Below are 257,670 nucleotides of genomic sequence, written 5' to 3' on the forward strand. Positions count from 1 at the left end.
GAAAGGACAGGGTAGAGAAAAAGGGAGGAGGAGTGGCTTTATATGTTAAGAATAATATTCAGGTGACAGAACTGCAGGACATACAGGGTAAGGAAGAAGCGCTGTGGGTTAAATTGCAAAGAGAGAAAGGAAAACATATATTTACATTGGTGTAATATACAGATCACCTTCTCAGTCAGAAGAAATGGGAAGAGATTTAATTGAAGACATTCACGAGATAGCTAGGAAAGGGGAAGTACTACTGTTAGGTGATTTTAATATGCTGGACATCAAATAGTAACATAGTAACATAGTAGATGACGGCAGAAAAAGACCTGCACGGTTCATCTAGTCTGCCCAACAAGATAAACTCATATGTGCTACTTCTTGTGTATACCTTACCTTGATTTCTATCTGCCATTTTCAGGACACAGACCGTAGAAGTCTTGCCCAGAACTAGCCTGGGGCATTCCAGCCATGGGGTCGTCTAGAAGCAAAAGGATCTTGGATTCTTTACAGGAATTGTTTCAGCAGTGGGTAACAGAACTATGAGGGGTGGTGCTGTTCTTGATCTGGTGCTTATAAAAGGGGACAATGTTTCTGAAGTTAAAGTGGGAGATCATTTGGCATCTAGTGATCACTGAATGGTGTGGTTTAATATTAAGACAAAGGAGGAGAGGGCTTATTCGAGATTGAAGGTCCTAGATTTCAAAACAACTAACTTTGCGGAGGTGGAGGAATTTCTCAAGGAAGAGCCAGTTAGATGGGAACAGCTGAAGGGAGTAGAACAGTAGTGGGCAAAACTGAAAGGTGCTATTTTAAAGGCAAAAAACCTTTACCTCAAAAAAATCACATAAAAGGAAAAGGAAAAGAAGTAGCTGAAAAGGTAAGAGAAAAAAGGTTAGCCTTCAAACATTACAAGACATCGCAGAAAGAGGAAGACAGACAAATATACCTAGAAAAGCTAAGAGAAGCTGGAAAAGCTGTCAGGAAAGCAAAGAGACAAATGGAGGAAAAGATAGCCAATATGTAAGTGACAGGAGGAAGTGCCATAATAGCATTGAGAGGCTCAAAGCTGAGGGGGAGGAATATGTAGAAGCCGATAAGGCTAAAGCTGAACTGCTTAACAATTATTTCTGTTTGGTGTTTACGGAAGAAAGGCCAGAGGTAGGACCTCAGAAAACATATGCTAAGGAGGATGGATGTATGGTAGACCGGGACCAATTCTCAGAAGACTGTTCTCATGAGGAGCTAGCTAAACTAAAAGTGGACAAAGCGATGGGACCTGATGAGATACATCCGAGGGTACTCAAGGAACTCAAAATGGTTTTGGTGGCTCCACTGTCTGACCTCTTCAATGCTTCCTTAGAGTCTGGAGTGGTCCCAGAGGACTGGAGAATGGCGGATGTGGTCCCTCTTCACAAGAGCAGAAGCAAGGAGGAGGTTGGGAATTACAGACCTGTCAGTCTGACCTCGGTGGTGAGTAAACTAATGGAAATGCTTCTAAAGCGGAAGACCATGAGGTTTCTCAAATCAAATGGACTGCAGGACCCGAGGCAGCATGGCTTCACTAGAGGCAGGTTGTGTCAGACGAATCTGAATGATTTCTTTGACTGGGTGACTTGAGGTACTGAATCTGTATAACTAGAGGACAGGAGGGATAGAAGTGATAGGAATGATATGATACAGACATTTAAATATTGGAAAGGTATTAATAGACAAACAAATCTTTTCAGAGAAAAGGAAGCGGTACAACTAGAGGACATGAACTGAGGTTGCAAGGGGATCAACTTAGGAGTAATGTTAGGAAGTAATTTTTCACGAAAAGGGTGGTGGATATCTGGACTGCCCTCCCACAGGAAGTGGTAGAGACAAAAATGGTAACAGAATTAAAAAATGTGTGGGATAAACACAAAGGATTCCTATATGGAAAGTGAATAGAAGCAAAATACAACTTAGCGGTGCTTAGACAGTAACTTCAGTAATTTATTTATTTATTTATGCAGAACATTTATACCCCGCCTTATACCACTGAAAGCGGCCTTAAAGCGGCTTACAATGAACTGATAAAACAATACAATGACAGTCGAGAGGATAGAAGGAACAGAGGAAGAAGGGAAGGGAAGGGAAAAGAGTCTAAAATGGACTGTGGAAATCCAGACGCTGAGATGTAACAGAGTGGCTGGAACAGCTCCCAACCAGGCACTGTAGTGAGACCCAGCAAGCACAGTCGAAGCGCAGAAGAAGCAGCATGCAGCCTGGAAAGAGAAGGCCAGTTCCGGGCAGATTTCTAGGGTCTGTGCCCTGATTATGGCTAGACACATCTGGATGAGCTGGAGTAGGCTTTGATGGCAACTACAGTAGTTGGGGAGTATGACCAGTGCTGAGCAGACTTCTATGGTCTATACCCTAAAAATGGCAAGGACAGATAATCAAGAATATATATGTTATATTGTACTACATGCTATGAGTGTATTTTATTGGGCAGACTAGATGGACTGTGCAGGTCTTTATTTGCCGTCATTGCCCACCTAAATGTAAGCCTGCCTATAGCCTGCCCATATGAATGCTTCCCTTACAAATATGGACTATGCCATTTAGCACACATTTATAGAATACTGATTAGGTGCCCTACTGGCATTTTTGCAGGTAAGTGTACACCTAGGAATAGATTCAATAAAAGGTGCCTAAGGTTTGGCAGCAAAATGATGGGCGCTAAGCATAGAACTGCTGTTATAGAATATTAGCTTTTATGCATTTACGTCAAGCAAAGGCTGGTGTAAATGTTCGCATCTAAGTACTAGCATTCAAGCGTGTAAATGACAGTATTCTAGAATGTCGCATCTAATTGCTGTACATGCCCCCGACCCGCCTATGTCCCTCCCAGGTCCACGCCTACTTTGAAGTTGCATGCCATAGAAATTAGGCGCAATGTTTATAGAATATGCATAAAGTGATTACATACTATATATTAACTAGTTCCAATTAGCACTATCTAAGGCCAATTAGTGGTACTTAGAGCCAATTTAGTGCCAGTAAGCCAATTAATTTACATGCATAACTGACCCAATTCTATAATTGCACATCTAATTGCACGTTTAATTTTGGCTGCCATTTACAGAATGAGGGACTTAGGTGCTCAAATGTCAGAATTCTGTACATTTTGGTGCGCAGTTGGCATGTAAATGTAAGCAACTTGTTATAGAATTGCCCTTAATGAGCTGGCTGAAACTTGAATAATCTTCATGCAGCTTATTTACATGCTTGTCCTGTTGAGCAAATGTGCATGGTGGTATAAGACAGAGCTGTAAGTCAATTTTCTTTTTAAGTTCTGTGCCCTAAAGTACATGGGAAATTCCTTTAAAATGTCAGTTTTCTTTTATTAATGTTAATCTAAGTTTTCTTATACTTGGGCTTGAGGGCTCTTTGAATATAGGAGTTAAAATGTAGACTCAAAACTTCCTTCACCTTGTTGTCCCTTGGAGTGGAGGAATACCTTAGCAGTTAGAGCACTGGACTAACAAGGGATGCCAGGTTCAATACTGCTAAAACCTGACTGGCTAGGTGTGTCCTGAGGACTGCATTGAGAACCCCTGAACTAAAGATATGAATTAAATAATAACATTTTCTACTAAAAGTTAGCTGTGACTCTGTTGTAAGCTAAAATCAGTCTTTGGAATTTAGTAATTTGTCCACGTTTATAGGAGCTAGTGGCAAATTCATCAGTTTGAATCATCTGGTTGACAGCCATGGCATAGCCACTCGGGAGAGGGGAGCTTCACCCCCTCTCCCAAACTTTGGGCTCATATCCCCTCCAAAATTGAGGTACAGGATGAATGGCTGGCAGTGATGCCCAAGTGATTCAGCTGCAGATGCCAGCACTGTCATGATTGTGGTTTTGACCCCTCTCAGATTCACCTTATTTCCGGCGGTCAGCTGCTGAGCTGGCTTCTGTCATTTTGTATGTTCAATCATTCGGAGTGATTGATGATATGCACAGCTGAGCACTGTATTATTTAATAGAGTTTATCTATTATTAGATAAACTCTGTCAATAAGCACTATATAGTGGAATGAGCAAACAAACATATATATTATGATTTAAGAGCATACTCTAAAAAATTAAAAAATAAATAAAAAATAAAATATTTTCAACGGTTTCTATTTGAGAAAATCAGTTAAAATTTAATGCCAAGAAGTGCAGAGTGATGCATTTAGGGTGTAGAAACTCAAAAGAGAGATACCAAATAGGAGGGGAGAGATTAGTAAGCTCAACTCAGGAGAGAGACTTTGGGGTGTTGGTGTCAGACGATATGAAGGTGAAGAAACAATGTGACAAGGCAATGGCCGTGGCCAGAAGGATGCTAGGCTGTATAGAGAGGGGTATAACCAGCAGAAGAAAGGAGATGTTGATGCCCCTCTACAAGTCATTGGTGAGGCCCCACTTGGAGTATTGTGTTCAGTTTTGGAGGCCGTATCTTGCTAAAGATGTAAAAAGACTGGAAGCGTTTCTAAGAATAAATGGAGAATTAGTATAGGTAAATATAACTAAAGAACAGACTTCGCACATATCATTCTTCCTTTTTCTTACAAACTTAAACATTAGTTAGAATGTAGAAAAATCATAGCTTCCTAGAGTCAATGAATACTCTTAACTGCTCTGGCTGGAAAAAAATGTATTTTAAACCTTGATATTTCATCACACATTTGCTTGGATAATTCAAAAAGAAAGACGGGAAGGTGGTAGAACTAGAGGACATGAATTGAGATTGAAGGGGGGCGGACTCAGGAGTAATGTCAGGAAGTATTTTTTCACAGAGAGGGTGGTAGATACGTGGAATGCCCTCCCGCGGGAGATGGTGGAGATGAAAACGGCAATGGAATTCAAACGTGCGTGGGATAAACACAAAGGAAACCTGTTTAGAAGGAATGGATCTACGGAATCTTAGCGGAGATCGGGTGGCGACACTGGTATTTGGAGAGTAAAACCGGTGCAGGGTGGACTTCTATGATCTGTGCCCTGATTGTGACTGAATAGATATGGATGGGCTGGAGTGTAAATTTTAAGGGGCTTCGACATTAGCTTCAGAACTTTTAGTACAGGAACAGTGCTGGACAGACTTTTACAGTTTGTGCCCTGAGAAAGGCAGGGAGAAATCAAACTCGGGCAGTGGCGTACCAAGGGGGGAGGGTTGGTGTGGTCCGCCTCGGGTGCACGCCGATGGGGGGGTGCTGCGCGCCTGTCCGCTACGTTCATTCTGTGCTCCCTCTGCCCCGGAACTGGTTACTTCCTGTTCTGGGGCAGAGGGAGCATGGAAACGAACGAAGCGAACAGGCGCACGGCGGCACCCCCCCAGCGGCGTGCACCCGGGGGGGTTCTTTCACCGGGGGGGGGGGTCGCGCTGCACCCGGGGGGTGGGGCACATCGGCAATGTACCCTGGGTGTCATCCCCCCTAGGAACGCCACTGAACTCAGGTATATATATAAAGTATTATATACCATGTAAAATGAGTTTATCTTGTTGGACAGACTGGATGAACTGTTCAGGTCTTTATCTGCCGTCATTTACTATGTTACTATGTTTGTATAATACTTGATGGTCATAGAGATGTACTATTGTTATCTCTTGATCACATTTTCTTACTCTGGAGATGATATCTCAGGAGCAGTTTTAAACTGGTTCAATTTCTGTCTTGAAGGCTGCTCCTTTAAGATTTTATGGAATAACTCCTCTTTTGATTTACATGTACTTCCTTGTGTGTGCCCAAAAGCTACATTTTGGTACCTGTTCTGTTTCATGTTTTCTTATCTCCATTCTGTCATTGGTTTTACATTTTAAATGTATACTGACAACATCCAACTGTTGGTACCACTAGATGACCATTCACCCAATTTCTTTTTGGACATTTCCGCCAAACTAGATAAAATTGCCCAATGGATTTCTAATAACAGACTTAGAGGGGAAGTTATCAAGCTGTGTTAGGGCAATAACCCGTGTTATTTGCCCCTTAATGCAACATAAAGGGCAGTAATGCAAGTTGTCTTGCCCTAGTGCTATTTAAGTTATTGTGGGATAAATAGTAATGAGATGCAAAGCATTCAAATGCATGTGAAGCAGCTCATTACAATTTAAATTCTACAACACAGCTTGCAGTGAACACTGGATGCACAGCACAAGGTGCACTATATCCTCAGTGTTCCCAGGCTGCATCTTAAAGAGGTCATCAGAACTTTCCCCCTGACCCTCACCCTGATCACTACCTCCCCCCCCTTCAAAATGATGGACAATGCTCCCAGGCCACATTTTAAAGGAGCCATCAGATCTTTCCCCCCCAATCAAGATCTCCACCCCCCCCCCCCCGATCAAAAGGCCCAATCCCCCAAAGGACCCCTCTGACCCCTGTGGGCCAACCAATGGTCTAGTGGGTCCCAGGGCAGGAGTGATTCCCCTAGCAGTAGTACCACAAGACTACCGATAGGGTGCTATATTGGATTTTGATGCCAACAAGGGCAGGAGTGACTGGGGCTTGCTTCTGTTTGGGGACTCACTAGACTACCAGGAACATGTTGGTAGGGATTGGGGAGGTTTTTTGGGAGTGGGCCTTCTGATCAAAGGGTAGGAGGAGTAGGGAAAGGTCTGACAGCCCATTTAAAATACTGCCTGGGAGCATCGGGCCATGACTAGGCCCAATGCTCCCAGGTCGCTGGAATATTGCTAATTGAAGTGGCTTGCAAGTAGCATTATTCATTTACCAAGGGAGTCAGCAACCTGCAGTGCTGAGATATTGCAGGTTGGTGACTCCCAGGGTAAGTCAAGGTGTGGTAAAAGCCCAATTTTTACTGCATCTCGATAACTTCCTCCCTTAAACTTATATAAGTACGTAAGTACATAGGTATTGCCACACTGGGACAGACCAAAGGTCCATCAAGCCCAGCATCAGGTTTCCAACAGTGGCCAATCCAGGTCACAAATACCTGGCAAGATCCCAAAACAGTTCAATACATTTTATGCTGCTTATCCCAGAAATAAGCAGTGGATTTTCCCCATTTAATGGTCTATGGACTTTTCCTTTAGGAAGCCGTCCAGACCTTTTTAAACCCCACTAAGCTAACCGCCTTTATCACATTCTCTGGCAACGAATTCTAGAGTTTAATTACACGTTGAGTGAAGAAAGGTTTTCTCAGATTCGTATTAAATTTACTACTTTGTAGCTTCATCACATGCCCCCTAGTCCTAGTATTTTTTGAAAGAGTAAACAAACGATTCAGGTCTACCCATTCCGCTGTACTCATTATTTTATAGACCTTTATTATATCTCCCCTCAGCCGTCTTTTCTCCAAACTGAAGAGCCCTAGGTGCTTCAGCCTTTCCTCATAGGGAAGCCGTCCCATCCCCTTTATCATTTTCGTCGCCCTTCTCTGTACCTTTTCTAATTCCACTATATCTTTTTTGAGATGTGGTGACCAGAATTGAACACAATATTCCCACCAAAATGCATGCCATCCTGTTTTCTTGGCATTGACCCCCTGCTAGTTCTCTTCAAAATCCAAGGGATGACTTTTGACAGTGGTTTAACATTTGTTGCATACATTTCCAACCTTATCAAGACATCATTCTACACCTTGATCAGCTGCATTCATTGCGATACCCTACTAAAGCTAAGAAAAATGTATGCGTTAAGATCTATTTTATTCAGCAAGAGGAAAAAGTGTGAACCATATATGATGACATAATGAGCTTGCTGGAGCCTGAATGAATCTTAGAGCAGCTTATTATGGTATGTGGGCAGTGGTGGGTAGATAGCAGGTGACTGAATCTGATCAAGCTCAATAACACACCTCAAGATCTGAACAACCAAAAAAAGAACAAAAGCTGCTGCACAGGCACAAACTCATATATAACCTCAGAGTTCATGCCGAGGAAATCTCTCCTCTTTTTTTTTTAAATCACGTGATAACTTTTAAGCACTGCTGCCCATGTCATCTGCCTTATTCATCTATGCCCCGCTAAGACCCATTGTGGGATGGAGCATTTCCACTGGGGGTGGCTATTAGAATAGAACTGAGAAATTTAGAAACTTTTCAGACTGTGGCAATACCACATTAATTTAGTGGAAATATAAGCAGGATCTGCACTCATACAGTTCTTTGGTTTTGTGCTGCTGATGTTCTGATTGGTACTAGCATCAGTGTACAATAAAAGCCCCTTAAATTAGAGGCACAGCAAGGTCCTTCCCGCCTACCTCTCCCCAGGCAGAGAGCAGGTCTTTGATTTGCTACTCCTTCCTCTTTGTTTAGCCTGGCAGGGCTTAGCCTTGTCGACCCTGAGGCTTGTGTGTTTCCTGTCATGTTATTAGGTATGTAAGGGTTTGTTCCTTTGTGAGAATAGGGTTGTTGGTTCACTTTTATGTACTTACAGAAAGCATGCATATTTTTATTTAAATCAGGTTATTATGCTTAGCTGTTCATTACACAAGGTTCAGCAAGCATCATGCATTTAGAAGGAATTTATATACAATCAATTGCGCCTTTATTGAAAAAGCAAATGTGCATTATAAGAATAATGGTGTAAATCTAACGAAATAGCAGAAATATAGCAACAAAAATGACTTGTCTATTTTGTTCAGGCCATGACTCCATGCAGATGATTGCTCTGATTTGTGTTTACTGGATTGTATTAATCTCAGTGACAGCACATATGCTTACATAGTGGTTTTGTAGTAACAGAGATTGCTAGCAAAGTGATGTACACAGTTAGACATAAACTCAAAATATAGATTTCCTAAAAACAAATTTGTTTCTTAGATTTTTCAGCCTAGAGGGAAAAACACCATTTTATTTGAATACATTTACAAGCCCGATACTCTCCTGAAGTGTGGGAGGGATTTAGATGCAGGCCGTAATACTGATAGCTGCCATTCTAACAATATTAAATGATTTTTGATGCCTTTTCTCTGGCCTTGTGGTTTAGAAAAAGGCTCCAGCAGCCCCTGGCAATTAGGTCTAGTCTTCAGTGTAAATGTAATCACACAGTTTCAGGATGTGATTTCAGAAATGTGTGATTTAAATATGCACGATCTATTTTAATGTTTCGTTTTTTTAAAATCCATTCTGTTTGTGTGCATGGGATCCTTGTAGTTTAAAGATGATGTGTGTGTGTGTGTGTATGTGTGGCCAGACCTGTGCAAATGGTCACACTGAGGCACATGGCATCCATTCCATATTCTAGAAACTGAACTGCTAACACCACTTAATACTGCTTCACCCTAATTTTCACCAGGGTGTTTACAAAATTTGTATAAATAATAAAATAATGTATAATACTATAAAATACCAATATAATTACTGAAACTCTCCCACTAGCCATCTGCCCCCATTCCTCATAAATCCATCTGTCATCTAGCTGATAGTCCCATTCATAAAAACAGTCCAGTACACTCTATATCATATAGATATATTCTGGTATTTTGTCATCTTTTGATCATACTGTTCTGACTTGAGAAAGGAGATTTTAACTGTTGAAAGCAAGTCAAAAATACATTTAGGGCCCCTTTTACCAAGCTGTGGTCAAAGGGGGCCTTGCGGTGGTGTTGGCATGTGGATTTGCTGTGCGCCGAGGCCCCCTTTGACCACAGCAGGTAAAAGGTTGTTTTCGGTTAAAAAAAAAAAAAAAGAAAGAAATGGCCTTGCGCTAATCATGAGATTCCCAATAGGAACTACAGCAGCCATTTTTGAACCTAGAGCTAAGAGCAGGAGTGAGTGGAGGGATCCTGGTAAGGCTGGGGACGGGGAATAAGGAGTAGGGGGGGTCTGCCAGGGAGGGCCTTGAGGTGGGGCATATTCTTGCCAGGAGTCTTCTGTCTAGGAGTGGCACCTGGTGGGGGAGGGGGATCAGATATGTTAGAGAGTTCATTTTTGTTAGGGAAAGTTGTTGGTGAAGGAAGCAAATGACTTGGAGGGGTGGGGGAACATCAGAAGGCCAGCAGAGTTAATAGTTTATTCTTATTTGCTATACCACCTTCACTACTCCAGAACCTAGGTCCAAACAAGCAGCTGACACCTATGCATGCCAGGGAACAGATGTAAATGCCAACATCTACCGTAGTCAGTCAATATTCAGCCTATTCAGGGCCAGTACTGGCACTGAATATCCATGGTTCTCCTGGCATCTTGTCAGTCACCAGCTCTTATTCAGATACTGGCTGATATTCATGCAGGCCCTGGCCAGGATTGTCCAGATCCCCAACTGCCCAACCATTTTGCACCATGGAGCAACACAAAGGCATTATAACGTCCTCATTTTTGTTTTCCATTCCTTTCCTAATAATACCTAACATTCTATTTGCTTTCTTAGCCGGCACCGCCACACACTGATTAGAGGGTTTCAACATATCATGAACGACGACGCCTAGATCCCTTTCCTGTTTGGTGACTCCAAACATGGAACCTTGCATTACGTAGCTATAATTCAGGTTCCTCTTTCCCACATGCATCACTTTGCACTTGCTCACATTAAACATCATCTGCCATTTAGATGCCCAGTCTCCCAGTGTTGTAAGATCCTTTTGTAATTTTTCACAATCCTCTCGCGATTTAACAACTTTGAATAACTTTGTGTAGTCAGCAAATTTAATTACCTCACTAGATACTCCCATCTCTAGATCATTTATAAATATATTAAAAAGCAGCGGTCTCAGCACAGACCCCGGGGGAAACCCCACTATCTATTCTTCTGCATTGAGAATACTGACCATTTAACCCTACTTTCTGTTTTCTTTTAACCAGTTTTTAATCCACAATAGGACACTACCTCCTATCCCATGACTTTCCAATTTCCTCTTGAGTCTTTCATGAGGTACACACACATTATATAAACTACACTAATACATCACAACCCCACCTTCACTCTACCCAGACTGTTTCACTGGGGATGCCTGCAAGCAGATTGTGTACAAGTAGATTCCTGGATTCTATGCACATATTTCTTACATTTCTTACATGTGGTATTCTGTTTTATAAAAATTCTTTTCTGCATATAAAGCAGACTTTGGACGTGAAAAAGCTTTAGAAAATCACTCCTTTTTTGGAGTACATGTATATTTGTGCATCAGCATATGTTTACAGAAATTATAATAATGGGTGATTTCAATTATCCTAATATTGACTGGATAAATGTTACATCAGGGAGCGCTAGGGAGGTAAAATTTCTAGATGTAATAAATGACTGCTTCTTGGAGAAACTGGTCCAGGAAGCAACAGGAGGTGAAGCTATTTTGGATCTCATCCTTAGTGGAATGCAAAGCATAGTGCGAGAGGTAATGGTGTTGGATCCACTGGGAAACAGTGCTCATAACACTAAGGAAATCTAATGTAGCAGCTTTTAATTTTCAAAAGGGTGACTATGACAAAATGAAGAAAATGGTTAAAAAGAAACTGAAAGGATTGCCCGCAAAGGTTAGGACTTTAAACCAGGCATGGACGTTTAAAAATACCAACATGGAAGCACAGACTAGATATATTCAACATATTTACAAAGGTAGACAGCCAGCAAGGTTAAAAGATGAGGTGAAATAAGCTATTAGAGCCAAAAGAACTTCAAAAAATGGAAAAAGGATCCAAATGAAGAAAATAAGAAGCAACATACTGTCAAGCATTGATAAAGAAGGCTACAACTTGCCATGGAGATAAAAACTCACAGTAACACTTTTTTCAGGTATATCAGAAGCAGGAAGCCTGCGAGTCAGGGGCCGTTAGACCAGGAAGGAGCAAAAGGAGCACTCAGGGAGGACAAGGCCATAATGGAGAAACTGAATGAATTCCTTGCTTTGGTCTTTACAGAAGAAGATGTAAGAGATCTGCCTATACCAGAAATGGTTTTCAATGGTGATGATGTGGAGGAACTGAAAGAAATCTTAGTGAACCTGAAAGATTTACTGAGCCAAATTGACAATTTAAAGAGTAGTAAATCACCTGGACCGGATGGCATACATCCAAGGGTACTCAAAGAGCTCAAGCATGAAATTCCTGATCTGCTGTTAGAAATATATAGCCTGTTTTTAAATTTGTCTGTAGTACCTGAAGCTTGGAGGGTGGCCAATGTGACGCTGATTTTTTAAAAGGGTTCCAAGGGAGATCCGGAAAATTACAGACCAGTAAGCCCGACATCAATGCTGGGCAAAATAGTGGAAACTATTATAAAGAATAAAATTATGGGACACATAGATAAACATAGTTTAAGGGGACAGTGTCAGCATGGGTTCAGCCATGGGAAGTCTTGCCTCACCAATTTGCTTCATTTCTTTGAAGGCGTGAATAAACATGTGGATAAAGGTAAGCCGGTTGATGTGGAGGGGCATAATCGAATGGGGAAGACCATCTATAAGGGCACCCATCTCTAAGGACGTCCCGGCGAAGGGGCGGGGAAACCTGTATTATCGAAACAAGATGGTCGTCCATCTTTCATTTCGATAATACGGTCGGGGACACCCAAATCTCAACATTTAGGTCGACCTTAGAGATGGTCGACCTAAATGTTGAGATGGTCAACCTTAGAGATGGTCGTACCCGATTTTCGGCCATAATGGAAACCAAGGACGCCCATCTCAAAAATGACCAAATCCAAGGCATTTGGTCGTGGGAGGAGCCAGCATTCATATTGCACTGGTCTCCCTCACATACCAGGACACCAACCGGGCACCCTAGGGGGCACTGCAGTGGACTTTACAAATTGCTCCCAGGTGCATAGCTCCCTTACCTTCGGTGCTGAGCCCCCCAACCTCCCCCCCAAAAAAACCCCACTCCCCACAACTGTACACCACTACCATAGCCCTAAGGGGTGACGGGGCACCTACATGTGGGTACAGTGGGTTTCGGCTGGGTTTCAAAGGGCTCACGTTTACCACCACAAGTGTAACAGGTAGGGGAGGATGGGCCTGGGTCCGCCTGCCTGAAGTGCACTGCAGTACCCACTAAAACTGCTCCAGGGACCTGCATATTGCTGTCATGGAGCTGAGTATGACATTTGAGGCTGGCATAGAGGCTGGCAAAAAAAAATATATATTTTATTTAGGTGGGAGGGGGGTTGGTAACCACTGGGGGAGTAAGGGGAGGTCATCCCCGATTCCCTCCAGTGATTATCTAGTCAGTTTGGGCACCTTTTTGAGGCTTGGTCGTGAAAAAAAATGGACCAAGTAAAGCTGACCAAATGCTCGTCAGGGACACCCTTCTTTTTTCCATTACTGGCTGAGGACGCCCATCTCTTAAGCACGCCCCAGTCCCACCTTCACTACGCCTCCGACACCACCCCGTGAACGTTGGTCATCCCTGCGACGGACTGCAGTTGAGGACGCCCAAAATCGGCTTTTAATTATGCCGATTTGGGCAACCCTGAGAGAATGACGCCCATCTCCTGATTTGTGTCGGAAGATGGGCACTCTTCTCTTTCGAAAATGCCCCTGATAGTGTATCTAGATTTTCAGAAAGCTTTTGATAAAGTTCCTCATGAGAGACTCCTGAGAAAATTAAGGAGTCATGTGATAGGAGGCAAGGTTCTGGTGTGGATTAGGAATTGGTTATTGGACAGAAAACAGAGGGCAGGGTTAAATGGTCATTTCTTTCAATGGAGGAGGGTGAATAGTGGAGTGCCGCAGGGAAGGTGACACCGTTCAACATGGTGGCTTAGCTTCCCAGCTCCCAATCACCAGCTACTGAATCCTTAATTACTAACCTTACAATTTACATTTTCAGCGGGGTTTTTTCTTCCGATCCTGTTCATGCTTCATTTGTGCAAATGACAGGATGACAACAAAAAATCTATCCCAGCTTGATTCTGCTGCCTGCACCAAAGAGTCCTAAACAAGACTCATGTTTACCATCTCAGATGGCAACAGAACAAGAACCCGAAGTCTCTCTCAGTGTGCTCATGGGAGAAATCCTCGTGATTAAAGGCCTCTTACAAGATAACCAACCTTCACTAGCAGAGATAAATCTAGACACCAGATTATCTACTGTGGAAATAAAAGTGAAATGCACATGGAGCTTATTCAGGATCTGAAAAAAAAAATGATTGACATTTTAAAAAAAGACCTAGAAGATTTAAATAATCGCTCTCATAGGAACAATATTAGGCTTACAGGTCTCACAGAAGGCATTGAAGGTAATAATAATCCCATTGATTACCTCATCAAAATGGTACCAAATGTTTTCAATTTTGAACCACAGTGCCACAGGGATCAGTATTGGAACCGTTGCTATTTAACAAATTTATAAATGATATGGAAATCAGAACAACGAGTGAGGTGATTTAATTTGCAGATAGCATAAAACTGTTCAAGGTTGTTAAAACACGTGCGGACTGTGAAATGTTGCAGGAAAACCTTAGGAAATTGGAAGACTGGGCATCCAAATGGCAGATGAAATTTAATGTGGACAAATGCAAGGTGATACACATTGGAAAGAATAATCCAAATCATAGTTACCTGATGTTAGGATCCACCCTGGAGGTCAGCACTCAAGAAAAAGACCTAGATGTTGTTGTAGATAATATGCTGAAATCTTTGCTAAGTGTGCAGCGGCAGCCAAAACAGCAAACAGGATGCTAGGAATTATTAGGAAAGAGATGGTGAATAACACCGAAAATACTATAATGCCTATGTATCGCTCCATAGTACGACTGCACCTTGAGTATTGCATTCAGTTCTGGCCGCTGTATCTCAAAAAAGATATAGTGGAATTAGAAAAGATTCAAAGAAGACCGACCAAAATGATAAAGGGGATGGAACTCCTGTCTTGTGAGGAAAGGATAAAGAGGTTGGGGCTCTTCAGCTTGGAAAAGAGATGGATGAGGGGAGATATGATTGAGGTCTACAAAATCCTGAATGATGTAGATCGAGTACAAATAAATTGATTTTTTTACTCTTACCAAAAGACTAGGGGATACTCAATGAAGTTACATGGAAATACTTTAAAAACAAATAGGTAGAAATATTTTTTCACTCTATGAATAGTTAAGCCAGAGGATGTAGTAACAGCGGCTAGCGTATCTGGGTTTAAAAAAGATTTTGATAAGTTTCTGGAGGAAAAATCCGTAGTCTGCTATTGAAGCACACAAGGGGAAGCCACTACTTGCCCTGGGATTTGAAACATGGAATGTTGTCGTGATTTGGGTTTCTGCTTGGTACTCATGACCTGGATAGGCCACTGTTGGAAACAGAATACTGGGCTAGATAGTTAGTTTGACCCAGTATGGCTACTCTTATACAAAGCTGTCAAAACGCATGCAGATTGTGAAAAATTGCAGGAAGACCTTAGGAAACTGGAAGACTGGGCATCCAAATGGCAGATGAAATTTGATATAGACAAATGCAAAAGAATGGCATCAAAGTGTGTTTGCACTTCTGGTCTTGCCTGGTCGTGCTTACAAGAGCTGCGCTTACTGCAAAACTCTCATGCGCCAGGCATTTTCCTCCCTCGTGCTTTCAGTTTCATAGCATGCATACCATTTCCTTTGTGCATTGGAGGGTTAGGTTTCTGCACTGTTCTGGCAGTTTATGGTGAGCACTGTTGGGTTTAGCACCAGAGTTTTGAGAATCAGCTCCCAAGGTCACAGTGAGGTGTCTCTGGATAGCCTCAGATAATCGGTGGTAGCCACTATCCAGATATAACCATTGAAGATCCAAATTTTTTTCCCAGCAGTAACTGGCATTTAAAAAATCTCTGAACACCATAGGCCTGCGTATTACCCCTTTTTGAGTTCTCTGTGTATTTTTACTTTCTTTATATTCTAATGTATCAATTCTGAGAGAACATTGTGAAGCACTTGATGAAAATTGTGTGGGAGTTCCACAGTAGGAAAGGAATGTGTATTTATGCATTCTCTACTCTCATCTTCAATTTGTCAATAAACAAATGTTAAAACAGAACTTAATAAATACTGGAAAAAGCTGTGAAGTTACTTAAAGAAAACAACATTATCCTACAAGATTACAGCAGCCATTTCTCTTTTTTTAATTATTTATTTCTATTATTTTTAGAAACAGGCTACAAACAAATGCAAACATTGTACCAACAATATATTATTGTAATCCGCTTTGGGATTAGAGAGGCATATAAGTACAAAAAATAAATAAAACAAATTCCACTGTGATTCTTCTGTGAATGGCAGGAAAAACAGAGAACAATGATTCAATAAAATTGAACTTCCCAACTTTTTCTTTCCCTCCTACCCAACCCATCCCACAACCCGCTCTGACTCCTTCAGGGGTCAAGTTGCCTAGGGGGACTGGTTCTCAGTATGCAACATTAAACATAACCATTATATTATCCTTACATATCTAACCCTCGCTTGGCGCAATGCTGTTAACTTTGTCATCATGTACATTTAATCCATCTTATTCAGCAGCTGATGAATAGGTGGGACTTACTGTTTCTTCCAGTACAAATAACTAAAGGGCCACTTTTACCATACCGCGCTAGCGACTCCTGGCACGGCAACATTGACAAAGCCCATCCACTTTTAATGGGCTTTGTTGGCATCGCCACGTGGGAATCACTAGCACGGTTTGGTAAAAGAGGCTCTAATGTAGCCACAGTGGCCCTATCAATTTAAACACATCTTGTATAGTTCCCATCCCTTTAACATGCAAGAGTAAGAGTTCTAAATCATGTCCCACAGGACTCCCAAAATGCTCTCCAATACAGAAGCTTTTTTTTTTTTAACTATGTTTTGTGACATCTTCTGTTTTTTATGCTCATGTTTTTTATGTATATTTGTTTTTCTTCATTAAGGGCTGCTTTTACCAAGCTGTGGTAAAAGGGGCCCTGCAGTGAAGTCAACGCTTTTACTGCAGCGGGTAAAAGGCAGAAAAAAGCAAATGGCTTTACAGTAAGTACACACTTGCTAGGCCACCATTTTATTTAGGAGGCGGTAAGGGCTTCTGCGCTAACCTAGCTACCCGGGCTGTGTGCTGCACTGTCCGATTTATCGCCGGGTAAGCCCCCCGGTGCTAAAAATAAAATCAATGTCCCATTGTGCTGGAAATGCTGCACAGTAGGGGCAGCACTACCGCTGGCTCCCGTGGTAGGCCAGCAGTAGTGCCGAATTGGCACGCACCAATGCCACGGTAGTTCTACCGTGGCATTGTAAAAGGGCACCTAAATCAAGAGAAGAGTATATCAGTGCTTCAGGTCTGTAACTCAACAGGAAAGAGCAAAAACGGGACTTCTGAGCAATAAAGCACTTTACTTCTCAAAAGGTCTCTAATTTCTTGAAAATGCTATCATTCAAGGAGAAAATGAAAAATAGACTTGCAAATAGTGAAAACCCCCCACATCTTCATTATGACTATCAAAGGTAAGCAGACCAGCCCATGAGTACAAAAAATATATTTTCAAGTGCAAGAACTTCTGTTAAAAAAACCACGAAGCTTATTTTTTTATCCAATTGCCATAACATACTTGGAAACCATACTGAAAAAGTTGTTAAAATACAGATTAATTCGGGGAGGGGGGGGGGTTATTAATGTGGGATATTTTTTAAAAGTATGGTTTTAACCCTAGTTATTAGTAACTAGGAGTATTTTCAAAGCACTTACACTTATAAAGTTACGTGGAGGGTCATTTTCGATATGACATTCAAATCCAACTTTGGGCATTTTGCTCAAAATATCCAAAATTCAAGTGGGAGACTATAGCCATTTTCGAAGCAGAAAAATGTCTATCTATTTTATTTTGAAAATGGCTATTTGCTAGATGTTTTTGTGTTCTATGCATTTAACTTTTTGGTCCATTATAAAAAAAAAAAAAATCCAAGTGAAAATGCACAAAATCAAGCCACTTGGATGGGGGCAGGAATACATGACAAAACAGATGCTAGACAGGGGGACAATAGGAAGAAACAGGAGAGATCCTGGGCACAGGGTAGACTAGAGAGACATAGAGGAGATGCTCGACACAAGGGAATTAGATAAATAGAGGGGTTATGCTGGCTCCAAGATGGAGAAAGGAAGACTAGGGACACAAAGGGGGGATGCTAGGGGTAGGAATAGGATGGCTTGGTGGATATGAGAGGCAGTAGGAAGAGGGAAGATGTTAGACATAGGGAAGGGGAGTAGAGAGAGAAAATGCTGGACACAAGGAGGAGTAGGGAGCAGGAAGAGAGATGATGGACATGGAGGGAGTAGGGAGACAAAAAGGAGATGCATCACACAGGGGGAGTAGAAGACAGAGAGGAGATGCCAGACACAAGGAGGAGTAGGGAGATGGGGGGGGGGAGACAATGCTGGACAGAAAGGGGGAAAAGAAAAGGTGCTGGATGAAGGGAGGGAGGAGAGAGTAGGGGAATGAGAGGAAGAGGAATGGGAGAACAAGGGTAAGGAAAAGAGATGGAAAGCTGTAGGTAGGTGCAGTAAGAAGTAGGAGATTGAAGACTAATAAATACAAAGGATTTAAATATGAGTGGGTGGAGAGACAGAAAAATTGGAGAATGCCAAAAGAAAAGATCAAGTCAGAAATGGAGGTAGACGACATGAAGAAGGCAGGAGGGGAGAGGAAAATGACAAATGGGCCCTGGAAAGAGTTAAAATAAGAAAGAGGTAAGCAAAACCAACACAACTGGAAAAGTAAAATGGCCATACAACAAAGGTAGAAAAAATAATAGTTTTAATTTTGTAATTGAAATGTGTCAGTTTTTGAAATTTGCAGCCTTTATCTTTATGTTTTGCACAGTACAGGAGGAACATGCATCACTGTTTCTACTTCTCTGCTGTTGCATTGCATGTATACTGTCTTCTTGAGTTTAATTTTTACTTTATTGTTACTTATTCTATACTTGGTAAGGGTCTATCTGTGTTCTACATGTGTGAAAGAGATTGGGTATTTTGTTAGCATTGAATATCTGCATAGGATCAATATCTAGCAATCTGGCTTGTTTGGTTTTCCAATAGGTGTATTGATGTTCTACTGCCCACTGCACTGTTTACAGTGCTGTCTTTTCCCAGGTAGGCCTTTGTTTTGAGACTTCTGGAAGTTAGTGCTGTTATGGTATGGTATATTTGCTATAGGTCCTGAGTGACTTTTGTAGGGTTTTATATTTCTTCACAATATGCATGGTATTAAAAAAGGTTTATGCTAATAAACCTTTGTACAACTAATAGAGATGATATATATTACAAACCTGTTTGGCAACTCAACAAACTAAAGGCCAGCAGGTCTGAAGTGTATTGGCCATTTGGCAACCTACAAAAAAAAAAAAAACACTGAAAGGCAATTATTTTATTGTTGCCAATAAGCTCAGGATTTCTGTTACAGTGCTGCTGAACACTAATGCTCACATGGCCAACAGGAAGACTGAAATAGGGGAGCTAGCGTTAACTGGGAGTCAAGTGTTAAAATACCTGCATGTATTTCCAGAATACTGAAAATGTCATTCTGTTTACTATGTAGTATTATTTTGGTGCATTATTTGATTTTTTTTGGCACATAATTCTCGGGGGTATTTTCAACGTAACAGAGATATTAGGGGAAAGCAGCTAGTACAGGTGTATCAAAGCCACACAGTGAAGGGGTCCTTCCCTACTGTGTTCAAAAGTGCCCCTACTGTTAGGGGGTGGGGGTCAAAGTGGGTGGGAGGGTACAGGATGTATTTAAGTTTAAGCAACTCATGTACATTTTTTTAAAGGGGGGGGTTGGAGATATATCTAAAGTATCAGCTCCATTGTATGACTGCATTTTATCCTTTTTTTTTCCAGTGCTATGTTTTCTTTTTATAGTTTATTTTTCTGTCTCTGTCCCTGTCCCTGCAAAGTATGGTTGCTTAATGGGGCTGTTTATGAACTGTTTACAAAACTTAACTATAAAAAAAAAATAGCACCCACTGTCCCCTTCACCACTAACATAGGTATTTCCCCCCCCCCCCCCACTCTAAGGATTTTAACTGACTACATCACTCTCTATTCCACACCACCCTAGCCTGCTCCACCAAAGCCCCAATTTATCCTCCCCAACCAGCTAAATCACTGACGCCTAAGCAGTGCCCATGTCAACCCCCACCTCCAGTTCTCCTCTCTTTTGTCTGTGCTGCTGCCGCTGACTTGGTGGGCCTGACAACAAAGTGGAGAGGCCATGGCTCACCCAGGCCTACCAGTGGCAATGTTTGTGGTCTGCATGGGGGCAGAAGTAGGTGCTTAGTACTAATTTCAGCAGCAAACATCTAACTTTGGTGCCTAAGGAGGTCATTTAGAAAGGAGTTTCCACACAATGCATCTTTTACATGTGGAAAAGGGACTTTTCTAAAATTGCACCACCAAATACGTGCATATAAGCATATATACCTGTAGAGCACATACAGATTCTGTCTGTTAGAAACATTTTGGTAACGATCTCAAAGAACAGCAGCCAAAATGATATAGAGGATGGGACTCCTCTCATATGAGGAAAGGCTAAAGAGGTTAGTTAGGGCTCTTAAGCTTGGAAAAGCGACGGCTGAGAGGGGATATGATTAAGGTCTACAAAAGTACAAAGCCTAGGGGACATTCAATGAAGTTACATGGAAATACTTTTAAAACAAATAGGAGGAAATATTTTTCACTCAACAAATAGTTAAGCTCTGAAACTCATTGCTGGAGGATGTGGTAACAGCAGTTAGTGTACCTGGGTTTAAAAAAAAAGGTATGGACAAGTTCCTGGAGGAAAAGTCCATAGTCTGCTATTGAGACAAGACATGGGGATTGGTAGCATAGAATGTTGCTACTATTTGGGTTTCTGCCAGGTATGTGACCTGGATTGGCCACTGTTGGAAACAGGATACTGGGCGAGATGGACAATTGGTCTGACCCAGTATGGCTATTCTTATGTTCTATTACCTCTACTAGTGTTATATGTGTGAACTTTTGAATTAGAAAGCTCTTGCAGTTTCCAGAACAAGGATGTCATCTCCTGCCTCTGACATTAGTCAGACGAGAAATCCTTTGGAGGAAACTCTGGGGTGGTGTAAATACCAAGTTCAGGGGGGGGTAGGGTTGGGGGGTGTTTGTCTTTTTGTTCTCCTGAGGAGTTTGTGGGTGACTATTACACAGCCAGTGCACAAGGGAATTCCAGGTGGATTTAGAACAGGAGCCAGACCACCAACACTGCCTTCAAAGGAGAAATAAGAAGAGCAGTGGAAGCACCAGGACAGACAGCTCCATTGAAGGGATCCTTTGTCAGTACTGAGTACCTGCAGGCTCAAAGAACCCAGCTCCAAAATCCAGAGTAATAAAACTGCCAAGGACAATTTGTTTCCTGAACCCCTACCAGGGCAGAATGTTCACAAGAGGAACTGTAACAATAGTTTGCCTGGCAAGAGAGGTGCTGTGGCTGTTTGTTTAGAGTAGTGAACCTGAAAGTCTAACTCTAATCTGTGTACTTTAGCAGAGGGTTTCACATGAAGGACAATGGCAATCTTTTCCCTCCCCTGCAAAGGATCAAGAGTGGCTTAACATGCTGGGAGTGACTTAAACTCAGCAGGATGGAGGAATAAATAGGAGGAGTGGTGCCCAGCATTCTGACAATGTAGACTTCTGGATACCCTGCAACTACTGGAGTGGAGGAGTAGTCTAGTGGTTAGTGCAGTGGACCTTGATTCTGGGGAACTGAGTTTGATTCCCACTGCAGCTCCTTGTGACTCTGGGCAAGTCACTTAACCCTCCATTGCCTCTGGTACAAAATAAGTACCTGAATATATGTAAACTGCTTTGAATGCAGTTGCAAAAAGGCAGTATATCAAGTCCCATTTCCCTTCCCTACTCTATATTAGATACAGAGAGATGGTAAAGTCTTCATTGCCATCAGAATCCAAAAGTGTGATCATTATGGAGGTCTCAGAGAGCGTATGGCTCGACATTGAGGAAATTGAAATAATAATTTACCTTGCAGAGAAGAGCCATGGCTGTTTGTTTACAGCAGCGAACATTGGAGCCTACATCTATTCTGTGTACTTTAAAAGAGACAGGTGTGAGAGGGTTCCAAGAGAATGTCAGTGGGTTGGGGGGGGGGGGGGGGCACAGAGAATGTGGAGTTCTAAATTGTGGATTGTAAGAGAGTGTATGTGTGGGGTGGATGAATGGATGCTGGTGGATATGGCTGTGCCAGTGATAATATATCATGCTAAGTGGAGGAGTAGCCTAGTGGTTAGTGCAGCAGACTTTGATCCTGAGGAACTGGGTTTGATTCTCACTCTGGGCAAGTCACTTAACCCTCCATTGCCAAACTAGTATTAAGTCACTTTCCCGAGGAACAGCCCTGGGGCCTAACAGTTTCTCTAATGAGTATTATCAGCTTTTGTCTCAGCAGCTCTGTGCACCTTTGACTCTTTACTATGAGGAAGTAGTCGCGAGGGGCATGTACACGCCATATGCCAATGCTGCCCTAATTTGTTTTGTTCCCAAGCCAGATAAACCTTTAGATCGCCCTGAGTCCTATCGTCCAATCTCATTGCTTAATGTTGACTTAAAAATCCTATCGAGAATATTGGTTGACAGGTTGCCTCCTCATATTCTAGTGCTAGTGGGAAGCCACCAGGTAGGCTTTGTATGTTGGATGTAAAACTATTCTCCATAGCTTGTAATATGCATCACCTTACAGATTGGTTCCGGGGTACAATTTGTTTCACATGCACCAATACCAAAATAGCTCTACTGAAGCCACATCATTTTGGATACTGGTTACAGTCAGCAGCGGGTGGGCTCCGTGCCCCTCCCTACTTTGCTCCTCTATTTACCCCCCCTTCGCAGAACTTGACGTTGGCTGTGCAGACCGCATGGACTGTCTAAGGAGGCATCCCCCCTTTTACTTATAATGAGTAATCTGGAATTTCAGGCAGGAAATTTAGCCCCAATTTTTTGGAAATGGGTGGAGGGAGGGAGCCACTATTTATATCATATTTTGACAGCTGAAGGGACTATGAAAACCATATCAAATAAGGTGAAGGGTACCCCAACATTACAGGAACACTTTCCATACATGCAACTGCACCATTATATAAAATCTTTACCCAAAGATTCAATGACTATAAAAGTGTGGGACTTTTTTACAGTGACAGTGTTGATGATCAGGTAGGCAGAAGTTGTATTTATTTATTTATTACATTTGTATCCCACATTTTCCAACAGAGCAGTAGGCTCAATGTGGCTTACAGGTTCCGGAGAAGAGAGTACCAACTCCGGGAATATATACAGAGTAACAGTAGGTGCAAGGAAGCTTAATAATAATAAGTATCAGTCATAGACATGGTCCTACTGCACTATATACACTTCTTAAACCTGATGGAAGATTTTTGTGACATATCCAGGAAAACAGCCAAAGTGGAATCAAATGGCTCAATGGTGAAGAAAAAAAAGTTACTTTTTTTTTGTTGTTTTTACCATGACCGGGAGTGTAATCCTAAACAGGCTGCAAATTGCAAAAGTGAAACTTAAAAAGCTGCAAAAACTTCTAACAAACCACAGGGAAGGACTAAAATATAAAAAATATATGGTCCCATGCTACTCACATGGAAAAAGAAGCAGGACGGCAAGATAAAAAAAAAATCTGTCAAAACTGCAAGTCAGTGACGAGAAAGGCACATACTAAACATGTCTGCGGAAAAGAATCAAGGGTCTCATGCCAGCCAGGCAAGCAGGAAGACACACACGCATGCATGGTCGGGCCTGCCAAAAGCTTCCAGAACCTAAAGGAATGCTAGACATTGCAATGGGCTCAGTCAGTGACGTCACCCAAATGCAAGAACTTTAGTCCTGCTTGTCCTCACAGAATGCCACAATCCATCAGCTGGTCATAGATAATGATGCACCATATGGTTTGGGAGTGGTGGTCTAACGTACAAGTTAAGAATGATCTAGACACATCCTTTCTTGTTCATAGACCTTATTGAGAGTTTTCCACTTCCTCTGGAAAGTCAACATGGATTTAGCCAAGGGAAGTGTTGCCTTACTAATCTGTTACATTTCTTAAAGACATGAATAAACATGGATAAAGGTGAACCAGTTGATTTTTAGAAAGTATTTAACAAAGTACCTCATGAAAGACTTGAGGAAATTAAATAAAGACATGGGATAAGAGGCAGTGTCCTGTTGTGGATTGAGAACTAGCTAAAAGAAAACAGAGTGGTGCTAAATGGCTAATTTCCAATGGAATAGTGGAGTTCCCCAGAGATCTGAACTGGGATGGCTGCTCTTTTAACATATTTATAAATAACCTGGAAATAAGAACAAGTGAGGATGATCAAATTTACAAATGACACAAGATTATGCAGTTTGTTAAATCACAAGAGAATTGTAAGAAATTGCAAGAAGATGTTGGGGGGGGGGGGGGGGGAGGATGGCGGCACTTACCTGACGCCGAGAAGTGATCGGTTTGTTTAGTTGGTTTATTTGCTTTCCTTTTTTTCTGCTGTTGCCTCCTATACTACATACAAAGCAAAAGGGGGCAGTGAAGCCTGCTCCCTCTGCAGCTCATACCATGCCCCAGATCCAGCAGAACTTAGATCGCTTCAGCATGAGGCCCTCATTGGTGACCAGAGAGGTTAGCCCCACTGCAAGACAAGAGGAAGGAGTGACTGTCTTACTGGAGCATGAGATACCTCTATCACCTCCGGATCTCAATATTCCTCCTTGTCTGGTGACCACATCTGCCCTCGGTGTTGATGCACTTGCTCCCAAAAAGGTTGTGTTGTTTGTTTCCAAGGAGGGGTACTATAATGGACAGAAGCTCAGGCTGATCTGTGATTGCTGGAGCTGAAGCAGCGCTGTAAGCTCCCAAGGAGGTAACACTGGATTTGATCTGGAAGAGACTTCAGAAGTTGGATTCCACCATACTCAAGTCAGCTGGAGAGGTAACCATTATGGTTAATTGATGAAGTACTTAGCAACTGTTAAACAAGATTTTACTAGCCAAGTTAAACAGATTCAAGATGAAGTTAAGACCTTTTGTGAATTTAAAGCCACAGTTGCAATGGATAATATAGCAATTCACAGATAGATTGAGCAGATCGAGAACTTCAATAGACGTTTGAATCTCCAACTGTTAAACTTTCTAAAGACTCCAGGGCTTTTCCCTTTAGACTTATTCAAAAAATATTTAATGAAAGTTCTGAAGTTTTCTTCTAAGGCTGTTCCACCATTTAATAAAATGTATTACTTACCTGTTTCCCCTTAATAAAAAAACCCCCAACAACTCAGGGAGTCACATATTGATGTTAATATCTGCAATATTGGAAGAACCTAAACAGAATCCTCTATGAGAGCAACATTATTAATCTCATTTGTCTTTGAGCAAGATCTAAATGCAGTCCTAAGATTATATTTTCATCACTCACAAAATTTATTCTATGGACAGGTCTGAATATTTCCAGATGTGAGGAAGAATATTCAGGAGAGAAAAAAGGCCTTTTTGGCCTGTAACAAGAGACTAGGAGTATGGGAGCAACTTCTTTTTTTGGCATAATCCATGTAAGTGTTTAGTTAGATATGCTGGGACTAAATATGGTTTTGTTTTGTTCCTGAACAGTTACGATCCTTCTTAGATTTGAAGTCATCTGAGTATTATGTTAGAGAAATAGGAAATGGAAGAGGGTATTAGTATTGAGCCTTTTAAAACTAGTCATAGTTCCAGATAACATTTTCTCCTTATTTTCTTTAGTTCAATCCCTTCTATTGTGTGTAAGGAAGATGACCTTATATTGTAATCGCATATATTCTACTACGTTTGCTCGTTTTTCTTTCTGTATTACCCGATTCAAGAGTAATATTGTGTGTTAATTTCTTAAATTTAAAAAAAAAGCAAGAGGACCTTGTGAGACTGGGCATCCAAATGTAATGTGGACAAGTGCAAATGATGCATGTAATATTCTTAGTTGAATTCTTCACAAAAAATGTAAAATTCTGTGTTCAATATTTTAAACTTCTGCATTGTTTATTTGTACATTTTTTTTTTTGCATCGAATTCCCCCATCATAAGCCCTGACTCTGAAATCTCCTACTTCCTTCCTCAGGCTCCACCCTCCTAGCTTTCTCTCAATTTCAACTGCAGTTATCTCCCCAGACCCCCTCCCCCAATCATTCCTTGCCTCTCTCCATTTTCTATCCCTTTTAACTACTAGCAAGATCCCTAATTAGCTCAGTTTCCAAGTTCTCCACTTTCAGCACATATACCCCCACCTCTCCCATCTTTCTCCCTTCTAGCACATACTCCCACCCTGCCTTTTTTCACCCTGTCCTACATACACCAGCACCTCACCTTCTTTCTGTCCTGCCCCAAAGCACACCCTCAAGCTGGCTTCCCACACCCCATGGCATACTATCAGGCTGGCTATACTCCCCGGCCCCATGCCACACCAACATATTTGCTATGCCCCCACCCTTATGTTACTCCCCAAAGCTTGAGAAAGGCTGTCTAAGAGTACTTGACCAGAAAATAAATCCGTTACAGTGAGAATTTAAATATGATCATATATTCAGGAAAAGACCTTTCAGGGTCAGTTAGTGGCAATAGACACAAAGGCTCATATTCAGTTCTCAAGTTTGGTTTTTCCACTTTGGAAACTTGTTAATATAGGGTTCATAGACCTTACCCCTTCTCCCCTCCCCCCCCCCCCCCCCCCAAAGTATGGAAGAGGAGAGAGATCCAGACATTACACAACAGCAATATTTACTGGTTAAGTATTTTTAGGTAGGACTGGCACTGTAGATGAGATGGGGTTAAAAATAGGGGAAAAGTCATCAACAGCCATATATGTAAACACATCAGCAGTTACCAAGGCTGTTATTATGAGATACTATTAACAAGTCCAACCCGGGCCTGGTATTCTTAGCAGAAACTTGGTTTTCTATAGTGGATGATCCAAGATTGAAGTCTTTGTGTCCCACAGGGTATAAAATACTGCGTGTTCCCAGACAAGACAGACCTGGAGGAGGACTTGCAGTTTTATACCGATTTTTCTTCTCTGTCAACCTGTTGGATAAATTTTCTGCTTCTTCTTTAGAGATGAATAGTTGCAGCATTCAAGATTCAACATTTTTAGGATCCTTATATTGTGTTGTCATGTGCTGCCCTCCAAGTAAATGGAAAGTAGCAAAGATAATATACAAGAATTTGTCACTAAATATACTGTACAGTATTAGTCAACAATAGTAGTAGAAGATATGAATTTACATCTCAAAGTAGTATGGATGCTAAGGCAGTGGTGGTTTTAGATTTTCTTGAGAATTTGGGGTTTAAATGCACTAGTACACATGGAGGGGCATAATTGAACGAAAACGCCTATCTCCATGGGCGTTTATCTCCGAGAACGGGTCAGTGAAGGGGCAGACCGAACCGTATTTTCGAAAAAAATAGACGCCCATGTTTTATTCAACAATGTGTGAGCTGGGCGTTTTTGTTTTTCAGCGATAATAGAAAATGAAAGCGCCCAGCTCAAAAACGAATAAATCCAAGACATTTATTCGTGGGAGGGGCCAGGATTCGTAGTGCACTGGTCCCCCTCACATGCCAGGACACCAACCGGGCACCCTAGGGGGCACTTTTACAAAAACAAATAAAAAGGTCAAAGAGCTCCCAGGTGCATAGCACCCTTCCCTTGTGTGTTGAGCCCCCCAAATCCCCCTCAAAACCCACTGCCCACAAGTCTACACCATTACTATAGCCCTAAGGGGTGAAGGGGGGCACCTACATGTGGGTACAGTGGGTTTGGGGGGGTTGGACGACTAATAAGCATTAAGCAGCACAATTGTAACAGGTAGGGGGGATGGGCCTGGGTCCACCTGCCTGAAGTCCACTGCACCCCCTAACAACTCCTCCAGTGACCTGCATACTGCTGCCAGGGAGCTGGGTATGACATTTGAGGGTGAAAATGAAAATGTGTGAAACATCATTTTTTGTGGTGGGAGGGGGTTAGTGACCACTGGGGGAGTCAGGGGAGGTCATCCCCGATTCCCTCCAGTGGTCATCTGGTCATTTAGGGCACTTTTTGGGGCCTTATTCATGAAAAAACAGGGTCCAGGAAAAGTGTCCTAAATTCTAGGTAAAAACGCATACTTTCTTCCCATTATCGGTGAAATGCGCCCATCTTTGTTCGGCAGATAACCACGCCCCAGTTCCGCCTTCGCCACACCTCTGACACGCCCCCATAAACTTTGTCCGCATCCACGACGGAGTGCAGTTGAAAAAGCCCAAAAATCGGCTTTCGATTATACCGCTTTATTCATTTTTGTGAGATAAACGTCCATCTCCCGATTTAGGTCGGAACTTGGGCGTTTTTCTCGTTCGATTATAAGCTGGATGGTCTACATGATAAGGGGCATATACTAGATATTCTTGCTATGACCTGTTCTGAATTACAATATTGTAATCTTCATTTTAATATTTATACCCCATTACATTGGATGGATAATTTTATTAGATTTTACGATTTTAAAATTTTTTTTAAACATGAACTGAAACCCAAGAAAAGGGAGGCAAAAATTGCTGTACAAACCATGGGAAAAATCAACCCTTCCATGTTTTGAGAGAGATTGGATAGGGTGTTGGAGGCTTCTTCCACCCAAGGTTTGTTTTTAAATTGGTACTCCAAGATTGCTAATATAATAGACCACTTAGGACTAAATTTAAAATTGTATGTAAATCTGAGAAATGGTTCGATATTGAATTATTAGCTCTTAAATGGGATTCTAGGAAGAGTGAAAGGTCTTGGAGGAAATCTGCAATTCCTGAGCATAAAAAGGCTTGCAACTTAAAGGTTTTTTGTATAAACAATTGATAATCAAAAAGAAAGAGTCTTACTCAAATCTTATTTATTTATTTATATTTTGCTCACACCTTTTTCAGTAGTAGCTCAAGGTGAGTTATATTCAGGTACTCTGGATATTTCTCTGTCCCAGGAGGGCTCACAATCTAAGTTTGTACCTGAGGCAATGGAGAGTTAAATGACTTGCACAAGATCACAAGGAGCAGCAGTGGGATTTGAACCTGCCACCTCTGGATTGCAAAACCAGTGCTCTAACCACTAGGCCACTCCACATCTTGATAGGAGTTGATGTTTTAAACACATATAAGTTAATTAATTTATTGGATAACCTTTTGCATACGGATAACTTACTGCTAGAGAACGAAAGTGATACTCCTTCAGCCAATATGCTGACTAGTTATTTTAGGGAGAAGGTTGCAATTATATATGGACAGTTGGATTTAAATCTACTAGGGATTTTGAGTTAATTGATAGTTTGGATGTTATCCCAGCAGACTGCATGTGGAAATGCTTTGTATTTTTGAAACAGCAGAAGTTAAACTGCTGTTAACTACATATGCTAAATCTAACTGTAGTTTAGGATCCATGCCCAGCATATCTAATGAATTCTATAACTGTCACTTTTCTTTTGGCACTAACATTCTGGGTGAATGACTGTTTAATTAATTAATGGTCAATTTCCAGCTCAGTGGGGGAAGATTGTGTTAACACCAATCCCAAACAATCTCAGTAGAAACTTGCAGGCAGTTAGTAATTATTGTCCAGTTGTATCAGTATCATTATTTGCAAAAATTATGGAGGGTTATGTCTCCAAAATATTAGATACACATCTGGACAAAAATAACATCTTGCACTCCTCTCAGTCCAGTTTTCATACAAATTATAGCACTGAGACTGTGATAACCTCTAACATTGCTCATACAAATGCTAATAATAATAATAATGGTGGTAAAGCTCTATTGAGTAGAGGTCAGAATGCAATCAAAGTCCAATTCAATCTGTCTGCTGCATTCAACTTGTTGATCACAGTATTTTACTGAAAAGATTGAATGCTCTAGGGATGTGAAAATGTATTGAACTAGTTCAGTGGGTTTTTTTTTAACCACCTACAGCAATAACGTGCTAAAAGCAGGTAATGTATCGGCAGGATGGCCTTCAGGCTGTGAGTGCCTCAGAACTCCCCACTATCTCCATCATTGTTTAATGTGCTGCTCCAACATCTGGGCTCAGTGTTGGAAAAATTTAAGGTACCATTTTTTATTTATGTAGATGATACCACTTTATTGTTCCCTGTGATCAAAAATTAGACCAGGATGTTACAAGTTATGTACAAGTAATCGAGGACTGGATCTCAATCCAGACTTGAACGCAATTGAGAGAAAACAAAGTTTTTGTTGCTAGGTCTGCTCAATCCTTCTAAATTTCCTCGGCACTTCTCTAGTGGGGGTGGAAGCAGACAGCCTATTAACTTTTTCTAGTCACATTAAATCATTAAGAAGTGTTTCCACCATACTCTGAGGAAATTGAAAATGATTGCTCATAAATAGGAAAGACACCTGAATGTAGCGCCTAGATGTAGAACATTCTATTGAATATAGAGGAAAAGCCTCAATCCTGGCATGTGCTCCTTCCGTTATACAACATTAGGGAGCACTGCCTGATCATCACTGGCTCAAAAACCTCTGACACCCTTTGTGTGCTCTCTTTTTTTATATATAGATTTTGTTTTTCCACAGCTAGACATCCCACGGACCCTGAGGAAGATAACGAAACTCAGGCCGGAGTCGGACCGTGGATGAGATGCATAAGACTGTGATTTAGGATATGACTGCTTAAGAAATGTTTCTAGCAGAAAAGCTAAGTAATTTTTGAACATTTTACAATTGGAAAAACAAAATGTATATATAAAAAAAGAGAGCACATGAAGGGTGTCAGATAGAGGTTTTTGAGCCAGTGATGATCAGGCAGTGCTCCCTAATGTTGTATAACGGAAGGAGCACATGCCAGGATTGAGGCTTTTCCTCTATATTCAACAGAATGTTCTACATCTAGGCGCTACATTCAGGTGTCTTTCCTATTTATGAGCAACTTTTTATGCATTATTAGATTACCTGTAGCTCTAACTTTAATACTGTTTTTAGAAATTGAGAATGATTCAGAACTATTTTGAACCAACTCTGTCCAGACTGGATTACTGTAATGTCATTTTAACTGCTGTACAAAGATGCTTATCGACCATTTGCAGCTTATTCCGAATACAGTAGCACAAGTAATTTTCTCAGTTTGTAGGTTTGAACCACCGGCTCTGTTTCTGGTGAAATTGGCTTCCTGTGGAGGCTAGAGCTCAGTTTTTAGATTGTAAACTATCACTTTTAAGATCAATTATGGTGCTGGCACCATTATATTTATGCGACTTCATTACTTTTTGCATGGCATTCGCACTAGTAGTAGAACTACTCATAACTAGATGTTGCTAAGTTTTCCATCAGTTTGATAGATCAAGGAAGCTGCTTGATTTTCATTATCAAATGGCTTCATTGTGGAATTCATTACCTTTAGCGATTTGTTTGCTTAATAATTATCAGTGCTTTTGTAAAGCCCTTAAAACTTTTCTATTCAATAAGTGTGGTAAGGAGTAAGTGGTATTGTCATCTTACAATAATGTTTTTATGTTACTATTTTCTGTTTAGAAAGAACTTTGGAAACAGTTTTGTCTCTACCAGTCTTTGGGTATGATCCACAATGAACTATTTCTTGGTTACAACCTGGAAGACCAATATAACATAACATGAACACTCATGATGCTATAAGCAATCCGGTAGTTCTCAACACAGGCAGTCGGGTTTTCAGGATATCCACAATGAATATTCATGATAGATTTGCATGCATTGCCTCCTTGGTACACAGATCTATTTTATCTGTATTCATTATGGATATCCTGAGAACCACTGTGTCTAGCTACAATAGGGTCAGACCTCCTGAGCTGAAAACCTCAATGATCCTTCTTTTTATCTTGCACTGTTTGGAAATGAGTGGCCTAGTGGTTAGGGTGGTGGACTTTGGTCCTGAGGAACTGAGTTTGATTCCCGGCACAGGCAGCTCCTTGTGACTTTGGGCAAGTCACTTAACCCTCCATTGCCCCATGTAAGCTGCATTGAGCCTGCCATGAGTGGGAAAGTGCGGGGTACAAATAAAATAAATAAGAACCTGCATGCAGGTAGTGAACAATATTGTACTAGAAAGTCAGTCACACCTGTTTTCTTTGAGTTACTTTCATCTTCCAAGTACAGGAGGGCAGTACTGCTTTACCAAGGCTCTGACTTGTGCACATGTTGCTAGAAGACTTTTAAACTAACTGAAGAGACCAGGAACACCATGATGTGATCCTAATGAGACGAGTCTCGTGTTAGATTTTTTTTAAGTTCACAGAACATGTATCAGTTACTAATTAATTCTAATTAGCCCAGTGAAGTGATTTACATTAGCACCCCTGGATCACAAGCTTTGGATAGTCACCCCTTACAGACAGCTTCATTAGCACAGCTCACACCTGCAGTTATTTCTGAGAATTCTAAGGAGGAAGGTGATCGCTTTTTTATAGACATTACAGAGGCTGCTGACTTCCCACTCCTTTTCCTGCAGATAGGGTGTAGAAACAGGGGCATTAACTCTAGACAAGAAAACCCCAGCAGCTTTCAAGCAGTCCATTATTGTACTCTACCTAAGGAGCCTCCAGCTACCCCATTAGCAGCATTAGGAAATTGTCCCCTAATTTTGGTACCCGAGGCAACAAAGCATGAAGCAGGTTCTCAGTTTGGGCATGGGACATTAATTTTCTGTAGAGAGAGTCCTTATCTTTAAGCTTGCCTGCAGCTACTGTCCCTACTCTGGCAACATTCTGTAATTCAAACTGGTCGGAAAATGAATGCTTTGCGCCCAGATTGGTACTTCACATACAAATTACATATAATCCAGATTTTTCCAGATATCCTTGGCCCAGTTATGGATATAATTCATTCAAGTATTTATACACCGCTTAGACCTATACTTAAGTGGTAACTGGCAGAAAAAAAAAATCCCAGATCTACATTGGTCCTGATCTTAGCAACCTCACCCACCACCAAATAATACCTAATATTCTAGCGGGCCCCAACATTTAAAAGAAAAAATATCCCTTGTAATCTAGTGTACTCTCATCCGCAACCCCCTAGCCCCAGACCTGCTTCACTCACCTCCAAGACTGGACAGGGAGAAACAATATCTGCTCATTCCTGCCTCCAGTGCTGCCATAATCTAAAATAGCAGCACCAGACCAAATAAGGCATTACAATAAATAAATGCCTTATCTGGCAGACTGATCCACTACAGGTGCATTGCAATGCACTTCTAGGGGTCAAGGGCTGTCATTTTATCATGGCATTGCCTGAGACAGCGCTCCTGACTGTCCAGTCTTCGAGGTGTACACTAGACTACCAGGGATGCCTTTTTTTTTTTTAGTTAGGGGTTAGAGCGGAGTCAGGGGAAGGGGTGTCAAAGGCCACTAAACTACTAGTGATGGTCCGGGGTGGGGGGGCGGGCAGGCAGCTACCTTGTCAGGTAATGTTAGGAAGGGGGATGTCAGCAATCATTAGGTTGTGTTGCAGGAGGGGCAATATGGAAAGCTACATGGCTGTGTCAGGGGAGAGGGGCCAATGCATGCTGGGTCTGCATGTTTGTTTCTGGAGACTGTGCGACCCCTGGGTTTCGTGGAGCCTCTTTGTCCCTATAAGACATAAAGGGATAGATTGCATGCAGGGTACTTGTCAGAAACAAGTGGTAAGCCAGTTTATGAAAGGGATGATACCAGAGTAAAGACATATGTCCACAAAATGTCCATGGGATTAACCCTAGGTGGGTATTAGGGTTAAGGGTAAAGGCAGTATTTCCCTCTCATCTTGGAAGCACACCTAACCAGATTGTTTTGGAGCATATTGAGTGGAGGAGTAGCCCAGATCAAATTCTACTACTGCTACTTAACCCTCCACTGCCTCAGGTACAAACTTGTAGGTCCTCCAGGGACAGCAGGAATAGCTAGTGTACCAGAATGTAACTCAAGCTTGAGCTAATGGACAAAAAAAAAACAAACAAACTAGGAGCTAAATCCATATTGAATAATGCCTGAGAGATTTGATACACATGGTGTTCAGTGCACATACATCTATCTCCTGCAAGCTCCTCATTGAGATCTTGCAAAGCAGACCCCCCCCCCCCCCCCCCCCCCCCCGTTAAATGTAGGCTCCAGACCAGGGATGGGAAACACTGCACTACAGTGAAGGAAGAGAAAGGGTTGGAAATTAAAGCGGAAGCTTCTGTTTCTTGGTCCTTTCGCAGCCAATGTGACAGAGGCTCACAGTGCACCCTGACGACAATTTTATTTATTTATATTCCAAAATCAATTACATGCTCTTGAAAGTGTACCCAGAGCAAAGTACAATACATAAAACATCACTATAGACAGAAAGACATGATTCTGGAAAGAAAAGCATCAAGTTTTATGTAACTTTATTAAAGTGAATTTTCTTAGACCACCAAACCCATTTTTTAAAATCCAGACAGATTAAGGTCCCTGGCCACAGCCTAAGACAGTGGTATTCAAGCTCAATCCTCAAGGGCTGCAGTGGCTCAGGTTTTTAAGATATCCCTAATGATTATACATGAGAGAGATATGCACAGAATGGAAGTCATAGGCATGCAAATCTCTCATGCCTATGCATTAGGAATATCCTGAAAACCTGACCCACTGGCACACCCCCTTAAGGAGCAGGCATGAATATCGAGGACCCAATATTTAAAAGCATTTATCCAAGTAACAGCACTTGCTACCCAGATAAATTCCACTGACCAGGACCAGTCTCTGATTTTCAGTGGCAATACATGGATCATGCCACTGAGAATCGCTACACACCACACCAGCACTATCCAGATAGCACTAAGGGCAGAACCAGAAAATAGCCAAATAGTTATCTGAATACTGACTAACTTAGGGCAGAAAAATACAAAAGGCTGTTATCTGCATACTGGTGGTCAGCAATATACCCAGATATTTATTTACAGTAGAGTCCCAGTTAACCGACCTTTGGTTATCTAACACTCCAGATTAACCAACGGTGGTAATCCAAGCTGCATCCACTCTCCCCCACCCCTAAAGTACCTCTGCCACTGCCCACCCACCAACCCAAACAGCAGCCACCCCACCATTCTCAGACCCATCCCCCCCGCCAGAGTTCACAGTAGCCCTTTTGAAAACAGAGCCAATTGGGGATCACTCCTGCCCCAACCTCTCTGCTGAAGCATGAAAATTTCTAAAGGTACAGTGGGGGGGGGGGGGGGGGGGGGGAGAGGAAAAGAACCTACCTTGGTCAGGTGGATGGGGGAGGAGTTCTGCAAGCAGGAATGCAGCTGCTGTTTGGATGGGTGAGCAGGTGGAGGGATGCAGTGAGTCTCTATTATCCAACTTAGTCAGATAATCAAGACTCTACTGTATTTATTTATAAAGGTTTTATACCACCTTTGTGAAGCAGGTTCATTCTGGATGGTTGACAAAATAAAACAATTAAAGAAATAAAGACTATCCAGATAGCAGTCAACACTAAAAGCGAATGCTACATACCTGTAGAAGGTATTCTCCGAGGACAGCAGGCTGATTGTTCTCACTGATGGGTGACGTCCACGGCAGCCCCTCCAATCGGAATCCTTACTAGCAAAGTCCTTTGCTAGTCCTCACGCACCCGCGCGCACCGCGCATGCGCGGCCGTCTTCCCGCCCGAAACCGGCTCGAGCCGGCCAGTCCAGTAAGTAGCAAGACAATACAAGGGAAGACACAACTCCAAAGGGGAGGCGGGTGGGTTTGTGAGAACAATCAGCCTGCTGTCCTCGGAGAATACCTTCTACAGGTATGTAGCATTCGCTTTCTCCGAGGACAAGCAGGCTGCTTGTTCTCACTGATGGGGTATCCCTAGCACCCAGGCTCACTCAAAACAACAACCATGGTCAATTGGGCCTCGCAACGGCGAGGACATAACTGAGATTGACCTAAAAAATTTACCAACTAACTGAGAGTGCAGCCTGGAACAGAACAAACAGGGCCCTCGGGGGGTGGAGTTGGATCCTAAAGCCCAAACAGGTTCTGAAGAACTGACTGCCCGAACCGACTGTCGCGTCGGGTATCCTGCTGCAGGCAGTAATGAGATATGAATGTGTGGACAGATGACCACGTCGCAGCTTTGCAAATTTCTTCAATGGAGGCTGACTTCAAGTGGGCTACCGACGCAGCCATGGCTCTAACATTATGAGCCGTGACATGACCCTCAAGAGCCAGCCCCGCCTGGGCGTAAGTGAAGGAAATGCAATCTGCTAGCCAATTGGATATGGTGCGTTTCCCTACAGCCACTCCCCTCCTATTGGGATCAAAAGAAACAAACAATTGGGCGGACTGTCTGTGGGGCTGTGTCCGCTCCAGGTAGAAGGCCAATGCTCTCTTGCAGTCCAATGTGTGCAGCTGACGTTCAGCAGGGCAGGAATGAGGACGGGGAAAGAATGTTGGCAAGACAATTGACTGGTTCAGATGGAACTCCGACACGACCTTTGGCAAGAACTTAGGGTGAGTGCGGAGGACTACTCTGTTATGATGAAATTTGGTGTAAGGGGCCTGGGCTACCAGGGCCTGAAGCTCACTGACTCTACGAGCTGAAGTAACTGCCACCAAGAAAATGACCTTCCAGGTCAAGTACTTCAGATGGCAGGAATCCAGTGGCTCAAAAGGAGGTTTCATCAGCTGGGTGAGAACGACATTGAGATCCCATGACACTGTAGGAGGCTTGACAGGGGGCTTTGACAAAAGCAAACCTCTCATGAAGCGAACAACTAAAGGCTGTCCTGAGATCGGCTTACCTTCCACATGGTAATAGTATGCACTGATTGCGCTAAGGTGAACTCTTACAGAGTTGGTCTTGAGACCAGACTCAGACAAGTGCAGAAGGTATTCAAGCAGGGTCTGTGTAGGACAAGAGCGAGGAGCTAGGGCCTTGCTGTCACACCAGACGGCAAACCTCCTCCACAGAAAGAAGTAACTCCTCTTAGTGGAATCTTTCCTGGAAGCAAGCAAGACGCGGGAGACACCCTCTGACAGACCCAAAGAGGCAAAGTCTACGCTCTCAACATCCAGGCCGTGAGAGCCAGGGACCGGAGGCTGGGATGCAGAAGAGCCCCTTCGTCCTGCGTGATGAGGGTCGGAAAACACTCCAATCTCCACGGTTCTTCGGAGGATAACTCCAGAAGAAGAGGGAACCAGATCTGACGCGGCCAAAAAGGAGCAATCAGAATCATGGTGCCTCGGTCTTGCTTGAGTTTCAACAAAGTCTTCCCCACCAGAGGAATGGGAGGAAAAGCATACAGCAGGCCCTCCCCCCAGTCCAGGAGGAAGGCATCCGATGCCAGTCTGCCGTGGGCCTGAAGCCTGGAACAGAACTGAGGGACTTTGTGGTTCGCTCGAGATGCGAAGAGATCCACCAAGGGGGTGCCCCACGCTTGGAAGATCTGGCGCACCACTCGGGAGTTGAGCGACCACTCGTGAGGTTGCATAATCCTGCTCAGTCTGTCGGCCAGACTGTTGTTTACGCCTGCCAGATATGTGGCTTGGAGCACCATGCCGAGACGGCGAGCCCAGAGCCACATGCTGACGGCTTCCTGACACAGGGGGCGAGATCCGGTGCCCCCCTGCTTGTTGACATAGTACATGGCAACCTGGTTGTCTGTCTGAATTTGGATAATTTGGTGGGACAGCCGATCTCTGAAAGCCTTCAGAGCGTTCCAGATCGCTCGCAACTCCAGGAGATTGATCTGTAGACCGCGTTCCTGGAGGGACCAGCTTCCTTGGGTGTGAAGCCCATCGACATGAGCTCCCCATCCCAGGAGAGACGCATCCGTGGTCAGCACTTTTTGTGGCTGAGGAATTTGGAAAGGACGTCCCAGAGTCAGATTGGACCAAATCGTCCACCAATACAGGGATTCGAGAAAACTCGTGGACAGGTGGATTACGTCTTCTAGATCCCCAGCAGCCTGAAACCACTGGGAGGCTAGGGTCCATTGAGCAGATCTCATGTGAAGGCGGGCCATGGGAGTCACATGAACTGTGGAGGCCATGTGGCCCAGCAATCTCAACATCTGCCGAGCTGTGATCTGCTGGGACGCTCGCACCCGCGAGACGAGGGACAACAAGTTGTTGGCTCTCGCCTCTGGGAGATAGGCGCGAGCCGTCCGAGAATCCAGCAGAGCTCCTATGAATTCGAGTCTCTGTGATGGGAGAAGATGGGACTTTGGGTAATTTATCACAAACTCCAGTAGCTCCAGGAGGCGAATAGTCATCTGCATGGACTGCAGGGCTCCTGCCTCGGACGTGTTCTTCACCAGCCAATCGTGGAGATATGGGAACACGTGTACCCCCAGCCTGCGAAGTGCCGCTGCTACTACAGCCAGGCACTTTGTGAACACCCTGGGCGCAGAGGCGAGCCCAAAGGGTAGCACACAGTACTGGAAGTGACGTGTGCCCAGCTGAAATCGCAGATACTGTCTGTGAGCTGGCAGTATCGGGATGTGTGTGTAGGCATCCTTCAAGTCCAGAGAGCATAGCCAATCGTTTTCCTGAATCATGGGAAGTAGGGTGCCCAGGGAAAGCATCCTGAACTTTTCTTTGACCAGATATTTGTTCAGGGCCCTTAGGTCTAGGATGGGACGCATCCCCCCTGTTTTCTTTTCCACAAGGAAGTACCTGGAATAGAATCCCAGCCCTTCTTGCCCGGATGGCACGGGCTCGACCGCATTGGCGCTGAGAAGGGCGGAGAGTTCCTCTGCAAGTACCTGCTTGTGTTGGAAGCTGTAAGACTGAGCTCCCGGTGGACAATTTGGAGGTTTTGAGGCCAAATTGAGGGTGTATCCTTGCCGGACTATTTGGAGAACCCACTGATCGGAGGTTATGAGAGGCCACCTTTGGTGAAAAGCTTTCAACCTCCCTCCGACTGGCAGGTCGCCCGGCACTGACACTTGGATGTCGGCTATGCTCTGCTGGAGCCAGTCAAAAGCTCGCCCCTTGCTTTTGCTGGGGAGCCGCGGGGCCTTGCTGAGGCGCTTTGGGGCTTAGCCTGGGCCGCAGGCTGTCGAGAAGGAGGATTGTACCTACGCTTGCCAGAAGAGTAGGGAACAGTCCTCCTTCCCCAAAAAAATCTTCTACCTGTAGAGGTACATGCTGAAGGCTGCCGGCGGGAGAACTTGTCGAATGCGGTATCCCGCTGGTGGAGATGCTCTACCACCTGCTCGACCTTCTCTCCAAAAATATTGTCCGCACGGCAAGGCGAGTCCGCAATCCGCTGCTGGAGTCTATTCTCCAGGTTGGAGGCACGCAGCCATGAGAGCCTGCGCATCACCACACCTTGAGCAGCGGCCCTGGACGCAACATCAAAGGTGTCATACACCCCTCTGGCCAGGAATTTTCTGCACGCCTTCAGCTGCCTGACCACCTCCTGAAAAGGCTTGGCTTGCTCAGGGGGGAGAGCATCAACCAAGCCCGCCAACTGCCGCACATTGTTCCGCATGTGTACGCTCGTGTAGAGCTGGTAAGACTGGATTTTGGCCACGAGCATAGAGGAATGGTAGGCCTTCCTCCCAAAGGAGTCTAAGGTTCTAGAGTCTTTGCCCGGGGGCGCCGAAGCATGCTCCCTAGAACTCTTAGCCTTCTTTAGGGCCAGATCCACAACTCCAGAGTCGTGAGGCAACTGAGTGCGCATCAGCTCTGGGTCCCCATGGATCCGGTACTGGGACTCGATCTTCTTGGGGATGTGGGGATTACTTAGTGGCTTGGTCCAGTTCGCAAGCAATGTCTTTTTCAGGACATGGTGCAAGGGAACAGTGGACGCTTCCTTAGGTGGAGAAGGATAGTCCAGGAGCTCAAACATTTCAGCCCTGGGCTCATCCTCCACAACCACCGGGAAGGGGATGGCCGTAGACATCTCCCGGACAAAGGAGGCAAAAGACAGACTCTCGGGAGGAGAAAGCTGTCTCTCAGGAGAGGGAGTGGGATCGGAAGGAAGATCCTCAGACTCCTCGTCAGAGAAATATCTGGGGTCTTCTTCCTCTTCCCACGAGGCCTCACCCTCGGTGTCAGACACAAGTTCACGGACCTGTGTCTGCAACCTCGCCCAGCTCGACTCCGTGGAGCCACGTCCACGATGGGGGCGTCGAGAGGTAGACTCCCTCGCCCGCATCGGCGAAGCTCCCTCCGCCGACGTAGTCAGGGACCTCACCCCGGGCGATGGGCCAGCCGGCGCCACGCTCGACGGTACTGGAGGCGCAAGCACCGCCGGTACCGGAGGGGTAGGGCGCAACAGCTCTCCCAGAATCTCTGGGAGAACGGCCCGGAGGCTCTCGTTCAGAGCGGCTGCAGAGAAAGGCATGGAGGTCGATGCAGGCGTCGACGTCAGAACCTGTTCCGGGCGTGGAGGCTGTTCCGGGCTGTCCAGAGTGGAGCGCATCGACACCTCCTGAACAGAGGGTGAGCGGTCCTCTCGGTGCCGATGCCTGCTGGGTGCCGACTCCCTCGGCGACCCAGAGCTCTCGGTGCCGACGCGGGGAGGAGACCGGTGTCGATGCTTCTTCGACTTCTTCCGAAGCATGTCACCGGAGCTCCCCGGCACCGACGAGGAGGACGTAGAATCCAGCCGTCGCTTCCTCGGGGCCGAGGTCGAAGGAGGTCGATCTCGGGGGGGCTGTACTGCAGGAGCCCTCAGGGTAGGGGGAGACCCACCCGAAGGCTCACCGCCACCAGCAGGGGAATGGACAGCCCTCACCTGCACTCCTGACGATGCACCACCGTCCGACGACATCAGCAGACGAGGTCCCGATACCACCGACGCCGATGCAGCTATCCGATGTCTCGGCGCCGATGCCTCGATGCACTCGATGCACTGGCGGCCGAGGATGAAGGTCTGGACGCTGACGACGTCGATGCACTCGATGACCCCGGTGCCGATGCCGACGAAGAGCCCGAGAACAAAACGTTCCACTGGGCCAATCTCGCTACCTGAGTCCGCCTTTGTAACAGGGAACACAGGCTACAATTCTGAGGACGGTGCTCGGCCCCCAGACACTGAAGACACGAAGAGTGCCTATCAGTGAGCGAGATTACCCGGGCGCACTGGGTGCACTTCTTGAAGCCGCTGGAAGGCTTCGATGTCATGGGCGGAAAAATCACGCCGGCGAAATCAAAATCCGAAATGACGAATTTGAGCACCAAAACTTTGAGGGAGAAAAAATCTCGACCGAGGCCGAAAAGAGGCCTACCCCGACGACGAAAGAAAACTTACCGGGGCAAAGACTGGAAGTACGGGAAGGGGCAAACGAAACCCAAGAGGGTTTGCGGAGCACTTTCCGAACGAAAAGAAACTTTTCCGAAGAAAAAAACACATCGATTTGACAACGGACGCGCGAGGTCGACTCTCCGGGGCTCGACACGGCAAAAAACACAGCCGTACCGAGTGCGGACGAAAGAAGATTGGCCGGCTCGAGCCGGTTTCGGGCGGGAAGACGGCCGCGCATGCGCGGTGCGCGCGGGTGCGCGAGGACTAGCAAAGGACTTTGCTAGTAAGGATTCCAATTGGAGGGGCTGCCGTGGACGTCACCCATCAGTGAGAACAAGCAGCCTGCTTGTCCTCGGAGAATATGTGAGTATGTATTTGAATTTAATGGACATGCAAGGGACTAAGGACTCAAGAAAACTAATACAGAAAAAGGGTCAGAGAAAGGAAAATAAAGGCCAAAAGTTCCCAGTGGAGACTTGCGGTCCTAAGAGATTCTCAGACCCAATGCCTTTCCTGTACATTGGCTTCCAGTCTTAACAGGACATTGTAATAATATGCAGTCTAGGACTGCATCGAACTGGCAGACCCTTCTGTGTTCTGCACACTATGCAGCATATAGCGCTGTACCGAATATTCGTATTCGATTCAACCCTGAATACATTATTTGTATTCGGCCGAATAGTGATTTAAATTCGAATACGAATAATCGGGGGCTCTGCTATGCTAAGTCCTACTGAAATAAACACTTGATCTCTGATTTCACGTTGATTCTTTTATTATTTGCTACGTTAAAGCTCAATGCCCTTTATTCATATTCGGCCGAATAGTAAAATATGCTATTCAGTACAGCTCTAACAGCATACATTCTGGAAACTTCAGAAGAGTGGCTTTTCATAAAGATAGAGATTCTTTGATATAAAGCAAAATCTAATCAATACTTTCCACATAGTTAGACACAGTGCTGTAAAACAAAACCCACATCAGGCATAAACCCACCCTCCAACCCTTAAGTCACAACACTTAAATCCTGTGTCTCATCAAACCCTCTTGGGGCGAGTAGCAGCAGAGATTGGTTGGTCCCTGACGCAGGCAGTATCTGAACCTGTGCGGGTCTCTAGTGATTCTGAGGTAGATCTTAGAGGAACACTTCCTTCGACACTCTTACACTGCCCACTCTTCTCAGGGCAACACTAGTGCTGTGCCTTGACTCTCTGCTAGGAGTTAATCTACTCTGTGAGGGACATGTGCATTAAAGGGAAGACCATCCTTATCATGTACAGGATACATTTACAGCATAGAACACACTTTCCCACAAAGCAGTTTACACTCCAGCTCATCAGAACAAGTGCACGTATGAAGAAATAATTCAATTAAAGCACACACCAATTTCACTCTCTTCCCATGTTTATAAGCTGAACAGTAGAACATCCCAAAGCTAAGGACATGTAGTGCATGAGCCATAGGCAGACTAAGGGGGTCCTAAAGGGGCAGCTCTTCCATCCTTTGAGGGGATTTATGTTGTCCACATCCTGCACTGCCACCTACATCCCTAGAGCAGGGACTATCACAGTGAAAATGTCTGTGCTCTAGCACTCAGCTGTTATTAGTGAATTCAGTGTGTCACATTCTGCTGCTATGTTATGCTCCCCGAGCATGCTGGTTGGCATGTGTATTTCTACTCTTACATAGATTTGGGGGGGGGGGGGGGGATCAATTATAATTTCTATGATGTTTGTCCACCAAGTTTCAGGTTGGTATATGCTCACTAGCGACCAGTAGATGGATATACTTGCCTAGCCATGGATATTTCGCTGCTATATGGGTAGCATCAGGCCACAAATCCATCCGACTAGCTTGAAACATATCCATACAGTGAAGGGGTGGGGGCATGAAAATTATCCAGATATCTGGATAGTAACTGAATATTATGAAGTTATGCAATAGCAAGCCTAAACTACTACACAAATAGACAGCAGTACACGCATAAACCTTTGCTCATATTCACCACAGACTAAAAGCAGCAGCAGCCTTTAAATTAGTAGAATCACTACGACCTCTGAAAAATCAGGTCCTTTGGTTTTAGGCTGTTTTATTACATACTAGAAATCTGTTGTGAAACCTAAGAATGTTCTCTTTCAATCTGTGACACACGGCAACTAATAGCAAGTGTGCAATACAAAAAAAAGAAACAAGTGAAGTCCCTTATTTAGTGAGAGCTCCCAAGTGTCTCTGCATTGCTTCACATTAAGCTATTAGGTCTTCACATCAGAAAAAAATATCAATTTACAGAGAGGCGACAATGCTAGTCTATAGCAACAAAAACAAACTGGTGTCATCTTATAGACTAACCAATTTATGGATGGAGTCTCTCCTCAACATACCTCAATAAACCAGTGAGGTGCCACCAGCCTCTTATCCATATAAAATTGTCTGCTTATCATCTTCCCTCTAAATTATGCATGCTGACACAGTGTGTGTACTTTTACCCACTGTAGAAACTGGGCAAAATAGTGCAACAAAATCCCATAGGGAACTTGCATGTTCTCCACATGCTTTATACTCCCATTCCATGCAGCTGCAACCGCTAGCAGCATTTCTTGATTACCCTTAAAGGTTTATTTACAAGTGATCAGTCTGGAATATGGGGATAATATGCAATACAGGAGATGCCATTTCTTTAATTGAAAAAAAAAAAGAAAGAATCAGGATAGTCATGTACTCTGCTGTAGTTGTCTGCTTCCGTAAACTTGATTTTTGCTTATGTTTATGTGTAAATTGTAAAATGAAGTCAATGTGGAAAATGATACATAAACATAGCTTTGAATCCCATATCAGAGAACACAAGAACAAAGGGTTGTACTGGAGAGAGTTTACCGGGTGCCTAATGCTCACAGCATTTTAATTTTTTTGGAAGACCTTGCCAAAGTCCAAAACAAGGAACTGGTTTTTGTATTTATTGCATCTTGATATGTGACACACTATTTGCTGCTTTTTTTGTAAGTGAATTTTAAGTACACTTCTGGTGGCTCTTAATGAGCTCATGAAAAATTGTAAAAAAAAGTTTTATGGAGGGTGAATGATGTGTGATAGGTTTCTTTAAGAGAAATATATTTTGATACCCATAGGAGAAACTCTACAAAACACATATTATTATGAAGGTTTAAGCTGATATTTACTTTCTGCTCTAGATCCGAGACACTATTTTTGGTCATCGTTGGACACTGTCTTACCCACCTTCTTGGGACACTGCAAGAATACTGACTATGTGGTCATTACTGTAAAGATCCTTGCTTTATCAGAAAAAGCATGAGAGTTCCCCGTCCTGAAGTGAATGACTGAAAGTATTCCCCATACACACCATGGGAAATCTGCTCAGACTACTTAGAGGTACAACAGTAGTATGCGTTAATATGAGCGAGTGCTACCTACCTCAACAACAGAGGGGTGGGACAGCCACCAATTCCTAATCAGACTGTAAAAGGATTCGAAGCTCACAATCAAGGACCGTGCCCCCATTAGTACAGAGAGGGAGAGGAAGAAAGAAGACACACCATGCTGAGAGAGGAGGGTGGTGGTAAGAAACAGTGTAAAAATAAATCCGTCACTACAGTCTGAACAGCTTGTTGAATAAGAATGAAGGTGCCTTCATGTAGCAACCTGCTATTAACAAGACTCAAGAAAAAGATTTTTTCACTGCCATTAGGACCATGGTTTTGAACCTGTTGGCAGGACTTGGAATCCTGCCTTCCCACAGCCCTCCAATGAAAGGCAGTACTTTCACACCAAGAGATCTCTCAGGAGAATTAGGGACCATTTCATAGCAGCAGCAGCAGCAGTGGAGTAGAGCTAGGATATTACCTGGCACGATGTACAAAAAGTTCCTGCCACTGGGCACATAAGACTGGGCCATAAATGAACTTTCTTGTATTCATCATGGACAATATATTGAAATCCTCTACTCAGTGTGCAACAGTGGCAGCCAAAAAACACTGAACAAAGGAATGTTTGGAGAATAAAACAGAGAATATTATAATGCCTCCTTAATGCTCCATGGTGCAACCAAACCTTGAGTAATGTGTATAGTTCTGGTCACTGCATCTCAGAAAGATATATCAGAATTAGGAAAGGTACAGAGAAGAGCAACCAAAAGGAGAAAAGGGATACGGAATCACCTTCCAATGAAGAAAAGCTAATGCGGGCACTTCAACAAAGAGAAGGGATAGCCAACGGGAGATAACATTTGATAACAACTGAACTGTAGAGACTAGAATTGGATAGCACTACATAGAATATCTGTACTATGTCTACTCTGTTTTGGATAACACATTTTACTTTTATATATATTGGAGTTCCTTTTCTTTTTGTTCAGATAGCAGACATCCCATGCAATGATTTAAAAACTAAACAACTGATCTTAAAAGGAATATGTGCCTTCACGAGCAACCTGTAACAATGGAGAGGCTTGTTCAAATTTACTGTCTGAAAATCAATCTAGCAGCTGTATTCTGTAACAATTGTAATTTATCTAGTAATTTGGCAGAGATCAAAAATACAATGAATTACAATAAAGTAAGGAATGAGAATAGCCTGAACAACAGTTCTAAAATTTTCAAGTAAAAAATGATCGAATACTGTGTAACTTGAAAAAAATCTGTAACATGACTGTTTATCTGAGGCTCAAAAGTCAGATTAGATAATCTAGTATAATCCCAAGTACCTTCTATTGGGAGTCTACAGGAAGCATCTCTCCTGTAGGTAGAAAAGTATCACCTAAGTTTTCAGGTCTAACATTGCCTAACCAAACTAATTTAAATTTTTGTTTATTAAGTTTAAGATGATTCATATGCGTCCACCGACCTACTAGTGCTATCTGTTCCTTTATCAGATTCAGTGTGTCTACAAGACAATCCAAAACTGTAGTAAGAAAAATAGCGGCAGCATAGGAAAGAACTGGTAGCCAAATCTGACAAGCAGAGGCCCAAAGAACTTAATATTGAACAAGAGAGGCGATAGGGGGAACTCCACATAAAGCATTCCAGTAGGAAGACATATTTCCCTGTTTGGATACACAGTTAAGTTCTATTCTTCAGAAAACCCATGAACCAATTCAGTACTCCATCAGTAATGCCAATCTCATTCAATCTCTACAACAAGACACGATCCACGGTATCAAAAGCCACACAGTACCTGTCACCCCATACAGAGATACTTTAAGATAGTAAGTGTAATGACTTATCTGCACCTTTCTCCTCCACTGCTAACTGCAGCCTCCGTTCCTTTTACCTTGCTGCACCATATGCCTGGAATAGACTTCCTCAGCCGGTACATCAAGCTCCATCTCTGGCCTTCTTCAAATCTAGGCTAAAAGCCTACCTTTTTGATGCTGCATTTAACTCCTAACCCTCACTCACTTGTTCAGTACCCATTCAGAAAATAAAACGTAAAAAAGTGCCAAAAATCTAAAGAGAACTAAAAGGGAAGTGATCCCACATGACAAATTAACACACTGAATAGACCACCACTGAAATGGTCACAATAGATAAGAGGCATGAAGAATACACCCTCACTGCTCTGTGGAAAAAAAAAACACACAAAGACTGAGCTGGTCCCATGTGAGACAATGGAAGGCGGGAAGGCACGCACATGCAGTTAGTTGCTGACAAAAGGCTCCAGAAAAGATGCTGGAAAGCGTTACTGAACAGGGCTCCATCAGATGTCGTCACCCGGTAGTAAGACTATATAATCCTGCTTGTCCTTGGAGAACAGAAATCCCATCAGGAATTACTAGTTTTCCCCAAAACTTTAATCATACAAAGGAACACTACAGATCATCAATGTACATATCACCATTTATAATGTTAGTGGGCAATCCAGAGTTTTACACCAGGGCTAGGCAGGTCTCTTTTCTGGAAATGGAAAGATTAGGGATGTGGAAATATAGGGCACCCTACCAAACTGAATAGGGACCAATTACTATCTTTTGAGCAGGAAAAGATAAAAGGAAACTTTTAAACACAAACATGCTGTCACATTTACAAACTAGGCACTACCCAAGATACCTTACAACGAAATTATAGGGGGAACTGGGAATTGGGCAGGACACCTTGGAACCTTGGCAAAAGATTGGGCTGAAGATGTAGGAATAAAAAATCCGCACCCTGCCGACGTGCCTGCCCTGTTAGCAGGATATATTGGAAAAAAACAAAAAAAAAACACATCACATATTTGCAGGCCTACAAGAAACACAATTTAAAATCCTTCATAAGGCTTATATATCAAGGGCAAGAGGGGCTAAACTGGGAATGTGGGGAGAGGATTCTTGCAACAAATGTAAGATACGAACAAGGACATTATTACATTCATTGGTGGAGTGTCCCAAATTTACAATATGGACCAGCTTTAGTTGAGATCAAGGAGGTCTTACAAGTCACCATGGAGTGGGATTATAGCATGCTCTTACTGGGCGCTGACTACCCCTTCATAGAACTGAAGGACCCGAAGCCCTTGATGTAGATCAAAAAAGCAGTTCTGCAATTTTGTGTAGCACAAGAAAAACCACCCTTCCATGGACAGATGCAAATAATGGCATTGTTTGAACAACAGGTTCACAAAATCAAGAGCAAGCCTGAGTGACTATGCTATAAGCAACTTTGGCATCATTATTCACAAAGCAACTCTCCCCAAAAACTTAGAAGTTACATGGCTTTAGTGTGGTCTTGGTTCTCCTTTCTATCCCCAGACAAGATACAGCACGCATCTTGGTTAGAAGATAGTCTTTATGGTTCTGACCTAAGGGGGAGAAGTTATTAATGTGGCTACTGTTTGGTAATTTCACCACAAGTCAGGGGTTTTTTTGGCACAGGGTCTCATTGCATAAAATGGGACCCTGTGCTAAAATAGGTCCAGTTATTTTGCCACAAGTAGGGTTAACAGTAGCCCATGTTGATAATTTGCACATGGGGCGAGATGGGAGGGAGGAGATTGGAGTTACGTGCATACAGTGAGCGAGTATGATAAGAGAAGGCAACGGAAAAGGTTACAGGGAATCTAAAAATAAAGATAAAACATAATTAAAGAACTAGATATTTAACATAAGGGTTTTGGCTTTTGATGCTGCATTGTGATGTTTTGATAAACGATTGAAGGCATGAGTTTTTATCTAGGATTTTTAGCTGATCATATCTATTTGTTTTTAGAAGGTGGTTTGCATTTTCATTTTGTTAGATGGATTTTTTTTCTCGTTTTTAGGACCCAATTGCTTTTGGTACCGGAGTAGGTATATTATTGTCTTTTTGTGGTGTGTTGCTTTGGATACTGCTCTTGCAGTTACAGGGTTAGTTCCGAGTTGCAAGGCAGTTTGGTGTGTTTGGATGAGTCAGTATTTGTGAATTGCTGGAAGTGTCTTATGTTTTCTTATATTTGGTATGTTTGTCTAACTGAAACTGATAATTAGATTGTTTTGATTTCTTCTACTGTTTATTTTGCCTCCATTGGAGTGTATTCTTCACTTAAGAGTTTTTCCACTATAAGCAGTTTATAAATGTTGTAAGTAAATCGGGCCATTAGTAACAATGTTCAGTACAGGGGGTGGCGATCCCTTGCCCAACCACAGTCCACGGTTATATCCAGTTTCAGTGGCAGACCTGCTGCCACTCTAAAAGGAAATGCCAGAGTAGGTCACGCCAACATCAGCATGTACAAACACCACACACACACACACACACACACACACATACAACACGAAACCTTATGTATCCAAGACATGCATTATACACATGCGTTACAGGTGGCATAATGTATTAAAATGACTGTGTGTATGTAGCGCCATGCTATATTATAAGATACCCACAGTATAATTTAAATGCCCACATTAAATGATGCCCTCACTGCAGCTCATTACATGAATGGGATTTATGAGCCATATTGCAGGGGAAGGACAAGTCTATTACTCCCAAATTCCACAGTCAGGTCCTCAGATGTACCAGACCATTTTGCGACTCACATATACAATCCATACACTCATATAGTCTCAAACACACAAACATTGAGTCACACTACAGCCACATACACACATTCAGTCACAATGCAGTGTAGCAAATGTTCATACAAACACTAAGAAACAGACCCACACCCCTATCAGTCTTATGCACATTCACACAAATGCCCTCACGTATGCACAACCAGCAATGCATATGTACACTTAAACAACATATGAATATTCCTATATTCCAAGGAATAGAAGTGAAAGGAGAAACTCCTGAGTGTGCTTTTAACAGCAGGGCTTATAAGTCTCATACTGAGCACCCAGCCTGGATCCTTTACCACCTATCTCCATTATCCAGTTGGGTGAATGTTCTATATGTTATGTCCCTCTGCACTGCAATAAGCCCTCCTCAATCTAGAGGCAGTAGCTAGGAGAGTTTTCTCTGTTCTGCTGAATGTCCTCCCTTATCGCATCAGAGGCAACAGCTGGGAGAGTTTTCTCTATGTCCTACTGCCATGTAGAAACTCTCCTCTGTCACATCAATGCTTTTTCCAGTGACCACCACTCATTACAGTGGACAACAGAGAAGGGACAATCTGCCTTCTCCAGTAAGTGGAGGTACTTAGGAAGATGAGTGAGTCAGTTCATGCAGCATCTGGTTAGGGAGGAAGGATAGAATAGGATAAGGAGTCTCAGATCTTACTGTTCTCTAAGTGAGAATCAATATGCTTTATCAAAGCATCATCTGGATAGCCCATGGGGAAGGCCGCCTGGCAAAGAGGACAACTTCGGATGTTTGAATCCACTGCCTCCATCAGCAGCTGCAAGACAAGAAAAAGGAGAAGTGAGGCCCTAATAACCAAACATATATTGTGAGCCTTGACACTTCACTTGCAACCCGGAGAAATGTGCTGATCTACTTAAGTCATAAGACAGCATGAGCACCGCTTTCTGCTATGCCCCGCTACAAAGACTTGAGTGTCAAGTAGCAGAAAGCAAAACTCAGGAGTCCGACTGTCTCACATAGACATCTGGTAATGTTTGATTTTATGGACTGTTTTGCAGTCAAATGTTGATCCTTTTAAGATAAAGGAGTATAATAGGTTCCTATGCGACACATAAATCATGGCAATATAGTACGGTTTTGTATGATAACTATTTAAAATATTTTGACATTTGTAATACTTAAGCTGCCATGAGTCAAATGAAAGTGTTAATGCATTTAAGAGCCCACTATGCTTTTTTCTGAACTATTACAAGTTTGCAAAATCAGGTAACAGCTACCAAGACTGGGCGAGTGCCAACAGCCACTTTGGGATCTGTGTACTGAGAATTAACCCCAGATACAAAATGGGATAAGTCCTTTAGTACAATGGTATTCACTTCCAGTGCTCAATGGCCACAAATGGGTCAGGGTTTTAGGATATTCCTAGTGAATATACATGGGATAGATTTACAGTAGAGGTGTGCACGGGGATATAATCTGGTCCCCATCCCCATTATATTACTAATGTCCCTTCACCATCCTCATATTTTTCTTTCCCATCCCCGTATCCAACCCACATTTAAAAGATCTTGTAAATTCAAAACATAAATTTTAACAAGTTATAGGATGCATTTTAACACAAAGTAGGCATTACTTTGTTAAATATGCAAGAACTATAGCCTACGCCATGTAATTATACTATACTGGGTAAACCAAGCAGGCTAGATATTTAATATACTATTTTATATTTGAGAAAGAGGTAGTACATAAACATGGCCACAATGCAAAACAAATGAAAGGGAAATACAAACAGCAGAAAAAAACTACAAGAATTAATTAGCTTACACCTACCAGCTCCAAAACTGAATATCCTCCTGCTTCAGCCTTTTCCCTCCCTTCTCCATCACTAGAGGATGTCTGCTTACTCCAAATTGTATTGAATTCAAATATCATATTCAGAGATTGAGCAGGTGGTTAGCATTATCAAACAACACTCTCTCTAGTACATTGGCCTCAGAGAGATAATAGGACTGTACTCTGCTGCATCCAGTTTTACAACACACCAAACTTCACCTCCTCAAACAAACAATCACCCCCACTCGGTGAGAGCAGTGCAAACCACTGGACCACAGCAAGGTAGAGCAAGTATGCATTCGAGGTGTGCATGGGGTATAATCTAGTCTACATCATCACCCATCCCTGGTCACTTTGGTCTATTCTCGTGGTATTAATGACTTATCACCAATACTGTGAATTTCCATGGGATTTCTCGCAGTCCCCTTTCCCGTGCACAGCTCTAATTTACAAGTATACCACCTCCACTATATGCAAATCTTTCATGAATTTCCTAAAAAGGGACCCATTTGGGGCCCTTGAGGACAACAAATGACTACCACAAGGGAGCATAGGATGAAGGTGAAAGGGGATAGACTCAGAAGTAAACTGAGAAAATATTTCTTCACAGAAAGGGTGGTGAATTCATGGAATGGCCTCCCAGTGGTAGCAGTGGAGACAAAAACAGTATCTGAATTCAAGAGAGCTTGGAACAAGTACATAGGATCTCTAAAGGAGTGATAGGGACAGTAGGCACAGATGGGCAGACTGGACAGGCCATATGGTCTTTATTTGCCTATATTTTTTTATGTTTCTAGTACATCAGGCCTTACATTTGCTAGCACAGCTAACACATCTTGCACTATCCAGCCATAAGAAGTTGAACTATCAAATTTAAAACTGAGGTATTACACAGCAGAAATGAAGCAAACTCAATCGCTGCACTGGCTGAAGGTAGAACTGGGGGTAAGTAACATTTGAAGAACAGCAGTTACAAACCTAAAAACAGCTGATGTAATAGAAAATATTGATGGTGGCCTGCACAGAGCTGCAATGCGCCTCAACACATTAGGTGAAAGTCAAATGGGGGGTGGGGGGGCTGCTGCTAGACACTGGGTTCCATATAGAGGACAAATCACAGTTGGGATATTTCTGTCTTTATCTGCTGTCATTCACTGTGTTTATATTTTAGACATCTGAACTGTGGAACATGCCAACATATGTCTACAAGGAGCACAGAAACAGAAAGGAGTGAATGTACTGAAGAAAAGCAAAGATAATATAAAAAAAAATTCCTTACATTGATGGAGGGCCAAGACTGAGCGTGTTCAGTCCTGGAGTAGGAAGCAGTTGAACTGACAGGTGCATCTAGGATGGGGAATCCAGCGCAGAATGAAGCACAGCGGACAGTTCCTACCTCAGGACTTGGAGGACTTGGGACAGTCCAGTCTTCGTCATCTGAAGACTGCAAAGGATCCTGGAAAAGGTCTCTGGGACTGAGGGGTCCACAGGCACTGGACTTATACTCACTATAAGAACAGTGTGCTGGTAGTGTGGCGGTCTCGGGCTGCAACCACAAAGAACAAGTCTGGGGATAAAGAGCTGCATCGTTCACCTCAGAGTAGCTACGCCGTCCTTGGAAACCAGCTTTGATGTGGCAACTTGAAGGCTTAGAGTAGGCTGAATCTGTGAAGTTCCTTTCACTGCTGTTGGGAGATCTGCGCTGTAGAGCAGGTGACGAACATGAGGATACTGGAGACTGGCGCAGCGGCGACTGGCACACAGGTACAGGAGACCTCCTTTGCAGTATGGGAGACTGGCACAAAGATATTGGAGACCTCCTCTGTACTACTGGAGATTGGCCTTGAGGTACAGGAGACTTGCACTGGGGTATTAGGGATCGATGTGATGCTGGAGAATGGTGTTGTGGTAATGAAGAATGGCTCTGGCCTAAGACAAAACAAAGGTCTGAAAGAAGGGACCCATGGGATCTTGAAAGTTCATGGACATCCACATTTTTGGATAATGCTTATGATAATTCAAAAAGAGGGATCACAGCTGACAAAGATTCCAGTTTTCTCCAGGACATATAAAGCCACTAGACCTCCAACAGCACAGATCTTAGGCATGCGCAGTTTCATTTTGTTTTAGTGCACTAAATAATTATTTATTTATTGCATTTGTATCCCACATTTCCCCACCTATTTGTGTCATAAAACAAAATAACTCATTATGCTTTGCTAGCTTACATTTTGTTTTTTAATACAAAAATGAAAAACAAAAACACATTACACCCCCCTCTCTCACTTCACACCCTAACAAATTTTAACCTGGATGAGCATCCTGAGAGCTGTGGCCAACTGGAGCTCCAGATGAATGGGCGAGTGATGGACGTATTGGAGCCTGACTGAAGCAATGTACCTAAGCCAGAATAACTGAAGATGAATTTTATCTTTAGTCCCTTCCGCAGATTGCAACTCACCTGCATTGCTAGGGTGTTCCTGCAGGAGGCGTCTCAGGATCTGGCTTTGCAGCAAACTCATGTTTCGGAGCCTAGAGAACTCTTCAGTTAGTTCAGTGTATGCCAGAGCCAAGTTCACCCTAATGTGGCAAAACAGCACATCAATTCCATGTGTGACACAAAGGTTCCCACCCCCTTGGACATATTGTAAAGGCCCCCCTCTCCCTCCCATAGACAAAGGCCCCATATACCACCTGTATCTACTGCATGGCTGTTCTTATGTGCACCTGTCAAACACTTGTATGGCATAGCTGCTGGCACTGCACACCCAGCCTAAAGCAGCTAAGAACAGCTGCAAAGCAGTTTACACAAAATGAAAAAAAAAAGGTGAAGGACTGTCAAACTGAAGCTCCTTTCTTTCTTTCTTCCTTCTCTACTAGTTCTCTCTTCCATCATTTTTGTACCTGCAGCTGCTAACAATGAATACATTAAAATTCCTCATTCACTGTCTACAGTCGGAGCACTGTAGAACACGATGAAAGCAATGTCTGTACAGGTCTAACAAAGGAACCAGAATCCCTACAATACATAACTGCATCCTCCATAGCCATATACAAGCGTACACACATTTACATGCACAAATGGAGGATGACCATGAGGGGGAAAAATAAATAATACAAACCAGTCTGTGCAGCAGAAATAGGCAGCAAAAGAAAAGCTTTTTCTCAGATCAAGTCACACCTCTCAGGCCAAGAAGTCACCCCGGGCAGGAAACATCCAGCAGTGAGAAGCAGAAGTGAAAACCACTTGCTTGCACCAGCCTTACCAATTTAGAGAGCCAGGGCCACAACAAGCCTAAAGCCGCACTGGCACAAATTTATACAGTAAAGAACGCCAATCCTTTTCTATAGCTACATCTCAATCATAATTAGCTGAATTAGGATTTTAGATTAATCCTGTGTTTGGATTCTGTTTGGACAAAAGGCAATCCAGCTGATAGAGCAGCCTTCTGGTTAGAGCAAGATACAGAGAACCAGGGAAGCCATGAACCAAATCTTCACTTCTTCCACCAACAATCTTTGTAACTTTGGGCGAGTCATTTACCCAGAGAAGGGTACAAAATTAGACTTTGTAGCGCTCTTGGGCAGGAAAAAAATCTACTGTATTGAACATATCTTGAGCTCCTATTTGGAAAGGCAATTAAATGCAAATCAAAGTAAGTCTGTAAAATAAGGACCTCAAAACTATGTTTTCAATACCTATATTGTGCCATCTGATGAAGTGTTCTCTAGTCTCCAAAAACGCAAAACTCAAACTGGAGGTGGGCAATCACGGTTCTTGAGGGCCACAATCCAGTCAGGTTTTCAAGATTTCTACAATGAATATGCATGAAATCGCATGCAATGAAAGTAGTACATGCAAATCAAATAGGTCGAATGCATATTCATTGTAGAAATCTTGAAAACTTGACTGGGTTATGACCCTCGAGAATCATAGTGGCCCACCCCTAGTCTATAAGGTACCACCAGCCTAATTTGCCATTTTTGCTGCTAGAGACTAAATATGACATACCCCTGGGAAAAGTATATGAAAATATTTTTCTTCTTTCATTTCTATTAACTTAAATTAATATTTTACCTTTTCACTTCAACTGAATGTACAAGGTAGATTACATCTATCATATTAATACAATTTCCATAAACTCATAAAAGACAGAACCCAACCCATATGGATGCACACATAAAACAAATAATGTTAGTGGAAGAGTAGCCTAATGGCTGCGCAGAAACGAAAGAAGAAAAAGCACGAATTAAATCCAAAATCCCTTCCCTTAATGTTTTGCATCATATAGCACTTTCTATTCCACCTCTAACCTCCCAAACCATTTCAGCACTTTCCTTCCCCCTCTGGAACCACCATTGGGTCAATATTCATAGCCAGTTGCAGTCGGCTTTTTTTTTTTTTTTTTTAATCATGAGCACCAGCACTGAATATCCAGGTTTGAGGGGGACTGGCTGGAGTTAACTGCTAAATATTGGCGGGGCCCCTCCCAGCTTAACCCTGGACAGCCCATCACTAATCAGAGTGCACCACTAAATATCTGATCCTGGCCTGGTAAGTATGTTTAACTGATCAGGAGTCTCTCCTGCTTGGTTAAACCAAGCCAAATATCAACCCTCAAATTTCTAGACTAACTGGATCTAAGGGGCTGTGCTGGACTACATCATTGCAGCTTCTCAGTAAAATCAGGCTCAGTCCCATGACAAGCCTTAAATGCTAAACAGCAAAGGTTAAATTGCACTTGCACCTCCACCAGGAGTCAATGTAAATCTACCAAAGACTAGTGGACCCTCAATGAAGTTACATGGAAATACTTTTAAACAAAATAGGAAGAAATATGAACTCGCTGCCGGAGGATGTGGTAACAGCGGTTAGCATATCTGGGTTTTAAAAAAAGGTTTGGACAAATTCCTGGAGGAAAGGTCCATAGACAGACATGGGGAAACCACTGCTTGCCCTTGGACTGATAGCATGGAATGTTGCTGTTATTTGAGTTTCTGCCAGGTACTTGTGACCTGTTAGAAAACAGGATAATGGGTTAGATGGACCATTGGTCTGATCCAGTATGGCTATTCTTGTTCTTATACTAAAAACTGAGTAACTTACTCAACATGCACTACATGTTACAATTTTTGCCATCACGTCTGCATCTTACCCACTATTTCTTTTTTTTTTTTAGGGATCCCCACACAGATTTCATCACAATAATCTAAATGGGTTAACACCAGTTGCCTGCATCACAGTGCTAAAATCGTGTGCTCTTAAATAAGGACATCTCTGATGAACCATCCGCAACTTGGGACTAGACCCCTTTAGTCACTTCTGCCACTTGCTGTTCCAAAGAAAGTGTAATCTAGTATTACTTCCAGACTCTTAACCTAGATTTTCACCGACAACTGAATGCCACCACATACTACTGTATGAAATTCTTCCAGTAACGTGCTATAGCTGACCCATACTTAAGTTTCTGCTATAAGTGACTAAAAAAGAGTATCTATTAACCATTCTTCAGATTGCTGCAAGCACTCTTCCTAAAACATCCTGATGACAAGGAACAAAAATCTGTATGTCATCAGCATACACGATCTAAAACCAGAATATTTTATCACATTAACTCACCAGCCTGATGTAGAGGCCAACAGAATTTGTTTTGGTGCCAAAACCGGCCCGAAATATGGGTTCAGTCATGCTTTGGTTTTGGCCAAAAATGCCAGTGAATTTTTGGCTGAAACTGAAACACACTCTCCCCCCCCCCCCCCCCACCACCCTAGGGGGTCTAATGGGTGTTGTGGGCTGAAACTGAGTGGTGAATTTTGGCCACAGATATGGTTTCAGGTGAAACTGAAAACCCCGGGTTTGGTCACGTTCTAGCTGGATATAAATATTTTTAAAAGGAAAAGCAACAAATGGCAATCCCCATGATATCCTATACCACAAACTCTGTTGATCCAACCACTGCTCCCTCTGAAACATTAAAAATAGCCTTTGTTCTGAAGAAGCCTAAATCTATCTCCAAACTGTGCACATTAATATCTAACTAGCTTCTGTTCAATAGAAGAGCTTATAAAATCACACCAACTTTATAACAGTTTGGTGCAGGAGAGGGCAAAGTTGGCACCTTTTACAAAGAAATGCCTGGGCAGATTACCATAAAATCATTCACAAAGTACAAACCTATACAATTGGCACTATAATCTTTATCCACCCACTCTAAACACCAATGCAAATTTCCACCCACAAACCTATACCAGCTCACTACCATCAGCTTAGCTCTCATACACTCAAAAAGCCTGATAAATAGGAATGGTTTTAGTTTCTAGTGGAGCTAGAAACAAATTCATACAGCTGAACTAGAAAAATTCAGAGAAGATGGACAAAAATGATAAAAGGAGATACAACCCCTATCTAAAGCTGTACCTCTCCAAGAGGAAAAAAAATATACATTTCTGCTTCATATGTTGATTTCCTTGCAGACAGCATCCTTGGCTCGTATTATAGAACATGGAATATGTCCAAAATGTGAGACAGAGTGAACCACATTGGGGCACATGTTTTGGAGTTGTGCTCAAATAAGGTTTTGGAACAATGTGAGACTTGTTCTTTAAGTACTGTACCATTTTATAATGTCCAATCTAATCTCTCTTAATGCTGAGATATAATTATTTGATAGTATCAGTCCACACTTACCATCAAAGTTCAGTGTGGCTTACATAAACCGAGCAAACCCCAGGAACATTACAAACCAATAAAACATGTAGCCAAAAAAGGATAATTAATTTACACTCAAATACTTTCTGAATAAGAAAAAGTCTTCAGCAGTCTACAAAATGCAGCATAATGAGGTTGAGCTCTAATTTATACAGGTAGCTCGTTCCAGTTACTAGCTGTCTGATATGCAAATGAGGAAGATAAACATTTCTTGTACACCACCTTTGTTGGATCTGAATAACGAAGAATTAAACATCTACATCCAAGGCAGGCTTATGTTTTTATGTTAGCTGCCCAGAATTGTGAGATAGTGCGGTTTATATAAAGAAGGTTGCACAAGGAGGGGGCTGCCTTTTCTTGAAGAAAGCCTTATGAGGAATGAAGGAAGACCATTTTGATTAATTGGAAATCAAACGCCTCACCTTCACTTATTCAACGGAAGAATAAGTTCTATAAATTATTGAAGTTGGAACTTCTGGATGCTAGATGTGGTCTACCTAAGGCATGGAGTACGTTTGCAAAGATATGGGCTCCAGGATGGGAAGCGCTTTCACTTATTACTGAATGCTTGGCTGGCTCAAAATATACAGGAGAGGAGAGGGGGCTTGTCAGTGGGGAAGGAGGATTGTATTGATACTGTCAGCTGCAGAGTAGAGACAATCTGCAGTTGATGGCCTGATCAGATAACATTTTGGTTTTGGGATGAGGGGTTTATACAGGGGTATAAAACCCTAAAATGAGCCATTGTGTAGACGTTCAATTTTAGGAAAAGTTACACTGTGTGCTAGTCTAGGTGATATGATATTGTATTGTGTTCATGCAATAGTTTTATCAATAAAGAAGATAAAACCAATTAGGGCTCTTCGGCTTTGAAAAAAGATGACTAAAAGCTGAACCAATAGAAATTTATAAAATCGTGAGGGGTGAAATGGTTAAATGGGGGATAACTGTTTAACCTTTCAAACACAAACATAAGATGACACATCATGAAACTAGTGACCAGCAGTACATATTTAAAGTTGTAGCATTTGTAGCCAGAGGATACAGTCAAGGCAAAAACATAGTGGGGTTCAAAAGAGGTTTGGATAAGGAAACATCCATAAAAAATTAACCAGGTAGACTTGGAAGAACCATTGCATATTCCTGGACTTAGGATAAGAGAAATATGGGATCTAATGGGTTGGCCATTGTTGAGACAGGATGCTGAACCTGATAGACCTTCATCTGACTCAGCATGACTTTTTGTATTGTCTTCTTCCTAAACAAAGTTACACTCTCCACTCTTCTCAGTTCCAGTGACAACTTATTCCACTCTGCTGGACTTGCGACTGGGAATGTACGATTCTGAGTTTCTGACAGACAGAACTGCCTACTAGAAGGAATGTGCAATAAATGGAATGGCCAAGATGGTTTATAAAATTTCAGAATATTGTTGATAAAGAGGGCATTACCACCTATAGCCTGATAAAAGCGTTAACATATTAAATATTTTCTATACAGCTGGGAGCTAGTTCAAGGCAGGCAGGCAAGCATGCAATCAACACGAGTTACACCAGTCGGTACATGTAGCTGGGCCCACCACATTCCACACTATTTGAAAAGTCTTCAGACAATTACTTGGTAACCCCAAATAGAAAGGAGTTACAATAGTTCAGCTGTGATAGAACCAAGGCCTACAAATCAGCTCCGGATTCTTCACAAGCTAACACTGTCTAGAGTCTTTCCCACTCCCCACCTGTGTCTGACTGGGAACTAAAGCAGTTTTGTATTTTCAGACTCTTTTCTGGGCAGCTACAGTCTGTTACTACTATACAGACTTCTGATGGCAAGACACAGACAGAACCCACAGATAAAGGAAGGCAACAAGAATGAAATGGGGCTTGCGCCAAAAGACATAAGAAAAGACTGGAAGACCTGAATATGTATACCCTAGAGGAGAGGAGGGACAGGGGACATATGATAAAGATGTTTAAATACTTGAAAGGTATTAATATAGAACTTAACCCTCCATTGCCTCAGGTACAAACTTAGATTGTGAGCCCTCCTGGGACAGAAATATCCAGTGTACTTGAATGTAACTCACCTTGAGCTACTATTGAAAAAGGTGTGAGCAAAATGGAAATTAAAAAAATATTTTTTTTTCCACAGAAGGGAAAGTGGTAAAACTAGAGGACATGAATTGAGGTTGTGGGGTGGTAGACTTAGGAGTAATGTCGGAAATTTTTTTTTTCAGAGTGTGATTGATGTCTGGAATGCCCTCCCAAGGGAGGTGGTGGGAAAAAAAAAACTGGCAGAACTCAAAAAAGGTGTGGGATGTTGCATATGTGTTCACAAGTCAAGTGGTGCTTAGATGGCGACTGTGGCTGCATCAAACAAGGACAGTGCCAGGCTGGCTTGTATGGTCCTACATATAGTAATTTGGTTTAGTATGGGCTAGAGAGCTTCAAGGGGAACTCCAGTAATTTGGAACGTGAGGACAGTGTCGGGCAGACTTTTACGGTCTTTGTCCCGCAAATGACAAGACAGATTAGGATAGGCTGGAGTGGCCTTTGACAGCAACTCCAACAGAAGGACAGAGTCGGGCGGATTTCTCTATGTCCCAGAGAAAGGTGATCAAGTATTTAATATCCTGTTCATTGTTGATGTAAATTTTTATTTTTTTTATTTTTCTTACATTTGTACACCGCGCTTCCCCACTCATAGCAGGTTCAATGCAGCTTACATACTTATTTGTAAATCCTGAATTGATAATGAATGTGACTTTTGGGCAGACTGAATGGACCATTCAGGTCTTTATCTGCTGTCACTTACTAAGGGGCTCATTTTCAAAGCACTTAGATTTACAAAGTTCCATAGGTTACTATGGAACATTGTAAATCTAGGTGCTTTGAAAATACACGTCTATGTTACCCACCACATCTCTCTGAACACCTTGAGATACAAATTTAAGTCTCTGTAACACAAACTGAATCCAGGCATAGTACCCAAGGTAGACAGGGTGATTAATGGTTCATATTATTTTGAAGATGCACAACACCTGGAGCAGCTGATGCTCTGGAACAGGGTACATGTTTGACAGCAGGACATAGTGGCAAAACACTTACAAAGAGGAGGGCCCAGACACTAGTTCTCTAAATAAGGCACCATCTACAGCATACATCAGAATGTCAATCTCTCACTGCATATGATACAGAACCTCACCTCACTCTATATCATACAGTAAAAACATCAACCTCTCAAAGAACACCATTTTCTTTGCTATTCAGCGTGTTGCTTTGCATCTTCACACGTAATCCAGTACCTGGGATGTTCCGAGTACAACTTCAATCATTCAAACAGAAAAATGGGCTAACTGCAATGAGTGACAGCAAATAAATCTTGGATGTAGTTGCAAGATGGTTTAGACATTACAGGTTAAAGAAGTACCATCCCTTGCACACAGAAGATACATTTAATGTTTTTAGTAGCTTTAGCTGTTGAAAGCAATAGTTGCACAAGAAAGCATCTCCTGCAATTAGCCAGACTGCCACCATAAAGGAGTCCTAAGCAAATATGACAACAGGGTACAGACTAACGTCCTGTGTACCTGTTTTCAACCACACAAAACACTTAAGAGGGGAGCTCAGTTCCTGCAGACTGCAAAGAGTTAAAGATTGTACTGTGGAGTAAAACTTTCTTAGAAGTTCTAATGTGTGAAAAAGAAAACATGTAATCTATAGAGAGGTGCAGCAGGGCGGGCCACCTTTGGGTTTGCTGCAGAGAAAAAGGTCAAGTGATCTCCTTTACCAGGCAGCCATAAAGTAGGGTGTGAAGTGAATGGGGCTCAAGTTGGACAGTAACACATCTTTAGTGTATATCTTATACATAACTCAAAGACAGCAAGAAACTGCAGCTGTTCTCATCCACAAGAGTTCCAATGCCATTTGTGACTGGAGCTTTTAGCCTCTGTCTACATTTGGAAAGAAAGTAAAATAAGTAGGTTTTGTTTCAAGCTGACAGATCTGCATTGCCCACCACACAGTGTCTTCTTTCAGCACTGCATTGCTGATCAATAGCTCAGTGCCACTATTGTAACACAGCAAGGCCTTGTTACTCAGTGTTTTATTCCCGACATGCAAAGCTCAGATCAACACTGCCAGTTAGCCTAGTGTGTTGGTGTATTTGGGCGGGTTTCTGGTTATTCCACACAGGCTATATCAGACAGATCCCGATACTTCGCTCACTGAGATGACAGCTTCTCCATCTCTATATAAGTAGAATGTGTGGGAGGGGGGCTTCCTGAAATGCGTACCCCTCCACATTCTTCATTCACAAAGGGAGCATGAGGCTTCTTTGCTTTATAAATGTCAGAAACAGAGAAGCAAACCAGCCTTCTCTCAAGCCTGGCATCCCACTACAGATACCCTGAAGACTCCAAGGAACATTTTTAAGGCAAACGAGCATTATAAAGAACTGACAGAGGAAAGACACTCTCCTGCATCTCAAAGCAACAGTGGTATATGGTAAAAAGCAGGGCCATACAGGTGTCGTTGAACATACCTTCAGAGACAAATGTATTTCGGGAGAAGAGGCTACCCTGTCTTTTCACCATCTATAGTGGACTGTAGCAGTTTCCCCCCTACCTGACCCCAACAGAGCCCCTCAGCCCTAGGACATGAGCTCATGTTAAGACTATTCTTCAGGCTACAAAGAAAAAGATGAAAAACACTAACTGGTCATCTCCGACCTTCTTCAGCCAGGCCATGTCACGCTGCGACTCACTGCACACCAGGTCCTGCCAAAGAGGAGCACAGAGGGGTTACTGACCCCAGCATAAGCTGCCAACACCACCCAACACTCTAGCAGCTGATGTCTCGTCTTCCCTTGCCACACACTTGGGTTAAAGGATTGACTACACTCCTGCAGCTGCAACCACCATCCCACCGCCACTCAGTTATCTGATTGTACTTAGTTTATGTCTATTATATGCCATACCTTTCTGTATTGACTTTCTGTTCTGGGTTTTCAGGATGTAAACTGCTTTTCTGGGTTCTAGCAAACATCTAAAATGAACTAAACCTGAATACCTGCTGGACCTCCAAGAACTTATCACCTCATATCCAGCCACATGAATGAGAAGTACAGGAAAAAATTGCATCAGGGCAGCTCTCAGCAGTCTGCCCATCATAGACTTATCCTGCAGCTCTTACATAAACTTCAACTAGCCTGGTTCAGATCTGCTCTGTGTTCTCTGTAGTGCATGATAGTCATAAAATTCCCCCTTACTAATGTGGCTTCAGGTGTTCCACAACGTCTAGCAATAACAATTTATTCACAAGGGAAGCTACATACTTTTGATTATGCTATATCATACAGTACACTTTTTAAAGAAAAAAAAATTGTCTTTGCAATAAATTCAACAAAAACAAAAAACAAATCTCACAAAATAAAAAGTGGCAATAGGAAAATGTCCCCTACCCACCCAATACATTGTCAGCTGAATGTTTCTATTCAATCCCCCCCCCCCCCCCCCATAAAATCCTGAAAAATATCACCCCAAGCAGCCTTAAGAGAAAATCTAGAACGTACAAGCCAATATTTATCTGTCAACAACCTCAGGTTGGAAGTAGAGCATGCCAAAAAGGGGGAACCATTCCCACAAGGGATCATTTAACAGAAAAGCCAAACGGAAGTGGTAAGCAGAAGGAAAGCACAGATTATGATTTTAACTAGAACATAGAGCATGATTCAGTTTATATTCCAGAATTTTACCCAATAATTCTTTTGACTTTGGTTATCAATTACTCAAAAAAAATAAAATAAAATTTAAACTGAACTCACTTCATTAATGAAATCCAACACAAGGATTTTAGCAATGGAAACAAATTATGCCCATACTATGACACTCTCGAGTCCCAAGATTTTGGGTCTGATCTCAATCTCTCAAGTTTACAGTTAACGCTCACCTTAATACTTGCACTGTACCAAAGAGAGCTTCCCTCTCAAGTTCATAGGATGCAATGTGTAGACAACTTATCAAGGTGTGCTTGGAAACTGCTTTTAGTCAGGCCTACAGCATCCAACACAATGGAAAATATTGGTCTCTTTCTCCCATATTTTCTTGGCTTTCAATTACATTTCTTCCGATGAAGATCTTCTCTCTTTCTCTCCACATAATGTACAGAATAAATCATTTCATACTGACACTTCTATTATCAATGCCCTTCTCATGTTGTTCTCCTTTACCACTGTCTGGTTTTCTTCATCAGGCTTTCTATCAGATGGAACAGGAATACCCAAGGCGATCATAACTTCTTTGTTCTCTTTCATTCTCTTAGGGCAGGGGTTCTCAACCTAGTCTCTGAGACACATCTAGCCAGTCAGGTTTTTAGGATACCCACAGTGTACGCAAACTTATCTCATGCATATTCATTGTGGATATCCTGAAAACCTGACAGGTTAGATGTGTCCCAAGGACTGGGTTGAGAACCCATCTTAGGGTTATGATACAGTGATGCTATAGTATTTGCACAAGTTCCAATGGATGAAACATGTCTCTTCCAGTATAGAGATTTTCTCCCATCGGGTTTGCAGCCAGCAGCAAGATGAATAAGCAGCTCCAGTTTTTTTCTTATAGACTCTGCATGTATCTGTTTTACAATTTTTTTTTTAACATGCTTGCTGTGAACCATCTCCCAAGTAGTGCTGTATGCAGTCATCCTGGCTGTAGTGTTCTGGGCAGGTTTTTAATCTATTAAAAAATTAAATCAGCAAATAAAGATAAAACAGAGTTACAGTGATCGAGGTGTGAAATTATCACTGCCTGTATTATAGTTTGAAAACCTTAGGAGCACAAAAATGGTCTAAATTATCCAGCATTCTGAATCACTGAATAATCCCAAGTCTCAAGAGAGAGATTAGGGTCAGGAAAGTCATCTAAAAGGGAAAGTGTCAGAGGATGATAATGAATTAAAACCTATTGGGTAGAAGATGGGAGTCAGTTCCCTTTACCATCCTGTAGAGTGCTGGGGCTCCTGGGAGGGGGTCCCCAAGTGTCACGGAGGCCTAGAGTTCTGGGAGAGGAGGTCTATATGAGAGAAGCATGTCAATATTGATGTTGCCTTACAGAAAGTCCTAGAGCAATGGCTCAAGAAATCAGAAAGTTTTTTTTTTTTAAAGGACAGGAGTATGGCTGAAGAAGAGGCTGGTTAAGTAGATGTTGGTTGTAGATCAAAACAGAAACAGTTCAAATCTCCAAGAATCATGATACTGGCTGCAATGGGTTGCTGTAAGTGGATGCTTACACAGAGAGAAAGCATTACTGAGAGATCATGGTATCTACTCCATCTATTTCAAATTCTTGCTTGAAGTTTTTCTAACAGGACTATGTTTGGAGGTCATATATTGATTTGTATATGCCAGTTGCTGTTGGATACAAGACTCAAGTATTCATCAGTAAAATCCACTTTAATGTACAGATCTGATTGAAACTTTGCTCTCTTGGGAGTTCCTATGACTGCATGTAGGGTGGTGGTGTGAGCTTCACAGGGGGGTGGCTCTGGAAGGCATTGTCCTTCCCAGCTAGCATGGCCCCAGGGGCATGGGATGTGCAATGACTATCCCTGCCTTTTCTCAGATCCTGTGCAGAGAGAGAGCGAGAGTGTGTGGTTTGTGTGATTATGAATGGGCAATCCCAAGAGAGAGATAAGATCCCATCCTGTGACCCGTTCATTACTGATACAGACTTCCCTAATCACCTCTACCTCTCCCCTAGCAGTGCAGCAGCTCCATTCTTAAAGCATACCTCATCTCGTGCCTCCTGGAGCCGTTTCAGTTCTGACTCCAGACGTCTGCACTCCTCCTTCAGCTGCTCCTCCTTCAGCTGAGAGCTCTGTAGCTCTCGTCTGACCTCCTCCAGCTCCATCTCTAACCTCCGAACTTCCAGGTCACATGTGTCATCCAGACTCCTGGAGCTCTGTAACCCCAGGGAGCGCTCCAAAATGACAGGGGAAAACATATCTACGAAGAAAAAAAAAGGCACAACACTCTTAGGGCAGACAAAGATTTTTCAATACTGTGACTGAAAAATGCAGACTATCCCTTCTAATACAGGATTCTTGACAGCCTAGGGTCAGATGGGCTCATCTATAAGAAACTGCCAGATCTGTATACAAGTTGTAGTGACTGCTACATTGCAGGCACTGAGCGCCCTCTGCTGGGGCACAGGCATGCCCAGAAGAGTTATTCTTATCTCCTACTACTACTACTACTATTTAGCATTTCTATAGCGCTACAAGGCATACGCAGCGCTGCACAAACATAGAAGAAAGACAGTCCCTGCTCAAAGAGCTTACAATCTCCCCGATAGATCATTTATTACACCATGCTGCAGAAGCTAATATTCCAAAGTTACAAACAAGGACATTCAGGAACAGACACACTTGGGATATGGAATGCATTTGTGGAATAACAAGAAGTGAAATGTGCCTGACTGTCCTATATGATATTGTTCAATCTCCCCTTCAATCTGTCCAAAATTCCGCCGCACGGCTTATCTACCGCGTGAACCGATACGCTCATATCACCCCTCTCCTTAAGTCGCTTCACTGGCTCCCGATCCGCTACCGTATACAGTTCAAGCTTCTCCTATTGACCTTCAAGTGCACTCAATCTGCAGCCCCCCCATTACCTCTCTACCCTCCTCTCCCCGTATATTCCCACCCGTAACCTCCGCTCTCAGGACAAATCACTCCTATCCGTACCCTTCTCTACCACCGCTAACTCCAGACTCCGCCCCTTCTGCCTCGCATCACCTTATGCCTGGAACAGACTTCCAGAGCCCATACGCCATGCGCCCTCCCTCCCCATTTTCAAGTCCTTACTCAAAGCCCATCTCTTCTCCCTTGCTTTTGGCGCCTAATCACCCTCCCCATTCATGTTACCTACACTGACTACATAGTTTGTAACCTTTAGATTGTAAGCTCTCTTGAGCAGGGACTGTCCTTCCCCATGATAAACTTGTACAGCGCTGCGTAACCCTGGCAGCGCTATAGAAATAGAAATGCTAAGTAGTACTGTTCATGAAACTAGCAGCTTGGTAGATACAGGGTACCAGGGACTATGATTTGTAAATCCCTAGTGTCTCCCCCTCTCCTGGTTTTAACTCCCTCATGTTTACCAACCATAATAGAGACCGAGCTTGGCCAGGAGCCACAGACTGTGGTTCTCCTCTGAACCTGGTAGGTAAGCACAGTACATACAATCGGTGTCACTAAGTGATGGCTTGAGAACGGGATCCAAGTCTCCTCTCTGCCGCCCCCCCCCCCCCCCCCCCCCCCACCTTGGCAATATACTATATTGTCTCAATTAGACTTCTGCTTAACCGGTTTCTCAGCTCAAAACAAACACCAATACGGTTATTCCTGTGGGCTGGTGGCATTTACAACCTTCTAAGACTATATCACGTGTTATACTTCTCCTTAAGTAATGGATGGGGTCTGCTGCAGATACCAGGACCCCTCCTTGCCTCCCTGGCCCAGCTCACCATGTCTCAATCCAGGGTTTGCACGTACAGACAGGAACTGAAGCTCCTTGTTTTGCAGCTTCTGGAAGGAATTGCTTTCTCGCTGCCTCACCTGTTGTTCCATGGTCTGAATGTGATTCATGTGAGTTTCCAACATGTCTCTCTGAGTGGAAGAGAAAAAGGGAAGACGTTAATGGTATCAGGAAAGGAGGCTGTCTAAACACACAGAAATCCAGTCCATTTTGAGTCGCTCTCAGCTCAGAGGGGTGGATTAAGGTATAGGCAAGCTAGGCCTGTGCCTTGGTCTCAAATATTTAGGCAGCCTTTTCAGATGTGCTCAGGACTTGAGAAGCTAGGATTGCCAAATGTTTGGGTTTGTGGTGGAAAAGGGGGTTCCCATGTTTTATGATTTGTATTGCATTGTATTTCCCTTGGTTGGCCAGCAGGTGGTGTTTGACCTCTGCATTATAGCTGTTTTCTTTTTAGCTACATTCCCCAAAAAGGGAAAAGTAACCTGCAGGGTCATTGGTCAAACATCCTTAGTGCAAATGCTCTGTGCCCTGACTGACCCTGAAGCCAAAGACCTAGCTCAGATTGTGCTCCTCAGTCTCAGCTGGTAGTGTGGAGGGAGCAGACCTCTGTGCTGAGGCCATGTTCAACTCCTGAGAGCAGTTTCTTTCTCCTGACCTCCCCAGGTATCACTTAGGTAGTAAAAAGTGTTCAGCTAGATTTAACACCAAATCCTTGTTATTTTACCTGTTCTGCTTTTTGTTGTTTTTTTTAATAATAAACCTATTAGTTTGTTAGCTCTGTTGTCCTGGACTAAGAATCCCAGCAGTTTGTGTTCTCAATCTGTGGGTGTTTTTACAAACTGTGGGACCACAAGGATTGTGGCCTCAGCACCCCTAGAAACCACCGGGGAAATAACTTGTGGGTGGGAGAAATTCTCTGAGGCAAGTGGGATCCAGCAGGCTGGTGAAGGGTATGCCAGTGTAGGGGCACGTGCACAGGTAAAGGCAGCCATGGGAAGAGCTGGGTCAGACCCTCCTGGAAGCCACAGAGTTATCCCCAGGTGGGTGCTAGGAGTAACGTTAAGATATTACTTGACAGGGTTTTTATCAGGATTTTATAGATTTTGCATTCACCACCAGAAGGGTGGCTAAAGTGTCCGAATTTATCTGCAACTTTCATTCCCCCCCTGCTTAAGTAAGCCTTCACTGTCTAGCAGCAGAGACTGTGGGAAGAGGATCCAGCCAATGGAAGGCTCTCTAAATCAAGGAAAAAGGGGAGGAGGGGTAGAGTAAGCTAAGGAAAAGCTCCTGTACTATCCATGTTAGATGGGGGACTGAGGTCTGTAGGGGGTATACTGAGCTGGTCTTGGAAAGTGTCAGTGAAATTAGAATCAGATAAGTTTACTGGCATGACAATTTTACATTTGTTTTCAAAGTAATACATTTAGCAGTTAAGGTCCTTTTCGGGGTGGGAGGAGAGGAAAAGTGTGAGGGGGTTGCGGTAGGCTGAGAAAAAGAACTGGCAGCAAATACAAGATGTTGCATGATTAATCAAGATTTATATCCTGCATCAAGAAAGCCTGATCCCATGTCTCAGCACAGCAAACCTGAACTGAGTGATGGAATTTGAAATAACCTCATGTCCATAGACCTCAAAGCAAGCATAGGCCTGTAGATCTCAAGAATGGTACAAATATACGATGGGCTGAGCTGGAGGCATGGAGTGTGGGGAGTGACTGAATGAGCATGCGAGTAACAGCACAGCACCACAGCATACATGTGTTCTGCCATTCTCACGTGGGGACAGTGTCATACAGAGTTCCCTTTGAAAACCTGGGCTGAAATTAGTAAGTCCACTGAGTATATGCATACTAAATGGAAGGAAGTTTGTCTATGGAATTAATCCAGCTCACTATTTAGTTACCTGGGCAAATTCCTTTGCAAACTGTCCTAATACTACTCCACTCTGTTTATATCCTTTCAGAAGCTAAATATTTTCTTTTACTTCTTCCATTTGTGAAGCCTGCCCATAAATCTCACTCTTTGGGACAGTCCATTCTTAGAATCTCTGGTTTGTAACAATGGAAATGGAAAGTGATAATGACTTGCCCAGCTTTCCTGGTTCTCTGTTCACCGCACTAACCACTGGACCACTTCATGTGAAGCACGTACTTGCAGCTCCCATGCTCACACACAGCCTACTACTGCCACAACATCCAGAATTAGGCCCTGCAATTTTCCCCACATTATTTCTGAAGGGGAGGTGTGGCAGCCTGGAGAGAAGACCTTAAATGAAGATTCTGGGACAGATCGAAAGGCGGGGAAAGGACAAATGTAAATGGGGGTCTGTGGAGGGGGCCCACAAATGCATATTTATGTGGACCCAATATAGTGTTAACCTAGCCCTGCTCACACAGACACACAACTCAATCCCAAGCTACTCCCAGGTCTGTCAGAAAAAAGAAATACACAGAATTTTAAGGCACCTTATTCTTTCATTTAGTTGTAATTACAACTCACTTGATCATTTAAAACCTCTGAAAGAGAAACATCCAAATTTCAAGCAATGTTACAAAATTTTGAAACAAAACAAATATAAAATGTGCAAGTTTAAATAAATTGGATAACAATGTACCAAAAAACTTCCACATACCTAGCAAAGATGATGTGTACCTAGAAAATCAGAACTGGTGGATATAAAGGTTTTTTTTTGTTGTTGTTTGTCTGGTTTTTTTAAACGTCCAGGTCTTTACCAACTTGCAGAACCCAAAATACTCTCTAGTTTCCCAGACTTTAATTGATTCTACCTGTGGGGGCCACCAATGCAATGGAGAATACATGCTCAATCTGAGGTCAATTGTGTCTCCTTCAAAGAAGGCATGATCAGAAGCCTTATGGCCATCTCAGAATGTGTTTGGGCAATGGTACACATAAAAATAAATCCATTTCTGGACCAGAAATACTCACCATCTCACTCAGCTCTGTCTGAAGAACTGTCTTCTCCATACAGATCTTCTGGTAAGCCTGAATCATTTCATCCAACTGCTCTTCTCTTTCTCTGCCCTTCTGAAGCTAAAAGAAATGATTACCTATGACAAACACTGTAGTTACACAGATTCTTGTTCACAGGAAGAAAGCTTTGATCTGACCAAACCATCAGGTTGAATTCTAAGCAGTGAACCACAACAATGTTCCATACTACGACCTGAAAGATGTCAGACCAACCTTTCAGAAAGTAACACTGCTACTACATGTGGGGCCCCAGGTACAGCATTAATGCATCAGAAGGGAATTCATGAGGCTTGTGCAGAGTGATGACAAGAGGACACCCGTAGGGCCAAAGGGGCAGCACAGTATACCAAGAGTGAATCTACAGGGGCACAGGGATTAGTGTAGGGTGCTGGCAGGAGGATAGCTCTGCAACAGCTGCCTTTGCAGGTATATTTTTACTACCTTGATTATTAGTCCAGCATAATAAAGGGTTTTTAGTTTATTGCTATGATCTCAAAGTGCAGAAAAGATTAATGCTTCAAGAAGTGAAATGCAACAGACCTTTGCATCCCACTGGGGCCAAACACTCTTCACTCCTTTTCAGATCAGGTTCTTGATGCCTCACCTCATCTTGGAACTGGTTAAACTGTTGCTGCAAACTTGCTTTCTCTGCTTTTAGCAGAGAGTCTTCTTTGGTGTCGTAGCCTTTAATGTTCCAGTCATCTCCAAATTCACTGAAAACTGGATACTAAAATGTAAAAGGCAACAGAGTTGTGCTTCAGTGATGGACATTTCCCTTTAATACAAGAAGGCTATAGAGGCAGATATCAGTGTCCCTGCTGAGGGTGGTCATAAAGGAAAGCAACCATCATGCCACAGCACCACCTACTGGTTATGTTCAGCATGCCTGTAGTCCCTGCCTAACGAGCTACAGATGGAAAATTATATCTGGGATAAAACGATTAGTTAGAAAACAAAAGGGAAGAAAAAAAGAACTCCAGCAATGCAGAGCAAAAACAGTTCTTGGAGAGACAAGAGGGCACAACCTTCTGCCCCAACAGGTCAAATCAGCGCTAAGGAGAAAGAAATAGAGTGTATCCATAGCATAGGAGACTGCACATATGTTGAATCCATTATGATAAAAGGACACCAACTGATCAGTGACCATGTTTACTAAAGGTTATGGACTGTACACTGGATTGTTGCACTGTTTGTGTTTTTTATTACATTTTATTGGCTGTGCATTGTATTTGTTTCATTGATTCTGTTGCTATTTTGTTGTTAACCACCTTATGCAAAATTTTACCAACACATAACGTAAATGAAATGGAATGAATCTATGAACAAACTCTGCGGCAGCTCGGGAAACAGGTCACAATCCCAGAGTTATGCTAAGAGCCTCCCCCTCCCCTAGCATAACAGCAGCTAGAGACCCCACCTTGATTTCATAAAGCTTCAGTTTTCGCTTCAGGTTGGCGTTCTCTCTCTCCAGCCCTATCAGGCGAACCTTTATGTCATCATAGGCAGTGATAAGAGCAAAGTGGGAAGCAGAGCACATATTGCTTGAGAGGTCTGTGTTTGGGCTATCTATCCATTCTCTATCCTGACACAACCTCTCCTGTGTAAGGATGCTAATATCATCCTCAAACATGGAGTCCATGGTAGCACACAGAAGGTACTGCAAACACCTGAAAGATGAGAAAAGACATTGGTTAAAGGGTGTCTGCAGGTATGCCACCAGCCTACAACATATCTCCAATAGACCTTCACCGTCTATACACCAGGTGATCATCTCCCTGACACCATGAAATATAGAAAGGTAGATGGCAACATTCTAATGATTAGTTGGTAATGTTTTTATCTACTTTTCCAAATAATGCCTGGGTCTTCAAATGCTTTTATACATTCATAGATAGATAGTTCCCATACTTGCTATTAAAGTACAATTATTCTCTCAAAAGCCTGCCAGATTCCAAATACCTCTGAATCTAAGTCCAGCAAAAGGGTCCTCCTACTCTGAGCATGCCCTTCCCAGAACTGGGGTCGCCTCCCCAATCTTACATTCAGTAAATGGGAGGAAATAAGCCAGATAAAACCCTCTCCGCTCGCCAAGCCACCAAGATTAACCTTAACTGTACACCAAAGCTCGAAGAGCGCAGAACAAGGCCAATCTAGATACAAAAGATGCCCGACTCTCAATAAGACCACCAGCAAACCCAGAGAAACCAAGTCACAGCCATTAGGCGTGTAACACACGCATTTCGCTTTCCTGACAGGGAGAGCACCCCTCTTCATACGTATAGCGGGAATCCCACCACCAGTCTGGCATCTCTATCGTCCCCGCCCACGGTCCTGCATCTCTCCCTTTCTTCCCCCCATGATCCATCCTACCTTGAAACGTAGCTCTAAGGTCGCCAGAAACAACAGCAAGTCACTCAAGCCACCAACTGCAGCCTTGGAATCTTCCTATCCCGGACCCTCTGCCGCGTCCCGTCCCGTCGGAAACAGGACGTTGCGTCAGAGGGGGGCGGAACACGACGGGGGGGGGGGGGGGGGGGGGGGGTGGGGTCTAATGCATACACTCGCTGAGTCGCTACCCCTGTGCATAGTTGGCGCCTGCCGGGGACTTTAGAGGGTTGTTTTCATGGTAGGACTGAGGAGAACGGTTGAAAAACAAACGAGAGCCCACGCCATGCTGGACCCCGCTGGAGGGGGACCGGTTGTTGAGTGTCTGTTTCTTCCCCTATTTTGAGACCTTTATATATTGGACTGGCTTCATCCTCCTCCTCCTCCTCCTCCTTGACGTCCCCGTATTAGGGTTGTCCGGGAGCTGACTGGAGACAAAGCGCAAGACTGTTGTTCTTGTAAATCCGTAAGGAGAGAATTCCCGTCAAGTGTAGATTGACAGCTCGTGATAGACCGGACGCGTCTATCCAGTGAAGAGCAACATGAGTGTCAAGCACCTGTAGACTGTAGTTGCTCCAACCAAGTGTTCGCCACGTACACTTACGTTCCCACACTTAACGCTTTTGAATGTCAATGCAAGATGTTTCTACACGCTGTAGCTTTATTTTACTGTTAGAAATTTCCCGTTAAGTAAGGGGGTGGGGGCGGATGCATGGCCCATGGCACTTTGCACCCCCCCCCCCCCTCTAAAAAAAAAAAAAAAAAAGCCATATCTCCTCCCTCTGTCCCCCCATGACTCTATTCACGTCTCAGGATGTTTTATCTTCCTTCCCCCCACCACCACCACCACACTTTTTACCTTGGTGTGGAGCCCTGGTGGTGGTCAAGTGACCTCCTCTGCAGACTTTCTCGTCTCCCATTCAAAACAGCTGAAAGTCCAAGCAGTGACCTTGCAATACTTGCTGGGGGGGGAGAAGAGATAGGCCACCCTACATGCCTGTCCTCAATTCCAGACAAACAGACAGCCCACCAAAACCCACCCAGTTGTCTGGGCATGCCCTTAAAAAAAAGGACATGACCTGGTAAAACGGGACAAAGTGGTAACCCTACCAAAACCATCATGTATGTTTAAGAGAGATGCTGCCTTTTAGAAAACTGTGTGGATGTATATACATGTGAAAATACATGTGCCAACAAAAGAGCATGTTTTAAAAGGTCTACATATAGGTGGAGCTGTTGTAGTACCTGCACAGAGTCAGGTGTATCTTTGTGAGAGAACATTTGTACTTTGCTGGGGATTATGGTAGGCACATTGTTTTCTTAAAAAAAAAAAAAGCTACATTGACTTAATTAGAACTTTTATACCATTACTTTCCACATCACAAGATGTTAGACTATATATACATTGTAAGCCTACTAGGGGCAAAATCAATACCTGCATATTAAATATGTTAAAGGGCTTTGGCTGTACTCACAGAAAGGGAGTAGAGTACAACACTGATTATCCAGACTATCCTCTAAAGGGGGTGGTCTAGATAATCATAAACCCTGATGATTGGACATACCTGCTTTTTAAAAAGAGAATGCAATCAGAGCATTGTATGTTGGGAACATTAGTTTTATTTTCAATAAAAAGGTAGCAGAAAAATCTACAATACTGTATTTGTACTGAAAAAGGGAAACATTGTAATAAAGTATGTAAAAGTACATTATTATATATACACACTATATTTGTATGTAAAAATGCAGTTGTACATACAGTAGTGTATTTCTATTTTTTTTTTAATGAATTCTTAATTGCTTCAAGTCCAATTTTCATTGTTCTGCTGCAAGATCACTTAAGCCCCTGTTTACAAAGCCACATAGCTCATTCAAAATGAATGGGCTCTGTCAGTAGTACCGCACCACCAGCGCGGCTGTAGAAACAGGAGCAGGGGCGTAGCCAGACCGAGAGGTGGGGGGCACATTTTTGTCCACGACCCTGCTCCTCCCCACCCATTGCCACCACCATTACCATATTTTGGCTGGCAGGTATCCCCAACACCTGCCAGCTGAAGCCTTCATCCAACACTGGTCTCCAGCACCGCCTGCGCTGCTCTCTCTTCCCTTCACATCCAGCACACTCCTTTTAGTGAAACAATTTCACTAAAAGGAGCATGTCAGATGTGAGAGGAAGAGAGCAGCGCAGGCAATGCAGCAGCACCGGAGACCAGCATTGGACAAAAGCTTCAGCAGGCGGGGGTTGGGAATCCCTGCCAGCGAAACTAGGGGCCCAGAGCAAATTTGGGGGGGCCTAGGCCCCACGGCCCCACATAGCTACACCACCACTTAGGGTTATGTTTACTAAGGTACATTAGCATTTTTAACATGCCTTTAAAGTTAAGGCACATTAAACACTAACACACCTACATTCCCATGGCCACATTAGTGTTTAACACGCATCCACCATTTACGTGCGTTAAAACCTCTAGTGCACCTTAGTAAACATAGGATTTAGTCTTTTCGGACAAGAACATCATTAGCTGCTGGTAACTTCACAGAAAGTTTTTCATTATGGATTTAAATTTGCCTTATGCCATGGCAATGCTTGAAAGTTCAAAGTTATGCAGTGCTGGCTTTGAAGTATGAATCTCCCTAAAGTTGCTTATTAAAAAAACAACACCTTGTCAGCTAATAGAAGCCCAGAAATTGATGGCCCACTTATCTTTTTTGCAGGAACCAAAGATATAGAGAAGTTCTGAGAGAAGAGGATATTTCTCTAGGTAAGTGACATTTTGCTCAGTGGTTGGTAACAATGATTGAGTTTAAAAGAGGAATAATAGGTTATAGATAAAATAGAAAAAAAAGACAAACTTTAGTCTCCATACCCTTTCCCCATCGTTTTAAAACTTTAATTTTCTGCAAACAGCATTAACAGATAGACTTACAGTAAGTAGGGCTTAGTTCAGTCCTCATTCCCACCCCCACCCCCCCAGCTCTTCATTTATAGTCAATTATTCTAATTAGGACAACAAAGGGAGAGTTTTCCTTAGTGTTTTAATTACATTTAGTTTCTGAGAAGCAAACAAAAAATTACATATTATACCATATAACCTTAAGGCTTTTTATATGCATCTGATATCCCTAGTACCTTAAGAAGTTATAATTAAAACAACTGTATAATACTAAGATGCAGACAGCAGTCCAACAGCAAGAAGGGTGCTATGCAGTCTTTGTATTGAGTGTCACACATGATTAGTTCCCAGTTGGTGAGAGGTTATATGTGTGTGCTCAATGCAAAGAGCTCCTAGCTCTCAAGAGAACCAATCAGTTCTCTTAAGGCTAGCAGACATGGAGGAGCTGCCTTGGAGGAGAGAGGTCTTCTAAAAGGAGAGCATCACATTGGTGAAGCTGGAAGTAATCCTGTAGCCAGGACCAGCCCACCATGGAAGCAATATCCTTTCACACAGAGGATATGTCTCCAGAAACACCAGAGCAGGACGGAAAGGGTTAGGATGGCTGTTGTACTGGTGATTCGATTATTAGGCATGTAGCTAGCTGGGTGGTAGGTAGACTTGAGGATCTCCTGGTCACTTGCCAGTCTGGTGCAAAGGTGGCAGACCCACATGTCACCTAGATAGGATTTTAGATAGTGCTGGGGAGAAGCCAGCTGTCTTGGTATATGTGAGTACCAGTGACGTAGGAAAAAAGGGGAGGGAGGTTCTGGAAGCCAAATTTAGGCTCTTAAGTAGAAAGCTCAAATCTAGAACCTCTAGGGTAGCATTTTCAGAAGTGCTCCCCGTTCCACAGGCAGGGCCCAAGATAGGCAGAGCTCAAGAATCTCAATGTGCTCAGTGTGCTGCTGCGGCTAGGAAAGCGAATAGAATGTTGGGTGTTATTAGGAAGGGTATGGAGTCCAGGTGTGCGGATGTTATAATGCCATTGTATCGCTCCATGGTGCGACCGCACCTGGAGTATTGTGTTCAGTACTGGTCTCCGTATCTCAAAAAGATATAGTAGAATTGGAAAAGGTACAGCGAAGGGCGACGAAAATGATAGTGGGGATGGGACGACTTTTCCTATGAAGAGAGGCTGAGAAGGCTAGGGCTTTTCAGCTTGGAGAAGAGACGGCTGAGGGGAGATATGATAGAAGTGTATAAAATAATGAGTGGAATGGATCGGGTGGATGTGAAGCGACTGTTCACGCTATCCAAAATACTAGGACTAGAGGGCATGAGTTGAAGCTACAGTGTGGTAAATTTAAAACGAATCGGAGAAAATTTTTCTTCACCCAACGTGTAATTAGACTCTGGAATTCGTTGCCGGAGAACGTGGTACGGGCGGTTAGCTTGACGGAGTTTAAAAAGGGGTTAGATAGATTCCTAAAGGACAAGTCCATAGACCGCTATTAAATGGACTTGGAAAAATTCCGCATTTTTAGGTATAACTTGTCTGGAATGTTTTTACGTTTGGGGAGCGTGCCAGGTGCCCTTGACCTGGATGGCCACTGTCGGTGACAGGATGCTGGGCTAGATGGACCTTTGGTCTTTCCCAGTATGGCACTACTTATGTACTTATGTACTTATAATGCATGCATTAGTCGATGGTACAGGGAGGAAGTTTTTAGATTAGTAAGGAACTGGGCAACATTCTGAGGAAGGGGGAGCGTATTCTGGAATGATGGGCTCCATCGTAACCAGGGTGGGACCAGGCTCCTGGCATCGGCATTTAAAAAGGAAAGAGCAGCTTTTAAACTAGAAACTGGGAAAAAGCCGACAGTCATTCAAAAGCACATGGTTTAGAACAAGGTATCTTTCAAAAATATCACCAAATCAGGGAAGATAGGGTATCTCGATAGTGACGCTGCAGTAGACAGCATAGTAGACCAGGTGTTCAAATAAAAAGCAGACAAAATAATGCAAATTATCACTGTCAACTGCTGAGCAAGATGTAAATAGGAACAGCAAACAGTCTGAAGTGTCTATATGTGAATGTCAGAAGCCTAAGAAATAAGATGGGAGAGTTAGAATATATTGCACTAAATGAAAAATTAGATATAATAGGCATCTCTCAGACCTGGTAGGAGGAGGATAACCAGTGGGATACTGTCATACCAGGGTACAAATTATATCTTAGTGACAGGGTAGATCGAATTGGTGGAGGAGTAGCATTGTATGTTAAGGAGGGCCTTGAATCATAGGTGATTTCAATTTCCCTGATATTGACTAGGTAAATGTAACATCAGGGTATGCCAGGGAAGTAAAATTCCTTGATGAACATCAAGGACTGCTTTATGGAGTAACTGGTACAGGAGCTAACAGGAGGAAAAATTCTAGACCTTGTTCTCAGTGGAGCACATGATCTGGTGCAGAAGGTAATGGTGCTGGGGCTGGTTGAAAACAATGATCATATGATCAGATTTGATATCGGCTCTGGAGTAAGTACACACAGGAAATCTAATACGTTAGCCTCCTTTTTGAAAGCTAAATGCTATGTAAAACTGAGAAGAACGGTGAAAAAAAAAACCCATAGAGGAGCAGCTGCGAAGGTCAAAAATTTACATCAGGCGTGGATGCTGTTCAAAAATGGCAAATAAAGGAGGAGTAGGGTAGGCTGGCTCTTTCCAAAAAACCAAGGGAGACGTGTACACAGTATTAGGTCTTTATTAAGAAGTCATCTAGTGATGACACAGCTGCTGTGTTTTGACGCCTAAGCGTCTGCCTCAGGAGTTTAAAATATTGAAAAACATACATGAACACATAATAAAAAAGAAACACCAAATATATAGAGTACATATAAATACAACTGGTCATAATACGATATATAAAAAAAAGTCATACATACTGTAAAAATAAATTATGGATAAAAAATAAATATTTTAAAAGCTAGACAAATCTACATTTACAAGGGTTAAATCACTATACAAATATAGACATATATGCAAAATACTAATCATTTTGGATACACAGATGTAAGTAGACATAAAATAATAAGATGTGTTTACCTAATTATGTATGCCATAGAAAATTATTAAAACAAAGGATCAGAAGTGTAAACACTAAATGAACATTACACATACAAAAAAATAATAATCCAATCTGCAGACATAAACAGTCAATCATTGTTCAAGTACAAATTGTACATATAATAGTCAATCTTTGGTCAAATAAAAATAGAAACAGGTTAAAAGATGACATTAAGTCTAAGTGCTCTAGATCACTGACCTGGTGATGCCTCTAGGGTATTGTGCTAAGATAAAGCTTTGGTGGAAAAAGACAAAGCTTGAAAAAATATCATAAATCTGTAAGGGATAGAAGTGAAACATTACTTATTCAACCAAAAAAAGGGGGGGGGGGTACTGAAAGAATAGATCAGTATCATGCAAAAAAGTCTGAAAAATGTGGAATATTGTATAATCATACATTATTGAAGATCTTGTATGTGTATCATATAGTGTCAAATATGGCTATACAAAAGTACCCGACGAAGAATATACCAAGATACGCTATATCATGAGAATGGTATGTTAAAAAATGCGCTGTTAACGGAACGTACTAAAAAGGGGACCAGTGAGATATAAAGTAAAATAAGGTATATCATGCTCGTGGTCTGTAAATGTGTCTTGTACATAAAGGAAAACACCTATATTGAAGAAAAAAGTGAATGAGAAGTACAGCCTGTGTAGAATCAAAAGCCAGGGGGGGGGGGGGGTACAAAACCATATGTAATCTCCATAGCTGGTGTATTTTGTGCAATTTAAGCAAAACACAAAACAAAGAGATAAGTATACCACTGAAAAAAATAATCTTAAAACATGAAAGGCATATTAGTACTTAAAAAAACATTGGAGAAAAGTCCATCTCTGTTGGACGGGCTCTCTACTATCAAAGCAGTTTTGTTAGATGGAAATACTTGTTTCTCTTAAAAAACATGTACATAATAAGGAATGGAAACAAACAGTTACAATATAGCACACTCACCAAAAGTAGATAGCGATATTTCCAAAGGCTGCCACAGCTGTCTGTACGGAGTATTTAGAAGGATGCCGAGCGTTATCTCTGTTATTTAAATAGACTAAAAAGCGCGCCAAAAGGGGTTGGATCTAGGGCATGTGTATTAAAGCAATATGGACCCAAAAAGTAGCAGTGGAAGATAATAAACTACATTGAATACTGACAATGTATAAAACTTGTGTAAGATACTCATTTATTATAAAACTTCTTTTAAGAAAAGAAATTGAATAAAATGTTATATGCTAAATCCTTGACAAGTAAAGTGTATATTATGGAAAAAAATAATACCCCAGTGTGGTCTGAGTATAAATGCTCTTTTGTCACAGGAATATCTCATGGGGCTGCAAAAATTATTTATCAAGCGAAAAGAAACATCATAAATAAATGAAAATAATATATACTTAAAAAATGATAAAGAAAAGATACCATTGCCAAATTATGCTCTAAAACGTCTGGTGTAGTACTCGGATAGTTGAAAATAAACAAAAAGTACAGAACTCTCAGATGGAACATGCATTCCTCATACTTGAAAACTGGAGATTTAAAACATGTAGTATTAAAATGTGTAGGGGAGAAGCAATCTCTCTTCTTTTCTTAAAAGCATGTTATAGGCTGTCTTCATATCATTTGTCCATGAAAACCTTAAAGAACAAGAGTTTAAATAAGTGAACTGATGCATTAAGTATATATTATTTTCATTTATAATGTTTTTCACTTGATAAATAATTTTTCCAGCTCCATGAGATATTCCTGTAGATTTGTCTAGCTTTTACATTATCTATAATTTATTTTTTACAGTATGATTTTTTAAATATATTATGACCAGTTTTATTTATATGTACTCTATATATTTGGTGTTTATTTTTTATTGTATGTTAATGAATGTTTTAAAAATATTTTATAGACTCCTGAGGCAGACGCTTAGGCGTCAAAACACAGCAGCTGTGTCGAGGTGCTTGAGAACTTCTTACTAAAGACCTAATAATGTGTACACATCTCCCTTGGTTTTTTGGAAAGAGCCAGCCTACCCTACTCCTCCTTTTTTTTGCCTGATTGTCCTATGTAGGGAGTGAGTGTTCCTCTACTGTTATGGTCCCTTCCTGTGCTGTTCAAAAATACTACTACTTATCATTTCTATAGCGCTACAAGGCATACGCAGCGCTGCACACCATACACAAAAAGACAGTCCCTGCTCAAAGTGCTTACAATCTAGATAAGACAGGAGACAGACAGAACAATTAAGGGTAGGGGAATAAAGAAGTGAGGATAAAGGGCAAGTGAGCAGTGGTTAGGAGTCAAAAGCAGTGGTAAAGAGGTGGGGTTTAAGTTTGAACTTGAAAATGGCCAAAGAGGGGGCTAGACGTACAGGCTCGGGAAGTTTATTCCAGGCATGAGGTGCAGCAAAATAAAAGGAACGGAGTCTGGAATTAGCAGTAGAGGAGAAGGGAACAGATAAGAGAGATTTATCAACAGAACGGAGTACCTGAGGGGGGGGGGGGGGGGTGTAGGGAGAGACAAGAGTGGAGAGGTACTGGGGAGCGGTAGAGTGAAAGCACTTATAGGTCAGTAAGAGAAGTTTGAATTGAATGCAGAAATGGATACCATCCTGAAAGCCCAGGCCAGTATGTATTAAAAAGTAGGAAGGAAGGCCAAACGTCAGCTGGAATGGTTAAAAAGTGAGGTGAAAAACTATTACAGCTAAAAGAAACTCCTTCAGAAAATGGAAGGAGGATTGATCCAACTGAAAATAATAGCTTAAGGAATGACAAGTCAAATGATAAGGAAGGCAAAGAGGGACTTTGAAAAAAAAAGATTGCGTTTGTGGCAAAAACACATAGAAAAACTTTTAAGTATATTAAAAGCAAGAAGCCGGCAAAAGAATCAGTTGGGCCTCTAGATGACCGAGGGGTAAAAGGGGCACTCAGGGAAGACAAAGCCACAGTGGAGAAATTAAATGAATTTTTTTGCCTCAGACTTCACCTGGGAAAATTTGGGAGAGAGATTGATGCCAGAAATGGTATTCAAAGCTGAAGAGTCAGAGAAACTAAATGAAATTTCTATAAACCTGGAGGACGTAATGGCACAATTTGACAAACTGAAGAGTAGCAAATAACCTGGACTGGATGTATTCATCCCAGAGTACCGATAGAATTGAAAATTTAACACCGATATTTTAAAAAGGTTCCAGAGGTGATCCGGGAAATTATACACCGGTGAGCCCGAAGTCAGTGCTGGGCAAAATGGTAGAGACTATTATAAAGAACAAAATTACACAGCAAATTCAAAAGCATGGATTAATGAGAAAAAAAGCAGATATGGATTTAGTGAAGGGAAATCTTGCCTCATCAACCCTTCTTTGAAGGGTTGAACAAACATGTGGATAAAGGTGAGCCAGTTGATTGTCAAATGCCTTTTGAAAGTCCAGATACACTAAGTACCTCATGAAAGACTCTGGAGAGTCATGGGATAGGAAGTAGTGTTCTGTTGTGGATTAAAAACTGGTTAAAAGATAGAAAACAGAGTAGGGTTAAATGGTCAGTATTCTCCATGGAGAAGGTTAGATAGTGGGGTTCCCCAGGGGTCTGTGCTGGGACTGCTGCTTTTTAACATTTATAAATGATGTAGAGATGGCAGTAACTAGTAAGGTAATTAAATTTGCTGACGAGACAAAGTTATTCAAAGTTTTTAAATCACAAGATGATTGTGAAAAATTACAAGAGGACCTTAGGAGACTGGGCATCCAAAGTACATAAGTAATGCCATACTGGGAAAAGACCAAGGGTCCATCGAGCCCAGCATCCTGTCCACGACAGCGGCCAATCCAGGCCAAGGGCACCTGGCAAGCTTCCCAAATGTACAAACATTCTGTACATGTTATTCCTGGAATTGTGGATTTTTCCCAAGTCCATTTAGTAGTGGTTTATGGACTTGTCCTTTAGGAAACCGTCTAACCCCTTTTTAAACTCTGCCAAGCTAACCGCCTTCACCATGTTCTCCGGCAACGAATTCCAGAGTTTAATTATGCGTTGGATGAAGAAAAATTTTCTCCGATTTGTTTTACTACACTGTAATTTCATTGCATGCCCCCTAGTCCTAGTATTTTTGGAAAGTGTGAACAGACGCTTCACATCCACCTGTTCCACTCCACTCAATATTTTATATGTCTCTATCATGTCTCCCCTCAGCTGTCTCTTCTCCAAGCTGAAAAGCCCTAGCCTCCTTAGTCTTTCTTCATAGAGAAGTCGTCCCATCCCCGCTATCATTTTAGTCGCCTTTCGCTGCACCTTTTCCAATTCCACTATATCCTTCTTGAGATGCGGCGACCAGAATTGAACATAATACTCAAGGTGCGGTCGCACCATGGAGCGATACAACGGCATTATAACATCCTCACACCTGTTTTCCATACCTTTCCTAATAATACCCTACATTCTATTCGCTTTCCTAGCCGCAGCAGCACACTAAGCAGAAAATATCGATGACAACACCCAGATCCCTTTCTTGGTCCGTAACTCCTAACGTGGAACCTTGCATGACGTAGCTATAATTCGGGGGGGGGGGGGGGGGGGGGGTTCCCCACATGCATCACCTTGCACTTGCTCACATTAAACGTCATCTGCCATTTAGCTGCCCAGTCTCGTAAGGTCCTTCTGTAATTTTTCACAATCCTGTCGCGAGTTAACGACTTTGAATAACTTTGTGTCAACAGCAAATTTAATTACCTCGCTAGTTACTCCCATCTCTAAATCATTTATAAATATATTAAAAAGCAGCGGTCCTAGCACAGACCCCTGAGGAACCCCACTAACTACCCTTCTCCATTGTGAATACTGCCCATTTAACCCCACTCTCTGTTTCCTATCTTTCAACCAGTTTTTAATCCACAATAGGACATTTCCTCCTATCCCATGACCCTCCAATTTCCTCTGTAGCCTTTCATGAGGTACCTTGTCAAACGCCTTTTGAAAATCCAGATACACAATATCAACCGGCTCCCCTTTGTCCACATGTTTGTTTACTCCTTCAAAGAATTGAAGTAAATTGGTCAGGCAAGATTTCCCCACACTAAAGCCGTGCTGACTTGGTCTCAGTAATCCATGTCCTTGGATGTGCTCTGTAATTTTGTTTTTAATAATAGCCTCTACTATTTTCCCCGGCACCGACATCAGACTCACCGGTCTATAATTTCCCGGATCTCCCCTGGAACCTTTTTTAAAAATCGGCGTTATATTGAGTGGAATGGAACGTGTAGACTTGAATCACTTGTTTACTCCTTCCAAAAATACTAGAACTAGGAGGCATGCAATGACAGTACAAATAAGTAAGTTTAAAAGAAATCAGAGAAAATATTTCTTCACTCAACTTGTAATTAAATTCTGGAATTCATTGCCAAAGAATGCAGTAAAAGCATTTGGCTTGGCGGGATTTAAAAAACGTTTGGATAGCTTCCTAAGAAAGAAGTCCATAAGCCATTATATTAAGATGGACTTGGGGAAAATCCACTGCTTATTTCTAGGATAATCAGCATAAAATATATAGTACTGTTTTGGGATTTGCCAGGTACTTGTAACCTGGATTGGCCACTGTTGGAAACAGGATGCTAGGCTTGATAGACCTTCGGTCTGTCCCAGTATGGCAACACATGTTCTTATGTTGAGCTACCTGTTCAATAGATGACTTTCATGGTTTTTCTGGAACAACTCTTCCTCTTTTTCAAGAACTCAGACATACTTTACAATAGCATCACTGTCTTTATGTCAGATACTGTATGTTCCTATACCATATTCTTCTGCCAAATTTTTCCCCCATACTCCCTTTAATTTCTCCACAATGTCAATTTTGTCTTTTAATGACAAAAGCATACTTTTTTTTTTTTTTTTTTTGCTTTGACACAATTTTTAACACTGTTATAAGAATAGCCATACTGGGTCAGATCAATGGTCCATCTAGCCCAGTATCCTGTTTCCAACAGTAGCCAGTCCAGGTCAGAAATACCTGACAGAAACCCAAATAGTAGCAACATTCCATGCTACCAATCTCAGGGCAAGCAGTGGCTTTCCCATATCTATCTCAATAGCAAATTATGGACTTTTCCTCCAGGAACTTGTCCAAACCTTTTTTTTAAACCCAGATATGCTAACCACTTATTACATCCTCCAGCAATGAGTTCCAGACCTATTACGGCCCACAGTTGAAACTGATCTTGGGAAGGACTTGAGGTAGTGCAGTAGAAGAATTAACCAAAATACTTTTTGCATAGGTAAGTCTTCAAATTCTTTTGAAAAGAAAAATAGGAATGATGAAAAACTAAAGGGAATAATTTATTTTCAAAAGGAAAGAATAAAAAAATATAAATAGGGACAACACCATCTAACATTTTAAAAACTATACAGGCCACTTTAAACATGCTGTGAGCCTGACCTGGTAACCAATGAAGGAAAATAAGAACTGCCATAGCACCAAGTCCAAATATTAGTTTGGGCACAGTATTCTACAAAATCTGGAGTTTGGAGCAAAGTATCTGTAAGAGACAGATAAGGAATGATACAGTAATTTAGATGGGCTAGTACAATAGCTTATACCAGGATGGTGAAATGTTTACTACCAAAATAATGACAGATTCATCGCAGTCAAAATTTAAAGACTACAACATACACAAGATGGTTTACTTGGGGCTGAAAAGAAAGTAGTATCAAGGATGAACCCAAGGATGTTGGATATATGTTCCACCTTTAAAGATAGATCTTTGGAAACTATGAATAAATCTGGGACCAAGTTAAAACTGCGATCAAGCAAAAGCAGTTTGGTCTTGTTGGCATTTAATTTGAAACCATGAATAGAACCAATTTTTTTAACCTTGGAAATGCAGAAGGCAACCTTGGACTTAGTATCATTCTTCACTAATGGGAATTAACAGCATGTTATCTGCATATGAATAAAGATTTAACATCTTGGAAAGAAAATCCAAAATCCATCTGTGTCATACAGATCTAATATAATAAATGCACCCTCAACATGCTGAGGACAACGTTCTGTGAAGCCGTGAAGCCATGAAGCCATCTGACGTCACTCCCAGGGCTGAGGCTGAAGGGTTCGTGGATTCGTGGTGTGAAGCCTTCAAGCCAGCCAGCCGTCTCTGCCCCGCCCTCGCGACACAAACAAACAAATCCGGAAGCGAAACGTCAGGGAAGGAGGCGGCGCTCCCCGACGTCTAGCTTCCCTTCGCTGTGTTTCCGCCTTCAAAATAAGGCGGAACACAGCGAAGGGAAGCTAGACGTCGGGAGCGCCGCCTCCTTCCGTGATGCTTCGCTGCCGGAAACGCCACGGAGGTAAATTGAAAAAGAAGAAAAAAAAAAAACAAAACGATGCATGGATGCGAAGAGGGGGGGGGGGCATGGATGCGAAGGGGGGGAAAAGAGGGCGGGCCAGGCTGGGACATGGGATAGAGAGGAGCATGGATGCGAGGGGGTGGGGTCATGGAAGGGAGAGAGGGGACTTGCTGGAAAGGATTAATGGGGGCGCAGGGGACAGAGGAGCATGGATGGGCATGGATTGCGAGGGCAGGGCTCAGGGAGAGAGGGGAATTGCTGGAAATGGATGAATGGAGGGGGCAGGGGACAGAGGAGCATGGATGGGCATGGATTGGAAGGGCAGGACTCAGGGAGAGGGGACTTGCTGGATAGGGATGAATGGAGGGGACAGATGGGCATGGATGGATATGGATTGCAGGGCAGGCCTCAGGAGAGAGGGCAATTGCTGGATAGGGATGATGGAGGGCCAGGTGACAGAGGAGCATGATGGACATGGATTGGAAGAGCAGTGGGAGGGCAGGACTCAGGGAGAGAGGGGAATTGCTGGATAGGTATGAATAGAGGGGACAGGTGACAGAGGAGCATGGATGGGCATGGATTGAAGGGCAGGACTCAGGGAGAGGGGAATTGCTGGATAGGGATGAATGGAGGGGACAGATGGGCATGGATGGATATGGATTGCAGGGCAGGCCTCAGGCAGAGAGGGGAAATGCTGGATAGTGAAAAATGGAGGGGCCAGGTGACAGAGGAGCATGGATGGGCATGGATTGGAAGGGCAGGACTCAGGGAGAGGGGAAATGCTGGATAGGGATGAATGGAGGGAACAGATGGGCATGGATGGATATGGATTGCAGGGCAGGCCTCAGGCAGAGAGGGAAAATGCTGGATAGGGATGAATGGAGGGGGCAGGTGACAGAGAAACATGGATGGCCATGGATTGGGAGGGCAGGGCTCAGGGAGAGAGGGGAATTGCTGGAAAGGGATGAATGGAGGGGACAGAGGAGCATGGATGGGCATTGATTGGGAGGGCAGGGCTCAGGGAGAGAGGGGAATTGCTGGAAAAGGATGAATGGAGGGGCCAGGGGACAGATGGCCATGGATTGGGAGGGCACGGCTCACACTCTCTCTCTGATATACAATGTCTTTCTGACTCTCACTCTCACACACTCTGTCTCACACTGTATCACATTCACTCTCTATGTGCCACACAGTCACTCACACACTCGCTTGGTCTCATACACTCACTCTCACAGAGAATCTGTGTCTCACACACACTCTCTCTCTCGCCCACACACACACACTCTCTCTCACACTGTGTCTCACATACACACTTGCACACACTCTCATTCTCATACACACACTCTCTCACAAACACACTCACACCCACACTCACTCTCTCTCACACACTCACACTTTCACTCTGACTCTCAAACAGTCACTCTCACATACACTCTTCCAAACATACACACACCGAGGAAAACCTTGCTAGCGCCCGTTTCATTTGTGTCAGAAACGGGCCTTTTTTACTAGTGTTAAATAAGATGGGTGACAATGGGGAGCCTTATGGACCTCCACAATTCTGAAATCACCTCTCATTCTAACCTTAGTGTCTATTGCCTAGGATCTCTAAACCATTGCAGGACACTACCAAAGATACCAATGGAATTTAATTTAAAAAGAATATCATGATCCGCTGTATCAAATGCAGCAGTGAGATCAAGCTGAAGTAAAATAAGTGCTTTATTTGTAGCCAAAAAGAGCCTAGCATTGGTGACAAGAGCCAGCAAAGCCAATTCTGTGCTGTGAAATGATCTAAACATATGTTGTAATGGGCTCAGCTACCCTTGAAAAATCATTCCATGGTCCAGGAAGCCAAAATGCTCTTGATACCATCTGTGCAACCACATGTTCATCTCCAGGATATGAGCTTCTCTGCCTTGGCCTTTGCCCTCAACAGGGAGGACTGACAAGACCACCACCTGTCTGCTTCACCCTCTCTCCCAAAACCATGAAGTCATATGCACAAAGAAAGTCCATTGTATACATCAGCAATTCCCAAACCTGGTCCTGGAGGCACCCCAGCCAGTTAGGTTTTCAGGATATCCACAATGAATATTCATATGAGATTTCCGTGCACTGCATGCAAATCTTATATTCATTGTGTATATCCTGAATACCTGGCTATATGGGGTGCCTCCAAGACCAGGTTTGGGAACCACTGGTATACCGCCAAGCTACATGATACCATCGTATATGCTTTAACTCAAGAAATATGCCATTTTGAAAGATGTGGAAGAATGTTCAGAGTCAGAGGACCATATGGCCCAACTGGCGAAACATGTTGGTTGCGGGTCCCTCTGTGAAACTAAACTATTTTAAAGTTTGGAATTTGATTAAGCTATGATTCCTATATGAAACAAGTTACCTCTGATGTCTACTCTAGGTTGATATGTGAATATATTCTGCTATACCACAAATTGAGAGAGGGAAAGTGATTGATCAGCACTGAGCATTATTGTTATATATCAGTGATCAGCTCCCGCTGTCAAATTTTGGGACTTTAAATTGATTAACTCAAAAAAAATAAACACCTCAAAATCCTGAATAAATCCTTCCAACTGAAAAGCTACAACCCCAAAATGATCTGGGTCCACAAAAATTGTTTCTTCACTTAACAGCCCTAGGGAAAACCTACCACAGTACAAAAGGACCTCAGTGTCCCCTTGTCTTTTTCCAGCTCTGGACCGTATGTCACTACAAGTCATAAGAACTAAAGCATTACTCCAGGAGGATTAATTAAAGTGCCAGTTCCACCGATGCTGGCCTTCCAACCACCAAATCTGAAGCAAAAATTAGACAACCTCACTCCTAACATTGGAGATCCAAGATGGTGATGCAGTGAGATGCCTGTGTTCTACAGCTCCTGCTATATTTATTATTACCTAGCGCTTTTGTGCTGTTCCCTTTTGTTTTTGATGCCTAAGAGGAAGGGAAGATCGCTGCAGCTGCTTGGCAGCTCTCGAACCCTTGAATGAAGCAGGCTAAGATCACCAGCTTCTTGCCATTTCACAGAGCGATCCAGCTGGCCCAAATGTGAGGGAGAGTTTGGACCTTGGGAGTGAGGTGTCATTCATTCAGCCCAGCGAGATCGGTTCCCCCTCAACCACCATGAGACATGGCATCTGTTGGGTTACTCCTATCAAGGGACACAGCATCGTAGCTAAATTCACAGCGGGTAGAGTCAGGCTTGGTAGACCTGACTCAGATCTGGCGTCAGAGAATCTTCACAAGGGAGTGGGCTTGGAGGGTTATCCTCTCTGTTCCATCCATTCCTCCTCTTCTGAAGCCTGCTGAGGTGACAATGGAGGCTATATGGTCAGCACTGGAATCCCTTTACATGGTATGTGCTGGAACCTCAACCTCATTTAATCAACATTTACAGAGAATTGACAAATGTGAGGAAGCTTTGAAAGCTAATTCAGGGAAGATTCTTGCTTTAGAGTCTCAATTTCAGCAGTCCCAAGCCATTCAAGCTACTATGGCTCAGGACAAAATGTTGGTTCATCAAAGATTGGAGAATTTCGATTATGTGAGACATTTAAATTTACATTTGCTTAATTTTCCTAGACGTATGACTATCCTGAAAGGATCTGTTTTACAGATTTTTGAAGAAGTTTAAGTATTCTGATTCAGCTTGTCCACCTCTTCATAGGATATATTATCTTCCAGTTCCTAGACAGCGTTCGAGTTCACCAGATGTTAATTCTGTTGTGGGTGTATCTTCTGACAGTTTAAATGTCAACTCCAATTCTTGAAACCTCCATGGGAAGAAGTGGTCTTTAGATCTACACTTTTGATGACATTTGTTTTCCTACAGGATAAAGACGCTCTTTTGTGCCTCTTTAGGCTTTCAGATTCTATGTTTCTGGGAGGTAAAGTTTCCATATTTCCTGATACCTGTATATCTAAAGGGACAAATACATAAGAAGAAGTTTCTAGTAACATAGTAGACGGCAGAAAAAGACCTGCACGGTCCATCCAGTCTGCCCAACAAGATAAACTCATATGTGTATACCTTACCTTGATTTGTACCTGTCTTTTTGAGGGCACAGACCGTATAAGTCTGCCCAGCACTATCCCCTCCTCCCAACCACCGGCTTTGGCACAGACCGTATAAGTCTTCCCAGCACTATTCCCCGCCTCCCAACCACCAGTCCCGCCTCCCACCACTGGCTCTGGCACAGACCGTATAAGTCTGCCCACCACTATCCTCGCCTCCCAACCACCAACCCCTCTTCCCCCCACCGGCTCCACCACCCAATTTCGGCTAAGCTCCTGAGGATCCATTCCTTCTGCCCAGGATTCCTTTATGTATATCCCACGCATATTTGAATCCTGTTACTGTTTTCATCTCCACCACCTCCCGCGGGAGGGCATTCCAAGCATCCACCACTCTCTCTGAAAAAATACTTCCTGACATCTTTTTTTAGTCCTGCTGGGAGATAGCGAAAGATACATACCTGTAGCAGGTATTCGCCGAGGACAGCAGGCTGATTGTTCTCACTGATGGGTTGACGCCCGACGGCAGCCCCAGGTCCGGAAATCGTCCCAGCAACAAAGCCTGCCAGAGCCCTCGTGCACACAAGTGCAGTTTCTTTGAGAGCTAGGTTCCAATTGAGGTTTCCTTGTGTTTACTTTTTTTGTATTAACGTAATCATGTATTTATTTATTTAATACATTTATACCCCACATTTTCCCGCTGGTTGCAGGCTCAATGTGGCTTACACAGATCTATAGGAAGGCTACAGTACAGAATGTAAGTTATGAACCCCCTCAGTTACAATTTTTCTTGGGGGGTAGAGGGGTTTCCTTGTCAACCTCAGCCTTTTTTGGTCACCTGCTAAGAACTGATTGTACAGTTAATATGGCATTGACACACTGTAGGTTTCCACTTTATTTTTATATATACACACACACACATACGTAATTTTTCCTCTATAACCATGCTTGCTGTGTTTCAGGATTTTCTTGATGTAATAATTAAATGTTAAATACAAAACACAACTCACTCCTAACAGAAGCTCAAAAAGAAGAAAATGGCCCCAAGTCACTGCAATATACCAAGCTAGCCAGCTGACTAACTTGTGGCACTGCTTACCAATACCAAGCAGTAAATTGTGCAGACATATATATTTATGCATTTAATACACCATCTCTCAGAATGTATCCAACAAAACAGTTCACAATTTCAGATCCAGCCAGGTCAAAACAACCTACTCAAAATAAAATTAGAAACTAAGGACAGTGTTTTTCCGAAGGAGTGGAGGGTATGGAGGTACACTATTGACCTATTAAGCTAAAATGTCTTCAAATCCCTCTTAAATATTTATAGGTTAGTCTCTAAACAGAGAGGAAATGAAAAGGAATTCCAAAGAGCTGGGGTTAGATTTTTTAAAAAATGCAGACTCAGACGTGGAGTCTAATCTCATTCTCAACCATGCAGCGGTTTTGATTTTGAGATCTTGACTGCAAAGGACAGTAAGAAATAAGTTTGCTAAATATTGTTTGTCCTGAATAAAGAACTTTGGGGTTACAAATAACAGCTTAAATTGTATACAAAATTCACAACCAAAATGTGCTTCTTTTAGAAGTGGAGAGATTCTGTCAAAGTGCTTTGCCCCTGTGACAACCCTAATATTGAGGTAGGCTGTTGAAGAAACTTAGCATACTCTCATCTACTCATTATCAGCGCACGTACCAGTTTATGCAACAATGATCAGTCTAAAAGATCTGATCAGTGCCCCAAAGCATTTACAGGAAATTGAAGAGTAGGTGGCATATCAGAACACCTAATATCTTTTAAGGTGGAAACAAGATTCAGGTTCAGTCCAAGAATTTGAGGTGAGATAGGAGTCATTGTCGGCATTCATTTAACCAGTTGGATACTTTATCCAGACAGGTGTTTAATATATGAAGATCTGCAAAGATGACTAATTGATCTGTGTATAGAGGGCTAGGAAAATGGAGAGGCTATTTCAGCAAGCTGTAAATCGGACTTAAAAATAATACCAAGACCTCCACACAATTTTGAAGAGCACGAACAGGATATAGCAGAAATAAAGAAAATCATGACCTGCTTTTACCAAGTCTCTATAAGACATGGCAGAGAAAAATTGTGAACCTCTATCAATTCACAAATAAGAAAAGATTGGGCACATCGATCGACAGTTAAGGAGGCCTACTGAAAGTTTATTTGAGGTGGCACATCGGCTCTGTATTTTACATAGAGGAATCAGAGTGCATTGAGGAGAAGAGTAAGGTCTAAAAAAAAAAAAGGTCCATTACCCCAGTAAACTAGGATGTTTGAACAGAATGGCTGTAGAACGGTAGATGGATTAGCTAATGAACAAAGTGAGAAGAGAGTACTCACTAGTAATTAGGTCGTACAATGGAGTGAGTGATACAGAGGCATTTTAACATTCGTCTTTTCTATCTCTTTCCTAAATAATTCCTAGCATTCTGTTTGCTTTTTTGGCCGTCGTCACCACATACTGAGCAGATTTCACTGTATTGTCTACGATGACACATAGATCATTTTCTTGGGTGCTAAGGGGGGGGGGGGGGGGGGCTAGCATTAAATAACTGATTCAGCTCATTCTTCCCAATCAGCATCACTTTGCATTTGTGCGCATTAAATTTCATCTTACTACATCAATAACCACCAGATTACTCAGTGGTGCACCTCACTGAAATTGACTAAAATCAATGAGATTTACAGTACCAGCCTAATCGGCAAACTAGTGCTCTACACTTTAATAAAATTCACTTTAAAAAATGGTTTCAACATTTTTATATACCCATTATCAGTCTTTCTGAAAATCTAGATAGATACATTTCATCAACCGGCTTACTTTCAAAGAAATTAAGCAAATTGGTGAGGCAAGACTTCCCTTAGCTGAATCCATGCCGACTGTCCCATTAAACCATGTTTGTCTATGTATTCAGTAATTTTGTCTTTTATAATAGTTTCCACTATTTTGCCCAGCACTAAAGTCAGGCTTACTGGTCTGTAATTTCTCAGATCACATCGCTCTTTTAAGACTGTCACAAAGATTCTTCACTATTCTTCCACTGACTCCCTCCTGCCTTGTCCCCACTCCCCCCAAAAAGGGTAGGTTCTGGATTGATCTACAGCTACTAAAAGGAAAGACAATTAGAAGACAAGATCTAATTTCTCTTTCCTTATCTTGCCAGACCGGTCCAGCCACTTGGGAAGTACCAAAGCAGTTACCATTATGGATGGGTCCCCATAAAGCCCACAGTTAAGATTCCCATGCCAAAGGGCTGCATCCTGTCTAGCCTGAGTGTCCACATGATAATGCTTCAAACACACACAGATGCAAGAAAAACAAAATGGCTGCCCTATAAATATCCTGTAAAGGATTAAGGCAACTCTGGTCAAATGTGCCTTAAGAATCAAATATATAAACCTCACTGAAAGAAAAACCATTTATCAAGTGTAATAACTATTAGAAATTATAATTAATATGCTCATAAAAAGCTGTCTGCACATATAGTATCAAATTGATAATAGCCCAACGCTTATCACATTGAAGTGTCTATAAATCCCTCCAAAAAGTAACAAAAAAATGTGCATCATGCAACTATATAAATCCCAACTGCATATTTTATAAGTTGCAGTATTTGAAGATCAATTCCCTACACTTCAGTTTATCTCATTTTATTTGGAAGAGATACATTGATGCTATCCTCTTAATACGGTAAGGAACCCAGTTTGTGCTGATATTGTTAAATTAATGTAATTTTAATTTATAATTTATTGTCATGATGGGCTGATTCTGTATAAGTTTTGGACATTAAGATCACTTTTACAGCCACTCAAACTTCCTTATTTTGGAAAAAGATACGGACAAGAACAATTTACTGCAACATCCCAAGTGGGCAATTTTTGCAACTTCAGCAATTATGTAACATCACAGATTTAACCACAAATCTGTTGTGTCATTACTTTTGGAAAGAGAATATCCTAGATCAGTTAGTAGAAGAGCACATAAATGAGCATTGTTTTTTTTTTGTTTTTTTTTTGCACAGCTCTCTCCTCAGTCCAAAGTCTTGTATAGAAGAGTCCTAAAAGCTTTTGTTAATCATAAAATACTATTGGCATGTGCTTCAGCTACATAATTTTTTTCAGATCTGCTACATTATGCATTTCAGTGGAGAAACAATATGAGGAATAATTACATCATGATTTACCAATTGGAAGTTCAAGAACAATACTATTGAATAGGTCATTTTTGGGGTAACCAATGCAGCATGTGAATATTCGCTGTTAACAAAACAATTTACCAAGTTTGTCAGACTGCTCAGCATCAAGTTATGTATCTGATTCAGTGCCCCTATAAGCTGTTACATGAGACATACTAAGACCTATTTGGGTCTAACTTTTTGAACCCAAGTTGTATTTGAAATTTAATAACAGACTCCTTTGGTTGAACACTGGATGCAAACTAAACAGATTTCAAATGTTTAGTTTTGGAAGTAGTTACCATGGGGGGGTGGGGGGGGGGGGGGGGTAGGGGCAATAACATAAAGGTAACAATTTTGGATTTATAATTACAATATGGTGATACCTGCGGGACTTAAGAAGTGGCATGCAAGCATTGTCTTAATTACTTCATTTTTGGTCAATTTAAATGACCAATGATCTCTTCAGTTTCAGTTTGATCACTAATTTGCATATCCCTCTTAAGGCAAGCGTCTTAGACATCTATAATGAGAGGCAGCCTTGACTGTTAGGGGTGCCTCTATTCATAATCATGGCAACTCAGTCGCACAATTTTTTGCAGTAGTATGAGTGTCATGAAATGCCTAGCCACCCACCTAGGGGTTACCCTGCAGCCACATAGAGAGTCATAGAGTCTATCCCCAGCACAGCTCAGGTCCGCCTGCACTTGACGCTTGTGCTCTAACTAGCACCCTCCTCCCACTAACTGGGTCACAACCACCTCTGGGCGAGTCTCCCACTCTCCAATTATCCCCAGTGATTTCTAGGTTACTGGAGGCCCCCCAAGAGTTGCCTCTTAGAACTGGGTAATGGGGGTTGCAGGACCAATTTCTTCCTCCAGGGATGCATCATTCATTCTGAATGAACATGGTTCTTCATTGGTTTCTGGATTGGTGGGTGGGGATGTGGAATTGGAGGTATACAGCTGGGCTATCTATAGACTATTTTATGGCTTACAGTAGAGACCTGTTCAGTGGGGCTGTAGTATTTCATTTTTTTGTGGTTACATGACTCAGTTACACTGTTACCCTTAATGTGAGGAGGCTGAACTCCCCACAGAAAAAAAAGTCAGTTATATTTAAAGAATTGGTGTGCCTGAGGCCAGATGTTGCCCTGGTATAGGATAGAGGGCAACCACCAGGATGGAGAAACTGGATCCGCTATGAGGTGAACCGGCAACAGAGTAAAGTGTGATCAACAGGACTCTTCCAAAAAGCCAGGGACACAATGAGGCATATTTTCAAAGCACTTAGCCTCCCAAAGTTCCACAGAAACCTATGGAACTTAGCCTCCCAAAGTGCTTTGAAAATATGCCTCATGGTGTGCGAAAATATCTTTTAATAGTAAAGTCGACACTGCACCATGTTTCAACAGGACCTGGCTTAGGAGTCTGTATATAATGGTTGATTGATAATGTTACTCTAATCTTTCTTTGTGTTTATTTGTGTGTGTGTGTGGGGGGGGGGGGGGTATTGTTTTTGTTTGATTTTGTGTTTACTTTTGTATTATCTGTATGAAAAAACCTTTAATAAAAACATTTTTAAAAAACTGGAGGAAAATGCGTAAAAGAGCATACCAAATCAAGTCTTTAAAAAGACTAGCGATTGGTAAAGGAAAACGATGCAGTACAGAAAAACTGACTTAGAAGCAAAGTGCAGTCGGTAAACGCTGAACAGAATTGTGCGTTTACCGACTGCACTTTGCTTCTAAGTCAGTTTTCCTGCATCGTTTTCCTTCACCAATCACTAGTCTTTTTAAAAACTTGATTTGGTATGCTCTTTTATGCATTTTCCTCCAGTTTTATCATCAAGCGACCATTATATGCAGACTCATGAGGCAGGCATTGTCGCCGAAATATGGTGCCAAGTCCTATTTTATTTACTGTAAAAAAAGATATTTTCCCACACCATGTCTCCCTGGCTTTTTGGAAAAGTCCTGTTGATCATGCTACTCCTCTGTTGTTGCCCTGGTACAGGAGACATCTGCTCACACGCCATGAATACCTGTGTGTTTCAAAAAAATAAATATCCACATTTATTTTTCTTCGAATAAGCTATGTACCAAAACTGGTGGAGTGATGGTGGCTTTTTCATCCTGTCACAGTTGGGATCTTAAAGTTATTCATGATCAGGGTGGTCGATAATTTGATTGTTTTGAGGTTAGGGACTTATAGTCTAGTAAATATTTAGACACCTAATGAATCTCCAAAGGCCTTTTGGGATGATTTAACTGAGCTTCTCTTAACACATTTAGACATGATCTTCTGCTGGGCAGCAATTTTAGCCTGACTTTAGACCCTACTTTGGATAATTTGAAGGGGAGAGTGATATGGCCAGTGTGCCAGGTCTTCTTTTCAGGTTTTTCCTGACTCCATGGGATCTGGTGGACATCTGACGGCACCTCCACCCTCTCAGCAAGATTATACTTATTTTTCCCAGGTACATGGGATTTACCGCTGAATAGATTACTGGTTTGGTCATCCTTCTGTGTTTTGGAGGGTGCAATCTTCTATGTTACCATATACTTGATCAGATCATGCCCTTTTGCTTATCGGTTTAGAGATAACCCCAGATAAGGTAGGCTCACGTATTGGCAGATTAATGATGCCATCCTCAGGAATACAGACCGCATGCAACAGCTTGAAAAAGACAATGAGGAGTACTTACAGTTTAATGAGATGGGAGAGATGACTCCTGATATTTTATTGGGGGGAGGGGCCCTGAAAATAGTCTTTAGGGGAAAACTTATTGCCTTTCAGTCACATATTAATAAAACTAGGACCCAAAAGGAAACAGCCTTGCTTACTCGTTTACAGATTGGAGCAAAGCAAAGGGGATCTGTCCCATGGTTTCAGGATTATATCCATCAGTTGCAATTAGAGTTACAGGAGTTACCTTTTAGCAGAGAACCTTCAAAGAGTACATCAATCACACTTTGAGTTTGGGAATAAGGACTGCAATTTATTGGTTTCTAAACTAAAACAGCAAAAAAATTAGGCATTTTATTCCTTCTGTACAAGATGAGTGACTCATTATGTACCAATACCGAGTCTATATATGTAGTGCTTTTATGATACTATTCCCAGCTCAATACCCCCGATATACATCCTACTGAGGATATCAGTTGCTATCTGGCTCAGTCATCTCTGCCTAGATTTTCTCCCACAGAGGTGCAAGCCTTATCTTCTCCTTTTATGTTAATCGAGAGTCAGGGGGATAGGTAAAGCCCCAGGCTATGATGTGTTTTCAAATACATTTTATAAGTTATTTGGTAAAGTTCTTGCTCGAGTTTTCAATGGTCTGGTTCACCTGCCTGAACTTCTGTATTCTTGATGCTTGGCCCTGATCTCTGTTTTGGCTAAACTGGGGAGGGATCCCTTGTTGAGCTCCTATATATTTTTTTAAAATACCGATTAAACCTTTTTACAAAATCCTGGCAATTGCCTCCAGCATTATCTTCCTAAGCTTGTGCATGAGGACCAGTCTGGCTTTGCTCGGTGTCACCAGACTTTTGATAATATTTGAACAGCCTTTCATTTATCACTCTCAGGTGGGTCATACACACTTCTCACTTGATGCAGAGGCAGCCTTTAACCACTGGCCTTTTCTGTTGCATTTGCTGTATCATCAAGGACTAGAGAGGGCCCTCATTTACAATGGTTGCAGCTTATTTATACATATCCCTTGGGCAGCTTAAAAGTTAATGGAACCTGTACCCTTGCCTTTGCCCTTCGTAAAGGGACACGGCAGGGCTGTGACCTGTCACCTTTGCTGTTTCTACCGCCTACAAAAGTCTCACTTGTCTGATACAGGACTATCTGTGGATTGGAGGGGTCACTCAGGGGCATAGGGAGCATAAGCTGCTATTTGCTGATGACCTTTTGCTCACATTGACTAGCCCTGCGGAGTCTTTGGATACTCTAGTAACCACACCGTACAAGTATGATCAAGTCTCTGGCTTTAAAGTTAATATGCATAAATCTGAGATCCTTAATATCACAGTGGATAGTTTGATGGCTGCTATTTCGTTGGACTGCTGACTGGATATGTTATTTGGGAATTACTCTGTTGCACAATTATATGCAGCCAACTTCCCTTCCAGAATGCGAGAATTGTTTGCAGACCAGAGGAGGGCTTAAATCTTTCTTGGCTGGGGCAGATATCTGTGCTTAAGATGATTTTACCAAAGCTGTTGTATTTATTCATTGCCCTCTTACCCCCCCCCCCCCCCCCCGGTGTACTTTACTAGATGGTGTAAGCATGTTTTTCTTTACATCTGAAAATGACACCCCCCCTAGGGTCCGCAGATCCATTTTATACCAACTTAAAGCTAATGGGGGGGGGGGGGGGTTCCTTAATTTTAAGTTATATTTTCAAGCAGCTCCGCTCCTCATCCTGGCCACATGGGTGTCTCAGGCTCCCAAGGCATGGATGTGACTTGAACAGTCATGGTTGGGAGATATCCTGCTTTGGGCATAGTTTGGGTTCCTAGAAAGGATCTGGTCACCCTGTTAAAGTCCCTTCCCTTAGTTTCCTTGTCCCCACATGGTGTAGAATTGAGGGTCCTCTCTTCCGTGAGTGTCAATATTTATTACAGATGGTGAGCGGTTACGCTCTGTGATTTGTGCCTGGATTCTGCTTATAAATGGTAGAAGCATCAGGGATGCTGTACCTTAGATTAGATTTGGGAGGAGCAGGAATTTGATCCCTTTTCAGAGTTACAGGATGGCTGTAGGCTTTCAGAGGCTGATCAGTTTCATTATTTGCAATTACGGGACTTTATTGTTTGCAAGGTGTGATGAAACAGTGGGTTTCTGAGCCTGAAAACTGTATTATTTGGTGCTTGTTTTGAGTTTTAAAGCTGTTGAAGGAAAAAGAAAAAAAAAGGACTCATCCAGTTTCAGCTTATAGAAAGGCAATCTGCAGTACTATTGGTAGCTACTTTCAAAATCTAGCGTGAAGGTGCTGGATTTTCCCCAGTCCCCACCAGGGAACGAAGAGAGAAAGATCTCTTTACCGAGACCCTGTGACCAGTTATGGTAGATCCTCTGAGCAGCTATACTTCCAGAACTCCCCAAATACTGCCCAGGTCGTAAACAAATGTTTAGTTTTAAAATTGATCCTTAATCAGTTACCCATTACTGCTGGCTGGTTTTGCCTTTTTCTGTTCACTGTTTTAAGTTCAGAAAATAAACCTTATTTAGTTTGACTCTGCTGCCTTGGACTAAGAATCCTGGTTCGTGATTTTGGGTCTGTGGCCCCAGTGTTCTAGAAGATCACCGGGGCATAACCTGAGAGTGGGAGACTAGCCCAGAGGCAAGCAGGACCCAGTCAGTGGGTGCTAATATGCAGCACAAGTGCAGGCGAGGCTGGGCAGACCCTTTAGATGGCTGCAGGGTAACCCCAGGTGGGTGCTAGGTGTTTCATGACAAGGCATGCAAGGATTTGGTGCTCAAGGAGACTCAGAATGGGCTCTGAAAGGGGTGGGGCCAAGGGTGGTATTACACACTTGTATAAGGCCTTACTTCTCTCCTCTGGCCCTATCTACCCTTATCTATCTAAATGGGAAGCAGATCTGGGTAAAAGATGGGATATAGGGCAATGGGAAATCACATATGCGTATTTATTAAAGGTCACAATTGCTTACAGTACTAGCAATCAAGACCTTTAATAAATACCAGTAAGTGATTTCCCATGTAAATGGTTAAACTTTTGTATCACTGGTATTATACCCCCTCCCCCCCTTGCCAGAATCTTTAATATGGACATTGGGAATTGATGGTGACTGTGTGAGAAACAAGGGGACATGTATCATATTTGATGGTTGTGTACAGTTATACAAACCTTTTGGAATGCTATACTGCACCCTTTACAGCAGATAATTCAAATAACCTACCCAGTTCAGGCAGCATATTGCCTACTCCATTTCAAGCCTGTAGAAGTCAAGACCACCACAAATTAGCAACTAGCTTGTCTACAGAAGGCAAACTGGTCTTGGACACAGCCACTTTCACCTCTGAGGGACAAGGTACTTCAAAACCTAGACTATATTTACCAGATAGCTGAACCTGCTGCTATACAGCATGGTCAGATGCTTTCCTTTCACAAAACCTGGTATCATCATCATTGGTGCTCAGCTTGGGTGTTAGGCCCCTTATAGGATCTGGAATATACTTAGAGCATGGAGCTTTCATTGAGAGGGGGGGGGGGGGGGGGGCAATGGAGGTTTTCTGTACTATTATTTTTATATTTATCAGAGGAGTTCTGGCCTTAGCTGTGTGTGTGTGTGTGTGTGTGGGGGGGGGGGGGGGGGGGGGGGGAGAGGATCTTCTTTATATGTATACAGTTGTGCTTGTTTAATTATGACTTTTGCATTTCTTCCTATGTTTCATAAAGTTATAAAAAATAAATATAGCTAGTAATTCAATTAAATTTGCTGATGACAGTTCTTCAAAGCTGTTAAATCACAAGAGTATTGTGAAAAATTGCAAAAGGACCTTACAAGACTGGGAGATTGGGCATCCAAATGGCAGATGACATTCAATGTGAGCAAGGGCAGAGTGACACAAGTGAGAAAGAGGAACCCAAACTATAGCTATGTGATGCAAGGCTCCACATTAGGAGTCACTGCCCAGGAAAAGGATCTAGGCATCAATAAGTTGAAACCCTCTGCTCAGTGTGCAGTGGCAATTAAGAAAGCAATTAGAATGTTAGGAATTATTAGGAAAGGAATGGAAAACAAATGAGAAAATTGTGCATTTGTATCACTCCATGGTGCAACAGCACCTCATACTGGTCACCACCTCTCAAAAAGAATTAGAAAAGGGATACAGAGAAGGGTGATGAAAATGATAAAGGGGATGGGGCCAACTTTCCTATGAGGAAAGGCTGAAGTGACTAGGGCTCTTCAACTTGGACCAAGAGATGGCTGAGGGGAGATATGATAGAGGTCTATAAAATATTGAGTGGAATGGGTAGAGGTGAATCATTGTTTACTCTTTCCAAAAATATTAGGACTAGGGGGTACACAATGAAACTAAGTAGTAAATTTAAAACAAACTGGAGAAAATATTTCTTCATTCAATGTGTAATTAAACTCTGGAATTTGTTGGCAGAGAATGTGGTAAAAGCAGTTAGCTCAGCAGGGTTTTAAAAAAGTTTGGATATTTTCCTGAAAGTCCATAAGCTATTAAGATGGACTTGGAAAATCCACTACTTATTTCTATGATGAGAAACAAAAGCTGTTTTGGGATCTTGCCATGTCCTTGAGACCTGAAGGATACTGGGCTCTGTCCCAGCAGTATGGCAACACTTATGTTCGTATGAGTGTAGTTAATAGGGATTTTATTTGTTCTGTTAATTGCTGGATTCTTATTGTATTCCTATTTATATTCACATTGTCTATGTCTTACTGTAGCTGATTACTTTCAATTGAAAAAAAAGATTTACACAAAGCTCTTTGGGCATTGATGGTTTCCTACTGGAGCCCATCTTCAAATTGTGGATTACAATTCAATATGGCTCTCCTGAGGAAGTAGCTGGCAAAACATGGCCCATTGTCAAGGCTTTTAAGATACATTTGACTTTGATCTTTTGAAGGTATGGGACTACATCAGATACCATCTGCTCAAAGTGTACTTAATGAGATAGAACTACTGACAGTGATTTATAGTGCTGTGAAAAAGGTTGCATCACCGAAGCAAAATTTTTTTTTTTTTTTTTTTTACATATTTAGTTGGCTCAAAGGTCACAAACATCCATCATTTCATTCAGAAAGTTACATTCATGAAATTTTATGGTACTTTATAGATGTTATACCAAATGTACAGTTTGTAGAACACATGGATTTTGCACCAAAGACAAAAATGAAATAGAATGTTTTCCATTTCTATTGGAAGACCATTTAGTCAATCAAATGGCAGCTAGGCACAGCTCAGACAGCATAAACTGGTGGGAATTACCAAAACATTTAATGCTTGTTGGCTAGTGAAGTGCAGGCTGCATTTGTCTCAGGAAGACTGGGTTCATATGGTGGTCTTGCATGAGGAGTATTCGAGTCAGGAGATGTCTGCAAAGGGTGGATGTAATCAAAGTAGAGTCTAAAGTCTACAAAGAGGATTGTGTCTTGCTCAGGCTATCCAGGATATCCTTGAGCAAGAGGAAGCTCACCTTTCCTCAACTGCTCAGAAAAAGGAAAGAAATGCAAGCATCAGCTGAAAGTAGATTATTGGCATTTGGACAGAGGTTGCACAGCAAAGACAAAGCCACTACTGACCGATAACTAGACAAAGCTGTATGGTGTGGGCAAAGAAAGTGTCCAGGTGGAGCAATAAGGAATGGGAGAAAAGTGGTTAGTAATGGAAGTCACTTCCTACATCCTTGGAAAAACATCTGAGAAGGTTACCAGGAGAATATAAACCAGAGTGCCTGAATCTCTCAGTTAAGCATCCAACAAAAGTAATAATCTGGGGATGCATGGCAATTAGGAGTTGACAAGACTTCACATCGCTGATAGAATGGTGAACGCACGCAAATATATTAAATCCTCACCAAGTGCATGCCACCCCTCAGAGCTCAGCAATTGTTTTCTCAGACATTACTTCGATGATGGACAACAATCCATGCCATCAAGCAAAAATAGTGGCCAACAAATAACGAACCAGGTGAAGACAACTGAATGGCCAGCACAGGTAGAATTAATGGCATAAGTTATCAGAAATAGCTAAGACAGCTAATAAAAGGGAACTTTACCAAGTTATTGCTGCCTGGAACCATGCCATCACTCAAACTCCTTCTGATGCTGGTGCACTACACACCAGAGATACTGATTAAAACAAAAGGTTGGCTAATCAAGTATTAAAAGCAAAAACATTTGTTCGAACAGCACTTTGCAGGGCCACACAAAAACCAAAAACTTTCCTAGCAGAGATCATCATAATGCCCAATAGTTGTATTTAACTGCAGTTCTAATGCATGTATTTGTATAGCATGGCACAGATGTATTCCCCAGAGCAAAGACATTCTGATAGAATGTACAATTGAATTTTGAAAGTAAGCATGTGCATTGTCTTGAAATTCTACAAAAGCATTTGCCATAGTAGCATAGAATCCTAGAAAATTCATGTTATGACAAGGTGATACAAAAAAGCTTTTCAACGCACAGTATACAGTTTATGATAAAGTTGTTGTTGTTTTTAATCCTCAAACCACTTCAGAACATTTCCAGTTATTCCCAAATCCTACAAATTCTGTAGGAGAGAATGATCTAAATCAAAAGTAGATAAATCAAATTGAAGCAATAATGCACTTTTCCCTTCATTCAATAATAATCTTACTTTATCCAACAGGGAACTTCCAACTGTTTCTATACTAAAAAAAGGTCTGAAAGCCCAGCTGATAAGTATGAAGATCATACTGGTCCACATATAATGTTAATTGCACTGTAACTAGACCTTCCAGCAACTTGGAATTGAAGCCACAGGCCCATAATTAGACATGGGATTTTGGCTGCTTTAAATCTCTTAAAATGGGGATTACAGGTATTTCCACAGGCTTGTCCAGAAAATTATCCAAAGATAATTGCAACTCAATCCATAATAGATGGACCAGAAATGATGAGGAGCCAGAACACTCCTTGCATAAAGCTGCTACCACTACAATCACCTTGGAAAACATCCGAGGTGAATTACAAAACCAGCTGGAAGTACACAGAACTGCAAGTGCTGTCCCAAAACAACAAATTGAAGAAATCTGACACTACCTGATGGGTATATCAAAGTATGTCACCATTAAGTTCAGAGAAGAACTCTTCCTTCTTGTCTGCCACAATGACTTAGCACAGTGCCTCCACGTGGAACTTGAACTCAGAGCCCTGCCTTTCACTTGGAATAGTGAAAACTCCAGGAAGGCATCTGGCAATGGCCAGGCAAACTCCAGGGCATAATTCATGAATGACCTCCAGAACCCACTGATCTGAGGTAATCTGAGCCTTTCCCTTTAACCATGCAGTGACGGCTACCAAAGGATGAACCCCAACACCTTCATTGTGATACTACGGGTCGCCAAGGGGATGTTCCAGAACCTCAGCCACTTCAGCATCTACCCTGAAAGGCCTGCATCATCTGAAAAAAAAAAAAAAAAAAGTAACACCAGGCTTCCCTAAACCTTCCGGCTCCTTTAAAGGTTTATCCTCTGGCAGACAAGCAACCTTAGCTTCACTAAGACTCTAGACCAACTTATTTATTTATTGTTCATTTATATCCCACATTTTCCCACTCATGCAGGCACAATGTGGCTTACAAACATTAAATAAAATACAGAATAGGAAAACTTAGAAGAATATACAAGGAGTATGCAGGGGGAGAAGCATCTAACAGGGCGAACTAGCAGGGTAGGAGCCAGGGAGGGTGCATCAAGCAGCGGTATAAAGTGAGGAGTAGGTCTTGGCAAAGAAGTAGGTCTTCAACAACTTCTTGAAGAGGGCGTGGTCCACTTGAGTTTTAAGGTGTTGCGAGAGAATTCCAGTGCTTAGGACTCCAATAGCGGAAAGATGAGGCGAAGATCCTCTTGTACTTGACACCCTTACAGTTTGGGAAGTGAAGGTGGAGGAAGGAACCAGCAGTAGGGTTGGCATTCCTGGGCGGGAGGTCGATCAAGGGGTGCATATACTCCTGGGCAAACCCATAGATAATTTTATGGGTCAAGGAGCAGAGTTTAAAGGCAATGCACTCCTGAACAGGCAGCCAGTGTAATTTGAACCGTAAGGGTTCGGCATGTGCAAAGCGTTGCTCTCTCAGGATGAGTCTCGCAGCAGTGTTCTGAACTGTTTGGAACTCTCTGTTGAAAGAGGCCTGGCAGCCCGCTTAAATTCCGCTGCAATAGTCCAAGTGGGAGAGGACAAGCCAGTGGACAAGTGTGCAGAACAAATCTCTAGGAAGGAAGTATCTGATACGCCGAAGCCTCCACATGGCGTGAAACATTTTTTTGGTGACCAAGTGCACATGATTGTCCAGTTGGAGGTGTGTGTCCAGTTGCACTCCTAAAAGCCGCAGGCTTGTGGCAATCGGAAGGACAGAGCCCAATACTGGGAGCACCGTGTCAGTTACTGGAGTGTGGATGGACGAGAGGATGAGACACTGTGTTTTGTCCTTGTTTAATTTGAAACGGAAGACCTGAGCCCAATATTCTAAGGTGGAGAAGCAGGCATCAATGAGATGAACAATTTCTGACACGGTGGTGCAAAGGGAATGTAGACTGTAATATCGTCGGCATAGATGAAAGGGTTAAGGTCTAGTTTTGCGAGAGCAGCAGCTAAAGGCATCAACATAATATTGAATAAGGCTGGTGAAAGTGGGGAGCCCTGCGGAACCCCACAGGAGGCCTTCCACGGATCAGAAGTAACCGAGTTCACTGAGACCTGGTAAGTTCTTGTTGTTAAAAAGCCCGCGAACCAGTGTAAGACAGGACCTCCTATACCAAAAGAGTCCAGCAGATGAAGCAAGATTTCATGGTCCACCGTATCGAAGGCACTGGACATGTCAAATTGAAGCAGTAACACCTTCCAACCAATGGATAGCTCTTGCTTAAAGTTAGATAAGAGGGTGACCAGGACAGTCTTTCTTATCAAACTTTTCCCCCAAACATGGTGTCCTTAAAAGGGAAGCTTACTCAGTGTAGTGGAGTTACAGCCTAATGGTTGGTGCAGTGGCCTAAGAACCAATGAAGTGGGTTCTACTGTAAAGTGAATGATACATACCTGTAGCAGGTGTTCTCCGAGGACAGCAGGCTGATTGTTCTCACGACTGGGTGACGTCCGCGGCAGCCCCCACCAACCGGAAGAAGCTTCGCGGGCGGTCCGCACACAGGGCACGCCCACCGCGCATGCGCGGCCGTCTTCCCGCCCGTGCGCGACCGTTCCCGCCAGTTGAATGACAAGCAAAAAGATGAAAACGCAACTCCAAAGGGGAGGAGGGAGGGTAGGTGAGAACAATCAGCCTGCTGTCCTCAGAGAACACCTGCTACAGGTATGTATCATTCACTTTCTCCGAGGACAAGCAGGCTGCTTGTTCTCACGACTGGGGTATCCCTAGCTCTCAGGCTCACTCAAAACAAGAACCCAGGTCAATTGAACCTCGCAACGGCGAGGGTATAACAGAAATTGACCTACGAAGAACAACTAACTGAGAGTGCAGCCTGACCAGAATAAATTCGGGTCCTGGAGGGTGGAATTGGATTTACACCCCAAACAGATTCTGCAGCACCGACTGCCCGAACCGACTGTCGCGTCGGGTATCCTGCTGGAGGCAGTAATGTGATGTGAATGTGTGGACAGATGACCACGTCGCAGCCTTGCAAATCTCTTCAATAGTGGCTGACTTCAAGTGGGCCACTGACGCTGCCATGGCTCTAACACTATGAGCCGTGACATGACCCTCGAGCCAGCCCAGCCTGGGCGTAAGTGAAGGAAATGCAATCTGCTAGCCAATTGGAGATGGTGCGTTTCCCGACAGCGACCCCTAGCCTGTTAGGGTCGAAAGAAACAAACAATTGGACGGACTGTCTGTGGGGCTGTGTCCGCTCCAAGTAGAAGGCCAATGCTCTCTTGCAGTCCAATGTGTGCAACTGACGTTCAGCAGGGCGGGTATGCGGCCTGGGGAAGAATGTTGGCAAGACAATTGACTGGTTAAGATGGAACTCCGACACCACCTTCGGCAGGAACTTTGGGTGGGTGCGGAGCACTACTCTGTTGTGATGAAATTTGGTATATGGAGCATGAGCTACTAGGGCTTGAAGCTCACTGACCCTACGAGCTGAAGTAACTGCCACCAAGAAAATGACCTTCCAGGTCAAGTACTTCAGATGGCAGGTATTCAGTGGCTCAAAAGGAGGTTTCATCAGCTGGGTGAGGACGACGTTGAGATCCCATGACACTGTAGGAGGCTTGATAGGGGGCTTTGACAAAAGCAAGCCTCACATGAATCGAACAACTAAAGGCTCTCCAGAGATGGCTTTACCTTCCACACGATAATGGTAAGCACTAATCGCACTAAGGTGATTCCTTACTGAGTTGGTCTTGAGGCCAGACTCCGATAAGTGCAGAAGGTATTCAAGCAGGTTCTGTGCAGGGCAAGAACGAGGTTCTAGGGCCTTGCTCTCACACCAAATGACAAACCTCCTCCACTTGAAAAAGTAACTTTTTAGTGGAATCCTTCCTAGAGGCAAGCAAGACACGGGAGACACCCTCAGACAGACCCAACGCAGTGAAGTCTACGCCCTCAACATCCAGGCCGCGAGAGCCAGGGACTGAAGGTTGGGGTGCAGCAACGCTCCGTAGTTCTGCGAGATGAGAGTCGGAAAACACTCCAATCTCCACGGTTCTTCTGAGGACAACTCCAGAAGAAGAGGGAACCAGATCTGACGGGGCCAAAAGGGCGCTATCAGAATCATGGTGCCGCGGTCTTGCTTGAGCTTCAGTAAGGTCTTCCCCACCAAAGGTATGGGAGGATAAGCATACAGGAGGCCGGTCCCCCAATGGAGGAGAGAGGCATCCGACGCCAGTCTGCCGTGGGCCTGTAGTCTGGAACAGAACAGAGGCAGCTTGTGGTTCGTCTGAGGCGCGAAAAGGTCCACCGAGGGGGTGCCCCACTCTCGGAAGATCTTGCGTACCACTCTGGAATGAAGCGACCACTCGTGCGGTTGCATGACTCTGCTAAGTCTGTCGGCCAGACTGTTGTTTACACCTGCCAGGTATGTGGCTTGGAGGAGCATGCCGAACTGGCAAGCCCACCGCCACATGCCGACGGCTTCCTGACACAAGGGGCGAGATCCGGTGCCCCCCTGCTTGTTGGTGTAATACATTGCAACCTGATTGTCTGTCCGAATTTGAATAATTTGGTAGGACAGCCGGTCTCTGAAAGCCTTCAGTGCGTTCCAGATCGCTCGGAGCTCCAGGAGGTTGATCTGCAGATCCTTTTCCTGGAGGGACCACAAACCCTGGGTGTGAAGCCCATCGACATGAGCTCCCCATCCCAGGCGAGATGCATCCGTCGTCAGCACTTTCGTGGGCTGCAGAATTTGGAATGGACGTCCCAGGGTCAAATTAGTCCGAATGGTCCACCAGAGCAGTGAAGTGCGGCAACTGGTGGAGAGGCGGATGACATCTTCTAGATTCCCGGTGGCTTGGAACCACTGGGAAGCTAGGGTCCATTGAGCAGATCTCATGTGAAGACGAGCCATGGGAGTCACATGAACTGTGGAGGCCATATGACCCAGAAGTCTCAACATCTGCTGAGCTGTGACCTGCTGAGATGCTCTGGTCCGCGAAGCAAGGGACAGGAGGTTGTTGGCCCTCGCTTCGGGAAGGAAGGCCTGAGCCGTCTGGGTATTCAGCAGAGCTCCTATGAATTCCAGAGACTGGGTTGGCTGGAGATGGGACTTTGGGTAATTTATCACAAACCCCAGCAGCTCCAGGAGTTGAATAGTGCACTGCATGAACCGGAGGGCTCCTGCCTCCGAGGTGTTCTTGACCAGCCAATCGTCGAGATATGGGAACACGTGCACTCCCAGCTTGCGTAGATACGCCGCCACCACCACGAGGCACTTTGTAAACACTCGTGGGGCAGAGGCGAGCCCAAAGGGCAGCACACAATACTGAAAGTGCCGTGCGCCCAGGCGGAATCTAAGATACTGTCTGTGAGCTGGCAGTATCGGGATGCGAGTGTATGCGTCCTTTAAATCCAGGGAACATAGCCAATCGTTTTTCTGAATCATTGGCAGAAGGGTGCCCAAGGAAAGCATCCTGAACTTTTCTTTGACCAGGAATTTGTTCAGGCCTCTCAGGTCTAGGATGGGACGCATCCCCCCTGTTTTCTTTTCCACAAGGAAGTACCTGGAATAGAATCCCTGCCCTTCCTGCCCGGGTGGTACGGGCTCGACCGCATTGGCGCTGAGAAGGGCGGAGAGTTCCTCTGCAAGTACCTGCTTGTGATGGGAGCTGAAGGATTGAGCTCCCGGAGGACAATTTGGTGGCAGGGAGGCCAAATTCAGGGCGTATCCGCACCGCACTATTTGGAGAACCCACTGGTCGGAGGTTATGAGAGGCCACCTTTGGTGAAAAAATTTTAACCTCCCTCCGACCGGCAGATCGTCCGGTACGGACACTTTGAGGGCGGCTATGTTCCCGTGGATCCAGTCAAAAGCCCGTCCCCGACTTTTGCTGTGGAGGCGCAGGGGGCTGCTTAGGCGCACGCTGTTGACGAGAACGAGCGCGCTGGGGCTGTCCCTGTCCCTGGCGAGGCCTTCGGGCCGGCTGGGTGTACCTACGCTTTGCAAAAGAATAGGGCACGGCCTGCCGGGCCTGGGAAAAACGTCCACCTGTTGAGGTGGATGCTGAAGGTGCCCGGTGGGAGAGCTTGTCGAGGGCGGTTTCCCGCTGATGCAGTTGGTCCACCAGCTGCTCGACCTTCTCACCAAAAATGTTATCCCCCCGGCAAGGGACATCGGCCAATCTCTGCTGGGTGCGGTTGTCCAGGTCAGAGGCACGCAGCCATGAGAGCCTGCGCATCACTATACCTTGGGCCGAAGCACGAGATGCCACGTCACAGGTGTCATAGATACCCCTGGACGCCTTTCTGCATGCCTTCAGCTGCCTGACCACCTCCTGATAAGGCCTGGACTGCTCCGGCGGGAGCTTATCGACCAGGTCCGCCAGTTGCTTCACATTGTTCCGCATGTGGATGCTTGTATAGAGCTGGTACGACTGGATGCGGGTCATGAGCATAGAGGATTGGTAGGCCTTCCTCCCAAACGAGTCCAGAGTGCGAGACTCCCGCCCCGGGGGCGCCGAGGCGGTATCCCTCGAACTCCGTGCCCTCTTGAGAGCAGAATCCACGACCGCCAAGTCATGGGGCAATTGTGGCCGCATTAACTCTGGGTCCGAGTGGATTCTGTACTGGGACTCTGCTTTCTTGGGAATGATGGGATTAGATAATGTCGCATCCAGTTCCGAAGCAGTGTCTCTTTGAGGACATTGTGCAGCGGCACCGTGGAGGACTCTCTAGGTGGTGATGGATAGTCGAGGACCTCGAGTATCTCAGCCCTCGGCTCATCCACAGAGACCACGGGAAAGGGAATGCAAATAGACATATCCCGTACAAAAGAGGCAAAAGAGAGACTCTCAGGAGGCGAGAGTTTCCTCTCTGGTGAAGGCGTGGGGTCCGAGGGAAGACCCGCAGACTCCTCTGAGGAGAAATATCTGGGGTCTTCCTCTTCCCCCCACGAGGCCTCCTCCTCGGTATCGGACATAAGCTCATGTAGCTGAGTCCTGAACCGGGCCCGGCTCGACATCGAGGCACCGAGGTCTCGGTGTCGTCGAGCGGTGGACTCCCGCGCCGGCGGGGACGAAGCTCCCTCCATCGACGGGGACTCCACCTGCGTGGCGGTCGAGACCGGCGTCGACGGCCTCGGCACCGAGCTAGAGCTCGCCGGCGCCACAGTCATCGGCGCCGAGGGCGCAAGCACCCCCGGCGCCAGCACAGCCTGGCGCATCAGCCCTTCCAGGATCCCCGGAAGGATGGCTCGGAGGCACTCGTCCAGGCCCGCTGTCGGGAAAGACGTGGGGGCCGGTAGAGGCGTCGGTGCCGGAAGCTGCTCGGGTCCAGGAGACTGCACCGAGATGCTGGGACCCTGACGTGGCGGTACCTCCACCACCGAGGGGGACCTTTCCTCTCGACGCGGACGCTTTGGCGTCGACTCCTCCCCGGTACCGAGAGCCGGATGCGTCGAGGGCGACCGGTGACGGTGCTTCTTAGCCTTCTTGCGGTGCCCATCACCGGTGCCAGGTGGTATGGAGATGGAGGAGGTCGATCCCCCTCGGTCCCGAGGAACCGGGTCAGACAGGGTTCGGTCCCGAGGGCCACGGGCTGAGGGAGTGACCGGGGCCGACTGCCCACGCGGCCTCACACCCCTACCCTCACCGGAGGACCGGCGGGCCGACGGGACCTGTTCTCCTGGGGTCGATGCCATCGGTGCCGATTTCTCGGGCATCGATACCGGTACCGAAGGGCCGGGCGTCGATACCGATGCCGTCGAGGTCGACGTCGAGGGGCCGGCGCAAGTTCCAAAAAGACGGTCCCGCAGAACTTGCCTCGCAACCTGAGTCCGTTTCCGGAGACCGAGACACAGAGAACACGACTTGATATTGTGCTCCGGCCCGAGGCACTGGAGGCACCAAGCGTGGGTGTCGGTCTGCGAGATCGGCCGGCCGCACCGACCACACTTCTTAAATCCACTCGGGACCTTCGAGGCCATCGACGGAAAAATCGCGTCGGCGAAGTTAAAGTCGTCGATGGTGGCGGAAATCACACCTCGAAAAAATAAATCGATCGCGCGGCCACAAGGCCGCAACGCCCTCGCTAGAAAACAGAGGGAAAAAAGGAGCGCGTGCTCTCCTTTTTTTTTTTTTGGAAAAGAAAAACTGGAGCGCGCGGCAACAGAATTTAAACGAAAAATAAACAAAATCGCGTAAACGCGACGGTCTTTCCGGGGCTGCTAAGAGAGAGCGGCGACGGCACGACTCTCTCCAGGCGCGGAAAAGAAAAGACTGGCGGGAACGGTCGCGCATGCGCGGTGGGCGTGCCCTGCGTGCGGACCGCCCGCGAAGCTTCTTCCGGTTGGTGGGGGCTGACGCGGACGTCACCCAGTCGTGAGAACAAGCAGCCTGCTTGTCCTCGGAGAACTGCAGCTCCTTGAGACTCTGGGCAAGTCACTTAACCATCCAGTGCTCCAAGTACAAAATCAGTACCTATATATATGTAGACTGCTTTGATTATATCCACACAAAGGCAGTATATCAATTCCCTTTAACTTTTGACTGGGTGTCCACTGAGCAATTCCATAGCCATACAGTCCTATGGGCTGCTGTCACAAGAGCCAAAAGTCAGTCAATAAAGGGAATCAGGCAGAAAGGAGGCTTCCATCTCAATCTTACGGGGGGGGGGGGGGGGGGGGGGGGGGGGGGTTGGCAGCAACTTTTAGCTTTGTGGCTGGAATTGTCACACACTCTAATTACCAGTCCTCTGCAAAATCGATGTCTACAAGTGTGGTTCCTCCTTCCATAAGAATAGTCGTCATCTGTGTTACCACAGTCTCCATGGCATCTATGTTCAGGGGCCTCCAAGATCCCTGTCCTCCCCTGGAAACTTACCATACAGCATGCAGTCATCCAAGGGTTTTTCAAGAGAGTCCCATTCCACCTAGATTATCTCCTGGAGATTTGATGCATGGGAAAGGTCTTAGCAGGGCCGGTCTTAAGGCGAGGCGGCCGCATAGGGCGCGGCGCGCCTAAGGTCTCCCCGCCCCGACCGCCCGAGTTCCAGTCCTCCCTCCCTCGGATGGCCCTGCACCCGCTGCTCCCACCCTGTCCTACCTTTAAAAAAAGACTGTGGAAGCGCCAGAGGGGCAGGCAGCGCCTCGTGTCTGCCCTCCCTGCTACTAAAAATGTCTTCGACGTCGTCATTGGGCCTTCTCACATTGAGTCCCACCCTTCTCTGAGGTAACTTCCAATTACCGCAAGGGTGGGTGGGACTCAATGTGAGAAGGCCCAATGACGACGTCGAAGACATTTTTAGTAGCATGGAGGGCAGATAGAGGTGCTGCCTGTCCCTCTGGCGCTTCCAAATTCTTTTTTTAAAGCCAGTGAGGGTGGTGGGGACCGGAGAACAAAGCTAGTAGGTAGGTTGGGGGGGGGGGGGGGGGGCTCAGATGGGAGAAGAGTGTGTGGGGTGGGGGTTCTCAAATGGGAAGGAGACTACTACTTAACATTTCTAAAGCTGAGGTGGGGAGGGGGTTCTTGGATGGTTAAAGGGGACGGGTGGGGAGGGGACTGGGGTTCTTGGATGGGAGAAAGGGACAGAGGTGGGGAGGGGGTTCACGGATGGGAGAAGGGGGCGGGGAGTTCTTGGATGGGAGAAGGGGACCGAGGTGGGGAGGGGGTTCACGGATGGGAGAAGGGGGTGGGGAGGGGGTTCTTGGATGGTTAAAGGGGACGGGTGGGGAGGGGACTGGGGTTCTTGGATGGGAGAAGGGGACTGGGGAGGGGCTTCTCGGATGGAAGAAGGGGGCAGGCACTGGGGTCTGAGAAGTGGCCATATGGGAAAATGGGGGCCATGCCTGGGGCTGGTGGGAAAATGGGGCATGCGTGGGTCAGGTGGGAGAATGGTTCTGAAAAGGGGGCCCTAATACAAGGCATGTGGATGAAGGGGCTGGAACTGGGGGCTGAAAAGGAGGGTAGGTGGGATAAGGGGGCTAGTACTGGGACTGGAGGCTGAAAACGGGATAGGGAGAAGTGGCTGGGGGGCTGAAGCTCGGGACTGGTGGGAGAAAAGGGCTGGGGCTGGAACTGGGGACTGAAAAAGGGGCGGAGAGAGGGGCAGATCCTGGATGGGGTAGTGAGAGGGAGGGCAAACCCCGGATGGATGGGAGAGGGAGGTCAAATTGTGGATTGAAGGGGCAGAGAGAAAGGGCAGACAGTGGATGGCAGGGATAGAAAGGGCAGACAGTGAATGGATGGGGGAGAGAGAGAGGGCAGACAGGGGCAGATGGTGGATGGATCATGGAAGGGGCAGGGAGAGAGGGCAGACATTGGATGGAGGGGACAGCAGAGAGGGCAGACACTGGATGACAGATGCTGGATGGAAGGAAGACAGTGAAAAGAAGATGAGGAAAGCAGAAACCAGAGACAACAAACTGTGTATTGACCTGAGGAAGGAGATTTTGGCCTCTGGAAGCCAAATGTATTAGTCCAATAAAATGGGATTATTTTATTTTCTGTATTTGTTTTATTTCTATTTGTTAATTTGTAAAGTGGTGATTGGTATTTGTTAGTTTTTTCAAATTTACATCTGCTGTCTTTATATTTTGCACAGTACTAGGGGTCATTTTCTGTTTCTGTGGTGTTGAATTGTATGCAGAGTCTGGCATCTTGGGGGTTCAGTTTAATTTTTGTCTAAATAGAAAGTTTAAATATTACTACTTATTCTATAGTGGATTAGGGTGTATCTGTGTTTGTGAAAAAGACATGGCTTTCAGTTGGCATTGACTGTGCAGGATCGACAATCTGTACTATTCTGTCAGGTTTCATTTTACAATAGGTGAATTGATGTTCTAGTGTTCACTGTAGTGTTTTAAGATGTTTTCCTTTTCTTTGTGTGATTCGTAGAAATGACTGCTTATGGTATGGTAGAATTGCTCAATAGGTCCTAGAGTGTTTTGTATTCTCGGCATACCTAGTACTGGATTTTGGAGGAGGTGTTAAAAAATGACCGGGAGGGAGGGGGGCCTTGGAGCTGGGAGCCCTAGGGGGGGAAGCCCTGGAGCTGGGGGCCTTGGAGCTCAGAGGGAGCAGCCCGGGAACTCAGAGGGAGGGGTAGCCGGCCCTGGAGCTAGGGTGGGGGCGGAGTTAGGTGGGGCAGGGCTAGGGTGGGGCCCCATAAAATTGGTCTGCATAGGGCCCCGCACTTGCTAAGACCGGCCCTGGGTCTTAGTAAGCTTCTTAGTCCCCTTTAAGAGAAGTTCACCCTTACAGGTCTCTGCCTCCTTGCTTTCCTAATCAAAACCAAAAACCAGTGAAGCCTGTGGAAGTTCCTGCTGCTCATCTCTATAAAAAGTGCAGGCTATCAAGCAATCCTCCTCAAGATTTAAGTCTTCCAGCAAAGAATCTTCTGCCTGCTGATCCTGCTCTAAAAAGGGGTCCCCCCCTCCACCCCCATCTAGGAACCAGACTCTAGTCAGAGAATTGAACCATCATCCTCTTGATCATCAGAACAATTCAGACTCTGTCTTTTGGTCACACAAACTTCTCTGGGACTGCCATGGCTGCACTCTCGCTTTCTTTAAGCAGAAAGCCTTGTACATTGCCAAATCCGGAGGCCTCCTCAAGACCTCTGTCAGTCTGCCTCAAGACCACCTCTTCCACAAGGCCAGTTTCAAAAATAGCATCAGTTCCCAAAGTTCAGACCACTGCCCTGTCAGAGGAACCCAACAGGCACCACATCTAGCCACACAGCAAAAGCCTCAGATGATGGAACTGCTCCCTTAAGCCATCTGCAAAAAGCAACAGTACACTACAGCAGAACCACAGCTTCTCTACACTTGCAGTACTCCGTGGTTCCAAAAGAAATGAGACTGCAAATGTGCACTCTACCCAAAACTACAGGTTATGGTGAGAGATGTCTAGCTGCCGAAAGGAGTACAGAAAGACTGATAGAACACTACCTCCTAGCCCATGACTCTCCAATTTCATCTGGAGTCTTTCATGCCTTTTGAAAATCCAGATAAACAATATCGACTGGCTCACATTTATCCACGTTTGTTCACCCCTTCAAAGAAATGTAATAGATTGGTGAGGCAAGATTTCCATTCACTAAGTCCATGTTGCCTTTGTCTCATTAATCCATACTTCTGAATTTGCTCTGTAATTTTGTTCTTTATAATAGTCTCTACCATTTTGCCCAGCACCAACATCAGACTCACTTGTCTGTAATTTCCAAGATCACCTCTGGAACCTTTTTTTTTTTTTTTTTTAATCAGCTGGATTCAGTAAAACCTAGGGGGTTAAATTTAGAAACTGAATGGGTAAATATTTTGAATCCGTGTCCTAGTTGGAGGAGCTTAGATTACATAAGGAGTGCAAATTATATAAACAGAAAAACACCGCCGCCGCCACCATGTTTATTGGAAATTTAACACTCTCAGTCCAGTAAACCTGGTGTTAAGATATAAATGGTAAGTGAATAATTTTAAAGGGTGAATTTATATTATTCTCCTTGCTCATTTTATAGGGGGATTTTCCTTGAAAAAGCTTGGTGTAAAACACGCATTATCATCAACCCCATGACCAGCACACACTATCGTCTCTAGAAGGCAAGTTACTTCTGTAAGAAGTTTTAAGAAGAAGCTAAGTTAAATTATCATTATATATAATGAGTGATGTTATAAAATTATTTAACTTTAGTCTGCCGATGAGGAGGTGGGTGCTGTCAAATCTCATTGAAAAATGTATATCAATGAGTTGCACCACTGAGGTGACCAAGGGGTAGTTTCTTTATACAAGTTTCTTTATAGTGGTCAGCTATAGTGTCACACTACATTGGACTTTATAAGCTTGACAGATTCAGGATTGAGAATAGTCAGGAGTTGAGGGCATGGGTGGGGAGTTTGTAGGGGAGAAGGGAATAGGAAAGGGAAGGAGGGAACAGGAGGGGGTAGGCAGGCACGTGGAACATTAATGGGATGAATGACCTGGGAGAACAGAGTATAGTGCTTAACGAGAAGAATACCTTTTAAACACATAAGGAATATAGGGATTGGTTCATAAAGTGAGCCCACTAGGGGAAAGAGGGGGTCTGGCTTTTCAAAAAGCAATTTCATTTGAATAAGAGGAATTTACAGGGATTCTATGGCTACGCATCTTGCCATTAGAGGCAGGGTACGGGGGAAGGTAGAACGTAACGTTGTGAATTTATATGCTCCAGACACGAGGCAAGGGAAATTCTTTAGGGCAGTGCAGGATAACTCGTCCACTTTTGTTATGAGGAAGATACTAAGGAGAGATTTTAAATTCAAGACAGACTGGGTCTCTTGACAAGGGGGGTATGCTAATGGTTATGGTCAAGGCTCTAGATTTGCTGATGTATCGCGATTGCTACATCCAGCACAGAAAACATTCCTTTTACTCATTCTATAGCTAGGTACACCCACATTGATGTTTTGGCATTATAGAACTTGTGGGAGGAGGATATTAGACTCCCATATAGTGACCATCCAAATCTCAGATTATGTGCCAGTATGGATACTGCTACAGAGTCTGGATGGAGAGAAACACCAAACTTGCTGGGAGATAAGGAGATGATTCCAGGATTCTTGGAGCAAAGTGATACAGAAGTGTCAAATGGGGTCTTATGGGATGTGCTTAAGGCTGTAGTGTGTGGCCATTTAAAAAAAAAGGGGGGGGGGGGTGCAGAAAAAAAAAGCTAAGGAGAAGAAAGCTTTGGAAATTAGAAGTTTGGTAGAATTGGAATGTATACACCAGTCACAAGCTACCCCAGATATTTTACAGCAACAATGTAGGAATGAGTTGCATTATTTACAGTTTGAGCAGGTTGACTGTCACAAACTAGACGTAAAGACTCGGGAAATCTATTCCAGGCCTGAGGTGCAGCGAGACAAAAAGAACCGAGTCTTGAATTAGCAGTACAGAAGAAAGGGCCGGATAAGAGATTTATCTACAGAATGGAGTACTCAAGGGGGGAACGTAGGGGGAGACAAGAGTGGAGAGGTACTGGGGAACGGCAGAGTGAACGCACTTATAGGTCAATAGGAGAAGTTTGAATAGAATACGGAAACGGATAGGGAGCCAGTGAAGTGACTTAAGGAGAGAGCTAATATGGGCATAGCGACTGGCGGAAAATGAGTCTTGCAGCAGAGTTTTGGATTGATTGAAGAGGAGAGAGATGGGTAAGAGGGAGGCCGGTGAGAAGGTTACAATAATCAAGACGAGAGGTGATAAGAGTGTGGATAAGGGTTCTGGTAGAGTGCTCAGAGATGGATGGATTTTGCTATGTTGTAGAGAAAGAAATTACATGTTTTAGCAATCTGTTGAATGTGAGCATCGAAGGAGAGAGAGGAGTCAAAGATGACCCCAAGGTTACGAGCAGATGAGACAGGGAGAATGAGAGTGTCATCCACTGGAAGACCTCTGCCATCTGGTTGATAAGGGGTAGACAATTCCTCCCTCAGGAAGAGACTTCACCATGGGGAATCCCCATTCCTCTACTAGGGAGAGCTCGACTCCAGCAAATCCAAATGCACAGGAGATGCCAGCCTCAAGGTCTCCACATCCCAGCTAGTGCACCTGCAGTGGGAAGGAGCCAGAATATCTTCAGAACTACCACTTGCTAAATCACACCTGCTTGCTTTGGCGGAGAGAGGGGGGAACAGCACTAATACCCCCAACTTGTGGCCAGGGCCCTACTGAGCTCTTCAGAAATGGATGCAGCTAGAAGACGACTCCTTCTGACCTGGTGAGCCCACATGGGTGTGTCCCCAAGCCTTCCAGCTCCAATCCACTAAGAGACCGAGAACTACACTACTACATGCAGGCATATCAGCACCAGGCTGCGCACAGCAGCCGCAACTTCCAGAGCCAGGCAATCACTCCCGAACATCCCGCCCTACTAAGGGCGCTCAGGTCAACACAACAGCCCTGCAGATGCTGCAAACAGTGCATCACTGCATGGGCATGACCCTGATCACCTACAGACTCTCACCAGCATTGGAGTTGGAAGCACTCCCAACACCCAGCAGAGTGGCATCATTCCTTTCTGGCAGATGCCTTTTCACTATCAGATGAAAGTTAAACTGCTGAGACAGGTTTTTAACCAACTATGCTACAGACAGAAAATTACCTGCGGCACAGCCACTTTTTTTTTTTTTTAAAGGCAATGGGGAAGGGGTGCCAGGGGGACAACCTCAGCTGACACGAGCCTCAGGACCTGTGCCAACCAGAAATCACCAGCCCACAGGCAAAGATGCCTAGGAAAGGGGCTAAAAAGCCCTGACTCCACCAAAGTGGCCTGTAGGCCAACCCCAGGAGATACTGACCCCTACAACTCAACACCCTGAACACCAGCAGTGGCTTGGGTCTATGGGGAGTCAGGCCACAACAAAAAGCAGCTGCATCAGTCCAACCCACACCATCTGCTGGAAGGTAGAGAAATACTGGCCATCTCCTGACTGCACCTGATGTTATACTGGTGATGTCACTGGGAACTGTCTTTACCTCCATCTGCTTATCAGGGGATATAACCCAATGGTATAGACTAGTCTAGCTGGATAAGGAAAAGCATTTTAGAATGTGGATATTAACACTGCCCTTCAGGTAGTAACAATTCAGTAAGCAGATGTGTGCTTACCTCTCACTTAGGCGAGACATTTAAAGGCTCAGGTAGTCCCTTTAGGGCCCAGTTGTTGCTTACATGAATTTAACATTAAAAAAAAAAAAAAAAAAACCTGGGAAATAACGTTTCAGTAATACAGCTGCACAAAAACGTAAAGCAGAACATATGGAAAACAAAAGCAGCTTTTATTTTTTGGAAGATAAAGAAAAAAGTTAGTACCAGATTTGTTAAGTTGGACTCTTGCCAGCCAACGGTTCAGAACTTGCAGTGAATGAAGTGGTACATGGAATAGTATTGAAGAGCCAATGAGTTTTGAAAAATAAAAATAAAAAAGCTGCAAGTAGATGCTGAGGTCTGCAAAAGTGCTCCTTGAAACATGGTAACACTCAGTTGATACAGTAAGACATTCAATTTGATCAAGTTATAACATACAGTACAGCACTTAAGTTAAAGACTAAATTGATTTAGCTATAACAGTCTTCCAATGCATGTTTATAGACTACCCTCAAATCTGTAACTCATTTTAACCCCTACCACTATGGCAGTGAACTAGCACCCCTTTACCATGGCACAATTAACCATGGCATCTGGAAAGTGTCAAGTCCAAGAGGAAAACTGCTGCCTCTGAGCAGAATAAGTACACTGGAACTAGTAGGAAAAATGCTCCAGGAAAAATTATTTCTATCAGTGGCACAGAAACAGGACAAGGCAGCAAGCTTCACATTTTCCACTGCAGAATAGAAGAAAATGTAAAACCAGGACTGTTTCCACAACAAGCTCCATGTATGTTAATGTCCTGATACCTACAGATATACTATACAGCCTAGGCTCAGGACAAAATTGGGAAATATTAAGGAATGATTAGATACTGGCCCCCATTCCCCTCCCCAAATATCAAGAATGGCTTTCAGGACCTTCATCCCACCCCCACCCTACAAAGTGGTCAAGTGCCATCAAACTGAGGATGACGCCTGGCGACTATAGACGCCACAACATAACCATGACAAAAAAAAAAAAAAAAGCTAAGAATAAGACTATGGATACCTTATTAGAAAATGGTGTGGCTACAAAGCCAGAACTCTAGCACAAGCCAAATGCCCCTGTAAATGTTTGGGCAGCTGTGGCACGTGAGAGCAAAACAGCAGCAGGAAGCGAGGTTGTAGGAGCAGCTTAACAGTTCACCATGGAATTTAAAATAGCCTCACCCCCCCCCCCCCCCCAACACAGCTGGTAGTAAGATTTAATAGTAAACAAAAGGACTAAGTTACATGTGCAGCCAAGAAGGCACACAAGAATCAGAGGTACAAATATGAAGTGCTGGGGAATGGCTGACATTTTATTACTTTAACTGCAGTGGAAAAATAAAACCTTTTACAAGTGCCAGTACATGGAAGTTCAAGTTGACTAATTTTTAGTGCAGTATATAGCTTCCCACCCTCACCTTAATTTAACCAAATAAAAAGCACAGAAGGCCAATATAGTTTCCAAATGGTATTTTATCTAATTGTTGTTTGAACATTTACTCTCTCCTCTTATCGCAATCTGAAATCTTACCTGAAGTTTTTTTTAAACTCTTTGGCACAGTTTTGTGGGTGCAAGGGCTGCTACAGGTGACCTCAGGAGATTTACTTGCCAATTCCAGCCATGTCTTTTCACGTTTGAAACTCTGCATTTGACACTTTTGTAAGCTCAGAATTCCCTCTAAAGCAAGATGTTCTTTCACATCATTCACAGTTGACCAATATATTAAAAGGAAGAAAGATGCTGTGTACCAACATCTTGCAAAGCATTACCGACAGTAGCTCTGACCATCTGTCAGCATTTCCCTTTAAATTAAAACCCAATACTGCTTTCCATCTTTAGTGCTGCAGCAGGAGCCCAAATTTGTTGGTTTATGAAATGCAACCGCTAACTTTTTTTCTCTTAGGAAATGCTGAAGTTGAGAATGCGGACACCGCCTCATTCACTCACACACTCGATCAGCCCCTCCTCTTAAACCCACCAAAATCCTCCCCTTCTCCTCACTCAGCACCAGCAGGTGTAGAGGGAAGGTGGTGGGACAGGCACAGGCTCCATCTTCCCTCCAGCAGCTAAGGCCAGACAAAAACAAACAGCACCACAGTCACCAGTTATGAGTTCTCAATGCCCACCAGAAAACAAGTTTTCTCCACCATCAGTTGAGCATTTGTCTCTTAAGCCAGCCGGAGATCATGGGTCTTCTAAGTAGTTCAGCGCTCCGCCCCATCAGTGTCGCTGTGGCTACAACAGGATTTTCAGTGTGGTGCGTTTCTATCCTCACTCACTCACCCTCTCACTCCCAAACACTCAGCATCCGTGCACACTCCTCACTTCCGGGTTTTTCAAAAGACTGGAGATTTCCAATGGGGCCTCAGGCATCATCCCAATAAGATCTGTAAAATGAGAAAAAAATTTTCAGTAGCCATTCAACCATCTCTTTCTCTCCCCTCCCCCACTGACACTAGAGAATGACACGGGGACAGGGACCCGCAGTAACCACAGGGACGAGGACAACCTTTGTCCCTATGTCATTTTCTACTTTTAAGCCTGTTAATGAACTGGACTGTTATTTACATTTGAGTGATGCAGACAATAATTTGATATTTTGGAAAAACAAGCAAACATGCTGGCCACAACTAGCAAAATTTGAATGGGGGATGCTGTACATCCTGCTACCAGCACATCTTCTATTGAAGGAAAAATTGTGGAAGACAGGAGAGCTAGACTGTCCTTCATAGGGCGTATTTCTCCCCTCTAGGGTGGATTAGGCTTCCTTGGGGTAGTAGAAATCAGCTATTGCTGGGGTTGGGGAAGGGTAGAAGATGGTGGTGAGAAGGTTTATTATAGCTGCTCACTATTATTGTTTTCTATTTGTAATTTAAACACAATAGTTGCACAGCAAATTGTTCCTTTTATATTTTAATAAAGCAATTTAAATATAAAATCATAATTGTTCGAGGCTTCTGCAGATGAGGACAGAGTCCAAGGGGGATGGGACGGGGACAAACTTTGTCCCCATGTCATTCTCTAGCTGACACTTCTAGTAGCCCCTCCAGAGTTAACATCCATTTATTAGCAACTTCCCTTCCTCTGTTGGTAACTTTAGCAGCAAAATACTATGCCCCAACATGAGAAAATAGATGGCCATGTCCACCTCCCCTCCAGCATTTACCAAGCCTGATTCTTCAGTTTCCTCAGCTCTTTAGTTGCCCAAGTGGCAAGGGTTTTGGTTTTGTTCGTCTTTGACCTTCTGCCTTCAGTTAGTAGCTCATAGATCATGGGTCTGGCTTCTACCAATTTCAGCACATCCTTCCCAAAGGCTGTACACAAATCCCTGCACAGAAGAGCAAGCTGTGAGTCATGGCTCCTGCCCTTCACTCATTTCCTGCTACGTTAATTGAATATATAACATTTACTTAAGCAATTTTCTTGGTAAGACACCATGCAAACACGAATGCAATACAGATCAAGACAATGCAGCAAAGGAACATCAAAAAGATTTTAGGGGGCTAGTGTCCCCCAAGAACATGACATTAGTACAAGCCAAACATGTATTTTTGCAACCACATCCAAAGCAGTTTATCTGGGGCGACAGAGGGTTAAGTGACTTTACCCAGAGTCACAAGGAGCTGCAGCTGGAATCAATCCCAGTTCCCCAGGACCAAAGTCCTTTTTAAAGCCCCCCCCCCCCCCAAACTCAAATCTAAATCAGCAAAATCACCGCAGCTTGTTTTCTAAAATGCTGCCAGTCTGCCAGTGATGTACATGAAAAGGTTAAGTCTTCATTTAAAGCCCCCCCCCAACTCAAATCAAATCAAAATCAGCAAAATCACCGAACCATGTTTTCTTATTGCTGCCAGTCTGTACATAAAAAGGTTAAGCCTTAGGAAGACAAAATGTTAAACGTATGAAGGATACCCATGTGTCTTACGAGTTTAAGAGAAAACTTCTACCCATGGTGTCATACGCTAATGCAACTGTCCCATATCCTCAGAAAGGTAAAATTATGTATCATACCTGATAATTTTCTTTCCATTAATCATACCGTGTTTCCCCGAAAATAAGACAATGTCTTATATTAATTTTTGCCCCCCAAAATGCGCTAGGTCTTATTTTCAGGGGCTGTCTTATTTTTCGAGGAAACATCAAGGTTGCATCGGGGTTGGCCCGCCCGCCCTCCGTCGCTCCCGGAACTAACCTTAAACGCCTCCTTTCACCTTCGCAGCAAGCAGCAGCAGGGCAGACCACTCCTTCCTTCTGTGTCTCGCCCTCGCCTGACGTAACGTCCGCGAGGGCGGGGCACGGAAGAAAGGAGAGGTCTGCCCTGCTGCTGCTTGCTGCGAAGGTGAAAGGAGGCATTTAAGGTTAGTTCCGGGAGTGATGGAGGGTGGGTGGAGGGGGGGGGGGGGGGGGCGGCCTTGTCCGGCTCTCAGCGGCCCTGCTTTCAAACAAAATTTTGCTAGGTCTTACTTTCAGGGGAGGCCTTATATCTACCAATTCAGGGAAACCTCTACTAGGTCTTATTTTCTGGGGATGTCTTACTTTCGGGGAAACAGGGTAGCTGATCAATCCATAGACTGGTGGGTTGTGTCCATCTACCAGCAGGTGGAGATAGAGAGCAATCCTTTTGCCTCCCTATATGTGGTCATGTGCTGCCGGAAACTCCTCAGTATGTCGATATCAAAGCTCCATCCGCAGGACTCAGCACTTAGAGAATTACACCCACAAAGGGACACTCTGCCCAGCTCACCACCGCCGAAACGGGGGAGGGGAATTAACCCAGCTCATCCCCACACAAGTGGGGGAGGGGAATCCGTCCAGCTCATTCCCGCGGAGCGGGGGAGGGACACCACACCCACCGATGCGGGGGGATCTGGCTTATCCTGCAACCGCGGGAGAAGCTGACTGACCCTAACACCGCCGAAGCGGGAGGGGTACAAAGCTGCCCTACAGCCGCACGAAGCGGGAGGGAACGCCGGCAGAATTTAGGTCTCAATCCAGCCCCGTAAAACGGAGGGGAGAGGAATGCAGCAGCTCACTGTAACACAAAATCGTCTCAACTCCTGAAGAATCCAATTGAAAAAACTTGAACACGAAGTCCTCCTGAACAGGAACTGAAGACTAAACATGAACCTGAAATGCAACCAGAATATAAACAGTACAGATATCTGGGAGGGGCTATGGATTGATCAGCTATGATTAATGGAAAGAAAATTATCAGGTATGATACATAATTTTACCTTCCATATCATCATGCTGATCAATCCATAGACTGGTGGGGATGTACCGAAGCAGTACTCACCCAGGGCGGGACATAGAAATCCCTGACCGCAACACTGAAGCTCCAAACCGGGCCTCCGCCCGAGCAGCCACAGTCAAGCGGTAATGCCTGGAGAAGGTATGAGCCGATGCCCAAGTTGCTGCCTTGCAAATCTCTTCCAAGGAGACGGACCCGGCCTCTGCCATCGAGGCCGCCTGCGCTCTAGTGGAGTGAGCCTTCAGCTGGATAGGCGGCATCTTCCCCGCGGCCACATAAGCCGCTGCAATGGTTTCCTTGACCCATCGTGTCACTGTAGGCTTGGCAGCCTGCAGACCCTTACGAGGACCTGCAAAGAGCACGAACAGATGATCCGACTTCCGGAAATCATTGGTCACTTCCAAGTATCTGATGATGACTCGTCTCACATCTAGATATTTGAGAGCAGAGTACTCCTCTGGGTAGTCCTCCCTACAAAAGGAGGGTAGGCAGAGCTGCTGATTCACATGGAAGCGAGAAACAATCTTGGGCAGGAAGGAAGGCACCGTGCAAATAGACACTCCTGCCTCAGTGAATTGCAGGAAGGGTTCCCGACATGATAGCGCCTGGAGCTCGGAAACTCGTCTGGCTGAAGTGATAGCCACCAAAAAGACTGCTTTCAATGTCAGGTCTTTCAGAGATGCCCTCGACAAGGGTTCAAAAGGCGGCTTCTGCAAGGCTCTTAGCACCAAATTGAGATTCCACGCAGGCACCACTGAGCGCAGAGGAGGGCGTAGGTGATTAACTCCCTTGAGAAAGCGCACCACATCCGGCTGCGAGGCCAGGGAAGCACCCTTCAGGCGACCCCTGAAGCAAGCCAGAGCCGCTACCTGGACTTTAAGGGAACTGAGCGACAGGCCTTTCTCCAGACCTTCTTGCAGGAACGCCAGCACTGAAGAAATTGGAGCAGTGAAGGGAGAAAGTGAGCCTGCCTCACACCACGATGCAAAGGTACGCCAAACCCTGGCGTAAGCAGTAGAAGTAGAGCGCTTCCTCGCTCTCAGCATAGTGGCGATGTGTCGGCCACTGATGCAACAGTGTCGGCCACTGTTGGAGAAGAGCATCTACTCCCAGAGATCGAGGGTCCCGTCCTCTGCTGAAAAAGCGCGGCACTTGGCAATTGGCCGATGACGCCATCAGATCTAGGCTCGGCTGGCCCCAGCGCTTCGTGATGTCCAAGAACGCCTGAGCCGATAGCTGCCACTCTCCGGGATCCAAGATATGGCGACTGAGAAAGTCCGCCTTGACATTCATGACTCCAGCAATGTGGGCCGCCGACAGCTGTTCCAGGTTTGCTTCCGCCCACTGGCATAGATTCATGGCCTCCTTGGCTAGAGGGGCGCTCTTGGTACCTCCCTGGCGATTGACATAGGCCACAGCCATGGCACTGTCCGACAGGACCCATACTGGCTTCAATGCCAGTACCGGGAGAAACTCCAAAAGCGCCAACCGAATGGCTCTGAGTTCCAGGAGGTTGATAGACCACTTTGCCTCTGCAGGAGACCAGAGCCCCTGCGCTGTCCTTCCCAAGCAGTGGGCTCCCCAGCCCGTCAAAGGGCGTCCGTCGTGACGACAACCCACTCCGGGGTCAAAAGAGGCATCCCTTCAGACAACTTGTCTGTCCTCAGCCACCAGCTCAGCGCCTTGCGCACCGCTGGGTCCAAGGGAAGGCGCACAGCGTAATCCTCAGACACTGGAGTCCAGCGCTGCAGCAGAGAGAGTTGTAGTGGTCTCATATGAGCCCTGGCCCAGGGCACTACTTCCATCGTGGCCGTCATAGAGCCCAACAGCTGCACATAGTCCCAAGCTCGAAGAGGAGAGGCTACTAGGAACTGGTCCATCTGAGCCTGAAGCTTGACAATCCGATTGTCCGGCAGGAACACTCTGCCCACTTGGGTGTCGAAATGAACTCCCAGATATTCCAGGGACTGAGTCGGGCGCAGCTGGCTTTTCTCCCAGTTGATGATCCACCCCAGGGAGCTCAAAAGAGCAATCACCCGGTCAACAGCTCTGCCGCACTCTGCATAAGAGGGGGCTCGGATCAACCAGTCTTCCAGATAAGGATGGACTTGTACTCCTTCCTTTCGTAGGAAGGCCGCGATGACCACCATTACTTTGGAGAAGGTCCGCGGAGCAGTAGCCAACCCAAACGGGAGGGCTCTGAACTGGAAGTGTCGGCCCAGGACTGCAAAACGCAGAAAGCGTTGATGAGGAGGCCAGGTGGGAATATGCAAGTAAGCTTCCTTGATGTCCAAGGATGCCAGGAACTCCCCTGCCTTCACTGCCGCTATAACAGAGCGGAGTCTCCATTCGGAAGTGCCGAACTTTCAAGGCCCGATTGACCCCTTTGAGGTAGAGGATAGGCCGTACAGAACCTCCTTTCTTTGGTACCACAAAGTAAATGGAGTAACGTCCCTTGCCAAGCTGATCTTCTGGAACCGGAACAACCGCACCCAGGCGGATCAGATTGTCCAAAGTCTGCTGCACTGCCACAGCTTTGACCAGAGACTTGCAGGGAGAGTGCACAAATCAGTCTCTTAAGGGTCGACAGAACTCTAGCTTGTAGCCGTCTCTGATGACTTCCAGCACCCAAGCGTCTGAAGTTACCCTGGTCCACTCGCCCAGAAACGAGGACAGGCGTCCTCCAATCTGCACTGGGCCATGGACCAGGGCCCCGTCATTGGGTACGAGACCCTGGGGGAGGACCGGAGGACGCACCTCCGGGACAGCGGTCTCTGCGAAAGGAATGCTGCTTGGGGGGAGAAGTTCCTCTTGAAGGAAGAGAGGGCAGAGGGGCCCGACTTGCCCGGGCGATACCGACGGGCTTCCTGAAACCGTCCTTTGGAGGAACCGGGGCAAGCACCACTGGCCCGAGCCCTAACCTCTGGTAACCTCTTGCCCTTAGACGTGCCGAGATCGGTCACAATCTTGTCCAGCTCGACCCCAAAGAGCAGCTTGCCTTTAAAAGGCAACTTAGCCAGGCGAGACTTAGAGGCGTGGTCAGCAGACCAATGCTTCAGCCAAAGCCAACGCGGTGCAGAGACTGTCTGAGCCATACCTTTAGCCGAGGCTCTCAAGACATCATACAGCAAGTCTGCCAAATAAGCCAAGCCCCGATTCCAGGGCCGGCCAATCAGCCCTCAAGAAAGGATCCGAGGGGGAAGCCCGCTGCACAATAGTCAGGCACGCCCTGGCCACATAGGAGCCGCAAACTGAGGCCTGCAAACTTAAAGCAGCCGCCTCGAAGGACGACCTTAAGGCCTCCTCCAATCTTCTGTCTTGGGTGTCCTTTAGGGCCGTGCCACCTTCCACCGGCAACGCCATTTTCTTAGTCACTGCAGTGATTAAAGAATCCACGGTAGGCCAAAGAAAGGCCTCCCGTTCACCTTCAGGCAGAGGATAGAGGCGGGACATAGCCCTAGCCACTTTGAGGCTCGCTTCTGGGACATCCCATTGAGCCAAAATCAAGGTGCGCATGGCCTCATGCACGTGGAAGGTTCTAGGCGGGCGCTTCGTCCCCAGCATAATGGCGGAGCCAACAGAGGCTGAGAGAGAGACGTCCTCCGGAGAGGAAATCTTCAAAATGCTCATGGCCTGCACTAACAGGTTGGGCAAATCCTCTGAGCTAAAGATCCGCGCTGCAGAGGGGTCATCCGCTCCATCTGAGCCCACGCTGCAGAGGGGTCATCTGCTCCATCTGAGCGGGAATCAGTCTCCTCCAAGGAATCCCCAAAGGACCGTTGGGAGAACTCAGATACGCTGCCCTCATCTACATCAGAGGAGACAAGAGTCCTCTAGGGCCTGGAAATCCACCCGAGGGCGTTTGCTTCCGGAGGCCTCAACCCCTTTATCGGACAAGGGAGCAGGGGCAGCGTTTTGCATAAGGAAAGCCTGATGCAGCAGCAAAATGAACTCAGGGGAGAAGCCCCCCAGACTGTGCACTTCTGCAGCCTGGGCCACGGCCCAAGACGCACCCTCAACCGGCGCTCGCGAGAGTGGGGGAGAAACATGCTGTGCATCCAAAATGGCGTCTGGCGCTAAACTCCGAGAAGGAGCCGCGCGGGAAGAACGGCGCTTAACTTTGGCCGCTTTTTTGCCGTCGCCCGAATCAAGGGCGACCATAGCATTAACGTCTCCCACCTCGAGGGCGGCCCAAGAATAAGCCGTCCAAGCAGAGTGGCCGTCCAAAATGGGGGTGGGGGGGGGGGGAGGGGGCCAACAGCGGGGGATGGGCGTTTATGGCGGGAAAAACCGCCGCACTGGAGGAAGAACCGGGACACTGACCGGTCTCCCAACTGACGCCCAAAAAAGGCGATTCAGGTTTTGAAACCCCCGCATCCCTGCTAGATGCGCACACGCGGTCCGGGGAGCGATTCTTTGTGCCCTCGCCCTCCGACGCCATAGGCCACGTGGAGACCGATCGGGGAACCCCCTGCCCGCTACAAAAGGTAAAAATTACCTGCTTCTCGCTCCGAGCTGTAACGAACTGGTGTCCCAGTGAGCAGCTGCAATAAACGCTGATATAAACGTTGAAATAAACGCCCTTAAAGGACGTCCACATTTTTTTTTTTTTAAACGGAGCCAGCGGGAGGGGGGAGAAAAGGAGGGACCTGGCACCACCAGGTTTGCACTTGCTCAAGAAGAGCCCTCAACCCCAGGTACTCAACAAAACCTAAAAATTAGGCTTGGAGACCTAGCCAGAGCTGCTGCTGTGTGTGACCACCACCTGCTGAGACAGAGAACATACTGAGGAGTTTCCGGCAGCACATGACCACATATAGGGAGGCAAAAGGATTGCTCTCTATCTCCACCTGCTGGTAGATGGACACAACCCACCAGTCTATGGATTGATCAGCATGATGATATGGAAGCATTGTTTGTGTTTAAAAGAACCATGTGCCTCCCAGGCCTTTCAAGCAAGCAGCTGATGAACCTGATTTCTCAACTTCCGATAAGATGGTTCAACAACTGTCCATGATTATAAAATATATTTGTGGGCCAGCAGACAATTTATGAGTAAAAATGGTCTCATCAGCTCGTAACCTTGGGGTCATCTTCGACTCCTCCCTCTCCTTCTCTGCACGTATTCAGCAGACTGCTAAAACCTGTCGTTTTTTTCTATATCACCACCAAAATTCACCCTTTCCTTTCTGAGCACACTACCAGAACCCTCATCCACACTTATCACCTCTCGCTTAGACTACTGCAACTTGCTTCTCACAGGTCTCCCACTTAGCCATTGCTCTCCTCTTCAATCTGTTCAAAATTCTGCTGTACGACTAATATTCCGCCAGTGTCGTTATGTTCATATTAGCCCTCTTCTCAAGTCACTTCACTGGCTTCCTATCCGTTTCCACATACAGTTCAAACATAAGTGCATTCACTCTGCTGCTTCTCAGTACCTCTCCACTCATCTCTCCCTACATTCCTCCCCGGGAACTCCGTTCACTGGGTAACTCTCTCTTATCTGCACCCTTCTCCTCCACCGCTAACTCCAGACTCCGTTCCTTTTATCTTGCTGCACCATATGCCTGGAATAGACTTCCTGAGCCGGTACGTCAAGCTCCATCTCTGGCCGTCTTCAAATCTAAGCTAAAAGCCCACATTTTTGATGCTGCTTTTAACTCCTAACCCTTATTCACTTGTTCAGAACCCTTATTTCATCATCCTCACTTTAATATTCCCTTATCTCTTGTTTGTCCTAATTAGATTGTAAGCTCTGTCGAGCAGGGACTGTCTCTTCATGTTCAGGTGTACAGCATTGCGTACGTCTAGTAGCACTATAGAAATGAGTAGTAGTAATGAGCAGTACTATTGCGCCTCTGTAGGTGCCTGGCTTATACAGAAGATTAACCAGGGAAAACAGCAGGTTTGGGGTTTTTTTTTTTTACCTATCAAACCAGAAACATTGCACAATGGTTGTCCAAAATTGCTTAATTTTTGGGCAGGCCCCCAAAACATGAAAATGCCAAAATTGAACACTGCACAAGGGGGACTGTGTATAACAGGACCTGTACAATTGTACCTGGGTGAAATAAGCTCTGTACAAAGTACAAAAACAACAATCTCAAAGCTACATTCAAAATAAACCCAGGAATTCCTTTTATGTTGGCCTGGATCTCCCAGTGTGCCAAATCTTGATGTACAGCTCTCTCCCATTTATACCTAATTTCACTTAAATCTTTAACTCCATCCAATTTAACAAGTGCTTTATGAATACCAGAGATTGAGACCTCTCCCTCCACTATATCATGGAAGGAAAAGAAGAAGAAAAAAAAAAAGCATGTAATTTCTCACCAAGATGGAGGTTTTGAAGTCTCCAATCTAAGGAGTGTATACAATGTTTCAATTGGCAGTATGCAAATCTATTCCCCCAATACTCTCCCCCACATGTAGCTGAAGGGTGTCCAGCTGACGAATGGAATTCTCTCCTACAATGACATATTCCAGTAAAGTAGCCCCTGCTTTTCCCAAGTGTACTGTCTACACCTGGTGTAAACTCCACATTCCCTCTAATAGGGAGTAATTCTGTAGTTGAGGGAGAGCCTACCAGTTGGGGAATTAAGTATATCCATGCCTCCCCTAAAGTCTAGTTTTATATTTTAGTTTGTAAACCACAGAGATCACTTGTGACATGGCAGTACTGTTTAATACAAACTTACTATAATCACAAAGTGATGAGCCTAGTACCCACAAAAAGTACTACTTACCCTATCAGTCCAGCACCACAGGCTACCACCCCATCAGTGTGATCTTCATCTCCAGCAATATGATCAATGAAAGACAAAATAAATTCTACTCTGGGCTGCACTAACATAACATCAGCTGTAAAGGAAGAACAAATGTCAAAATTTGCATGCATTCATCACCTAGGGACAGTCCACCCAAAGCTAGAGATTTTCTGCAGTTCCAAATGATTTCCCTGTACTGTCAAATACTCACGATTCACATTTTCCTGGTCACCCTTCAAGCCCTGAATGATGCCGGTGTATGCTTCTAGGCAGCCCTCCCTCAACTCATTCAGGTAATCCACCATGTCATAGTCTGTCTGGAAGGGAGACAACAGCAGAGCCCAAGTCACAGCTCACATATGAAGACAAATCTGGCATGAAAGCCATGGGGCCCAGTACTGAGATTTAGATGACTGTACCTTATCCACCTGGGCTTGGGATGCTTGCTGCAGCGTATTCAACACCACTTCTAAATACTTCTTGAACTCCCCTCCAATAGCCAGAGCAATATCACCAAACACAGAGAGTATCTGAGGTTTCACAGAGCGATGAACATTTTCATTCTGTAAAACAAACCCAGAAAGATGCCATCCATAGTCAAGTGCTTTGAGCTGACAGAAAGGAAGCACAAGTTAAAAAGCTGCACTTACCCCAAGATTCTCCAGAAGCTGTTGCATCACCTCATCACAGAAAGGTAAGATATTGGACTGCAAGGCTCTGCACAGGTCTCCCACCAAACCCACTGCAGCCAGACACACCTACAGCAGATAAGCACCAGATACAACTGAAATTCCACAAGCTCAGCAACGATCCACACTTACACCAACCCAGTATTACTTTGTGCTGCTTCCCCCCCCCCCTACTTCATGTGACCCAGAACCGTGTCACTCAATAGTAACAGGATGAGTCTCTCCAAAAGAGAACTACTAAAATGGTCAGTGGTCAAAGGGTAAGGGAACAGACAAAAATCTAAATACATATACTTAAGACAGGAAAAGGAGATTGATAGGGACATTTAAATGTCTTTGTGGTATAAGTTCACAGGAGAAGGCCTCTCAACTGAAAAGAAGATCTAGTACAATAGAGGAACGATTCAGGAATAATCTAAGAAAATGTCTGCATGGAACAGATGATGGATGCACTGCTTCTACTTGTTCTCATAGCTCTACTAGACATATGCAGTGGTGTACACGTGTAAGGGACGGATCATGTTCGACAAATAGGACAAAGATGAAATTAGGTCTTACCTGCTAATTCTTTCCTTTAGTCCCTCTAGGCCAGTTCAGATCAAAGGCAACCCTACTAGTAGATGGAGACTGAAGTATGACTAGTTATCTTCAGTATCCTGTGCAGTCCCCCACCCCCAACACCAAAAAAAAAAAAAAAAAATCAGTATTTCGAAAACCAAGATAGAACAAAACTAAATCCCTCAGAATATCTGGAAAGAAGAAAACTTTGTGAAATTGTATACTGACCAAGGATAAAGTGTGCCACATATTCTTCTGAGAAAAATGAACATCAGAACTATATACAACTGCACCTTCTGCTTTCAGTCCAATGGTGGCTGTCAGACAGCCCATATGCACTGCGACCTGACCACCTCCACCAGCTCCATGCTTACACCGCACCATGAACCTGCTGCTGAATACTCTCAGCCCCCGCCGCCAGCAAATCACCTTGGCTGAAAGCATCCAAGCCAGTGCAGAGATCAAATCATGGGTAAGTTGAGCAAATATACTTACCTGTAGCAGAAGTTCTCAGAGAAAGCAGGCATATATTCTCACATGTGGGTGACATCCATGGAGCCTGGTGCAGACACTGCTATAGTGCATGGTCACAAAAGGTTTGAGGCAGTGCCCCACCACACATGCACAGGTGCCTTCCCGTCCAACTCAAGCACAGGACCAGCAGTATAATAAGAAAGCTGACAACTACAAGGGGAGCCATGAGGGATGTGAGAAAATATGTCTGCTGTCCTCAGAACACCTGCTATAGATAAGTATCTTTGCTTTCTCCAAGGACACGCAGCCACTCAGAAATGGGACTCAGCTGCCAGGCTCACAGTGTTAAATAATGAACTATAATGAACTTCTGTGAAGCAAAGAGGTCTATCGCTGGGGCACCTCACTGCTGAAAGATTTGATGAGCCACAGACATGCTGAGGAACCACTCGTGAGGCTAAAGGAATCTTTTGTCAACAAGTGGATTTGCTGTAGCGAGCTAAGTAAATGGCCCTTATAGAAATGTTTTGAGAAGTTGCCCGTCCATAACTAGATTGCTTATTGACAGAGGAGATAAGAACCTGTTCCCCCTTGTTTGATAAGATAATACATCGCAACCTCTGTGCAAAGAACTATGATTGAGGAGGCAGTCCTGGAAAGTTTTGAGGGCATTCCAGACTGCTCGTAATTCCAGATCTTTATGATGCCATTTCTCCCATGGGGACCAAGAACACTGTATGAAGGCCATCGAGATGAGCACCCCAACCTACCATGGAGGCATCTGTGGCGAGAAATTTGTGAAGTGGAGGGGGCTGAGACAGGAGTCCCAAGTGAGATTCTGTGAAACCACCCACCAATGTAGAGTAGCGCAGTTGCAGAGTAACCCAACTACAGGCTGAGAGCAGCCCCGTGGCTTAAAGACAACTGAGGAGAGAATCCACCGAGGTAATTTGGAAGTGAAGCCAAGCCAATGGTGTAACATGGTGCACACACACGCACAATCTGCACCAAATTGTGAAAATACTTACCTTTAGCAGGTATTCTCCAAGGACAGCAGGCTTCATATTCTCACCAATGGGTGACGCTGAAACATCACCCGGTCCAGCTTGTGCCATAGTGTAAAAAAAAAAAAAAAAAAAAAAAGAGCTTTGTGTAGCACGAGCCACAATCCACCGCGCATGAGTGCGTTCCCACCTATCGCACAAACGCTGTCTCCTCAGTTTAATACTAAAGCAAAAAGTAAAAATAACCAAGGAGACAACTCCAAGGGGAGGTGGGAGGGATTGTGAGAATATATAATTTGAAAATGGCTGCCGCTGAGTAGGATGGTTCACTGTTAGCTCCGGGGTCACTTACGGGTTTATCCGGCATTCATCCGTGCTCAGACCCATTTCCGCTGAGCTGTCTTGGTTGTGGGGTCACGGGAAACCTGCTGGGCTGATTTCCCTGCAGTTTCATGGACTTGCGCTTTACCAATATCTGCGCTGCCCAACCGTCATCTAGCCACGGTCTGCCCCGTCTGGGTTGGGTGCACGGAGTTTCTCTTTGGAGTTTCCCTCTGGCTCGCCTTGCTGGTCCCAGACTGCTATTCGTCGCCCCGCATATGCCTGCCTTCGGAGTCAAGAGGGCTGGCTTACAGGAGGATTGTGGTGAATCCATTGGCCGTGACCACCAGCCTTCCGTGATCCTTCTGAGTTGTGGATTGGCCCCGAACCAGCCTGCCTCCCGGGCCTCCCAATTGGTATTTTCACCTCTCAACTCCTCCTGTGCAGTCAGTGCTGCCAATTCCACCAACACTTCTGAATGGCTATGATCACAATCAGCAAGTGTTTCCCTTAGGGACCTGCAAGTGGGAGGAGCGTTGCCTAGTGTGGATTACAATTTCAAACAAACCAAAACTAGGAAGGGAAAGTCATCTTCCAGAATAAGTCACAGTCCACGCTGAGTGAACAATCTTGGCTTTATGCTCCCCGCATTTGGTTTCAGCTATGATTTTCTCAGCGCTGCATCCTCCAGCACCTGTTTGGAATCCTGGCATTTTTTGAATGTTTCAAGCAGCATCTTTCTATTTTTTGTTGTTGTTGTTGTTAACTGGTCTAACACTAGTGGTGGCTAGAGAGCGGTTAGGAGGAGTGGTGCGCGGCTCATTCACCAGTAAGTCTCTGGAAATCCAAGCAGCGGCTTTGGTCTCCCTGGGCATCTGTCTGCTTCTCCTGCCTCCACCTCGCCGGTCTTCATTATTTCTTTCAATATGTTCTTCAAATCTCTTCTCCTGCTTTTCTATTCAACCCTATTAATCTACTCTACACTGACTGCAATTGCCCCTGGCCTCTCCGTAATCCTGCTAGTCAACATCAACAGAAGAATATCTGGGAATCAATTGTTCCATCAAGTCAATCAGCAGGATCCTTTATCGCCAACCTCTTTGAAAAAACCGCTCCCTTCCAGAGCACGTTGCCTTAGAAGAGTCTCTCTTCTGACAGAGGGGGATGAGCAACATTGTCATTTTCGGGTGGGCTACATCAATGCAAGATCGGTTGGGAATAAGTCTGAAATTATCTCGGACTGGATTTTAACAGAGGGTCTAGATCTTCTCTTCATCACTGAAACTTAGATCCATGTGCCTCAGGACCCTGTATTATTGGACCTTTGTCCGTCGGGATACAAAATACTGCACTGGGCTAGGAAGGACAAAAGAGGTGGTGGTACAGAATTAATTTACCGTTCTAACCTCATTGTTGAATCCTGCACAGATTTTTTTCACCACTTACCTGGAAATTGCAGAGATCAAAATCTATCACCCTACCCTTCACGATTATTTACTTTGGGTCCTATTCTACAGAGCACCTTCTAATTGGTGTAATTGCCAAACTAACCTCATGGACTTTTTCCAATTCCTGTGTGTCTCACTCTAATATCTTAGTTCTGGGCGATTTAAATCTCCATCTTGATGACCTGCACACCAATTCTTTGACTCTGGGACCTTGCTTGCCCGAGCTTAGAGCCCACACATACGAAAGGTCATTCGTTGGACCTCATCTGTTATAGGTTCCTGACCAATTCGAATTTTCTAATTTCAGACATCAGGTGGATTGCCACTCCATGGTCGGATCATCACAAATTGCATTTCACCCTTCATTGGTTGAAATCGGGAATCCCCCTTGCACGAGATCCACTAACTTTCCATACGAGAGGTGTAGTCGACCCTCTGTTATTTTGGCGCTCATTATATAGCGAAGACTGGATAGCGCAACCAGATTCCTCCCAGTTTCTCTCAATCTGGGATGATAGATGTAGGCAAGTTCTAGATGATATTGCACCACTGCAAACAAACTATTTTTTTTTTTATGTTTCAACAATTTTTTTATTGATGACAAAACAGACAATCATCTCTAACAAGTGAAATGTGCATAAAGTCAAACATCAAAATTTGTTCCCCCGCAACAGAATATTAATGTCAGTCATCAAGCTTTAGCTGTTATCTCCCCCCCCCCTAATATATTCAAACAAGATAGTACTATAGTAGTATTTCATCCCCAATGCCAACATTTAACATTCCCCTCCCTGCCCTCCCCAGCCCCCAGGGTAGGTGTTCATCCAACCAATTATGAGATCGTTTTGCCCTAGTATATATGTCGTTCCACTATGGGGCAACTTTTAAGTGTGGACAGCAGCAAATTCCAGATGAGGGGCCCTTTTTCCCTTAGTACCCCCCCAATCCTCTATTCGGCCAATCATCATGAAGATGCCATTGACTGATCAAAGAGTGATCCCTAACGCGCCCCTCAAATGAGCATATATCTCCATGTAGTTAACTTGTATAATAGGATAAGGTCTCGCTTCCCCCCAGGGCGCTGATCCCCCCCCCCCCCTCCATCTCATTCACTCCACATTCATCCCAGTAAGTGAATGATACATACCTGTAGCAGGTGTTCTCCGAGGACAGCAGGCTGATTGTTCTCACGACCGGGTGACGTCCGCGGCAGCCCCCACCAACCGGAAAAAAGCTTCGCGGGACGGTCGGCACGCAGGGCACGCCCACCGCGCATGCGCAGCCGTCTTCCCGCCCGTGCGCGACCGCTCCCGCCAGTTGAATGACTAGCAAAAGATGAAACACACAACTCCAAAGGGGAGGAGGGAGGGTAGGTGAGAACAATCAGCCTGCTGTCCTCGGAGAACACCTGCTACAGGTATGTATCATTCACTTTCTCCGAGGACAAGCAGGCTGCTTGTTCTCACGACTGGGGTATCCCTAGCTCTCAGGCTCACTCAAAACAAGAACCCAGGTCAATCGGACCTCGCAACGGCGAGGGTACAACAGAAAATTGACCTACGAAGAACAACTAACAGAGTGCAGCCTGACCAGAATAAATTCGGGTCCTGGAGGGTGGAGTTGGATTTACACCCCAAACAGATTCTGCAGCACCGACTGCCCGAACCGACTGTCGCGTCGGGTATCCTGCTGGAGGCAGTAATGTGATGTGAATGTGTGGACAGATGACCACGTCGCAGCCTTGCAGATCTCTTCAATAGTGGCTGACTTCAAGTGGGCCACCGACGCTGCCATGGCTCTGACACTATGAGCCGTGACATGACCCTCAAGAGTCAGCCCAGCCTGGGCGTAAGTGAAGGAAATGCAATCTGCTAGCCAATTGGAGATGGTGCGTTTCCCGACAGCGACCCCTAGCCTGTTAGGGTCGAAAGAAATAAACAATTGGGCGGACTGTCTGTGGGGCTGTGTCCGCTCCAAGTAGAAGGCCAATGCTCTCTTGCAGTCCAATGTGTGCAACTGACGTTCAGCAGGGCGGGTATGCGGCCTGGGGAAGAATGTTGGCAAGACAATTGACTGGTTAAGATGGAACTCCGACACCACCTTCGGCAGGAACTTTGGGTGGGTGCGGAGCACTACTCTGTTGTGATGAAATTTGGTATACGGAGCATGAGCTACCAGGGCTTGAAGCTCACTGACCCTACGAGCTGAAGTAACTGCCACCAAGAAAATGACCTTCCAGGTCAAGTACTTCAGATGGCATGAATTCAATGGCTCAAAAGGAGGTTTCATCAGCTGGGTGAGAACGACATTGAGATCCCATGACACTGTAGGAGGCTTGATAGGGGGCTTTGACAAAAGCAAGCCTCTCATGAATCGAACGACTAAAGGCTCTCCAGAGATGGCTTTACCTTCCACACGATAATGGTAAGCACTAATCGCACTAAGGTGATTCCTTACTGAGTTGGTCTTGAGGCCAGACTCTGATAAGTGCAGAAGGTATTCAAGCAGGTTCTGTGCAGGGCAAGAACGAGGTTCTAGGGCCTTGCTCTCACACCAAACGACAAACCTCCTCCACTTGAAAAAGTAACTCTTCTTAGTGGAATCCTTCCTAGAGGCAAGCAAGACCCGGGAGACACCCTCAGACAGACCCAACGTAGCGAAGTCTATGCCCTCAACATCCAGGCCGTGAGAGCCAGGGATTGAAGGTTGGGGTGCAGCAACGCTCCGTCGTTCTGCGAAATGAGAGTCGGAAAACACTCCAATCTCCACGGTTCTTCTGAGGACAACTCCAGAAGAAGAGGGAACCAGATCTGACGGGGCCAAAAGGGTGCTATCAGAATCATGGTGCCGCGGTCTTGCTTGAGCTTCAGTAAGGTCTTCCCCACCAAAGGTATGGGAGGATAAGCATACAGGAGGCCGGTCCCCCAATGAAGGAGAAAGGCATCTGACGCTAGCCTGCCGTGTGTCTGAAGTCTGGAACAGAACAGAGGCAGCTTGTGGTTGGTCTGAGAGGCGAAAAGATCCACCGAGGGGGTGCCCCATTCTCGGAAGATCTTGCGTACCACTCTGGAATGGAGTGACCACTCGTGCGGTTGCATGACTCTGCTCAGTCTGTCGGCCAGACTGTTGTTTACGCCTGCCAGGTACGTGGCTTGGAGAAGCATGCCGAACCGGCACGCCCAACGCCACATCCCGACGGCTTCCTGACACAGGGGGCGAGATCCGGTGCCCCCCTGCTTGTTGACGTAATACATTGCAACCTGATTGTCTGTCCGAATTTGGATAATTTGGTAAGACAGCCGATCTCTGAAAGCCTTCAGTGCGTTCCAGATCGCTCGGAGCTCCAGGAGGTTGATCTGCAGATCCTTTTCCTGGAGGGACCACAGACCCTGGGTGTGAAGCCCATCGACATGAGCTCCCCACCCCTGTCGAGATGCATCCGTCGTCATCACTTTCGTGGGCTGCGGAATTTGGAATGGACGTCCCAGGGTCAAATTGGTCCGGATGGTCCACCAGAGCAGTGAAGTGCGGCAACTGGTGGAGAGGCGGATGACATCTTCTAGATTCCCGGTGGCTTGGAACCACTGGGAAGCTAGGGTCCATTGAGCAGATCTCATGTGAAGACGAGCCATGGGAGTCACATGGACTGTGGAGGCCATATGACCCAGAAGTCTCAACATCTGCCGAGCTGTGATCTGCTGAGACGCTCTGGTCTGCGAAGCCAGGGCCAGGAGATTGGCGGCCCTCGCTTCGGGAAGGTAGGCCTGAGCCGTCTGGGTATTCAGCAGAGCTCCTATGAATTCCAGAGACTGGGTTGGCTTGAGATGGGACTTTGGGTAATTTATCACAAACCCCAGCAGCTCCAGAAGTTGAATAGTGCACTGCATGGACCGGAGGGCTCCTGCCTCCGAGGTGTTCTTGACCAGCCAATCGTCGAGATATGGGAACACGTGCACTCCCAGCTTGCGTAGGTAGGCCGCTACCACCACGAGGCACTTGGTAAACACTCGTGGGGCAGAGGCGAGCCCAAAGGGCAGCACACAATACTGAAAATGCCGTGCGCCCAGGCGGAATCTGAGATACTGTCTGTGAGCTGGCAGTATCGGGACGTGAGTATATGCGTCCTTTAAATCCAGGGAACATAGCCAATCGTGTTTCTGAATCATTGGCAGAAGGGTGCCCAAGGAAAGCATCCTGAACTTTTCTTTTACCAGGAATTTGTTCAGGCCTCTCAGGTCTAGGATGGGACGCATCCCCCCTGTTTTCTTTTCCACAAGGAAGTACCTGGAATAGAAACCCTGCCCTTCCTGCCCGGGTGGTACGGGCTCGACCGCATTGGCGCTGAGAAGGGCGGAGAGTTCTTTCCTCCTCAAAATGCACCACTTGTTCCTCTGATCCCATCCCCACCAACTTACTTAACACCATCTCTCCTACTATCACCCCCTCCATCTGTCATATCCTCAACCTCTCTCTCCACTGCAACTGTCCCCGACACCTTCAAGCATGCTGTAGTCACGCCACTCCTCAAAAAACCATCACTAGACCCTACCTGTCCCTCCAACTACCGCCCCATCTCCCTCCTACCCTTCCTCTCCAAGACACTTGAGCGCGCAGTCCACAGCCGCTGCCTTGATTTTCTCTCCTCTCATGCCATCCTTGATCCGCTTCAATCCGGTTTTCGCCCTCTTCACTCGACAGAAACAGCACTTTCTAAAGTCTGTAATGACCTGTTCCTTGCCAAATCAAGAGGCCACTACTCCATCCTCATCCTCCTGGATCTATCCGCCGCTTTTGACACTGTCAATCATGACTTACTTCTTGCCACACTGTCCTCATTTGGGTTCCAGGGCTCTGTCCTCTCCTGGTTCTCCTCCTATCTCTCCCACCGCACCTTCAAAGTTCACTCTCATGGATCTTCCTCCACCCCCATCCCCTTATCTGTTGGTGTTCCCCAGGGATCGGTCCTTGGACCCCTTCTCTTCTCAATCTACACCTCTTCCCTGGGCTCCCTGATCTCATCTCATGGTTTCCAGTATCATCTCTATGCTGATGACACCCAACTGTATCTCTCCACACCAGACATCACCGCGGAGACCCAGGCAAAGGTATCGGCCTGCTTATCCGACATTGCTGCCTGGATGTCCAACCGCCACCTGAAACTGAACATGTCCAAGACCGAGCTTATCGTCTTTCCACCAAAACCCACTTCTCTCCTCCACTTTCTATCTCAGTTGATAACACCCTCATCCTCCCCGTCTCATCTGCCCGCAACCTCGGAGTCATCTTTGACTCCTCTCTCTCCTTCTCTGCGCATATCCAGCAGATAGCCAAGACCTGTCGCTTCTTCCTCTTTAACATCAGCAAAATTCGCCCTTTCCTCTCTGAACACACCACCCGAACTCTCGTCCACGCTCTCATTACCTCTCGCCTGGACTACTGCAACTTACTCCTCACCGGCCTCCCACTTAGCCATCTATCCCCCTTCAGTCTGTTCAGAACTCTGCTGCACGTCTCATATTCCGCCAGAACCGATATACTCATATCACCCCTCTCCTCAGGTCACTTCACTGGCTTCCGATCAGATACCGCATTCAATTCAAGCTTCTCCTTCTTACCTACAAATGCACTCAGTCTGCTGCCCCTCACTACCTCTCTACCCTCATCTCCCCTTACGTTCCCGCCCGTAACCTCCGTTCACAGGATAAATCCCTCCTCTCAGTACCCTTTCTCCACCACCGCCAACTCCAGGCTCCGCTCATTCTGCCTCGCCTCACCCTATGCTTGGAACAACCTTCCTGAACCCTTACGCCAAGCCCCCTCCCTGCCCATCTTCAAGTCTTTGCTTAAAGCCCACCTCTTCAATGCTGCGTTCGGCACCTAACCCTTACCGTTCAGTGAATCCAGACTGCCCCTATCGGACCGACCGTTCACTTGTCTATTAGATTGTAAGCTCTTTGAGCAGGGACTGTCTCTCTTTGTTAAATTGTACAGCGCTACGTAACCCTAGTAGTGCTCTAGAAATGTTAAGTAGTAGTAGTAGTAGTAGTAGAGTTCCTCTGCAAGTACCTGCTTGTGATGGGAGCTGAAAGACTGAGCTCCCGGAGGACAATTTGGAGGCAGGGAGGCCAAATTCAGGGCGTATCCGCACCGCACTATTTGGAGAACCCACTGGTCGGAGGTTATGAGAGGCCACCTTTGGTGAAAAAATTTTAACCTCCCTCCGACCGGCAGATCGTCCGGTACGGACACTTGTAGGGCGGCTATGTTCCCGTGGATCCAGTCAAAAGCCCGTCCCCGGCTTTTGCTGTGGAGGCGCAGGGGGCTGCTTAGGCGCACGCTGTTGACGAGAACGAGCGCGCTGGGGCTGTCCCTGTGCCTGACAAGGCCTTCGGGCCGGCTGCTTGTACCTACGCTTCGCAAAAGAATAGGGTGCAGCCTGCCGGGCCCGGGAAAAACGTCCACCTGTGGAGGTGGATGCTGAAGGCGCCCGGTGGGAGAGCTTGTCGAGAGCGGTTTCCCGCTGATGCAGTTGGTCCACCATCTGCTCGACCTTCTCACCAAAAATGTTATCCCCCCGGCAAGGGACGTCGGCCAGTCTCTGCTGGGTGCGGTTGTCCAGGTCAGAGGCCCGCAGCCATGAGAGCCTGCGCATCACTATACCTTGGGCCGCAACACGAGATGCCACGTCACAGGTGTCATAGATACCCCTGGACAGGAACTTTCTGCACGCCTTCAGCTGCCTGACCACCTCCTGATAAGGCCTGGACTGCTCCGGCGGGAGCTTCTCGACCAGGTCCGCCAGTTGTTGCACATAGGTCCGCATGTGAATGCTCATATAGAGCAGGTATGATTGGATGCGGGTCACGAGCATGGAGGATTGGTAGGCCTTCCTCCCAAACGAGTCCAGAGTGCGAGACTCCCGCCCCGGGGGCGCCGAGGCGGTATCCCTCGAACTCCGTGCCCTCTTGAGAGCAGAATCCACGACCGCTGAGTCATGGGGCAATTGTGGCCGCATTAACTCTGGGTCAGAGTGGATCCTGTACTGGGACTCTGCTTTCTTGGGAATGGTGGGGTTAGTTAATGGTCGCACCCAGTTCCGAAGCAGTGTCTCCTTGAGGACATTGTGCAGCGGTACCGTGGAGGACTCTCTAGGTGGTGATGGATAGTCGAGGACCTCGAGCATCTCGGCCCTCTGCTCTTCCACAGAGACCACGGGAAAGGGAATGCTGATAGACATATCCCGCACAAAGGAGGCAAAGGAGAGACTCTCAGGAGGTGAGAGCTTCCTCTCCGGTGAAGGCGTGGGGTCCGAGGGAAGGCCCGTAGACTCCTCTGAAGAGAAATATCTAGGGTCCTCCTCTTCCCCCCACGAGTCCTCATCCTCGGTATCGGACATAAGCTCATGTAGCTGAGTCCTGAACCGGGCCCGGCTCGACGTCGAGGCACCAGGGTCTCGGTGTCGTCGAGCGGTGGGCTCCCGCGTCGGCGGGGACGGAGCTCCCTCCATCGACGGGGACTCCACCTGCGTGGCGGTCGAGACCGGCACCGCAAGCGGCGGCGGTGTCGACTGCCCCGGCGCCGGGCTAGAGCTCGCCGGCGCCACAGTCATCGGCGCCGGCACAGCCTGGCGCATCAGCCCTTCCAGGATCCCCGGAAGGATGGCTCTGAGGCACTCGTCCAGGCCCGCTGCCGGGAAAGGCGGTGGGGCCGGTAGGGGTGTCGGTGCCAGAATCTGGTGGGAGCCAGGAGACGACACCGAGGTGCCGGGACCCTGTTGTGTCGGCACCTCTATCACCGACGGGGATCTCTCCTCTCGATGGAGACGCTTCGGCGTCGACTCCTCTCCGATGTGCATCGAGGGCGACCGGTGACGGCGCTTCTTATCCTTCTTCCGATGCCCGTCACCGGCGCCGGGAGGCATGGAGGAGGAGGATGACGATCCCCCTCGGTCTCGAGGAGCCGGGTCAGACAGGGTTCGGTCCCGTGGGCCATGGGCTGAGGGAGTGACCGGGGCCGACTGCCCACGCGGCCTCTCACCTCTACCCTCACCGGCGGACCGGCGGGACCTGTTCTCCTGGGGTCGATGCCATCGGTGCCGATGTCTCGGGCATCGATACCGGTACCGAAGAACCGGGCGTCGACTCCGATGCCGTCGAGGTCGACGTCGAGGGGCCGGCGCAAGTTCCAAAAATACGGTCCCGTTGAACTTGCCTCGCAACCTGAGTCCGTTTCCGGAGACCGAGACACAGGGGACACGACTTGAAATTGTGCTCCGGCCCGAGGCACTGGAGGCACCAAGCGTGGGTGTCGGTCTGCGAGATGGGCCGGCCGCACCGACCACACTTTTTAAATCCACTCGGGACCTTCGAGGACATCGACGGAAAAATCGCGTCGGCGAAATTAAAGTCGTCGATGGTGGCGGAAATCACACCTCGAAAAAGAAAAACGACCGTGCGGCCATTAGGCCGCAACGCAACGTCCCCGCTGGAAGCGAGGGAAAATGGGAGCGCGTGCTCCTTTTTTTTTTTTTTTTTAAGAAAGAAAAAGTGGAGCGCGCGGCAATTCAATAAAAAAGAAAAAATAAAAGAAATTCGCGTAAACGCGACGGTTTTTCCGGGGCTGAAACAGAGAGAGCGGCACAGGCACGACTCTCTCCAGGCGCGGAAAAAAAGGAACTGGCGGGAGCGGTCGCGCACGGGCGGGAAGACGGCCGCGCATGCGCGGTGGGCGTGCCCTGCGTGCCGACCGTCCCGCGAAGCTTTTTTCCGGTTGGTGGGGGCTGCCGCGGACGTCACCCGGTCGTGAGAACAAGCAGCCTGCTTGTCCTCGGAGAACATTCAACACCTGGCTTCTGGATCTGGATGCAATAATGTTTAAGTAAGCTCCCCATAGTCTTATAAATAACTTAACTAAAACTATATTTAACCGGACCTCTACCCCTTGGTTCTCTCCAGAGTTGAAAATACTAAAACTAAGAACTAGACAACTAGAAAGAGCCTGGCGTAAACAAAGAACTGAAAGTGCGCTAACTGCATGGAAAGCAAGTCATCGTAAATATAAGTATGCAATCAAGCAAGCCAAACGTTCCCACTTTTCATCCAAAATAAAGTCAGCAGGTAGAGACTTAAGAAAACTATATTTTTGAATACCTTCCTGGATACCAGTAAGGTAGCTTCCTCACAATCTGTTCCCCCTTCTGCTGCTGATCTGGCCAGCTACTTCAAGGAGAAAATCCAATTGCTGAGAAACAGTATACCATTTAACTACACTGCCATTGATTCCTTCCTCCATAGCCTTGATTCTCCACCAGAACTCCGTTCACTGGGTAAATCTCTCTTATCTGCACCCTTCTTCTCCACTAACTTCAGACTCTGTTCCTTTTATCTTGCTGCACCGTATGCCTGGAATAGACTTCCTGAGCCGGTACGTCAAGCTCCATCTCTGGCCGTCTTCAATTCTAAGCTAAAAGCCTACCTTTTTGATGCTGCTTTTAACTCCTAACCCTTATTCACTTGTTCAGAACCCTTATTTTATCATCCTCACTTTAATATTCCCTTATCTCTTGTTTGTCTGTCCTAATTAGATTGTAAGCTCTATCGAGCAGGGACTGTCTCTTCATGTTCAAGTGTACAGCGCTGCGTACGTCTAGTAGCGCTATAGAAATGATAAGTAGTAGTAGATCATTGCCCTGCGGATCGGTACTGGACTAATTTTTCCCCATTAACATTCGAAACAGTGTCCACAGCAGTTGCAAAGTTCTCCAAGAAACACTGTGCTCTGGATATCTTCCCTAATTTTCTGCTGCAATCTGCTCCTTGCTTTATAGCAGATCTCACCTCCCATTTCAATTACATGCTCCAGAATGGCATATTCCATTCTGCTCTTGGAAACATCCTCCTCACACCTATTCAAAAGGACCCGAAAATCAAGGCTGATGTTGTCACTAACTACCGTCCTGTGGCATCAATTCCATTCCTAAGTATGGTTAACGCTCAACTAACTGATTATTTGAGTAAATTTTGCATCCTGCATAGTATTCAATTGGGTTTTCGGCCACAGTACAGCACCGAAACAGTGCTAGTTACCCTCCTGTCGAACTTCAAGCAATATCTACAGGGAATAAGGTGTTATTAATCCAGTTTGATATGTCAAGTGATTTTACATGGTGGATCACACTCTTCTACTTCACCTATTGGATACATTTGGTATATGTGGCCATGTGCTTACCTGGATGAGGGGCTATCACTAAGAACGTACCAAGTTAAATCCAAATCTGCTGTTTCTGCACCATGGACCGCTTCTTGCGGTGTGCCCCAAGGCTCACCCCTCTCCCCTACACTTTTCAATATCATGTTAATTCCTCTTGTTACAGCCTTAAATCTTGGCCTCAACCCGTTCATCTATGCAGACGACGTGACAATCTACATCCCTTTCAAAACATCTCTTGCTGAAATCACCGACAAAATAACTGCCAGCTTTGTCATAATAGAATCTTGGGCAGCGGCGTTTCAATTTAAACTCAACAAGGGCAAAACCCAGTATCTAGTCCTATTGTCGCAGCATAGCAAGGTTAACCCGACTTCACTGATCATCGGTGATTCTACTCTTCCAGTCTCGTCAACCATGAAAATCCTTGGTGTCCTGTTAGACCCTCACTTGCAATTGGATTGCCAGGTTAATCTCATCACTAAATGAATGTTCTACTCAATGTGGAGATTGCGGCGTATCAGGAAATTCCTCCCAAGGGACCTCTTCCGTACCCTCATTCACTGGTTAGTCCTCTCCCATATAGACTACTGCAGTGGTATTTATGCTGGTAGCCGAAAATTTCTCCTGACAAAACTACAGACTGCCCAAAAAACACAGCTGCTAGACTTGTTTTTGGTAAATCACGCTTTGAACATGCAGAACCTCTTCATTTCAACCTGCATTGGCTCCCAATTTTTGCTCGTCTCACCTTCAAAATCAGCACGTTAACTCACAAGATTATCTATGGGGAAGCCCCTGTCTACATGGAAGATTGATAGATCTGTCATCCAGAAATGCTTCCTCGACAGCTCGATCTTACCTCAACCTTCGCTTTCCTAGCTATAAATCTGTTAGATATAAAATGCTCCTTTCCTCATCCTTCACCCATGTCAGCCCAAGGAACAGTCTACACCTAGGTCCTTAAAGGAGATTGACGACCATCAAATTTTCAAGAGATCCTTAAAAACATTTCTGTTTGAGAAGGCATATCCCAACTATCTCTCTCAGCCCACACCTTCTTCCTCTTGACTGTACCTGTTTTAAACAATTACCCTTATTGATATGTAACTTTTGTACGCCGCATTGTGCCCGCTTTTGTGGGAAAATGTCAGGGTGTAAGTGTACTAAAAATAAATAAATATGAAGCCTGCTGTCCTAGGAGAATACCAGCTACAAGTATCTTTGCTTTCTCCGAGGACAAGCAGGCTTCTATATTTCAGAAATGGAGAATTCCTAGAATCCAAGCACACAAAAAAAAAATTAAAAAAAACAAACATTGGTAAAATGGTGCCTCACAATGGCGAGGACATAACCTGAAACTATATGCAATCCAAATGAGAGTACAGCCTGGAACAGAATAATAACGGGCCTAGGAGAGTGGAGTTGGATTCTAGACCCACACTGACTGCCCGAACAGACTGTCTTGTCAGGAATCCTGCTCAAGGCAGTAGTGTGATGCGAATGTGTGGCCTGAAGACCACATTGCAGCTTTGCAAATTTCTTCAATGGATGCTGACCTCAAGTGGGCTACCGACATAAGTCATGCTCTGACATGAGCCATGACATGGCCCTCTACGGCGAGCCCAGCTTGGGCATAAGTGAAAGAAATGCAATCTGCCAAACTGAACTGGTGCGTTCCCTAATGGCAACCCCCATCCTGTTGGGATCAAAAGAAACAAAAGGCTGGGTGGACTGTATGTGGGGCCTTGTCTGCTCCATGTAATAGGCTAATATTCTCTTGCAATCCAAGGTGTGCAAGCTGCTTTTGCCAGGATGGGCATAAGGTCAGAGAAAGAATGTTGACAAGACAATCGACTGGTTCAGATGGAACTCCGACACCACCTTCGGCAGGAACTCGGGGTGCGTGCGGAGGATTACTCTGTTGTGATAAAGCCTGGTACATCTTCCTCCCAAAAGAATCCCTAGTAGTCCTTGCTGAGAGCGGACTCCACCACCATGGAACCAGGGGGAACTGAGGCCTAACAATACCAGATTCACAGTGGATCCGATACTGGAATCTTATTGGGCACGACAGGGACCGACAGAGGGGACTCCCAGTTACTGATGAGGACTGAGTAACCTCGTGGAGAGGGAGTCACAGGAAGAGATGTGTAGTCCAGGACCTCAAGCATCTTAGCCCTGGGCTCATCCTCCACTTCCAAAGGAAATGGAATGGCATCAGCCATTTCCTTAACAAAAGATGGAAATGAAAGGCTTTCTGGCGGAGACCATCTCCCTGCAGGTGGAGGGGAGGGTTCAGAGGTGATCCCATAAGACACATCTGAGGAGAACTAAGACCTTCCTCTGAATACCCTAAGCGCTCCTCCTCGGTGTCAGACATTATCTTCCTATGGGATTGTAGAGACCAAATCTGCCTCTGTGCAGAGGAACCGTGCCCTCAAGAGGTGTCAAGAAGTCGGCTCCCATCTCAACTCCGGCAAAGCTTCCTCCACCGGTCGAGGGAGTATTGGCTTGGGTAGCAGATGATCGCAAGTGGCACCAGAGGCCACTTCACAAGTGAGGGCGAGGTGAGGCAGCAACAGGAGGTATGGCAGGGCAAGCACCCCTGATACCAATACACACCGCCGCATAAGGCTATGGGAGCAAGGCCCAGATGCGCTTGAGGGCAGATGCCGAGAAAAGCTGGGGTGCCAAGTTGAGGCGCAGGTTGCAGAACTGCTGGGATCGATGCAGGAGCAGGATCTCGGCTGCTTGTAAACAGGTGCATCAGCACCTCCGGTATATGGGGAGAGTGATCCTCCCGGCGCCAACGCTTCTCGGGTGCCGAATTCTTCAATGCCCCGGAGCTTCCGGCACCACGTATCGAGGGTGACCGATGACGATGCTTCTTGGCCTTTACCCGAAGCGTGTCACCAAGGCTCCTCGGTGCTGACAAGGACGTCGTTGAACCCTCATGTCACCTCGAGGTCGAGTCAAGACGATGGAAGGTTCTGAGCGGCCTGCACAGGAAGAGGCCTCGAGACAGGTGGAGACCTACTCGATGTCTCACTGGTTACCACACTCTCGATGCTGGTGTGATGCTCATTGTCGATGTCGACATCTTGGATCCAAAAATGCTCTCTCGTTGAGCCTCTCAGGAAAGCTGGGTCCTCTTCTTCATATGAAGACAGAACGCAGTTGGGCAGGGCTATGGTCGGGTCCAAGATACTGCAGACATGAAGAATGGGTGTCTTTTCTTGAGACAGTCCAACTGCACTGGGTACAGCGCTTGAAGCCACTGGGAGTCTTCGTGGACATGGACGGGAAAACCTCATTGGCTAAATGACTCGATGGTGCCTAAAAAAGGGGCAAAGCATGGGAAAATAAGGAAAAACTCAACCGAAGTCAGGGCCTAAAAATGGCCAGATAACAGAAAAATAAGAAAAGCTTAAACCCGGGCAAAACAGAACTAAGGAAAATAAAAGGAAGGGTTTGAAAAAGGCCCAAATAAAAGAACCACAAGAAAAATGAGAAAAAATAACCAGAAGGCATTTACTAGCTCAAGAACTGGGCGAGGACAAAAAAAAAAAAAATGTACCTTCTCGCGGGGGGGGGGGGGGGGGGGGGGAACAGACCGCGGTCACATGACGGACGGGAACGCACTCACGGTGCAGCACGGCTCATGCTCCACAATGCTTTTTTTTTTTTTTTTTACTATGGCAAACGTTGGGCCAGGCGATGTGGATTGCCATTGCCCACTTGTGAATATAGAAGCCTGCTTGTCCTCAAAGAAAGGAGAAATACACTTCAAGCATGCTGTAGTCACACCACTCCTCAAAAAACCTTCACTAGACCCCTACCTGTCCCTCCAACTACCGCCCCATTTCCCTCCTGCCCTTCCTCTCCAAGTTACCTGAACACACAGTTCACAGCCGCGGCCTTGATTTTCTCTCCTCTCATGCCATCTTCGATCCGCTTCAATCCGGTTTTCGCCCTCTACACTCGACAGAAACGGCACTATCTAAACTCTGTAATGACCTGTTCCTTGCCAAATCCAAAGGTCATTACTCCACCCTCATCCTCCTCGACCTATCCGCCGCTTTTGACACTGTCAATCACAACTTACTTCTTGCCACACTGTCCTCATTTGGATTCCAGGGCTCTGTCCTCTCCTGGTTCTCCTCTTATCTCTCCCACCACACCTTCAGAGTACATTCTCATGTATCTTCCTCCACCCCCATCCCGCTCTCTGTTGGGAGTTCCTCAGGGATCTGTCCTTGGACCCCTTCTTTTTTCAATCTACACCTCTTCCCTGGGCTCACTGATCTCATCCCATGGTTTCCAATATCATCTTTATGCTGACGACACCCAGCTTTATCTCTCCACACCAGATATCACTGCGGAAACCCAGCCCAAAGTATCAGCCTGCCTATCTGATATTGCTGCCTGGATGTCCAACCGCCACCTGAAACTGAACATGGCTAAGACTGAGCTTATTGTCTTTCCACCCAAACCCACTTCCCCTCTCCCTCCACTCTCTATCTCAGTTGATAACACCCTCATCCTCCCCGTCTCATCTGCCCGCAACCTCGGAGTCAATCTCAGACTCCTCCCTCTCCTTCTCTGCGCATATCCAGCAGATAGCCAAGACCTGTCGCTTCTTCCTCTATCAGCAGCAAAATTCGCCCTTTCCTCTCTGAGCACACTACCCGAACACTCGTCCACTCTCTCATTACCTCTCGCCTTGACTACTGCAACCTACTCCTCACTGGCCTCCCACTTAGCCATCTATCCCCCCTTCAATCCGTTCAGAACTCTGCTGCACGTCTTATCTTCCGTCAGGACCGATATGCCCATATCACCCCTCGCCTCAAGTCACTTCACTGGCTTCCGATCAGATACCGCATACAGGTCAAGCTTCTCCTACTTACCTACTATGCACTCGATCTGCAGCCCCTAATTACCTCTCTACCCTCATCTCCCCTTACGTTCCTACCCGAAACCTCCGCTCACAGGTCAAATCCCTCCTCTCAGTACCCTTCTCCACCACCGCCAACTCCAGGCTTCGCCCTTTCTGCTTCGCCTCACCCTATGCTTGGAATAAACTCCCTGAGCCCATACACCAAGCCCCCTCCCTGCCCATCTTCAAATCCTTACTCAAAGCCCACCTCTTCAATGTCGCCTTCAGCACATAACCATTATACCTCCATTCATGATATCTAGACTGCCCCTTGACATTTCGTCCTTTAGATTGTAAGCTCCTTTGAGCAGGGACTATCCTTCTTTGTTAAACTGTACAGCGCTGCGTAACCCTAGTAGCGCAAGTAGTAGTAGTAGTAATGCAGGAAAATACATTTTACAGGCTTGAAACACTTTCTTCACACCAACATTTTCATTGGGACCCATGTCCAACTGCAAGTGACAGGACTGCGTTTCTAATCCCTGACTTCTACAGAAGGAAATGTGTCCTTGGAGATATGGCTGAGTGAAAAACAGCCCACGTCCAAGATTACTCCTCTTCCCAGTCCAGCTTTGGAAAAAGGGGGGGGGGGGTGGTTGGAATAACTTATGCTCTAGACTTCTACACAGCACCAACTTCCACTGATTGGAACCAGAGACAAAAATGAGATCTTTAAAAAATATATAAGTTTAGGAACTCCTACCGGGCCTATCAGACCGAGACTGCACAGGCTTACTACATCCACAACCTGTTGGAGACTGAGAAATACTGGTTCTAGGAAGGACTGCACAGCACAGTTATAAGCTCTGTCAGAAGTCAGTGGTTCTCAGTCTCCATCTGCTGATAGGCACGTATAAGCCATCAACCTGGGCCAGTCTGGAGGGACAATAATAAAAGGAATGTAGAGCTTAGTAATTGGTGTGAATAATCAGAATCGTTGGATCATATGATCTGCTGTCTCTATGTTTCTATGTTCTCTATTCCTTCCCTTCCACCCACTTTACCTAACAAAGTACCACCATAATCTTGTGCATCTTCCCCCAGTCTTACCCAATACTCAGTTTATTCATACCTGGTATTCTGCATAGTTCTTAAGTCCAATACCCAGGAATGGTTTGAAGGCATCCATGTACTTCAAAAACTCCCCACCCAGAACTGCAAACAAAAAAACAGGTCATTTTCACCCCACTGGACACTGGGAGTCAGCACATAAATAGAAGACTGAATCCAATCCAATTAGTGGTGTAAATTCCACCTGAGTGGTCTATTGAGATAAGGCAGCCCCACTTCCAGCCACTCCAAAGATACTTTGCTGTGGACCCATTGTTTTGGTGGCCCTTAATTTTAACATGTTCAGGGAATGGCAAAATAACTATGCTAATGAAAGTCTCCCTCTTAGGTAATTTTTATCCTAAAAACCCTCACGATTACCTTCCACCAATGTGCTGACAGCCATCAGTGCATCCTCCTGCACACCACCTGAGCCAGCTGTGCTCTGAAACATCCTAAGGAGAGAGGCCATCACCACATCTGATATCTGTAGTGCATCCTGGTGCTGTACCTTTCGAAGAACATTCTGAGGGAAAGAGGAAAAATTATAACGCAGCACTCCACCCTGCAAGGAGAAGACCAACCTGCTTCATATCAGGGCTGAGAACTCTGCATCTAAATTTAGTATTATGGGGTGAATAGTGCAGAAGACAGGCACTTACCTGCAAGGTAGCACACAGCAAAGACTGGAGATCATTAAATTGGATCCTATCAGATGTGCTCTGGATGTGAGACTAAAAGAAAGGAGAGAGTAAAAACTACTGTACACCTTCTCCTGTCTCCATTTCACTGTTGAAGAAATTCTTGCCTGTTAATTTTCTTTAGTCCTGGTCCAGGACCTGTGGGTTTATAACCATCTACCAGCAGGTGGGGAGAGAGTACAAGGTTGTGCAATCTACAATATGCAGATCCACATCAAAACAAACAGTCAATGTTTCAGCAGTGAAGCCGCCTGCTTCAGGGATCACAATACAACTAAGTTAAAACAAAAAATTATTTTTAATGAGTTTTTAATACAGACTGTAAAAAGTTTTGTTTTAACATTTGAATTGTGATCCCTGAAGCAGGTAGCTTCATTGCCGAAACAGTGTCAGTTACAAACACTGGTGCTTTGAACAAGGGACTCTTCACTTCATCCTGTTGGCTGGTTATAGTTTGTGGCATTCTCTACTTTTGCTTTTGACGTTGAACTACATGCAGAGGTTCCTACCTGTATGTGTTTGGCTTCCCCAGGTTCTCAGCCAACTGCACTAACAATTAGCAATATAGCATGGTGACAATACTACTACCTTCCGAAAAACATCCTGTTAAACCGACAGAAAACTATAATAAGAACTGGAAAACCAAACTGTCAGGTTCATCCCCACCCTCTAGGACCCCTTAATTTTTTTTTTTTTAAGAAAGCAAATCTGGACAGTGCTGGAGGAACTAAAAGTTAGCAAGTAAGAATTTCTTTTTCCTTAGCATCCTCAGACCAGCTGAGGACTTGAGATATACTAAAGCAGTCCTTAAGAATGGGAGCCTCTGCCCTAGTTTAAGTATGAATAGAACCACAGCCACCCTACAAAAATTTTTTCTAGAGAAACCATTTGCAATTCCAACCATGTCGTCAATACTCCTCTGGTAGAATGTGCTCTCGGGGGTATTTGCTTGCTCAAGAATAAAGGCAGACAAGATCACCTGCAACCAGGTAGCCTTGGAGACCACATCTCCTTAAACCTCCCCCCAAAAAACAAAAACAAAAAAAAAAACCTTGTACGATCTGCTAAGTTACTGGCTTTCAAATTCCAAGTTTGCAAATATATTTTTAAACTGAAGAGGCTTTGTCAAATATTTTTTGGAACCTAAATATTTTCAGATTGTGCAACAGTGGTAACAATTCTAGACTACTGTAATATTATCTGGGTCTTATTGAGAAGCAATTAAGGAGAAGATTACAGATTGTGAAAAATGTAGCTGTCAAACAAATAGGGGAAGGCCATTGGTTTGAACATGCTACCCCGTTCTTGAAATTTTACACTGGCTCTCCTGTAAAGCCAGGTTCAAATTTAAACTGACTGATCTTTAAAATTCTATATGGTTTAGCCCCTGCTTATCTACAAACCTTTGCCCAATGACATCAGTCTTCATAAAGGCAGTTAATAAATCCCAAACAAACCAAAGAGGGCTTTATAAATCCAACTTGGAAGAGGATCAAAACTTTAGAATTTCTCTCTGGAAACTAGACTATGAAGTTTTGATGCACAGTGAAAACTTAGCTTTTTCAAAAGTTTAGTATCCAGATGGATTTCTGTCCTTGAGAATTAATTTTAATATCCAGTGTTATGATGAATTTATAGTACTTGGATTATTTGATTGGATTTTTTTTACACAGATTCTCTGCCTAGAACTTGATGGTGAAGTGGATTATAAATGCTAAAGTTAAATTCTCTCAGTGACCCTCACATCCAAGGATCAAAAATTTGCCACCACAAAGCTCCATTCACAAAGGCAGGATCAGCTCCTGATTAAACATGAAATCTGGAAACCACCATAGAAGGGAGCAAGGGACAGTATGAATGGAAACTCCTTTCTGTAAAAAAGTGAGAAAGTTTCTACACAAGAATGCTTGCAGCTCTGATAACAGGATACTGTTGAGGTGAAATCCTTTAGAGATCTTAATAGGCTCAAGCAGCGCCCTTTGTAAGGTCCCAAGAACCAAACATAACACATTCTTGACAACCATGCAGAGAGAGATGATTCACCCCTTTCAAAAGCCCACACCACATCAGGGTGTGCCGCTAAGGATGAATTTTACGAACAGGCAAGGGCCACCACTTGGACATTCAAAGAGACTATAACCAAGCCCTTAAGTCCCTCCTGCTGAAACAAAAGGATATCAGACAATAAGTCTGAAATTGAGAATGAGAACTGGTATACTACAACCCGCACGGCAAGGGATCCAGGGGAGAACTGTTGCTCAAGCAGAGGTAAGGCTGTGAGATGCAGGAACCACCTGAACAATGCAGAGACAAAGGCCAGGCAACCAAAGCGCAGATGGCAGATGACGGAGGAACATCCAAAAGGTGACCGGAAACTGGGAAGCATTCAGGAGTCAAAACACTGTCTGACAACAGGCCCAGTTGAGAACTGCCATAGGTGTAAAGGTGAAGGATAAAGCAGAGGAGTTCCCTAGGAGACAGAGTGCGTGAGGGTTCTCCATAGACAAGAAGAGACCAAAACCTTTGTAGGAGGAAGAGGGAACTGAGCCCCTACAGGAGACATACAGCCGAAAACCCTAGAGGTGACAAACCTATAGACAACAGATCTGAGAGACGCACCAAGAGTACCAGCTAGGAGCTCCAAGAATCACGGTCAAAGGAAAGACTGATCTGGGACTCTGCACACCAAACCCTCAGATAGAGAAGCAGCAAAATGGAACAGAGCAGCAACCTCCCAGCACAAAGAAAACAGGCCCAAACCCTACTGTGGCTGTACCAAGTGGGGGGGAACCCAACTCCCTGGAAGTCAGCTCGGGGTCTGTGCATCCTGAGAAGGCAGGGAAAATAGGCACAGAACAGCCAAAGGGCTCTGATGGGATTCTCAGAAAGGTCAAAGATCCTCGTACGACCACTCGTGCGGTTGCATGACTCTGCTCAGCCTGTCGGCCAGACTGTTTACGCCTGCCAGGTACGTGGCTTGGAGAAGCATGCCGAACTGGCAAGCCCAACTTCACATCCCGACGGCTTCCTGACACAGGGGGCGAGATCCGGTGCCCCCCTGCTTGTTGATATAATACATTGCAACCTGATTGATTGTCTGAATTTGGATGATTTGGTAGGACAGCCGATCTCTGAAGGCCTTCAGTGCGTTCCAGACCGCTCGGAGCTCCAGGAGGTTGATATGAAGATCTTGTTCCTGGAGGGACCACAGTCCCTGGGTGTGGAGCCCATCGACATGAGCTCCCCACCCCAGGCGAGATGCATCCGTCGTGGGCTGCGGAATTTGGAATGGACATCTCAGGGTCAAATTGGTCCGAATGGTCCACCAGTGCAGCGAATTGCGGCACTGGCAGACAGGCGGATGACATCTTCTAGATTCCCGGTAACTTGGCACCACTGGGAAGCTAGGGTCCATTGAGCAGATCTCATGTGAAAGCGAGCCATGGGAGTCACATGAACCGTGGAGGCCATATGACCCAGGAGTCAACATCTGACGAGCTGTGACCTGCTGAGACGCTCTGGTCTGGGAAGCGAGGGACAGAAGATTCTGCGCCCTTGCTTTGGGAAGAAAGGCCTGAGCAGTCTGAGAATTCAGCAGATCTCCTATGTATTCCAGACATTGGACTGGCTGGAGATGGGACTTCGGGTAATTTATCACAAACCCCAGCAGCTCCAGGAGGTGAATAGTGCACTGCATGGACCGAAGAGCTCCTGCCTCTGAGGCGCTCTTGACCAGCCAATTGTCGAGATACAGGAACACGTGCACCCCCAGCTTGCGCAGATACGCCGCAACCACCACGAGACACTTCGTGAACACCCATGGTGCAGAGGCAAGCCCAAAGGGCAGCACACAATACTGAAAGTGCCGTGTCCCCAGACGGAATCTGAGATACTGTCTGTGAGCTGGCAGTATCGGGATGTGAGTGTAAGCGTCCTTTAAATCCAGGGAACATAGCCAATCGTCTTTCTGAATCATTGGCAGAAGGGTGCCCAAGGAAAGCATCCTGAACTTCTCTTTGACCAGATATTTGTTCAGGCCTCTCAGGTCTAGGATGGGGCGCATCCCCCCTGTTTTCTTTTCCACAAGGAAGTACCTGGCATAGAATCCCTGCCCTTCCTGCCCTGGTGGCACGGGCTCGACCACATTGGCGCTGAGAAGGGCGGAGAGTTCCTCTGCAAGTACCTGCTTGTGATGGGAGCTGAAGGATTGGGCTCCCGGTGGGCAATTTGGTGGAGTGGAGACCAAATTCAGGGTGTATCCGCACCGCACAATTTGGAGAACCCACTGGTCGGAGGTTATAAGAGGCCACCGTTGGTGAAAAGCTTTCAACCTCCCCCTGACTGGCAGGTCCTCCGGCACGGACACTTTGATGGCGGCTATGTTCCCATGGATCCAGTCAAAAGCCAGTCCCCTGCTGTTGACGGGAACGAGCGCGCTGGGACTGTCCCTGTGCCTGGAGGCGGCCTTCAGACTGGCTGGGTGTACCTACGCTTGCTGTAGGCATAGGGTGCAGCCTGCCGGGCCCGGGAAAAACGTCCACCTGCAGAGGTGGATGCTGAAGGCGCCCAGGAGAGCTTGTTGAGAGCGGTTTCCCGCTGGTGTAGTTGGTCCACCAACTGCTCGACCTTCTCGCCGAAAATGTTATCCCCCCGGCAAGGGACATCTTCCAGTCGCTGCTGGGTGCGGTTGTCCAGGTCAGAGGCACGCAGCCACGAGAATCTCCGCATCACTATACCTTGGGCCGCAGCTCAAGGTGCCACATCACAGGTGTCATAGATACCCCTGAACAGGAACTTTCTGCACACCTTCAGCTGCCTGACCACCTCCTGAAAAGGCCTGGACTGCTCCGGGGGGAGCTTGTCGACCAGGTCCGCCAGTTGCCTCACATTGTTCCGCATGTGAATGCTCGTGTAGAGCTGGTATGACTGGATGTGGGTCACTAGCATGGACGATTGGTAGGCCTTCCTCCCAAACGAGTCCAGAGTGCGAGACTCCCGCCCAGGGGGCGCTGAGGCGGTATCCCTCGAACTCCGTGAAAAGTCCATGACCGCCGAGTCATGAGGCAATTGAGGCCGCATCAACTCTGGGTCTGAGTGGATCCTGTATTGGGACTCCAATTTCTTGGGGATGGTGGTGATGGATAGTCGAGGACTTCGAGCATCTCGGCCCTCGGCTCATCCACAGTGACCACGGGAAAGGGAATGCAAATAGACATATCCCTGACAAAAAAGGCAAAGGAGAGGCTCTCAAGTGGCGAGAGCTTCCTCTCCGGTGAAGGAGTGGGGTCGGAGGGAAGGCCCACAGACTCCTCTGAGGAGAAATATCTGGGGTCCTCCTCCTCCCCCCACGAGGCCTCCTCTTCCTCAGTGTCGGACATGAGCTCTTTCAGCTCAGACCTCAACCGGGCCCGTCTCGACTGCGAGGAACCACGTCCTCGATGATGGCGTCGAGCGGTGGACTCCCGTGCTGGCGGGGACAAAGCTCCCTCCATCAACGTCGACTCAACCTGCTTGGTGATCGACACCAGTGCCGCAAGCGGCGTTGACGTCGGAGGCCTCGGCATCGGGCCAGAGCACACCGGCGCCTCCATCAACGGCGCCGGGGGGGGTGCAAGCACCCCCGGTGCCGGTAGAACCTGGCACATCAGCCCTTCCAGGATCCCGGGAAGGATGGCTCGGAGGCCCGCTGTCGGGAAAGGCAGGGGGGCTGGTGTGGGTGTGGGTGCCGGAAGCTGCTCGGGTCCAGGAGACAGTACCGAAGTACCCACGGACTGACGCAGCGACACCTCTTCAACCGAGGGGGAATGCTCCTCCCGGCACTGCCGCTTCCTGGGTGTGGAGTCATCCCTCGAGGTGCCGGAGCTGGCAGTCCCGTGCGCCGTGGGCGACCAATGACGGTGTTTCTTGCTTTCTTTCGATGCCCATCATCGGTGCTCGGCGGAAGGGACGAAGAGGAGGTAGAACCCCCCCCCCCCCCCCCGGCCTCGAGGAATCGGATCCGACAGGGTTCGGTCCCGATGGCCCGCCGGGCCAACGGTACCTGTACTCCTGGGGTCGGTGCCAAGGTCGGCGCCGATTTCGTCGACATCGGTACCAGTACCGAAGACCCGGCTGTCGACACCGACGTCGAAGGGCCGGCGCAAGTTCCGAAAAGACGGTCCCAAAGAACTTGCCTCGCCACCTGTGTCCGCTTCCTGAAGCCGAGACACAAGGTGCACGTCTTGGAATTATGCTCCGGCCCGAGGCACTGGAGGCACCAAGCATATCGGTCTGCGAGATCTGCCGGCCGCTCCGACCACACTTCTTGAATCCGCTCGGGACCTTCGAGGACACTGACGGAAAAATCGCGTCATCGATGGTGGCGGTGAAAAGCACACCCAAAAAAGAAAACGACCGCGTGGCCACAGGGCTGCAACGAAGCGCCCTCGCAGTTAAGAACGAGGACACTTTTAAAAAAAAAATTCTGTAGAAAAAAATACGCAAACGCGTACGCTAAGCAGAAAAAAGCCGCGGCTAGGCCGTAATCCGGTTTCCGAGGCTGACAAAGAGAGAGACAATAACACGTCTCTCTCCAGCGCGGAATAGAAAAAACTGAGCGGGAACGGTCCCGCACGGGCGGGAAGACGGCCGCGCATGCGCGGTGGGCGTGCCCTGCGTGCGGGACCGCCCGCAAAGTTTTCTTCCGGTTGATGGGGGCTGCCGTGGACGTCAACCCAGTCGTGAGAACAAGCAGCCTGCTTGTCCTCTGAGAATGCCCTTATTCATCCGAGCCTGCTGCTGCTTTATCCCCTTATTCCTGCATTTCCTCGTCTTTGACTACTAACATTTTTACTTCTGCATTCTAGGTTTAAATATAAAGCCAGTTCTATAACGTTGGCTCTGAATTCAAAACACCACTCATGTACACACCAGTTTTTCAAACACCCTAGAAAAAGACAGTGCCGTAAATTTAAGTTAAGGCTGACAAAAGCTGTAGTTTTCATACTCAATTCCTATCAGCCTTCTCACCACACAACTTATGGAGGAAGTAACTGGAACAATGTAGGCACAGTCAACTGTTACTCCCATCTGTCACAGGCCTCAACAGATGAAAGCATATTGTCCCTAACCCCTCACCCCCAACCTACCTCCATCTGAAGCACTTGCTGAAGCCGCTCCATGATGACTAACGTGGTCTTCTGCACAGCAGGGTAACAATCCTTGGCACTGTTCTTCACAATTTCCATGAGAGCTTCATATGCAGCACTCCTCAGGTTATTCTGATGACCGTCAGGCCTGGGCACAGACAGCAGCTTGTTTTAGCATAAACTATTCATGCTGCCTCCCAAAAGTAAAGCAAAGCATGGCCAATTCATAACTAAAGTCTCAAACTCAAGACATCTAAACTACTTCTGAATATGGAACAGCATCCAGACTGCACTGTAGAGCCTACATATACTGCTGGCTCTGGGCATTTCCTATAGAATGAAAAATGTCAATGCAGCAGATGGGAGGTATCTGGGAATATACAGAATTCCACTAAATTAAGCAACAGGATATAGACAGCTCCCGTAAGTCTGACAAAATTACATAAAAACTGTCCCATTCGCATATGGCTAAAACGAGACTCAAGAGGAATCCACCTCACTTCTCAGCCCTTCTCACCCAGGAAGCACACCCCATCCACACACACACCTGTCGGTGGTCTCCAGAAGCTTTTGGACAATTAGTTCAAAGGAGGATGACAAGCAGTATGTAGCTGGCTCTTCCTGATCATCTGCCACATCAGCAGCTTCATAGGCAGCCTCAGCTAGGCTAGAAAAGGCCTGAAACAGAGTTCAAATTGTTACAGGCAAACAGTCTGTGCCCAGCAACCTAGAGACAACTGCCCATCCACCCCACTCCCACAAAAATAGTGCCAAGATGACTCATCCTTCTTGCACAGTCACCCTTTATAAAATAATTAGCAAGTTAAAAAATAACCCATACCCAGCAAACATTGGATGCCACCCTGGGTTCAGCACCCAAACCCTCTATCAGACACTGTAGCAAAGGTGCCAAATACACATCAATAATTGCAGCTTCCGGGAGCAGCTCACAGATTCTGCCCACAGTCCATGCAGTTGTGTCCCGCACCACCACACTTGGGTCCTTCATCAGTTCTATTAAAGTAGGCATAGCCTAGAAAATAGAAAAGTCACTGTCAACAATGAGGCATTAAATGGTATGCTATGTCCTACCCTCAGAATGCTGGAGATGTACTAGTATCTCACCTGAATAACTAGTGGTTTCAGCTGGTTGGGCTCTGGACCTTCTAAGATACAGCCAAAGGCCATGACGGCAGCATCTCTGTAGCGCCAATCTGGGTTCTTAATGTGTTCCTTGATAAACGGCAGCACATGAGGGACAATATCATCCTCACAGCAGGTGGCCAGGAGCATGAGACAGACACCAGCAGCTTTACAGGGATTCCAGTCATCATCATCATCATTTTCATCCTGGAGACGAGTAACCACAGGTTCAATATGTACTAGTGCTTCTCATGTCATCCAGAGCAGTACCAGACTTAAGAAGCCTCAGAACACCTTTCCGCCACATGTGATTCTTACCTGCTTCGTTAGAGTTTGTGTCAGAATTGGGACCAGGTACTGGAGAGCTCCCTTCGCATAAAATTTACTGGTGTGCTCTGGTGGTCTCCCTTGCTCAGCAGCCTAAAAACAGGATGTACAAGCATCACTACATATCACCAATAATGTTAGTCTTTGTTCACTTGTTTCTCTTTATAGCCACCATTTGGTGACCAGAGGTGCCTTTCCCAGGACATGACAGAGCACAGACCACAGATGGCCTCAGAGGATATGCAATTTTCAGGGATGCCACACCATGGCAGCTTTAAGGAGAAACTGCTGAGTGCAGCACATTCTACAGACATCCCTCACTTTCTGAATATGGGAGTATGGTACTGCCTCTTCAAGGGCATGTAATGACTGCTGTAGCTTAGAAGATTGCTACAGACTGCAGCACTTGTGGAGGGGGGGGGGGGGGGGGGGGAGCCACCAGAACTCCCTGGAAGGGGAATTATCAGCGTAGTAGCATTTATTATCTCTTAACATAAAAACCTCTACTCTTTGTAACACAGCTTTCTGCAGCCACACATTTCCCCTCTATTACTTCTAGTCCCACTGGGTCTCAGTTTCACATTAAGGAGATGCATCACTGGCATCAGAGTGGTGCATGGTGTCTCATCACAGACCCAAACTGTCAGAAATCAGGTCAGAATCCAACTAATTTCATCAAAAAGAGATTACATAGTTGTCTTGTCTGCTTCAACCTCCTTGCCAAAGCATTAATTGCTCTTTACAAAATCTGGTCTGGTAGCCATCTCACCTCTGATGCCTCAATAGCCAGGTCCATTTCTTCATCACAAACATTGGACCAGAACTCAATACCCTGAAGAGCCACTTCATCTATGTCACTCTTCATAGCTTCAACTGTGATCTTAAAGCAAAGAATAAAACTATTCATAATGCATCCCAGTCAAGGTTGTCAGATTCTTCATACACCAGTACAGGTTCTGAATACTCAAAAAGATCAGAATAATGGGCCATACAAAAATACCAGATACTGGAAGGCTTACCGCAAAAAGCGCTGGCCCCATGTATGTTTCCATGTACTGGTAATACAAGGACATTATCTTCACCAGGTTCTGCAAAGCAGCCACTCTAACCTACAGAAGAAGGGGAGGAGGAAAAATTATCACTGCATGAACAGCACTACACTGGGGTGACAAAGCAGGTCACTGAAAGGACAGAAGACAATGTACTTAAATTCACCATGCATATTTGTCCTCAGGAAAAACATTTCCACATCCTAGAAGCCAACATCCACAGTGATAGACTACAGCCTAGATTTAATGAAATCCCACTCTTGAGTTGCCCAGAATATTTCTGCAGAAAATATACTGGGTTGTACTTCAAGGAAGGGCCCCATTTCCCCTCTTCTCCTCATACCACTGACCCTCTATATCTGCCTTTAGCCTCGATAAACAAGTCTCTTGTAGGACCTTTCTTGCACATTATGCTCCACTTTGGTAGCCCTCCTGTGGGCAGCTTCTATACTGTTTTTGGATACACGGTTCCAGAATTGGATGACTTATCACTACAACTGGAAAAAACTGGGAACCAAGTCACTTAAAAATTTGGCACCCAATTCCTAAAATTCAGAAGCAATAATGAAGAAAACGAAGTAAAACTAGAACAGCTGAACAAAATAAGCAAAAAAATTCTCTGGGCTCTTAAGTTTTTAACTTGTCAAGTTTTCAAAATAAACTTCACTCCTGGTCTCGCTAGCAATTCTTATTATAATAACTTCTCCCTTTTGTACCTTAGAAATACTCCAGCTCATTGCTCTGGCAAAAGATCATAGAATATAACAAAAAGTTCACCCAGCTGCCCAGTTCTACAATCCCTTCCGCTCCCTTAAATTCTGTGCTTGTACCATACTTCAATTCAGATGGATTCCTTTTCTGTAACAAGGAAATAGATCTTACTTGTTAAATCCCTTTCCTTTAGTCCCACCAGACCAGTCCACAATCTGTGGGTTTTGCCTGTCAACCAGCAAATGGAGACAGACCAAAGCCCTGTGAGCTCTGTCTTAGAAAAACACCTGCCTTAGGTCTTCAGTATTTCAAATTAAAGCAATGAACAAGGAATTTTTCCATTCACCTGGGTTGTAGTATTATAAGTCTTGACCTATTTTCATTCAACTAACAGAAAACATGCTTGCAGAGTAACATAGTGACAGCAGATAAAGGCACACTGATTATCAATTCAAGATTAAACCAAAAATGAAAGTGATATTATATACTTGATCATGGTCTCTCTGGTGTTTCTGAGACAAACTGTAGAAGTCCACCCGAACCTATGTTCCAACTACTGGAATTGCCATCAAAGACCACTCCAGCCTATCCAAATCCATCTTGTCATTGGCAGGACACAGCCCGTAAAGTCTGCCCAGCAATGTCCTCACATTCCAAATTACTGGAGTTTTCATCAAAGCTCTCTCCAGACCATCCTAAACCAGATTGCTATATGCAAGACAAACCATACAAGTCAGCCCAGCACCAGCTTCAGTTGATACAGCCAACGTTGCCATCTAAGTACCCACTTGACACACAAACACACATATACACACCCTTTTAAGTTTTGCTTTTTGTATACAATTATTTTCTAATTAGAGATACTCTATGTTCATCCCACACCTTTTTAAATTCAGCCAGTTTTTTTCTCCACCACTTCCGTCAGGAGGGCATTCCAGGCATCAACCACCCTCTGTGAAAGAATTTTCTGACATTACTCTTAAGTCTACCACCCCGCAACCTCAATTCATATTCTAGTTTTACCATTTTCCCTTCTCTGGAAAATGCCGGTATCTGTCACAAAACGCCTAGGCACCTGCCTGGGGTTACCCCATGGCCACTTGAGGGTCTGTTCTCAGCACAGCTAAAGTCCACTTGCACCTGCTGCTTGTGTTCTACACTAGCACCCTCCCTCCCACTGACTGGGTCACAACCATCTCTGGGCAAATCTCCCACTCTCAAATTATCGTCAGTGATTTCTAGGTTACTGGGGTCACATTCCCAGTGGTCCCACAGTTCCCAGAAAGCACTCAAAACACCCAACACACAAACCACCAGGATTCTTTATCACTCCAGACAGGCAGAGGCAAACTAAACAGGTTTGTCGTCACACTTGAATAATGAAAAAAATGTGCAATCAGCAAACAGGTAACTGAAATATGGACCAATTATAACACTAACTAAACATCTAGTTACTTCCTAAAAAGTACCTGGGGAGATCAGGACATATATAGCTGTTCACCAGTAATCAATTGTAAGTTTTTTTACAGGGCTTCAGCAAACAGCTCTCTCTCACAGGCTGAAACTGAACTCAAAACCAGTAAAGTTCAAATGAAAATGGGATGCGCTCCTGGGACAATCAGAGCCCAGTCAACAAGATTTCAAATATAAACTGCTTCTTGTTCCTGTTTGTGTCAAACTAATGAAAAAACACTCAGTATAGCAAAGAACCACCACCTGCTGGAAATACACTTCGGAACATAATCAATGCAGGAAAATATCCAATACATTTTACAGGCTTAAAACATACCGTTTCTTTACACTATATTAATACTTTCCAAGTATTTAAACGTCTTTATAATATCTCCTCGTCCCTCCTCTCATCTAGGGTATAAAAATTCTGGTCTTCCAGTCTGTCCTGGCACAAGCCCTGTATTATTTTTCCTCTGGACCACTTCCAGTCTACAGCTTTTAGCAAGATACAGCAAAACTGAACACAATACTCCAGATGGAGCCTCACCACTGACTTGTACAGAGGCATCAACACTGCCTTTCTTCTGTAGGTTACAACTCACTCTATACAGCCTAGCATCCTTCTGGCTATGACCACCGTCTTGTCACACTGTTTCTCACCTTCAGACCCTCGTATACCATCACCCTAAGATCCCTCTCCTTGTCTGTGCATATCATCCTCTCACCACCTAACATATATGGCTCCCTTGAATTTCTACTCTCTAAGTGCATGACTCTGCACTTTTTTGCATTGAATTTTAATTGCCAAACATAGACCAAGTGGTTCCCAAACCTGGTCTTCGAGGCACCCCCGTCAGGTTTTCAGGATACCCACAATGAATATTCATGAGAAAAATTTCTATGCATTACCTCTACTGCATGCAAATATTTCATGAATATGAGTATTAATTGCGGGTATCCTGAAAACTTGACTGGGTGAAGTGCCTCCAGGACTAGGTTTGGGAACCACTGCAGTACACCATTCTAACTTTTACAGATCCTTTTTTGTGTTTTCTACTCCCTCTGCGGTACCAACTGTTACAAATCTTGGTATTATCCGCAAAAAGGCAAACCTTACCTTCTAACCCTTCAGCAATGTCGCTCACAAATGTATTAAACAGTATCAATCTTGAGTGGGATATGGTTATTAGCTTATTAAAGTTAAAATGACTCAAATATATAAATGAGGGTGGGAGGGGTTAATTCAGGGTATAAATTAACTTTTTTTTTAGTTCTTGACAGCGGTTATACATTTGTAGTTGGTGGGTTGGGGATGGTGTATTTTGCATAAGGAAAGGAGGTGGGGAGGAGCGGCTAGGGAAGGGAAGAGGGGGAAATTGTTAAAATGATTGATAGATCTGGGCATGGTTTCTGTGATCTAAAAGTTAAGCGGCTGGCATTCTGTTTATGCTGGATTTTAGATGTATGTTATGCAATTTTCATCAATTAAAAATGTTGAACTCAACAGTATCAATCCTTGAGGAACTCAACTAGTCACCTTTCCTTCCTCCAAATGAATTCCATTAACCACCATCCTCTGGTGTCTGTCCACCAGTTCACCACTTTGCGCCCTAACTTCAGCACACCACCACTTCGTGAAAACCTTCACTGGCTCCCTATCAAGGAACGAATAAACTTCAAAGCCCACACAATGACCCACAATATCCTCAATGGAGAATCTCCAGGCAACATGTCCAACTTGATCGATCTTCCAGCCAGTAACTGGTCCAAATCCTCTCGAACATATCTCAATCTACATCTTCCCAACTGCAAAAGCCTCAAATACAAAACCTACTACGCATCCAACTTCTCTGTTATAGGCAGCCAACTCTGGAACACCTTACCTAGACAAACGAAAAAAGAACACCTACCCTTCCGAAAGCTGATTTACCTCTTCAAACAAGCCTACCCAAACAACCCAAGTCTCGAACCTAACCCACACCACCAGCACTACCCACACTCCAATCCTTCCCCCACATCTCTTACTAAATGTCCCACTCTACATAAATGTGTAATCTCTGTGCTACATTGTACCATACTTTGTATTATCTCTGTGATACATTGTACCACACTTTGTAAGCCGCACTGAACCTGCTATCGAGCGGGAAAGAGCGGGGTATAAATGCCACAAATAAATAAATATTCAAGAACCTCCTATGAGGAACCGTGTAAAAGGCTTTGCTGAAATTTAAGTAGATTACATTTAGCGCATGTCCTGAATCCAATTCTCTGGTCCCCCAATCAAAGAATTCAATCAGATTTTTTTGACACGATTTACCTTTGGTAAAACCATGTTGTCTCGGATTTTGTAACCTATTGGATTCCAGGAAATTCACTATCCTTTCCTTCAGCATCACTTCCATTACTTTTCCAATAACCAAAGTTTCCAGCTTCTTCTCTGTCATCAGTTTTGTGAAGGAGGGACATCTGCTCTTCTGCAATCCCACGGAACCTCCCCCCATCTACAAGGATTTATTAAACAAATCTTTTAAGAGGACCTACCAGAACCCGAGCTCCCTCAATATCCTGTGATGGATCCCATCTGGTCCCATGGTTTTGTCTACCTTCAAATTTTCAAGTTGTTCATAAACACTCTTCCGTGAACGGTGTTATACCCGCTCCACTCTCATATGTAGTTTTGCCAGTCAATCATGGTCCTTCTCCAGAATTTTCTTCCATGAACACTGAAGTACTTGTTTAGCAAATTTGCTTTTTCCTTCTTATTATCCACATAGCGATTCACAACATCTTTCAGTCTCAATTCCATTTTTACTCTTCCTCCTTTCACTAATATACCTGAAAAAATTCTTATTGCCCCCTCCTTACATTTCTAGCCATTTGTTCTTCCGCTTTCACCAGACATCTCTTTTGGCTTCTTTCAGTTTTATCCGGTATTCTTTTCTGTATCCTTGAGTTTCTGTATTTCACGAACGACAACTCTTTAGCCACTATTTTCCCAGCCACTTGCTTGGAGAACATAAACCCTCTACTTCATAACGCAAATAGCAATACAACTGAATATACTCAGGAGGGCCTCTGGACTGGTCGACATACTTTTTCTTAGTCCTCAACAGACCAGTCCACAACCTGTGAAATGTGGCAAAGCACTGAGGTGGATCGGATGCTGAAATCCCTCCCCAAATGACTGGCTCAATTGCAGCTGCCTCATATATACTCAAGGCAATATAGACTCAGCTGCAGAATGTAGGAACTTATGACCATGTCACCACTCTGCAAGTGTTGACCAGAAACACTGTATGCACCCAGGAGACCAACCCCACTGGTAGAAATGAACTCTAGTAAGAGGCTGCTGTTCCCTCAGAATATAGGCCAACAAAATCATGCCCTACAGCCAAAAGGCAATAGAAGCTTTAGATGCTGACTCATCTTTCCTCAAACCTCTCAGTCTAACTTCTGAAATTCATTGGTTACCTCAAGGCACCTGAGGAGCACCAGACATCCAGTAAATTCAAGCAACCTAAATTCCTCTCCACACTTCTCTATGAAAAGAAAGCAGCATGAGAACCTAAGTCCTACTGAATGAAGACACCACCTTAGGAAGATTGCAACTGTCCTGATTGAACCTCCTGCTTCTATTAGTGCAGAGGAAGGGATCCATGCATGGTAAGGCCAGTAACTCAAGAAGCAAAAAAGCAGGAATACCATCTTGAGTAAAATTCAATGCTGCTCTTCTAAAATGCTCAAAAGGCAGGAGCTCCAATCTCTTAAGCACCAAATGCGCATGCCACTCTGTACTATGAATAGGGGGACCAAATACAAGGCACACCCCAAAGGGAGCAAATTGTCCAGATGAACCAAAGAGGCCGAGGCTGATACCTCAACTTCTAAGGATCCTAGTGTAGCCCTCTTTGGAACCCAGCTTGAAGAAATGCCAAAAGTGAACCAATACAGCAAAGAGATCCCTCTATTAGCACACCATAATTCAAATGCTTGCCAGACTTACATATGCTGCTGAGGTGGAAAGTTTCCTTTCTGGAAGCAGCATAGCAGTCACCTCCAAGTATTCTCTGCACCTAAGCAAACCTGCTCAAAAGCTAAACCACAAGACAAAAGGGATCAAGATCTTCCACAATCACGAGTCACTGAAATAAAAGATCCTTATCTAAAGGAAGGAGCAGCAGCTGATCTTGAAACAGATTAGGTCTGCTAATCAAGGTCTCCTGACCCAATATGGAGCTATTGGAATCCCTCAGCCAGGGTGATATGCAATTCTTTGCAGCATCTGACTCAGCATTGATAGCAGAACATAATAGCTCCCTTGTAATGCAACCAGACCATTGGGACCCATGCTCTGACCGCAGACTGAAGGGGTGCAGAACCTTGGCACTGGCTTGCGACACCATGAGTAACAGTGACCTGTCCCAGAGGCCTGTTATGAGTGTTTCAGCCACAGGCCTGCTTCAGGAGCCTAAACAAAATACTTATAAAACAAATAAGCAATTATAAAAGTCTTTAAAAACCACAATGTGAAATGTAAACCTATGTATAAAACCAGTCCAAGCCAGTAGTTGATGCATTTCCTGAGCCAAGGTGACATCTCATGCCCCCTTGTTTGTTGATGCAAGTTACTATAGACACATTGTCAGTGAACACCTTCATGCTTTGCTGTGTGCTATAGGGATGAAGGTGTGGAGCACTTAGACTGTACAGTTGATTGACCAGGATGCCTTGATCATCTCACATCAGGTGCCCTAATGCCATATAATAGTGAGCGCCCCAGCCAAGCTGGCATCTATTACTACTAACCAGTTGGAAACCTGCATGTCACACCTCAAAGCAGACTGACTGAAGCCATAACTTCAAGCTGATTCTTATCCGAGATCCAAGGTAGATGACTCAGTTCTACGAGTGCGCCAACCACCAACTGAACCAAGCTCTCCAATCATGTAGTAATTTATGTATACTGCCATTGATCCCAGCATACCATGCTTAACAACCTTTATGGCTCAGACTCAGAAGCAATCTAATCTGTGACTGAAGCTTCATTTGTTCCAAAGGAAAGACCATTCCTAATTTGGTGTCAAACTTCATTCCTAAATACTCCAGGTCCTCAGAGGGAATTTGTTTGCTCTTGCAGAGGGAAGAAAAGGATATGGGACCTGATATACCACCTTTCTGTGGTTGCAAATCAAAGTGATTTACACATTATATTCAGGTACTTATTTTGTACCCGGGGCAACGGAGGGTTAAGTGACTTGGCCAGAGTCAAAGGAGCTGCAGTGGGAATCAAACCCAGTTCACCAAGATCAAAGCCCAACCAACCATTAGAAGTGGAGGAGTGGCCTAGAGGTTAGTACAGCAGACTTTGATCCTGGGGAAGTGGGTTCAATTCCCACTGCAGCTCCTTGTGACTTAAGTCTCCATTGCCCCATGCACAAATAAGTACCTGTGTATACTATGTAAACCACTTTGAATGTAGTTGCAAAAACCACAGAAAGGCAGTATATCAAGTCCAATTTCCCTTTGCCTACTCCTCCAACCATCCTAAGAACTACAGAAGCTGTAGAACCCTAGTTATCAATACTGGTTCAAATAAGCTAGTCATCCGAATAGCAGTGGACTTCCTACTAGCAGAGAAAGGCTTCCAACACAACCATCACTTCTGGATGTCATTACCAATTTCAAGGTAATTACCCAAAATTGGAAATGCTGCCCCAGAATTAAACCTCAAGAATCTGATGCAGCAGTCAAGATTGAACATGAAGATAAATGGCCTTAACCTCAAGGAGGCTAAGAACTCTCCCAGTTGCAGGCAGCAATCCACCAATCTAAGTTCTCCATTCTGAAGTGCCCTACCTGCTAAGCACAATTTGCACCCTTGAGACCTAGAATCGGATGAAACATTGCTTCCTTCTTTGGTACTGTGAAGAAACTGTTGTAAGCCTGTACAATGTATTGGATATTTTCCTGATTTAATTATATCCTGAACTGTATGTCTCCTATTTGGCCAGCAGATGGTTTTTCTTTGCTGTAAAGCCATTACAGAGAATGAATACTCTTTTCTTTTATTTGTTACATTTGTATCCCACATTTTCCCACCTATTTGTAGGCTCAATGTGGCTTACATAGTACCGGGGAGGCCTTTGCAGGCTCCGGTGTGAACAAATACAGGGTGGTGATGTGGTAAGATCAAGTTCGTGTGGCACAGCCACATTAAAGAATGGGAGAACGGAAGAGTTGTGTTATGTCCATTATGTGCTTTGGTTAGTTTAAAACAAACAGGAAGCAAAATGCAGTATATTTTTGAAATGTGTTCTGGGTTCTGATTGGCCTGGAGTTTGAAGCTAACTAGCAGTTACTGGTTTTGAGTTCAGTCTTAGCCAGGAAGAAAAGGGCAAGATCTCTTTGCTGAGGCTCAATAAATAAACAGTTATACATCCTGATCTTCCCAGGCACTTTTTAGAAAGTAAACAAATGTTTAGTATTGTAATTGATCCGTATTTCAGTTGTGTGTTATTGTTTGCCGATTGCACTTTTTTGTACACTTCAATTTTTAAAGACATTAAACAATTCTGTTTATTGCTTCTTTGTCTGGACTGATAAAGAAACCTGGTGGTTTGTGTGTTGGGTCTATGAGTGCTTTCTGGGAACTGAGAGACCACTGGGAGTGTGGCCTTCAGTAACCTACAAATCACTGGGGTTAATTTGAGAGCGGGAGACTCGTCCAGAGGTGGTTGTGACCCAGTCGGTCGGAGGAGGGTGCTAGTGCAGAGCACAGACGACAGGTGCAGGTGGACCTGAGCTATGCTGGGGATAGATCCTCTAAGTGGCAGTGGGGTAACCCAGGAGGGTGGTTAGGCATTTCGTGACAGTACAATGAAACAAAATCTCACCAGCTTCAAGAACTGGCCCCACCACTCTAATATCAACAAGGTTCTACAGCGTGACCTGTGCAGCTATGCAGCTACAGCCTTGGAAGGTGTATGACTACAAATGAATCAGAGTGGGAAATCCTGTTTGTAAACTTTTTTTTTTTTTTTTTTTAACACACACACAAACCACTCTGGTTGGATGTAATTTGGGTTCATTCCTTGGTAAAGAGAGACAGCTATCTGCCTATCACTTCTGTGAGGAATAAATCCAAAGGCCATCACTGAGGCATTAGAGAGGACCCCCGCCCCCCCGAGACTCAATACCCTTGGTTACCTCCTTTAATGTAAATTCTAAAGGATGTTGGGCCCATTTGGAAACAAGTATGCCAAACGGGCCCAAAAATGTTCTAGTGCATATCACTGCATTGAAAAGTTTAGGCCCGCATGAAGATGGCACCGGCAAACGTTGGGTCTTTCCTCTGGCAGTCTCAGGCTTGGGTTTTCCTGTCCTCAACTTCTCAGTGAAGGTCCGCCAGGGCAGAGGAACACTGAAATCCCACAACAGAAGCAAAATGAGTAGTGGAAAATTGACCAGATATGGACAAGGAGACTTCAGATACTTAAGAAAAGTTTATTGACGTGAGACTAACACTATACTGTGTTTCAGCCACAGGCCTGCTTCAGGAGCCTAAACAAAATACTTATAAAACAAATAAGCAATTATAAAAGTCTTTAAAAACCACAATGTGAAATGTAAACCTATGTATAAAACAAAATAACCAATGTAAAATGGTATTGCAAGTGAATAAAAAAGCTTGCAGAAACATCGAACAAAACTAAAAAATGGAGTGAAATCAAAAAATAAATAAAAAAATGAATAAGACACCTATGCATATAAAATACACTGCGTAACTACAGGAAGTGCATCAACATGTGCTTACATAAACAGAGGCTTAAGAAATGAGTGAAAACACTGAATGTATTAACATGAGAGATGTATAATTAAACCTACTACATGACAATGCAAAATGGGTTAAAATTATGAATGTACTAGTATAAAAGGCCCGTTTCGGTAGGCAATGAAACGGGTGCTAGCAAGGTAATCCCCCCCCTGAAGCATCCATCCTGTCTCCCCTGCCCTCCCTGCAGCCACCCATCTGGTCTCAGGACCCCCTCCCCACCAACCCTCCTCTGCCCCTGCAGCCACGCATGTGCAGCGGCCCTCCTCTCCCCTGCCCCCCTGCAGCCACCCATGTCCAGCGACCCTCCTCTTCCCTGCAGCCACCCATGTCCAACGACCCTCCTCTCCTTTCCCCTTGCGCCCCCCCCCCCCCCCCCCGGTAGCCACCAATGTCCAGCGACCCTCCCCTCTCGGCACATCACCCAAACCCCTACTCCCCCCCCCCCAGCCCCTAGCCCCCCCCCCCCGGCACATCAATCCCCTTGCCACCCGCAGCCACCAATACTAACGCTGTCCGGCCACTGCTGCGTCTCCTGTTGAGCAGCAGCGGCCGGTACAAAGAAAAAAGCCAAAAAAAAAGATTTTAAACCTGAAACGGCTCCGTAGACAGCCATCTGGCATTGGCTGTCATCTCAGCAGCAGTTCCTCCTCTCCCCTCTGACGTCGCTGCGCTCCTCCAGGGTCTTCCTGCAGGGGCAGTGACGTGGAGGGGAGAGGAGCGGTGGCTACAGTGACGACAGCCAATGCCAGATGGCTGTCTACGGAGCCGCGTTTCAGGTTAAAAATCTTTTTTTTTGGCTTTTTTCTTTTTGTACCGGCCGCTGCTGCTCCACAGGAGAAGCAGCAGCGGCCGGACAGCGTTAGTATTGGCTGCTGCGGGTGGCGAGGGAGTTGATGTGCCCAAAGGGGGGGGGGGGAGGGTAGGGGCTTTGGTGATGTGCCAAGGGGGGGGGCACTGAGAGCTGATTGGTAGGCAGGGGGAGGAGTAGGGAAATCGCGGTTTTGCAAGGCAGGGGCTTGGGTGTTGCACCGAGGGGGGGGGGGGCACTGACAGTTTCCCCTTGCCTTGGAATCAGCTGTCAGTGACATCACTGACGTCAGTGCAATCTAAACTGCCTAGCAGACCACCTCCGAGGGAGCCACGGTACCAGGCACACTAGAATGTTGGTGGTGAGAATTATTATATAGGATATAATACAAAAATTGCAGTGTTACATTAAAAATGTATATAAAAACGCTCAAATGTAAATGCATTAAGACAATAACAAAACAACCTGTAATCTTTGATATATTTTAATAGTAGATAATATATGCAAGATCACTTATAAAGTTCAGTCTCATTTGTTTTATGTGTAATTTACATCCATTTTTTATTGTTTTGCATTGAGCCACTTTGACACGTTTGATTACAGGTTGTTTTGTTAATACTAGGAAAAAAGGCCCGCTTCTGAAACCAATGAAATGGGCGCTAGCAAGGTTTTGGCTTCCTGCAATTAATGTTTTGAAAGGGACTGTTAGGAGAAATGTGTTGTCATGCTAATGAATAATTTACATTGTTGTATTATGTGTAATATCTTTTTTGTTGTTTTTCTGTTTTTTTTGTGTTGGTTGTGTGTGTGGGTGTGAGTGAGTGAGAGATGCTGATTCTGCATGTTAGAGCTTGTGTATTTATTGGGGGGAGGGGGTGTGGGTGTGAGACAGATCTTGATTCACCATGGCAGAGTATGTATAATGTTGTGGTGGTGGTTGGGGGGAATGTGTGTGTGTCTTAGTGAGAGAGAGATCTTGATTTTCCATTTTAGAGTTTGTGTATTAAGGGGGGTGGGAGGGGAGTATGTGGGTGTGAGAGAGATGCTGTTTCTCCATGGCACAGTGTGTACACAATGTTGGGGGAGGGGGTGGAAGGAATGTGTGTCTGTGTCAGACAGAAAGATGGTGATTGTCCCTTGGAGTTTGTGTATGATGTGGGTGGTGGTGGGGAGGGTGGCAGAGTTTATGTATGATGGGGGGGGGGGGGGGGGGGAAGAGGGTAGCAACGTCTGTGTGAGAGTGTGTTACTTTGGGGGGGGGGGGGGACAATTGCCTTTCTTCCCCTGAACTTCTCTTAGCCCTGGTAGCAGAAGGGGGAGGGGCCTTGGTTATTGATTTGGTTGGGGGGTGTGAGTTGCATGACCAATCTGCATTGCCATTCTTGGGGGGGGGGGGGATGGTAGCAGTGTTCCACATCAGTGTATGTGTTTTTTTTTGGGGGGGGGGGCTGTGGGTGTGTGAGTCAGAGAGATATATTGAATTTCCTTGGTAGAGTTTGTGTATTAAGGGGGGGTGGGGGTGGGGCTGAGAGAGAGAGACTCTCTCTCCATGGCAGAGTGTGTGTATGTTCTTGGGGGGGGGGGGGGGGGGGGGGGGGGAAGTGTGTTTGTCTGAGAGATAGAGATGTTGATTTTCCATTTTGTGTATTAAGGGGGATGGGGGATGGAGGGGGGACAATTGCCTTTCTTCCCCTGAACTTCACTTCCTTAGCCCCGTAGCGGAAGAGGGGGGGGGCCTTGGTTATTGATTTGGTTAGGGGTGTGTGAGTTGCATGACCAATCTGCATTGCCATTCTTGGAGGAGGGGGGATGGTAGCAGAGTTCCACATCAGTGTATGTGTTTGTGGTTTGTTTTTTTTTTTTTGGGGGGGGGGGGGCTGTGGGGGTGTGTGAGTCAGAGAGAGATATATTGAAGTTCCTTGGTAGAGTTTGTGTATTAAGGGGGGTGGGGCTGGGAGTGTGTGTGTGAGTGAGAGAGATGCTGTCTCTCCATGGCAGAGTGGGTGTTTGTTCTTGTGGGGGGGGGGGGGGGGAGTGGAGTTTGGTTGTGTGTGTGGGTGTGAGTGAGAGATGGTAAAATTATGTATAATCATACCTGATAATTTTCTTTCCATTAATCATAGCTGATCAATCCATAGACTGGTGGGTTGTGTCCATCTACCAGCAGGTGGAGATAGAGAGCAAACTTTTGCCTCCCTATATGTGGTCATGTGCTGCCGGAAACTCCTCAGTATGTCGATATCAAAGCTCCATCCGCAGGACTCAGCACTTAGAGAATTACACCCACGAAGGGACACTCTGCCCAGCTCACCACCGCCGAAACGGGGGAGGGGAATTAACCCAGCTCATCCCCACACAAGTGGGGGAGGGGAATCCGTCCAGCTTATCCCCGCGGAGCGGGGGAGGGACACCACACCCGCCGATGCGGGGGGATCTGGCTTATCCTGCAATCGCAACCGCGGGAGGAGCTGACTGACCCTAACACCGCCGAAGCGGGAGGGGTACAAAGCTACCCTACAGCCGCACGAAGCGGGAGGGAGTGCCGGCAGAATTTTAAGTCTCAATCCAGCCCCGTAAAACGGAGGGGAGAGGAATGCAGCAGCTCACTGTAACACAAACTCGTCTTAACTCTTGAAGAATCCAAGTGAAAAAACTTGAACACGAAGTCTTTCTGAAGTAACTGAAGACTAAACTTGAACCTGAAATGCAACCAGAATAAAAACAGTACAGATATCTGGGAGGGGCTATGGATTGATCAGCTATGATTAATGGAAAGAAAATTATCAGGTATGATTATACATAATTTTACCTTCCATATCATCAAGCTGATCAATCCATAGACTGGTGGGATGTACCGAAGCAGTACTCACCCAGGGCGGGACATTGAAATCCCTGACCTCAACACTGAAGCTCCAAACCAGGCCTCCGCCCGTGCAGCCACAGTCAAACGGTAATGCTTGGAGAATGTATGAGCCGAAGCCCAAGTTGCCGCCTTGCATATCTCTTCCAAGGAGACGGATCCGGCCTCTGCCATCGAGGCCGCCTGAGCTCTCGTGGAGTGAGCCTTCAGCTGGATAGGCGGCACCTTCCCCGCGGCCACATAAGCCGCTGCAATGGCTTCCTTGACCCATCTTGCCACTGTAGGCTTAGCAGCCTGCCGACCCTTACGAGGACCTGCAAACAGGACAAACAGATGATCCGATTTCCGGAAATCATTGGTCACTTCCAAGTATCTGATGATGACTCGTCTCACATCCAGATATTTAAGAGCAGAGTACTCCTCTGGGTAGTCCTCCCCACGAAAGGAAGGGAGACAGAGCTGCTGATTCACATGGAAGCGAGAAACAATCTTGGGCAGGAAGGAAGGCCCTGTGCGAATAGTCACTCCTGCCTCAGTGAACTGCAGAAAAGGCTCTCGACATGAGAGCGCCTGGAGCTCGGAAACTCTTCTGGCTGAAGTGATAGCCACCAAAAAGCCTGCTTTCAACGTCAGGTCTTTCAGAGATGCCCTCGACAAGGGTTCAAAAGGCGGCTTCTGCAATGCTCTTAGTACCAGGTTGAGATTCCACGCAGGCACCACTGAGTGCAGAGGAGGGCGCAGGTGATTAACTCCCTTGAGAAAGCGCACCACATCTGGCTGCGAAGCCAAGGAAGCACCCTTCAGGCGGCCCCTGAAGCAAGCCAGAGCCGCTACCTGGACTTTAAGGGAACTGAGCGACAGGCCTTTCTCCAGACCTTCTTGCAGGAACGCCAACACTGAAGAAATTGGAGCAGTGAAGGGAGAAAGTGAGCCTGCTTCACACCACGCTGCAAAGATACGCCAAACCCTGGCGTAAGCAGTAGAAGTAGAGCGCTTCCTCGCTCTCAGCATAGTGGCGATGACCTTGTCTGAGAAGCCCTTCTTCTTCAGACGCTGCCGCTCAATAGCCAGGCCGTAAGACCAAAGGGGGAGGGATCCTCCATCACCACGGGACCCTGATGTAACAGTCCCTGCTCCACTGGCAGCCGCAGAGGATCGTCGACTGAGAGCCTGATCAAGTCCGCATACCAGGGACGCCTGGGCCAATCCGGACCCACCAGGATTACCCTGCCGGGATGCTTTGCCACCCGGTCTAGCACCCTGCCCAACATGGGCCAGGGCGGGAACACATAGAGAAGCTCTTGTGTCGGCCACTGTTGGAGAAGAGCATCTACTCCCAGGGATCGAGGGTCCCGTCCTCTGCTGAAAAAGCGCGGCACTTGGCAATTGGCCGATGACGCCATCAGATCTAGGCTCGGCTGGCCCCAGCGCTTCGTGATGTCCAAGAATGCCTGAGCAGATAGCTGCCACTCTCCGGGCTCCAAGGTATGGCGACTGAGAAAGTCCGCCTTGACATTCATGACTCCGGCAATGTGGGCCGCTGAAAGCTGCTCCAGGTTCGCTTCCGCCCACTGGCAAAGATTCATAGCCTCCTTGGCTAGAGGGGCGCTCTTGGTACCTCCCTGGCGGTTGACATAGGCCACAGCCGTGGCATTGTCTGACAGGACCCGTACAGGCTTCAACACCAGTACCGGGATGAACTCCAAAAGCGCCAACCGAATGGCTCTGAGTTCCAGGAGGTTGATAGACCACTTTGCCTCTGCAGGAGACCAGAGCCCCTGCGCTGTCCTTCCCAAGCAGTGGGCTCCCCAGCCCGACAACGAGGCGTCTGTCGTGACGACAATCCACTCTGGGGTCACCAGAGGCATTCCCGCAGACAACTTGTCTGTCTGCATCCACCAGCTCAGCGCCTTGCTGGGTCCAAGGGAAGGCGCACAGCATAATCCTCCGACATCGGAGTCCAGCGCTGCAGCAAAGAGTGTTGAAGTGGTCTCATATGAGCCCTGGCCCAGGGCACAACTTCCATCGTGGCCGTCATAGAGCCCAACAGCTGCACATAGTCCCAAGCCCGAAGGGGAGAGGCTACTAGGAACTGGTCCACCTGAGCCTGAAGTTTGACAATCCGATTGTCTGGCAGGAACACTCTGCCCACTTGGGTGTCGAATCGAACTCCCAGGTACTCCAGGGACTGAGTCGGGCGCAGCTGGCTCTTCTCCCAGTTGATGATCCATCCCAGGGAGCTCAAAAGAGCAACTACCCGGTCCACAGCTTTGCCGCACTCTGCATAAGAGGGGGCTCGGATCAACCAGTCGTCCAGATAAGGATGGACTTGTACCCCTTCCTTTCGTAGGAAGGCCGCGATGACCACCATCAGTTTGGAAAAGGTCCGCGGAGCAGTAGCCAACCCGAAAGGGAGGGCTCTGAACTGGAAGTGTCGTCCCAGGACTGCAAAACGCAGAAAGCGTTGATGAGGAGGCCAGATGGGAATATGCAGGTACGCTTCCTTGATGTCCAAGGATGCCAGGAACTCTCCTGCCTTCACTGCCGCTATAACAGAGCGGAGAGTCTCCATGCGAAAGTGCCGCACTTTCAAGGCCCGATTGACCCCTTTGAGGTCGAGGATAGACCGGACAGAACCTCCTTTCTTTGGTACCACAAAGTAAATGGAGTAACGTCCCTTGCCAAGCTGACTTTCTGGCACCCGAACGACCGCGCCCAGGCGGATCAGATTGTCCAAGGTCTGCTGCACTGCCACAGCTTTGACCGGAGACTTGCAGGGAGAGAGTACAAACCCGTCTTTTAAGGGTCGGCAGAACTCTAGTTTGTAGCCGTCTCTGATGACTTCCAGCACCCACGCGTCTGAAGTTATTGTGGTCCACTCGCCCAGAAACGAGGACAGCCGTCCTCCAATCTGCACTGGGGCGTGGACCAAGACCCCGTCATTGGGTACGAGACCCTGGGGGAGGACCGGAGGGAGCACCTCCGGGACGGCGGTCTCTGCGAAAGGAATGCTGCTTGGGGGAGAAATTCCTCTTGAAGGAAGAGGGGGCAGAGGAACCCGACTTGCCCGGGCGGTACCGACGGGCTTCCTGCAACCGTCCTCTGGAGGGACCGGGACGAGTACTAGCCCGAGCCCTGACCTCTGGTAATTTCTTGCCCTTAGACGTGCCGAGATCGGTCACGATTTTGTCCAGCTCGACCCCAAAGAGCAGCTTGCCTTTAAAAGGCAACCTAGCCAGGCGGGATTTAGAGGCGTGGTCAGCAGACCAATGTTTCAGCCAAAGCCACCGCCGCGCAGAGATTGTCTGAGCCATGCCTTTCGCTGAGGCCCTCAAGACATCATACAGCAAGTCTGCCAAATAGGCTAAGCCCGATTCCAGGGCCGGCCAATCAGCCCTCAAGGAATGATCCGAGGGGGAAGCCCGCTGCACCATAGTCAGGCACGCCCTGGCCACATAGGAGCCGCAAACTGAGGCCTGCAAACTTAAAGCAGCCGCCTCAAAGGACGACCTTAAGGCCGCCTCCAATCTTCTGTCTTGGGCGTCCTTTAGGGCCGTGCCACCTTCCACCGGCAACGCCGTTTTCTTAGTCACCGCAGTGATTAAAGAATCCACGGTAGGCCACAGATAGGCCTCACGTTCACTCACAGCCAAAGGATAGAGGCGGGACATAGCCCTAGCCACTTTAAGGCTCGCTTCTGGGACATCCCATTGAGCCGAAATTAAGGTGTGCATGGCATCATGCACGTGGAAGGTTCTAGGCGGGCGCTTCGTCCCCAGCATAATGGCAGAGCCAACAGGGGCTGAGGGAGAGACGTCCTCCGGAGAGGAAATCTTCAAAGTGTCCATGGCCTGTAACAACAGGTTGGGCAAATCCTCTGGGCTAAAAAGCCGCGCTGCAGAGGGGTCATCCGCTCCATCCGAGCGGGGATCCGTCTCCTCCAAGGAATCCGCAAAGGACCGTTGGGAGACCTCAGACATGCTGCCCTCATCTACATCGGAGGAGACAAATTCCTCCAAGGCCTGGGAATCAACCCGAGGGCGTTTACCTCTGGGAACCTCAACCTCTTTACCAGACGAGGGAGCAGGGGCAGCGTTGTGCATGAGGAAGGCCTGATGCAGCAGCAAAACAAACTCGGGGGAGAAACCCCCCAGACTGTGCACTTCCGCAGCCTGGGCAACAGCCCTAGACGCACCCTCAACCGGCGCTCGCAATAGCGGGGGAGACATATGCTGCACATCCAAAATGGCGTCCGGCGCGAAACTCCGCGAAGGAGCCGCGCGGGAAGAACGGCTCTTAACTTTAGCCGCTTCTGTGCCGTCGCCCAAATTAAGGGCGTTCATGGCATTAATGTCTCCAACCTCAAGGGCGGCCCAAGAAGAAGCCGTCCGAGCCGCGTGGCCGGCCAAGATGGCGGAGGCGAGGAGCGGGGGATGGGCGTTTATGGCGGGAAAAACCGCCACGCCGGAGGAAGGACCGGGACATTCATCGGTCACGAAACTGTCACCCAACAAGGGCGAATCAGGCTTTAAGACCCCTGCATCCCCTCTAGAAGCGCTCAAGCGACCCGGGGAGCGACCCTTTGCGCCCTCGCCCTCCGACGCCATATGCCACGAGGAGAAGAATCGGGGAACCCCCTGCCCGCTATAAAAAGGTAAAAATTACCTGCTGTCCGCTCCGAGTTGTAACGACCTGGTGTCCCAGTGAGTAGCTGCAATAGACGCTTAAATAAACGTCGAAATAAACGCCTTTAAGGACGTTCAAAATTTTTTTTTTTTTTTTTAACGGAGCCAGCGGGAGGGGGGAGAAAAGGAGGGACCTGGCACCACCAGGTTTGCACTTGCTCAAAAGAGCCCTCAACCCCAGGCACTCAACAAAACCTAAAAATTAGGCTTGGAGGCCTAGCCAGAGCTGTTGCTGTGTGTGACCACCACCTGCTGAGATAGAGAACATACTGGGGAGTTTCCGGCAGCACATGACCACATATAGGGAGGCAAAAGTTTGCTCTCTATCTCCACCTGCTGGTAGATGGACACAACCCACCAGTCTATGGATTGATCAGCTTGATATGGAAGGTGATTCTCCATGGTACAGCTTGTGTATTTAGTGTTTGTGTGTGTGTGTGTGTGGGGGGGGGGGGGGGGGTGAGTGAGTGAGACAGATCTAGATTCACCTTGGCAGAGTGTGTATGATGTTGTGGAGGTGGTTTGGGGGGGGGGGGGGGGGGAGTGTGTGTGTGTCTGAGTGAGAGATAGAGATGTTGATTTTAAATTTTACTGTTTGTGTATTAAGGGGGGTGGGAGGGGAGTGTGTGGGTGTGAGTGGCAAGAGATGCTGTTTCTCCATGGCAGAGTGTGTGTATGATGATTTGGGGGGGGGGGGGGGGGGGGGGGAGGGTGTTTTGAAGGAATATATGTCTGTTTGTCCCTTTGAGAGTTTGTGTATGATGTGGGTGGGTGGTGGTGTTGGGGGTGGGGAGGGTGTCAGTTTGTGTATGATGTTGGGGGGGAAGGGGGGGGGGACAGTGTAGTGGCGTGTGTGTGAGACAGTTTGGGCACTCACCTATTGGCTACAGTCATACTGTCCTTTGTATTGCAAGCATTCCAAGTATGCATACCGATAGAAAGATGTTTTGCTTAAAAGTAAGAAAAAAATGCTTTACACACTTCCATTAAAGTACCTTAGTGGTGAAGCTATGTTTTCACCGACTGTAGTTTATGGAGATAGGATCAAAGGAATTAACATATTGGAGAAACTGCCATTTATCCTGATATATTGGATCCTTAGCATGACAAAATCAGTGAAGCTGGATCTGTTAAAAAATCAGGTTTCCTCTCATCACGTTTTTACAGCCCTGAAGCGTTCTCCCTCTGGCACCGGTGATTCAGAGAAAGTCAGCCTTCTTGCCAGCGTCAGGGTCTCTCTTCAGGCGCATCCCACCTCTCCGGAAAACAGGACATTGCATTACAGTAGGTGGGACGCGCCTGAGGAGAGACCCTGATGCTGGCAGAAGGCTATCTGAATCGCCAGGGCTGGAGGGAGAACGCTTCAGGGCACTGAAAATGACCACGCGGACTGTAGAGAGGCTGCGGGCGAAACGCGAAAGATGTAAGACTTGGGGGGGGGGGGGGTGGAGAAAGGAGAAAGCTGCCCAAGGAGGCTAATAGATAGGACTGGAAGTGAGCCTACGTAGTCCATTGTTAATGTTAAGCAAGGAAGCTGGTTTGGTTAATCTGTTTCCACCCCCCTGTGACGTGCCACGCTCTTCATTTATATAGTAGGATTACCCGCCCTCAACGTCATCACGTTTTGACGCGAGGGCGGGGCACTCTCACTGTTCCGCCCTCAACGTCATCACGTTTTGATGCGAGGGCGGGGCAGAGAGAGATGTGACACCCTTATGAACCCTTCACTGAAGCCACGGAGTTAGCTTCAGAACATTGGAGGCGCATTTTATTATAATAGATGTCTTCATGCATTTACATTTAAGCTTTTTTATATACATTTTTCTAACCACCATTTTCATATTGCTTGTATCATTCATAATTTTATCCCTTTTGTATTCAGCCATGTGATAACGAGATGTATAATCAAATGTAATACATTCGCTGTTCGTGCAATCACATGGTTGATGCACTTCCTGTAGTTATGCACTGTACTTCATATGCATAGTTCTCATTTTTAAATTTATTTTACTCCGTTTTTCAGTTTTATATCATTCAATGTTTCTGCAAGCTTTTTTATGCACTTGCAATCACCATTTTACATTGGGCATTTTGTTTTACATACGTGTTTACATTTCATTGTTTTTACAGACTTTTTTTTATAATTGCTTATTTATGTTTTATGAATATTTGTTTAGATTCCTGAAGCTGGCCTGTGGCTGAAACAGTACTGTGTCAAGTCTCCTGTCAAACTTTTAAGTATCCAAGGTTTCCTTGTACACTTCTAGATTAAGCAAAATGAGAAGTAGGAAACTGACCAATTAACTTCACCCAGTCTTTCCCAAAGAGCAGCTTGCCCCTGAAAAGAAGACTGCTGAGATGGGTCTGGCATCTGCTACATGAGCTAACTCATCTCCAGTTGAGTAGCATCCATGGATTCCTCTATTACTTCCATCTCAGCCACTCCTTCACCCTGTTAGATTCAACAGAGGCAAGCTCTAGACCCCGGCCTAGAAGAGCGTTAAGTGCTGCACACTTCCAACTGAAAATCCAAGGTCGAGACATCCAATACCTGCTTTATTAAAGATTCTAACCCATCCTTCACTGCAAAGCCTCCTGCCACTGAATAGTTTTTTTTTTTTTTTTGTCATCATCATTACTAAGGCATCTATCTTAAGGTGTTTCAGCATTTCCTTTTGTTCAGGTACTAAAGAATAGAACATAGCCATGGTTCTGCCCATTTAGTCCCGCTCCACCAAAATATGAGCATAAATGGACTAATATAGAGGAAGCGCCTTCAAAAGCTTTCTGATCTGACAGAATGGGATAGGATCACCCCTCCCCTTCACACACAAGGAGGGTCCTGAACAGGTACAACCACAATACTTTAAGCCTCCAAGGATCTACTGCCAGGAGCTCTTTCCTCAGAAGAGATCAACCCCTGGAGGACAGGGATTATTCAGTATGCTCTCCCTCCTTCTGCTGCTCCCTAGGGACTCTGTCCTAGTCACAAGCCATCCCTATCATCTGAGATTGTGGCCAAAACCACCTGTACCTTGAACACCTTGAGAGCATTAACAAGGGCCTTATGCAGCAGCACAATTAATTTGAGTGAAGGCAAACTCTGCTCCCTGGAATTTTTCAGGAGTCACCATGGGCTACCAAAGACACCCAATGTTTCTATAATCACTCACCGAGGGCCCACATCCATAGCCTGGTGGCTAGACTCCTCTGCCAGTGCTGCTGTGTTCGAGGCCACCTAAGAGGAGCAAGTCAAAATGGCCACCCTTCCCACATATTCTGGCCAACCACCACAGGGCTGCATGGCTACTGACAAAGGTAACCTTCTTGCCCCTTGTCAGGTTGCCCCTCCCACAACTAGCACTAGCAAGGCATTATAACAAGAGGCAGTCTCCATAAGCATCCTACCAGTCACTGCATCAGTAACTGCTTGGTGCACTCTGCTGGTACATACATCCTGCATAAGCTATGGACTGGCTTGCACAGTCCTTTGATATTGTCACCTTATTTCTGTCCAACTTTTTTCCAGGAAGGTTCAGGTGCACAGATCTAAAGCTAACTCCATGATTTTCCTCAGGGCTCCCCTGTTCCTTCATTTCTCAGCCCTCTTATTGCTATTAAAACAAAAAAATTCAGGATTTCTGAATACTATGATAAGATATCCTTGCTACTGCTCTTCACCCTCATTAGCACAGATCTCTCCCAGCTAGCTTCCAATCAGCATGATGTCCTTTTCAAAGTCCACTGCCTGCTGAATCACTAGCCAGCAACTGACCCTTTGTCACTCCCTATCTTTCAGGCTGCACCCTGCCAATGGTGGAAATATCTATGACTAACCTCAGGTAGCACATCTGTCAATCTTTCTGGACTGTCAGTTGATATCAGTTTACAGTTTCCTTCGTACTCCCTCACAACTTACTCTGTTCTACACATCTGTAGTCTTGTCTTAATTATTCTAATATGGTCTATATAGTACTCCCTAATTGTAAGTGGTCACAGTTTGCTCAGATATTCAGTTACTCTGTCATGCCAGCAAGTTTGATTGTGTGACTATTTAGCACCACTAGCTTACCTACAAGATCCAATGTAAATTCTCATTCTGGTCCATAAACCTCTTTACTCTAGGTATCCTCTATCTCAACCTTCCTGCTTTGATAAATCCCACAGGTTCTGGACTGGTCTGGTGGAACTAAAGGAAAAAGAAAATTAGGAAGGTAAGATCTAATTTCAATTAAAAGGAAGCTCTAGAATGAGGGGGCATTGGATAACAGTGAAAGGTAGTACCACTCTTTCCAGTGAGGAAATGCTTCACAGAAAGGGTGGTGAATTTATGAACAGTCTCCTGGTGGAAATGGTGGAGATGAAAACAGGATCTGAATTCAAGAATGCCTGGGACAAGTACATAAGATCACTAAGGGAGTAATAGAGAGAATAGATGGCATTGATAGACCCATATGGCATATCCAGTTTGCCCATCTGCCTACACGTTTCTCCCTCATCACCAGGGAAGTCCTGAACCAGTGGGATTTATCAAAGCAGTTCCCAAGATGGGTGGGAGTCCAAACCTCTGCCAGAATAATTTGTCTCTCATACACAGTATATAGTTGTGCTCCTACTTGACACAGACAATGCTTTGTACATTTAAGAAGGAACTATAGCATAGGTCTGCAGCTTTGACTGGTAGTAATCGCTCAAAACTCCACTCATGGTGTTGAAGCACCTCTGGTAGGAAGTTTTCAAATCTTAGGTTGCTTCCTTTTGAAAATGAAATATATGCCAAAATATGACCAACTACCAGGTAATGACAGTTGAGGATGTTAGCTTGCCTTACCTGAACTTGCAAAGAGAAAAATCTGTCCAATACTGGAAACTGGTCACTTCAACATACAGTACTTAAGTTACACAACAGACAAGCAGGAAAGTAAGATTAGATCTATATGGAATGAAGACACCACCTTACTAGATTATTCTGTTCAATATCTACCTCAAGCCACTAGCTGAGCTGATTCGGTCAATGGACACTTGTAGTTCTACATCTACGCCGATGATGTGCAACTACTCATAACCAATGAACCTGACTTACCTACAAGCCCTGAACTGATTACCTAACATCAATTCAGGAATAGCCTAACAGAAACTTTGCTTGAATCCAAGTAAACCCAAGCTTCTCTGTGTCCCTAAAACAAGTGGATACATACCAGACATCTCTTTTGGGAAGTACGAACTCCCCCTCAAATCACAAGTCAGGAACCTTGGAATACAGTTAAACACTTACTCTTGATTTCCCAAATCCAAGCAACCTTCAAGTGTTGCTTCTACTATTTGCAACAGCTACGCTGCCTCTCTCCTTACATTAAGAAGGTAAATCTTATCCCAGTTGTGCATGCTATGATAACATCAAGACTGGATTAATATAAAGCGAATGCTACATACCTGTAGAAGGTATTCTCCGAGGACAGCAGGCTGATTGTTCTCACTGATGGGTGACGTCCACGGCAGCCCCCTCCAATCGGAATCTTCACTAGCAAAGGCCTTTGCGACCGTCTTCCCGCCCGAACCGGCTCGTGTTCATCAGTCCCGTATATAGCAAGACAAAGACAAGGGAAGACACAACTCCAAAGGGGAGGCGGGCGGGTTTGTAAGAACAATCAGCCTGCTGTCCTCGGAGAATACCTTCTACAGGTATGTAGCATTCGCTTTCTCCGAGGACAAGCAGGCTGCTTGTTCTCACTGATGGGGTATCCCTAGCCCCCAGGCTCACTCAAAACAACATAGTAAATAGGGCCTCGCAACGGCGAGGACATAACAGATTGACCTAACAACTTATCCAACTAACTGAGAGTGTAGCCTGGAACAGAATAAACATGGGCCTAGGGGGGTGGAGTTGGATTCTAAACCCCGAACAGATTCTGAAGCACTGACTGCCCGAACCGACTGTCGCGTCGGGTATCCTGCTGCAGGCAGTAATGAGATGTGAATGTGTGGACAGATGACCACGTCGCAGCCTTGCAAATCTCTTCAATAGTGGCTGACTTCAAGTGGGCCACTGACGCTGCCATGGCTCTAACACTATGAGCCGTGACATGACCCTCAAGAGCCAGCCCAGCCTGGGCGTAAGTGAAGGAAATGCAATCTGCTAGCCAATTGGAAATGGTGCATTTCCCTACAGCCACTCCCCTCCTGTTGGGATCAAAAGAAACAAACAATTGGGCGGACTGTCTGTTGGGCTGTGTCCGCTCCAGATAGAAGGCCAATGCTCTTTTGCAGTCCAATGTGTGCAGCTGACGTTCAGCAGGGCAGGAATGCGGACGGGGAAAGAATGTTGGCAAGACAATTGACTGGTTCATATGGAACTTCGACACTACCTTCGGCAAGAACTTAGGGTGAGTGCAGAGGACTACTCTGTTATGATGAAATTTGGTGTAAGGGGCCTGGGCTACCAGGGCCTGAAGCTCACTGACTCTACGAGCTGAAGTAACTGCCACCAAGAAAATGACCTTCCAGGTCAAGTACTTCAGATGGCAGGAGTTCAGTGGCTCAAAAGGAGGTTTCATCAGCTGGGTGAGAACGACATTGAGATCCCATGACACTGTAGGATGTTTGACAGGGGGCTTTGACAAAAGCAAACCTCTCATGAAGCGAACAACTAAAGGCTGTCCTGAGATCGGCTTACCTTCCACACGGTAATGGTATGCACTGATTGCACTAAGGTGAACCCTTACAGAGTTGGTCTTGAGACCAGACTCAGACAAGTGCAGAAGGTATTCAAGCAGGGTCTGTGTAGGACAAGAGCGAGGATCTAGGGCCTTGCTGTCACACCAGACGGCAAACCTCCTCCATAGAAAGAAGTAACTCCTCTTAGTGGAATCTTTCCTGGAAGCACGCAAGATGCGGGAGACACCCTCTGACAGACCCAAAGAGGCAAAGTCTACGCTCTCAACATCCAGGCCGTGAGAGCCAGAGACTGGAGGTTGGGATGCAGAAGCGCCCCTTCGTCCTGTGTGATGAGGGTCGGAAAACACTCTAATCTCCACGGTTCTTCGGAGGACAACTCCAGAAGAAGAGGGAACCAGATCTGACGCGGCCAAAATGGAGCAATCAGAATCATGGTGCCTCGGTCTTGCTTGAGTTTCAACAAAGTCTTCCCCACCAGAGGTATGGGAGGATAAGCATACAGCAGACCTTCCCCCCAGTCCAGGAGGAAGGCATCCGATGCCAGTCTGCCGTGGGCCTGAAGCCTGGAACAGAACCGAGGGACTTTATGGTTGGCTCGAGATGCAAAGAGATCTACCAAGGGGGTGCCCCACACCTGGAAGATCTGGCGCACTACTCGGGAGTTGAGCGACCACTCGTGAGGTTGCATAATCCTGCTCAGTCTGTCGGCCAGACTGTTGTTTACACCTGCCAGATATGTGGCTTGGAGCACCATGCCGTGACGGCGAGCCCAGAGCCACATGCCGACGGCTTCCTGACACAGGGGGCGAGATCCGGTGCCCCCCTGCTTGTTAATGTAATACATGGCAACCTGGTTGTCCGTCTGAATTTGGATAATTTGGTGGGACAGCCGATCTCTGAAAGCCTTCAGAGCGTTCCAGACCGCTCGCAACTCCAGAAGATTGATCTGCAGATCGCGTTCCTGGAGGGACCAGCTTCCCTGGGTGTGAAGCCCATCGACATGAGCTCCCCACCCCAGGAGAGATGCATCCGTAGTCAGCACCTTTTGTGGCTGAGGAATTTGGAAAGGACGTCCCAGAGTCAAATTGGACCAAATCGTCCACCAATACAGGGATTTGAGAAAACTCGTGGACAGGTGGATCACGTCTTCTAGATCCCCAGCAGCCTAAAACCACTGGGAAGCTAGGGTCCATTGAGCAGATCTCATGTGAAGGCGGGCCATGGGAGTCACATGAACTGTGGAGGCCATGTGGCCCAGCAATCTCAACATCTGCAGAGCTGTGATCTGCTGGGACGCTCGCACCCGCGAGACAAGGGACAACAAGTTGCTGGCTCTCGCCTCTGGAAGACAGGCACGAGCCGTCCGAGAATCCAGCAGAGCTCCTATGAATTCGAGTCTCTGTACTGGGAGAAGATGGGACTTTGGATAATTTATCACAAACCCCAGTAGCTCCAGGAGGCGAATAGTCATCTGCATGGACTGTAGAGCTCCTGCCTCGGATGTGTTCTTCACCAGCCAATCGTCGAGATATGGGAACACGTGTACCCCCAGTCTGCGAAGTGCCGCTGCTACTACAGCCAAGCACTTCGTGAACACTCTGGGCGCAGAGGCGAGCCCAAAGGGTAGCACACAGTACTGGAAGTGACGTGTGCCCAGCTGAAATCATAGATACTGTCTGTGAGCTGGCAGTATCGGGATGTGCGTGTAGGCGTCCTTCAAGTCTAGAGAGCATAGCCAATCGTTTTCCTGAATCATGGGGAGAAGGGTGCCCAGGGAAAGCATCCTGAACTTTTTCTTGACCAGATATTTGTTCAGGGCCTTAGGTCTAGGATGGGACGCATCCCCCCTGTTTTCTTTTCCACAAGGAAGTACCTGGAATAGAATCCCAGCCCTTCCTGCCCGGATGGCACGGGCTCGACCGCATTGGCGCTGAGAAGGGCGGAGAGTTCCTCTGCAAGTACCTGCTTGTGTTGGAAGCTGTAAGACTGAGCTCCCGGTGGACAATTTGGAGGTTTTGAGGCCAAATTGAGGGTGTATCCGTGCCAGACTATTTGAAGAACCCACTGATCGGAGGTTATGCGAGGCCACCTTTGGTGAAAAACTTTCAACCTCCCTCCGACCGGCAGATCGCCCGGCACTGACACTTGAATGTCGGCTATGCTCTGCTAGAGCCAGTCAAAAGCTCGTCCCTTGCTTTTGCTGGGCAGCCGAGGGGCCTTGCTGAGGCCCACGCTGCTGACTAGAGCGAGCGCGCTGGGGCTTAGCCTGGGCCACAGGCTGTCGAGAAGGAGGATTGTACCTACACTTGCCAGAAGAGTAGGGAACAGTCTTCCTTCCCCCATAAAAACGTCTACCTGTGGAGGTAGAAGCTGAAGGCTGCCGGCGGGAGAACTTGTCAAAAGCGGTATCCCGCTGGTGGAGCTGCTCTACCACCTGTTCGACCTTTTCTCCAAAAATATTATCCGCACGGCAAGGAGAGTCCGCAATCCGCTGCTGGATTCTATTCTCCAGGTCGGAGGCACGCAGCCATGAGAGTCTGCGCATCACCACACCTTGAGCAGGGGCCCTGGAATCAACATCAAAGGTGTCATACACCCCTCTGGCCAGGAATTTTCTGCACGCCTTCAGCTGCCTGACCACCTCCTGAAATGGCTTGACTTGCTCAGGAGGGAGCTTGTCCACCCAGCCCGCCAACTGCCGCACATTGTTCCGCATGTGTATGCTCGTGTAGAGCTGGTAAGACTGAATTTTGGCCACGAGCATAGAGGAATGGTAGGCCTTCCTCCCAAAGGAGTTTAAGGTTCTAGAGTCCTTGCCCGGGGGCGCCGAAGCATGCTCCCTAGAACTCTTAGCCTTCTTTAGGGCCAAATCCACAACTACAGAGTCGTGAGGCAACTGAGTGCGCATCAGCTCTGGGTCCCCATGGATCCGGTACTGGGACTCGATCTTCTTGGGAATGTGGGGATTAGTTAAAGGCTTGGTCCAGTTCGCCAGCAATGTCTTTTTTAGGACATGATGCATGGGTACTGTGGACGCTTCCTTAGGAGGAGAAGGATAGTCCAGGAGCTCAAACATTTCAGCCTTGGGCTCGTCCTCCACGACCACCGGGAAGGGGATGGCCGTAGACATCTCCGAACAAAGGCAGCAAAAGACAGACTCTCGGGAGGAGGAAAGCTGCCTTTCAGGGGAGGGAGTGGGATCAGAAGGAAGGCCATCAGACTCCTCGTCAGAGAAATATCTGATGTCCTCCTCCTCCTCCTCCCACGAGGCCTCACCATCGGTATCAGACAAGTTCACGGACCTGTGTCTGCAGCCGTGCCCGGCTCGACTCCGTGGAACCACAGCCACGGTGGGAGCGTCGAGAAGTAGACTCCCTCGCCCGCACCGGCGAAGCTCCCTCCGCCGACGTCGTCGGGGAGCCTTCCTGGGAGGCGACTGCAGTCGGTACCGCAAGCGGCACCGATGTCGGAGACCTCACCCCAGGCAAAGGGCCAGCCGGCGCCTCACTCGACGGTACCGGTGGCGCAAGCACCCCCGGTACCGGAGGGGAAGGGCGCAACAGCTCCCCCAGGATCTCTGGGAGAACGGCCCAGAGACTCTCGTGCAGAGCAGCTGTGGAGAAAGACATGGAAGCCGATGCAGGTGTCAATGTCAGAGTCTGTTCCGGGCGTGGAGGCTGTTCCGGGCTGTTCAAGGTGGAGCACAGACACCTCCTGAACAGAGGGTGAGCGGTCCTCCCGGTGCCGATGCCTACTGGGTGCCGACTCCCTCGGCGACCCAGAGCTCTCGGTACCAACACGGGAAGGAGACCGGTGTCGATGCTTCTTTGACTTTTTCAAACGAAGCATGTCACCGGAGCTTCCCGGTACCGACGAGGAGGAAGTAGAATCCAGCCGTCGCTTCCTCGGGGCCGAGGCCGAAGAAGGTCGGTCTCGGGGGGGACTGTACCGCAGGAGCCCTCAGGGTAGGGGGAGACCCACCCGAAGGCTCACCGCCACCAGCAGGGGAATGGACAGCCCTCACCTGCACTCCAGTCGAAGCACCACCGTCCGACGACATCAGCACGAGTGGAGGTCCCCGGTACCACCGACGCAGCCTTCCGATGTCTCGGCCCCGACGACGCAGAGGGTCGATGCCGTCTTGACGCTGTTGACGCACTCGATACTCCCGGTGCTGATGAAGAGCCCGAGAACAAAACGTTCCACTGGGCCAATCTCGCTACCTGAGTCCTTTTCTGTAAAGGGCGCAAAGACTACAGGCCTGCGGGCGGTGCCCAGCCCCCAGACACAACGCGTGCCTGTCAGTGAGCGAGATTACCCGGGCGCACTGGGTGCACTTCTTGAAGCTGCTGGGAGACTTCGATGACATGGGCGGAAAAATCACGCCGGCGAAATCAAAACTCGTAATTGCGGCAAGGCACCAAAAAGAGGGGGAGAAAAAATTCAACCCGAGGCCTCAAAAGGGCCTACCCCGAAGACGAAAGAAAACTTAACGGGCAAAAACTGGAAATACAGGAAGGGGAAAAAGACCCGAAAGGCCTTCTTCCGAAATCCTTTTTTTTTTTTTTTTTTTAGTAGCGAAAAGTCAAAAAGACGCGCGAGGGTCAACTTAAGGGGCGCGAACGGCGTAAACACAACCGAACCGAGCGCGGACAAAAGAAGACTGACGAACACGAGCCGGTTCGGGCGGTGAAGACGGCCGCGATTGGGCGCTGCGAGGACTAGCAAAGGCCTTTGCTAGTTAAGTTTCCGATTGGAGGGGCTGCCGTGGACGGTCACCCATCAGTGAGAAGAAGCAGCCTGCTTGTCCTCGGAGAATGTCCATTACGGTCTTTGCTTTTCTGGGCCAACAAACTTAATTATGACACAGGAGGCGAAAGGCTCTAGGAGTATCGAGCACAAAGTGATCCCATGACCCATGAATGTCCTTCCCCAGTATTCTAATTGTGCACCTTTCTTTAAATTAGTCACTTTATTTTCTAACTTCTCTTACTCTCTTACCTACCTAATATGTTAACCCTCTCTTTGACCTCATGTGCAACTTTCTTTAAACTTTAGTCATCTTATTTTCTAACTTCTTACTCTTACCTAGCTATATGTTCCATCTTTGCTTATACCCCTAAACTGTCAATTCAAATATTTTATTACAAATTGTGTTGACATTGTAAGTAGTATACTATGCCATACTTTGCATTATTTGAATATTTTTGCTGCTGAAATAGTCTACTGCTCATGTTGATTTATTCTTACTGTACACCGCCTTGAGTGGATTCCTTCAAAAGGCAGTAAATAAATCCTAATAAATAATCATGAATTGAATGTTGCCAAGATCAGGTTCTTTGTACAAACCTTCAAAGTCTTGTATGAGAGATGCTGGAAATGCTTCTTCAGCCTGTGAAGTAGAAGGTAGAAACTAGTTTTTCTAAGACACTGTGGATGAATTGTCATCTGAAATTGATGTGTGGAGAAAGGCTCACACAGTCTAGTTCTGGCAGATCTTCCCTTAGTGTCCGAGAATCTATACTCATTCCCTGGGGGGATATTGGGAGCGATTTCTTGAGCTTCTAGCTTTCTGCATGGCTGATGGTGGAAAGAAAGCTGTGATTTCCTCATTGCCTAGTACACAGTTTATTTGGTGTTGACACAAGGTTGGTTAAGGGGGCAGCCCAAAGCTTTTCATGTTACTGATACAAGATGGGAAGTAGTGATAGGGCTACTTATGTTCTTAGGACAATCTAGATACTTTGAGAGTTTCAAATCTCTACCTGGTATCTGATACCTCTTTAGGCTGGCAGGGTTAACTTTTGCAAGTTTCTATAAAAATTTAGGAAAAGCCATGTCTTCTGGATGACACTGCTTCAAAGGTTCTGGAGGAAACTGAAGGTGGCGTTCCAAGATGGCGGCACGCAGTTGAGCGAGCTCTGACCTCTCTGAAATCGACACGCTGTAAAAAAACAATTCTTCTTACCTATGCCGCACACCAAGAGGAAAGGTGTGGTCCGGAGTGAAACTTTGACACCCCGGACCTTGTCCCCATGTCAGCTGTCGATTGAGCGGTTTACCTCGCGAATTTCTCTCCAGAACACCGAGAGTGTTCCCGCTGTCCTCCAGGGGGACTTGGGTCTTGATGTTACGCTTTTTCCTCCGGCGATAGACCCACCGCCCCACCCAGGAGGACGCCAGATCCAGAGAGGTTCCCTCGAGACCAAAGAGGTTGTCGTTGTTGAGCCCCTAATCGAAGGTGCTGGAATGGCGGGGCCAGACGGGTTTGCCAAAAGCCAACAGGCCCAAGCATTGATTGGAAGCATTTAAAATCAGCTCCTGGGTCGGTGTCGTTGGAGAACATATGGACTGTTCTCCAACAATTGGCTGTGAACGTGGAAAAGTCTACTAAAGAACTTTCATCATTAGTAAGTACAATGAATACTTTTCTGAATCTCTGACTGGTATTAAGAAGGAATTTACTATTCAAACTACAAAGCTCAATCAAGATGTGCAAAAGTTACAGGACATCTTCAGAAATGATAAAAGACAAAATTATAACAAGAAAGATCAAATTTTAAAATTATAATCGAAGATTAAATTTAAGGATATTGAACTTTCCAAGAAAGATAGGAGTATCACCATTAGATGCCTTTAAAAATATTTAATTGAAATTTTGCAATATACCTCAGAAGCTTTGCCTCCAGTAAATAAAATTTTACTATATAAGAACAAAATCTCCTTGGAAGGTGTATCTTCAACTGGTAAACCTATAAGTGAAGTTAGGAAGACCTTTTTGAGCATGAGAAAGAAACCCAGGAATTGGGTGCCTCTTTCTTCTCTTGAACTACCCAGGTAAATGCGTTGTGAAATATGAAGGTTTAACATATATATTTTTTCAGAGTTTGGTGCAGACATATGAGAAGCCAGCAGCATATGCAGATTTGTATTTAAGGCCTTGGCATCTAAGGAAGTGTAGGATAAGGTAGGATCTCGTGGACTTACACATTGGTAGATCTAAGGCTGGTCTTGAATGATGTGTGCTTTGATTGGTAGCCAGTGTCATTTTTGAAGCAAAGGTCTAGTGCTTTTGAATCCTATTTTTTTCCAAATATGAGTCTAGCTGCTGTATGTTGTGCTGTTTGTAATTTCTTTAAGATCTGGTCCTTGCACTCTGCATAGATTCCATTGCAATAGTCAGCATGTATAAAGACCATGGTTTGGACCAGGGTGCAAAATACATCTCTTGAGAAGTAGTGTTTTATACACTTCAGTTTCCACATTGTGTGGAATATTTTCTTGTAGTGTCTGCTGCCTGGTTTCCTAGGGATACGTCACAATCTATGATTATGCTTGATATGGGGACAGATGATCCCAGGGCGTTGATGGTTAAGCGTTCAGTATTGTGTGGGGATGAGAATGTCAGGCAGTGTTTCCTATTCAGTTTCACCTTGAGGCTGATGGCCCAGGATTCCATGGTATTCAAGCTACTTGTGATTTCTGCATTTGAACCCATGTAGGTTCAATATGGGCCTACTGGAGCAGCACACAGAAGAACAGCTCCTGTGCCTCAGTGCCCACGGTCCTAACTAAATATCAGAGCCGTGATGAGGTGACTTGCTGTTCTCAGAGCACACCAAGCCTGTAGAGGGGTGGCACTCTCAGGCGCCGGGGATCCTTCTCCTTATTCAGAGCTGATGCATGAAGGGCAGGGCTCAGCACCATGCATCTTAGTTCTACAGTGCATAGTGGAAAGCAGTGATTTAGATACACATCAATTTGGGCAGCTCTGAGCACTAGCAGAGGATCTCCTCCCTGCATTGTGCATCATTATGGTGCCCCCAGGGAGGATACTTTATGTAAAGGTGAGCAGGAAGTACAGGCTATTTTTTTATTTAATTTGAAGTTAAATTTTAAAAAGTTTACAATCTAAAAAGAACAAAAGCGGTCGTATTTTGAGAACGCAATTGTGTATTTGGTGGATTGCAGTTAGCATTGGCGAAGACTAGTAGTGTGCTCTGATCACTAAATATTGCTTAGAGCCATATAGCTGAAACAGGCTGAAACACAGCTATGTAGAGTCAAATGAAGATATTTATTAAAGGACATTAGTGCATCATTGTCTTTTGTTCTTTGGCTAAACCCACAGTTTTTTTTCCTTTGGCTCTGGTTCACATTTAAGGCATCTAACCCCCCCCCCCCCCACCTTTTTTACTGGGCATTTTAAAGCTGATATCTGCCAAGTTAAATTCAATAATGCTTCAAAATGAAGGGATAAACCAAGAAGAGGTCACTTGAACGGCCAATACTGCAGAAGTAAAGACTGAAGTCAGGGATTTATATTTGAGACAGGAATACTTGCATAGGTACATGGAGAATACAGATTCTTCCACTGGAAAAGATTCAGAGAACAGTTACTTCAGAAGGCTGCTCTTCCCATGCTTATACCTGTGATCCGCAGGTCTGCAAAGTGCCACAAAATGTTTGGCCTTGGCTTATTTATGGTCAGCACTCAAAAGCTGCTGGAAACAAAAACATCTACTGACTATGCTAAGTACAGTCAGCTGAGGGTGCTATTTAAACTATACCATGAGGATCTCCTCAGGTACATGTGATGGGTTACTATGCAAGCTTGCAGCCGTGGCCTAAATGCAAATCAGGAGGTGGTTCTCACTGGCAAAGGAAGGCAGCTACAAACCAAGCTTCCTCAGGTCAGACCTATGAAAACAAGATGCCCTGCTATTTAGTGATGGTGAGACCTCACCTGCAACCCCACACCCAAAAAATACGATTTCCCCCAAGGCTCTTATCTTGCTTTAGATTTAAAGTGTTAGAAACTCCAGCTCTCCCACCACTCCCCCCCAAAGAAAAAAAAAAATCAACTGGTTTACAGGCAAAACCCACAAGTTCTGGACTGGTCTGGTGAGGCCACCGTTTTCTTGGATTACTCTTGCCTGTCCCCTTTTTTCCCTCATCTCATGTAGAGACAACTAAGCTGAAAAACCTATTTTTGATAGTATTTACCTTACAGGTGTTTAATCTCTGCCCTACCTTTCTGGCTAATGTGTTAAATATAATGAGAAAATAGAAAGTTCCTATGGTCAGTGGAATGCAAGTATTAAGGCAAAAGAGCTACGAGTCATAAACTGTGAAAATAATAAGGGAGTCATAGAATCAGCCTGGAGCTGGGTAACCTTGTGTGAAGCAGCGACAGTCTGTGCTAGGGCAGAAAGAATGTTGCTGGCATTTGTAGATAGGGAAGAAAAGAAAGAACAGGCAGGCTTCAAGGATATGGGTTGCTGACGTGCAGAAACTAGGTGCAGGTAGCAAAGTAGACTATATAAGAGGTATGACTGAGAATGTAACTTAAGCAAAATGAGCTAGCTTTCTTCTGTGTATGCTGTTATGGTAAATATATATTTTGCTTCCTGTATGATGCTCTCATACTGCCTCTGTCCAAGGGAGGACAGCTGAAAAAATAAAAATTATTGATTATTTTTTTTAATATATAGGTGTCAGTTTTTTTTGTTTGCACTTATATAAGGTGTAAATAAACACTAAGTACATGTTTAGATCCAAGTCCATACCCATATATTTAAAAAAAGGGCCACTGACCATTTCTATAGAAACCCTCTAGACCAGTGCTTCCCATTCTTTGTGCTTGTGACCATCACTGCAGTCAAATAAAATTGTATGACCCCCACTGCAGGTGCAGAATGATGCACCCATTGAGAGTAGAGAGTTGCACGGGAACAGAAATCCAATCCGTCCTCACTGGAATCTAACCCATCCCCACCACAAGTAATCTCCTCCATCCCAGCTCCAGACCTGCCAAGTCCCTGGCCATGCCAGTCAGCCCCCAAGTCAGATTCTATAAGCAGTAAAAATACTAGTAAATGTATTTTCTTCCACACTCTGCTAAGATGTACAGATCAGCACACGACCCAAAGCAGTCCAAATTCCAAAACAAGTTAGAAACAGTTTATACCTAATTGTTCAACCCATCCTTAGGATTCACCTTTGGGATTAAAAAGCAAAACCATGTACATGTAAGGACTGGATAAGGTCTGGATAAATGAATAATACATTTTAGAGCAAATGCCCTTAATATGTAATACCATAATATCACATTGTATTTGTTCATACTGGAACTGGCAAACGCCATAATGGTATTATGTAAGCCACAAAGAGCCTGCAAATAGGTGGGAAAATGTGGGATACAAATGTAACAAATAAATACCTGATGAAATATTCACATAGCAAGCAGCCTAAGACAGATTTATTTTCTACTGAACCTTATTAACTTGTATGAACTTGGTGGCTAACAGTGTTCTGAACTGGACAATGTTGGCACATTTAGACTGATGCTGGACAAAACTTCTGCTTGAAGGAAGTCCTTCTCTAATTATTCAGTACCTTTCTATGAAAAAGTAGTAATAAAAAGGCAAGTGAATTTTATAATGTACCACTGCAATTCACAAAACAAAAAGGAGCAAGTTCCCACATGCCATCTTTTTCTTTAGATGCAGGCACAGGGAAAAAAAAAAAAAAAAAAAAAAAAAAAGATTTAAAAGGCTCCCAGGTTTCAATTCATGTTTAATGTGGGATATAAATGTCAAATAAGTACATAGATAGAAAATCTAAATGTTGAGCACCTGATTCTCAAAACATATCAGATCTCTCCGTCTGCTGAAGAAGCACGGGACTTTGGCATTGGTGCTTGTCGCCATTAGATCGATCACGGGCTTGCCCCACTTGGCACATATCTGCAGGAACACTTCGTCTGCAAGTTCCCACTCTCCGCTGGATCGATCTGATGCCTGCCTAGATAATCGGCTTGCAGGTTGCTCTGACCTGCAATGTGAGCTGCTGACAGAAACTGTAGATGCAGCTCGGCCCAGTGGCAAATTGTTCGGCCTGCGCGGCTAGAGCTCTGCACTGAGTGCCGCCTTGTCGATTTATGTAGGCCACTGCTGTCGTCTTGTCCTACATCACTCTGACAGCCAATCCTTCCAGGGTCACTTGAAAGGCCAGAAGCGCCTGAAACACCGCTTTCAACTCTAGGCGGGTTGATAGACCACTCCGACTCCTCCGGTGTCCATAGACCCTGGGCATGCTTCCCCTTGCCAATGTGCGCCCCAGCCTTTCAGACTGGTATCTGTCACCACTAGGCACCAATCGGGGAGCGCCAGCAGCATTCCTCGCCGCAGCATGCTGTCTGAGAGCCACCACTCCATGCTGAGTCGGGCCGCAGGGAGCCAAGAGAGTCTGCATTGGTAATCCTGAGATACTGGAGACCATCTTTGGAGTAGAGCATACTGTAGAGGTCTCAGGTGCGCTCTCGCCCAGGGCACCAGTTCCATGGTGGCCGTCATCGATCCAAGCAGCTGGACAATGTCCCAAGCTCGCGGGCGGGGCATCCTCAGGAGCAGACGGACCCGATTCTGAAGCTTGCATCGCCTTTGCTCGGGTAGGTACACATACCCCGAGGCTGTGTCGAACCTGGCCCCCAAATATTCTAGAGACTGCGAGGGGGTCAGGTGACTTTTGGCCAAATTGACGACCCAGCCAGAGATTGAAGTACTGAGACCACTCTGGTTTTTACATGCTGACTCTCTGCAGCAGAGTTTGCTCGAATGAGCCAGTCGTCCAGGAACGGGTGAACCCGAATACCCTCTCGCCTTAGAAAGGCAGCTACTACCACCATAACCTTCGAAAAGGTGCGGGGAGCTGTGGCGAGGCCAAAAGGCAAGGCCCAGAACTGGAAATGCTTTCCCATCACCGCAAACCTCAGAAACTTCTGGTGCGGGGGCCAAATTGGAATGTGCAAGTAAGCTTCTTTCAGGTCAGAGACGTGAGAAACTCTCCTGGCTGTACAGCCACAATGACTGAGCGCAGGGTTTCCATTGTGAAAATGCCGCACTCTCAGGGACTTAATTCTTTTAAATCCAGAATAGGGCGAAAAGACCCTCCATTTCGCGGCACCACAAGTAGATGGAGTAGCGGCCGCAGCCGTGTTCGGCGGGAGGTACTGGGGACACGCCCTTATCTGAATCAAAACCTTGTAAAGGCTCCCTCTACGCCGCCCGTTTGGCGGCAGAACCGCATCGGGACTCCACAAACACGTCTCTACAGGGGCATCGCATTCTATTCTGTAACTGTCTCTGATCAGGTCCAAGACCCCACTGATCTGAGGAAATGTTGGCCCCACTCCTCGGCAAAGAGGGAAAAGACGTCCTCCGATGACAGGACTCGAGGAGAGGGCCGGCGCACCATCATTGAGAGGGTCGTCCCTGAACTCCCGGCCTTGAGCCAGTGGCTGTGGAACGTTTGTCCGAGCGGAAGGAGTTCCTCTGCTGAAAACGGGCACGAGACACGCCCAGGCGGTACCTTCGAGCTTCAAGGAAGCGAGGTCTGTAAGAGGAGTGGACCGCCGCACCCTTAGAGGAAGGCCGAGGCCTATCTTCGGGCAAGCACTGGGGGTTTAGCCTCACCCAGGCCCTTCACAATTTTCTCCAACTCCTCACCAAACTGGAGAAGGCCTTGAAAGGGCAACTTCACCAACCTTTGCTTAGAGGCCATGTCCGCCACCCAATGCTGTAGCCAAAGAAGACGGCGAGCCGCCACTGCTACTGCCATGTGTTTAGCCGAAGCTCTGACAATATCATAAAGGGCGTCAGCAAGAAAGGACAAGGCCGACTCCATCCGCGGAGCCACATCTGAAAAAGGGCTCGCTCCATCACCGGGCTGTTCCACTGCCTGTTACAACCAAGCCAGGCAGGCTCCAGCAGCATAACAACTGCATGCAGACGCTCCGAATAGTGAGAGTCTGCAATTTCAAATGACCGTTTAAGTGCTGATTCCAGCCTACGGTCTTGAATATCCTTCAGGGCAACACCTCCTTCAACAGGAAGGGTAGTTCTCTGTCACCGCTGTGACTAGGGCATCCACTTTAGGCATAGCCAAAGCGAGCCATATGCTCCTCACTCAGAGGGTATAATTGCCCCATAGCCTGGAAACTTCAAAGGTCCCTCGGGGTCAGCCCATTGAGCCGAAATAAGCTCTTGGATGGAGTCATGCAAAGGAAGGCTTGAGCAGGCTTTTTGGTACTAGCCATCCTAGATTCACAGAGGCGGATGTGCCACTGGCAGGGTCCTCAATAGAGAGGGCCTGCAGGGCATCAGAAATAAGCGCTGGAAACTCATCACTGTGGAAAATCCTTACCGCGGAGGGATCGTCCAGATCCTGAGTCACTTCTGCACCAGATTCTGGTCTCCTCAGACCATGAAGGCCTGCCAGAGTCCTCCAAATCCTCGCCAGCCCGACCAGAGGGGGGGGCGGGGGGGGGGAGGAAAATGGAGGTGCAGCACTCTCTGAAGGGGAATGAGCCCTTCTGCGCTTCATATTCTGCCAATTATCAGGGAATAACGCCTCAGAGGGCATACCCAGGCTAGAATCCACAGGGGGGGGGGGGGGGGCATTAGAAGAGGCCCATGCCGGGCTTTGGTGGGAGAGCTCTTAAGCATGTATGCTTTATGCATTAATAAGAAAATCAGGGGAGAAAAAACTCACCCTGGGCACCCAGATCCTCTGCGGGGCTAGTAGCTTCCCTTATCAGCCTCACTCCAAGGCCTCACCCCCGGACTCAGGACTCTCCGTCTCAGCGGAGGTCGCGCCATGTGGTAAATTCAAAATGGCACCCGCTGCCAGCTCAGAGCGCGAAGAATCGTTGCTCGCCATGCTCGGGCCAGCTCTAATGTCTGGTACAGCACATTTACAGAGCCCCGCTGCTGATCTGTGCTTGCCACACTTGGAACAGCGCTTTACTGTCTCCGCAGCCATCGCTGAAAACGGCGGTAAAATTCAAAATGGCGGTTCGTGCCAAAATCGCTCAGATCGCGGGCCCACCCCGGAGGAGTCAGAAAACACTCTTACCTCACTGGACCAAGTATCACAGCTCTGGTCCCACAGAAAAAAGGCAAGGAAAAACCTCTGTTCCAGTGTCCTAAGCACGACACGACTTTTTTTTTTTTTTTTTTTAAACGCTGTGAGGAAAGCAGAGGTAATAGAACTCCGGAGGCTCAGGTGAGTGGGAAAGGCAGGGAAAGGACGACCTATGTGCCTGCATCCACTGTTGGTGGGAGGACAGGGAAAGCCAAGCAATGTGTCCACATCCATGGAGGTATGGGTAAGGCAGGGAAAGGGCGAACCTATGTGCCTTCAAAGTGAAGCTGCTATAGCCTCCACAACCCATGCTAACAACTGGCAAAAGCACAGGAGCAACCTCCAGGCAGATTTTAGATGGAGCTCGAAGAAGCTGCAGCCACTCTGCTAGGGGAGATACTGAAGAGAGGCAGTGGAGCAAGCTGGTATGAGGCACTGAAAAAAGTGTGCTCTCTATCTCCCTCTGCTGGTTGATGGACACAACCCATCTGTAATGGCTTCATCTGCTTGATGACAAGGAAACATTGGATTACAATTTATAACTAATTACTACTCTACCTATGAAAAGTTATTCCGTCATTATACTTTCCTCTGTGTAAATCCTTATGCTGCACAAGCCGGCATGTTGAAAATATAAGGGAGATTAAATAAATATGCCACCAACAATAAAGAACGTGGATGCAGCAGCTCATAGGTTCGCTCAGAGTGTACAGCGATGATGGCGGCACGAGGAAGGGTAAACAAACTCACCCTTCTACCTTCCTGACCTCCATCCACCTACCCTTCGACCATGGGTGTGCCCCCCCCCCCCCCCCCAAGCACATAGTTTGAGGCAGCCTAGTGGTCTAATGGCTTCTTCGGGGCAGAAAAGATCCCCACTCTTTCCTGCCCTGGTACCACGGCGCTTATCCTCTCCTCTCTTTAAAAATGGCTACAGAGACTTCCAGCAGCAGCCTTGCAATCCGTGGAAGTCTAGCAAAGCCGCTGCTGGAAATCTCGGCAGCCATTTTAAAAGAGCAGAGAGAAGAGAATCAGCACCGCAGCAGCAGGCAGGAAAAGAGTGGGGATCGTTCCTGCCCCGAAGCCACTAGACCACCAGGCTGCTCGAGGTATGTGCCGGGAGGGCACTTCCGCGGGGATCTAAGTCCATCCCCATGGGATCCCTAAAGTACTCGCAGGAATCCAGTTATCCCCGCCCTCCCATGCAGCTCTCTAATTGAGAGCCTACCCTAGACTGTGATCCCATTTGGAGTCTCACTCAGTTTGGAAGCTCTGATGTCTGTTTCAGCCAAAATGGGATTCAATTCACTCTTATGAATCGATTTTTCAATTCCAATCAGTTAGTTAAAGGCTATACCAATAAATAGAAAATAAGGTTAATTTTACCTTCGTCTGGTCTGAGTTTTACCTTTGGTCTTAATTCTTTGTAATCATGTTGGTCCCAGTTTCTGGTTTCCACTTTCCTCTGTCTTCTCTTAACTCTTGCCAGAATCTCCTGGTCCATTTGGCATTCTTCTCTATCCACGTCCATCATTCAACTCCCTCTGCCCCTATCTTCTTTGCCATGTTGAGCATCTTCCCCCCCTCTGTATCTTTATCTTGTGCATCTTCTGACATCAGTTATTGACTCATGTAATTTCCTCCCACCCCATCCTACCTGAGATTGTAGTTCTCCCTTCTCCCCCTCCATATCCTTAAACGTTTCCTGTCCAGCAGCACTGTGTCCCTACCCCCCCTCCCCATGTCCAGGCATCACATCTCTATGTCCCTATGCCTCATGTTCAGCATATCCCCTTATTCCTCCTTCCCTCCTGTCCCCCCTCCCCTCGTCCTTACTCCCCTAGGACCTGTCTCTCATCCTCCCCCTTTCCATCCAGCCTGTTCCCAGTACAGTGTCTGCCTCTTCTGTCCCCCCTCCTTCTCTCCACCCCGACACCCCTGCCACTTCTCTAGATGAGCCACAGTAGAGGCAAAAAAGCTAAACTCACCAGAAGGCTGGACACTCCATTAACACAACTGCTAGTCCAATCCCTTGGATGTCACTTCCGTTCCGGAACAGAGCCCTGCACCAATAGAGAGTCTGGTTCCGTGCTAAGTATAGCTTCTTTTGCCACCGCTGTTCTAAAAAAAGCAGCAGAGTCTTGGGTGATGGCAGGAAGGATGTGGAAGTCTGATTTTTCCCAAAACAAATTTTGAATTGATTCGCCAAAAAACAATTGGTGAATCAATGTGAACTGGACAGGACATCAAATGAGATTGGATCCTTTTCCTGCTGGCTATTCCCCTCCCTATGTACCCAAGCCATCCTGACTTCTGCTATCACTATCTACCTCTTTGGCGACCTTAATATCAAACACTAACTCCACTCTTATCCTATCCACAAACTTTCACTGACTATATGGTACTGCTCTCTTGAGTTTCTTGCAGCCCCAAAACAATCCTGTATTTTATCATTAATCTTGGTTGCCAAACTAGATCATTCTTTTAAGCCTTATGTGCATCTGCTCTAGCATCCCCCCCCCCCCCCCCCCAAGTTTGCACACCCCAGGGCATTTAACCTGTGCATTATTTTATCATCTGTAAAAATGCAAGCCTCAATAGCTCTTTTGCAGTACTGCTTAGAAAAGCACTGAAAAGAACTAGACAGAGACAAGGTCCCTGTAGCCACTCCACTGCTAATGCCCATTTCCTCAGGGTGAACACCAATTACCACTACTCTGCCTCCCACTCAACCAGTTCATAATTGCTCACTTATGCCCCAGATAGTTCAGAGGCCATATCAGTACCCCGATAAACACAATTGGCAGTAAACATTATCTTATAAAATCTTATCACATCAATTTTATAGGACAAACCATCACATCAGTACTCTCCACATTAAAGTGCATTCATTTGCCCTTCAAGGAATATTGGATTCTTCCATAAGACTTACCCTTGTATCAGGACACTGAGTTGCTTCACAAACTACCTGCATAATAAGTGCCTTTCTGACTGCAAAGAAGAAAGAGAAAATTAGAATATTGTACTGCCAGATCATTTTTGAACACAGGTAGTTCTGTTCCTGTCTTCACAGCCCCAAGAGCCTTTCACATTTCTGTTCTTTAGTGTCCCCTGAACACTTGGAAAAAAAATCAGATTACAAAAATTAAGTTACAAAAGTTACTGGTGAGTGAGCTATGCACCTCTAAAGGTAAAGCAGCACAAAGCCACCTGAAATACTACTCCTTTCCCAAGGTTTTGGCAAGAATTGGACACAGCACTTAAAAGATCATTAACTTGTGAAAAGAAGCGGTAATGTCAGGGAATGTACTCGAGTGGCAATGCAGGAAAGACTGGAAAAAGCTACAGAGACCTGTAAGTGCCGATTTGAAAGAAGCCTTTGATGTTTTTCAGTCAGTGAAATAGGCTGTGCAATTTGCTGCCAGAGAACACATATCTAATAGTACAGCCAAGTTTAAAGCGACTTCCAGTGACATCATGCAAGACATAACTTGAATCGGAGCCACAGAATACCTTGTTGTAAGCGATCCAACAGTTTATTTTTCTACTCATTCTATCCATGGGGTGTGCTACCACTGGAGCAATTGGGGGGGGGGGGGGGCCAGAAAAAGTAGAATTCAGAACACAACCATAATAGCGAGCAGCTGCTAGTGAGAGGTGCATGTTGTGGTGTAGAATATCCCTACAGTGGTAACATGGTGGCGCAGCAGGAGTATGCAGAGGACTTCAGAGAATGAAGGTAGCATTCATAGCCTCAAAAGACAGTGGCTGATGGGGATGGGAAAGGGTGTATGGTTGCTCTCTCATTTGTACATTGCTGGTAATCTGTTATCTCCTCATGCTTTGTCTGTTTTATATGATGTTCCAGTAATAGATTCTGATTCATGAGGGGCATCTCTAACTATATTTTGTCTTTTCAAGTATCCGCTTCTATTACAACTGCCCCTTCGGATTTTATCTCTTCCTGCCTCGCCATTGCTTCCGCAGTAAGAAGGCATCCCTATTATATAAAAAACTTCAGAATCTATACGTGGACACTGTCACTAGCTGCGGCAGTCCTGGGAACAAGATTTACATTTTGATGCGTCAGAATTGACTGGTGCACCTTTTGGATTGACTCCATGCGCCCAACTAGGTCGGCAGCGATATCCCAGTCCTCATTTTGTATTTCACGAGCCTACTGGACCCCTGCTGAGTAGCAAGGATTACTAAGACTACTACCTTCAAATGTTGGTCTTGTCAGGAGACAAGATGGATCCTTGGCGCATATGGTTTTTCCTACAAAAACGTTAGAGCATACTGGAGACTTATTTGGGTGAAATTGTGTATTTTTCATCTGCCTGAGACTGCAGCAATCTCCTATGAGGTTGTGATACTGCGTGCCTCTTCCCCTACTATTTCCCTTCTTGAGTCAGATAAGAAACTGTTTAATATTCTGTTAGCTGTCGCTTTGCATTTAATTGTTACACATTGGAAAAATAATGTGCATCTGAATTATAACGAATGGTGGAGTTACGTATGTGTGATCCGAAAATATGAAGCACTTCTTGCCCATAAGCATCACAGAGTGCAGTCTGTCTTGAAGACCTGGGCTCGCCTAGACTTATTTTGTCAGGCATCTCGTAGCACTACTTGATCTTGGCCTCTAGGTATTGTCCTGGAACGTATATGTATTTGCACTTGGAAGCCATGGGGTTTTTTTTTCATTCTTTTTGTTATGTGTTGTTTGCTTTTGTGTATACTTTTCTGTTGTATTTGAAAACCTTTAATAAAATATGTTAAAAAAAAAAAAAAAAAAGAATCTGAGTGTGGGCTGGCAACTTTAAGTTTGAGTTTCAAACCCTTTGAGGCAAACGGAAAGAGGCGGAGAAGGACATTACAGCAGACCTTGTGGAATTAAGCAGACGCATGAAAGAGGTTGAAAGACATTGGAGAGAAGGATGTTATTGCGTCTGTGCAGAAGAAACATATTGTCTGCAGCAAACAGTTCAAGAGCTTCTGAGCTGAGTGGATAACCTAGAGAACAGATTCAGACAAAAACAATGTCTGAATAAGTGGGAGGGTTCTCCGAGTCAGAAGCCAGTAGTGCAACAGCTCAAAGGATATTTTCAAAATTGGAGAAGCCCTCATCTCCCATTTCAGAGGAAACAGAGTGCACAGAGCTTTGGGCCTGCAAACGAACTATCCAGAGACATTGTTGTTTGTATACATAACTTCCGTGACAATGAACTGTTCCTCCAGAAAGCATAAGTCAGGGTCAGATGGCAGGATGACTTGGGACAATCGTTAAGATGGAAGCTTTTAATAATTTATCTAACACCACCCTTCAATGGAGGAGGTTAAAAAATGACCTAGCCATTTTGTGCACACAAAATATAAGATACTGTTGGTTGTTTCCCTTTGGCCTACTGGTCACAATAGAACAAAAGCTTTAAAAGGTGGCATCTCCTAACAAACTTTGGCAAGTTTGGCTAAAGGGAATGCAGACAGAATGGCCTGTCAGCTAAATAAAAGCTTGTTAAATTCAGATGGCAGTGAACCAAGAATGATTTGCAGCATCACCAGAAGTGGGTACAGCCAGCAATTCCACTGAAGGAACAATTAAGCCAGAGTCAACCTACACTAGACAACTGAGGTTTTTTTAATACAAAAAAGAGATGGTTAACTGTGAGGGGATTATCCTCAAATATGTGGGGTGAATGAACAGGGAAATGTGGAGGACATGCAATAATTTGATGTGCTATATGAACAAATTGATATCAGATGAGTGAGCTGGGGGCAAAAGGGGTTCTCTGGATGGATGAGGATATTAAACTATGCTATGCCGTGGGGAATATGTAGTTAGTTAGTGGGAGGGTACAACAGGGGAATTTTAAGAGCACTTAAAGTCTGGCTCTTTACACGGGAAGTTATGAACTAGTGGGAGGTAGAGATGGCAGGAGATTTTCCGGTTACTGCATTACATATGGGCTACACAGATTTGTGAGTAGGCATTGTGGAGTTGATAGACTTAATTTACTGATGGATAACCATGGCAAAATCAGATTTGGCCACACCATACTTTTGCAGTCACTTATTGTTTGCTTTCACTCTTAAACAACATGTTGAGGTGACATTACATAATTGGACTTCATATGCAATTGCTTTTTTAACATCTGTGTACATCAAGAGTTTAATCAGTATTACCCCTGATGTAGGCGTGGACATGCCAAAACACAGCCCATCTCTCTATATAATAATTGGTCAATCTGCATCCCTGGATGGCTGGCTGGGTTCGTAACCGTATGCTAATGAGCTTACGTCAGGTCGCCTCCAGTATTCCCTTCCCTCTCAGTGCCCCGCCCTCACAGAAAGAAAAAATGTCGTCAGAGAAGGGCGGGACACCGAGCCAAGCCTGCCGCCACTGCGACCTCAGGTATGGAGGGGAGAATCGCTTTTTTGCTTGTGTCTGGTCTATTAAACAAAAAAACCAGTCTCTAAGGCCCTTTTGTGCTTCTTTTGTTTGGGGAGGTATGGGAAAGGAGCACTGCAGCCTGGATAAGGGATTGGGTTAAGACTGGGCTATTAATGTGCTGGGGTTGAACTCGCCACACAAGAGAACTGTTATGGAAAGAGCTGCAGAGGCTGAGAAGTGGGAATTACTTTTATACAGGAAACACATCTCGAGTCCCCTGCATGAGCATTTATTGCAGCGCAAAAAAAAAAAAAAAAAAAAGGTTTTGAATTCTATTAGCCTCTAATACGGAGGAAAACAGAAACGGGGGAGAGTGGGCGTTCTGCTGGGGGGAGACCTCCAGGTGACAACTTTATAGGACTATAAGGATCCTAACGGAAGGTGGTAAATTTGGGCTGGTACAATTAATGGGACTCAAAATGGCATTGGCTACTTTATATACTCCCAATAGTAATAAAGGTGAAATTAGATCTTACCTGCTCATTTTCTTTCCTCTAGACCCTCCAGGACCGGTCAAGACGCGTGGGTTATGTCCTCCTACCAGCAGAGGGAGACTGAGAAAACACTAAGCTTTTGAAGCCTGTATATATAACCTGTGCAGAACCTCCACTAGCCAGTATACCCCTGACAAAGCAGAGAAACAAAAAACACTAACAACAACTAGCAACCCTGTACGTGGTCACAGTAAACTGCAAAAACAAGAAACATCTTCCGCTTGCTCTTACGGAAACATGTTCCTTTGCCTTTGATAAAACAGTTGGGCTTCTACAGGGGACTATCAAAGAAGAGCCCCACCTGTCCCGGACTCCTATCACAAAACAGAAATAAACAGTCTGCAATTAGAGAAACAACAATTACAGCAGCCAAGAATTATCCAACAAATACACCTCCTGGCCTCCAATACAGACAGGGCGGGCTCTTGACCGGTCTGGAGGGTCTAGAGGAAAGAAAATTAGCAGGTAAGATCTAATTTCACCTTCCTCAGCGACCCTCCAGACCGGTCAAGACACGTGGGACGTACCAGAGCAGTAACTAACTTATGGGAGGGACCTACTAAGGCCAGAGGTCAAAACTGCGCCCCAAAGCGCACCTCGTCCTTTGCATGCACAGGAATCCTATAATGCTTCACAAGGAATGCAACGAAAACCAAACCGCAGCCCGACAAATATCTAACAGAGAATCATACTATTCTCCGCCCACGAGGCTGCCCTTCCCCTAGTGGAATGAGCAGACCAGCCCCTAGGCACCACAGGACCCTTCACCAAGTAAGCAGATGCAACCGCCTCCTTCAACCACCGTGCTATGGTCACCTTAGGAGCCGCTGCACCCTTCTTTGGGCCACCATGAAGAACGAACAAACGGTCAGAGGCTCTGAAGTCCTGAGTTCCAGAGAGATAACAACTCAAACTCTCCTGACATCCCAGCTTGGCAATACCACGCTGCTCCGAATCTCCAGCCATATCACCCAACACTGGCAGAGAGATGACCTGATTAACATGGAACTCGGAAACCACCTTGGGCAAAAAAGGAAAGCACCGTCCGCAACGAAACCTTTCCCTCAGAAAGGACAAAAATGGTTCCCTAAAAGACAAAGCCTGAAGCTCTGAAACACTCCGTGCTGAAGTAATCGCCACCAACAAGACCGCTTTTAAAGATAAATCCTTACAAGATGCCGATACCAGAGGCACAAACGGAGGCCTGATCAAGCATCCAAACTAGCTTCAAATCCCACGGAGGCACCATCCGTCACTGAGGCGGACGCAGCAACTTAACACCCTTCACAAAAACGCACTACCTCAGGCACAGACGCGAAGGACTTTCACTGAAGCTTCCCACGAAAACATGACAAAGCTGCCACCTGAACCTTCAGTGTAGACAAGGCCAGACCTCTATCAACACCATCGTGCAAAAATTCCAAAACTTCCGCCACCGAAGAGTGAAACGGCCGAACTCGATGGTCTTCACACCAGTGCTCAAAGATTCTCCAAACCCGGACATACACCAAGGAAGTGGATCGTCTACGGCAACTCAACATCGTAGCAAAGCCACTGGACGAAAGCCCCTTCTTCTTCAACTTGTGCCGCTCAAGAGCCAAACCATAAGCGAAAACCGAGCCGGATCCGGCATGATTATCGGGCCTTGACACAGAACTGATCCCAACAAAGGCAGGGCCGCCGCCCCTGCCAACCGCACCAGGTCTCCATACCATGGTCGACGCTGCCAATCCGAAGCTACCAGAATCACCCGACCGGAGTGATGTTCGATGCGCTATATTACTCGACCGACTAACAGCCACAGAGGAAACACATACAGTCACTCCCGAAGCCAAGGCAACAGAAGAGTGTCGATTTCCTCCGCTCAAGGGTCTCTTCAGCGACTGAAAAAAAAAAATCTCTGAACTTGCGCATAGCGAGCCGTTGCGCTAAGATCACCGAAAGTCCCCAGACCGACACAACTCACTGGAACACTGACCGAAGAAAAGACCACTCTCTGGGATCTAGAGTGTGCCTGCTGAGATAATCTGCATCTATGTGACCTACCCCGGCCACATGCGCTGCCAAGAGAGCCTGAAGATGAGTTCAACTGCGCCGCCAAGGCTCTTTGTTCCCCCCTTGACGGTTGACATATGCTACTGCCATGGCATTGTCACAGAGCACTCGGACTGCCTTGTGGCGAACCACCGACGTCAAGGCCTGGCGCGCCACCCGAATGGCCCGAGTTTCCAGCCGGTTGATGGACCACTCTGCTTCTGCCCGAGACCACCGGCCTTGAGCTACCTGACTGAGACAATGTGCCCCCCAACCTTGCAGACTGGCATCCGTGACCATTACCAGCCCCCGTGGGGACTCCAACGGCATTCCTTTCCCAAATTGCGCGGACTGAGCCACCAGCGGAGACTGAGACGAGGGGCCACCGACAGTGGACAACACATTTCCAAGTCCTGCGACAGAGGGGACCAACGACTGAGCAGAGCTGACTGTACCTGACGCATGTGCGCCCTGGCCCACGGAACTACCTCTATGGTCGCCGCCATCAGGCCCAGGACCTGACGATAAGTACGGGCCGTCGGCGCCTTCTCTGCAAGGAACCGACGAATCGGACCCTGTAACTTGGAACCAAAAGGCTGCACAAAGGAAAGTGAAGATAAGCTTCCGTCAAATCCAGGGAAGTGAGAAACTCTCCTTTCCTGACCGCACCAGTGACCGACCGCAACGTCTCCATCCGGAAAGAGGGCACCTTGAGTGCCGCATTGACCCTTTTGAGATCTAAAATGGGACGAAAAGTGTCCTCTTTCTTGTGGACCACAAAATAGATCAAATAGCACCCTGAGCGTTGCTGATCTGAAGGAACAGGAACCAAGGCTCCCAACGCGAGCAGCCACCGCAGAGTGTCCCTCACTGCTGCCCTCTGCTCCAAGACCGACAGAGGCATTCCAGAAACACTTCGGGAGAACAGCTTTCGAATTCCAGCGCACATCCGCCTCGAAACACCTTGAGAACCCACTGATCTGACCTGATTTGGGCCCAACTCTGGTAAAACAGACTCAGCCGAGCCCCAACATGCACCAGCGCCTGAGCCCGCACACCTTCATTGGGAATTGTGGCCTGAATACTAACCTCCCGCGGAAAAGCCACGCCCTCCGCGACGACTCTCACGAAAGAACTGTGTGCGCTGGAGAAAACGACCCCTAGAGGTCCTACTTCTATTAAACATTTCTATAGCACTACTAGACTTATGCAGCGCTGTACAAATTAACATGAAAAGACAGTCCCTGCTCAACAGAGCTTACAATCTAAATTGGACAAACAGACCGCTAGGGGTAGGTCCCACTTGATCTGCCCGGCCTATACCGCTGAGCCTCCCTAAACCGTCCCAGAGAGGAACTAGTTCTGGCCCCTGCCTTGAGCCGAAAATCTGGAAGCCATAGAACCTTGGTATCACTAAGACCTCACACTAACTTGTCCAAATCTTCTCCAAAGAGCATAGCTCCCTTAAGTGGCAGAGACCCACAACCATAGCCATATTTTTTGTCTGAAGTAGGCAACAAATCATAAAAGCCTCAGACAAAAGGATGAACCCATGTCCAAGTCGGCTAACTCCTGACCCCCAGAAGAACCAACATCTACCGAATCATCCAGGAGCTTCTCGGCCCAACGAAAACATGCCCGAGCTACCAGACCCCACAAACCGAGGCCTGCAGGGCTAGAGCCGACAAAACAAAACTACGCTTGAGAAAAGATCCCAACTTCCTATCCTGAGGATCACGGAGGGCCGTTCCTCCATCAACCGGGATAGCCGTAGCTATAATTACTGCCGTCACTACTGCATCTACCGTGGGAGCCTTAAAGGAATCCCTATCGTCCTGAGGGAGGGGATAAAGCCTCGCCATTGCCTTTGCCACCTTACACGGCAAATCCCATTCCTGACAAATCATCTCCCGGAGATCCTTGTTCATAGGGAAGGATCACGCCTGACGCTGAATGCCCTTCACCAACGGATCCTGGACAGTTTCCCCCAAAGCCACCTCAGGACCAAACTGAAGGGAGGACGACACCTGATCTATGAGTTCTGACAGCTCATCTCTATGGAAAATCCGCACTACTGAAGGATCCTCTCCAGGAATCCAACAATCCTGCTCCTGAGAGCCGTCAATTCCATCTGACTCCCCCAGATCACTAAGCGCAGCTTCTGCAGCTACAGGAGAAAAACATTGCCTGTCCTCTGACCACTCTAACCGTGGTCTCTCAGCCAAGACGGAAATAGCCCCCTCTTCCAATTGGGGGGGGGGAGGGGGGGGTCCCGATCTCCAGGCCTGATACCGCGTCCAGACAAAATCTGGAGGAAAGCCCACCATTCCTGGACCGTCATTAGGCCCTTTTGTGCCAAAAACGGAGGCCGCAGGCCCAAACCAGCCGGCTCCACGGGCCGCGTCAGACTCAAGATGGCGGCTGTTCCCGCCGAAACTGTTCCCGCTGACAGCGGCCCTGCCTACGCTCCCGCTGACCCGGAGACTCCCGACACCATCGATCCCTCCGCGGTCAAGTCGGGGGGTGCCGCAGCCACCTTTATAGGTGCACCGCAAAGCTACACTGAGCGTCTGGCGCCTCTACCCCTCGCCACGAGCACGCGCGACATCGGAGGAGCTGGGCCGCCATAAACCACGAGGGAAGGGAAAAGCTGTTCCGCAAACGCGCCAAACCAAAAACTCACTCACACTGCAAAAGCACTGGAGAAAGCGCTGCTCTCTCGTTCCAGCAAGGAATCAAAACCCCCGTTCGGTCCGCTGAAAATAAAGAAATAAATGCCCTTAAAGGCACAGTACTCCAACTCTGGCAGCTGGAAATTGTAAGGCACTCAAGGCTACAATACTGAGAAAGCAGCCGAGGCACAAAGCTGCCAAGCAAACAGAAAGAGAGAGCAGCACAGGGGGAGGGACCCAAACATAGGTGTAACACCCCAGGGGGAAAAACTGGGCCCCACCAGACCCAGGGCCCCAAAGCACTTTTTTTTTTTTTTTTTTTTTTTTTTTACACACACACGTACAGGGTACTGCAACAGAATAAAGTTTGGAAGGAAAAAATCCTACGACCCAATGACAAACTACCTCACCAGATTATTGGAGACTGCACAGGCTGTCAACTGCTACCTCTGCTGAGACTGAGAAAATACTGGCTAGTGGAGGTTCTGCACAGGTTATATATACAGGCTTCAAAAGCTTAGTGTTTTCTCAGTCTCCCTCTGCTGGTAGGAGGACATAACCCACGCGTCTTGACCGGTCTGGAGGGTCGCTGAGGAAGGGGGGTTTATCAGCCTGCTCCAAAAAATCTTGGACGTTTGGGAAGGAAAGCCAATTGTGGAGGAGAAAACTAATTTGACCCCTGACCCAAGATTAGATAATTCAAGGGGGAGAACTGGATGTCCGAAAGAAAAAAACAAAGGGACCTGCGAATCTTTCAGGATACACTGAACACCTTCAATATGTGCAGAAGGAGAGAAGGCTATACTTTTTTTTTTTGCTAAAGTCCATAAATCTTATTCCAGAATTAACCTTAGTGTTGATGAAGGATGGGCAGGTAGAGATGAATCTATTACCTGGACAGACCACACACTAGTTTGGGTGGAATTTCCATCTAGATGCTGAGCCTTCTGGGCTGAGGTATTGGCATCTCAATGAGATATGTTGTGAGATACTAAAACAGTGGAGCACCTGGAGGGAGTAATATAGTATCTGCATAACAATCCAAATGAATACTCACCACAAAATTTGGGAATGCTTGAAAGCTGTTCTACAGGGTGAGCTAAAAGGGCTAGCCTGTGCAAAGAAGAAAGCGAGGCAAGCTAAAGAAGTTTGACAATGCTAGAAGCTAAAGAAATTAGAGAGGTGTCATGCTAGAAAGTCTGACCAGAGAATTTTGGCTAAAAATTGGGCAAATTAGGGAGGACTTGGGGGCTTTGCAAGATACAGAAATGCAGTAAATGCTTTTTCTAATACCTTTGCTGTCACTAAGCCCTCATCCTGGAGCAATCACTGGATAGCACCGATGCAACCTTCCGTGTTCCTATTGGGTATAGATATCAAATTAATGAGAAGAAAGAGCGCGTGAGAGAGCGAGAAGAACCTGTGGGATAGTTCTGTTCAACCAGCAGGTGGAGATAGATAACTGAGCCGAAACATCTTTGCATCTAGTCCAGCTCCTCAGTATTTAGTTACTACTACTACTACATAGACAAGCAGTAAGGACAAACTCAGCACACATACACACCCTTAACCTTAAAAAACTCACTAACCTACCACCACCCAGACAAGCAAACGTGTGGACCTAATTTCTGGACAACTTGTACAGAACAAGAGATATACAGGAAGCACCATGCAAGGTGAGTTATTTGACCCATTACTTTGCACCGACTAACCCTTGGGAGGGCCTCTGGAATAGTGGAAGAGACTAATGGGAAGAAAATCCAGGTATGGACTAAAGTTCTCCTTCCATTACATAGCTTCCCACTAGACCAAAACCTGTGGGATGTTCAAAAATAATCCCTAGAGTGGGTGGGATCCTGAGGCCACTGCCGCCCCATGGACCAAAATCGGCTTCTGAGCATACCACAACATCCATCCTGTAGTGCTTGGCAAAAAGGTATGCAGTGCCAACCACATCGCTGCCTTGCAAATATATGCCGGAAAAGGGTAGTACTGGACAACAATCGGGAAATGGACACAATGTCGCTGTATGACTTATACAATGAGCCTGCAAGGCCTGAGAAGCCTGCTTCCCTGAAAGGAAATTAAAGCACATGTGACTTCCAGATATCAAATGAGGACTATACACACCGAGAAGCTTCAAGGAAGAATAAAGAGCCTCTTCGTTCTCTGTGAAAGGACAGAAGCTCTACATGTGTCATGGATGTAGTGTTTCCAAGCCTGAGGCAAGGTAGTAATGACAGAATCAGAATAATGTTTTCGTGTCAACTGAGCCCTTTCAACTGCCAAGTACACCTCTTCTTGAGACTGAGGGTAGTGAGAAATTCTCCCACTTGAACCAAGGCTATGACTGTTCTTAGTGTCTCCATGGGAACGCAGAACACTGAGGCAGTGGTTTAGACCTTGAGATCTAAGACCAGACAAAAAGTGCCTTCTCTCTTCAGCCTGGAGAACCAGCAAGGAACCTATGGTAGTCAACTTGGACTGCCTTGGTTCCCTTTCGACAAGGAGACTGCAAAAGCAACTGGGCAGAACTCCCAACTATAACATTCTGCAATTAAATCCAGAACCCAATGGCCCGACATAATTTTGGCCCACACCTCCTAAAGACATCCTCCCACTGGAGGCATTAAGCGCTGTAGCTGACAGAGGACTTCCTGTTTGCACAAAAGGGATATTGAAATGCTTGAAAGAGATACCTTCCTTACCATAATGCTGTCAGGCCAGTACTGTCTGCCATCTTGAAACAGACCAAGAGCCCCCTGAAGACAGACAACCAGAGGCTTTTGGCTTATCCTCCAACAACTGCTGCTTAGTTTACCCCAGTTCTTCCAAGCTACTGAGACATCTAAACAGCCACTTGCCACAAAAGGGCAGTTTAAGTAGATGTGACTGGGTATTTATTTTTTGTTTGGGGTTTTAAATGCATATGGGATACTGAGCATTGTATACTCTTCCTCCCCCACCTTTCTCATATCGAGGCACGAGACAGGGCTGCCTATTACCCTTGTTTGTTCTTAACTTTGGATCCCTTGATTCAAAACAAAGGAACCCCAACATCAAGGCCTTACACTGAGCAGATATACTTATTAGCAGATAAGATCTAATTTCTCCTTCCTTAACGTCCCTCCAAACCGGCCCAGGATTGGACTGATGGGAAGTAAAGCAGTAAACTTAAGGGAGGGACCCCAGGAACCCAGCCATGAGGACCCTAGTTGCAAAGACTGCTTCCTGACATGTACATCTAGTCTGTAATGCTTAGAAAAGGAATGCAAGGAAGCCCAAGTTGCCGCCTCACAAATGTCTGCAGGTGGCACCAAAAATCTCTCCGCCCAAGAAGCTGCTTGCCTCCTAGTGGAGTGGGCCTTGACACCCTCCAGCACAGATTTCCCAACATGCAGGTAAGCGGAAGCTATCATTTCCTTAAGTCACCTAGAAATAGTGGTTTTATAAAGGGAAAGGGAAATGGGACTTGATATACCACCTGAGGTTTTTTTGCAACTACATTCAAAGCGGTTTACATATATTCAGGTATTTATTTTGTACCAGGGGCAATGGAGGGTTAAGTGACTTGCCCAGTCACAAGGAGCTGCAGTGGGAATCCAACTCAGTTCCCCAGGATCAAAGACCACTGCACTAACCACTAGGCTACTCCTCCACTCCGCCAAACCCTTACGAGAACCTCCAATAAGCACAAACAGGCGGTCCAAGCGCCAGAAATCCTCCGTAACCTTAAGATAGTGCTTACGAACCCTCTTAATATCCAGAGTTTGGAACTTCCTCTGGTCTTCTGAACCGAAGAGCGCAGGACTGGCAGAACCACAGAAAGATGAACACACAAAAACAACTTTAGGAAGAAATGAAGACACCAGACAAAAAAATCGTTCCTTAGAAAATTCCAAAAAAAAAAAAGAGGAGATCTGCAGAAGGCGGCTTGCAACTTCGATATTCATCTAGCCGAAGCAATGGCTACCAGAAATACTGTATTGAGCATTAAATCCTTAAGGGAACAGGAAGACAACTGTTCATACAGAGGCCCTGTGAGGACCGACAGCACCAAATTGAGATCCCAATCCAGAAAGGGCCCTAGCTAGAGGACGGAGACCAACCCCCTTCAAAAAACGATGACTAGCCAGCGACTTATCCTGCACTCAACCCCAAAAGCAAGACAAAAGCCTTTATCAAATCCAACCTGTAAAAGTTCCAGCATCTCCGCCAAAGAAGCACGAAGAGGATAGATGCCTCGATCCACATACCATGCCTCAAAAACTCACTAAAGTTCTAATATAATTCAGAGACGATGACCAACGGCGTGACCGAAGCATGGCAGAAGTCACCCAAGAGTAACCCTCTTCAAACAAGCTCGTTCAAGAGCCAGATCGTAAGACAACAAAAAAAAAAATTGAGCCGGGTTGAGCGGAGTCTGGATGAAGAATCGGACCTTGGACCAGAAGGTCGCCCTGAACCGGAAGTTGAAGATGGGGAGTAGACAGAAGACTCATGAGGTCTGCGTACCAGGGTCCGAAAGGCCATTCCAGGGCCACGAGAATCACCGGACCTCTGTGTGCATCGATCTTCTGAATGAGCCGTCTCAAGACAGGTCACGGGGGAACACTGAGAAGACTGTGAGGCCACTGCTAAGAAGAGCATCTATCCCTTCTGCAACTGAAGCAGGACACCTTTGTGTTGAGGCTTGTGGTGAAAAGATCCATGAGGGGAAATCCCTACTGATCCACTATCAATTGAAATGCATGCAGACCTAGGGACCATTCCCCTGGATCGAGGTTGTGACTGCTGAGAAAATCCGCATGGACGTTCTCCACTCCCGCTACATGAGAGGCTGAGATGGTGGTCAGGTGACATTCCACCCAAGCCATGAGCTTCGCAGATTCTTGTTCCACCTGGCGACTTCTCATTCCCCTTGGCGATTGACATGAGCCACCACCGTAGTCTTGTAGTGGGCTCCCCCAGTCCTTGAGGCAGACATCCGTCGTCACCACTATTCACTGGGATGTGTCCAGTGGCATCCCCTTGGCGAGGTTGCCCATACGCAGCTGCCTGCTGCACTGCTGGGTCTGAAGAGGCAACCTCACCAGAAGGAAGTCCATCTGGACAGGAGAGAAGCTTGTAGAGGCCTCATGTGTGCCCTGGCCCATGGCACTAATTCTACCATTGCTGCCATGGACCCCAGCACTTGTAGATAATCCAAAGCACAGGGGACGTCCATGCACAACCACCCCTGAACCTGAGATTGTAACTTGAGAACTCTGCTCAGAGGAAGAACCAGCCCTGTGCCATGTAGAAAGACACTCCCAAGTACTCCAGGGAATGCGAGGGCACCAGATGGCTCTTGGCAGTGTTGACCACCCAGCCAAGGGACTGTAAGAACTGGACCACTCGAGCCGTGACCAGCAAACTCTCCCGATACGATTTTGCCTGAATTAGCCTAAGTACGGATGGACCAAAATGCACTCCTTCCTGAGCATTACTGCTGCTGCCACCACCACCTTGACCTTGGTAACATGTGAAAAGCCGTGGCCAGACCAAACGGAAGCGCTCAAATCTGAAAGTGCTGGCCCGGAATCGCAAACCAAAGGAACCTCTGGTGAATGGACCGGATTGGAACGTGCAAATAAGCCTCTTAATTCTAATACAGTCAGAAACTCTCCTGACCATATGGTAATCACTGACCGAAGGGTCTCCATCCAAAAACTGGAGACTGAGGGTATGATTGACTGCCTTGAGATCTAATATCGGATGAAAAGAACCCTCTTTCTTTGGGACCATAATGTAAATGGAATAACGGTCCTGTCTGACTTCTGAAGGAGGTACTAAATAACCCGAAGGTCCCATACCACACCTGCCTTGAGGCGAGAACGGCAGAGACTCCAGAAAGGAGTCTGAAAGAGGCTGCATAAATGCTAAGGCGTACCCATCTCGAATAACCTTAACACCCACTTGTCGGTAGTAACCTGGGCCCACCTCTGAAGAAACTATGACAGCCGAGCTCCCACTGCAATCAGAGGAGGGGCCCTTGCACCTTCATGGGGAAGGACGGAAAGGGGACTGTAAAGAGGCGCCGTATCCCAGCCCCCATGGTGGGAACCTCAAAAAGGACTGCATCCTCTGGAAAAAAAAAAAAAAGACTTCTGGGCCTGAGCCCCCCTGCCAGACCAAAAACAGCAAAAAATCAGGCACTCAACCCTGGCCAAATGGAGAGCCCCAACCAGCCAACCTAGGCCTATCTTCTGAAAGGTGAGGGACCTTCGTATCCCCCAAACTATGTACCAACTTATCCAATTCATCACCAAACAAAAAGGGGCAATGTGGATTTCAAGCCAGGAATGGAGTCTGGACTCTTGGAAATGGCCAAACTTAGGTATTGCTTTGCTTGAGCATTTCTGTAATGAATAAAATTACAGCAAAGATTTTCTCCAATGCAAAGATTATTATGCCAGCTTAGATCTTACATATAGTGTAGGTAAGAGGCTTAGGGAATTTTTACAAGAGGATGTTTTGGACAGGTCTCAGTATCTAGCCTAAGGCTTTGGTCTCTCCTTGGGGGATATGGTCGTCTCAAGGTCACATGGAGCAGAGATCATGGGTATGACCTGGAAGATGTGGACTGTCCCAGATTGATAAAGGCTATCCCAAAGCAGGGTTTTAGCGCTGAACTCTAGGAGAGAGTTGATACCGCACACTTCATAGCGGGATGGGTGCGGGAATACCTTTTTGCACGCTTCCTGGAGCTGTAGTGGTATCTAGGCTTTTTGGAGGACAATCCATAGAAATGTATAGTTTTTTTCTTTGGAAGGGGGTTCTCTTGGCTATGTGGAAAGCTTATGAGATTTCTGATAAGACTTTTATATATTTCTTAGTAAAGCTTATGCATTGGGAAATAAGTGTATCTTTACTCACTGGCTGCAAGATGTGCCTCCCTCTTTTTGGTACTGGAGAAATAGGCTATATGCCTTAATGTTATGGGAGGCATGGGCTACCTATGTTACCCCAAGATGACAATTCTTTGTCTGTTTGGACTTTACAAGCTTTCACACAGGACAAGTGCAGTACTGAATAGATCCAGAGTATCACAATTCGGTTCTAGCCTAACAATAGCCTGGGTCGGGGTTGGGATTCTTGTGTATGCTCATCTTACCAAGATGGCCTAGAGTCATAAGAGTCCAGACAACAGGCCACCATAAGTTGTACACAGTTCAGTGGCTGGGTGTCAGTGGGTGTTTTGGGGTTGGTGTGAAAACCATGATAATAAATTTTCAATTTGGTTTCATGCTTTATAGAACTTTGCTCACTATTATGTTATTACTTTTCATTCTCACATACCAGCTGGGTGCCATCTTGTGTTGCCAATTGCTAATGCTTCTGGCATGCTCTTTGCCACAAATGAGCTGCACAGTCACTTAAAAGGTGCAAGAGGCCAAAAAGGATTGTTTCAGTGAATCTTCTAGCTTCCTATCCACTGGAAAGGTGGTCTTAGTCACCACCATAAACAAGTGCAGCCCGGAAAGCTGCAATTTCTTTTTCCTCCAGAAGCCATGGCTCTTCCCCACTCAGCCCTGCCTCTGGTGAGGCCTATTCTGATAAATCAGGTCCTGAATGTCTAGATGCATCGGCAAGGCCTTAGGAGGACCTACAAGCCACCCCCCCCCCCCCCATGATCGAAGATAGAACTGATGCCAAAGCAGAAGGCTCCTCAATGGAAAGCACTGCCAGTGCCTCAGAAATAAGTACTGAGCTCCTCTTTATGAACCACTTCAGTACTCTCAAAACATCCCCCTCTTCAGGTGCTCTCCCTCCTCTAACAGCTCCTTCAACGATAGCACCTCTGAATAGACCAAGGACACATTAGAGAAGCAGAAAGCCTCATATGACACTCCTCAAGGTCTATACGAGATCTTAAGAGCCAGAAGGACAGCAGAGCAAGAAACAAGCACCTTACAACAAATCTCAACTGTCTCTGCTTCAGTAAATAGGCCTTGTGTAAGACCAATATGAACTTAAAAAAAAAAAAAAAAAAGAAAAGATTCTGATGCAGCTTAAAAATGGCAGCTGAGTTCCATGTGTGATCAGAGGCTGCTCCTCAATGCCAATCAATACCAAACAAAATGGCACTTGTTCCCATGCTCTCCTACATTAAACTGCACATCAGCTCTGCTGGACAGTCCGTAGACCCCGGCATATTCAGATGCTGCGCCAAATCCGAAAATGTGCCGCCGTTGACCATTTACTCCGCATTCCATGGGATTCCCAACTTTCATGCACTGCAATGCCCCAACACCAGCCAGCAGGTCCCACAGCAGGAACACCGCTTAACTGCCTCTGCAGGAGTTGTCATTCACCCCAGACTGTCACAAATGCAGCATGTGTCCCAAGCGTTCAGTCAGGTTCCCTACCCTGTACCAAGCTGAACTTGCAACCCTCCAAGCAGTTGAGTCAAACTTTAGATTTACCACTGCCTGCTGCTTTCCCCAAGTCAGGTCTGCACAAGTCTTACCACAGATAAGAGGCACTCAGGACTGATACTCTGTCCCCCATTCTTCAGCAAACCTCTTCCTTTTTAAGGTTACGCTAGAAAAGGAGAGCTCCACACTAAACAGGGGAGAGGTGAAGGGAGGGAAGAAGTAAATTCACAGGGCAGAAAGATCTGATGACCTCAGATGACTCTGGAGACTCAAGCCACTGGCAAAGCTCAACCGGAAACCAGCTGACCAACTGGACCAGAAGCAAATCGCTCAGAATCAGAGACTGAAAAGTGTGTCCACCTGCTGTAGACAGAAAATACCAAGAGGCTGGACTGGATGCCCAAGACATGTCTCAGCTCAGTTTTTAGTTCTGTATCTCCACCTGCTGGTTGATGACCACAAACTATCCCACAGGAGTGGGAAGTTACATAATGGAAAGTTGTTTTTATCAAGGCAGGAGAGTGGATTAGGGGTTCCTAACCTAGTATTACACAACACAACTTAAGAAGTATATTGGTGGCAAGGAATCAACAAACTATGGGTGCAAGTGGAGCAAAGGTAAGGTTTCCATGGGAGTTTGGGATACCCTTGCAGCATTCACCTTGGGTAGGATTAATGAGGGGAAAAATGATCTGGTTAATCCGTTCACTAAAGCTACTATTCAGGTCTGGGGTTGTGCATCAGGGCCTCATGGGAGATAAGAATAGATCTTATTTGGCTCCCCTTAGATGTTAGAAAGTATTTCAACCAGGAAGGAAGGGGGGGGGGGGGGGCTCTTTCACTGCTGGGAAACCTCAGGCCTTGTATATTTTGGACAAATTCATTCAGGGTGGTTATATTTTTCCCCTTTGGAGATCTGCAGACTCAAATTCTCCCTGGTTTTGGGGGACCTGTTTCCTTATCTACAGGTTAAGAATGTTTTGAAATTGGGAAATCCCTTGGTGCAAATTGGAGATGACCTAAGTGCTTTTGAGAAACTATTACTTAAATGAGTTATTAAGAAAGTAATCTCATCGGCTGCTTAAGAGGAGAACATATATGTGAACCTGGGACAAGATCTCCCAGATGCTCTGGATGAATCAGAATAGGAAATCAGATGCCCAAGGGCCCATAAAATAGCAAATGCTTTCTTGGTGACTGAAAATGCCCTGAAGAATTTAATGCGTTGGTAACTCTAGACAAATTGTACGAGATAACCAAGAGCTCAATGAGCTGGAGGGGTTGTACGGAATACAGTACCTATATACATATCTGGTGGTCCTGTATTAAGATCCAGGGGTACTGGAGAGAAGTTTTTAACTACGTACAATCAATATTACAGAGGTATATTCCCTTTGACTAGGAAATAGCAGTACTGAAGAAGTTGATTCCAGGAACTGAGGAACTGGAATACAAATTAATGCTTTTGCCTTTTCACAGCAGTAAGAATACTAATTTCTACATTTTGGGGATTTGAGTGGGACATCAGACTTCCAAATGCTGAAAGGCAAGATAGGATGTATTTGAGAAAAAGATTCACAGTTTTGTCATAATCCATAGACTGCATGTATGCAAACCTAAATTGGCCAGTCAATTGGAAGAACCCAGCATATCATAACAGGAAGGTCCATTCCATGTTGCTCACACTCAGAAATTAGACTTGGATGTGTCTGCCACTTACCTGGCTAACTATAGAAGCTATTTTTAAATTAATCTTTATTTAGTTTTGAGAAACAGAAACTGCAGACCACCACAAGAGCTGCTGTATACCTAATACAAAACAATGTCTCTAGTCACTTTTCAAGACTAGCCCATTAGAGATGATCAGCCAAAATAATAAAAAATATTGAAGATATTGACCCATGTGCTCTTCACCTTACAAAAACCATCCCCCTACCCAATCTAAACACTTTCCCCTACCCCCCCCCCCCCCCCCCCCAAGATTTCCTGATAACTTCACATTGCTGGACGCTAGACTCCATGGAGCAGCACAGAATGCTTATGTTCAAAAGTTCAGTTACAATGGAGTAATCATATTAGCTGGGGCACACAACATTGGAACTACTGCCCAGATCTCAGGTACTTAAACAGTATGCATCAAACAGCTGTCAGCGTGGTGCATGGTTTCTCATCACAGACCAGGACATTGGCAGATCCAACCCACCTCCCATGCCCAATTGAATTACACCCTCTTGCAACTTACCTCTTTGTCAAAGTTGGCTTTAGTAAATTCTAAAGAGTTCAGGAGTGCATTGGTAGCAGCCAGCTTCACATTGTTACTGGGCTCTTCTTTCCTCATCCCTTGGATAATAGCTGTCAAAATCTCATTGGATTTGTCCTGTAGTTGCTCTGGATCCTGCCAACAAGAGGTAATTGAAGGTGCTGTTGTGCCTATTTATATACTAGTAAACCAAGTTCCATACTGTCTGATAAGTTATGATAAAGACCATCACCTAGACCAGTGGCTCACAATGTTCAGGAGATGTTTAAAAAAAATAAAGTTTATATTTTCTTTTCCAAACAATATGGCCTGATTAAGCACAGAGGCCCCCCAGGCTCACTCTCCAGATGAGATCAATATACCACTGCTACGCACAAGTCAAGAACAACCATAGCAATCATTAACAAAGGGAAGCCTGGAGCTCATGGTAAATGGGAAAATTAGGTTCTTACCTTGGTAATTTTCTTTCCTTTAGTCATAGCAGATGAAGCCATTACGTATGGGTTATGTCCATCAACCAGCAGGGGAGATAGAGAGCACTCAAACTTTCACAGTGCCCTCTTGGCCAGCTAGCTCCACTGCCTCTTCAGTATTTGAAGCTTCCAAAGCAGTATGGCAAACCGCAATGGGAATCACAAGAGCTTTCCTCACAGCGAACGATGGCCCATCACAAGGGCATGAACTCAAAGGAGGGAATGCACATCCTCCTGGAGGGAATAAACTCATCCTCCTTATTGTAGAAGTGGAGGGGAACACACGCGCCTCCTGGAGGGAATGAACACATCCTCCTAAATTTAAACTGAACATGAATCCTGAAGATTGTTTTCCAACTTTCTCCCAAGGAAGGAACTTCAGGAAATTAGAACAGAACCTGAAAAACAGATTCACAGCATACAGACAATCATACAGGGAGGGCTCATGGCTTCATCTGCTATGACTAAAGGAAAGAAAATTACCAAGGTAAGAACCTAATTTTCCCTTCCTTGTCATCAAGCAGATGAAGCCATTACGTATGGGATGTAACAAAGCAATCCCTAGATAGGGTGGGAACAAGCCACACCACGCGCTAGCACTTGTGCATCAAAACACGCATCCCTCCTGGCAGCCACAGCCAGCCTGTAATGTCGGGCAAAGGAGAGCTTAGAAGCCCATGTTGCTGCACTGCATATCTCTTGAAGAGAGATTGCTCCAGTTTCATCCCAAGAGGAAGAAATCGCTCTAGTAGAATGTGCCTTAAAGGCTACAGGCGGAACCCTGCCGGCCAGCAGATAAGCTGAAAAGATAGTTTCTTTGAGCCAGCGGGCAATAGTGGCTTTAGACGCTGGAGACCCTCTGCGAGAACCAGATAGCAAAACAAACAGATGATCAGAAGTCCCGAAAGAGTTAGTAACTCGCAGATACTGCAGCAGAGTCCTGCGCACATCCAAAAGGTGCAGCTGCCCAAAAGATTCTGGAAACTCTTCCTCTGAAAAAGAGGGCAAGAAAATAGGCTGGTTTAGATGAAAGGCTGACACCACCTTAGGCATAAAGGAAGGCACGGTCCGAACCGTGACTCCAGACTCTGAAAATTGCAGAAATGGGTCTCTACAGGACAGCGCCTGGAGCTCTGACACCCGTCTCGCCGAGGTAATGGCCACCAGAAAAACGGCCTTCAGTGTCAAATCTTTCTCCGATGCTCGCCGAAGCGGCTCAAAAGGAGATGCCTGCAGGGTTTTCAAAACTAGCCCCAGGTTCCAAGCTGGACAGGGTGCTCGCACTGGAGGTCGGAGCCGAAGCACCCCTCTAAGAAACCGTGCCACATCTGGGTGAGCAGCCAAAGACACGCCTTCCACCTTACCACGAAGGGAGGCCAACGCTGCCACCTGCACCCGCAGGGAATTAGGCCAAGCCTTTTTGTACACCTTCCTGCAAAAAGTCCAGAATCGGCGAGACAGGAGCCCGCATTGGAACAATGGCTCTGGAAGCACACCAAGACTCAAACAGGCACCAAATCCTGGCATAAGCCACGGAAGTGGACCGCTTGCGGGCTTGCAGGAGAGTGGAAATAACTTTATTGGAATAACCTTTATCCCTCAATTGCGCCCTCTCAATAGCCATGCCGTAAGACCAAAGCGGCCGGCATCCTCCATGGCTACCGGTCCCTGAGTCAACAGGTTCGGTACCAGAGGTAACGGCAGAGGAGCCTCCAGGAGCATCTGTCGGAGGTCTGCATACCAAGGTCTCCTTGGCCAATCCGGGGCGATGAGGACCACTTCTCCTGGGTGCAGCCGAATCCGCAAGAGCAGGCGCCCTATCAAGGGCCATGGGGGAAACACATAAAGTAGACCCGGAGGCCAGGGTTGAGCCAAGGCATCCAACCCCGCCGAGCGAGGATCTCTCCGTCTGCTGAAGAAGCACGGGACTTTGGTATTGGCACTTGTCGCCATTAGATCCATCACGGGCTTGCCCCATTTGGCACAGATCTGCAGGAATACTTCGTCTGCCAGATTCCATTCTGCTGGATCGATCTGATGCCTGCTCAGATAATCGGCCTGCACATTGCTCTGACCTGCAATATGAGCTGCCGAGAGACACTGAAGATGCAGCTCGGCCCAGTGGCAAATCAGTTCGGCCTGCGCAACTAGTGCTCTGCACCTTGTTCCGCCTTGTCGATTTATATAGGCCACCATTGTCGTGTTGTCCGACATCACTCTGACAGCCAATCCTTCCAGGGTCACTTGAAAGGCCAGAAGCGCCTGAAACACCGCTTTCAACTCTAGGCGGTTGATGGACCACTCCGACTCCTCGGGTGTCCATAGACCCTGGGCATGCTTCCCCTTGCAGTGGGCGCCCCAGCCCTTCAGGCTGGCATCTGTTACCACCAGGCACCAAACGGGGAGCGTCAGCGGCATTCCTCGCCGCAGCATGTGTCCGAGAGCCACCACTCCATGCTGAGTCGGGCCACAGAGACCAAGTAAGTCTGCATTGGTAATCCTGAGAAATAGGAGACCATCTCCGGAGTAGGGAATACTGTAGAGGTCTCAGGTGCGCTCTCGCCCAGGGTACCACTTCCATCGTGGCTGTCATCGATCCCAGCAGCTGGACAATGTCCCAAGCTCGCGGGCGGGGCATCCTCAGGAGCAGACGGACCTGATTCTGAAGCTTGCACCGCCTTAGCTCGGGTAGGAACACATAGCCCGAGACTGTGTCGAACCTGGCCCCCAAAAACTCTAGAGATTGTGAAGGGGACAGGTGACTTTTGGCCATATTGACGACCCAGCCTAGAGATTGCAGTACTGAGACCACTCTGGCTGTAGCTTGTAAGCTCTCTGTTGCAGAGTCTGCTCTGATGAGCCAGTCGTCTAGGTACGGGTGAACCCTGATACCTTCTCGCCTGAGAAAAGCAGCTACTACCACCATTACCTTCGAAAAGGTTCGGGGAGCTGTGGCGAGGCCAAACGGCAAGGCCCTGAACTGGAAATGTTTTCCCAATACCACAAACCTCAGAAACTTCTGGTGCGGGGGCCAAATCGGTATGTGCAAGTAAGCTTCTTTCAGGTCCAGAGACGTGAGAAACTCTCCTGGCTGTACCGCCGCAATGACGGAGCGCAGGGATTCCATTTGGAAATGCCGCACTCTCAGGGACTTGTTCACTTCTTTTAAGTCCAGAATAGGGCGAAAGGACCCACCTTTTCGCGGCACCACAAAGTAGATGGAGTATCGACCGCAGCCTTGCTCGGCGGGAGGCACCGGGGTCACTGCCCCTAACTGAATCAGACCTTGTAAAGTCTCCTCCACCGCCGCCCGTTTGACGGCAGAACCGCATCGGGACTCCACAAACACGTCTCTTACTGGGGCGTTGAATTCTATTCTGTATCCATCTCTGATCAGGTCCAGAACCCACTGATCTGAGGAAACCTTGGCCCACTCCTCGACAAAGAGGGAAAGCCGTCCTCCGATGACAGGCATCGAGGAGAGGGCCGGCGCACCATCATTGAGAGGGTCTCCCCTGAACTCCTGGTCTTGAGCCACCGGCTGCGGGACGCTTGTCCGAGCGAAAGGAGTTCCTCTGCTGACCATGGGCACGTGAAGTGAACCCAGCAGAACGCCCCGGGTGGTACCTTCTAGCTTCACGGAAGCGAGGTCTGTACGAGGAGTGGACCGCCTGGCCCTTAGAGGAAGGCCTCTGCCTATCTTCGGGCAAGCGCTGGGGTTTTGGATCACCCAGGCCTTTCACAATTTTCTCCAACTCATCACCAAATAGGAGAAGTCCTTGAAAAGGCAACTTCACCAACCTTTGCTTAGAGGCCATGTCCGCTGCCCAGTGTCGTAGCCACAGACGACGGCGAGCCGCCACTGCTACTGCCATTTGTTTAGCCGAAGCTCTGACAAGGTCATAAAGGGCATCAGCCAGAAAGGACAAGGCCACCTCCATCCGCGGAGCCACATCCAAGAAGGGCTCCGCTCCATCTCCGGGCTGAGCCACTGCCTGTTGCAGCCAAGCTAGGCAGGCTCTAACAGCATAACAGCTGCATGCAGACGCCCGAACAGTGAGACCTGCAATTTCAAAGGACCGTTTCAATGCTGTTTCCAGCCTACGGTCTTGAGCATCCTTCAGGGCAACACCGCCTTCAACAGGGAGGGTAGTTCTCTGTCACCGCAGTGACTAGGGCATCCACTGTAGGCATCTGAAAACGAGCCATATGTCCCTCACGCAGAGGGTATAACTGCCCCATAGCCCTGGAAACTCTCAAAGGTCCCTCGGGGTCAGCCCACTGAGCCGAAACAAGCTCTAGGATGGAGTCATGCAAAGGGAAGGCCCGAGCAGCTTTCTTGGTACTAGCCATCCTGGGATTACCCGAGGAGGCCATGCCACTGTCAGGATCTTCAATCGAGAGGGCCTGCAGGGTATCTGAAATAAGCGCTGGCAGCTCATCACGGTGGAAAATCCTCACCGCGGAGGGATCATCCAGATCCTGTGGTAAATCCGCACCTGACTCTGGTTCCTCAGACCAAGAACGTCTGTCAGAGTTCTCCGAATCCCCACACCCCGACCACGGGGGGGAAAAAGGTGCACCACAATCTGAAGGGGAATTAACCCTTCTACGCTTATCTTTAGGCCAAGCATCCTGGAAAAAAGCCTCACTGGGCAGTCCCAGGCCAGAATCCATTGGGGGGGGGGGGGGGGCAATCAGAGGAGCCTCAGGCGACCCTTGAGGAAGGGCTCTTTTCATCATGTATGCTTTATGCAGCAAAAGCACAAAATCCCGGGAGAAAATCTCACCCTGGGCACCCAAATCCTGTCCGGTGCTAGCCACTCCTGAAATAACCTCATCTCGAGGTGCCCCATCCGGCTCAGGTCTCTCCGTGTCCACGGAGGCCGCGCCATGTGGTGTAAGCAAAATGGCGCCCGCTGCCAGCTCAGAGCGGGAAGAAACATCGCTCGCCATGCTCGGGCCGGCTCCTACGCCAGTACAGCACGATTTACAGAGCCCTGCTGCTGATTTGCGCTTGCCACAAGTGGAACGGCGCTTTACATTGTCCGCAGCCATCGCCGAAAACCGGCGGTAAAATCCAAGATGGCGGTTTTGCGCCAAAATCGCCCCGATCGCGGGCCCACCCCGGAGGAGTTGGAAAACACTCTTACCTCAAAGGATCTAGTGTACAACTACGATCCTGCTGAAAATCAGGTCAAAAACCTCTGTTCCAGCGTCTCTGCGTTTAAAAACGCGACGAGACTTTTTTTTTTTTTTTAAGCTGTGAGGAAAGCAGAGGTATTGAAGACTCCAGAGGCTCAGATGAGTGGGAAAGGCAGGGAAAGGGCGAACCTATATGCCTGCATCCACTGTTGGTGGGTAAGGACAGGGAAAGCAAGGCAATATGTCCACATCCACAGAGTATGGGTAAGGCAGGGAAAGGGCTAACCTATGTGCCTTTAAAGTGAGGCTGCTATAGCCTTCAACACCCCGGTTAACAACTGGCAAGCCAGGAACCACCTCCCGGCAGATTTTTCTGGAGCTCGAACAAGCTGCAGCCACCCTGCTAGGGGAGATAGAGAATACTGAAGAGGCAGTGGAGCTAGCTGGCCAAGAGGGCATTGTGAAAGTTTGAGTGTTCTCTATCTCCCCTGCTGGTTGATGGACATAACCCATACGTAATGGCTTCATCTGCTTGATGACAAGGAAGGTAAAATTATGTATAATCATACCTGATAATTTTCTTTCCATTAATCATAGCTGATCAATCCATAGACTGGTGGGGTTGTGTCCATCTACCAGCAGGTGGAGATAGAGAGCAAACTTTTGCCTCCCTATATGTGGTCATGTGCTGCCGGAAACTCCTCAGTATGTCGATATCAAAGCTCCATCCGCAGGACTCAGCACTTAGAGAATTACACCCACGAAGGGACACTCTGCCCAGCTCACCACCGCCGAAACGGGGGAGGGGAATTAACCCAGCTCATCCCCACACAAGTGGGGGAGGGGAATCCGTCCAGCTCATCCCCACGGAGCGGGGGAGGGACACCACACCCGCCGATGCGGGGGGATCTGGCTTATCCTGCAACCGCAACCGCGGGAGGAGCTGACTGACCCTAACACCGCCGAAGCGGGAGGGGTACAAAGCTGCCCTACAGCCGCACGAAGCGGGAGGGAGTGCCGGCAGAATTTATGTCTCAATCCAGCCCCGTAAAACGGAGGGGAGAGGAATGCAGCAGCTCACTGTAACACAAACTCGTCTCAACTCTTGAAGAATCCAAGTGAAAGAACTTGAACACGAAGTCTTTCTGAAATAACTGAAGACTAAACTTGAACCTGAAATGCAACCAGAATAAAAACAGATATCTGGGAGGGGCTATGGATTGATCAGCTATGATTAATGGAAAGAAAATTATCAGGTATGATTATACATAATTTTACCTTCCATATCATCAAGCTGATCAATCCATAGACTGGTGGGATGTACCGAAGCAGTACTCACCCAGGGCGGGACATTGAAATCCCTGACCTCAACACTGAAGCTCCAAACCGGGCCTCCGCCCGTGCAGCCACAGTCAAACGGTAATGCTTGGAGAATGTATGAGCCGAAGCCCAAGTTGCCGCCTTGCATATCTCTTCCAAGGAGACGGATCCGGCCTCTGCCATCGAGGCCGCCTGAGCTCTCGTGGAGTGAGCCTTCAGCTGGATAGGCGGCACCTTCCCCGCGGCCACATAAGCCGCTGCAATGGCTTCCTTGACCCATCTTGCCACTGTAGGCTTAGCAGCCTGCAGACCCTTACGAGGACCTGCAAACAGGACAAACAGATGATCCGATTTCCGGAAATCATTGGTCACTTCCAAGTATCTGAAGATGACTCGTCTCACATCCAGATATTTAAGAGCAGAGTACTCCTCTGGGTAGTCCTCCCTACGAAAGGAAGGGAGACAGAGCTGCTGATTCACATGGAAGCGAGAAACAATCTTGGGCAGGAAGGAAGGCACTGTGCGAATAGTCACTCCTGCCTCAGTGAACTGCAGAAAAGGCTCTCGACATGAGAGCGCCTGGAGCTCGGAAACTCTTCTGGCTGAAGTGATAGCCACCAAAAAGACTGCTTTCAACGTCAGGTCTTTCAGAGATGCCCTCGACAAGGGTTCAAAAGGCGGCTTCTGCAATGCTCTTAGCACCAGGTTGAGATTCCACGCAGGCACCACTGAGTGCAGAGGAGGGCGCAGGTGATTAACTCCCTTGAGAAAGCGCACCACATCTGGCTGCGAAGCCAGGGAAGCACCCTTCAGGCGGCCCCTGAGGCAAGCCAGAGCCGCTACCTGGACTTTAAGGGAACTGAGCGACAGGCCTTTCTCCAGACCTTCTTGCAGGAACGCCAACACTGAAGAAATTGGAGCAGTGAAGGGAGAAAGTGAGCCTGCTTCACACCATGCTGCAAAGATACGCCAAACCCTGGCGTAAGCAGTAGAAGTAGAGCGTTTCCTCGCTCTCAGCATAGTGGCGATGACCTTGTCTGAGAAGCCCTTCTTCCTCAGACGCTGCCGCTCAATAGCCAGGCCGTAAGACCAAAGGGAGAGGGATCCTCCATCACCACGGGACCCTGATGTAACCGGCCCTGCTCCACTGACAGCCGCAGAGGATCGTCGACTGAGAGCCTGATCAAGTCCGCATACCAGGGACGTCTGGGCCAATCCGGACCCACCAGGATTACCCTGCCGGGATGCTTTGCCACCCGGTCTAGCACCCTGCCCAACATGGGCCAGGGCGGGAACACATAGAGGAGCTCTTTTGTCGGCCACTGTTGGAGAAGAGCATCTACTCCCAGGGATCGAGGGTCCCCTCCTCTGCTGAAAAAGCGCGGCACTTGGCAATTGGCCGATGACGCCATCAGATCTAGGCTCGGCTGGCCCCAGCGCTTCGTGATGTCCAAGAACGCCTGAGCAGATAGTTGCCACTCTCCGGGCTCCAAGGTATGGCGACTGAGAAAGTCCGCCTTGACATTCATGACTCCGGCAATGTGGGCCGCTGAAAGCTGCTCCAGGTTCGCTTCCGCCCACTGGCAAAGACTCATAGCCTCCTTGGCTAGAGGGGCGCTCTTGGTACCTCCCTGGCGGTTGATATAGGCCACAGCCGTGGCATTGTCCGACAGGACCCGTACAGGCTACAACACCAGTACCGGGATGAACTCCAATAACACCAACCGAATGGCTCTGAGTTCCAGGAGGTTGATAGACCACTTGCCTCTGCAGGAGACTAGAGCCCCTGCGCTGTCCTTCCCAAGCAGTGGGCTCCCCAGCCCATCAAAGAGGCGTCTGTCGTGACGACAATCCACTCCGGGGTCACCAGAGGCAATCCTGCAGACAACTTGTCTGTCTGCGTCCACCAGCTCAGCGCCTTGCGCACTGCTGGGTCCACGGGAAGGCGCACAGCATAATCCTCCGACATCGGAGTCCAGCGCAGCAGCAGAGATAGCTGTAGTGGTCTCATATGAGCCCTGGCCCAGGGCACTACTTCCATCGTGGCCGTCATAGAGCCCAACAGCTGCACGTAGTCCCAAGCCCGAATAGGAGAGGCTACTAGGAACTAGTCCACCTGAGCCTGAAGCTTGACAATCCGATTGTCTGGCAGGAACACTCTGCCCACTTGGGTGTCGAATCGAACTCCCAGATACTCCAGGGACTGAGTCGGGCGCAGCTGGCTCTTCTTCCAGTTGATGATCCATCCCAGGGAGCTCACAAGAGCAACTACCCGGTCCATAGCTTTGCCGCACTCTGCATAAGAGGGGGCTCGGATCAACCAGTCGTCCAGATAAGGATGGACTTGTACTCCTTCCTTTAGCAGGAAGGCCGCTATGACCCCCATTACTTTGGAAAAGGTCCGCGGAGCAGTAGCCAACCCGAAAGGGAGGGCTCTGAACTGGAAGTGTCGTCTCAGGACTGCAAAACGCAGAAAGCGTTGGAGAGGAGGCCAGATGGGAATATGCAGGTACGCTTCCTTGATGTCCAAGGAAGCCAAGAACTCTCCTGCCTTCACTGCCGCTATAACAGAGCGGAGAGTCTCCATGCGAAAGTGCCTCACTTTCCAGGCCCGATTGACCCCTTTGAGGTCGAGGATAGGCCGGACAGAACCTCCTTTCTTTGGAACCACAAAGTAAATGGAGTAACGTCCCTTGCCAATCTGATTTTTTGGCACCGGAACGACCGCACCCAGGCGGATCAGGTTGTCCAAGGTCTGCTGCACTGCCACAGCTTGACCGGAGACTTGCAGGGAGAGAGTACAAACCCGTCTCTTAAGGGTTGGCAGAACTCTAGCTTGTAGCCGTCTCTGATGACTTCCAGCACCCACGCGTCTGAAGTTATAGAGGTCCACTCGCCCAGAAACGAGGACAGCCGTCCTCCAATCTGCACTGGGACGTGGACCAAGGCCCCGTCATCGGGTACGAGACCCTGGGGGAGGACCGGAGGGAGCACCTCCGGGACGGCGGTCTCTGCGAAAGGAATGCTGCTTGGGGGAGAAATTCCTCTTGAAGGAAGAGGGGGCAGAGGAACCCGACTTGCCCGGGCGGTACCGACGGGCTTCCAGCAACCGTCCTCTGGAGGTACCGGGACGAGTACTAGCCCGAGCCCTGACCTCTGGTAATTTCTTGCCCTTAGACGTGCCGAGATCGGTCACGATTTTGTCCAGCTCGACCCCAAAGAGCAGCTTGCCTTTAAAAGGCAATCTAGCCAGGCGGGATTTAGAGGCGTGGTCAACCACCGCCGCGCAGAGACTGTCTGAGCCATGCCTTTAGCTGAGGCTCTCAAGACATCATACAGCAAGTCTGCCAAATAGGCTAAGCCCAATTCCAGGGCCGGCCAATCAGCCCTCAAGGAAAGATCCGAGGGGGAAGCCCGCTGCACCATAGTCAGGCACGCCCTGGCCACATAGGAGCCGCAAACTGAGGCCTGCAAACTTAAAGCAGCTGCCTCAAAGGACGACCTTAAGGCCGCCTCCAATCTTCTGTCTTGGGCGTCCTTTAGGGCCGTGCCACCTTCCACCGGCAACGCCGTTTTCTTAGTCACCGCAGTGATTAAAGAATCCACAGTAGGCCACAGATAGGCCTCACGTTCACTCACAGCCAAAGGATAGAGGCGGGACATAGCCCTAGCCACTTTAAGGCTCGTTTCCGGGACATCCCATTGAGCCGCAATTAAGGTGTGCATGGCATCATGCACGTGGAAGGATCTAGGCGGGCGCTTCGTCCCCAGCATAATGGCAGAGCCAACAGGGGCTGAGGGAGAGACGTCCTCCGGAGAGGAAATCTTCAAAGTGTCCATGGCCTGTAAAAACAGGTTGGGCAAATCCTCTGGGCTAAAAAGCCGCGCTGCAGAGGGGTCATCCGCTCCATCCGAGCGGGGATCTATCTCCTCCAAGGAATCCGCAAAGGACCGTTGGGAGACCTCAGACACGCTGCCCTCATCTACATCGGAGGAGACAAAGTCCTCCAAGGCCTGGAAATCAACCCGAGGGCGTTTACCTCTGGGAACCTCAACCTCTTTATCAGAAGAGGGAGCAGGGGCAGCGTTTTGCATGAGGAAAGCCTGATGCAGCAGCAAAACAAACTCGGGGGAGAAACCCCCCAGACTGTGCCTTCCGCAGCCTGGGCAACAGCCCTAGACGCACTCTCAACCGGCGCTCGCAATAGCGGGGGAGAGACATGCTGCGCATCCAAAATGGCGTCCGGCGCGAAACTCCGCGAAGGAGCCGCGCGGGAAGAACGGCGCTTAACTTTAGCCGCTTGTGCCGTCGCCCAAATTAAGGGCGTTCATGGCATTAATGTCTCCAACCTCAAGGGCGGCCCACGAAGAAGCCGTCCGAGCCGCGTGGCCGGCCAAGATGGCGGAGGCGAGGAGCGGGGGATGGGCGTTTATGGCGGGAAAAAACCGCCACGCCGGAGGAACGACCGGGACATTCATCGGTCACTAAACTGTCACCCATCAAGGGCGAATCAGGTTGTAAAACCCCCGCATCCCCTCTAGAAGCGCTCCAGCGATCCGGGGAGCGACCCTTTGCGCCCTCGCCCTCCGACGCCATATGCCACGAGGAGAAGAATCGGGGAACCCCCTGCCCGCTATAAAAAGGTAAAATTACCTGCTTGCCGCTCCGAGCTGTAACGAACTGGTGTCCCAGTGAGTAGCTGCAATGAACGTTTAAAGAAACGTCGAATTAAACGCCTTTAAAGACGTTTAAAATTTTTTTTTTTTTTTTTTTAAACGGAGCCAGCGGGAGGGGGGAGAAAAGGAGGGACCTGGCACCACCAGGTTTGCACTTGCTCAAAAGAGCCCTCAACCCCAGGCCTCAACAAAACCTAAGGATTAGGCTTGGAGGCCTAGCCAGAGCTGCTGCTGTGTGTGACCACCACCTGCTGAGATAGAGAACATACTGAGGAGTTTCCGGCAGCACATGACCACATATAGGGAGGCAAAAGTTTGCTCTCTATCTCCACCTGCTGGTAGATGGACACAACCCCACCAGTCTATGGATTGATCAGCTTGATGATATGGAAAGAGCATTTCTTCAGTATGTTCTCAGTTTAGAAAACGAGAGCCTGCTCTACACAGATGCTTGTGTTCCCCCTCCTGCCCTCAAGAGTTCCAGGTCTATTATAGAACTCAAAAAAATATTTTTACCGTAAGATTTTGGGCCTAGTGTACCCATTACCTTGAAAACTAAAAGTGTAAGCCAATAATCTAAGTGTGCCAGCAGCTATTAAGTATTTGCTCTTGAGACAAGCACACTTCAGAAAGTGTAGTCTATATATTTAAGATCCAAGACATACAAATGCATCATCAGCTTGCAATATGCCACTCAAAATCAATCCTTCATGGAAAACAGATTAGGTTGAGATCCTAAATAGCCACAAACTTCTTGCTATACTCTGGGAATGCAAGAGGTATGAAAGCAACAGTAGTAAGTTTCCCTGATTAAGTCCCTTTGGGTCTTTGGCTTCACAATAAGCCTATCAGTCATGGTGTCAGACCCATCTCATATACACTTATCTCTCCAAGGTGTGGTAAAGAGAAGGCATACCTTACTTTCAATCCCCACATCATTATGCCAATCCTTAAGTTTGGAAACAGTATTTTCTTCTCCCCCGTGCCTTTGCTTCCTCAGTGGTAAACTTCTCAGAATCTTCCATGCTCTAGCAATTACCAAACTTCATTTCAGAAACAAATGCAGTCAGTGCTGTGGTAACGTGTTTTGGGGTTCTTCTTTAGATTAAAAAGGAACAAACTACAACCAACCTACTCCACAGACTTCTCAGATCACCAGCTTTCTGCGGACCCCAATTTTATCATAAAGTAGTATGTGATGTAAAACTAAGCTGCAATAGCATACACATAGCTTGAACAGGCCATGCAAAAATGGCATGCAGTGCAGTAACAGAACAGCAACTGGCAAAGTTAACTTGTGCGCATATGTAACATTGAGAATACGCCTGACAGCACAGGCACCAAGTATTAAATAAAAATACATAAAATAATACTTTGAATGCTCAAATCAGTGCAGATTACAAGGCCTTATTCCCAACCTTAAAAGATCAGAACTCATTTAAATTAGCCCTCTACACACCTTTGAAACCTCTAAGGTTCTCTCAAGGAGAATCACCATCTGTACCCTCATCAAAAGAAATTGTACGATATGGTATCTGCAGCAAGCCTTCTCAGGAGTAGCCTCCACACTCTCAAACTTACTCCCAGAGGGGCTATGTCTAACTCTAGACTACCTCTACTTCAGGAAGCAGGTGAAAACTTGGCTCTTAAGCTTTTAATACATGTGCTGACTGACTACACACATCACACACTTGGACTAGATTACTGAACACCCTGTAACTTAAGACCTGTTCCTCATATCTTGTATAACAGTACAAAGATTTTGCCTTGAGTTTAAACACCCATCTATCCCAACTGACTCTATACTACCTATGCTGTCCCCATCTCTGTACTTGGTCCCTCAACTACATAGAAAAGCATTATTATCTATACTACTTAAATGTTCTATTGCATTGCCATACCTAGGCTATTTGAATGTTCTATTACATTGCTTATTGGGTGTTTCACTGGTATTATGCTTACATCATTTTATTTTAATATTCTTCCATGCTGTCTATTATGGCATTATACCAACATTTCCAAGTTTACCTCATTTATTGTATATATTTGCCCATTTTTACTATTAGGTTAACAAAATTTAAGTTTTATGTTAAACCGGACCTGCTGAATGTCCATAAAATGTTAATACCAATACATACATTTGTCTAAGGTCCCTTCATTTCAAAGAAAATGCAGTACTTTACCAGACCACATATGGATATGATAAAATGTAACAAAAGCAATCTAAACTCCCCTCCCCCCCACACCAAAAAAAGAAAGAAAAGTCTAGCTATAAGTTCTCTCCAGCTGCTACTTCTAAAGTGCATTCGCTCCAAGAATGTATGAGGAGCAAAAGCTGTCCAGCAAGAGCATAGGAAAAAACTTTACAAAGGACAAGGGTTGTATTTACCTCTAGGTGAGCACGCACTGGAACATGCTTAAGTCTTCTAGACTTTTGAGCTCTAAGAGAGTACGTTCAAGCTGACACCACATGTCGGACTGACTTATCCTGCTTTTCCACAGAAAAACTTTTTTGCCCTATTTTGAGTGTGGGCAAAGTTTAAGCAAAGCTCATTCCAGGGACAAACAGGGAAGGCAGACCAATTTCATCATTTCTTTCCTCTAATAATATTCCTCAGTCATGTGTAATGTGCATTTTTTTTGTTTTAAAACAGTCACAATAGAATGTAAAGTACCAGACTTTAGATTTTTACATTAATACTTTCACAATAGAACTGGACCTGTTGTAAGAGCTTGGGAAAAGTAGTAGTTCCTTTTATATACCTCACTCCTTTTACCTCGCAGACAAGGAAATATGCTGCTTGTTGAAATATGACCTTTCAACAAGTAGCACAGAACATGGTAGTCAAAAAAAAGACCTCAGAAAAAAGCATACAGAAAACTACTTGAAGACTTACAATATCCTGGCAGATATAACCAATTGCTTCTAACGTTGATTCTTTCATGTGCTCTGTGCTGTTGGGGTTTGTGACATTGGCCACCAGCTGTGGAATGAGTTCAGGCCACTGGCTGACTGGGATTTCAGCACACGCAATGCCAGCCACACATTGAGACGCTGAGCTGGGCCTGTAGGTTTCAGTTCCCAAAGTTTGCAAAACCTGAAGATGACAGACAAGTATTCAGTTACTGCCGCTTCTTCTCTTCAAGAAAGCCCTGAAACAAAAATCAGCCTTCCATCGAGAAAACTCCTCTTTCCCTAAGATTAAGATTTTACAACAAATCATACCAACACCTGAGAAAAAGTTTAGGAGTAAGAGTATTGAGACAATCAGGATAACTGCTGATAAGCTTAAGATTTTAGCTCTTTTTAAAGTAATATTTAGGTATAAGATACTCTTTACGGAATACTGAGCTAATAGCCTACAAGCGAATGAAATTTGTGGCTAATGCCCTGCAATCGCTGCTCAGGCTGGAGAGCTGATGGAGCACTTAACAGTAAAGAGACCTGCTAGCAACAGAGACTTTTTAAAAATTGTTTTTGTATGTTAGCATACTAAAACAAAGACAATGAGGCTTAGAACTCATTCATAAAGGTACGAAAGTTAAACAGTGAAGCTGGATCCTGTTCCAGATAGATACACACTTCCACTGGAGACAGTGAAGATATGAGTTGGAGAAGACTGAGTTATGAATAGAAATGTCTACAACTCTGCAATATTTCAGTACTACTCACTTGCAATCCTTTGGGGTCAAACAGGTTTTCAGCATGTCCCTAATATGTATGAGGTTTGTTTCCGTACAATGGAGATAGTAGACATACTAAAAACTGACTACAGCTCTCGAGGACAGTCAAGGAATACCACTGCTCTATACTATGTTTGCTTTAAAGAGTGGCGTAGCTGCCTAGTGGCTACAGCAGCAGGCAAACCAGACATGCCAGGGTTTAAATCCCCCTCCTTATGGATGTTCCTCTTGGGAGAGAAGCAACTTTCCAAATCCTATTGCTTCAGATACAAATTATAAGCCCTGGGGGAAGTACCTGTATGTAAACTTACCCTGAGCTCAGATTTGGCCAAGTGAGAAAATCTAAAATCCTAAAGTTTACAAGTTTCTGCTATGTGAACCTGCACCAGAAGTCAAATCATGGATTATATTCATCACAAATGTACTAATCTCACAAAACAGGAGTAACTATTCTACTCTCACTTATGAAATTTAAAGTGCTATGTACATTTCTGACTTGCCCCTGAAAAGTTAACGAAATAGCTCAGTATTATCTGATTTTTCAATTATACCTTTCCTTCTGTATTATCTGATGAAACCATGAAATTGTTAACACAAGAAAAACATCCTAACATGGTATTTTACTACAGATCAGCACGTTATCTTCCCCAAAATCTATTTTATTCCTATGTGCCCTACTGCAGGTAATATATGCTAACTTTAGTAAGAGAAGTCTCCTAATTTCTGGCTGACCTCAGAGACGTGTTCATAAATCTGTGTATTTATGAAAAGTCCAATATTAAACTGGCAGTGGTCAACAAACTAACCAACACAAGCTGATTTTGACCCAGACACACAATGCCAAGCCTAATCCAGGAACTAGCACTGAATACTCAAGTCTGTCCGGCACACCAGTGACAGCTGATATTCAGTGCTGGAGCCTGGATAACAAAGGACAGTTATTTCTGTGGTTCTATTTGCCCAAATGTTCAGTGCTGGTGCCCAAATAACTTCTGGATCCACCTCCAGAACATCCCAGAACTAAAATAGTGCTATGGCAGTCTCCAGTTATATGCAACTGAAAATCTGAGAATGAGGATCTTCTGCTGAATACCAGCCCTAAAAAAAATCTACAGGCTTAGAGACAAAAACCTCTCACAATAACTAGGAATTTATTTTGTTGTCTAGAAGATCACCAGGATACCTGGCCAGTCATTAATTTCAAAAACTGAACACCTCCATTGAAATCTTCATAGTGAAATATGTTTCAGTTGCCTCCCATCTAGGTGGTGTGTTTAAGTACTGGGCATGCAGTATTCTGATACATTTATGGAACTAACTCCCATTAGAGTTTTCAGGAACTAAATGTTAATTTCATAGTGTTGAAAGTGGTTTTATAAAACCAGGTATTCTGATGATCTTCTATAAAAGGCTTTATACATTAGAGAATTCTGCACAAGCCTCAAATCAATAGCTAGTGATGTACACAAAGTGCAGCAGTAACAATCAAGATTACCTGAACCTAACATGCCACTACATTCTGTACCATTGGTACAGCACCAGCTTATCTTTTAAACTTGTGTATTGTGGTAAGCCCAAATAAGAGGTTACTATAGTCAAGTTTGCCAATTACCACCACCTGGACCAACATCTCTGAACTTCCACAAGTCAAATATGGCTTTAAATTGGCAAACCACTCCCAAAGCATTAATCACTTTCAACACTGATCCTGAAGTGTGAACACAAGTGTAATCAAACCTCGCTCCTAAACTCAATTATTGGGTACCCCATGACATACATGTCAGCAGTAATTATCTCAGTACAAAAACAGCCTACCTCTACCCCAGTATGTGACAGATACATCTAGGAGGATGGGAAAAAAAAGCATTATCCAGTGGCAATTATGCTGTGGGATGTAGAACAAACCAGTAGAAAAAGAGATGTTACCACGATACAAGATGCTATTTCTTACATAGGTCTTGACTTCTCTTCGTGCATTGGCATCAATAGCAAGCCACCTCTGTTGGTATTGCGCTTTGACATCTGGGTCCTTGGATGTAAGTGAATTCTTAATTTGTAGTCCGGAGGCAACTCTGGCAACCTGGCTGTTCCCTGGGTTTGCCAACACTTTTGACAGTGCCACCAAGAAAGTGGGCTGGTCAAAAAATAATAGTATTTTTTAAATATACATTCATAAAAGAGTAAAATTATAAACAATGCATTTTAAACGGAGCACAAATATCCCCATGGTTACTCTAGTTTTTAACTAGCAAAAGTTATCTCAAGCAGCATTTACTTAGAAAATTTTCCCATAAATAGGCATTTTTGGGTCTGGCAGCTTGCAGGTCTATGGTAAGAATAGTGGGTAGAAGCAACTATAGATTATTTCCGCTTTGGTACAAAGTATCCACAAAAAAATTTCAAATTAAACCTCTACAGCTACTTTGAATCCCTTGTGATTAGAAGTACAAGTACCATATATATATGGTTGGTATGGAAGCAGTTTTTTGCCTCGGGATTTAGTCATCAAAGCAAATCTCTTTAAAAAGAGATCCTTACATTTTACAATACTTTCATAAATTTTTCACTACCCATAAAGCTGCAACACCGTGCCTAAGGTTCATACACCAAGAATAAAATCCTATGATAAAACTGGTAGCCCAAAATATTACAGATATTTTAAACATATACTTCACTTTTACATACATTGCTAAAGTGTTTTTATGCCTATAATGACCTGCACGGCATCGTATGCCGGAGAAGCAAAGGCGAAGTCTACCCAAAAGATATGATGAACTCTTGCATCCTCCCGTGATGTTCATGTGTACTTTTTCCCCTTTTCCCACACATGGCCCAAGTCAACGCAACCTAACATGAATAGTCGCCGACTCAAACCCTCCTCCCACTCTGCCATTGGCCAGCCCCCTCCCGGCTCCTGTGACTTACGCTTCACCATTGGTCAATTCACCCCCTCAAGCCTCTAGCAAAACCAAGCAGCAGGCAGGTTAGGATACGCCCTTTCTGGCGGTTTCACCAAAGGCCTACTAGTCCCAGCTCAGCCCAGGACCTTTCTAAACAGTCCTGGCAGGGCAAACACAAATCCCCACTCCCCTCACACAGACACACACCAGGTTCTCGATGGCCGCCTGCTCCAGAAACTTCTGCGCCGCTTCCAGCTCATTGCGGTCTGAAGAAACAAAACAAGCCGGAATCAGTGTAAGCGCGGTCGATGGCCCCTCCACGAGCTTCCCTCCCACCAGCTTACTTCAAGCCCCGGATCCCCAAGTCTACTCTCGCCCCTCAGCCTCCCCTCCGCCCCCAGTTGCTACTCCATACCCGGGGATACGGTCTTCTCCAAGATGGTAATCAGCTCCATTGCTGCGGCCGGTCAGGGCGACTCGGGCGGCGGCTGCGCGGTGGAGCACAGAAAGGAAATGACGTGAGACAGAACACTATGAAGCGGAGGGGTATTAGCCGGCGTAAACGCAGTACGCCGCACTCTTATTGGCCGACAGATCAGAAGGCGCCCAGAAAAATTGAATTGCTCTGAGCCAGTATGGGGCGTAAGCCGGTACCGCGGAGAATGCTGGGAGAGCAGTGTGCATGCTGTGCCTACGCTACCGGAAAGTGAAGGCGCGGCCCTATGGCGCGCATAAAGGAACCAGGCGGGGGGCGTGGTTCTTTAGCGTGCACACAGGGGGGAGGCTGGGGGCAGGTCCTATATTATAACATATATAGGGGAGCAAGGGCCGAGGCACAGCTGTACTATATAGCGCGTATAGGAGATAGTCCGTGTACAGCATGATACAAGTTGGTCTATAAGTACAACTAATGTGGGAAAGTAATAGTAGGGAGGGAGCTTAAGGACTCATCGATCTCTAGTAAGTTTCCCCCCCCCCTGCTACACTGTTGTAGAACTTAGTTAATCTACTACTACTACTCTGACTTTGTCTTTTTACCTCGGGACAGACTCAACATTTTTGCTTTGTTTTGCACATACGAACGAGTATGAACTACAATTGTAAATCTCAGTTTTACTAACATGTTTTTTGTTGTGCCAAAAGATCGTCAGAGCAGATAGTAAATGGCGGCAGATAAAGACCTGAAGGGTCCATCTAGTCTGCCCAACAGTCACACTCAAGTCAACATTAAACAAACAGTGAATGTGATATAAAAATACTTGAGTATTGTCTTTCTTTGGCATTTCCTATGAAGAGAGGCTGAGAAGGCTAGGGCTTTTCAGCTTGGAGAAGAGACGGCTGAGGGGAGATATGATAGAAGTGTATAAAATAATGAGTGGAATGGATCGGGTGGATGTGAAGCGACTGTTCACGCTATCCAAAAATACTAGGACTAGAGGGCATGAGTTGAAGCTACAGTGTGGTAAATTTAAAACGAATCGGAGAAAATTTTTCTTCACCCAACGTGTAATTAGACTCTGGAATTCGTTGCCGGAGAACGTGGTACGGGCGGTTAGCTTGACGGAGTTTAAAAAGGGGTTAGATAGATTCCTAAAGGACAAGTCCATAGACCGCTATTAAATGGACTTGGAAAAATTCCGCATTTTTAGGTATAACTTGTCTGGAATGTTTTTACGTTTGGGGAGCGTGCCAGGTGCCCTTGACCTGGATTGGCCACTGTCGGTGACAGGATGCTGGGCTAGATGGACCTTTGGTCTTTCCCAGTATGGCAGTACTTATGTACTTATGTACTTCTGGGACATAAACCGTAGAAATCTGCCTGGCCCTGTCCTTATGTTCAACTACTTGAGTAAAGTGGTGTGGTAGCCTTGTTAGTCCACTTCTAAAGGTAATAAATAGAAATACATCAAAACATATACAAGAAAACAAGATGACATTTTTACTAGCTTTCAAAGGTAACCCTTCAGATCAGAAATAAGCAAACATTGACAAATAATATATATAATATATGTGGAACAAAAGCATTGCAATGACACATGAAGAGGGTATAGTGGGTGAAAGACAGGTAGAGATGGATGGCTGATAAGAGGATGACAAAGCAGTATAATTTTATGGTTTATAGTGGGATAGAAAGCCTAGATCTTTGTTAATTCCTGTCTGCTGGATGTCAAAACATTTTGTCATTTTGACTTCAAAGGTCTTAAAATTTTCTTTTAGTATTCTCACCATAAGATCATTGATACAGTGTTCTGGTCTTGTAAAGTGCTGGCCCACAGAGGTGATATCTATGTAAATTATCTCATCTTTAGCATCTGGCTTGTTTCTCCAATATAGCACCCTTTTTCACACTTTTTAGCATTGAACGATATATACCATATATGAAGAGCATGTGAAGGATCCCCTTATGCTGAATGTTTTTCCCATGTCAGCGACTGTTGCATCCTGTGAGATATGTTGGCGGTTTGGTATATTACAGGGATGTGTGCCATCTCTTCTTTTTTAGGTTGTATTGGGAGCTTGCTTTTCACTAATTTCTGTTTCAAATTAGGTGGCTGGCGGAAGGCCAGCACAGGTGGCGCTGGGAATATCTCCAGTAATTCATCCTCCTGGAGTAGTGGCTGTGGATGTTTTATGATTCATCTCAATTGTTCTAGCTCTGGATTATATGTCACTACAAGAGGGATTCCTGATGTGGCTTTCTTTTCTTTGTACTTCAATAGGTTTTCTCTAGGTATTTTAAGGGAGGAGAAAATATGCATTGGGAGGGCATTCCAGGCAGCAACCATCCTCTCTGTGAAAAAGAATGTCCTGACATTACTCCTAACTCTACCACCCCACAACCTCAATTCATGTCCTCTAGTTTTACAATGATCCCTTCTCTAGAAAATATTTGATTCTATGTTAATACCTTTCAAGTATTTAAACGTCTGTATCATATCTCCCCTGTCCCTTTTCTGCTCTAGGGTATACATATTCAGGTCTTCTAGTCTCTTCTCCTAAGTCTTTTGGCACAAGCCCCATACCATTTTTTCCACCTTCTTCTGTTTCAAGTCTTTTTATATACTTAGCAACATATGGCCTCCAAAATTGAACACAGTACTCCAAGTGGGACCTCACCAATGACTTGTACAGGGCATCAACATTTCATAGCATCTCTCTAGCCATGCACAGATCGGTTATGCACTCCTACCAGCAGATGGAGACTGAGACCCACTGAATTTCAGAAATAGGTATCTAAGTGAGCTGTGCAGTTCCCTGAAACTCAGTCTCAGCAGATGGTAGCAGTGGTTTGCCTGATGATCCCTGGGGGGGGGGGGGGGGAGCTTGGTTTCCCTGGTTGTTGTTTTTTTTTATTACATTTGTACCCTGCGCTTTCCCACTCATGGCAGGCTCAATGCGGCTTACATATTGTATACAGGTACTTATTTGTACCTGGGGCAATGGAGGGTTAAGTGACTTGCCCAGAGTCACAAGGAGCTGCCTGTGCCTGAAGTGGGAATCGAACTCAGTTCCCCAGGACCAAAGTCCACCACCCTAAAGACTAGGCCACTCCTCCATTTGTGCTTTGAGCATTAGAGGAGATGATAAAAGAAAATCTAGCATTGTGGAGTTAAAAAAAATCACTACCAAACCTTCTCTCTGCTACTTGACTGGGGTTGAGGCTCATGGGGGTCTCTGGGTGCCCCAGGGGTGTCACAAGCAGGTGGCCGAGTCCCTCCCCCTTCCTTGGATCCTGGTTTGGAGCCTCAGCAGTCCATCTTTGCCTGGTGGTGGACAAGCAGTCCTGAGTGCTTGAGGAGTCTGGCCTTTGGCCTTTGCCTGCTTTGAAGCTTATTTGAGCTCTTGAAAAAACAAACAAACCACAGCCTGCTTGGAAAGGGTCATTGGGGCTCTTTTGCAAAAGTGAAAAAACTAAAAAGTGACACGAAGACTGTTTTGTGGGGCTTGTTGAGTTAAAAAAAAACAAACAAACAACAAGAGAGAGACCCAATCTAGTGAGCAATGCAAGGAGTTAGCCTCCTGTTTTCAAGGGGCCATTTTGAGCATCTTGGAGTGGTTTTGGCCTTCAGCTAAGCGGATTTGTGTCCATCACCATGAGTTTGCAGCACCTGAAGCGCTGTGTGCTGTGTACCCTGAAGGGCACTGTTCTTCCTGTGCAGGCAAGGATCTGGCGGCAGCAGCAGCTGTGTCAGAGCCAGCAGCAGAGTCATAGGCAGGTCCTTCTTTAACTGCTGCAGCCGCATCGGGCTCAGTAGGGGAGCACTCAACGGCAGCAGCCGTTCTGATTTTGGCAGGAACTGCCACCATCTTGCAGTTTATTTTATTTTTTTTATTTGTACCCCGCGCTTTCCCACTCATGGCAGGCAATGGAGGGTTAAGTGACTTGCCCAGAGACACAAGGAGCTGCCTGTGCCAGGAATCGAACTCAGTTCCCCAGGACCAAAGTCCACCACCCTAACCACTAGGCCACTCCTCCACTCTGACATTTCCAGAATGTTGGTGGAACTTAGGATGCAAAGAAGCGGGAAAAGGTGGAATGTGAAAATAGATGGTATAGTAATCATAGGAGCCAACTTTTCTTCCTTTTTTTTTGTTAATATGTTTATGCTTTAGTGTTTGGTTTGTTATTAAATTGCTTTAATGTTTATATTGTAAACCACTCTCATTTGGTTTCAAGAAGAACAGGATATCAAATTAGAATATATAAATAACATTCCTCAGCAACCCTCTAAACCGGTCAAGACGCTTGGGTTATGTACTCCTACCAGCAGAGGGAGACTGAGAAAACACTGAACTTTGAACACTGCCTATATAACCTGTGCAGTCCTTCCCCTAACCAGTATTTTCTCAGTCTCAGCAGAGGTAGCAGTACATCCTGTGCAGTCTGCAATGGTCTGGTGAGGTAGTTTATTGATAGAGACAGGATTTGGTCCGTTTGAGGACAAGGAGAGGGTTCCTGCTCTTCTTTTATTATTTCAGTTCCCTGTACGTATGTTAAAAAAAAAAAAAGAGTTGTGCTTCGGGGCTCTGGGTCCGGTGGGGCTCACTATTCCCCTTGGGGTGTCACACCTGCTAGTGGGGTCCCTCCCCCGGTGCTGCTCTCTCTCCATCTCTGAGGCTGGCAGCCTTGTGCCTCGGCTGCTTTCTGAGTACTGCAGCCTTGACTGCCCTACAATCAGCAGCTGCCATATTGTGCTCTATATCCATCAGGATAGTTGATATTTTGGTCCTACTTACCTGTGCTGAGAGGGAGAGCAGCGCAATCCTTGTGTTTATTGGTTTTACGGAAGCAGGTCGTCGTTGGCACGGTGCTGTGTTTTTCGTGGCTTTTCGAGTGCACTATGGTGGGCAAGCTTCTCCGTTCCCGTGCATGTTCCCGACGCGGCATAGAGACACCGGGAGGGCCGTGCCGTCTCTGTGGTGAGCCATAACAGCTGTCCACGGCTCCTCCGGTGTTGTCAGCGGAAGGGGCAGTGTGCGCTGCTTCTCCTCTGCCTGCGGTTTCACAAGAGGGAGCGTCGGCGGGAACGAGCGACATGATGGCTCCGGCGCAGGCTGCAGAAGCGGCGGTTTTGGCAGGAACGGCCGCCATTTTGACTCCGGCGCGTTCAGCGGAGGCGGCGGTTTTTGGGCCTGTTTCCCCTATGTTGGTTCAGAAGGGGCCGTCTGAAAGCACAGGAGGAGTTGGTTTTCCCCATGATTTTGTGTAGACGCTGTATCAAGCATGGAAATCGGGCCCCCCCCCCCCCCCAGTTGGAGGAAGGGGGTAGCTCCATGCCCGCTAAAAATTCCCGTATAGAATGGGTTGATGAGGGGGATTGTTTTTCTCTCAGGGATTCTGAAGGGCACCTCAGTGATTTTGGAGAATCTGAGGGCTTCGAGGGTGCTGAGGAGCCGGAATGTTCCGTGCCTGGTGAGGATCCCTCTGTGGTCAGAATTTTTCATAGGGATGAGCTTACGGAGCTCTTTGATCAGATGACTTCCACTCTGAGGTTTGAACAGACAGAAGCCCCCTTGGGAGAGGCAGGTCAGGTGGACCCTTTAGTGAAAGGTATTCAACGCAAAGCGCGGTCCTTCCCCATGAATAAGGATCTCAGGGAGATGATTTCTCAGGAATGGAGTGCCCCAGACGCTCCTTGTAGGGTGTCTAAGGCAATGACGAGGCTCTATCCTCTGCCGCAGGAGGATAGAGACTCCTTTAAGGCTCCCACGGTGGATGCAGTGGTTACGGCGGTCACCAAAGCTACGGCTATCCCGGTGGATGGCGGGACCGCGCTCCGAGATCCCCAGGACAGGAGGTTGGAATCTTTCCTTAAGCGTAGCTTTGATTTGTCGGCCCTAGCCCTCCAGGCTTCGGTCTGTGGGGGTTTAGTGGCTCGAGCCTGCTTTCGCTGGGCCGAGAAGCTCCTCGACGATTCAGTAGAAGTCGGTTCTTCAGGGGTTCAGGAATTGGCTAAGTTAGAGATGGGCTCGTCCTTCCTGTCTGATGCCCTGTACGAATTGTTGAGGGCTTCAGCCAAGAATATGGCCCTGGTGGTAGGAGCGTGTAGGGCCCTTTGGTTGCGAGGATGGGTCGCAGATGCGGCCTCTAAGGCCAAATTGTGTTCTCTTCCTTTTAAGGGTTCTATGCTCTTTGGCGAAGACTTGGATAAGTTGGTGCGTGGCCTTACTGATGCTAAGGTTCCTCGTCTTCCGGAGTTTAGTCCCAAAGCCAGTTCCAGAGGTCGGTTTAAAGAAGCTCAGCGGTATAGGCCAGGAAGGATTAGTGGAACTTCTAGAGGTCGTTTTTTCCAGCGCACCCAGTCCTTTCGAGGAGGTCGCCGTGGGGGCCGTGACTTCTCGGGCCGTGGGTCCTTCTTGGGGGGGATCAGGTGCGGCCCGTAATTCCCAATGAAGGTGTGCGGGTTCAGTCTCTGGTACGTGTGGGGGCTCGGCTGAGCCAGTTTTACCAGAGCTGGACCAAGATCACGTCAGACCAGTGGGTGCTCGAAGTGGTGAGAGAGGGTTATGCGCTAGAGTTCGAAAGTGCAGTACCCGAAGTTTTTCTAGAGTCCCCTTGTCATTCACAAGCCAAGCGGGCGGCAGTGCGGGAGACTTTGCAGCGTCTCCTCAGTCTGGGAGCAGTAGTGTCGGTTCCTCCCCCTCAGCAACGTTCTGGCTGTTATTCAATCTATTTTGTTGTAAAGAAAAAGGAAGGTTCCTTTCGGCCTATTTTAGATCTCAAGAGGGTCAATGCGGCACTAAAGGTTCCGTCCTTTCGCATGGAGACTCTGCGGTCAGTCATTGTGGCGGTTCGGCAGGGCGAGTTCCTGACTTCCCTGGATTTGACAGAGGCTTACCTTCACATTCCCATTCGTCCGTCACATCAGCGTTTTCTTCGATTTGCTGTGTTAGGGAAGCATTTTCAGTTTTGTGCGCTGCCCTTCGGTCTCGCGACAGCCCCTCGCACCTTTTCCAAAGTCATGGTGGTGGTAGCGGCGGTGCTGCGTCGGCAGGGGATTCTAGTGCATCCATATTTAGACGACTGGCTGATTCGGGCCAAGTCGAGAGTGGAGAGCGTAGCGGCTACCGCTCGAGTGGTGGAGGTGCTGGAATCTCTTGGTTGGGTATTGAACTGCAGCAAGAGCCATCTAGTTCCGGCTCAGTCTCTGGAATATCTGGGGGTGCGTTTCGAGACAGGCGACGGTCGAGTGTTTTTGCCTTCTCTTCGGATTCGCAAGCTGCAGGATCGGCATTTTGTTCTCCTTCCTCAGGAGGAACCAAAGAAATAATTCTATATCAGGCTGCACGCCTGCGTGGTAGTCGGCCGGACTTCCGCCCAAGAATCGCACCACCGGAAACCATAGTCTGGCCGACTACCACGCAGGCGTGCAGCCTGATATAGAATTATTTCTTTGGTTCCTCCTGAGGAAGGAGAACAAAATGCCAATCAGCATCGGGGAACCGGCGGTTTGATGTTTACAAGCACGGACGCATGTCCCCAGCCAACCCAATTTTGGGGTTTGGATATTCTCAGTGATATTTTTCATCAATTTGGAACATTATTGCAGCCTGAAGAATATTCATATAGTATACGCATATGGTGTAACATTGTATTAAGCTCGCTTTAGTCAACTACAGGACAACTGATATAGAGCATACGCAGGTTCAAATTTATAAAACCAGCGTTAATGGTGGACTCTTTGACCAAGTCGACAAGTTCTAAGTTGACATGTTTATAATGTATTTGTTGGCAAAAAGTTGTTACACCTTGTGAGATGTGTATAGCGCTGTGCACTATTATCATGAATATTGATGGGTGGCTGGAGTATGCATGTGTTTGAGTGAAGTAAGAGTGTATTTTATGTTGTTTTGTATGGTTGATTGACACTCATTGTCAATAAAAAAGGTTTTTCATATGTTCTGGAGTCTTCTGTAGCCATTTAATTAAAATTCAATGCCAAGAAATGCAAAGTGATGCACTTAGGGATTAGAAATCCACGGGAGACATATGTGTTACGCGGGGAGAGTCTGATAGGTAGGGGCAGAGAGAGGGATCTTGGGGTGATAGTATCTGAGGATTTGAAGGCGACGAAACACTGTGACAAGGCGGTGGCTGTAGCTAGAAGGTTGTTAGGCTGTATAGAGAGAGGTGTGACAAGCAGAAGAAAGGGGGTGTTGATGCTCCTGTATAAGTCGTTGGTGAGGCCCCACCTGGAGTATTGTGTTCAGTTTTGGAGGCCGTATCTTGTTAAGGATGTAAAAAGAATTGAAGCGGTGCAAAGAAAAGCTACGAGAATGGTATGGGATTTGCATTGCAAGATGTATGAGGAGAGACTTGCTGAACTAAACATGTATACTCTGGAGGAAAGGAGAAACAGGGGTGATATGATACAGACGTTCAAATATTTGAAAGGTGTCAATCCGCAAACGAACCTTTTCCGGAGATGGGAAGGTGGTAGAACAAGAGGACAAGAAATGAGATTGAAGGGGGGCAGACTCAAGAAAAATGTCAGGAAGTATTTTTTCACGGAGAGAGTAGTGGATGCTTGGAATGCCCTCCCGCGGGAGGTGGTAGAAATGAAAACGATAACGGAATTCAAACATGCGTGGGATAAGCATAAAGGAATCCTGTGTCGAAGGAATGGATCCTCAGGAGCTTAGTCAAGATCGGGAGGTGGGGCTGGTGGTTGGGAGGCGGGGATAGTGCTGGGCGGACTTATACGGTCTGTGCCAGAGCCGGTGGTGGGCAGCGGGACTGGTGGTTGGGAGGCAGGGATAGTGCTGGACAGACTTGTACGGTCTGTGCCAGAGCCAGTGGTTGGGAGGCAGGGCTGGTGGTTGGGAGGTGAGGATAGTGCTGGGCAGAGTTATACGGTCTGTGCCAGAGCCGGTGATTGGGAGGAGGGGCTGGTGGTTGGGAGGCGGGGATAGTGCTGGGCAGACTTATACGGTCTGTGCCCTGAAGAGCACAGGTACAAATCAAAGTAGGGTATACACAAAAAGCAGCAAATATGAGTTATCTTGTTGGGCAGACTGGATGGACCGTGCAGGTCTTTTTCTGCCGTCATCTACTATGTTACTATGTAATCCCCATAGAATTACACTGCCTTTATATCATATCGGTTATTTGAATGTTCTTCCATGCTATTACGGTATAATTTGTATTGTACTGAAATTTATCATAGCTGTTAAAATGTGTATATTTCTGATACTACTTTATGCCAGTCCTATTACTTGGTTTTGATTTGCCATTTCCAAGTTTAACTTATTGACTGTATTTATGCTTATTTTTAGTCACTTTACTATTATACTAACAAAATTGTAAGATTTATGTTAAACTGTCTACTGTACACCACCTAGTGTGGGTCTCTTCATAAAGACAGTCAATAAATCCCCATTCTGTTCCACAGACTTTCGTATCTCTCTCTCGTACCAATCACAACGCAACAATGATTGTGCTACTGAGAGAAAAACATGTGATGTATACTAAATTGAACCAGCTGATTCCAAATATGAACTCCGAATTTGCCTGACACATCTAGATTTTAAGTTATACATGCAAAGCCTATTCACTTATAATATTAATGCTTCGGATGCTAGTAGTGCAGAACTTCCTTGGGAACAGACGAGCTGAAAACTATGCTGAACTAGTAGATAACATGCTTAAAGCATATGAACAACTTGGCTGCCAAATGTCATTGAAAATGCATTTCTTACGTTCCCATCTTGACTTTTTCCCACCCAATTTGGGACACGTAAGTGACGAACATGGAGAGAGGTTCCATAAAGACATTTCTACAATGGAGAACAGATATCAAGGTCGCTGGAATCCCAACATGATGGGGGACTACTGCTGGTTTTTGCAACTGGAAAATATGACCGTCACAAACACAAAAGTAGATGCCTGAAGCAAATTTAACAGTACTGGGCTTTGCTGAAGTAAGACTTTTAAACTGGAATACGAGACACTTTTGAAATTTAGTTATTCCATTATATTTTCATATACTGTTTACTACGAAAACTTTGATGTAGATCAAGTAATTGTTGGAGTAAAACTCGTTCTGTAAAACATTATTCAATGCTTTCCAAGTGCTTAATTCATTTGGGCAAACTTATGCATAACAAAATTTCCTGACGTGTTACAACAATTCTGACTTTGGATTTGGAATACGCACACTGAATTTAGTATAGGACAAATGCTTTTTGCCCAGTAGCACACGAAAATTTTTTTTGTTGTTGTGCTGTGTTATGATTATCCCTTTCTGCTTATTTGTAGAGTACTCTATGTGGCCGCAGGTTATGCTCCTAATGAAGCACTAGCGAAACAGGGGCTCTCTGCACAGCGTACCTAGCAGCTTAAGCCACAGAGCAGATAAGTACCTTTTTGCATCGCTAATAGAGAATTAGGTGGTGGACATTTCATATACATCAAAGAAAATCTTTACAAAACTTTATAAAAAGAAGATCCATTCATAGAGAGGTTTTTCTGACTTATGAAGAAGCTCGCTAGGAGTTCACATTTAGAAACAATAAATTTTCAAAAGTGAACTCTGGGAAGCGAGGCATCCACATTGAGACAGTTATATGTGAATGCCGAGCATCTGAAGTCTTTTCCTCCCATATACTCATGTGAGAAAGATTTTTTGGTTTTTTTTTACTATTCTAATTTTATCATACTCTCATTTTTGAAAGTTAAATACTAACATATATTATACTTCCTGTGCGCACACCAGTTATTAAATCAAATGTGATAATCACTGTTGTCAAGTGGCCCCAGCACCATTACCTCTTGCACCAGACCATGTAAAAGGAGTAGGTCTAGAATTGCTCCTTGTTAGTACATGAAGCAGTCCTTAAATGAAGGACTGCTTTAAGGAGCAGCTGGTTCATTTAACTCCTTGACATGCCCTGTCACACATATCCAGTCAATAGCAGAGTAATTGAAATTACCATTATTGTGTTACCCAGTTTGTTAGCCTCCCCAATTTATACTAACATTTCTACATCTGTTTGTTCATTCTGACCAAGTGGTTAGTCACTATCCTTTTCCCTTTAACAGATGGAGTTTCTATCCATAATGATTCCAATGTATTGTTTGTGTCTTGAAGAACTTTTAGTCTGTTTGATTCAAGGCCCTCTAATGTATAACACAACCACTCCACCAATTTGATCGACCGTTATTGCAATATAATTTGTACCTTGCTGTGACAGTGTCCCATTGATTGTCTTCCTTCTGCCAGGTCTCCATAATTCCTACTATACCTACTTTTCATCTAGTACAATATATTATAACACTCCCATCTTCGTCTTAGGCTTATAGTATTCGTATACAAACACTTTAAACTAGGACTGTATTGAATACTCGTTTTAACACAGCCCTGAATACATTATTCATATTGAGGCGAATAGTGATTTAAATTCAAATACAAATAATCCAGAGTTTTATTGTGCTAAATCCTATGGCAATGGAATACTGCAAAAAAGAAGTGATCCCCAGGGAACTGCGAATGGATAGAGGCCTGTGGATGTTTTAAGATAATAAAATTTGTGGAACTGCATTTCTCTGCACATCATATTATTAATAAAGACATTAAAACAAAAAGTAGAGGAAGAAACAGACAGAAGAAATTATTAACTCCTTTAAGAGATAAGTCTGGTAAATCTGAAGAACTAATAGAAGCAAAAACAAAAAGTGAAAAATTTAGGGGCGAGCTGAAAATATTAAAAATTTAAAACATTTAAGCAGGACCAGAAAGATTATACAGATGGGTATGTTTATCCATGAAGGAAAAAATGTGTGACTATACAAGCTGAAGGCTAAAAAACAAAACCCCAAACATACATAAAAAAACATGTTTTCAATTAACTTCTGGAGGCTCAAGTGGGAGTGATAGTAGTTCAGATAGAAGTTCAGATGAAAACACTAGAAGAGGAATGAATCAGAGAAGTCGCATAAGGGGAGCAGGTATCCCAGGGGGAGATGTGGACGAGGATCCAAACTGATGACTCGTTCACAGACACAAAGAAATCAGCAGGGTGAATTTAACAACTAAAGTGCTAAGGCAGAATATGATTTACTTTCCAAGGGACTGACATTTGCACCCACTAACCATTATAATTCTTTTCATTTAGAAATTTTTACATAGACTTCAAGCTGCAAGTACATTTTGGTCAGAATGATAACCAAAATGAGGATTTGTCAAGGGTAAGAGCATTCAGCATGGACACCTCCTGGTCCTCTTAACCCTATTTTACAACTTTCAAACAAGTGATATTGAGACAGGCTAATACTGAATTGACTAGAAAAGGACAGAAGAGCAATCTGTCATCAGCAGAATGGAAGGCGCTGAGAGATCAGATGAATTTATAGTTATTCATAGGACAGACAAGAGAGGAGCCAATGTTTTAATGACACGGGCTATGTACATGCAGGATTCCCTATGTCAACTTTCAGATAGCACAATATATTTGGAATTCTGATGATCCTTCAGATCACATTTTTACTCAAATAGAATCTTTAGTTCAAGAAGCAAGGACTAAAGGCTATATAACTGCACCAGAATTTAAATCTTTCACATACAAGACATTTAAAATACTGATTTTTTTACATCCTTCCTAAAATACATACAAATTTGGAAAATCCTCCAGGTCATGCGATTCACAAGGGATTCCTTCCTGGTAAAATATGTAAATATGTGGATGTGTTTCTGTCTCCATTTGTGACAGATCAAATTGTACCTTAAGGACACAACTATTTTTTTGAATATACTGCAATCTTTATCAATGTCATATTTTAAATCTTCATGGCTACTAGTTTCTTTGGATGTGTGCTCACTATATACAAGTATTCCTCAGAGTCAATCGTTGGAAATAAGGAGTACTATAGAACAACGACCTTGTCCACATGATGTACCAACAGAGTTTTTGGTAAATCTCAGTAAGAACCTTGACACAAACTTATTTTAAATGACAAATTCTACCTGAAAATATCAGATATAGCCATGGGGGAATCGTTTGCACCCTCTGTGCTAACTTGTTTGTCATCTTTTGAAGATTACTTATGAATGTCGGGTCTCAAAGCAGCAACTAGGTTTGTGAGCCCTTTGGCCGCTGCCAAGGAGCGGCAGTGGCAGGCAAAACCACCCCAACCAGCACTGGGCTAACAGACACACAAAGCAGGGACTGCAGACAGGGATAAGCAAAGCAAGAACACACTGGACATGAACACTTGGACTGGAACACAGGACTGGAGCAAGGCTTCACCTGCACTTGGACCACCATAGTACTCCTTATTTCCAACGATTGTGTTCAATTCTGGTCACCGCATCTCAAGGAAGATATAGTGGAATTGGAAAAGGTACAGCGAAGGGCGACTAAAATGATAGCGGGGATGGGACGACTTCCCTATGAAGAAAGACTAAGGAGGCTAGAGCTTTTCAGCTTGGAGAAGAGACGGCTGAGGGGAGACATGATAGAGGTATATAAAATAATGAGTGGAGTGGAACAGGTGGATGTGAAGCGTCTGTTCACACTTTCCAAAAATACTAGGACTAGGCATGCGATGAAACTACAGTGTAGTAAATTTAAAACAAATCGGAGAAAGTTTTTCTTCACCCAACACGTAATTAAACTCTGGAATTCGTTGCCGGAGAACGTGGTCAAGGCAGTTAGCTTGCCAGAGTTTAAAAAGGGGTTTGACGGTTTCCTAAAGGACAAGTCCATAAACCGCTACTAAATGGACTTGGGAAAAATCCACAATTCCGGGAATAACATGTATAGAATGTTTGTATGTTTGGGAAGCTTGCCAGGTGCCCTTGGCCTGGATTGGCCGCTGTTGTGGACAGGATGCTGGGCTCGATGGACCCTTGGTCTTTTCCCAGTGTGGCATTACTTATGTACCCTTCCCCAGGGCCGGCAGGACTTACCGAACTGGGCAGGAACTGGATACCAGCAGGAAACACACAACAGAGTCAAGACTACAAGCTGCCAGGCAGCCACTAAGACAGAAACACAGACAGGAGGGAGTCAGGACTAAAAGCTGCCAAGCAGCCACTAATAAAGAACACAGACACAAGACAAGGAAATGCAGACCAGAAATAAGACTAGGAACTAAACAATAAAACCAAAGCTAACTACACACAAACAAACAAGAACCAGGCAAGAACTCAGAATAAAACTGGACTAGGCAGAAGTGCACAGAGCACACCCACATACCAGGGACCTTAGACGATGCAAAGGCAAACACAGAAGTTTCTAGGTGATTAATAAAGCCCATCAGCACCTGAGGCTCAAGCTGCAGCAATCTCAAGGCAACTACGGGCGCTGTTCAGGCACAAACAAGACAAGTCTGGCAGCCTGGAAGACCCGGACCGGACTCGGCTGAAGCCTGGAATGGGTAGGGACAGCAAGACAGTCTATGGCAGCCACCGGTTCTGGCCACCAGAGGGCGAGGGGAGCACAAACCAAGAAGCAGGCAGAAAGCATACTGAAGCACAGAGTGGCTCAACATACACAGGTGCAGCACAGTGGAGAAATCAGAGCCATGCTGGAAGCAGCCAGCACACAGAGTCAGAGACAAAGCTAACTCAGGAAGAACAGACAAAAGCCAGCTTAAAAACTGACTGCCAGAAATAAGGTAAGCCTGAGAGGGGTCACGACCACAGACGTGACAGTACCTCCCCCTTAAGGCACCCCCCCCCCCCCCGACTTCCATGGGGAATTCAGGTCTCCATGGATAACAATGATGAAACCTACGGAGGAGCTTCAAAACATGACCAGGGGTAGCTGGGCTGGAGCTTGAACAGGAGTCAAGACTAGAACCCTGACTGGCGTCAAGACTGGACCTTGGACTGGCATCAGGACTGGACCTCGCCTCTTAGCTGGAACTCAGAATGGGTTCAACATTTTGGCTGGAAATGGAACTTGGTTCAGCATCTTGGCTGAAATGGAAACTTGGAGTAGACTCAGCAGCTTGGCCGGAACTGGAACTCAATCTGGACTCGGCATCTTGGCCGGAACTGCTGCAACTCGATCTGGACTCGGCATCTTGGCCGGCACTGCTGCAACTCGATCCAGACTCCGCATCTTGGCTGGCACTGCTGCAACTCGATCCGGACTCCGCATCTTGGCTGGCACTGCTGCAACTCGATCCGGACTCAGCATCTTGGCTGGCACTACTGCAACTCGATCCAGACTCAGCATCTTGGCTGGCACTGCAACTTGGCATGGATTCAGCATCTTGGCTGGAACTCGGCTTGGATTCCGTATCTTGGTTGGAACTGGAACTCAGACTGCTCCACACAAACTGCTGATAAGCCCTGAGCTTGGGAGTTTCACAATGCCTTCTTTCAGCGTCAGCTTCAGGAGTATCCCGCAGGGCTGGATCCAAGAGAAGTCTGCAGCAGTACGCGAAGAGCATGGTAGCAGGATCAATAACAGAGACTGGGTTTACAGAGAACCTAACCCCCCAGACATGCT

The 257,670-nt window shown here is 46.0% G+C and overlaps 2 protein-coding genes across 3 annotated transcripts; both read right to left on the reverse strand.

Annotated features, from left to right (window-relative positions):
• Positions 1-46,494: 46,494 nt before the first annotated feature.
• TBKBP1 (TBK1 binding protein 1) lies at positions 46,495-72,656 on the reverse strand. The gene is made up of 10 exons (XM_030221445.1): positions 72,568-72,656; positions 71,615-71,864; positions 70,802-70,924; positions 70,153-70,257; positions 67,196-67,337; positions 65,456-65,670; positions 62,385-62,446; positions 53,425-53,543; positions 52,243-52,892; positions 46,495-49,944 (listed from the first exon to the last, which is right to left on the reverse strand). Exons 2-10 carry the CDS (start codon positions 71,834-71,836, stop codon positions 49,816-49,818), a joined length of 1,767 nt encoding a protein of 588 aa, XP_030077305.1. The 5' UTR covers positions 71,837-71,864; positions 72,568-72,656; the 3' UTR covers positions 46,495-49,815.
• Positions 72,657-119,306: 46,650 nt separating this feature from the next.
• KPNB1 (karyopherin subunit beta 1) lies at positions 119,307-242,235 on the reverse strand. 2 transcript variants are annotated; one of them, XM_030220636.1, is made up of 23 exons: positions 242,126-242,235; positions 241,918-241,976; positions 240,762-240,944; positions 238,024-238,224; positions 223,494-223,646; positions 210,289-210,293; positions 204,110-204,164; positions 162,197-162,286; positions 161,947-162,057; positions 161,169-161,270; positions 160,833-161,057; positions 160,549-160,740; positions 160,255-160,385; positions 159,708-159,855; positions 152,542-152,613; positions 152,261-152,405; positions 151,902-151,984; positions 131,838-131,945; positions 131,607-131,750; positions 131,399-131,504; positions 131,167-131,281; positions 122,333-122,494; positions 119,307-121,553 (listed from the first exon to the last, which is right to left on the reverse strand). In XM_030220636.1, coding segments are annotated over exons 1-23 (2,631 nt in total). In that variant the 5' UTR covers positions 242,166-242,235; the 3' UTR covers positions 119,307-121,552. The 2 variants fall into 2 exon arrangements, with proteins under 2 accessions (XP_030076496.1, XP_030076495.1); XM_030220635.1 differs by lacking the exons at positions 210,289-210,293; positions 238,024-238,224; positions 240,762-240,944; positions 241,918-241,976; positions 242,126-242,235 and having other exon boundaries at positions 204,110-204,168; positions 223,494-223,581.
• Between the last annotated feature and the right edge of the window lie 15,435 nt (positions 242,236-257,670).

This window comes from Microcaecilia unicolor, chromosome 12 (genome assembly GCF_901765095.1).
Source record: "Microcaecilia unicolor chromosome 12, aMicUni1.1, whole genome shotgun sequence".
NCBI classification, from domain to species: domain Eukaryota; kingdom Metazoa; phylum Chordata; class Amphibia; order Gymnophiona; family Siphonopidae; genus Microcaecilia; species Microcaecilia unicolor.

What these genes read in the sequence shown, in the direction of transcription:
- TBKBP1 (XM_030221445.1), bottom strand. Translation starts at nt 71,836, where the DNA reads ATGGACTCCATGTTTGAGGATGATATTAGCATCCTTACACAGGAGAGG. An exon ending in TGAAGCTTTATGAAATCAAG is followed by an intron (nt 70,925 to 71,614) that starts GTGGGGTCTCTA and finishes TTTACATTTTAG; the next exon opens with TATCCAGTTTTCAGTGAATT. An exon ending in TCCAGGAGGCACGAGATGAG is followed by an intron (nt 62,447 to 65,455) that starts GTATGCTTTAAG and finishes CCTCTTTGGCAG; the next exon opens with GACCTGGTGTGCAGTGAGTC.
- KPNB1 (XM_030220636.1), bottom strand. Translation starts at nt 242,165, where the DNA reads ATGGAGCTGATTACCATCTTGGAGAAGACCGTATCCCCGG. An exon ending in AGAACTATGCAGAATACCAG is followed by an intron (nt 131,946 to 151,901) that starts GTATGAATAAAC and finishes TATCTGCTGTAG; the next exon opens with GTGTGTCTGGCTGCAGTGGG. An exon ending in CCCAAGCCCAGGTGGATAAG is followed by an intron (nt 131,505 to 131,606) that starts GTACAGTCATCT and finishes TCTCCCTTCCAG; the next exon opens with ACAGACTATGACATGGTGGA.